Below are 288,358 nucleotides of genomic sequence, written 5' to 3'. Positions count from 1 at the left end.
TTACTGCATCCCTCACTCCCACACATTGACGAATTCACACGGAAATTGCGTCGCTATGAATTACTATGGGTTCTATGACTTCTCCTTCTAAATCAAGTAACGTTTCTATGGAAACGACAGGACTTTTTTTTGGGATACGACAATCTCATTTGCGATCCACTAATCCTTCTTTACTGCATCCCTCACTCCCAAACATTGACGAATTCACACGGAAATTGCGTCGCTATGAAATACTATGTGTTCTAAGACATTTCCTTCTAAATCGAGTAACGTTTCTATGGGAACGACAGGATCTTCTTTTGGGATACGACTATCTGATTTCCGATCCACTAATCCTTCTTTACTGCATCCCTCACTCCCACACATTGACGAATTCACACGGAAATTGCGTCGCTATGAAATACGAGTACTATGTGTTCTAAGACATTTCCTTCTAAATCGAGTAACGTTTCTTTGGAAACGACAGGATTTTCTTTTGGAATACGACAATCACATTTCCGATCCACTAATCCTTCTTTACTGCATCCCTCACTCCCACACATTGACGAATTCACACGGAAATTGCGTCGCTATGAATTACTATGGGTTCTATGACTTCTCCTTCTAAATCAAGTATCGTTTGTATGGAAACGACAGGACTTTTTTTTGGGATACGACAATCACATTTCCGATCCACTAATCCTTCTTTACTGCATCCCTCACTCCCACACATTGACGAATTCACACGGAAATTGCGTCGCTATGAAATACTATGTGTTCTAAGACATTTCCTTCTAAATCGAGTAACGTTTCTATGGAAACGACAGGATTTTCTTTTGGGATACGACAATCACATTTCCGATCCACTAATCCTTCTTTACTCCATCCCTCACTCCCAAACATTGACGAATTCACACGGAAATTGCGTCGCTATGAATTACTATGGGTTCTATGACTTCTCCTTCTAAATCGAGTAACGTTTCTATGGAAACGACAGGATTTTCTTTTGGGATACGACAATCTCATTTCCGATCCACTAATCCTTCTTTACTGCATCCCTCACTCCCACACATTCTCGAATTCACACGGAAATTGCGTCGCTCTGAAATACGAGTACTATGTGTTCTAAGTCATTTCCTTCTAAATCGAGTAACGTTTCTATGGAAACAACAGGATTTTCTTTTGGGATACGACAATCACATTTCCGATCCACTAATCCTTCTTTACTGCATCCCTCACTCCCACACATTGACGAATTCACACGGAAATTGCGTCGCTATGAAATACGAGTACTATGTGTTCTAAGTCATTTCCTTCTAAATCGAGGAACGTTTCTATGGAAACGACAGGATTTTCTTTTGGGATACGACAATCACATTTCCGATCCACTAATCCTTCTTTACTGCATCCCTCACACCCACACATTGACGAATTCACACGGAAATTGCGTCGCCATGAAATACGAGTACTATGTGTTCTAAGACATTTCCTTCTAAATCGAGTAACGTTTCTATGGAAACGACAGGATTTTCTTTTGGGATACGACAATCTCATTTCCGATCCACTAATCCTTCTTTACTGCATCCCTCACTCCCACACATTGACGAATTCACACGGAAATTGCGTCGCTATGAAATACGAGTACTATGTGTTCTAAGACATTTCCTTCTAAATCGAATAACGTTTCTATGGAAACGACAGGATTTTCTTTTGGGATACGACAATCTCATTTCCGATCCACTAATCCTTCTTTACTGCATCCCTCACTCCTACACATTGACGAATTCACACGGAAATTGCGTCGCTATGAAATACGAGTACTATGTGTTCTAAGTCATTTCCTTCTAAATCGAGTAACGTTTCTATGGAAACGACAGGATTTTCTTTTGGGATACGACAATCACATTTCCGATCCACTAATCCTTCTTTACTGCATCCCTCACTCCCACACATTCTCGAATTCACACGGAAATTGCGTCGCTCTGAAATACGAGTACTATGTGTTCTAAGTCATTTCCTTCTAAATCGAGTAACGTTTCTATGGAAACGACAGGATTTTCTTTTGGGATACGACAATCACATTTCCGATCCACTAATCCTTCTTTACTGCATCCCTCACTCCCACACATTGACGAATTCACACGGAAATTGCGTCGCTATGAAATACGAGTACTATGTGTTCTAAGTCATTTCCTTCTAAATCGAGGAACGTTTCTATGGAAACGACAGGATTTTCTTTTGGGATACGACAATCACATTTCCGATCCACTAATCCTTCTTTACTGCATCCCTCACACCCACACATTGACGAATTCACACGGAAATTGCGTCGCCATGAAATACGAGTACTATGTGTTCTAAGACATTTCCTTCTAAATCGAGTAACGTTTCTATGGAAACGACAGGATTTTCTTTTGGGATACGACAATCTCATTTCCGATCCACTAATCCTTCTTTACTGCATCCCTCACTCCCACACATTGACGAATTCACACGGAAATTGCGTAGCTATGACATACGAGTACTATGTGTTCTAAGTCATATCCTTCTAAATCGAGTAACGTTTCTATGGAAACGACAGGATTTTCTTTTGGGATACGACAATCTCATTTCCGATCCACTAATCCTTCTTTACTGCATCCCTCACTCCCACACATTGACGAATTCACACGGAAATTGCGTCGCTATGAAATACGAGTACTATGTGTTCTAAGTCATTTCCTTCTAAATCGAGTAACGTTTCTATGGAAACGACAGGATTTTCTTTTGGGATACGACAATCACATTTCCGATCCACTAATCCTTCTTTACTCCATCCCTCACTCCCAAACATTGACGAATTCACACGGAAATTGCGTCGCTATGAATTACTATGGGTTCTATGACTTCTCCTTCTAAATCGAGTAACGTTTCTATGGAAACGACAGGATTTTCTTTTGGGATACGACAATCTCATTTTCGATCCACAAATCCTTCTTTACTGCATCCCTCACTCCCACACATTGACGAATTCACACGGAAATTGCGTCGCTATGAAATACGAGTACTATGTGTTCTAAGACATTTCCTTCTAAATCGAGTAACGTTTCTATGGAAACGACAGGACTTTCTTTTGGGATACGACAGTCTCATTTCCGATCCACTAATCCTTCTTTACTGCATCCCTCACTCCCACACATTGACGAATTCACACGGAAATTGCGTCGCTATGAAATACGAGTACTATGTGTTCTAAGACGTTTCCTTCTAAATCGAGTAACGTTTCTATGGAAACGACAGGATTTTCTTTTGGGATACGACAATCTCATTTCAGATCCAAAAATCCTTCTTTACTGCATCCCTCACTCCCATACATTGACGAATTCACACGGAAGTTCCGTCGCCATGAAATACGAGTACTATGTGTTCTAAGACATTTCCTTGTAAATCGAGTAACGTTTCTATGGAAACGACAGGATTTTCTTTTGGGATACGACAATCTCACTTCCGATCCACTAATCCTTCTTTACTGCACCCCTCACTCCCAAACATTGACGAATTCACACGGAAGTTCCGTCGCTATGAAATACGAGTACTATGTGTTCTAAGACATTTCCTTCTAAATCGAGTAACGTTTCTATGGAAACGACAGGATTTTCTTTTGGGATACGACAATCACATTTCCGATCCACTAACCCTTCTTTACTGCATCCCTCACTCCCACACATTGACGAATTCACACGGAAATTGCGTTGCCATGAAATACGAGTACTATGTGTTCTAAGACATTTCCTTCTAAATCGAGTAACGTTTCTATGGAAACGACAGGATTTTCTTTTGGGATACGACAATCTCATTTCCGATCCACTAATCCTTCTTTACTGCATCCCTCACTCCCACACATTGACGAATTCACACGGAAATTGCGTCGCTATGAAGTACGAGTACTATGTGTTCTAAGTCATTTCCTTCTAAATCGAATAACGTTTCTATGGAAACGACAATATTTTCTTTTGGGATACGACAATCTCATTTCCGATCCACTAATCCTTCTTTACTGCATCCCTCACTCCTACACATTGACGAATTCACACGGAAATTGCGTCGCTATGAAATACGAGTACTATGTGTTCTAAGTCATTTCCTTCTAAATCGAGTAACGTTTCTATGGAAACGACAGGATTTTCTTTTGGGATACGACAATCACATTTCCGATCCACTAATCCTTCTTTACTCCATCCCTCACTCCCAAACATTGACGAATTCACACGGAAATTGCGTCGCTACGAATTACTATGGGTTCTATGACTTCTCCTTCTAAATCGAGTAACGTTTCTATGGAAACGACAGGATTTTCTTTTGGGATACGACAATCTCATTTCCGATCCACTAATCCTTCTTTACTGCATCCCTCACTCCCACACATTGACGAATTCACACGGAAATTGCGTCGCTATGAAATACGAGTACTATGTGTTCTAAGACATTTCCTTCTAAATCGAGGAACGTTTCTATGGAGACGACAGGATTTTCTTTTGGGATACGACAATCTCATTTCCGATCCACTAATCCTTCTTTACTGCATCCCTCACTCCCACACATTGACGAATTCACACGGAAATTGCGTCGCTATGAAATACGAGTACTATGTGTTCTAAGACATTTCCTTCTAAATCGAGGAACGTTTCTATGGAGACGACAGGATTTTCTTTTGGGATACGACAATCTCATTTCCGATCCACTAATCCTTCTTTACTGCATCCCTCCCTCCCACACATTGACGAATTCACACGGAAATTGCGTCGCTATGAAATACGAGTACTATGTGTTGTAAGTCATTTCCTTCTAAATCGAGTAACGTTTCTATGGAAACGACAGGATTTTCTTTTGGGATACGACAATCACATTTCCGATCCACTAACCCTTCTTTACTGCATCCCTCTCTCCCACACATTGACGAATTCACACGGAAATTGCGTCGCCATGAAATACGAGTACTATGTGTTCTAAGACATTTCCTTCTAAATCGAGTAACGTTTCTATGGAAACGACAGGATTTTCTTTTGTGATACGACAATCACATTTCCGATCCACTAACCCTTCTTTACTGCATCCCTCACTCCCACACATTGACGAATTCACACGGAAATTGCGTCGCTATGAAATACGAGTACTATGTGTTCTAAGACATTTCTTTCTAAATCGAGTAACGTTCCTATGGAAACGACAGCCTTTTCTTTTGGGATACGACAATCACATTTCCGATCCACTAATGCTTCTTTACTGCATCCCTCACTCCCTCACATTGATGAATTCACACGGAAATTGCGTCGCTATGAATTACTATGGGTTCTATGACTTCTCCTTCTAAATCAAGTAACGTTTCTATGGAAACGACAGGACTTTTTTTTGGGATACGACACTCTCATTTCCGATCCTCTAATCCTTCTTTACTGCATCCCTCACTCCCAAACATTGACGAATTCACACGGAAATTGCGTCGCTATGAAATACTATGTGTTCTAAGACATTTCTTTCTAAATCGAGTAACGTTTCTATGGAAACGACAGGATTTTCTTTTGGGATACGACAATCACATTTCCGATCCACTAATCCTTCTTTACTGCATCCCTCACTCTCACACATTGTCGAATTCACACGGAAATTGCGTCGCTATGAAATACGAGTGCTATGTGTTCTAAGACATTTCCTTCTAAATCGAGTAACATTTCTATGGAAACGACAGGATTTTCTTTTGGGATGCGACAATCTCATTTCCGATCCACTAATCCTTCTTTACTGCATCCCTCACTCCCACACATTGACGAATTCACACGGAAATTGCGTCGCTATGAATTACTATGGGTTCTATGACTTCTCCTTCTAAATCAAGTAACGTTTCTATGGAAACGGCAGGACTTTTTTTTGGGATACGACAATCACATTTCCGATCCACTAATCCTTCTTTACTGCATCCCTCACTCCCACACATTGACGAATTCACACCGAAATTGCGTCGCTATGAAATACTATGTGTTCTAAGACATTTCTTTCTAAATCGAGTAACGTTTCTATGGAAACGACAGGATTTTCTTTTGGGATACGACAATCTCATTTCCGATCCACTAATCCTTCTTTACTGCATCCCTCACTCCCACACATTGACGAATTCACACGGAAATTGCGTCGCTATGAAATACGAGTACTATGTGTTCTAAGACATCTCCTTCTAAATCGAGTAAAGTTTCTATGGAAACGACAGGATTTTCTTTTGGGATACGACAATCACATTTCCGATCCACTAATCGTTCTTTACTGCATCCCTCACTCCCACACATTGACGAATTCACACGGAAATTGCGTCGCTATGAATTACTATGGGTTCTATGACTTCTCCTTCTAAATCAAGTAACGTTTCTATGGAAACGACAGGACTTTTTTTTGGGATACGACAATCTCATTTCCGATCCACTAATCCTTCTTTACTGCATCCCTCACTCCCAAACATTGACGAATTCACACGGAAATTGCGTCGCTATGAAATACTATGTGTTCTAAGCCATTTCCTTCTAAATCGAGTAACGTTTCTATGGAAACGACAGGATCTTCTTTTGGGATACGACAATCTCATTTCCGATCCACTAATCCTTCTTTACTGCATCCCTCACTCCCACACATTGACGAATTCACACGGAAATTGGGTCGCTATGAAATACGAGTACTATGTGTTCTAAGACATTTCCTTCTAAATCGAGTAACGTTTCTATGGAAACGACAGGATTTTCTTTTGGATTACGACAATCACATTTCCGATCCACTAATCCTTCTTTACTGCATCCCTCACTCCCACACATTGACGAATTCACACGGAAATTGCGTCGCTATGAAATACTATGTGTTCTAAGACATTTGTTTCTTAATCGAGTAACGTTTCTATGGAAACGACAGGATTTTCTTTTGGGATACGACAATCTCATTTCCGATCCACTAATCCTTCTTTACTGCATCCCTCACTCCCACACATTGACGAATTCACACGGAAATTGCGTCGCTTTGAAATACGAGTACTATGTGTTCTAAGACATTTCCTTCTAAATCGAGTAACGTTTCTATGGAAACGACAGGATTTCCTTTTGGAATACGACAATCACATTTCCGATCCACTAATCCTTCTTTACTGCATCCCTCACTCCCAAACATTGACGAATTCACACGGAAATTGCGTCGCTATGAATTACTATGGGTTCTATGACTTCTCCTTCTAAATCGAGTAACGTTTCTATGGAATCGACAGGGTTTTCTTTTGGGATACGACAATCTCATTTCCGATCCACTAATCCTCCTTTACTGCATCCGTCACTCCCACACATTGACGAATTCACACGGAAATTGCGTCGCTATGAAATACGAGTACTATGTGTTCTAATACATTTCCTTCTAAATCGAGTCACGTTTCTATGGAAACGACATGATTTTCTTTTGGGATACGACAATCTCATTTCCGATCCACTAATCCTCCTTTACTGAATCCCTCACTCCCACACATTGACGAATTCACACGGAAATTCCGTCGCTATGAAATACGAGTACTATGTGTTCTAAGACATTTCATTCTAAATCGAGTAACGTTTCTATTGAAACGACAGGATTTTCTTTTGGGATACTACAATCTCATTTCCGATCCACTAATCCTTCTTTACTGCATCCCTCACTCCCAAACATTGACGAATTCACACGGAAATTGCGTCGCTATGAAATACGAGTACTATGTGTTCTAAGACATTTCCTTTTAAATCGAGTAACGTTTCTATGGAAACGACAGGATTTTCTTTTGGGATACGACAATCACATTTCCGATCCACTAATCCTTCTTTACTGCATCCCTCACTCTCACACATTGACGAATTCACACGGAAATTGCGTCGCTATGAAATACGAGTGCTATGTGTTCTAAGACATTTCCTTCTAAATCGAGTAACGTTTCTATGGAAACGACAGGATTTTCTTTTGGGATGCGACAATCTCATTTCCGATCCACTAATCCTTCCTTACTGCATCCCTCACTCCCACACATTGACGAATTCACACGGAAATTGCGTCGCTATGAATTACTATGGGTTCTATGACTTCTCCTTCTAAATCAAGTAACGTTTCTATGGAAACGACAGGACTTTTTTTTGGGATACGACAATCACATTTCCGATCCACTAATCCTTCTTTACTGCATCCCTCACTCCCACACATTGACGAATTCACACGGAAATTGCGTCGCTATGAAATACTATGTGTTCTAAGACATTTCTTTCTAAATCGAGTAACGTTTCTATGGAAACGACAGGATTTTCTTTTGGGATACGACAATCTCATTTCCGATCCACTAATCCTTCTTTACTGCATCCCTCACTCCCACACATTGACGAATTCACACGGAAATTGCGTCGCTATGAAATACGAGTACTATGTGTTCTAAGACATCTCCTTCTAAATCGAGTAAAGTTTCTATGGAAACGACAGGATTATCTTTTGGGATACGACAATCACATTTCCGATCCACTAATCCTTCTTTACTGCATCCCTCACTCCCACACATTGACGAATTCACACGGAAATTGCGTCGCTATGAATTACTATGGGTTCTATGACTTCTCCTTCTAAATCAAGTAACGTTTCTATGGAAACGACAGGACTTTTTTTTGGGATACGACAATCTCATTTCCGATCCACTAATCCTTCTTTACTGCATCCCTCACTCCCAAACATTGACGAATTCACACGGAAATTGCGTCGCTATGAAATACTATGTGTTCTAAGACATTTCCTTCTAAATCGAGTAACGTTTCTATGGAAACGACAGGATCTTCTTTTGGGATACGACAATCTCATTTCCGATCCACTAATCCTTCTTTACTGCATCCCTCACTCCCACACATTGACGAATTCACACGGAAATTGGGTCGCTATGAAATACGAGTACTATGTGTTCTAAGACATTTCCTTCTAAATCGAGTAACGTTTCTATGGAAACGACAGGATTTCCTTTTGGAATACGACAATCACATTTCCGATCCACTAATCCTTCTTTACTGCATCCCTCACTCCCAAACATTGACGAATTCACACGGAAATTGCGTCGCCATGAATTACTATGGGTTCTATGACTTCTCCTTCTAAATCGAGTAACGTTTCTATGGAATCGACAGGGTTTTCTTTTGGGATACGACAATCTCATTTCCGATCCACTAATCCTCCTTTACTGCATCCGTCACTCCCACACATTGACGAATTCACACGGAAATTGCGTCGCTATGAAATACGAGTACTATGTGTTCTAAGACATTTCCTTCTAAATCGAGTAACGTTTCTATGGAAACGACAGGATTTTCTTTTGGGATACGACAATCTCATTTCCGATCCACTAATCCTCCTTTACTGCATCCCTCACTCCCACACATTGACGAATTCACACGGAAATTCCGTCGCTATGAAATACGAGTACTATGTGTTCTAAGACATTTCCTTCTAAATCGAGTAACGTTTCTATTGAAACGACAGGATTTTCTTTTGGGATACTACAATCTCATTTCCGATCCACTAATCCTTCTTTACTGCATCCCTCACTCCCAAACATTGACGAATTCACACGGAAATTGCGTCGCTATGAAATACGAGTACTATGTGTTCTAAGACATTTCCTTTTAAATCGAGTAACGTTTCTATGGAAACGACAGGATTTTCTTTTGGGATACGACAATCACATTTCCGATCCACTAATCCTTCTTTACTGCATCCCTCACTCTCACACATTGACGAATTCACACGGAACTTGCGTCGCTATGAAATACGAGTGCTATGTGTTCTAAGACATTTCCTTCTAAATCGAGTAACGTTTCTATGGAAACGACAGGATTTTCTTTTGGGATACGACAATGACATTTCCGATCCACTAACCCTTCTTTACTGCATCCCTCACTCCCACACATTGACGAATTCACACGGAAATTGCGTCGCTATGAAATACGAGTACTATGTGTTCTAAGACATTTCTTTCTAAATCGAGTAACGTTCCTATGGAAACGACAGCCTTTTCTTTTGGGATACGACAATCACATTTCCGATCCACTAATCCTTCTTTACTGCATCCCTCACTCCCACACATTGATGAATTCACACGGAAATTGCGTCGCTATGAATTACTATGGGTTCTATGACTTCTCCTTCTAAATCAAGTAACGTTTCTATGGAAACGACAGGACTTTTTTTTGGGATACGACACTCTCATTTCCGATCCTCTAATCCTTCTTTACTGCATCCCTCACTCCCAAACATTGACGAATTCACACGGAAATTGCGTCGCTATGAAATACTATGTGTTCTAAGACATTTCTTTCTAAATCGAGTAACGTTTCTATGGAAACGACAGGATTTTCTTTTGGGATACGACAATCACATTTTAGATCCACTAATCCTTCTTTACTGCATCCCTCACTCTCACACATTGACGAATTCACACGGAAATTGCGTCGCTATGAAATACGAGTGCTATGTGTTCTAAGACATTTCCTTCTAAATCGAGTAACGTTTCTATGGAAACGACAGGATTTTCTTTTGGGATGCGACAATCTCATTTCCGATCCACTAATCCTTCTTTACTGCATCCCTCACTCCCACACATTGACGAATTCACACGGAAATTGCGTCGCTATGAATTACTATGGGTTCTATGACTTCTCCTTCTAAATCAAGTAACGTTTCTATGGAAACGACAGGACTTTTTTTTGGGATACGACAATCACATTTCCGATCCACTAATCCTTCTTTACTGCATCCCTCACTCCCACACATTGACGAATTCACACGGAAATTGCGTCGCTATGAAATACTATGTGTTCTAAGACATTTCTTTCTAAATCGAGTAACGTTTCTATGGAAACGACAGGATTTTCTTTTGGGATACGACAATCTCATTTCCGATCCACTAATCCTTCTTTACTGCATCCCTCACTCCCACACATTGACGAATTCACACGGAAATTGCGTCGCTATGAAATACGAGTACTATGTGTTCTAAGACATCTCCTTCTAAATCGAGTAAAGTTTCTATGGAAACGACAGGATTTTCTTTTGGGATACGACAATCACATTTCCGATCCACTAATCCTTCTTTACTGCATCCCTCACTCCCACACATTGACGAATTCACACGGAAATTGCGTCGCTATGAATTACTATGGGTTCTATGACTTCTCCTTCTAAATCAAGTAACGTTTCTATGGAAACGACAGGACTTTTTTTTGGGATACGACAATCTCATTTCCGATCCACTAATCCTTCTTTACTGCATCCCTCACTCCTAAACATTGACGAATTCACACGGAAATTGCGTCGCTATGAAATACTATGTGTTCTAAGACATTTCCTTCTAAATCGAGTAACGTTTCTATGGAAACGACAGGATCTTCTTTTGGGATACGACAATCTCATTTCCGATCCACTAATCCTTCTTTACTGCATCCCTCACTCCCACACACTGACGAATTCACATGGAAATTGGGTCGCTATGAAATACGAGTACTATGTGTTCTAAGACATTTCCTTCTAAATCGAGTAACGTTTCTATGGAAACGACAGGATTTTCTTTTGGAATACGACAATCACATTTCCGATCCACTAATCCTTCTTTACTGCATCCCTCACTCCCACACATTGACGAATTCACACGGAAATTGCGTCGCTATGAAATACTATGTGTTCTAAGACATTTGTTTCTAAATCGAGTAACGTTTCTATGGAAACGACAGGATTTTCTTTTGGGATACGACAATCTCATTTCCGATCCACTAATCCTTCTTTACTGCATCCCTCACTCCCACACATTGACGAATTCACACGGAAATTGCGTCGCTTTGAAATACGAGTACTATGTGTTCTAAGACATTTCCTTCTAAATCGAGTAACGTTTCTATGGAAACGACAGGATTTTCTTTTGGAATACGACAATCACATTTCCGATCTACTAATCCTTCTTTACTTCATCCCTCACTCCCAAACATTGACGAATTCACACGGAAATTGCGTCGCTATGAATTACTATGGGTTCTATGACTTCTCCTTCTAAATCGAGTAACGTTTCTATGGAATCGACAGGGTTTTCTTTTGGGATACGACAATCTCATTTCCGATCCACTAATCCTCCTTTACTGCATCCGTCACTCCCACACATTGACGAATTCACACGGAAATTGCGTCGCTATGAAATACGAGTACTATGTGTTCTAATACATTTCCTTCTAAATCGAGTCACGTTTCTATGGAAACGACATGATTTTCTTTTGGGATACGACAATCTCATTTCCGATCCACTAATCTTCCTTTACTGAATCCCTCACTCCCACACATTGACGAATTCACACGGAAATTCCGTCGCTATGAAATACGAGTACTATGTGTTCTAAGACATTTCCTTTTAAATCGAGTAACGTTTCTATGGAAACGACAGGATTTTCTTTTGGGATACGACAATCACATTTCCGATCCACTAATCCTTCTTTACTGCATCCCTCACTCTCACACATTGACGAATTCACACGGAAATTGCGTCGCTATGAAATACGAGTGCTATGTGTTCTAAGACATTTCCTTCTAAATCGAGTAACGTTTCTATGGAAACGACAGGATTTTCTTTTGGGATGCGACAATCTCATTTCCGATCCACTAATCCTTCTTTACTGCATCCCTCACTCCCACACATTGACGAATTCACACGGAAATTGCGTCGCTATGAATTACTATGGGTTCTATGACTTCTCCTTCTAAATCAAGTAACGTTTCTATGGAAACGACAGGACTTTTTTTTGGGATACGACAATCACATTTCCGATCCACTAATCCTTCTTTACTGCATCCCTCACTCCCACACATTGACGAATTCACACGGAAATTGCGTCGCTATGAAATACTATGTGTTCTAAGACATTTCTTTCTAAATCGAGTAACGTTTCTATGGAAACGACAGGATTTTCTTTTGGGATACGACAATCTCATTTCCGATCCACTAATCCTTCTTTACTGCATCCCTCACTCCCACACATTGACGAATTCACACGGAAATTGCGTCGCTATGAAATACGAGTACTATGTGTTCTAAGACATCTCCTTCTAAATCGAGTAAAGTTTCTATGGAAACGACAGGATTTTCTTTTGGGATACGACAATCACATTTCCGATCCACTAATCCTTCTTTACTGCATCCCTCACTCCCACACATTGACGAATTCACACGGAAATTGCGTCGCTATGAATTACTATGGGTTCTATGACTTCTCCTTCTAAATCAAGTAACGTTTCTATGGAAACGACAGGACTTTTTTTTGGGATACGACAATCTCATTTCCGATCCACTAATCCTTCTTTACTGCATCCCTCACTCCCAAACATTGACGAATTCACACGGAAATTGCGTCGCTATGAAATACTATGTGTTCTAAGACATTTCCTTCTAAATCGAGTAACGTTTCTATGGAAACGACAGGATCTTCTTTTGGGATACGACAATCTCATTTCCGATCCACTAATCCTTCTTTACTGCATCCCTCACTCCCACACATTGACGAATTCACACGGAAATTGGGTCGCTATGAAATACGAGTACTATGTGTTCTAAGACATTTCCTTCTAAATCGAGTAACGTTTCTATGGAAACGACAGGATTTTCTTTTGGAATACGACAATCACATTTCCGCTCCACTAATCCTTCTTTACTGCATCCCTCACTCCCACACATTGACGAATTCACACGGAAATTGCGTCGCTATGAAATACTATGTGTTCTAAGACATTTGTTTCTAAATCGAGTAACGTTTCTATGGAAACGACAGGATTTTCTTTTGGGATACGACAATCTCATTTCCGATCCACTAATCCTTCTTTACTGCATCCCTCACTCCCACACATTGACGAATTCACACGGAAATTGCGTCGCTTTGAAATACGAGTACTATGTGTTCTAAGACATTTCCTTCTAAATCGAGTAACGATTCTATGGAAACGACAGGATTTTCTTTTGGAATACGACAATCACATTTCCGATCCACTAATCCTTCTTTACTGCATCCCTCACTCCCAAACATTGACGAATTCACACGGAAATTGCGTCGCTATGAATTACTATGGGTTCTATGACTTCTCCTTCTAAATCGAGTAACGTTTCTATGGAATCGAAAGGGTTTTCTTTTGGGATACGACAATCTCATTTCCGATCCACTAATCCTCCTTTACTGCATCCGTCACTCCCACACATTGACGAATTCACATGGAAATTGCGTCGCTATGAAATACGAGTACTATGTGTTCTAAGACATTTCCTTCTAAATCGAGTAACGTTTCTATGGAAACGACAGGATTTTCTTTTGGGATACGACAATCTCATTTCCGATCCACTAATCCTCCTTTACTGCATCCCTCACTCCCACTCATTGACGAATTCACACGGAAATTCCGTCGCTATGAAATACGAGTACTATGTGTTCTAAGACATTTCCTTCTAAATCGAGTAACGTTTCTATGGAAACGACACGATTTTCTTTTGGGATACTACAATCTCATTTCCGATCCACTAATCCTTCTTTACTGCATCCCTCACTCCCAAACATTGACGAATTCACACGGAAATTGCGTCGCTATGAAATACGAGTACTATGTGTTCTAAGACATTTCCTTTTAAATCGAGTAACGTTTCTATGGAAACGACAGGATTTTCTTTTGGGATACGACAATCACATTTCCGATCCACTAATCCTTCTTTACTGCATCCCTCACTCCCACACATTGACGAATTTACACGGAAATTCCGTCGCTATGAAATACGAGTACTATGTGTTCTAAGACATTTCCTTCAAATTCGAGTAACGTTTCTATGGAAACGACAGGATTTTCTTTTGGGGTATGTCAATCACATTTCCGATCCACTACTCCTTCTTTACTCCATCCCTCACTCCTACACATTGACGAATTCACACGGAAATTCCGTCGCTATGAAATACGAGTACTATGTGGTCTAACACATTTCCTTCTAAATTGTGTAACGTTTCTATGGAAACGACAGGATTTTCTTTTGGGATACGTCAATCACATTTCCGATCCACTAATTCTTCTTTACTTCATCCCTCACTCCCACACATTGACGAATTCACACGGAAGTTCCGTCGCTATGAAATACGAGTACTTTGTGTTCTAAGACATTTCCTTCTAAATCGAGTAACGTTTCTATGGAAACGACAGGATTTTCTTTTGGGAGACGTCAATCACATTTCCGATCCACTAATCCTTCTTTACTGCATCCCTCACTCCCACACATTGATGAATTCACACGGAAATTCCGTCGCTATGAAATACGAGTACTATGTGTTCTAAGACATTTCCGTCTAAATCGAGTAACGTCTCTATGGAAACGACAGGATTTTCTTTTGGGATACGACAATCTCATTTCCGATCCACTAATCCTTCTTTACTGCATCCCTCAATCCCACACATTGACGAATTCACACGGAAATTGCGTCGCTATGAAATACGAGTATTATGTGTTCTAAGACATTTCCTTCTAAATCGAGTAACGTTTCTATGGAAACGACAGGATTTTCTTTTGGGATACGACAATCACATTTCCGATCCACTAATCCTTCTTTACTGCATCCCTCACTCCCAAACATTGACGAATTCACACGGAAATTGCGTCGCTATGAATTACTATGGGTTCTATGACTTCTCCTTCTAAATCGAGTAACGTTTCTATGGAATTGACAGGCTTTTCTTTTGGGATACGGCAATCTCATTTCCGATCCACTAATCCTCCTTTACTGCATCCCTAACTCCCACACATTGACGAATTCACACGGAAATTGCGTCGCTCTGAAATACGAGTGCTATGTGTTCTGAGACATTTCCTTCTAAATCGAGTAACGTTTCTATTGAAACGACAGGATTTTCTTTTGGGATACTACAATCTCATTTCCGATCCACTAATCCTTCTTTACTGCATCCCTCACTCCCAAACATTGACGAATTCACACGGAAATTGCGTCGCTATGAAATACGAGTACTATGTGTTCTAAGACATTTCCTTTTAAATCGAGTAACGTTTCTATGGAAACGACAGGATTTTCTTTTGGGATACGACAATCACATTTCCGATCCACTAATCCTTCTTTACTGCATCCCTCACTCTCACACATTGACGAATTCACACGGAAATTGCGTCGCTATGAAATACGAGTGCTATGTGTTCTAAGACATTTCCTTCTAAATCGAGTAACGTTTCTATGGAAACGACAGGATTTTCTTTTGGGATGCGACAATCTCATTTCCGATCCACTAATCCTTCTTTACTGCATCCCTCACTCCCACACATTGACGAATTCACACGGAAATTGCGTCGCTATGAATTACTATGGGTTCTATGACTTCTCCTTCTAAATCAAGTAACGTTTCTATGGAAACGACAGGACTTTTTTTTGGGATACGACAATCACATTTCCGATCCACTAATCCTTCTTTACTGCATCCCTCACTCCCACACATTGACGAATTCACACGGAAATTGCGTCGCTATGAAATACTATGTGTTCTAAGACATTTCTTTCTAAATCGAGTAACGTTTCTATGGAAACGACAGGATTTTCTTTTGGGATACGACAATCTCATTTCCGATCCACTAATCCTTCTTTACTGCATCCCTCACTCCCACACATTGACGAATTCACACGGAAATTGCGTCGCTATGAAATACGAGTACTATGTGTTCTAAGACATCTCCTTCTAAATCGAGTAAAGTTTCTATGGAAACGACAGGATTTTCTTTTGGGATACGACAATCACATTTCCGATCCACTAATCCTTCTTTACTGCATCCCTCACTCCCACACATTGACGAATTCACACGGAAATTGCGTCGCTATGAATTACTATGGGTTCTATGACTTCTCCTTCTAAATCAAGTAACGTTTCTATGGAAACGACAGGACTTTTTTTTGGGATACGACAATCTCATTTCCGATCCACTAATCCTTCTTTACTGCATCCCTCACTCCCAAACATTGACGAATTCACACGGAAATTGCGTCGCTATGAAATACTACGTGTTCTAAGACATTTCCTTCTAAATCGAGTAACGTTTCTATGGAAACGACAGGATCTTCTTTTGGGATACGACAATCTCATTTCCGATCCACTAATCCTTCTTTACTGCATCCCTCACTCCCACACATTGACGAATTCACACGGAAATTGGGTCGCTATGAAATACGAGTACTATGTGTTCTAAGACATTTCCTTCTAAATCGAGTAACGTTTCTATGGAAACGACAGGATTTTCTTTTGGAATACGACAATCACATTTCCGATCCACTAATCCTTCTTTACTGCATCCCTCACTCCCACACATTGACGAATTCACACGGAAATTGCGTCGCTATGAAATACTATGTGTTCTAAGACATTTGTTTCTAAATCGAGTAACGTTTCTATGGAAACGACAGGATTTTCTTTTGGGATACGACAATCTCATTTCCGATCCACTAATCCTTCTTTACTGCATCCCTCACTCCCACACATTGACGAATTCACACGGAAATTGCGTCGCTTTGAAATATGAGTACTATGTGTTCTAAGACATTTCCTTCTAAATCGAGTAACGATTCTATGGAAACGACAGGATTTTCTTTTGGAATACGACAATCACATTTCCGATCCACTAATCCTTCTTTACTGCATCCCTCACTCCCAAACATTGACGAATTCACACGGAAATTGCGTCGCTATGAATTACTATGGGTTCTATGACTTCTCCTTCTAAATCGAGTAACGTTTCTATGGAATCGAAAGGGTTTTCTTTTGGGATACGACAATCTCATTTCCGATCCACTAATCCTCCTTTACTGCATCCGTCACTCCCACACATTGACGAATTCACATGGAAATTGCGTCGCTATGAAATACGAGTACTATGTGTTCTAAGACATTTCCTTCTAAATCGAGTAACGTTTCTATGGAAACGACAGGATTTTCTTTTGGGATACGACAATCTCATTTCCGATCCACTAATCCTCCTTTACTGCATCCCTCACTCCCACACATTGACGAATTCACACGGAAATTCCGTCGCTATGAAATACGAGTACTATGTGTTCTAAGACATTTCCTTCTAAATCGAGTAACGTTTCTATGGAAACGACAGGATTTTCTTTTGGGATACGACAATCACATTTCCGATCCACTAATCCTTCTTTACTGCATCCCTCACTCCCACACATTGACGAATTTACACGGAAATTCCGTCGCTATGAAATTCGAGTACTATGTGTTCTAAGACATTTCCTTCAAATTCGAGTAACGTTTCTATGGAAACGACAGGATTTTCTTTTGGGGTATGTCAATCACATTTCCGATCCACTACTCCTTCTTTACTCCATCCCTCACTCCTACACATTGACGAATTCACACGGAAATTCCGTCGCTATGAAATACGAGTACTATGTGTTCTAAGACATTTCCTTCTAAATTGTGTAACGTTTCTATGGAAACGACAGGATTTTCTTTTGGGATACGTCAATCACATTTCCGATCCACTAATTCTTCTTTACTTCATCCCTCACTCCCACACATTGACGAATTCACACGGAAGTTCCGTCGCTATGAAATACGAGTACTTTGTGTTCTAAGACATTTCCTTCTAAATCGAGTAACGTTTCTATGGAAACGACAGGATTTTCTTTTGGGAGACGTCAATCACATTTCCGATCCACTAATCCTTCTTTACTGCATCCCTCACTCCCACACATTGATGAATTCACACGGAAATTCCGTCGCTATGAAATACGAGTACTATGTGTTCTAAGACATTTCCGTCTAAATCGAGTAACGTCTCTATGGAAACGACAGGATTTTCTTTTGGGATACGACAATCTCATTTCCGATCCACTAATCCTTCTTTACTGCATCCCTCAATCCCACACATTGACGAATTCACACGGAAATTGCGTCGCTATGAAATACGAGTATTATGTGTTCTAAGACATTTCCTTCTAAATCGAGTAACGTTTCTATGGAAAGGACAGGATTTTCTTTTGGGATACGACAATCACATTTCCGATCCACTAATCCTTCTTTACTGCATCCCTCACTCCCAAACATTGACGAATTCACACGGAAATTGCGTCGCTATGAATTACTATGGGTTCTATGACTTCTCCTTCTAAATCGAGTAACGTTTCTATGGAATTGACAGGCTTTTCTTTTGGGATACGGCAATCTCATTTCCGATCCACTAATCCTCCTTTACTGCATCCCTAACTCCCACACATTGACGAATTCACACGGAAATTGCGTCGCTCTGAAATACGAGTGCTATGTGTTCTGAGACATTTCCTTCTAAATCGATTAACGTTTCTATGGAAACGACAGGATTTTCTTTTGGAATACGACAATCACATTTCCGATCCACTAATCCTTCTTTACTGCATCCCTCACTCCCACACATTGACGAATTCACACGGAAATTGCGTCGCTATGAAATACTATGTGTTCTAAGACATTTGTTTCTAAATCGAGTAACGTTTCTATGGAAACGACAGGATTTTCTTTTGGGATACGACAATCTCATTTCCGATCCACTAATCCTTCTTTACTGCATCCCTCACTCTCACACATTGACGAATTCACACGGAAATTGCGTCGCTTTGAAATACGAGTACTATGTGTTCTAAGACATTTCCTTCTAAATCGAGTAACGTTTCTATGGAAACGACAGGATTTTCTTTTGGAATACGACAATCACATTTCCGATCCACTAATCCTTCTTTACTGCATCCCTCACTCCCAAACATTGACGAATTCACACGGAAATTGCGTCGCTATGAATTACTATGGGTTCTATGACTTCTCCTTCTAAATCGAGTAACGTTTCTATGGAATCGACAGGGTTTTCTTTTGGGATACGACAATCTCATTTCCGATCCACTAATCCTCCTTTACAGCATCCGTCACTCCCACACATTGACGAATTCACACGGAAATTGCGTCGCTATGAAATACGAGTACTATGTGTTCTAATACATTTCCTTCTAAATCGAGTCACGTTTCTATGGAAACGACATGATTTTCTTTTGGGATACGACAATCTCATTTCCGATCCACTAATCCTCCTTTACTGAATCCCTCACTCCCACACATTGACGAATTCACACGGAAATTCCGTCGCTATGAAATACGAGTACTATGTGTTCTAAGACATTTCCTTCTAAATCGAGTAACGTTTCTATTGAAACGACAGGATTTTCTTTTGGGATACTACAATCTCATTTCCGATCCACTAATCCTTCTTTACTGCATCCCTCACTCCCAAACATTGACGAATTCACACGGAAATTGGGTCGCTATGAAATACGAGTACTATGTGTTCTAAGACATTTCCTTTTAAATCGAGTAACGTTTCTATGGAAACGACAGGATTTTCTTTTGGGATACGACAATCACATTTCCGATCCACTAATCCTTCTTTACTGCATCCCTCACTCTCACACATTGACGAATTCACACGGAAATTGCGTCGCTATGAAATACGAGTGCTATGTGTTCTAAGACATTTCCTTCTAAATCGAGTAACGTTTCTATGGAAACGACAGGATTTTCTTTTGGGATGCGACAATCTCATTTCCGATCCACTAATCCTTCTTTACTGCATCCCTCACTCCCACACATTGACGAATTCACACGGAAATTGCGTCGCTATGAATTACTATGGGTTCTATGACTTCTCCTTCTAAATCAAGTAACGTTTCTATGGAAACGACAGGACTTTTTTTTGGGATACGACAATCACATTTCCGATCCACTAAGCCTTCTTTACTGCATCCCTCACTCCCACACATTGACGAATTCACACGGAAATTGCGTCGCTATGAAATACTATGTGTTCTAAGACATTTCTTTCTAAATCGAGTAACGTTTCTATGGAAACGACAGGATTTTCTTTTGGGATACGACAATCTCATTTCCGATCCACTAATCCTTCTTTACTGCATCCCTCACTCCCACACATTGACGAATTCACACGGAAATTGCGTCGCTATGAAATACGAGTACTATGTGTTCTAAGACATCTCCTTCTAAATCGAGTAAAGTTTCTATGGAAACGACAGGATTTTCTTTTGGGATACGACAATCTCATTTCCGATCCACTAATCCTTCTTTACTGCATCCCTCACTCCCACACATTGACGAATTCACACGGAAATTGCGTCGCTATGAATTACTATGGGTTCTATGACTTCTCCTTCTAAATCAAGTAACGTTTCTATGGAAACGACAGGACTTTTTTTTGGGATACGACAATCTCATTTCCGATCCACTAATCCTTCTTTACTGCATCCCTCACTCCCAAACATTGACGAATTCACACGGAAATTGCGTCGCTATGAAATACTATGTGTTCTAAGACATTTCCTTCTAAATCGAGTAACGTTTCTATGGAAACGACAGGATCTTCTTTTGGGATACGACAATCTCATTTCCGATCCACTAATCCTTCTTTACTGCATCCCTCACTCCCACACATTGACGAATTCACACGGAAATTGGGTCGCTATGAAATACGAGTACTATGTGTTCTAAGACATTTCCTTCTAAATCGAGTAACGTTTCTATGGAAACGACAGGATTTTCTTTTGGAATACGACAATCACATTTCCGATCCACTAATCCTTCTTTACTGCATCCCTCACTCCCACACATTGACGAATTCACACGGAAATTGCGTCGCTATGAAATACTATGTGTTCTAAGACATTTGTTTCTAAATCGAGTAACGTTTCTATGGAAAGGACAGGATTTTCTTTTGGGATACGACAATCTCATTTCCGATCCACTAATCCTTCTTTACTGCATCCCTCACTCCCACACATTGACGAATTCACACGGAAATTGCGTCGCTTTGAAATACGAGTACTATGTGTTCTAAGACATTTCCTTCTAAATCGAGTAACGATTCTATGGAAACGACAGGATTTTCTTTTGGAATACGACAATCACATTTCCGATCCACTAATCCTTCTTTACTGCATCCCTCACTCCCAAACATTGACGAATTCACACGGAAATTGCGTCGCTATGAATTACTATGGGTTCAATGACTTCTCCTTCTAAATCGAGTAACGTTTCTATGGAATCGACAGGGTTTTCTTTTGGGATACGACAATCTCATTTCCGATCCACTAATCCTCCTTTACTGCATCCGTCACTCCCACACATTGACGAATTCACACGGAAATTGCGTCGCTATGAAATACGAGTACTATGTGTTCTAAGACATTTCCTTCTAAATCGAGTAACGTTTCTATGGAAACGACAGGATTTTCTTTTGGGATACGACAATCTCATTTCCGATATACTAATCCTCCTTTACTGCATCCCTCACTCCCACACATTGACGAATTCACACGGAAATTCCGTCGCTATGAAATACGAGTACTATGTGTTCTAAGACATTTCCTTCTAAATCGAGTAACGTTTCTATGGAAACGACAGGATTTTCTTTTGGGATACTACAATCTCATTTCCGATCCACTAATCCTTCTTTACTGCATCCCTCACTCCCAAACATTGACGAATTCACACGGAAATTGCGTCGCTATGAAATACGAGTACTATGTGTTCTAAGACATTTCCTTTTAAATCGAGTAACGTTTCTATGGAAACGACAGGATTTTCTTTTGGGATACGACAATCACATTTCCGATCCACTAATCCTTCTTTACTGCATCCCTCACTCCCACACATTGACGAATTTACACGGAAATTCCGTCGCTATGAAATACGAGTACTATGTGTTCTAAGACATTTCCTTCAAATTCGAGTAACGTTTCTATGGAAACGACAGGATTTTCTTTTGGGGTATGTCAATCACATTTCCGATCCACTACTCCTTCTTTACTCCATCCCTCACTCCTACACATTGACGAATTCACACGGAAATTCCGTCGCTATGAAATACGAGTACTATGTGTTCTAAGACATTTCCTTCTAAATTGTGTAACGTTTCTATGGAAACGACAGGATTTTCTTTTGGGATACGTCAATCACATTTCCGATCCACTAATCCTTCTTTACTGCATCCCTCACTCCCACACATTGACGAATTCACACGGAAGTTCCGTCGCTATGAAATACGAGTACTTTGTGTTCTAAGACATTTCCTTCTAAATCGAGTAACGTTTCTATGGAAACGACAGGATTTTCTTTTGGGAGACGTCAATCACATTTCCGATCCACTAATCCTTCTTTACTGCATCCCTCACTCCCACACATTGATGAATTCACACGGAAATTCCGTCGCTATGAAATACGAGTACTATGTGTTCTAAGACATTTCCGTCTAAATCGAGTAACGTTTCTATGGAAACGACAGGATTTTCTTTTGGGATACGACAATCTCATTTCCGATCCACTAATCCTTCTTTACTGCATCCCTCAATCCCACACATTGACGAATTCACACGGAAATTGCGTCGCTATGAAATACGAGTATTATGTGTTCTAAGACATTTCCTTCTAAATCGAGTAACGTTTCTACGGAAACGACAGGATTTTCTTTTGGGATACGACAATCACATTTCCGATCCACTAATCCTTCTTTACTGCATCCCTCACTCCCAAACATTGACGAATTCACACGGAAATCGCGTCGCTATGAATTACTATGGGTTCTATGACTTCTCCTTCTAAATCGAGTAACGTTTCTATGGAATTGACAGGCTTTTCTTTTGGGATACGGCAATCTCATTTCCGATCCACTAATCCTCCTTTACTGCATCCCTAACTCCCACACATTGACGAATTCACACGGAAATTGCGTCGCTCTGAAATACGAGTGCTATGTGTTCTGAGACATTTCCTTCTAAATCGAGTAACGTTTCTATGGAAACGACAGGATTTTCTTTTGGGATACGACAATCACACTTCCGATCCACTAATCCTTCTTTACTGCATCCCTCACTCCCAAACATTGACGAATTCACACGGAAATTCCGTCGCTATGAAATACGAGTACTGTGTGTTCTAAGACATTTCCTTCTAAATCGAGTAACGTTTCTATGGAAACGACAGGATTTTCTTTTGGGATACGACAATCTCATTTCCGATCCACTAATCCTTCTTTACTGCATCCCTCACTCCCACACATTGACGAATTCACACGGAAATTCCGTCGCTATGAAATACGAGTACTGCGTGTTCTAAGACATTTCCTTCTTAATCGAGTAACGTTCCTATGGTAACGACAGGATTTTCTTTTGGGATACTACAATCTCATTTCCGATCCACTAATCCTTCTTTACTGCATCCCTCACTCCCAAACATTGACGAATTCACACGGAAATTCCGTCGCTATGAAATACGAGTACTATGTGTTCTAAGACATTTCCTTCTAAATCGAGTAACGTTTCTATGGAGACGACAGGATTTTCTTTTGGGATACGTCAATCACATTTCCGATCCACTAATCCTTCTTTACTGCATCCCTCACTCCCTCACATTGACGAATTCACACGGAAATTCCGTCGCTATGAAATACGAGTACTATGTGTTCTAAGACATTTCCTTCTAAATCGAGTAACGTTTCTATGGAGACGACAGGAATTTCTTTTGGGATACGTCAATCTCATTTCCGATCCACTAATCCTTCTTTACTGCATCCCTCACTCCCACACATTGACGAATTCACACGGAAATTCCGTTGCTATGAAATACGAGTACTATGTGTTCTAAGACATTTCCTTCTAAATCGAGTAACGTTTCTATGGAATCGACAGGATTTTCTTTTGGGATACAACAATCACATTTCCGATCCACTAATCCTTCTTTACTGCATCCCTCAATCCCACACATTGACGAATTCACACGGAAATTGCGTTGCTATGAAATACGAGTATTATGTGTTCTAAGACATTTCCTTCTAAATCGAGTAACGTTTCTATGGAAACGACAGGATTTTCTTTTGGGATACGACAATCACATTTCCGATCCACTAATCCTTCTTTACTGCATCCCTCACTCCCAAACATTGACGAATTCACACGGAAATTGCGTCGCTATGAATTACTATGGGTTCTATGACTTCTCCTTCTAAATCGAGTAACGTTTCTATGGAATTGACAGGCTTTTCTTTTGGGATACGGCAATCTCATTTCCGATCCACTAATCCTCCTTTACTGCATCCCTAACTCCCACACATTGACGAATTCACACGGAAATTGCGTCGCTCTGAAATACGAGTGCTATGTGTTCTGAGACATTTCCTTCTAAATCGAGTAACGTTTCTATGGAAACGACAGGATTTTCTTTTGGGATACGACAATCACACTTCCGATCCACTAATCCTTCTTTACTGCATCCCTCACTCCCAAACATTGACGAATTCACACGGAAATTCCGTCGCTATGAAATACGAGTACTGTGTGTTCTAAGACATTTCCTTCTAAATCGAGTAACGTTTCTATGGAAACGACAGGATTTTCTTTTGGGATACGACAATCTCATTTCCGATCCACTAATCCTTCTTTACTGCATCCCTCACTCCCACACATTGACGAATTCACACGGAAATTCCGTCGCTATGAAATACGAGTACTGCGTGTTCTAAGACATTTCCTTCTTAATCGAGTAACGTTCCTATGGTAACGACAGGATTTTCATTTGGGATACTACAATCTCATTTCCGATCCACTAATCCTTCTTTACTGCATCCCTCACTCCCAAACATTGACGAATTCACACGGAAATTCCGTCGCTATGAAATACGAGTACTATGTGTTCTAAGACATTTCCTTCTAAATCGAGTAACGTTTCTATGGAAACGACAGGATTTTCTCTTGGGATACGTCAATCACATTTCCGATCCACTAATCCTTCTTTACTGCATCCCTCACTCCTACACATTGACGAATTCACACGAAAATTCCGTCGCTATGAAATAGGATTACTATGTGTTCTAAGACATTTCCTTCTAAATCGAGTACCGTTTCTATGGAAACGACAGGACTTTTTTTTGGGATACGACAATCTCATTTCCGATCCACTAATCCTTCTTTACTGCATCCCTCACTCCCACACATTGACGAATTCACACGGAAATTGCGTCGCTATGAAATACGAGTACTATGTGTTCTAAGACATTTCCTTCTAAATCGAGTAACGTTTCTATGGAAACGACAGGATTTTCTTTTGGGATACGTCAATCACTTTTCCGATCCACTAATCCTTCTTTACTGCATCCCTCACTCCGACACATTGACGAATTCACACGGAAATTGCGTCGCTATGAAATACGAGTACTATGTGTTCTAAGACATTTCCTTCTAAATCGAGTAACGTTTCTATGTAAACGACATGATTTTCTTTTGGGATACGTCAATCACATTTCCGATCCACTAATCCTTCTTTACTGCATCCCTCACTCCCACACATTGATGAATTCACACGGAAATTCCGTCGCTTTGAAATACGAGTACTATGTGTTCTAAGACATTTCCTTCTAAATCGAGTAACGTTTCTATGGAAACGACAGGATTTTCTTTTGGGATACGACAATCACATTTCCGATCCACTAATCCTTCTTTACTGCATCCCTCACTCCCACACATTGACGAATTCACACGGAAATTGCGTCGCTATGAAATACGAGTACTATGTGTTCTAAGACATTTCCTTCTAAATCGAGTAACGTTTCTATGGAGACGACAGGATTTTCTTTTGGGATACGTCAATCACATTTCCGATCCACTAATCCTTCTTTACTGCATCCCTCACTCCCACACATTGACGAATTCACACGGAAATTCCGTCGCTATGAAATACGAGTACTATGTGTTCTAAGACATTTCCCTCTAAATCGAGTAACGTTTCTATGGAGACGACAGGAATTTCTTTTGGGATACGTCAATCTCATTTCCGATCCACTAATCCTTCTTTACTGCATCCCTCACTCCCACACATTGACGAATTCACACGGAAATTCCGTCGCTATGAAATACGAGTACTATGTGTTCTAAGACATTTCCTTCTAAATCGAGTAACGTTTCTATGGAAACGACAGGATTTTCTTTTGGGATACAACAATCACATTTCCGATCCACTAATCCTTCTTTACTGCATCCCTCACTCCCACACATTGACGAATTCACACGGAAATTCCGTCGCTATGAAATACGAGTACTATGTGTCCTAAGACATTTCCTTCTAAATCGAGTAACGTTTCTATGGAAACGACAGGATTTTCTTTTGGGATACGTCAATCACATTTCCGATCCACTAATCCTTCTTTAACGCATCCCTCACTCCCACACATTGACGAATTCACACGGAATTTCCGTCGCTATGAAATACGAGTACTATGTGTTCTAAGACATTTCCTTCTAAATCGAGTAACGTTTCTATGTTAACGACAGGATTTTCTTTTGGGATACGTCAATCACATTTCCGATCCACTAATCCTTCTTTACTGCATCCCTCACTCCCACACATTGACGAATTCACACGGAAATTCCGTCGCTATGAAATACGAGTACTATGTGTTCTAAGACATTTCCTTCTAAATCGAGTAACGTTTCTATGGAAACGACAGGATTTTCTTTTGGGATACGTCAATCTCATTTCCGATCCACTAATCCTTCTTTACTGCATCCCTCACTCCCACACATTGACGAATTCACACGGAAATTCCGTCGCTATTAAATACGAGTACTATGTGTTCTAAGACATTTCCTTCTAAATCGAGTAACGTTTCTATGGAAACGACAGGACTTTTTTTTGGGATACGACAATCTCATTTCCGATCCACTAATCCCTCTTTACTTCATCCCTCACTCCCACACATTGACGAATTCACACGGAAATTGCGTCGCTATGAAATACGAGTACTATGTGTTCTAAGACATTTCCTTCTGAATCGAGTAACGTTTCTATGGAAACGACAGGATTTTCTTTTGGGATACGTCAATCACATTTCCGATCCACTAATCCTTCTTTACTGCATCCTTCACTCCCAAACATTGACGACTTCACACGGAAATTCCGTCGCTATGAAATACGAGTACTATGTGTTCTAAGACATTTCCTTCTAAATCGAGTAACGTTTCTATGGAAACGACAGGATTTTCTTTTGGGATACGTCAATCGCATTTCCGATCCACTAATCCTTCTTTACTGCATCCCTCACTCCCACACATTGACGAATTCACACGGAAATTCCGTCGCTATGAAATACGAGTACTATGTGTTGTAAGACATTCCCTTCTAAATCGAGTAACGTTTCTATGGAAACGACAGGACTTTTTTTTGGGATACGACAATCTCATTTCCGATCCACTAATCCTTCTTTACTTCCTCCCTCACTCCCACACATTGACGAATTCACACGGAAATTGCGTCGCTATGAAATACGAGTACTATGTGTTCTAAGACATTTCCTTCTAAATCGAGTAACGTTTCTATGGAAACGACAGGATTTTCTTTTGGGATACGTCAATCACATTTCCGATCCACTAATCCTTCTTTACTGCATCCCTCACTCCCACACATTGATGAATTCACACGGAAATTCCGTCGCTATGAAATACGAGTACTATGTGTTCTAAGACATTTCCTTCTAAATCGAGTAACGTTTCTATGGAATCGACAGGATTTTCTTTTGGGATACGACAATCACATTTCCGATCCACTAATCCTTCTTTACTGCATCCCTCACTCCCACACATTGACGAATTCACACGGAAATTGCGTCGCTATGAAATACGAGTACTATGTGTTCTAAGACATTTCCTTCTAAATCGAGTAACGTTTCTATGGAAACGACAGGATTTTCTTTTGGGATACGTCAATCACATTTCCGATCCACTAATCCTTCTTTACTGCATCCCTCACTCCCACACATTGACGAATTCACACGGAAATTCCGTCGCTATGAAATACGAGTACTATGTGTTCTAAGAGATTTTCTTCTAAATCGAGTAACGTTTCTATGGAAACGACAGGATTTTCTTTTGGGATACGTCAATCACATTTCCGATCCACTAAACCTTCTTTACTGCATCCCTCACTCCCACACATTGACGAATTCACACGGAAATTCCGTCGCTATGAAATACGAGTACTATGTGTTCTAAGACATTTCCTTCTAAATCGAGTAACGTTTCTATGGAAACGACAGGACTTTTTTTTGGGATACGACAATCTCATTTCCGATCCACTAATCCTTCTTTACTGCATCCCTCACTTACACACATTGACGAAGTCACACGGAAATTCCGTCGCTATGAAATACGAGTACTATGTGTTCTAAGACATTTCCTTCTAAATCGAGTAACGTTTCTATGGAAACGACAGGATTTTCTTTTGGGATACGACAATCACATTTCCGATCCACTAATCCTTCTTTACTGCATCCCTCACTCCCACGCATTGACGAATTCACACGGAAATTCCGTCGCTATGAAATACGAGTACTATGTGTTCTAAGACATTTCCTTCTAAATCGAGTAACGTTTCTATGGAAACGACAGGATTTTCTTTTGGGATACGTCAATCACATTTCCGATCCACTAATCCTTCTTTACTGCATCCCTCACTCCCACACATTGACGAATTCACACGGAAATTGCGTCGCTATGAAATACGAGTACTATGTGTTCTAAGACATTTCCTTCTAAATCGAGTAACGTTTCTATGGAAACGACAGGATTTTCTTTTGGGATACGACAATCACATTTCCGATCCACTAATCCTTCTTTACTGCATCCCTCACTCCCACACATTGACGAATTCACACGGAAATTCCGTCGCTATGAAATACGAGTACTATGTGTTCTAAGACATTTCCTTCTAAATCGAGTAACGTTTCTATGGAAACGACAGGATTTTCTTTTGGGATACGTCAATCACATTTCCGATCCACTAATCCTTCTTTACTGCATCCCTCACTCCCACACATTGATGAATTCACACGGAAATTCCGTCGCTATGAAATACGAGTACTATGTGTTCTAAGACATTTCCTTCTAAATCGAGTAACGTTTCTATGGAAACGACAGGATTTTCTTTTGGGATACGACAATCACATTTCCGATCCACTAATCCTTCTTTACTGCATCCCTCACTCCCACACATTGACGAATTCACACGGAAATTGCGTCGCTATGAAATACGAGTACTATGTGTTCTAAGACATTTCCTTCTAAATCGAGTAACGTTTCTATGGAAACGACAGGATTTTCTTTTGGGATACGTCAATCACATTTCCGATCCACTAATCCTTCTTTACTGCATCCCTCACTCCCACACATTGACGAATTCACACGGAAATTCCGTCGCTATGAAATACGAGTACTATGTGTTCTAAGACATTTGCTTCTAAATCGAGTAACGTTTCTATGGAAACGACAGGATTTTCTTTTGTGATACGTCAATCACATTTCCGATCCACTAAACCTTCTTTACTGCATCCCTCACTCCCACACATTGACGAATTCACACGGAAATTCCGTCGCTATGAAATACGAGTACTATGTGTTCTAAGACATTTCCTTCTAAATCGAGTAACGTTTCTATGGAAACGACAGGACTTTTTTTTGGGATACGACAATCTCATTTCCGATCCACTAATCCTTCTTTACTGCATCCCTCACTCCCACACATTGACGAAGTCACACGGAAATTCCGTCGCTATGAAATACGAGTACTATGTGTTCTAAGACATTTCCTTCTAAATCGAGTAACGTTTCTATGGAAACGACAGGATTTTCTTTTGGGATACGACAATCACATTTCCGATCCACTAATCATTCTTTACTGCATCCCTCACGCCCACACATTGACGAATTCACACGGAAATTCCGTCGCTATGAAATACGAGTACTATGTGTTCTAAGACATTTCCTTCTAAATCGAGTAACGTTTCTATGGAAACGACAGGATTTTCTTTTGGGATACGTCAATCACATTTCCGATCCACTAATCCTTCTTTACTGCATCCCTCACTCCCACACATTGACGAATTCACACGGAAATTGCGTCGCTATGAAATACGAGTACTATGTGTTCTAAGACATTTCCTTCTAAATCGAGTAACGTTTCTATGGAAACGACAGGATTTTCTTTTGGGATACGACAATCACATTTCCGATCCACTAATCCTTCTTTACTGCATCCCTCACTCCCACACATTGACGAATTCACACGGAAATTCCGTCGCTATGAAATACGAGTACTATGTGTTCTAAGACATTTTCTTCTAAATCGAGTAACGTTTCTATGGAAACGACAGGATTTTCTTTTGGGATACGTCAATCACATTTCCGATCCACTAAACCCTCTTTACTGCATCCCTCACTCCCACACATTGACGAATTCACACGGAAATTCCGTCGCTATGAAATACGAGTACTATGTGTTCTAAGACATTTCCTTCTAAATCGAGTAACGTTTCTATGGAAACGACAGGACTTTTTTTTGGGATACGACAATCTCATTTCCGATCCACTAATCCTTCCTTACTGCATCCCTCACTCCCACACATTGACGAAGTCACACGGAAATTCCGTCGCTATGAAATACGAGTACTATGTGTTCTAAGACATTTCCTTCTAAATCGAGTAACGTTTCTATGGAAACGACAGGATTTTCTTTTGGGATACGACAATCACATTTCCGATCCACTAATCCTTCTTTACTGCATCCCTCACTCCCACACATTGACGAATTCACACGGAAATTCCGTCGCTATGAAATACGAGTACTATGTGTTCTAAGACATTTCCTTCTAAATCGAGTAACGTTTCTATGGAGACGACAGGATTTTCTTTTGGGATACGTCAATCACATTTCCGATCCACTAATCCTTCTTTACTGCATCCCTCACTCCCACACATTGATGAATTCACACGGAAATTCCGTCGCTATGAAATACGAGTACTATGTGTTGTAAGACATTCCCTTCTAAATCGAGTAACGTTTCTATGGAAACGACAGGACTTATTTTTGGGATACGACAATCTCATTTCCGATCCACTAATCCTTCTTTACTTCATCCCTCACTCCCACACATTGACGAATTCACACGGAAATTGCGTCGCTATGAAATACGAGTACTATGTGTTCTAAGACATTTCCTTCTAAATCGAGTAACGTTTCTATGGAAACGACAGGATTTCCTTTGGGATACGTCAATCACATTTCCGATCCACTAATCCTTCTTTACTGCATCCCTCACTCCCACACATTGATGAATTCACACGGAAATTCCGTCGCTATGAAATACGAGTACTATGTGTTCTAAGACATTTCCTTCTAAATCGAGTAACGTTTCTATGGAAACGACACGATTTTCTTTTGGGATACGACAATCACATTTCCGATCCACTAATCCTTCTTTACTGCATCCCTCACTCCCACACATTGACGAATTCACATGGAAATTGCGTCGCTATGAAATACGAGTACTATGTGTTCTAAGACATTTCCTTCTAAATCGAGTAACGTTTCTATGGAAACGACAGGATTTTCTTTTGGGATACGTCAATCACATTTCCGATCCACTAATCCTACTTTACTGCATCCCTCACTCCCACACATTGACGAATTCACACGGAAATTCCGTCGCTATGAAATACGAGTACTATGTGTTCTAAGACATTTTCTTCTAAATCGAGTAACGTTTCTATGGAAACGACAGGATTTTCTTTTGGGATACGTCAATCACATTTCCGATCCACTAAACCTTCTTTACTGCATCCCTCACTCCCACACATTGACGAATTCACACGGAAATTCCGTCGCTATGAAATACGAGTACTATGTGTTCTAAGACATTTCCTTCTAAATCGAGTAACGTTTCTATGGAAACGACAGGACTTTTTTTTTGGGATACGACAATCTCATTTCCGATCCACTAATCCTTCTTTACTGCATCCCTCACTCCCACACATTGACGAAGTCACACGGAAATTCCGTCGCTATGAAATACGAGTACTATGTGTTCTAAGACATTTCCTTCTAAATCGAGTAACGTTTCTATGGAAACGACAGGATTTTCTTTTGGGATACGACAATCACATTTCCGATCCACTAATCCTTCTTTACTGCATCCCTCACTCCCACACATTGACGAATTCACACGGAAATTCCGTCGCTATGAAATACGAGTACTATGTGTTCTAAGACATTTCCTTCTAAATCGAGTAACGTTTCTATGGAAACGACAGGATTTTCTTTTGGGATACGTCAATCACATTTCCGATCCACTAATCCTTCTTTACTGCATCCCTCACTCCCACACATTGACGAATTCACACGGAAATTCCGTCGCTATGAAATACGAGTACTATGTGTTCTAAGACATTTCCTTCTAAATCGAGTAACGTTTCTATGGAAACGACAGGATTTTCTTTTGGGATACGACAATCACATTTCCGATCCACTAATCCTTCTTTACTGCATCCCTCACTCCCACACATTGATGAATTCACACGGAAATTCCGTCGCTATTAAATACGAGTACTATGTGTTCTAAGACATTTCCTTCTAAATCGAGAAACGTTTCTATGGAAACGACAGGATTTTCTTTTGGGATACGACAATCACATTTCCGATCCACTAATCCTTCTTTACTGCATCCCTCACTCACACACATTGACGAATTCACACGGAAATTCCGTCGCTATGAAATACGAGTACTATGTGTTCTAAGACATTTCCTTCTAGATCGAGTAACGTTTCTATGGATTCGACAGGACTTTTTTTGTTATACGACAATCTCATTTACGATCCACTAATCCTTCTTTTCTGCATCCCTCACTCCCACACATTGACGAATTCACACGGAAATTCCGTCGCTATGAAATACGAGTACTATTTGTTCTAAGACATTTCCTTCTAAATCGAGTAACGTTTCTATGGAAACGACAGGATTTTCTTTTGGGATACGTCAATCACATTTCCGATCCACTAATCCTTCTTTACTGCATCCCTCACTCCCACACATTGACGAATTCACACGGAAATTCCGTCGCTATGAAATACGAGTACTATGTGTTCTAAGACATTTCCTTCTAAATCGAGTAACGTTTCTATGGAAACGACAGGATTTTCTTTTGGGATACGACAATCACATTTCCGATCCACTAATCCTTCTTTACTGCATCCCTCACTCCCACACATTGATGAATTCACACGGAAATTCCGTCGCTATTAAATACGAGTACTATGTGTTCTAAGACATTTCCTTCTAAATCGAGAAACGTTTCTATGGAAACGACAGGATTTTCTTTTGGGATACGACAATCACATTTCCGATCCACTAATCCTTCTTTACTGCATCCCTCACTCACACACATTGACGAATTCACACGGAAATTCCGTCGCTATGAAATACGAGTACTATGTGTTCTAAGACATTTCCTTCTAGATCGAGTAACGTTACTATGGATTCGACAGGACTTTTTTTGTTATACGACAATCTCATTTACGATCCACTAATCCTTCTTTTCTGCATCCCTCACTCCCACACATTGACGAATTCACACGGAAATTCCGTCGCTATGAAATACGAGTACTATTTGTTCTAAGACATTTCCTTCTAAATCGAGTAACGTTTCTATGGAAACGACAGGATTTTCTTTTGGGATACGACAATCACATTTCCGATCCACTAATCCTTCTTTACTGCATCCCTCACTCCCACACATTGACGAATTCACACGGAAATTCCGTCGCTATGAAATACGAGTACTATGTGTTCTAAGACATTTCCTTCTAAATCGAGTAACGTTTCTATGGAAACGACAGGATTTTCTTTTGGGATACGTCAATCACATTTCCGATCCACTAATCCTACTTTTCTGCATCCCTCACTCCCACACATTGACGAATTCACACGGAAATTCCGTCGCTATGAAATACGAGTACTATGTGTTCTAAGACATTTCCTTCTAAATCGAGTAACGTTTCTATGGAAACGACAGGATTTTCTTTTGGGATACGACAATCACATTTCCGATCCACTAATCCTTCTTTACTGCATCCCTCACTCCCACACATTGACGAATTCACACGGAAATTCCGTCGCTATGAAATACGAGTACTATGTGTTCTAAGACATTTCCTTCGAAATCGGGTAACGTTTCTATGGAAACGACAGGATTTTCTTTTGGGATACGTCTATCACATTTCCGATCCACTAATCCTTCTTTACTGCATCCCTCACTCCCACACATTGACGAATTCACACGGAAATTCCGTCGCTATGAAATACGAGTACTATGTGTTCTAAGACATTTCCTTCTAAATCGAGTAACGTTTCTATGGAAACGACAGGATTTTCTTTTGGGATACGTCAATCACATTTCCGATCCACTAAACCTTCTTTACTGCATCCCTCACTCCCACACATTGACGAATTCACACGGAAATTCCGTCGCTATGAAATACGAGTGCTATGTGTTCTAAGACATTTCCTTCTAAATCGAGTAACGTTTCTATGGAAACGACAGGACTTTTTTTTGGGATACGACAATCTCATTTCCGATCCACTAATCCTTCTTTACTGCATCCCTCACTCCCACACATTGACGAATTCACACGGAAATTCCGTCGCTATGAAATACGAGTACTATGTGTTCTAAGACATTTCCTTCTAAATCGAGTAACGTTTCTATGGAAACGACAGGATTTTCTTTTGGGATACGACAATCACATTTCCGATCCACTAATCCTTCTATACTGCATCCCTCACTCCCACACATTGACGAATTCACACGGAAATTCCGTCGCTATGAAATACGAGTACTATGTGTTCTAAGACATTTCCTTCTAAATCGAGTAACGTTTCTATGGAAACGACAGGATTTTCTTTTGGGATACGTCAATCACATTTCCGATCCACTAATCCTCCTTTAATGCATCCCTCACTCCCACACATTGACGAATTCACACGGAAATTCCGTCGCTATGAAATACGAGTACTATGTGTTCTAAGACATTTCCTTCTAAATCGAGTAACGTTTCTATGGAAACGACAGGATTTTCTTTTGAGATACGTCAATCTTATTTCCGATCCACTAATCCTTCTTTACTGCATCCCTCACTCCCACACATTGACAAATTCACACGGAAATTACGTCGCTATGAAATACGAGTACTATGTGTTCTAAGTCATTTCCTTCTAAATCGAGTAACGTTTCTATGGAAGTGACAGGATTTTCTTTTGGGATACGACAATCACATTTCCGATCCACTAATCCTTCTTTACTGCATCCCTCACTCCCACACATTGACGAATTCACACGGAAATTGCGTCGCTATGAAATACGAGTACTATGTGTTCTAAGACATTTCCTTCTAAATCGAGTCACGTTTCTATGGAAACGACAGGATTTTCTTTTGGGATACGACAATATCAATTCCGATCCACTAATCCTTCTTTACTGCATCCCTCACTCCCACACATTGACGAATTCACACGGAAATTCCGTCGCTATGAAATACGAGTACTATGTGTTCTAAGACATTTCCTTCTAAATCGAGTAACGTTTCTATGGAAACGACAGGATTTTCTTTTGGGATACGTCAATCACATTTCCGATCCACTAATCCTTCTTTACTGCACCCCTCACTCCCACACATTGACGAATTCACACGGAAATTCCGTCGCTATGAAATACGAGTACTATGTGTTCTAAGTCATTTCCTTCAAAATCGAGTAACGTTTCTATGGAAACGACAGGATTTTCTTTTGGCATACGACAATCACATTTCCGATCCACTAATCCTTCTTTACTGCATCCCTCACTCCCACACATTGACGAATTCACACGGAAATTCCGTCGCTATGAAATACGAGTACTATGTGTTCTAAGACATTTCCTTCTAAATCGAGTAACGTTTCTATGGAAACGACAGGACTTTTTTTTGGGATACGACAATCTCATTTCCGATCCACTAATCCTTCTTTACTGCATCCCTCACTCCCACACATTGACGAATTCACACGGAAATTGCGTCGCTAAGAAATACGAGTACTATGTGTTCTAAGACATTTCCTTCAAAATCGAGTAACGTTTCTATGGAAACGACAGGATTTTCTTTTGGGATACGTCAATCACACTTCCGATCCACTAATCCTTCTTTACTGCATCCCTCACTCCCACACATTGACGAATTCACACGGAAATTGCGTCGCTATGAAATACGAGTACTATGTGTTCTAAGACATTTCCTTCTAAATCGAGTAACGTTTCTATGGAAACGACAGGATTTTCTTTTGGGATACGTCAATCACATTTCCGATCCACTAATCCTTCTTTACTGCATCCCTCACTCACACACATTGACGAATTCACACGGAAATTCCGTCGCTATGAAATACGAGTACTATGTGTTCTAAGACATTTCCTTCTAAATCGAGTAACGTTTCTACAGAAACGACAGGATTTTCTTTTGGGATACGACAATCACATTTCCGAATCACTAATACTTCTTTACCCGCATCCCTCACTCCCAAACATTGACGAATTCACATGGAAATTGCGTCGCTATGAAATACTATGCGTTCTAAGACATTTCTTTCTAAATCGAGTAACGTTTCTATGGAAACGACAGGATTTTCTTTTGGGATACGACAATCACATTTCCGATCCACTAATCCTTCTTTACTGCATCCCTCACACCCACACATTGACGAATTCACACGGAAATTCCGTCGCTATGAAATACGAGTACTATGTGTTCTAAGACATTTCCTTCTAAATCGAGTAACGTTTCTATGGAAACGACAGGATTTTCTTTTGGGATACGTCAATCACATTTCCGATCCACTAATCCTTCTTTACTGCATCCCTCACTCCCACACATTGACGAATTCACACGGAAATTGCGTCGCTATGAAATACGAGTACTATGTGTTCTAAGAGATTTCCTTCTAAATCGAGTAACGTTTCTATGGAAACGACAGGATTTTCTTTTGGGATACGACAATCACATTTCCGATCCACTAATCCTTCTTTACTGCATCCCTCACTCCCACACATTGACGAATTCACGCGAAAATTGCGTCGCTATGAATTACTAATAGTTCTATGACTTCTCCTTCTAAATCAAGTAACGTTTCTATGTAAACGACAGGACTTTTTTTTGGGATACGACAATCTCATTTCCGATCCACTAATCCTTCTTTACTGCATCCCTCACTCCCAAACATTGACGAATTCACACGGAAATTGCGTCGCTATAAAATACTATGTGTTCTAAGACATTTCCTTCTAAATCGAGTAACGTTTCTATGGAAACGACAGGATTTTCTTTTGGGATACGACAATCTCATTTCAGATCAACTAATCCTTCCTTACTGCATCCCTCACTCCCACACATTGACAAATTCACACGGAAATTTCGTCGCTATGAAATACTATGTGTTCTAAGACATTTCCTTCTAAATCTAGTAACGTTTCTATGGATACGACAGGATTTTCTTTTGGGATTTGACAATCTCATTTCCAATCCACTAATCCTTCTTTACTGCATCCCTCACTCCCACACATTGACGAATTCACACGGAAATTGCGTCGCTATGAAATACGAGTACTATGTGTTCTAAGACATTTCCTTCTAAATCGAGTAACGTTTCTATGGAAACGACAGGATTTTCTTTTGTGATACGACAATCACATTTCCGATCCACTAATCCTTCTTTACTGCATCCCTCACTCCCAAACATTGACGAATTCACACGGAAATTGCGTCGCTATGAAATACGAGTACTATGTGTTCTAAGACATTTCCTTCTAAATCGAGTAACGTTTCTATGGAAACGTCAGGATTTCCTTTTGGGATACGACAATCACATTTCCGATCCACTAATCCTTCTTTACTGCATCCCTCACTCCCAAACATTGACGAATTCACACGGAAATTCCGTCGCTATGAAATACGAGTACTATGTGTTCTAAGACATTTCCTTCTAAATCGACTAACGTTTCTATGGAAACGACATGATTTTCTTTTGGGATATGACAATCACATTTCCGATCCACTAATCCTTCTTTACTGCATCCCTCACTCCCACACATTGACGAATTCACACGGAAATTGCGTGGCTATGAAATACGAGTACTATGTGTTCTAAGACATTTCCTTCTAAATCGAGTAACGTTTCTATGGAAACGACAGGATTTTCTTTTGGGATACGACAATCACAATTCCGATCCACTAATCCTTCTTTACTGCATCCCTCACTCCCAAACATTGACGAATTCACACGGAAATTCCGTCGCTATGAAATACGAGTACTATGTGTTCTAAGACATTTCCTTCTAAATCGAGTAACGTTTCTATGGAAACGACAGGATTTTCTTTTGGGATATGACAATCACATTTCCGATCCACTAATCCTTCTTTACTGCATCCCTCACTCCCACACATTGACGAATTCACACGGAAATTCCGTCGCTATGAAATACGAGTACTATGTGTTCTAAGACATTTCCCTCTAAATCGAGTAACGTTTCTATGGGTACGACAGGATTTTATTTTGGGATACGACAATCACATTTCCGATCCACTAATCCTTCTTTACTGCATCCCTCACTCCCAAACATTGACGAATTCACACGGAAATTCCGTCGCTATGAAATACGAGTACTATGTGTTCTAAGACATTTCCTTCTAAATTGAGTAACGTTTCTATGGAAACGACAGGATTTTCTTTTCGGATACGAGAATCACATTTCCGATCCACTAATCCTTCTTAACTGCATCCCTCAATCCCACACATTGACGAATTCACACGGAAATTGCGCCGCTATGAAATACGAGTACTATGTGTTCTAAGACATTTCCTTCTAAATCGAGTAACGTTTCTATGGAAACGACAGGATTTTCTTTTGGGATACGACAATCACATTTCCGATCCACTAATCATTCTTTACTGCATCCCTCACTCCCAAACATTGACGAATTCACACGGAAATTCCGTCGCTATGAAATACGAGTACTATGTGTTCTAAGACATTTCCTTCTAAATCGAGTAACGTTTCTATTGAAACGACAGGATTTTCTTTTGGGATACGACAATCACATTTCCGATCCACTAATACTTCTTTACCCGCATCCCTCACTCCCAAACACTGACGAATTCACACGGAAATTGCGTCGCTATGAAATACTATGCGTTCTAAGACATTTCTTTCTAAATCGAGTAACGTTTCTATGGAAACGACAGGATTTTCTTTTGGGATACGACAATCACATTTCCGATCCACTAATCCTTCTTTACTGCATCCCTCACACCCACACATTGACGAATTCACACGGAAATTCCGTCGCTATGAAATACGAGTACTATGTGTTCTAAGACATTTCCTTCTAAATCGAGTAACGTTTCTATGGAAACGACAGGATTTTCTTTTGGGATACGTCAATCACATTTCCGATCCACTAATCCTTCTTTACTGCATCCCTCACTCCCACACATTGACGAATTCACACGGAAATTGCGTCGTTATGAAATACGAGTACTATGTGTTCTAAGACATTTCCTTCTAAATCGAGTAACGTTTCTATGGAAACGACAGGATTTTCTTTTGGGATACGACAATCACATTTCCGATCCACTAATCCTTCTTTACTGCATCCCTCACTCCCACACATTGACGAATTCACGCGAAAATTGCGTCGCTATGAATTACTAATAGTTCTATGACTTCTCCTTCTAAATCAAGTAACGTTTCTATGTAAACGACAGGACTTTTTTTTGGGATACGACAATCTCATTTCCGATCCACTAATCCTTCTTTACTGCATCCCTCACTCCCAAACATTGACGAATTCACACGGAAATTGCGTCGCTATGAAATACTATGTGTTCTAAGACATTTCCTTCTAAATCGAGTAACGTTTCTATGGAAACGACAGGATTTTCTTTTGGGATACGACAATCTCATTTCAGATCAACTAATCCTTCCTTACTGCATCCCTCACTCCCACACATTGACGAATTCACACGGAAATTTCGTCGCTATGAAATACTATGTGTTCTAAGACATTTCCTTCTAAATCTAGTAACGTTTCTATGGACACGACAGGATTTTCTTTTGGGATTTGACAATCTCATTTCCAATCCACTAATCCTTCTTTACTGCATCCCTCACTCCCACACATTGACGAATTCACACGGAAATTGCGTCGCTATGAAATACGAATACTATGTGTTCTAAGACATTTCTTTCTAAATCGAGTAACGTTTCTATGGAAACGACAGGATTTTCTTTTGGGATACGACAATCACATTTCCGATCCACTAATCCTTCTTTACTGCATCCCTCACTCCCAAACATTGACGAATTCACACGGAAATTGGGTCGCTATGAAATACGAGTACTATGTGTTCTAAGACATTTCCTTCTAAATCGAGTAACGTTTCTATGGAAACGTCAGGATTTCCTTTTGGGATACGACAATCACATTTCCGATCCACTAATCCTTCTTTACTGCATCCCTCACTCCCAAACATTGACGAATTCACACGGAAATTCCGTCGCTATGAAATACGAGTACTATGTGTTCTAAGACATTTCCTTCTAAATCGACTAACGTTTCTATGGAAACGACATGATTTTCTTTTGGGATATGACAATCACATTTCCGATCCACTAATCCCTCTTTACTGCATCCCTCACTCCCACACATTGACGAATTCACACGGAAATTGCGTGGCTATGAAATACGAGTACTATGTGTTCTAAGACATTTCCTTCTAAATCGAGTAACGTTTCTATGGAAACGACAGGATTTTCTTTTGGGATACGACAATCACATTTCCGATCCACTAATCCTTCTTTACTGCATCCCTCACTCCCAAACATTGACGAATTCACACGGAAATTCCGTCGCTATGAAATACGAGTACTATGTGTTGTAAGACATTTCCTTCAAAATCGAGTAACGTTTCTATGGAAACGACAGGATTTTCTTTTGGGATATGACAATCACATTTCCGATCCACTAATCCTTCTTTACTGCATCCCTCACTCCCACACATTGACGAATTCACACGGAAATTCCGTCGCTATGAAATACGAGTACTATGTGTTCTAAGACATTTCCCTCTAAATCGAGTAACGTTTCTATGGGTACGACAGGATTTTATTTTGGGATACGACAATCACATTTCCGATCCACTAATCCTTCTTTACTGCATCCCTCACTCCCAAACATTGACGAATTCACACGGAAATTCCGTCGCTATGAAATACGAGTACTATGTGTTCTAAGACATTTCCTTCTAAATTGAGTAACGTTTCTATGGAAACGACAGGATTTTCTTTTGGGATACGAGAATCACATTTCCGATCCACTAATCCTTCTTTACTGCATCCCTCACTCCCACACATTGACGAATTCACACGGAAATTGCGCCGCTATGAAATACGAGTACTATGTGTTCTAAGACATTTCCTTCTAAATCGAGTAACGTTTCTATGGAAACGACAGGATTTTCTTTTGGGATACGACAATCACATTTCCGATCCACTAATCCTTCTTTACTGCATCCCTCACTCCCAAACATTGACGAATTCACACGGAAATTCCGTCGCTATGAAATACGAGTACTATGTGTTCTAAGACATTTCCTTCTAAATCGAGTAACGTTTCTATTGAAACGACAGGATTTTCTTTTGGGATACGACAATCACATTTCCGATCCACTAATACTTCTTTACCCGCATCCCTCACTCCCAAACATTGACGAATTCACACGGAAATTGCGTCGCTATGAAATACTATGCGTTCTAAGACATTTCTTTCTAAATCGAGTAACGTTTCTATGGAAACGACAGGATTTTCTTTTGGGATACGACAATCTCATTTCCGATCCACTAATCCTTCTTTACTGCATCCCTCACTCCCACACATTGACGAATTCACACGGAAATTGCGTCGCTATGAAATATGAGTACTATGTGTTCTAAGACATTTCCTTCTAAATCGAGTAACGTTTCTATGGAAACGATAGGACTTTTTTTTGGGATACGACAATCTCATTTCCGATCCACTAATCCTTCTTTACTGCATCCCTCACTCCCACACATTGACGAATTCACACGGAAATTGCGTCGCTATGAAATATGAGTACTATGTGTTCTAAGACATTTCCTTCTAAATCGAGTAACGTTTCTATGGAAACGACAGGACTTTTTTTTGGGATACGACAATCTCATTTCCGATCCACTAATCCTTCTTTAATGCATCCCTCACTCCCACACATTGACGAATTCACACGGAAATTGCATCGTTAAGAAATACGAGTACTATGTGTTCTAAGACATTTCCTTCTAAATCGAGTAACGTTCCTATGGAAACGACAGGATTTTCTTTTGGGATACGACAATCACATCTCCGATCCACTAATCCTTCTTTACTGCATCCCTCACTCCCACACATTGACGAATTCACACGGAAATTGCGTCGCTATGAAATACGAGTACTATGTGTTCTATGACATTTCCTTCTAAATCGAGTAACGTTTCTATGGAAACGACAGGATTTTCTTTTGGGATACGTCAATCACATTTCCGATCCACTAATCCTTCTTTACTGCATCCCTCACTCACACACATTGACGAATTCACACGGAAATTCCGTCGCTATGAAATACGAGTACTATGTGTTCTAAGACATTTCCTTCTAAATCGAGTAACGTTTCTATAGAAACGACAGGATTTTCTTTTGGGATACGACAATCACATTTCCGATCCACTAATACATCTTTACCCGCATCCCTCACTCCCAAACATTGACGAATTCACACGGAAATTGCGTCGCTATGAAATACTATGCGTTCTAAGACATTTCTTTCTAAATCGAGTAACGTTTCTATGGAAACGACAGGATTTTCTTTTGGGATACGACAATCTCATTTCCGATCCACTAATCCTTCTTTACTGCATCCCTCACTCCCACACATTGACGAATTCACACGGAAATTGCGTCGCTATGAAATACGAGTACTATGTGTTCTAAGACATTTCCTTCTAAATCGAGTAACGTTTCTATGGAAACGACAGGATTTTCTTTTGGGATACGACAATCACATTTCCGATCCCCTAATCCTTCTTTACTGCATCCCTCACTCCCACACATTGACGAATTCACACGAAAATTGCGTCGCTATGAATTACTAATAGTTCTATGACTTCTCCTTCTAAATCAAGTAACGTTTCTATGTAAACGACAGGACTTTTTTTTGGGATACGACAATCTCATTTCCGATCCACTAATCCTTCTTTACTGCATCCCTCACTCCCAAACATTGACGAATTCACACGGAAATTGCGTCGCTATGAAATACTATGTGTTCTAAGACATTTCCTTCTAAATCGAGTAACGTTTCTATGGAAACGACAGGATTTTCTTTTGGGTTACGACAATCTCATTTCAGATCAACTAATCCTTCCTTACTGCATCCCTCACTCCCACACATTGACGAATTCACACGGAAATTTCGTCGCTATGAAATACTATGTGTTCTAAGACATTTCCTTCTAAATCTAGTAACGTTTCTATGGATACGACAGGATTTTCTTTTGGGATTTGACAATCTCATTTCCAATCCACTAATCCTTCTTTACTGCATCCCTCACTCCCACACATTGACGAATTCACACGGAAATTGCGTCGCTATGAAATACGAGTACCATGTGTTCTAAGACATTTCCTTCTAAATCGAGTAACGTTTCTATGGAAACGACAGGATTTTCTTTTGGGATACGACAATCACATTTCCGATCCACTAATCCTTCTTTACTGCATCCCTCACTCCCAAACATTGACGAATTCACACGGAAATTGCGTCGCTATGAAATACGAGTACTATGTGTTCTAAGACATTTCCTTATAAATCGAGTAACGTTTCTATGGAAACGACAGGATTTCCTTTTGGGATACGACAATCACATTTCCGATCCACTAATCCTTCTTTACTGCATCCCTCAATCCCAAACATTGACGAATTCACACGGAAATTCCGTCGCTATGAAATACGAGTACTATGTGTTCTAAGACATTTCCTTCTAAATCGAGTAACGTTTCTATGGAAACGACCTGATTTTCTTTTGGGATATGACAATCACATTTCCGATCCACTAATCCTTCTTTACTGCATCCCTCACTCCCACACATTGACGAATTCACACGGAAATTGCGTGGCAATGAAATACGAGTACTATGTGTTCTAAGACATTTCCTTCTAAATCGAGTAACGTTTCTATGGAAACGACAGGATTTTCTTTTGGGATACGACAATCACATTTCCGATCCACTAATCCTTCTTTACTGCATCCCTCACTCCCAAACATTGACGAATTCACACGGAAATTCCGTCGCTATGAAATACGAGTACTATGTGTTCTAAGACATTTCCTTCTAAATCGAGTAACGTTTCTATGGAAACGACAGGATTTTCTTTTGGGATATGACAATCACATTTCCGATCCACTAATCCTTCTTTACTGCATCCCTCACTCCCACACATTGACGAATTCACACGGAAATTCCGTCGCTATGAAATACGAGTACTATGTGTTCTAAGACATTTCCTTCTAAATCGAGTAACGTTTCTATGGAAACGACAGGACTTTTTTTTGGGATACGACAATCTCATTTCCGATCCACTAATCCTTCTTTACTGCAGCCCTCACTTCCACACATTGACTAATTCACACGGAAATTGCGTCGCTAAGAAATACGAGTACTATGTGTTCTAAGACATTTCCTTCTAAATCGAGTAACGTTTCTATGGAAACGACAGGATTTTCTTTTGGGATACGTCAATCACATTTCCGATCCACTAATCCTTCTTTACTGCATCCCTCACTCACACACATTGACGAATTCACACGGAAATTCCGTCGCTATGAAATACGAGTACTATGTGTTCTAAGACATTTCCTTCTAAATCGAGTAACGTTTCCATAGAAACGACAGGATTTTCTTTTGGGATACGATAATCACATTTCCGATCCACTAATACTTCTTTACCCGCATCCCTCACTCCCAAACATTGACGAATTCACACGGAAATTGCGTCGCTATGAAATACTATGCGTTCTAAGACATTTCTTTCTAAATCGAGTAACGTTTCTATGGAAACGACAGGATTTTCTTTTGGGATACGACAATCTCATTTCCGATCCACTAATCCTTCTTTACTGCATCCCTCACTCCCACACATTGACGAATTCACACGGAAATTGCGTCGCTATGAAATACGAGTACTATGTGTTCTAAGACATTTCCTTCTAAATCAAGTAACGTTTCTATGTAAACGACAGGACTTTTTTTTGGGATACGACAATCTCATTTCCGATCCACTAATCCTTCTTTACTGCATCCCTCACTCCCAAACATTGACGAATTCACACGGAAATTGCGTCGCTATGAAATACTATGTGTTCTAAGACATTTCCTTCTAAATCGAGTAACGTTTCTATGGAAACGACACGATTTTCTTTTGGGTTACGACAATCTCATTTCAGATCAACTAATCCTTCCTTACTGCATCCCTCACTCCCACACATTGACGAATTCACACGGAAATTTCGTCGCTATGAAATACTATGTGTTCTAAGACATTTCCTTCTAAATCGAGTAACGTTTCTATGGATACGACAGGATTTTATTTTGGGATACGACAATCACATTTCCGATCCACTAATCCTTCTTTACTGCATCCCTCACTCCCAAACATTGACGAATTCACACGGAAATTGCGTCGCTATGAAATACGAGTACTATGTGTTCTAAGACATTTCCTTCTAAATTGAGTAACGTTTCTATGGAAACGACATGATTTTCTTTTGGGATACGTCAATCACATTTCCGATCCACTAATCCTTCTTTACTGCATCCCTCACTCCCACACATTGACGAATTCACACGGAAATTGCGTCGCTATGAAATACTATGCGTTCTAAGACATTTCTTTCTAAATCGAGTAACGTTTCCATGGAAACGACAGGATTTTCTTTTGGGATACGACAATCTCATTTCCGATCCACTAATCCTTCTTTACTGCATCCCTCAAGCGCACACATTGACGAATACACACGGACATTGCGTCGCTATGAAATACGAGTACTATGTGTTCTAAGACATTTCCTTCTAAATCGAGTAACGTTTCTATGGAAACGACAGGATTTTCTTTTGGGATATGACAATCACATTTCCGATCCACGAATCCTTCTTTACTGCATCCCTCACTCCCACACATTGACGAATTCACACGGAAATTCCGTCGCTATGAAATACGAGTACTATGTGTTCTAAGACATTTCCTTCTAAATCGAGTAACGTTTCTATGGAAACGACAGGATTTTCTTTTGGGATACGACAATCACATTTCCGATCCACTAATCCTTCTTTACTGCATCCCTCACTCCCACACGTTGACGAATTCACACGGAAATTGCGTCGCTATGAAATACGAGTACTATGTGTTCTAAGACATTTCCTTCTAAATTGAGTAACGTTTCTATGGAAACGACATGATTTTCTTTTGGGATACGTCAATCACATTTCCGATCCACTAATCCTTCTTTACTGCATCCCTCACTCCCACACATTGACGAATTCACACGGAAATTCCGTCGCTATGAAATACGAGTACTATGTGTTCTAAGACATTTCCTTCTAAATCGAGTAACGTTTCTATGGAAACGACAGGACTTTTTTTTGGGATACGACAATCTCATTTCCGATCCACTAATCCTTCTTTACTGCATCCCTCACTCCCACACATTGACGAATTCACACGGAAATTGCGTCGCTATGAAATACGAGTACTATGTGTTCTTAGACATTTCCTTCTAAATCGAGTAACGTTTCTATGGAAACGACAGGATTTCCTTTTGGGATACGTCCATCACATTTCCGATCCACTAATCCTTCTTTACTGCATCCCTCACTCCCACACGTTGACGAATTCACACGGAAATTGCGTCGCTATGAAATACGAGTACTATGTGTTCTAAGACATTTCCTTCTAAATTGAGTAACGTTTCTATGGAAACGACAGGATTTTCTTTTGGGATACGTCAATCACATTTCCGATCCACTAATCCTTCTTTACTGCATCCCTCACTCCCACACATTGACGAATTCACACGGAAATTCCGTCGCTATGAAATACGAGTACTATGTGTTCTAAGACATTTCCTTCTAAATCGAGTAACGTTTCTATAGAAACGACAGGATTTTCTTTTGGGATACGACAATCACATTTCCGATCCACTAATACTTCTTTACTGCATCCCTCACTCCCACACATTGACGAATTCACACGGAAATTGCGTCGCTATGAAATACGAGTGCTATGTGTTCTAAGACATTTCCTTCTAAATTGAGTAACGTTTCTATGGAAACGACATGATTTTCTTTTGGGATACGTCAATCACATATCCGATCCACTAATCCTTCTTTACTGCATCCCTCACTCCCACACATTGACGAATTCACACGGAAATTGCGTCGCTATGAAATACTATGCGTTCTAAGACATTTCTTTCTAAATCGAGTAACGTTTCCATGGAAACGACAGGATTTTCTTTTGGGATACGACAATCTCACTTCCGATCCACTAATCCTTCTTTCCTGCATCCCTCACTCGCACACATTGACGAATTCACACGGACATTGCGTCGCTATGAAATACGAGTACTATGTGTTCTAAGACATTTCCTTCTAAATCGAGTAACGTTTCTATGAAAACGACCGGATTATCTTTTGGGATACGACAATAACATTTCCGATCTACTAATCCTTCTTTACTGCATCCCTCACTCCCACACGTTGACGAATTCACACGGAAATTGCGTCGCTATGAATTACTATTAGTTCTATGACTTCTCCTTCTAAATCAAGTAACGTTTCTATGTAAACGACAGGACTTTTTTTTGGGATACGACAATCTCATTTCCGATCCACTAATCCTTCTTTACTGCATCCCTCACTCCCAAACATTGACGAATTCACACGGAAATTGCTTCGCTATGAAATACTATGTGTTCTAAGACATTTCCTTCTAAATCGAGTAACGTTTCTATGGAAACGACAGGATTTTCTTTTGGGATACGACAATCACATTTCCGATCCACTAATCCTTCTTTACTGCATCCCTCACTCCCAAACATTGAAGAATTCACACGGAAATTCCGTCGCTATGAAATACGAGTACTATGTGTTCTAAGACATTTCCTTCTAAATCGAGTAACGTTTCTATGGAAACGACAGGATTTTCTTTTGGGATACGACAAACACATTTCCGATCCACTAATCCTTCTTTACTGCATCCCTCACTCCCAAACACTGACGAATTCACACGGAAATTCCGTCGCTATGATATACGAGTACTATGTGTTCTAAGACATTTCCTTCTCAATCGAGTAACGTTTCTATGGAAACGACAGGATTTTCTTTTGGGATACGACAATCACATTTCCGATCCACTAATCCTTCTTTACTGCATCCCTCACTCCCAAACATTGAAGAATTCACACGGAAATTCCGTCGCTATGAAATACGAGTACTATGTGTTCTAAGACATTTCCTTCTAAATCGAGTAACGTTTCTATGGAAACGACAGGATTTTCTTTTGGGATACGACAAACACATTTCCGATCCACTAATCCTTCTTTACTGCATCCCTCACTCCCAAACATTGACGAATTCACACGGAAATTCCGTCGCTATGATATACGAGTACTATGTGTTCTAAGACATTTCCTTCTAAATCGAGTAACGTTTCTATGGAAACGACAGGATTTTCTTTTGGGATACGACAATCACATTTCCGATCCACTAATCCTTCTTTACTGCATCCCTCACTCCCAAACATTGACGAATTCACACGGAAATTCCGTCGCTATGAAATACGAGTACTATGTGTTCTAAGACATTTCCTTCTAAATCGAGTAACGTTTCTATGGAAACGACAGGATTTTCTTTTGGGATACGACAATCACATTTCCGATCCACTAATCCTTCTTTACTGCATCCCTCACTCCCAAACATTGACGAATTCACACGGAAATTGCGTCGCTATGAAATACGAGTACTATGTGTTCTAAGACATTTCCTTCTAAATCGAGTAACGTTTCTATGGAAACGACAGGATTTTCTTTTGGGATACGACAATCTCATTTTCGATCCACTAATCCTTCTTTACTGCATCCCTCGCTCCCACACATTGACGATTTCCCACGGAAATTGCGTCGCTATGAAATACGAGTACTATGTGTTCTAAGACATTTCCTTCTAAATCGAATAACGTTTCTATGGAAACGACAGGATTTTCTTTGGGATATGACAATCTCATTTCCGATCCACTAATCCTTCTGTACTGCATCCCCACTCCCAAACATTGACGAATTCACACGGAAATTCCGTCGCTATGATATACGAGTACTATGTGTTCTAAGACATTTCCTTCTAAATCGAGTAACGTTTCTATGGAAACGACAGGATTTTCTTTTGGGATACGACAATCACATTTCCGATTTACTAATCCTTCTTTACTGCATCCCTCACTCCCAAACATTGACGAATTCACACGGAAATTGCGTCGCTATGAATTACTATGGGTTCTATGACTTCCCCTTCTAAATCGAGTAACGTTTCTATGGAATCGACAGCCTTTTCTTTTGGGATACGACAATCTCATTTCCGATCCACTAATCCTTCTTTACTGCATCCCTCACTCCCACACATTGACGAATTCACACGGAAATTCCGTCGCTATGAAATACGAGTACTATGTGTTCTAAGACATTTCCTTCTAAATCGAGTAACGTTTCTATGGAAACGACAGGATTTTCTTTTGGGATACGACAATCACATTTCCGATCCACAAATCGTTCTTTACTGCATCCCTCACTCCCAAACATTGACGAATTCACACGGAAATTGCGTCGCTATGAATTACTATGGGTTCTATGACTTCCCCTTCTAAATCGAGTAACGTTTCTATGGAATCGACAGCCTTTTCTTTTGGGATACGACAATCTCATTTCCGATCCACTAATCCTTCTTTACTGCATCCCTCACTCCCACACATTGACGAATTCACACGGAAATTCCGTCGCTATGAAATACGAGTACTATGTGTTCTAAGACATTTCCTTCTAAATCGAGTAACGTTTCTATGGAAACGACAGGATTTTCTTTTGGGATACGACAATCACATTTCCGATCCACAAATCGTTCTTTACTGCATCCCTCACTCCCAAACATTGACGAATTCACACGGAAATTGCGTCGCTATGAAATACCAGTACTATGTGTTCTAAGACATTTCCTTCTAAATCGAGTAACGTTTCTATGGAAACGACAGGATTTTCTTTTGGGATACGACAATCTCATTTCCGATCCATTATTCCTTCTTTACTGCATTCCTCACTCCCACACATTGACGAATTCACACGGAAATTGCGTCGCCATGAATTACTATGGTTTTTATGACTTCTCCTTCTAAATCAAGTAACGTTTCTATGGAAACGACAGGACTTTCTTTTGGGATACGACAATCTCATTTCCGATCCACTAATCCTTCTTTACTGCATCCCTCACTCCCAAACATTGACAAATTCACACGGAAATTCCGTCGCTATGAAATACTATGTGTTCTAAGACATTTCCTTCTAAATCGAGTAACGTTTCTATGGAAACGACAGGATTTTCTTTTGGGATACGACAATCACATTTCCGATCCACTAATCCTTCTTCACTGCATCCCTCACTCCCAAACATTGACGAATTCACACGGAAATTTCGTCGCTATGAATTACTATGGGTTCTATGACTTCCCCTTCTAAATCGAGTAACGTTTCTATGGAATCGACAGCCTTTTCTTTTGGGATACGACAATCTCATTTCCGATCCACTAATCCTTCTTTACTGCATCCCTCACTCCCACACATTGACGAATTCACACGGAAATTCCGTCGCTATGAAATACGAGTACTATGTGTTCTAAGACATTTCCTTCTATATCGAGTAACGTTTCTATGGAAACGACAGGATTTTCTTTTGGGATACGACAATCTCATTTCCGATCCATTATTCCTTCTTTACTGCATTCCTCACTCCCACACATTGACGAATTCACACGGAAATTGCGTCGCCATGAATTACTATGGTTTTTATGACTTCTCCTTCTAAATCAAGTAACGTTTCTATGGAAACGACAGGATTTTCTTTTGGGATACGACAATCTCATTTCCGATCCATTATTCCTTCTTTACTGCATCCCTCACTCCCACACATTGACGAATTCACACGGAAATTCCGTCGCTATGAAATACGAGTACTATGTGTTCTAAGACATTTCCTTCTAAATCGAGTAACGTTTCTATGAAAACGACCGGATTATCTTTTGGGATACGACAATAACATTTCCGATCTACTAATCCTTCTTTACTGCATCCCTCACTCCCACACGTTGACGAATTCACACGGAAATTGCGTCGCTATGAATTACTATTAGTTCTATGACTTCTCCTTCTAAATCAAGTAACGTTTCTATGTAAACGACAGGACTTTTTTTTGGGATACGACAATCTCATTTCCGATCCACTAATCCTTCTTTACTGCATCCCTCACTCCCAAACATTGACGAATTCACACGGAAATTGCTTCGCTATGAAATACTATGTGTTCTAAGACATTTCCTTCTAAATCGAGTAACGTTTCTATGGAAACGACAGGATTTTCTTTTGGGATACGACAATCACATTTCCGATCCACTAATCCTTCTTTACTGCATCCCTCACTCCCAAACATTGAAGAATTCACACGGAAATTCCGTCGCTATGAAATACGAGTACTATGTGTTCTAAGACATTTCCTTCTAAATCGAGTAACGTTTCTATGGAAACGACAGGATTTTCTTTTGGGATACGACAAACACATTTCCGATCCACTAATCCTTCTTTACTGCATCCCTCACTCCCAAACACTGACGAATTCACACGGAAATTCCGTCGCTATGATATACGAGTACTATGTGTTCTAAGACATTTCCTTCTCAATCGAGTAACGTTTCTATGGAAACGACAGGATTTTCTTTTGGGATACGACAATCACATTTCCGATCCACTAATCCTTCTTTACTGCATCCCTCACTCCCAAACATTGAAGAATTCACACGGAAATTCCGTCGCTATGAAATACGAGTACTATGTGTTCTAAGACATTTCCTTCTAAATCGAGTAACGTTTCTATGGAAACGACAGGATTTTCTTTTGGGATACGACAAACACATTTCCGATCCACTAATCCTTCTTTACTGCATCCCTCACTCCCAAACATTGACGAATTCACACGGAAATTCCGTCGCTATGATATACGAGTACTATGTGTTCTAAGACATTTCCTTCTAAATCGAGTAACGTTTCTATGGAAACGACAGGATTTTCTTTTGGGATACGACAATCACATTTCCGATCCACTAATCCTTCTTTACTGCATCCCTCACTCCCAAACATTGACGAATTCACACGGAAATTCCGTCGCTATGAAATACGAGTACTATGTGTTCTAAGACATTTCCTTCTAAATCGAGTAACGTTTCTATGGAAACGACAGGATTTTCTTTTGGGATACGACAATCACATTTCCGATCCACTAATCCTTCTTTACTGCATCCCTCACTCCCAAACATTGACGAATTCACACGGAAATTGCGTCGCTATGAAATACGAGTACTATGTGTTCTAAGACATTTCCTTCTAAATCGAGTAACGTTTCTATGGAAACGACAGGATTTTCTTTTGGGATACGACAATCTCATTTTCGATCCACTAATCCTTCTTTACTGCATCCCTCGCTCCCACACATTGACGATTTCCCACGGAAATTGCGTCGCTATGAAATACGAGTACTATGTGTTCTAAGACATTTCCTTCTAAATCGAATAACGTTTCTATGGAAACGACAGGATTTTCTTTGGGATATGACAATCTCATTTCCGATCCACTAATCCTTCTGTACTGCATCCCCACTCCCAAACATTGACGAATTCACACGGAAATTCCGTCGCTATGATATACGAGTACTATGTGTTCTAAGACATTTCCTTCTAAATCGAGTAACGTTTCTATGGAAACGACAGGATTTTCTTTTGGGATACGACAATCACATTTCCGATTTACTAATCCTTCTTTACTGCATCCCTCACTCCCAAACATTGACGAATTCACACGGAAATTGCGTCGCTATGAATTACTATGGGTTCTATGACTTCCCCTTCTAAATCGAGTAACGTTTCTATGGAATCGACAGCCTTTTCTTTTGGGATACGACAATCTCATTTCCGATCCACTAATCCTTCTTTACTGCATCCCTCACTCCCACACATTGACGAATTCACACGGAAATTCCGTCGCTATGAAATACGAGTACTATGTGTTCTAAGACATTTCCTTCTAAATCGAGTAACGTTTCTATGGAAACGACAGGATTTTCTTTTGGGATACGACAATCACATTTCCGATCCACAAATCGTTCTTTACTGCATCCCTCACTCCCAAACATTGACGAATTCACACGGAAATTGCGTCGCTATGAATTACTATGGGTTCTATGACTTCCCCTTCTAAATCGAGTAACGTTTCTATGGAATCGACAGCCTTTTCTTTTGGGATACGACAATCTCATTTCCGATCCACTAATCCTTCTTTACTGCATCCCTCACTCCCACACATTGACGAATTCACACGGAAATTCCGTCGCTATGAAATACGAGTACTATGTGTTCTAAGACATTTCCTTCTAAATCGAGTAACGTTTCTATGGAAACGACAGGATTTTCTTTTGGGATACGACAATCACATTTCCGATCCACAAATCGTTCTTTACTGCATCCCTCACTCCCAAACATTGACGAATTCACACGGAAATTGCGTCGCTATGAAATACCAGTACTATGTGTTCTAAGACATTTCCTTCTAAATCGAGTAACGTTTCTATGGAAACGACAGGATTTTCTTTTGGGATACGACAATCTCATTTCCGATCCATTATTCCTTCTTTACTGCATTCCTCACTCCCACACATTGACGAATTCACACGGAAATTGCGTCGCCATGAATTACTATGGTTTTTATGACTTCTCCTTCTAAATCAAGTAACGTTTCTATGGAAACGACAGGACTTTCTTTTGGGATACGACAATCTCATTTCCGATCCACTAATCCTTCTTTACTGCATCCCTCACTCCCAAACATTGACAAATTCACACGGAAATTCCGTCGCTATGAAATACTATGTGTTCTAAGACATTTCCTTCTAAATCGAGTAACGTTTCTATGGAAACGACAGGATTTTCTTTTGGGATACGACAATCACATTTCCGATCCACTAATCCTTCTTCACTGCATCCCTCACTCCCAAACATTGACGAATTCACACGGAAATTTCGTCGCTATGAATTACTATGGGTTCTATGACTTCCCCTTCTAAATCGAGTAACGTTTCTATGGAATCGACAGCCTTTTCTTTTGGGATACGACAATCTCATTTCCGATCCACTAATCCTTCTTTACTGCATCCCTCACTCCCACACATTGACGAATTCACACGGAAATTCCGTCGCTATGAAATACGAGTACTATGTGTTCTAAGACATTTCCTTCTATATCGAGTAACGTTTCTATGGAAACGACAGGATTTTCTTTTGGGATACGACAATCTCATTTCCGATCCATTAATCCTTCTTTACTGCATTCCTCACTCCCACACATTGACGAATTCACACGGAAATTGCGTCGCTATGAATTACTATGGTTTTTATGACTTCTCCTTCTAAATCGAGTAACGTTTCTATGGAATCGACAGCCTTTTCTTTTGGGATACGACAATCTCATTTCCGATCCACTAATCCTTCTTTACTGCATCCCTCACTCCCACACATTGACGAATTCACACGGAAATTCCGTCGCTTTGAAATACGAGTACTATGTGTTCTAAGACATTTCCTTCTAAATCGAGTAACGTTTCTATGGAAACGACAGGATTTTCTTTTGGGATACGACAATCACATTTCCGATCCACAAATCGTTCTTTACTGCATCCCTCACTCCCAAACATTGACGAGTTCACACGGAAATTGCGTCGCTATGAAATACGAGTACTATGTGTTCTAAGACATTTCCGTCTATATCGAGTAACGTTTCTATGGAAACGACAGGATTTTCTTTTGGGATACGACAATCTCATTTCCGATCCATTAATCCTTCTTTACTGCATTCCTCACTCCCACACATTGACGAATTCACACGGAAATTGCGTCGCTATGAATTACTATGGTTTTTATGACTTCTTCTTCTAAATCAAGTAACGTTTCTATGGAAACGACAGGACTTTCTTTTGGGATACGACAATCTCGTTTCCGATCCACTAATTCTTCTTTACTGCATCCCTCACTCCCAAACATTGACGAATTCACACGGAAATTCCGTCGCTATGAAATACTATGTGTTCTAAGACATTTCCTTCTAAATCGAGTAACGTTTCTATGGAAACGACAGGATTTTCTTTTGGGATACGGCAATCACATTTCCGATCCACTAATCCTTCTTCACTGCATCCCTCACTCCCAAACATTGACGAATTCACACGAAAATTGCGTCGCTATGAATTACTATGGGTTCTATGACTTCCCCTTCTAAATCGAGTAACGTTTCTATGGAATCGACAGCCTTTTCTTTTGGGATACGACAATCTCATTTCCGATCCACTAATCCTTCTTTACTGCATCCCTCACTCCCACACATTGACGAATTCACACGGAAATTCCGTCGCTATGAAATACGAGTACTATGTGTTCTAAGACATTTCCTTCTAAATCGAGTAACGTTTCTATGGAAACGACAGGATTTTCTTTTGGGATACGACAATCACATTTCCGATCCACAAATCGTTCTTTACTGCATCCCTCACTCCCAAACATTGACGAATTCACACGGAAATTGCGTCGCTATGAAATACGAGTACTATGTGTTCTAAGACATTTCCTTCTAAATCGAGTAACGTTTCTATGGAAACGACAGGATTTTCTTTTGGGATACGACAATCTCATATCCGATCCATTAATCCTTCTTTACTGCATTCCTCACTCCCACACATTGACGAATTCACACGGAACTTGCGTCGCTATGAATTACTATGGTTTTTATGACTTCTCCTTCTAAATCAAGTAACGTTTCTATGGAAACGACAGGACTTTCTTTTGGGATACGGCAATCTCATTTCCGATCCACTAATCCTTCTTTACTGCATCCCTCACTCCTAAACATTGACGAATTCACACGGAAATTGCGTCGCTATGAAATACTATGTGTTCTAAGCCATTTCCTTCCTAATCGAGTAACGTTTCTATGGAAACGACAGGATTTTCTTTTGGGATACGACAATCACATTTCCGATCCACTAATCCTTCTTTACTGCATCCCTCACTCCCAAACATTGACGAATTCACACGGAAATTGCGTCGCTATGAATTACTATGGGTTCTATGACTTCCCCTTCTAAATCGAGTAACGTTTCTATGGAATCGACAGCCTTTTTTTTTGGGATACGACAATCACATTTCCGATCCACAAATCGTTCTTTACTGCATCCCTCACTCCCAAACATTGACGAATTCACACGGTAATTGCGTCGCTATGAAATACGAGTTGGCTCTGAGCACTATGGGACTTAACATCTGTGGTCATCAGTCCCCTAGAACTTAGAACTACTTAAACCTAACTAACCTAAGGACAGCACACAACACCCAGCCATCACGAGGCAGAGAAAATCCCTGACCCCGCCGGGAATCGAACCCGGGAACCCGGGCGTGGGAAGCGAGAACGCTACTGCACGACCACGAGATGCGGGCAAATACGAGTACTATGTGTTCTAAGACATTTCCTTCTAAATCGAGTAACGTTTCTATGGAAACGACAGGATTTTCTTTTGGGATACGACAATCTCATTTTCGATCCACTAATCCTTCTTTACTGCATCCCTCGCTCCCACACATTGACGATTTCCCACGGAAATTGCGTCGCTATGAAATACGAGTACTATGTGTTCTAAGACATTTCCTTCTAAATCGAATAACGTTTCTATGGAAACGACAGGATTTTCTTTGGGATATGACAATCTCATTTCCGATCCACTAATCCTTCTGTACTGCATCCCCACTCCCAAACATTGACGAATTCACACGGAAATTCCGTCGCTATGATATACGAGTACTATGTGTTCTAAGACATTTCCTTCTAAATCGAGTAACGTTTCTATGGAAACGACAGGATTTTCTTTTGGGATACGACAATCACATTTCCGATCCACTAATCCTTCTTTACTGCATCCCTCACTCCCAAACATTGACGAATTCACACGGAAATTGCGTCGCTATGAATTACTATGGGTTCTATGACTTCCCCTTCTAAATCGAGTAACGTTTCTATGGAATCGACAGCCTTTTCTTTTGGGATACGACAATCTCATTTCCGATCCACTAATCCTTCTTTACTGCATCCCTCACTCCCACACATTGACGAATTCACACGGAAATTCCGTCGCTATGAAATACGAGTACTATGTGTTCTAAGACATTTCCTTCTAAATCGAGTAACGTTTCTATGGAAACGACAGGATTTTCTTTTGGGATACGACAATCACATTTCCGATCCACAAATCGTTCTTTACTGCATCCCTCACTCCCAAACATTGACGAATTCACACGGAAATTGCGTCGCTATGAAATACGAGTACTATGTGTTCTAAGACATTTCCTTCTAAATCGAGTAACGTTTCTATGGAAACGACAGGATTTTCTTTTGGGATACGACAATCTCATTTCCGATCCATTATTCCTTCTTTACTGCATTCCTCACTCCCACACATTGACGAATTCACACGGAAATTGCGTCGCCATGAATTACTATGGTTTTTATGACTTCTCCTTCTAAATCAAGTAACGTTTCTATGGAAACGACAGGACTTTCTTTTGGGATACGACAATCTCATTTCCGATCCACTAATCCTTCTTTACTGCATCCCTCACTCCCAAACATTGACAAATTCACACGGAAATTCCGTCGCTATGAAATACTATGTGTTCTAAGACATTTCCTTCTAAATCGAGTAACGTTTCTATGGAAACGACAGGATTTTCTTTTGGGATACGACAATCACATTTCCGATCCACTAATCCTTCTTCACTGCATCCCTCACTCCCAAACATTGACGAATTCACACGGAAATTTCGTCGCTATGAATTACTATGGGTTCTATGACTTCCCCTTCTAAATCGAGTAACGTTTCTATGGAATCGACAGCCTTTTCTTTTGGGATACGACAATCTCATTTCCGATCCACTAATCCTTCTTTACTGCATCCCTCACTCCCACACATTGACGAATTCACACGGAAATTCCGTCGCTATGAAATACGAGTACTATGTGTTCTAAGACATTTCCTTCTATATCGAGTAACGTTTCTATGGAAACGACAGGATTTTCTTTTGGGATACGACAATCTCATTTCCGATCCATTAATCCTTCTTTACTGCATTCCTCACTCCCACACATTGACGAATTCACACGGAAATTGCGTCGCTATGAATTACTATGGTTTTTATGACTTCTCCTTCTAAATCGAGTAACGTTTCTATGGAATCGACAGCCTTTTCTTTTGGGATACGACAATCTCATTTCCGATCCACTAATCCTTCTTTACTGCATCCCTCACTCCCACACATTGACGAATTCACATGGAAATTCCGTCGCTTTGAAATACGAGTACTATGTGTTCTAAGACATTTCCTTCTAAATCGAGTAACGTTTCTATGGAAACGACAGGATTTTCTTTTGGGATACGACAATCACATTTCCGATCCACAAATCGTTCTTTACTGCATCCCTCACTCCCAAACATTGACGAGTTCACACGGAAATTGCGTCGCTATGAAATACGAGTACTATGTGTTCTAAGACATTTCCTTCTATATCGAGTAACGTTTCTATGGAAACGACAGGATTTTCTTTTGGGATACGACAATCTCATTTCCGATCCATTAATCCTTCTTTACTGCATTCCTCACTCCCACACATTGACGAATTCACACGGAAATTGCGTCGCTATGAATTACTATGGTTTTTATGACTTCTCCTTCTAAATCAAGTAACGTTTCTATGGAAACGACAGGACTTTCTTTTGGGATACGACAATCTCATTTCCGATCCACTAATTCTTCTTTACTGCATCCCTCACTCCCAAACATTGACGAATTCACACGGAAATTCCGTCGCTATGAAATACTATGTGTTCTAAGACATTTCCTTCTAAATCGCGTAACGTTTCTATGGAAACGACAAGATTTTCTTTTGGGATACGACAATCACATTTCCGATCCACTAATCCTTCTTCACTGCATCCCTCACTCCCAAACATTGACGAATTCACACGGAAATTGCGTCGCTATGAATTACTATGGGTTCTATGACTTCCCCTTCTAAATCGAGTAACGTTTCTATGGAATCGACAGCATTTTCTTTTGGGATACGACAATCTCATTTCCGATCCACTAATCCTTCTTTACTGCATCCCTCACTCCCACACATTGACGAATTCACACGGAAATTCCGTCGCTATGAAATACGAGTACTATGTGTTCTAAGACATTTCCTTCTAAATCGAGTAACGTTTCTATGGAAACGACAGGATTTTCTTTTGGGATACGACAATCACATTTCCGATCCACAAATCGTTCTTTACTGCATCCCTCACTCCTAAACATTGACGAATTCACACGGAAATTGCGTCGCTATGAAATACGAGTACTATGTGTTCTAAGACAATTCCTTCTAAATCGAGTAACGTTTCTATGGAAACGACAGGATTTTCTTTTGGGATACGGCAATCTCATTTCCGATCCATTAATCCTTCTTTACTGCATTCCTCACTCCCACACATTGACGAATTCACACGGAAATTGCGTCGCTATGAATTACTATGGTTTTTATGACTTCTCCTTCTAAATCAAGTAACGTTTCTATGGAAACGACAGGACTTTCTTTTGGGATACGACAATCTCATTTCCGATCCACTAATCCTTCTTTACTGCATCCCTCACTCCCAAACATTGACGAATTCACACGGAAATTGCGTCGCTATGAAATACTATGTGTTCTAAGCCATTTCCTTCCTAATCGAGTAACGTTTCTATGGAAACGACAGGATTTTCTTTTGGGATACGACAATCACATTTCCGATCCACTAATCCTTCTTTACTGCATCCCTCACTCCCAAACATTGACGAATTCACACGGAAATTGCGTCGCTATGAATTACTATGGGTTCTATGACTTCCCCTTCTAAATCGAGTAACGTTTCTATGGTATCGACAGCCTTTTTTTTTGGGATACGACAATCTCATTTCCGATCCACTAATCCTTCTTTACTGCATCCCTCACTCCCACACATTGACGAATTCACACGGAAATTCCGTCGCTATGAAATACGAGTACTATGTGTTCTAAGACATTTCCTTCTATATCGAGTAACGTTTCTATGGAAACGACAGGATTTTCTTTTGGGATACGACAATCTCATTTCCGATCCATTAATCCTTCTTTACTGCATTCCTCACTCCCACACATTGACGAATTCACACGGAAATTGCGTCGCTATGAATTACTATGGTTTTTATGACTTCTCCTTCTAAATCGAGTAACGTTTCTATGGAATCGACAGCCTTTTCTTTTGGGATACGACAATCTCATTTCCGATCGACTAATCCTTCTTTACTGCATCCCTCACTCCCACACATTGACGAATTCACATGGAAATTCCGTCGCTTTGAAATACGAGTACTATGTGTTCTAAGACATTTCCTTCTAAATCGAGTAACGTTTCTATGGAAACGACAGGATTTTCTTTTGGGATACGACAATCACATTTCCGATCCACAAATCGTTCTTTACTGCATCCCTCACTCCCAAACATTGACGAGTTCACACGGAAATTGCGTCGCTATGAAATACGAGTACTATGTGTTCTAAGACATTTCCTTCTATATCGAGTAACGTTTCTATGGAAACGACAGGATTTTCTTTTGGGATACGACAATCTCATTTCCGATCCATTAATCCTTCTTTACTGCATTCCTCACTCCCACACATTGACGAATTCACACGGAAATTGCGTCGCTATGAATTACTATGGTTTTTATGACTTCTCCTTCTAAATCAAGTAACGTTTCTATGGAAACGACAGGACTTTCTTTTGGGATACGACAATCTCATTTCCGATCCACTAATTCTTCTTTACTGCATCCCTCACTCCCAAACATTGACGAATTCACACGGAAATTCCGTCGCTATGAAATACTATGTGTTCTAAGACATTTCCTTCTAAATCGCGTAACGTTTCTATGGAAACGACAAGATTTTCTTTTGGGATACGACAATCACATTTCCGATCCACTAATCCTTCTTCACTGCATCCCTCACTCCCAAACATTGACGAATTCACACGGAAATTGCGTCGCTATGAATTACTATGGGTTCTATGACTTCCCCTTCTAAATCGAGTAACGTTTCTATGGAATCGACAGCCTTTTCTTTTGGGATACGACAATCTCATTTCCGATCCACTAATCCTTCTTTACTGCATCCCTCACTCCCACACATTGACGAATTCACACGGAAATTCCGTCGCTATGAAATACGAGTACTATGTGTTCTAAGACATTTCCTTCTATATCGAGTAACGTTTCTATGGAAACGACAGGATTTTCTTTTGGGATACGACAATCTCATTTCCGATCCATTAATCCTTCTTTACTGCATTCCTCACTCCCACACATTGACGAATTCACACGGAAATTGCGTCGCTATGAATTACTATGGTTTTTATGACTTCTCCTTCTAAATCGAGTAACGTTTCTATGGAATCGACAGCCTTTTCTTTTGGGATACGACAATCTCATTTCCGATCCACTAATCCTTCTTTACTGCATCCCTCACTCCCACACATTGACGAATTCACATGGAAATTCCGTCGCTTTGAAATACGAGTACTATGTGTTCTAAGACATTTCCTTCTAAATCGAGTAACGTTTCTATGGAAACGACAGGATTTTCTTTTGGGATACGACAATCACATTTCCGATCCACAAATCGTTCTTTACTGCATCCCTCACTCCCAAACATTGACGAGTTCACACGGAAATTGCGTCGCTATGAAATACGAGTACTATGTGTTCTAAGACATTTCCTTCTATATCGAGTAACGTTTCTATGGAAACGACAGGATTTTCTTTTGGGATACGACAATCTCATTTCCGATCCATTAATCCTTCTTTACTGCATTCCTCACTCCCACACATTGACGAATTCACACGGAAATTGCGTCGCTATGAATTACTATGGTTTTTATGACTTCTCCTTCTAAATCAAGTAACGTTTCTATGGAAACGACAGGACTTTCTTTTGGGATACGACAATCTCATTTCCGATCCACTAATTCTTCTTTACTGCATCCCTCACTCCCAAACATTGACGAATTCACACGGAAATTCCGTCGCTATGAAATACTATGTGTTCTAAGACATTTCCTTCTAAATCGCGTAACGTTTCTATGGAAACGACAAGATTTTCTTTTGGGATACGACAATCACATTTCCGATCCACTAATCCTTCTTCACTGCATCCCTCACTCCCAAACATTGACGAATTCACACGGAAATTGCGTCGCTATGAATTACTATGGGTTCTATGACTTCCCCTTCTAAATCGAGTAACGTTTCTATGGAATCGACAGCCTTTTCTTTTGGGATACGACAATCTCATTTCCGATCCACTAATCCTTCTTTACTGCATCCCTCACTCCCACACATTGACGAATTCACACGGAAATTCCGTCGCTATGAAATACGAGTACTATGTGTTCTAAGACATTTCCTTCTAAATCGAGTAACGTTTCTATGGAAACGACAGGATTTTCTTTTGGGATACGACAATCACATTTCCGATCCACAAATCGTTCTTTACTGCATCCCTCACTCCTAAACATTGACGAATTCACACGGAAATTGCGTCGCTATGAAATACGAGTACTATGTGTTCTACGACAATTCCTTCTAAATCGAGTAACGTTTCTATGGAAACGACAGGATTTTCTTTTGGGATACGACAATCTCATTTCCGATCCATTAATCCTTCTTTACTGCATTCCTCACTCCCACACATTGACGAATTCACACGGAAATTGCGTCGCTATGAATTACTATGGTTTTTATGACTTCTCCTTCTAAATCAAGTAACGTTTCTATGGAAACGACAGGACTTTCTTTTGGGATACGACAATCTCATTTCCGATCCACTAATCCTTCTTTACTGCATCCCTCACTCCCAAACATTGACGAATTCACACGGAAATTGCGTCGCTATGAAATACTATGTGTTCTAAGCCATTTCCTTCCTAATCGAGTAACGTTTCTATGGAAACGACAGGATTTTCTTTTGGGATACGACAATCACATTTCCGATCCACTAATCCTTCTTTACTGCATCCCTCACTCCCAAACATTGACGAATTCACACGGAAATTGCGTCGCTATGAATTACTATGGGTTCTATGACTTCCCCTTCTAAATCGAAAAACGTTTCTATGGTATCGACAGCCTTTTTTTTTGGGATACGACAATCTCATTTCCGATCCACTAATCCTTCTTTACTGCATCCCTCACTCCCACACATTGACGAATTCACACGGAAATTCCGTCGCTATGAAATACGAGTACTATGTGTTCTAAGACATTTCCTTCTAAATCGAGTAACGTTTCTATGGAAACGACAGGATTTTCTTTTGGGATACGACAATCACATTTCCGATCCACAAATCGTTCTTTACTGCATCCCTCACTCCCAAACATTGACGAATTCACACGGAAATTGCGTCGCTATGAAATACGAGTTGGCTCTGAGCACTATGGGACTTATTATCTATGGTCATCAGTCCCCTAGAACTTAGAACTACTTAAACCTAACTAACCTAAGGACAGCACACAACACCCAGCCATCACGAGGCAGAGAAAATCCCTGACCCCGCCGGGAATCGAACCCGGGAACCCGGGCGTGGGAAGCGAGAACGCTACCGCACGACCACGAGATGCGGGCAAATACGAGTACTATGTGTTCTAAGACATTTCCTTCTAAATCGAGTAACGTTTCTATGGAAACGACAGGATTTTCTTTTGGGATACGACAATCTCATTTTCGATCCACTAATCCTTCTTTACTGCATCCCTCGCTCCCACACATTGACGATTTCACACGGAAATTGCGTCGCTATGAAATACGAGTACTATGTGTTCTAAGACATTTCCTTCTAAATCGAGTAACGTTTCTATGGAAACGACAGGATTTTCTTTGGGATATGACAATCTCATTTCCGATCCACTAATCCTTCTGTACTGCATCCCCACTCCCAAACATTGACGAATTCACTCGGAAATTCCGTCGCTATGAAATACGAGTACTATGTGTTCTAAGACATTTCCTTCTAAATCGAGTAACGTTTCCATGGAAACGACAGGATTTTCTTTTGGGATACGACAATCACATTTCCGATCCACTAATCCTTCTTTACTGCATCCCTCACTCCCAAACATTGACGAATTCACACGGAAATTGCGTCGCTATGAATTACTATGGGTTCTATGACTTCCCCTTCTAAATCGAGTAACGTTTCTATGGAATCGACAGCCTTTTCTTTTGGGATACGACAATCTCATTTCCGATCCACTAATCCTTCTTTACTGCATCCCTCACTCCCACACATTGACGAATTCACACGGAAATTCCGTCGCTATGAAATACGAGTACTATGTGTTCTAAGACATTTCCTTCTAAATCGAGTAACGTTTCTATGGAAACGACAGGATTTTCTTTTGGGATACGACAATCACATTTCCGATCCACAAATCGTTCTTTACTGCATCCCTCACTCCCAAACATTGACGAATTCACACGGAAATTGCGTCGCTATGAAATACGAGTACTATGTGTTCTAAGACATTTCCTTCTAAATCGTGTAACGTTTCTATGGAAACGACAGGATTTTCTTTTGGGATACGACAATCTCATTTCCGATCCATTAATCCTTCTTTACTGCATTCCTCACTCCCACACATTGACGAATTCACACGGAAATTGCGTCGCTATGAATTACTATGGTTTTTATGACTTCTCCTTCTAAATCAAGTAACGTTTCTATGGAAACGACAGGCCTTTCTTTTGGGATACGACAATCTCATTTCCGATCCACTAATCCTTCTTTACTGCATCCCTCACTCCCACACATTGACGATTTCACACGGAAATTGCGTCGCTATGAAATACGAGTACTATGTGTTCTAAGACATTTCCTTCTAAATCGAGTAACGTTTCTATGGAAACGACAGGATTTTCTTTGGGATACGACAATCTCATTTCCGATCCACTAATCCTTCTGTACTGCATCCCCACTCCCAAACATTGACGAATTCACACGGAAATTCCGTCGCTATGAAATACGAGTACTATGTGTTCTAAGACATTTCCTTCTAAATCGAGTAACGTTTCTATGAAAACGACAGGATTTTCTTTTGGGATACGACAATCACATTTCCGATCCGCTAATCCATCTTTACCCGCATCCCTCACTCCCAAACATTGACGAATTCACACGGAAATTGCGTCGCTATGAAATACTATGTGTTCTAAGACATTTCCTTCCAAATCGAGTAACGTTTCTATGGAAACGACAGGATATTCTTTTGGGATACGACAATCTCATTTCAGATCCACTAATCCTTCTTTACTGCATCCCTCACTCCCACACATTGACGAATTCACACGGAAATTGCGTCGCTATGAAATACTGTGTGTTCTAAGACATTTCCTTCTAAATCGAGTAACGTTTCTATGGAAACGACACGATTTTCTTTTGGGATACGACAATCTCATTTCCGATCCACTAATCCTTCTTTTCTGCATCCCTCACACCCACACATTGACGAATTCACACGGAAATTGCGTCGCTATGAAATTCGAGTACTATGTGTTCTAAGACATTTCCTTCTAAATCGAGTAACGTTTCTATGGTAACGACAGGATTTTCTTTTGGGATACGACAATCACATTTCCGATCCACTAATCCTTCTTTTCTGCATCGCTCACTCTCAAACATTGACGAATTCACACGGAAATTGCGTCGCTATGATATACGAGTACTATGTGTTCTAAGACATTTCCTTCTAAATCGATTAACGTTTCTATGGAAACGACAGGATTTTCTTTTGGGATACGACAATCACATTTCCGATCCACAAATCGTTCTTTACTGCATCCCTCACTCCCAAACATTGACGAATTCACACGGAAATTGCGTCGCTATGAAATACGAGTACTATGTGTTCTAAGACATTTCCTTCTAAATCGAGTAACGTTTCTATGGAAACGACAGGATTTTCTTTTGGGATACGACAATCACATTTCCGATCCACAAATCGTTCTTTACTGCATCCCTCACTCCCAAACATAGACGAATTCACACGGAAATTGCGTCGCTATGACATACGAGTACTATGTGTTCTAAGACATTTCCTTCTAAATCGAGTAACGTTCCTATGGAAACGACAGGATTTTCTTTTGGGATACGACAATCTCATTTCCGATCCATTAATCCTTCTTTACTGCATTCCTCACTCCCACACATTGACGAATTCACACGGAAATTGCGTCGCTATGAATTACTATGGTTTTTATGACTTCTCCTTCTAAATCAAGTAACGTTTCTATGGAAACGACAGGACTTTTTTTTGGGATACGACAATCTCATTTCCGATCCACTAATCCTTCTTTACTGCATCCCTCACTGCCAAACATTGACGAATTCACACTGAAATTCCGTCGCTATGAAATACTATGTGTTCTAAGACATTTCCTTCTAAATCGAGTAACGTTTCTGTGGAAACGACAGGATTTTCTTTTGGGATACGACAATCACTTTTCCGATCCACTAATCCTTCTTTAGTGCATCCCTCACCCCCAAACATTGACGAATTCACACGGAAATTGCGTCGCTATGAATTACTATGGGTTCTATGACTTCCCCTTCTAAATCGAGTAACGTTTCTATGGAATCGACAGCCTTTTCTTTTGGGATACGACAATCTCATTTCCGATCCACTAATCCTTCTTCACTGCATCCCTCACTCCCACACATTGACGAATTCACACGGAAATTCCGTCGCTATGAAATACGAGTACTATGTGTTCTAAGACATTTCCTTCTAAATCGAGTAACGTTTCTATGGAAACGACAGGACTTTCTTTTGGGATACGACAATCACATTTCCGATCCACAAATCGTTCTTTACTGCATCCCTCACTCCCAAACATTGACGAATTCACACGGAAATTGCGTCGCTATGAAATACGAGTACTATGTGTTCTAAGACATTTCCTTCTAAATCGAGTAACGTTTCTATGGAAACGACAGGATTTTCTTTTGGGATACGACAATCTCATTTCCGATCCACTAATCCTTCTTCACTGCATCCCTCACTCCCACACATTGACGAATTCACACGGAAATTGCGTCGCTATGAAATACGGGTACTATGTGTTCTAAGACATTTCCTTCTAAATCGAGTAATGTTTCTATGGAAACGACAGGATTTTCTTTTGGGATACGACAATCTCATTTCCGATCCATTAATCCTTCTTTACTGCATTCCTCACTCCCACACATTGACGAATTCACACGGAAATTGCGTCGCTATGAATTACTATGGTTTTTATGACTTCTCCTTCTAAATCAAGTAACGTTTCTATGGAAACGACAGGACTTTTTTTTGGGATACGACAATCTCATTTCCGATCCACTAATCCTTCTTTACTGCATCCCTCACTCCCAAACATTGACGAATTCACACGGAAATTGCGTCGCTATGAAATACTATGTGGTCTAAGACATTTCCTTCTAAATCGAGTAACGTTTCTATGGAAACGACAGGATTTTCTTTTGGGATACGACAATCACATTTCCGATCCTCTAATCCTTCTTTACTGCATCCCTCACTCCCACACATTGACGAATTCACACGGATATTTCGTCGCTATGAAATACGAGTACTATGTGTTCTAAGACATTTCCTTCTAAATCGAGTAACGTTTCTATGGAAACGACAGGATTTTCGTTTGGGATACGACAATCACATTTCCGATCCACAAATCGTTCTTTACTGCATCCCTCACTCCCAAACATTGACGAATTCACACGGAAATTGCGTCGCTATGAAATACGAGTACTATGTGTTCTAAGACATTTCCTTCTAAATCGAGTAACGTTTCTATGGAAACGACAGGATTTTCTTTTGGGATACGACAATCACATTTCCGATCCACTAATCCTTCCTTACTGCATCCCTCACTCCCACACATTGACGAATTCACACGGAAATTGCGTCGCTATGAAATACGAGTACTATGTGTTCTAAGACATTTCCTTCTAAATCGAGTAACGTTTCTATGGAAACGACAGGACTTTTTTTTGGGATACGACAATCTCATATCCGATCCACTAATCCTTCTTTACTGCATCCCTCACTGCCAAACATTGACGAATTCACACGGAAATTCCGTCGCTATGAAATACTATGTGTTCTAAGACATTTCCTTCTAAATCGAGTAACGTTTCTATGGAAACGACAGGTTTTTCTTTTGGGATACGACAATCACATTTCCGATCCACTAATCCTTCTTTACTGCATCCCTCACTCCCAAACATTGACGAATTCACACGGAAATTGCGTCGCTATGAATTACTATGGGTTCTATGACTTCCCCTTCTAAATCGAGTAACGTTTCTATGGAATCGACAGCCTTTTCTTTTGGGATACGACAATCTCATTTCCGATCCACTAATCCTTCTTTACTGCATCCTTCACTCCCACACATTGACGAATTCACGCGGAAATTCCGTCGCTATGAAATACGAGTACAATGTGTTCTAAGACATTTCCTTCTAAATCGAGTGACGTTTCTATGGAAACGACAGGATTTTCTTTTGGGATACGACAATCACATTTCCGCTCCACAAATCGTTCTTTACTGCATCCCTCACTCCCAAACATTGACGAATTCACACGGAAATTGCGTCGCTATGAAATACGAGTACTATGTGTTCTAAGACATTTCCTTCTAAATCGAGTAATGTTTCTATGGAAACGACAGGATTTTCTTTTGGGATACGACAATCTCATTTCCGATCCATTAATCCTTCTTTACTGCATTCCTCACTCCCACACATTGACGAATTCACACGGAAATTGCGTCGCTATGAATTACTATGGTTTTTATGACTTCTCCTTCTAAATCAAGTAACGTTTCTATGGAAACGACAGGACTTTTTTTTGGGATACGACAATCTCATTTCCGAACCACTAATCCTTCTTTACTGCATCCCTCACTCCCAAACATTGACGAATTCACACGGAAATTGCGTCGCTATGAAATACTATGTGTTCTAAGACATTTCCTTCTAAATCGAGTAACGTTTCTATGGAAACGACAGGATTTTCTTTTGGGATACGACAATCACATTTCCGATCCTCTAATCCTTCTTTACTGCATCCCTCACTCCCACACATTGACGAATTCACACGGAAATTTCGTCGCTATGAAATACGAGTACTATGTGTTCTAAGACATTTCCTTCTAAATCGAGTAACGTTTCTATGGAAACGACAGGATTTTCGTTTGGGATACGACAATCACATTTCCGATCCACAAATCGTTCTTTACTGCATCCCTCACTCCCAAACATTGACGAATTCACACGGAAATTGCGTCGCTATGAAATACGAGTACTATGTGTTCTAAGACATTTCCTTCTAAATCGAGTAACGTTTCTATGGAAACGACAGGATTTTCTTTTGGGATACGACAATCACATTTCCGATCCACTAATCCTTCCTTACTGCATCCCTCACTCCCACACATTGACGAATTCACACGGAAATTGCGTCGCTATGAAATACGAGTACTATGTGTTCTAAGACATTTCCTTCTAAATCGAGTAACGTTTCTATGGAAACGACAGGACTTTATTTTGGGATACGACAATCTCATATCCGATCCACTAATCCTTCTTTACTGCATCCCTCACTGCCAAACATTGACGAATTCACACGGAAATTCCGTCGCTATGAAATACTATGTGTTCTAAGACATTTCCTTCTAAATCGAGTAACGTTTCTATGGAAACGACAGGTTTTTCTTTTGGGATACGACAATCACATTTCCGATCCACTAATCCTTCTTTACTGCATCCCTCACTCCCAAACATTGACGAATTCACACGGAAATTGCGTCGCTATGAATTACTATGGGTTCTATGACTTCCCCTTCTAAATCGAGTAACGTTTCTATGGAATCGACAGCCTTTTCTTTTGGGATACGACAATCTCATTTCCGATCCACTAATCCTTCTTTACTGCATCCCTCACTCCCACACATTGACGAATTCACGCGGAATTTCCGTCGCTATGAAATACGAGTACAATGTGTTCTAAGACATTTCCTTCTAAATCGAGTGACGTTTCTATGGAAACGACAGGATTTTCTTTTGGGATACGACAATCACATTTTCGATCCACAAATCGTTCTTTACTGCATCCCTCACTCCCAAACATTGACGAATTCACACGGAAATTGCGTCGCTATGAAATACGAGTACTATGTGTTCTAAGACATTTCCTTCTAAATCGAGTAACGTTTCTATGGAAACGACAGGATTTTCTTTTGGGATACGACAATCTCATTTCCGATCCACTAATCCTTCTTTACTGCATCCCTCACTCCCACACATTGACGAATTCACATGGAAATTGCGTCGCTATGAAATACGGGTACTATGTGTTCTAAGACATTTCCTTCTAAATCGAGTAATGTTTCTATGGAAACGACAGGATTTTCTTTTGGGATACGACAATCTCATTTCCGATCCATTAATCCTTCTTTACTGCATTCCTCACTCCCACACATTGACGAATTCACACGGAAATTGCGTCGCTATGAATTACTATGGTTTTTATGACTTCTCCTTCTAAATCAAGTAACGTTTCTATGGAAACGACAGGACTTTTTTTTGGGATACGACAATCTCATTTCCGATCCACTAATCCTTCTTTACTGCATCCCTCACTCCCAAACATTGACGAATTCACACGGAAATTGCGTCGCTATGAAATACTATGTGTTCTAAGACATTTCCTTCTAAATCGAGTAACGTTTCTATGGAAACGACAGGATTTTCTTTTGGGATACGACAATCACATTTCCGATCCTCTAATCCTTCTTTACTGCATCCCTCACTCCCACACATTGACGAATTCACACGGATATTTCGTCGCTATGAAATACGAGTACTATGTGTTCTAAGACATTTCCTTCTAAATCGAGTAACGTTTCTATGGAAACGACAGGATTTTCGTTTGGGATACGACAATCACATTTCCGATCCACAAATCGTTCTTTACTGCATCCCTCACTCCCAAACATTGACGAATTCACACGGAAATTGCGTCGCTATGAAATACGAGTACTATGTGTTCTAAGACATTTCCTTCTAAATCGAGTAACGTTTCTATGGAAACGACAGAATTTTCTTTTGGGATACGACAATCACATTTCCGATCCACTAATCCTTCCTTACTGCATCCCTCACTCCCACACATTGACGAATTCACACGGAAATTGCGTCGCTATGAAATACGAGTACTATGTGTTCTAAGACATTTCCTTCTAAATCGAGTAACGTTTCTATGGAAACGACAGGACTTTTTTTTGGGATACGACAATCTCATATCCGATCCACTAATCCTTCTTTACTGCATCCCTCACTGCCAAACATTGACGAATTCACACGGAAATTCCGTCGCTATGAAATACTATGTGTTCTAAGACATTTCCTTCTAAATCGAGTAACGTTTCTATGGAAACGACAGGTTTTTCTTTTGGGATACGACAATCACATTTCCGATCCACTAATCCTTCTTTACTGCATCCCTCACTCCCTAACATTGACGAATTCACACGGAAATTGCGTCGCTATGAATTACTATGGGTTCTATGACTTCCCCTTCTAAATCGAGTAACGTTTCTATGGAATCGACAGCCTTTTGTTTTGGGATACGACAATCTCATTTCCGATCCACTAATCCTTCTTTACTGCATCCCTCACTCCCACACATTGACGAATTCACGCGGAAATTCCGTCGCTATGAAATACGAGTACAATGTGTTCTAAGACATTTCCCTCTAAATCGAGTGACGTTTCTATGGAAACGACAGGATTTTCTTTTGGGATACGACAATCACATTTCCGATCCACAAATCGTTCTTTACTGCATCCCTCACTCCCAAACATTGACGAATTCACACGGAAATTGCGTCGCTATGAAATACGAGTACTATGTGTTCTAAGACATTTCCTTCTAAATCGAGTAACGTTTCTATGGAAACGACAGGATTTTTTTTTGGGATACGACAATCTCATTTCCGATCCACTAATCCTTCTTTACTGCATCCCTCACTCCCACACATTGACGAATTCACACGGAAATTGCGTCGCTATGAAATACGGGTACTATGTGTTCTAAGACATTTCCTTCTAAATCGAGTAATGTTTCTATGGAAACGACAGGATTTTCTTTTGGGATACGACAATCTCATTTCCGATCCATTAATCCTTCTTTACTGCATTCCTCACTCCCACACATTGACGAATTCACACGGAAATTGCGTCGCTATGAATTACTATGGTTTTTATGACTTCTCCTTCTAAATCAAGTAACGTTTCTATGGAAACGACAGGACTTTTTTTTGGGATACGACAATCTCATTTCCGAACCACTAATCCTTCTTTACTGCATCCCTCACTCCCAAACATTGACGAATTCACACGGAAATTGCGTCGCTATGAAATACTATGTGTTCTAAGACATTTCCTTCTAAATCGAGTAACGTTTCTATGGAAACGACAGGATTTTCTTTTGGGATACGACAATCACATTTCCGATCCTCTAATCCTTCTTTACTGCATCCCTCACTCCCACACATTGACGAATTCACACGGAAATTTCGTCGCTATGAAATACGAGTACTATGTGTTCTAAGACATTTCCTTCTAAATCGAGTAACGTTTCTATGGAAACGACAGGATTTTCGTTTGGGATACGACAATCACATTTCCGATCCACAAATCGTTCTTTACTGCATCCCTCACTCCCAAACATTGACGAATTCACACGGAAATTGCGTCGCTATGAAATACGAGTACTATGTGTTCTAAGACATTTCCTTCTAAATCGAGTAACGTTTCTATGGAAACGACAGGATTTTCTTTTGGGATACGACAATCACATTTCCGATCCATTAATCCATCTTTACCCGCATCCCTCACTCCCAAACATTGACGAATTCACACGGAAATTGCGTCGCTATGAAATACTATGTGTTCTAAGACATTTCCTTCTAAATCGAGTAACGTTTCTATGGAAACGACAGGATTTTCTTTTGGGATACGACAATCTCATTTCAGATCCACTAATCCTTCTTTACTGCATCCCTCACTCCCACACATTGACGAATTCACACGAAAATTGCGTCGCTATGAAATACTGTGTGTTCTAAGACATTTCCTTCTAAATCGAGTAACGTTTCTATGGAAACGACACGATTTTCTTTTGGGATACGACAATCTCATTTCCGATCCACTAATCCTTCTTTACTGCATCCCTAACTCCCACACATTGACGAATTCACACGGAAATTGCGTCGCTATGAAATACGAGTACTATGTGTTCTAAGACATTTCCTTCTAAATCGAATAACGTTTCTATGGAAACGACAGGATTTTCTTTTGGGATACGACAATCACATTTCCGATCGACTAATCCTTCTTTACTGCATCCCTCACTCCCACACATTGACGAATTCACACGGAAATTGCGTCGCTATGAAATTCGAGTACTATGTGTTCTAAGACATTTCCTTCTAAATCGAGTAACGTTTCTATGGAAACGACAGGATTTTCTTTTGGGATACGGCAATCACATTTCTGATCCTCTAATCCTTCTTTACTGCATCCCTCACTCCCAAAACATTGACGAATTCACACGGAAATTGCGTCGCTATGAAATACGAGTACTATGTTTTCTAAGACATTTCCTTCTAAATCGAGTAACGTTTCTATGGAAACGACAGGATTTTCTTTTGGGATACAACAATCTCATTTCCGATCCACTAATCCTTCTTTACTGCATCCCTCACTCCCACACATTGACGAATTCACACGGAAATTGCGTCGCTATGAAATACGAGTACTATGTGTTCTAAGACATTTCCTTCTAAATCGAGTAACGTTTCTATGGAAACGACAGGATTTTCTTTTGGGATACGACAATCTCATTTCCGATCCACTAATCCTTCTTTACTGCATCCCTCACTCCCACACATTGACGAATTCACACGGAAATTGCGTCGCTATGAAATACGAGTACTATGTGTCCTAAGACATTTACTTCTAAATCGAGTAACGTTTCTATGGAAACGACAGGATTTTCTTTTGGGATACGACAATCTCATTTCCAATCCACTAATCCTTCTTTACTGCATCCCTCACTCCCAAACATTGACGAATTCACACGGAAATTCCGTCGCTATGAAATACGAGTACTATGTGTTCTAAGACATTTCCTTCTAAATCGAGTAACGTTTCTATGGAAACGACAGGATTTTCTTTTGGGATACGACAATCACATTTCCGATCCACTAATCCTTCTTTACTGCATCCCTCACTCCCACACATTGACGAATTCACACGGAAATTGCGTCGCTGTGAAATACGAGTACTATGTGTTCTAAGACATTTCCTTCTAAATCGAGTTACGTTTCTATGGGAACGACAGGATTTTCTTTTGGGATACGGCAATCACATTTCCGATCCTCTAATCCTTCTTTACTGCATCCCTCACTCCCACACATTGACGAATTCACACGGAAATTGCGTCGCTGTGAAATACGAGTACTATGTGTTCTCAGACATTTCCTTCTAAATCGAGTAACGTTTCTATGGAAACGACATGATTTTCTTTTGGGATACGGCAATCACATTTCTGATCCTCTAATCCTTCTTTACTGCATCCCTCACTCCCAAACATTGACGAATTCACACGGAAATTGCGTCCCTATGAAATACTATGTATTCTGAGACATTTCCTTCTAAATCGAGTAACGTTTCTATGGAAACGTCAGGATTTTCTTTTAGGATACGACAATCTCATTTCAGATCCACTAATCCTTCTTTACTGCATCCCTCACTCCCACACATTGACGAACTCACACGGAAATTGCGTCGCTATGAAATACTGTGTGTTCTAAGACATTTCCTTCTAAATCGAGTAACGTTTCTATGAAAACGACACGATTTTCTTTTGGGATACGACAATCTTATTTCCGATCCACTAATCCTTCTTTACTGCATCCCTCACACCCACACATTGACGAATTCACACGGAAATCGCGTCGCTATGAAATACGAGTACTATGTGTTCTAAGACATTTCCTTCTAAATCGAGTAACGTTTCTATGGAAACGACAGGATTTTCTTTTGGGATACGACAATCACATTTCCGATCCTCTAATCCTTCTTTACTGCATCCCTCACTCCCACACATTGACGAATTCACACGGAAATTTCGTCGCTATGAAATACGAGTACTATGTGTTCTAAGACATTTCCTTCTAAATCGAGTAACGTTTCTATGGAAACGACAGGATTTTCGTTTGGGATACGACAATCACATTTCCGATCCACAAATCGTTCTTTACTGCATCCCTCACTCCCAAACATTGACGAATTCACACGGAAATTGCGTCGCTATGAAATACGAGTACTATGTGTTCTAAGACATTTCCTTCTAAATCGAGTAACGTTTCTATGGAAACGACAGGATTTTCTTTTGGGATACGACAATCACATTTCCGATCCTCTAATCCTTCTTTACTGCATCCCTCACTCCCACACATTGACGAATTCACACGGAAATTTCGTCGCTATGAAATACGAGTACTATGTGTTCTAAGACATTTCCTTCTAAATCGAGTAACGTTTCTATGGAAACGACAGGATTTTCGTTTGGGATACGACAATCACATTTCCGATCCACAAATCGTTCTTTACTGCATCCCTCACTCCCAAACATTGACGAATTCACACGGAAATTGCGTCGCTATGAAATACGAGTACTATGTGTTCTAAGACATTTCCTTCTAAATCGAGTAACGTTTCTATGGAAACGACAGGATTTTCTTTTGGGATACGACAATCACATTTCCGATCCATTAATCCATCTTTACCCGCATCCCTCACTCCCAAACATTGACGAATTCACACGGAAATTGCGTCGCTATGAAATACTATGTGTTCTAAGACATTTCCTTCTAAATCGAGTAACGTTTCTATGGAAACGACAGGATTTTCTTTTGGGATACGACAATCTCATTTCAGATCCACTAATCCTTCTTTACTGCATCCCTCACTCCCACACATTGACGAATTCACACGAAAATTGCGTCGCTATGAAATACTGTGTGTTCTAAGACATTTCCTTCTAAATCGAGTAACGTTTCTATGGAAACGACACGATTTTCTTTTGGGATACGACAATCTCATTTCCGATCCACTAATCCTTCTTTACTGCATCCCTAACTCCCACACATTGACGAATTCACACGGAAATTGCGTCGCTATGAAATACGAGTACTATGTGTTCTAAGACATTTCCTTCTAAATCGAATAACGTTTCTATGGAAACGACAGGATTTTCTTTTGGGATACGACAATCACATTTCCGATCGACTAATCCTTCTTTACTGCATCCCTCACTCCCACACATTGACGAATTCACACGGAAATTGCGTCGCTATGAAATTCGAGTACTATGTGTTCTAAGACATTTCCTTCTAAATCGAGTAACGTTTCTATGGAAACGACAGGATTTTCTTTTGGGATACGGCAATCACATTTCTGATCCTCTAATCCTTCTTTACTGCATCCCTCACTCCCAAACATTGACGAATTCACACGGAAATTGCGTCGCTATGAAATACGAGTACTATGTTTTCTAAGACATTTCCTTCTAAATCGAGTAACGTTTCTATGGAAACGACAGGATTTTCTTTTGGGATACAACAATCTCATTTCCGATCCACTAATCCTTCTTTACTGCATCCCTCACTCCCACACATTGACGAATTCACACGGAAATTGCGTCGCTATGAAATACGAGTACTATGTGTTCTAAGACATTTCCTTCTAAATCGAGTAACGTTTCTATGGAAACGACAGGATTTTCTTTTGGGATACGACAATCTCATTTCCGATCCACTAATCCTTCTTTACTGCATCCCTCACTCCCACACATCGACGAATTCACACGGAAATTGCGTCGCTATGAAATACGAGTACTATGTGTCCTAAGACATTTACTTCTAAATCGAGTAACGTTTCTATGGAAACGACAGGATTTTCTTTTGGGATACGACAATCTCATTTCCAATCCACTAATCCTTCTTTACTGCATCCCTCACTCCCAAACATTGACGAATTCACACGGAAATTCCGTCGCTATGAAATACGAGTACTATGTGTTCTAAGACATTTCCTTCTAAATCGAGTAACGTTTCTATGGAAACGACAGGATTTTCTTTTGGGATACGACAATCACATTTCCGATCCACTAATCCTTCTTTACTGCATCCCTCACTCCCACACATTGACGAATTCACACGGAAATTGCGTCGCTGTGAAATACGAGTACTATGTGTTCTAAGACATTTCCTTCTAAATCGAGTTACGTTTCTATGGGAACGACAGGATTTTCTTTTGGGATACGGCAATCACATTTCCGATCCTCTAATCCTTCTTTACTGCATCCCTCACTCCCACACATTGACGAATTCACACGGAAATTGCGTCGCTGTGAAATACGAGTACTATGTGTTCTCAGACATTTCCTTCTAAATCGAGTAACGTTTCTATGGAAACGACATGATTTTCTTTTGGGATACGGCAATCACATTTCTGATCCTCTAATCCTTCTTTACTGCATCCCTCACTCCCAAACATTGACGAATTCACACGGAAATTGCGTCCCTATGAAATACTATGTATTCTGAGACATTTCCTTCTAAATCGAGTAACGTTTCTATGGAAACGTCAGGATTTTCTTTTAGGATACGACAATCTCATTTCAGATCCACTAATCCTTCTTTACTGCATCCCTCACTCCCACACATTGACGAACTCACACGGAAATTGCGTCGCTATGAAATACTGTGTGTTCTAAGACATTTCCTTCTAAATCGAGTAACGTTTCTATGAAAACGACACGATTTTCTTTTGGGATACGACAATCTTATTTCCGATCCACTAATCCTTCTTTACTGCATCCCTCACACCCACACATTGACGAATTCACACGGAAATCGCGTCGCTATGAAATACGAGTACTATGTGTTCTAAGACATTTCCTTCTAAATCGAGTAACGTTTCTATGGAAACGACAGGATTTTCTTTTGGGATACGACAATCACATTTCCGATCCTCTAATCCTTCTTTACTGCAACCCTCACTCCCACATATTGACGAATTCACACGGAAATTGCGTCGCCATGAAATACGAGTACTATGTGTTCTAAGACATTTCCTTCTAAATCGAGTAACGTTCTATGGAAACGACAGGATTTTCTTTTGGGATACGACAATCACATTTCCGATCCACTAATCCTTCTTTTCTGCATCCCTCACTCTCAAACATTGACGAATTCACACGGAAATTGCGTCGCTATGAAATACGAGTACTATGTGTTCTAAGACATTTCCTTCTAAATCGAGTAACGTTTCTATGGAAACGACAGGATTTTCTTTTGGGATACGATAATCACATTTCCGATCCACTAATCCTTCTTTACTGCATCCCTCACTACCACACATTGACGAATTCACACGGAAATTGCGTCGCTATGAATTACAATGGGTTCTACGACTTATCCTTCTAAATCAAGTAACCTTTGTATGGAGACGACAGGACTTTTTTTTGGGATACGACAATCTCATTTCCGATCCATTAATCCTTCTTTACTGCATCCCTCACTCCCAAACATTGACGAATTCACACGGAAATTGCGTCGCTATGAAATACTATGTGTTCTAAGACATTTCCTTCTACATCGAGTAACGTTTCTATGGAAACGACAGGATTTTCTTTTGGGATACGGCAATCTCATTTCAGATCCACTAATCCTTCTTTACTGCATCCCTCACTCCCACACATTGACGAATTCACACGGAAATTGCGTCGCTATGAAATTATATGTGTTCTAAGACATTTCCATCTAAATCGAGTAACGTTTCTATGGAAACGACAGGATTTTCTTTTGGGATACGACAATCACATTTCCGATCCACTAATCCTTCTTTACTGCATCCCTCACTCAAACACATTGACGAAATCACACGGAAATTGCGTCGCTATGAAATATGAGTACTATGTGTTCTAAGACATTTCCTTCTAAATCCAGTATCGTTCCTATGGAAACGACAGGATCTTCTTTTGGGATACGACAATCTCATTTCCGATTCACTAATCCTTCTTTACTGCATCCCTCACTCTCACACATTGACAAATTCACACGGAAATTGCGTCGCTACGAAATACGAGTACTGTGTGTTCTAAGACATTTCCTTCTAAATCGAGTAACGTTTCTATGGAAACGACAGGATTTTCTTTTGGGATACGACAATCTCATTTCCGATCCACTAATCCTTCTTTACTGCATCCCTCACTCCCAAACATTGACGAATTCACACGGAAATTCCGTCGCTATGAAATACGAGTACTACGTGTTCTTAGACATTTCCTTCTAAATCGAGTAACGTTTCTATGGAAACGACAGGATTTTCGTTTGGGATACGACAATCACATTTCCGATCCACAAATCGTTCTTTACTGCATCCCTCACTCCCAAACATTGACGAATTCACACGGAAATTGCGTCGCTATGAAATACGAGTACTATGTGTTCTAAGACATTTCCTTCTAAATCGAGTAACGTTTCTATGGAAACGACAGGATTTTCTTTTGGGATACGACAATCACATTTCCGATCCATTAATCCATCTTTACCCGCATCCCTCACTCCCAAACATTGACGAATTCACACGGAAATTGCGTCGCTATGAAATACTATGTGTTCTAAGACATTTCCTTCTAAATCGAGTAACGTTTCTATGGAAACGACAGGATTTTCTTTTGGGATACGACAATCTCATTTCAGATCCACTAATCCTTCTTTACTGCATCCCTCACTCCCACACATTGACGAATTCACACGAAAATTGCGTCGCTATGAAATACTGTGTGTTCTAAGACATTTCCTTCTAAATCGAGTAACGTTTCTATGGAAACGACACGATTTTCTTTTGGGATACGACAATCTCATTTCCGATCCACTAATCCTTCTTTACTGCATCCCTAACTCCCACACATTGACGAATTCACACGGAAATTGCGTCGCTATGAAATACGAGTACTATGTGTTCTAAGACATTTCCTTCTAAATCGAATAACGTTTCTATGGAAACGACAGGATTTTCTTTTGGGATACGACAATCACATTTCCGATCGACTAATCCTTCTTTACTGCATCCCTCACTCCCACACATTGACGAATTCACACGGAAATTGCGTCGCTATGAAATTCGAGTACTATGTGTTCTAAGACATTTCCTTCTAAATCGAGTAACGTTTCTATGGAAACGACAGGATTTTCTTTTGGGATACGGCAATCACATTTCTGATCCTCTAATCCTTCTTTACTGCATCCCTCACTCCCAAACATTGACGAATTCACACGGAAATTGCGTCGCTATGAAATACGAGTACTATGTTTTCTAAGACATTTCCTTCTAAATCGAGTAACGTTTCTATGGAAACGACAGGATTTTCTTTTGGGATACAACAATCTCATTTCCGATCCACTAATCCTTCTTTACTGCATCCCTCACTCCCACACATTGACGAATTCACACGGAAATTGCGTCGCTATGAAATACGAGTACTATGTGTTCTAAGACATTTCCTTCTAAATCGAGTAACGTTTCTATGGAAACGACAGGATTTTCTTTTGGGATACGACAATCTCATTTCCGATCCACTAATCCTTCTTTACTGCATCCCTCACTCCCACACATTGACGAATTCACACGGAAATTGCGTCGCTATGAAATACGAGTACTATGTGTCCTAAGACATTTACTTCTAAATCGAGTAACGTTTCTATGGAAACGACAGGATTTTCTTTTGGGATACGACAATCTCATTTCCAATCCACTAATCCTTCTTTACTGCATCCCTCACTCCCAAACATTGACGAATTCACACGGAAATTCCGTCGCTATGAAATACGAGTACTATGTGTTCTAAGACATTTCCTTCTAAATCGAGTAACGTTTCTATGGAAACGACAGGATTTTCTTTTGGGATACGACAATCACATTTCCGATCCACTAATCCTTCTTTACTGCATCCCTCACTCCCACACATTGACGAATTCACACGGAAATTGCGTCGCTGTGAAATACGAGTACTATGTGTTCTAAGACATTTCCTTCTAAATCGAGTTACGTTTCTATGGGAACGACAGGATTTTCTTTTGGGATACGGCAATCACATTTCCGATCCTCTAATCCTTCTTTACTGCATCCCTCACTCCCACACATTGACGAATTCACACGGAAATTGCGTCGCTGTGAAATACGAGTACTATGTGTTCTCAGACATTTCCTTCTAAATCGAGTAACGTTTCTATGGAAACGACATGATTTTCTTTTGGGATACGGCAATCACATTTCTGATCCTCTAATCCTTCTTTACTGCATCCCTCACTCCCAAACATTGACGAATTCACACGGAAATTGCGTCCCTATGAAATACTATGTATTCTGAGACATTTCCTTCTAAATCGAGTAACGTTTCTATGGAAACGTCAGGATTTTCTTTTAGGATACGACAATCTCATTTCAGATCCACTAGTCCTTCTTTACTGCATCCCTCACTCCCACACATTGACGAACTCACACGGAAATTGCGTCGCTATGAAATACTGTGTGTTCTAAGACATTTCCTTCTAAATCGAGTAACGTTTCTATGAAAACGACACGATTTTCTTTTGGGATACGACAATCTTATTTCCGATCCACTAATCCTTCTTTACTGCATCCCTCACACCCACACATTGACGAATTCACACGGAAATCGCGTCGCTATGAAATACGAGTACTATGTGTTCTAAGACATTTCCTTCTAAATCGAGTAACGTTTCTATGGAAACGACAGGATTTTCTTTTGGGATACGACAATCACATTTCCGATCCTCTAATCCTTCTTTACTGCAACCCTCACTCCCACATATTGACGAATTCACACGGAAATTGCGTCGCCATGAAATACGAGTACTATGTGTTCTAAGACATTTCCTTCTAAATCGAGTAACGTTCTATGGAAACGACAGGATTTTCTTTTGGGATACGACAATCACATTTCCGATCCACTAATCCTTCTTTTCTGCATCCCTCACTCTCAAACATTGACGAATTCACACGGAAATTGCGTCGCTATGAAATACGAGTACTATGTGTTCTAAGACATTTCCTTCTAAATCGAGTAACGTTTCTATGGAAACGACAGGATTTTCTTTTGGGATACGATAATCACATTTCCGATCCACTAATCCTTCTTTACTGCATCCCTCACTACCACACATTGACGAATTCACACGGAAATTGCGTCGCTATGAATTACAATGGGTTCTACGACTTATCCTTCTAAATCAAGTAACCTTTGTATGGAGACGACAGGACTTTTTTTTGGGATACGACAATCTCATTTCCGATCCATTAATCCTTCTTTACTGCATCCCTCACTCCCAAACATTGACGAATTCACACGGAAATTGCGTCGCTATGAAATACTATGTGTTCTAAGACATTTCCTTCTACATCGAGTAACGTTTCTATGGAAACGACAGGATTTTCTTTTGGGATACGGCAATCTCATTTCAGATCCACTAATCCTTCTTTACTGCATCCCTCACTCCCACACATTGACGAATTCACACGGAAATTGCGTCGCTATGAAATTATATGTGTTCTAAGACATTTCCATCTAAATCGAGTAACGTTTCTATGGAAACGACAGGATTTTCTTTTGGGATACGACAATCACATTTCCGATCCACTAATCCTTCTTTACTGCATCCCTCACTCCCACACATTGACGAAATCACACGGAAATTGCGTCGCTATGAAATATGAGTACTATGTGTTCTAAGACATTTCCTTCTAAATCCAGTATCGTTCCTATGGAAACGACAGGATCTTCTTTTGGGATACGACAATCTCATTTCCGATTCACTAATCCTTCTTTACTGCATCCCTCACTCTCACACATTGACAAATTCACACGGAAATTGCGTCGCTACGAAATACGAGTACTGTGTGTTCTAAGACATTTCCTTCTAAATCGAGTAACGTTTCTATGGAAACGACAGGATTTTCTTTTGGGATACGACAATCTCATTTCCGATCCACTAATCCTTCTTTACTGCATCCCTCACTCCCAAACATTGACGAATTCACACGGAAATTCCGTCGCTATGAAATACGAGTACTACGTGTTCTTAGACATTTCCTTCCAAATCGAGTAACGTTTCTATGGAAACGACAGGTTTTTCTTTTGGGATACGACAATCTCATTTCCGATCCACTAATCCTTCTTTACTGCATCCCTCAATCCCACACATTGACGAATTCACACGGAAATTGCGTCGCTATGAAATACGAGTACTATGTGTTCTAAGACATTTCTTTCTAAATCGAGTAACGTTTCTATGGACACGACAGGATTTTCTTTTGGGATACGACAATCTCATTTCCGATCCACTAATCCTCCTCTACTGCAACCCTCACTCCCACACATTGACGAATTCACACGGAAATTGCGTCGCTATGAAATACGAGTACTATGTGTTCTAAGACCTTTCCTTCTAAATCGAGTAACGTTTCTATGGAAACGACAGGATTTTCTTTTGGGATACGACAATCTCATTTCAGATCCACTAATCCTTCTTTACTGCATCCCTCACTCCCACACATTGACGAATTCACACGGAAATTGCGTCGCTATGAAATACTGTGTGTTCTAAGACATTTCCTTCTAAATCGATTAACGTTTCTATGGAAACGACACGATTTTCTTTTGGGATACGACAATCTCATTTCCGATCCACTAATCCTTCTTTACTGCATCCCTCACTCCCACACATTGACGAATTCACACGGAAATTGCGTCGCTATGAAATACGAGTACTATATGTTCTAAGACATTTCCTTCTAAATCGAGTAACGTTTCTATGGAAACGACAGGATTTTCTTTTGGGATACGACAATCACATTTCCGATCCACTAATCCTTCTTTACTGCATCCCTCACTACCACACATTGACGAATTCACACGGAAATTGCGTCGCTATGAAATACTATGTGTTCTAAGACATTTCCTTCTAAATCGAGTAACGTTTCTATGGAAACGACAGGATTTTCTTTTGGGATACGACAATCACATTTCCGATCCACTAATCCTTCTTTACTGCATCCCTCACTACCACACATTGACGAATTCACACGGAAATTGTGTCGCTATGAAATACTATGTGTTCTAAGACATTTCCTTCTAAATCGAGTAACGTTTCTATGGAAACGGCAGGATTTTCTTTTGGGATACGACAATCTCATTTCAGATCCACTAATCCTTCTTTACTGCATCCCTCAGTCCCACACATTGACGAATTCACACGGAAATTGCGTCGCTATGAAATACTATGTGTTCTAAGACATTTCTTGCTAAATCGAGTAACGTTTCTATGGAAACGACAGGATTTTCTTTTGGGATACGACAATCTCATCTCCGATCCACTAATCCTTCTCTACTGCATCCCTCACTCCCACACATTGACGAATTCACACGGAAATTGCGTCGCTATGAAATACGAGTACTATGTGTTCTAAGACATTTCCTTCTAAATCGAGTAACGTTTCTATGGAAACGACAGGATTTTCTTTTGGGATACGACAATCACATTTCCGATCCACTAATCCATCTTTACTGCATCCCTCACTCCCAAACATTAACGAATTCACACGGAAATTCCGTCGCTATGAAATACGAGTACTATGTGTTCTTAGACATTTCCTTCTAAATCGAGTAACGTTTCAATGGAAACGACAGGATTTTCTTTTGGGATACGACAATCTCATTTCCGATCCACTAATCCTTCTTTACTGCAACCCTCACTCCCACACATTGACGAATTCACATGGAAATTGCGTCGCTATGAAATACTATGTGTTCTAAGACATTTCCTTCTAAATCGAGTAACGTTTCTATGGAAACGACAGGATTTTCTTTTGGGATACGACAATCTCATTTCCGATCCACTAATCCTTCTTTACTGCATCCCTCACTCCCAAACATTGACGAATTCACACGGAAATTGCGTCGCTATGAAATACGAGTACTATGTGTTCTAAGACATTTCCTTCTAAATCGAGTAACGTTTCTATGGAAACGACAGGATTTTCTTTTGGGATACGACAATCACGGTTCCGATCCACTAATCCTTTTTTACTGCATCCCTCACTCCCACACATTGACGAATTCACACGGAAATTGCGTCGCTATGAATTACAATGGTTCTATGACTTCTCCTTCTAAAACAAGTAACGTTTCTATGGAAACGACAGGACTTTTTTTTGGGATACGACAATCTCATTTCCGATCCATTAATCCTTCTTTACTGCATCCCTCACTCCCAAACATTGACGAATTCACACGGAAATTGCGTCGCTATTAAACACTATGTGTTCTAAGAAGTTTCCTTCTAAATCGAGTAACGTTTCTATGGAAACGACAGGATTTTCTTTTGGGATACGACAATCTCATTTCAGATCCACTAATCCTTCTTTACTGCATCCCTCACTCCCACACATTGACGAATTCACACGGAAATTGCGTCGCTATGAAATACTATGTGTTCTAAGACATTTCCTTCTAAATCGAGTAACGTTTCTATGGAAACGACAGGATTTTCTTTTGGGATACGACAATCTAATTTCCGATCCACTAATCCTTCTTTACTGCATCCCTCACTCCCACACATTGACGAATTCACACGGAAATTCCGTCGCTATGAAATACGAGTACTATGTGTTCTAAGACATTTCCTTCTAAATCGAGTAACGTTTCTATGGAGACGACAGGATTTTCTTTTGGGATACGACAATCACATTTCCGATCCACTAATCCTTCTTTACTGCATCCCTCACTCCCACACATTGACGAATTCACACGGAAATTGCGTCGCTATGAAATACGAGTACTATGTGTTCTTAGACATCTCCTTCTAAATCGAGTAACGTTTCTATAGAAACGACCGGATTTTCTTTTGGGATACGACAATCTCATTTACGATCCCCTGATCCTTCTTTACTGCATCCCTCACTCACACACATTGATGAATTCACACGGAAATTGCGTCGCTACGAAATACGAGTACTATGTGTTCTAAGACATTTCCTTCTAAATCGAGTAACGTTTCTATTGAAACGACAGGATTTTCTTTTGGGATACGACAATCTCATTTCCGATCCACTAATCCTTCTTTACTGCATCCCTCACTCCCACACATTGTCGAATTCACACGGAAATTCCGTTGCTATGAAATACGAGTACAATGTGTTCTAAAACATTTCCTTCTAAATCGAGTAACGTTTCTATGGAAACGACAGGATTTTCATTTGGGATATGACAATCACATTTCCGATCCACTAATCCTTCTTTACTGCATCCCTCACTCCCAAACATAGACGAATTCACACGGAAATTGCGTCGCTATGAAATACTATGTGTTCTAAGATATTTCTTTCTAAATCGAGTAACGTTTCTATGGAAACGACAGGATTTTCTTTTGGGATACGACAATCTCATTTCCGATCCACTAATCCTTCTTTACTGCATCCCTCACTCCCAAACATTGACGAATTCTCACGGAAATTGCGTCGCTATGAAATACGAGTACTATGTGTTCTAAGACATTTCCTTCTAAATCGAGTAACGTTTCTATGGAAACGACAGGATTTTCTTTTGGGATACGACAATCACATTTCCGATCCACTAATCCTTCTTTACTGCATCGCTCACTCCCACACATTGACGAATTCACACGGAAATTGCGTCGCCATGAAATACGAGTACTTTGTGTTCTAAGACATTTCCTTCTAAATCGAGTAACGTTTCTATGGAAACGACAGGATTTTCTTTCGGGATTCGACAATCACATATCCGATCCACTAATCCTTCTTTACTGCATCCCTCATTCCCAAACATTGACGAATTCAGACGGAAATTGCGTCGCTATGAAATACTATGTGTTCTAAGACATATCCTTCTAAATCGAGTAACGTTTCTATGGAAACGACAGGATTTTCTTTTGGGATACGACAATCTCATTTCCGATCCACTAATCCTTCTTTACTGCATCCCTCACTCCCAAACATTGACGAATTCACACGGAAATTGCGTCGCTATGAAATACGAGTACTATGTGTTCTAAGACATTTCCTTCTAAATCGAGTAACGTTTCTATGGAAACGACAGGATTTTCTTTTGGGATACGACAATCTCATATCCGATCCACTAATCCTTCCTTACTGCATCCCTCACTCCCACACATTGAATAATTCACACGGAAATTGCGTCGCTATGAAATACTATGTGTTCTAAGACATTTCTTTCTAATTGAGTAACGTTTCTATGGAAACGACGGGATTTTCTTTTGGGATACGACAATCTCATTTCCGATCCACTAATCCTGCTTTACTGCATCCCTCACTCCCACACATTGACGAATTCACACGGAAATTGCGTCGCTATGAAATACTATGTGTTCTAAGACATTTCCTTCTAAATCGAGTAACGTTTCTATGGAAACGACAGGATTTTCTTTTGGGATACGACAATCTAATTTCCGATCCACTAATCCTTCTTTACTGCATCCCTCACTCCCAAACGTTGACGAATTCATACGGAAATTGCGTCGCTATGAAATACGAGTACTATGTGTTCTAAGACATTTCATTCTAAATCGAGTAACGTTTCTATGGAAACGACAGGATTTTCTTTTGGGATGCGACAATCACATTTCCGATCCACTAATCCTTCTTTACTGCATCCCTCACTCCCACACATTGACGAATTCACACGGAAATTGCGTCGCTATGAAGTACTGTGTGTTCTAAGACATTTCCTTCTAAATCGAGTAACGTTTCTATGGAAACGACAGGATTTTCTTTTGGGATACGACAATCTCATTTCCGATCCACTAATCCTTCTTTACTGCATCCCTCACTCCCAAACATTGACGAATTCCCACGGAAATTGCGTCGCTATGAAATACGAGTACTATGTGTTCAAAGACATTTCCTTCTAAATCGAGTAACGTTACTATGGAAACGACAGGATTTTCTTTTGGGATACGACAATCTCATATCTGATCCACTAATCCTTCCTTACTGCATCCCTCACTCCCACACATTGACGAATTCACACGGAAATTGCGTCGCTATGAAATACTATGTGTTCTAAGACATTTCTTTCTAAATCGAGTAACGTTTCTATGGAAACGACAGGATTTTCTTTTGGGATACGACAATCTCATTTCCGATCCACTAATCCTGCTTTACTGCATCCCTCACTCCCACACATTGACGAATTCACACGGAAATTGCGTCGCAATGAAATACTATGTGTTCTAAGACATTTCCTTCTAAATCGAGTAACGTTTCTATGGAAACAATAGGGTTTTCTTTTGGGATACGACAATCTCATTTCCGATCCACTAAACCTTCCTTACTGCATCCCTCACTCCCACACATTGACGAATTCACACGGAAATTGCGTCGCTGTGAAATACTATGTGTTCTAAGACATTTCCTTCTAAATCGAGTAACGTTTCTATGGAAACGACAGGATTTTCTTTTGGGATACGACAATCTCATTTCCGATCCACTAATCCTTCTTTACTGCATCCCTCACTCCCAAACATTGACGAATTCACACGGAAATTGCGTCGCTATGAAATACTATGTGTTCTAAGACATTTCCTTCTAAATCGAGTAACGCTTCTATGGAAACGACAGGATTTTCTTTTGGGATACGACAATCTCATTTCAGATCCTCTAATCCTTCTTTACTGCATCCCTCACTCCCACACATTGACGAATTCACACGGAAATTGCGTCGCTATGAAATACTGTGTGTTCTAAGACATTTCCTTCTAAATCGAGTAACGTTTCTATGCAAACGACATGATTTTCTTTTGGGATACGACAATCTCATTTCCGATCCACTAATCCTTCTTTACTGCATCCCTCACACCCACACATTGACGAATTCACACGGAAATTGCGTCGCTATGAAATACGAGTACTATGTGTTCTAAGACATTTCCTTCTAAATCGAGTAACGTTTCTATGGAAACGACAGGATTTTCTTTCGGGATTCGACAATCACATATCCGATCCACTAATCCTTCTTTACTGCATCCCTCACTCCCAAACATTGACGAATTCAGACGGAAATTGCGTCGCTATGAAATACTATGTGTTCTAAGACATATCCTTCTAAATCGAGTAACGTTTCTATGGAAACGACAGGATTTTCTTTTGGGATACGACAATCTCATTTCCGATCCACTAATCCTTCTTTACTGCATCCCTCACTCCCAAACATTGACGAATTCACACGGAAATTGCGTCGCTATGAAATACGAGTACTATGTGTTCTAAGACATTTCCTTCTAAATCGAGTAACGTTTCTATGGAAACGACAGGATTTTCTTTTGGGATACGACAATCTCATATCCGATCCACTAATCCTTCCTTACTGCATCCCTCACTCCCACACATTGAATAATTCACACGGAAATTGCGTCGCTATGAAATACTATGTGTTCTAAGACATTTCTTTCTAATTGAGTAACGTTTCTATGGAAACGACAGGATTTTCTTTTGGGATACGACAATCTCATTTCCGATCCACTAATCCTGCTTTACTGCATCCCTCACTCCCACACATTGACGAATTCACACGGAAATTGCGTCGCTATGAAATACTATGTGTTCTAAGACATTTCTTTCTAAATCGAGTAACGTTTCTATGGAAACGACAGGATTTTCTTTTGGGATACGACAATCTAATTTCCGATCCACTAGTCCTTCTTTACTGCATCCCTCACTCCCAAACGTTGACGAATTCACACGGAAATTGCGTCGCTATGAAATACGAGTACTATGTGTTCTAAGACATTTCATTCTAAATCGAGTAACGTTTCTATGGAAACGACAGGATTTTCTTTTGGGATGCGACAATCACATTTCCGATCCACTAATCCTTCTTTACTGCATCCCTCACTCCCACACATTGACGAATTCACACGGAAATTGCGTCGCTATGAAGTACTGTGTGTTCTAAGACATTTCCTTCTAAATCGAGTAACGTTTCTATGGAAACGACAGGATTTTCTTTTGGGATACGACAATCTCATTTCCGATCCACTAATCCTTCTTTACTGCATCCCTCACTCCCAAACATTGACGAATTCCCACGGAAATTGCGTCGCTATGAAATACGAGTACTATGTGTTCAAAGACATTTCCTTCTAAATCGAGTAACGTTACTATGGAAACGACAGGATTTTCTTTTGGGATACGACAATCTCATATCTGATCCACTAATCCTTCCTTACTGCATCCCTCACTCCCACACATTGACGAATTCACACGGAAATTGCGTCGCTATGAAATACTATGTGTTCTAAGACATTTCTTTCTAAATCGAGTAACGTTTCTATGGAAACGACAGGATTTTCTTTTGGGATACGACAATCTCATTTCCGATCCACTAATCGTGCTTTACTGCATCCCTCACTCCCACACATTGACGAATTCACACGGAAATTGCGTCGCAATGAAATACTATGTGTTCTAAGACATTTCCTTCTAAATCGAGTAACGTTTCTATGGAAACAATAGGGTTTTCTTTTGGGATACGACAATCTCATTTCCGATCCACTAAACCTTCCTTACTGCATCCCTCACTCCCACACATTGACGAATTCACACGGAAATTGCGTCGCTATGAAATACTATGTGTTCTAAGACATTTCCTTCTAAATCGAGTAACGTTTCTATGGAAACGACAGGATTTTCTTTTGGGATACGACAATCTCATTTCCGATCCACTAATCCTTCTTTACTGCATCCCTCACTCCCAAACATTGACGAATTCACACGGAAATTGCGTCGCTATGAAATACTATGTGTTCTAAGACATTTCCTTCTAAATCGAGTAACGTTTCTATGGAAACGACAGGATTTTCTTTTGGGATACGACAATCTCATTTCAGATCCTCTAATCCTTCTTTACTGCATCCCTCACTCCCACACATTGACGAATTCACACGGAAATTGCGTCGCTATGAAATACTGTGTGTTCTAAGACATTTCCTTCTAAATCGAGTAACGTTTCTATGGAAACGACACGATTTTCTTTTGGGATACGACAATCTCATTTCCGATCCACTAATCCTTCTTTACTGCATCCCTCACTCCCACACATTGACGAATTCACACGGAAATTGCGTCGCTATGAAATACGAGTACTATGTGTTCTAAGACATTTCCTTCTAAATCGAGTAACGTTTCTATGGAAACGACAGGATTTTCTTTTGGGATACGACAATCACATTTCCGATCCACTAATCCTTCTTTACTGCATCCCTCACTCCCACACATTGACGAATTCACACGGAAATTGCGTCGCTATGAAATACGAGTACTATGTGTTCTAAGACATTTCCTTCTAAATCGAGTAACGTTTCTATGGAAACGACAGGATTTTCTTTTGGGATACGGCAATCACATTTCCGATCCTCTAATCCTTCTTTACTGCATCCCTCACTCCCACACATTGACGAATTCACACGGAAATTGCGTCGCCATGAAATACGAGTACATTGTGTTCTAAGGCCTTTCCTTCTAAATCGAGTAACGTTTCTATGGAAACGACAGGATTTTCTTTTGGGATACGACAATCTCGTTTCCGATCCACTAATCCTTCTTTTCTGCATCCCTCACTCCCAAACATTGACGAATTCACACGGAAATTGCGTCGCTATGAAATACGAGTACTATGTGTTCTAAGACATTTCCTTCTAAATCGAGTAACGTTTCTATGGAAACGACAGGATTTTCTTTTGGGATACGACAATCACATTTCCGATCAACTAATCCTTTTTTACTGCATCCCTCACTCCCACACATTGACGAATTCACACGGAAATTGCGTCGCTATGAAATACGAGTACTATGTGTTCTAAGACATTTCCTTCTAAATCGAGTAACGTTTCTATGGAAACGACAGGATTTTCTTTTGGGATACGACAATCTCATTTCCGATCCACTAATCCTTCTTTACTGCATCCCTCACTCCCAAACATTGACGAATTCACACGGAAATTGCGTCGCTATGAAATACTATGTGTTCTAAGACATTTCCTTCTAAATCGAGTAACGTTTCTATGGAAACGACAGGATTTTCTTTTGGGATACGACAATCTCATTTCAGATCCTCTAATCCTTCTTTACTGCATCCCTCACTCCCACACATTGACGAATTCACACGGAAATTGCGTCGCTATGAAATACTGTGTGTTCTAAGACATTTCCTTCTAAATCGAGTAACGTTTCTATGGAAACGACACGATTTTCTTTTGGGATACGACAATCTCATTTCCGATCCACTAATCCTTCTTTACTGCATCCCTCACTCCCACACATTGACGAATTCACACGGAAATTGCGTCGCTATGAAATACGAGTACTATGTGTTCTAAGACATTTCCTTCTAAATCGAGTAACGTTTCTATGGAAACGACAGGATTTTCTTTTGGGATACGACAATCACATTTCCGATCCACTAATCCTTCTTTACTGCATCCCTCACTCCCACACATTGACGAATTCACACGGAAATTGCGTCGCTATGAAATACGAGTACTATGTGTTCTAAGACATTTCCTTCTAAATCGAGTAACGTTTCTATGGAAACGACAGGATTTTCTTTTGGGATACAGCAATCACATTTCCGATCCTCTAATCCTTCTTTACTGCATCCCTCACTCCCACACATTGACGAATTCACACGGAAATTGCGTCGCCATGAAATACGAGTACATTGTGTTCTAAGGCCTTTCCTTCTAAATCGAGTAACGTTTCTATGGAAACGACAGGATTTTCTTTTGGGATACGACAATCTCGTTTCCGATCCACTAATCCTTCTTTTCTGCATCCCTCACTCCCAAACATTGACGAATTCACGCGGAAATTGCGTCGCTATGAAATACGAGTACTATGTGTTCTAAGACATTTCCTTCTAAATCGAGTAACGTTTCTATGGAAACGACAGGATTTTCTTTTGGGATACGACAATCACATTTCCGATCAACTAATCCTTTTTTACTGCATCCCTCACTCCCACACATTGACGAATTCACACGGAAATTGCGTCGCTATGAATTACAATGGGTTCTATGACTTCTCCTTCTAAAACAAGTAACGTTTCTATGGAAACGACAGGACTTTTTTTCGGGATACGACAATCTCATTTCCGATCCATTAATCCTTCTTTACTGCATCCCTCACTCCCAAACATTGACGAATTCACACTGAAATTGCTTCGCTATTAAACACTATGTGTTCTAAGAAGTTTCCTTCTAAATCGAGTAACGTTTCTATGGAAACGACAGGATTTTCTTTTGGGATACGACAATCTCATTTCAGATCCACTAATCCTTCTTTACTGCATCCCTCACTCCCACACATTGACGAATTCACACGGAAATTGCGTCGCTATGAAATACTATGTGTTCTAAGACATTTCCTTCCAAATCGAGTAACGTTTCTATGGAAACGACAGGATTTTCTTTTGGGTTACGACAATCTCATTTCCGATCCACTAATCCTTCTTTACTGCATCCCTCACTCCCACACATTGACGAATTCACACGGAAATTGCGTCGCTATGAAATACGAGTACTATGTGTTCTAAGACATTTCCTTCTAAATCGAGTAACGTTTCTATGGAGACGACAGGATTTTCTTTTGGGATACGACAATCACATTTCCGATCCACTAATCCTTCTTTACTGCATCCCTCACTCCCACACATTGACGAATTCAAACGGAAATTGCGTCGCCATGAAATACGAGTACTTTGTGTTCTAAGACATTTCCTTCTAAATCGAGTAACGTTTCTATGGAAACGACAGGATTTTCTTTCGGGATTCGACAATCACATATCCGATCCACTAATCCTTCTTTACTGCATCCCTCATTCCCAAACATTGACGAATTCAGACGGAAATTGCGTCGCTATGAAATACTATGTGTTCTAAGACATTTCCTTCTAAATCGAGTAACGTTTCTATGGAAACGACAGGATTTTCTTTTGGGATACGACAATCTCATATCCGATCCACTAATCCTTCCTTACTGCATCCCTCACTCCCACACATTGACGAATTCACACGGAAATTGCGTCGCTATGAAATACTATGTGTTCTAAGACATTTCTTTCTAAATCGAGTAACGTTTCTATGGAAACGACAGGATTTTCTTTTGGGATACGACAATCTCATTTCCGATCCACTAATCCTGCTTTACTGCATCCCTCACTCCCACACATTGACGAATTCACACGGAAGTTGCGTCGCTATGAAATACTATGTGTTCTAAGACATTTCCTTCTAAATCGAGTAACGTTTCTATGGAAACGACAGGATTTTCTTTTGGGATACGACAATCTCATTTCCGATCCACTAATCCTTCCTTACTGCATCCCTCACTCCCACACATTGACGAATTCACACGGAAATTGCGACGCTATGAAATACGAGTACTATGTGTTCTAAGACATTTCCTCCTAAATCGAGTAACGTTTCTATGCAAACGACAGGATTTTCTTTTGGGATACGACAATCTCATTTCCGATCCACTAATCCTTCCTTACTGCATCCCTCACTCCCATACAATGACGAATTCACACGGAAATTGCGTCGCTATGAAATACTATGTGTTCTAAGACATTTCTTTCTAAATCGAGTAACGTTTCTATGGAAACGACAGGATTTTCTTTTGGGATACGACAATCTCATTTCCGATCCTCTAATCCTGCTTTACTGCATCCCTCACTCCCACACATTGACGAATTCACACGGAAATTGCGTCGCTATGAAATACTATGTGTTCTAAGACATTTCCTTCTAAATCGAGTAACGTTTCTATGGAAACGACAGGATTGTCTTTTGGGATACGACAATCTCATTTCCAATCCACTAATCCTTCCTTACTGCATCCCTCACTCCCACACATTGACGAAATCACACGGAAATTGCGTCGCTATAAAATACTATGTGTTCTAAGACATTTCCTTCTAAATCGAGTAACGTTTCTATGGAAACGACAGGATTTTCTTTTGGGATACGACAATCTCATTTCCGATCCACTAATCCTTCTTTACTGCATCCCTCACTCCCAAACATTGACGAATTCACACGGAAATTGCGTCGCTATGAAATACTATGAGTTCTAAGACATTTCCTTCTAAATCGAGTAACGTTTCTATGGAAACGACAGGATTTTCTTTTGGGATACGACAATCTCATTTACGATCCCCTGATCCTTCTTTACTGCATCCCTCACTCACACACATTGACGAATTCACACGGAAATTGCGTCGCTATGAAGTACTGTGTGTTCTAAGACATTTCCTTCTAAATCGAGTAACGTTTCTATGGAAACGACAGGATTTTCTTTTGGGATACGACAATCTCATTTCCGATCCACTAATCCTTCTTTACTGCATCCCTCACTCCCAAACATTGACGAATTCCCACGGAAATTGCGTCGCTATGAAATACGAGTACTATGTGTTCAAAGACATTTCCTTCTAAATCGAGTAACGTTACTATGGAAACGACAGGATTTTCTTTTGGGATACGACAATCTCATATCTGATCCACTAATCCTTCCTTACTGCATCCCTCACTCCCACACATTGACGAATTCACACGGAAATTGCGTCGCTATGAAATACTATGTGTTCTAAGACATTTCTTTCTAAATCGAGTAACGTTTCTATGGAAACGACAGGATTTTCTTTTGGGATACGACAATCTCATTTCCGATCCTCTAATCCTGCTTTACTGCATCCCTCACTCCCACACATTGACGAATTCACACGGAAATTGCGTCGCTATGAAATACTATGTGTTCTAAGACATTTCCTTCTAAATCGAGTAACGTTTCTATGGAAACGACAGGATTGTCTTTTGGGATACGACAATCTCATTTCCGATCCACTAATCCTTCCTTACTGCATCCCTCACTCCCACACATTGACGAAATCACACGGAAATTGCGTCGCTATAAAATACTATGTGTTCTAAGACATTTCCTTCTAAATCGAGTAACGTTTCTATGGAAACGACAGGATTTTCTTTTGGGATACGACAATCTCATTTCCGATCCACTAATCCTTCTTTACTGCATCCCTCACTCCCAAACATTGACGAATTCACACGGAAATTGCGTCGCTATGAAATACTATGAGTTCTAAGACATTTCCTTCTAAATCGAGTAACGTTTCTATGGAAACGACAGGATTTTCTTTTGGGATACGACAATCTCATTTACGATCCCCTGATCCTTCTTTACTGCATCCCTCACTCACACACATTGACGAATTCACACGGAAATTGCGTCGCTATGAAGTACTGTGTGTTCTAAGACATTTCCTTCTAAATCGAGTAACGTTTCTATGGAAACGACAGGATTTTCTTTTGGGATACGACAATCTCATTTCCGATCCACTAATCCTTCTTTACTGCATCCCTCACTCCCAAACATTGACGAATTCCCACGGAAATTGCGTCGCTATGAAATACGAGTACTATGTGTTCAAAGACATTTCCTTCTAAATCGAGTAACGTTACTATGGAAACGACAGGATTTTCTTTTGGGATACGACAATCTCATATCTGATCCACTAATCCTTCCTTACTGCATCCCTCACTCCCACACATTGACGAATTCACACGGAAATTGCGTCGCTATGAAATACTATGTGTTCTAAGACATTTCTTTCTAAATCGAGTAACGTTTCTATGGAAACGACAGGATTTTCTTTTGGGATACGACAATCGCATTTCCGATCCACTAATCCTGCTTTACTGCATCCCTCACTCCCACACATTGACGAATTCACACGGAAATTGCGTCGCAATGAAATACTATGTGTTCTAAGACATTTCCTTCTAAATCGAGTAACGTTTCTATGGAAACAATAGGGTTTTCTTTTGGGATACGACAATCTCATTTCCGATCCACTAAACCTTCCTTACTGCATCCCTCACTCCCACACATTGACGAATTCACACGGAAATTGCGTCGCTATGAAATACTATGTGTTCTAAGACATTTCCTTCTAAATCGAGTAACGTTTCTATGGAAACGACAGGATTTTCTTTTGGGATACGACAATCTCATTTCCGATCCACTAATCCTTCTTTACTGCATCCCTCACTCCCAAACATTGACGAATTCACACGGAAATTGCGTCGCTATGAAATACTATGTGTTCTAAGACATTTCCTTCTAAATCGAGTAACGTTTCTATGGAAACGACAGGATTTTCTTTTGGGATACGACAATCTCATTTCAGATCCTCTAATCCTTCTGTACTGCATCCCTCACTCCCACACATTGACGAATTCACACGGAAATTGCGTCGCTATGAAATACTGTGTGTTCTAAGACATTTCCTTCTAAATCGAGTAACGTTTCTATGGAAACGACACGATTTTCTTTTGGGATACGACAATCTCATTTCCGATCCACTAATCCTTCTTTACTGCATCCCTCACTCCCACACATTGACGAATTCACACGGAAATTGCGTCGCTATGAAATACGAGTACTATGTGTTCTAAGACATTTCCTTCTAAATCGAGTAACGTTTCTATGGAAACGACAGGATTTTCTTTCGGGATTCGACAATCACATATCCGATCCACTAATCCTTCTTTACTGCATCCCTCATTCCCAAACATTGACGAATTCAGACGGAAATTGCGTCGCTATGAAATACTATGTGTTCTAAGACATATCCTTCTAAATCGAGTAACGTTTCTATGGAAACGACAGGATTTTCTTTTGGGATACGCCAATCTCATTTCCGATCCACTAATCCTTCTTTACTGCATCCCTCACTCCCAAACATTGACGAATTCACACGGAAATTGCGTCGCTATGAAATACGAGTACTATGTGTTCTAAGACATTTCCTTCTAAATCGAGTAACGTTTCTATGGAAACGACAGGATTTTCTTTTGGGATACGACAATCTCATATCCGATCCACTAATCCTTCCTTACTGCATCCCTCACTCCCACACATTGAATAATTCACACGGAAATTGCGTCGCTATGAAATACTATGTGTTCTAAGACATTTCTTTCTAATTGAGTAACGTTTCTATGGAAACGACAGGATTTTCTTTTGGGATACGACAATCTCATTTCCGATCCACTAATCCTGCTTTACTGCATCCCTCACTCCCACACATTGACGAATTCACACGGAAATTGCGTCGCTATGAAATACTATGTGTTCTAAGACATTTCCTTCTAAATCGAGTAACGTTTCTATGGAAACGACAGGATTTTCTTTTGGGATACGACAATCTAATTTCCGATCCACTAATCCTTCTTTACTGCATCCCTCACTCCCAAACGTTGACGAATTCACACGGAAATTGCGTCGCTATGAAATACGAGTACTATGTGTTCTAAGACATTTCATTCTAAATCGAGTAACGTTTCTATGGAAACGACAGGATTTTCTTTTGGGATGCGACAATCACATTTCCGATCCACTAATCCTTCTTTACTGCATCCCTCACTCCCACACATTGACGAATTCACACGGAAATTGCGTCGCTATGAAGTACTGTGTGTTCTAAGACATTTCCTTCTAAATCGAGTAACGTTTCTATGGAAACGACAGGATTTTCTTTTGGGATACGACAATCTCATTTCCGATCCACTAATCCTTCTTTACTGCATCCCTCACTCCCAAACATTGACGAATTCACACGGAAATTGCGTCGCTATGAAATACGAGTACTATGTGTTCAAAGACATTTCCTTCTAAATCGAGTAACGTTACTATGGAAACGACAGGATTTTCTTTTGGGATACGACAATCTCATATCTGATCCACTAATCCTTCCTTACTGCATCCCTCACTCCCACACATTGACGAATTCACACGGAAATTGCGTCGCTATGAAATACTATGTGTTCTAAGACATTTCTTTCTAAATCGAGTAACGTTTCTATGGAAACGACAGGATTTTCTTTTGGGATACGACAATCTCATTTCCGATCCACTAATCCTGCTTTACTGCATCCCTCACTCCCACACATTGACGAATTCACACGGAAATTGCGTCGCAATGAAATACTATGTGTTCTAAGACATTTCCTTCTAAATCGAGTAACGTTTCTATGGAAACAATAGGGTTTTCTTTTGGGATACGACAATCTCATTTCCGATCCACTAAACCTTCCTTACTGCATCCCTCACTCCCACACATTGACGAATTCACACGGAAATTGCGTCGCTATGAAATACTATGTGTTCTAAGACATTTCCTTCTAAATCGAGTAACGTTTCTATGGAAACGACAGGATTTTCTTTTGGGATACGACAATCTCATTTCCGATCCACCAATCCTTCTTTACTGCATCCCTCACTCCCAAACATTGACGAATTCACACGGAAATTGCGTCGCTATGAAATACTATGTGTTCTAAGACATTTCCTTCTAAATCGAGTAACGTTTCTATGGAAACGGCAGGATTTTCTTTTGGGATACGACAATCTCATTTCAGATCCTCTAATCCTTCTTTACTGCATCCCTCACTCCCACACATTGACGAATTCACACGGAAATTGCGTCGCTATGAAATACTGTGTGTTCTAAGACATTTCCTTCTAAATCGAGTAACGTTTCTATGGAAACGACACGATTTTCTTTTGGGATACGACAATCTCATTTCCGATCCACTAATCCTTCTTTACTGCATCCCTCACTCCCACACATTGACGAATTCACACGGAAATTGCGTCGCTATGAAATACGAGTACTATGTGTTCTAAGACATTTCCTTCTAAATCGAGTAACGTTTCTATGGAAACGACAGGATTTTCTTTTGGGATACGACAATCACATTTCCGATCCACTAATCCTTCTTTACTGCATCCCTCACTCCCACACATTGACGAATTCACACGGAAATTGCGTCGCTATGAAATACTATGTGTTCTAAGACATTTCCTTCTAAATCGAGTAACGTTTCTATGGAAACGACAGGATTTTCTTTTGGGATACGACAATCTCATTTCAGATCCTCTAATCCTTCTTTACTGCATCCCTCACTCCCACACATTGACGAATTCACACGGAAATTGCGTCGCTATGAAATACGAGTACTATGTGTTCTAAGACATTTCCTTCTAAATCGAGTAACGTTTCTATGGAAACGACAGGATTTTCTTTTGGGATACGGCAATCACATTTCCGATCCTCTAATCCTTCTTTACTGCATCCCTCACTCCCACACATTGACGAATTCACACGGAAATTGCGTCGCCATGAAATACGAGTACATTGTGTTCTAAGGCCTTTCCTTCTAAATCGAGTAACGTTTCTATGGAAACGACAGGATTTTCTTTTGGGATACGACAATCTCGTTTCCGATCCACTAATCCTTCTTTTCTGCATTCCTCACTCCCAAACATTGACGAATTCACACGGAAATTGCGTCGCTATGAAATACGAGTACTATGTGTTCTAAGACATTTCCTTCTAAATCGAGTAACGTTTCTAAGGAAACTACAGGATTTTCTTTTGGGATACGACAATCACATTTCCGATCAACTAATCCTTTTTTACTGCATCCCTCACTCCCACACATTGACGAATTCACACGGAAATTGCGTCGCTATGAATTACAATGGGTTCTATGACTTCTCCTTCTAAAACAAGTAACGTTTCTATGGAAACGACAGGACTTTTTTTCGGGATACGACAATCTCATTTCCGATCCATTAATCCTTCTTTACTGCATCCCTCACTCCCAAACATTGACGAATTCACACTGAAATTGCTTCGCTATTAAACACTATGTGTTCTAAGAAGTTTCCTTCTAAATCGAGTAACGTTTCTATGGAAACGACAGGATTTTCTTTTGGGTTACGACAATCTCATTTCAGATCCACTAATCCTTCTTTACTGCATCCCTCACTCCCACACATTGACGAATTCACACGGAAATTGCGTCGCTATGAAATACTATGTGTTCTAAGACATTTCCTTCCAAATCGAGTAACGTTTCTATGGAACCGACAGGATTTTCTTTTGGGATACGACAATCTCATTTCCGATCCACTAATCCTTCTTTACTGCATCCCTCACTCCCACACATTGACGAATTCACACGGAAATTGCGTCGCTATGAAATACGAGTACTATGTGTTCTAAGACATTTCCTTCTAAATCGAGTAACGTTTCTATGGAGACGACAGGATTTTATTTTGGGATACGACAATCACATTTCCGATCCACTAATCCTTCTTTACTGCATCCCTCACTCCCACACATTGACGAATTCAAACGGAAATTGCGTCGCTATGAAATACGAGTAGTATGTGTTCTTAGACATTTCCTTCTAAATCGAGTAACGTTTCTATAGAAACGACAGGATTTTCTTTTGGGATACGACAATCTCATTTACGATCCCCTGATCCTTCTTTACTGCATCCCTCACTCACACACATTGACGAATTCACACGGAAATTGCGTCGCTACGAAATACGGGTACTATGTGTTCTAAGACATTTCCTTCTAAATCGAGTAACGTTTCTATGGAAACGACAGGATTTTCTTTTGGGATACGACAATCTCATTTCCGATCCACTAATCCTTCTTTACTGCATCCCTCACTCCCACACATTGACGAATTCACACGGAAATTGCGTCGCTACGAAATACGGGTACTATGTGTTCTAAGACATTTCCTTCTAAATCGAGTAACGTTTCTATGGAAACGACAGGATTTTCTTTTGGGATACGACAATCTCATTTCCGATCCACTAATCCTGCTTTACTGCATCCCTCACTCCCACACATTGACGAATTCACACGGAAGTTGCGTCGCTATGAAATACTATGTGTTCTAAGACATTTCCTTCTAAATCGAGTAACGTTTCTATGGAAACGACAGGATTTTCTTTTGGGATACGACAATCTCATTTCCGATCCACTAATCCTTCCTTACTGCATCCCTCACTCCCACACATTGACGAATTCACACGGAAATTGCGACGCTATGAAATACGAGTACTATGTGTTCTAAGACATTTCCTCCTAAATCGAGTAACGTTTCTATGGAAACGACAGGATTTTCTTTTGGGATACGACAATCTCATTTCCGATCCACTAATCCTTCCTTACTGCATCCCTCACTCCCATACAATGACGAATTCACACGGAAATTGCGTCGCTATGAAATACTATGTGTTCTAAGACATTTCTTTCTAAATCGAGTAACGTTTCTATGGAAACGACAGGATTTTCTTTTGGGATACGACAATCTCATTTCCGATCCTCTAATCCTGCTTTACTGCATCCCTCACTCCCACACATTGACGAATTCACACGGAAATTGCGTCGCTATGAAATACTATGTGTTCTAAGACATTTCCTTCTAAATCGAGTAACGTTTCTATGGAAACGACAGGATTGTCTTTTGGGATACGACAATCTCATTTCCGATCCACTAATCCTTCCTTACTGCATCCCTCACTCCCACACATTGACGAAATCACACGGAAATTGCGTCGCTATAAAATACTATGTGTTCTAAGACATTTCCTTCTAAATCGAGTAACGTTTCTATGGAAACGACAGGATTTTCTTTTGGGATACGACAATCTGATTTCCGATCCACTAATCCTTCTTTACTGCATCCCTCACTCCCAAACATTGACGAATTCACACGGAAATTGCGTCGCTATGAAATACGAGTACTATGTGTTCTAAGACATTTCCTTCTAAATCGAGTAACGTTTCTATGGAAACGACAGGATTTTCTTTTGGGATACGACAATCTCATTTCCGATCCACTAATCCTTCCTTACTGCATCCCTCACTCCCACACATTGACGAATTCACACGGAAATTGCGTCGCTATGAAATACTATGAGTTCTAAGACATTTCCTTCTAAATCGAGTAACGTTTCTATGGAAACGACAGGATTTTCTTTTGGGATACGACAATCTCATTTCCGATCCACTAATCCTTCTTTACTGCATCCCTCACTCCCACACATTGACGAATTCACACGGAAATTGCGTCGCCTCGAAATACGAGTACTTTGTGTTCTAAGACATTTTCTTCTAAATCGAGTAACGTTTCTATGGAAACGACAGGATTTTCTTTTGGGATACGACAAACTCATTTCCGATCCATTAATCCTTCTTTACTGCATCCCTCAATCCCACACATTGACGAATTCACACGGAAATTACGTCGCTATGAAATACTATGTGTTCTAAGACATTTCTTTCTAAATCGAGTAACGTTTCTATGGAAACGACAGGATTTTCTTTTGGGATACGACAATCTCATTTCCGATCCACTAATCCTTCTTTACTGCATCCCTCACTCCCACACATTGACGAATTCACACGGAAATTGCGTCGCTATGAAATACGAGTACTATGTGTTCTAAGACATTTCCTTCTAAATCGAGTAACGTTTCTATGGAGACGACAGGATTTTCTTATGGGATACGACAATCACATTTCCGATCCACTAATCCTTCTTTACTGCATCCCTCACTCCCACACATTGACTATTTCACACGGAAATTGCGTCGCTATGAAATACGAGTACTATGTGTTCTAAGACATTTCCTTCTAAATCGAGTAACGTTTCTACAGAAACGACAGGATTTTCTTTTGGGATACGACAATCTCATTTACGATCCCCTGATCCTTCTTTACTGCATCCCTCACTCACACACATTGACGAATTCACACGGAAATTGCGTCGCTACGAAATACGGGTACTATGTGTTCTAAGACATTTCCTTCTAAATCGAGTAACGTTTCTATGGAAACGACAGGATTTTCTTTTGGGATACGACAATCTCATTTCCGATCCATTAATCCTTCTTTACTGCATTCCTCACTCCCACACATTGACGAATTCACACGGAAATTGCGTCGCTATGAATTACTATGGTTTTTATGACTTCTCCTTCTAAATCAAGTAACGTTTCTATGGAAACGACAGGATTTTCTTTTGGGATACGACAATCTAATTTCCGATCCACTAATCCTTCTTTACTGCATCCCTCACTCCCAAACGTTGACGAATTCACACGGAAATTGCGTCGCTATGAAATACGAGTACTATGTGTTCTAAGACATTTCATTCTAAATCGAGTAACGTTTCTATGGAAACGACAGGATTTTCTTTTGGGATGCGACAATCACATTTCCGATCCACTATTCCTTCTTTACTGCATCCCTCACTCCCACACATTGACGAATTCACACGGAAATTGCGTCGCTATGAAGTACTGTGTGTTCTAAGACATTTCCTTCTAAATCGAGTAACGTTTCTATGGAAACGACAGGATTTTCTTTTGGGATACGACAATCTCATTTCCGATCCACTAATCCTTCTTTACTGCATCCCTCACTCCCAAACATTGACGAATTCCCACGGAAATTGCGTCGCTATGAAATACGAGTACTATGTGTTCAAAGACATTTCCTTCTAAATCGAGTAACGTTACTATGGAAACGACAGGATTTTCTTTTGGAATACGACAATCTCATATCTGATCCACTAATCCTTCCTTACTGCATCCCTCACTCCCACACATTGACGAATTCACACGGAAATTGCGTCGCTATGAAATACTATGTGTTCTAAGACATTTCTTTCTAAATCGAGTAACGTTTCTATGGAAACGACAGGATTTTCTTTTGGGATACGACAATCTCATTTCCGATCCACTAATCCTGCTTTACTGCATCCCTCACTCCGACACATTGACGAATTCACACGGAAATTGCGTCGCAATGAAATACTATGTGTTCTAAGACATTTCCTTCTAAATCGAGTAACGTTTCTATGGAAACAATAGGGTTTTCTTTTGGGATACGACAATCTCATTTCCGATCCACTAAACCTTGCTTATTGCATCCCTCACTCCCACACATTGACGAATTCACACGGAAATTGCGTCGCTATGAAATACTATGTGTTCTAAGACTTTTCCTTCTAAATCGAGTAACGTTTCTATGGAAACGACAGGATTTTCTTTTGGGATACGACAATCTCATTTCCGATCCACTAATCCTTCTTTACTGCATCCCTCACTCCCAAACATTGACGAATTCACACGGAAATTGCGTCGCTATGAAATACTATGTGTTCTAAGACATTTCCTTCTAAATCGAGTAACGTTTCTATGGAAACGACAGGATTTTCTTTTGGGATACGACAATCTCATTTCAGATCCTCTAATCCTTCTTTACTGCATCCCTCACTCCCACACATTGACGAATTCACACGGAAATTGCGTCGCTATGAAATACTGTGTGTTCTAAGACATTTCCTTCTAAATCGAGTAACGTTTCTATGGAAACGACACGATTTTCTTTTGGGATACGACAATCTCATTTCCGATCCACTAATCCTTCTTTACTGCATCCCTCACTCCCACACATTGACGAATTCACACGGAAATTGCGTCGCTATGAAATACGAGTACTATGTGTTCTAAGACATTTCCTTCTAAATCGAGTAACGTTTCTATGGAAACGACAGGATTTTCTTTCGGGATTCGACAATCACATATCCGATCCACTAATCCTTCTTTACTGCATCCCTTATTCCCAAACATTGACGAATTCAGACGGAAATTGCGTCGCTATGAAATACTATGTGTTCTAAGACATATCCTTCTAAATCGAGTAACGTTTCTATGGAAACGACAGGATTTTCTTTTGGGATACGACAATCTCATTTCCGATCCACTAATCCTTCTTTACTGCATCCCTCACTCCCAAACATTGACGAATTCACACGGAAATTGCGTCGCTATGAAATACGAGTACTATGTGTTCTAAGACATTTCCTTCTAAATCGAGTAACGTTTCTATGGAAACGACAGGATTTTCTTTTGGGATACGACAATCTCATATCCGATCCACTAATCCTTCCTTACTGCATCCCTCACTCCCACACATTGAATAATTCACACGGAAATTGCGTCGCTATGAAATACTATGTGTTCTAAGACATTTCTTTCTAATTGAGTAACGTTTCTATGGAAACGACAGGATTTTCTTTTGGGATACGACAATCTCATTTCCGATCCACTAATCCTGCTTTACTGCATCCCTCACTCCCACACATTGACGAATTCACACGGAAATTGCGTCGCTATGAAATACTATGTGTTCTAAGACATTTCCTTCTAAATCGAGTAACGTTTCTATGGAAACGACAGGATTTTCTTTTGGGATACGACAATCTAATTTCCGATCCACTAATCCTTCTTTACTGCATCCGTCACTCCCAAACGTTGACGAATTCACACGGAAATTGCGTCGCTATGAAATACGAGTACTATGTGTTCTAAGACATTTCATTCTAAATCGAGTAACGTTTCTATGGAAACGACAGGATTTTCTTTTGGGATGCGACAATCACATTTCCGATCCACTAATCCTTCTTTACTGCATCCCTCACTCCCACACATTGACGAATTCACACGGAAATTGCGTCGCTATGAAGTACTGTGTGTTCTAAGACATTTCCTTCTAAATCGAGTAACGTTTCTATGGAAACGACAGGATTTTCTTTTGGGATACGACAATCTCATTTCCGATCCACTAATCCTTCTTTACTGCATCCCTCACTCCCACACACTGACGAATTCCCACGGAAATTGCGTCGCTATGAAATACGAGTACTATGTGTTCAAAGACATTTCCTTCTAAATCGAGTAACGTTACTATGGAAACGACAGGATTTTCTTTTGGGATACGACAATCTCATATCTGATCCACTAATCCTTCCTTACTGCATCCCTCACTCCCACACATTGACGAATTCACACGGAAATTGCGTCGCCATGAAATACTATGTGTTCTAAGACATTTCTTTCTAATTGAGTAACGTTTCTATGGAAACGACAGGATTTTCTTTTGGGATACGACAATCTCATTTCCGATCCACTAATCCTGCTTTACTGCATCCCTCACTCCCACACATTGACGAATTCACACGGAAATTGCGTCGCTATGAAATACTATGTGTTCTAAGACATTTCCTTCTAAATCGAGTAACGTTTCTATGGAAACGACAGGATTTTCTTTTGGGATACGACAATCTAATTTCCGATCCACTAATCCTTCTTTACTGCATCCGTCACTCCCAAACGTTGACGAATTCACACGGAAATTGCGTCGCTATGAAATACGAGTACTATGTGTTCTAAGACATTTCATTCTAAATCGAGTAACGTTTCTATGGAAACGACAGGATTTTCTTTTGGGATGCGACAATCACATTTCCGATCCACTAATCCTTCTTTACTGCATCCCTCACTCCCACACATTGACGAATTCACACGGAAATTGCGTCGCTATGAAGTACTGTGTGTTCTAAGACATTTCCTTCTAAATCGAGTAACGTTTCTATGGAAACGACAGGATTTTCTTTTGGGATACGACAATCTCATTTCCGATCCACTAATCCTTCTTTACTGCATCCCTCACTCCCACACACTGACGAATTCCCACGGAAATTGCGTCGCTATGAAATACGAGTACTATGTGTTCAAAGACATTTCCTTCTAAATCGAGTAACGTTACTATGGAAACGACAGGATTTTCTTTTGGGATACGACAATCTCATATCTGATCCACTAATCCTTCCTTACTGCATCCCTCACTCCCACACATTGACGAATTCACACGGAAATTGCGTCGCCATGAAATACTATGTGTTCTAAGACATTTCTTTCTAAATCGAGTAACGTTTCTATGGAAACGACAGGATTTTCTTTTGGGATACGACAATCTCATTTCCGATCCACTAATCCTGCTTTACTGCATCCCTCACTCCCACACATTGACGAATTCACACGGAAATTGCGTCGCTATGAAATACTATGTGTTCTAAGACATTTCCTTCTAAATCGAGTAACGTTTCTATGGAAACGACAGGATTTTCTTTTGGGATACGACAATCTCATTTCCGATCCACTAATCCTTCTTTACTGCATCCCTCACTCCCAAACATTGACGAATTCACACGGAAATTGCGTCGCTATGAAATACTATGTGTTCTAAGACATTTCCTTCTAAATCGAGTAACGTTTCTATGGAAACGACAGGATTTTCTTTTGGGATACGACAATCTCATTTCAGATCCTCTAATCCTTCTTTACTGCATCCCTCACTCCCACACATTGACGAATTCACACGGAAATTGCGTCGCTATGAAATACTGTGTGTTCTAAGACATTTCCTTCTAAATCGAGTAACGTTTCTATGGAAACGACACGATTTTCTTTTGGGATACGACAATCTCATTTCCGATCCACTAATCCTTCTTTACTGCATCCCTCACTCCCACACATTGACGAATTCACACGGAAATTGCGTCGCTATGAAATACGAGTACTATGTGTTCTAAGACATTTCCTTCTAAATCGAGTAACGTTTCTATGGAAACGACAGGATTTTCTTTTGGGATACGACAATCACATTTCCGATCCACTAATCCTTCTTTACTGCATCCCTCACTCCCACACATTGACGAATTCACACGGAAATTGCGTCGCTATGAAATACGAGTACTATGTGTTCTAAGACATTTCCTTCTAAATCGAGTAACGTTTCTATGGAAACGACAGGATTTTCTTTTGGGATACGGCAATCACATTTCCGATCCTCTAATCCTTCTTTACTGCATCCCTCACTCCCACACATTGACGAATTCACACGGAAATTGCGTCGCCATGAAATACGAGTACATTGTGTTCTAAGGCCTTTCCTTCTAAATCGAGTAACGTTTCTATGGAAACGACAGGATTTTCTTTTGGGATACGACAATCTCGTTTCCGATCCACTAATTCTTCTTTTCTGCATCCCTCACTCCCAAACATTGACGAATTCACACGGAAATTGCGTCGCTATGAAATACGAGTACTATGTGTTCTAAGACATTTCCTTCTAAATCGAGTAACGTTTCTATGGAAACGACAGGATTTTCTTTTGGGATACGACAATCACATTTCCGATCAACTAATCCTTTTTTACTGCATCCCTCACTCCCACACATTGACGAATTCACACGGAAATTGCGTCGCTATGAATTACAATGGGTTCTATGACTTCTCCTTCTAAAACAAGTAACGTTTCTATGGAAACGACAGGACTTTTTTTCGGGATACGACAATCTCATTTCCTATCCATTAATCCTTCTTTACTGCATCCCTCACTCCCAAACATTGACGAATTCACACTGAAATTGCTTCGCTATTAAACACTATGTGTTCTAAGAAGTTTCCTTCTAAATCGAGTAACGTTTCTATGGAAACGACAGGATTTTCTTTTGGGATACGACAATCTCATTTCAGATCCACTAATCCTTCTTTACTGCATCCCTCACTCCCACACATTGACGAATTCACACGGAAATTGCGTCGCTATGAAATACTATGTGTTCTAAGACATTTCCTTCCAAATCGAGTAACGTTTCTATGGAAACGACAGGATTTTCTTTTGGGATACGACAATCTCATTTCCGATCCACTAATCCTTCTTTACTGCATCCCTCACTCCCACACATTGACGAATTCACACGGAAATTGCGTCGCTATGAAATACGAGTACTATGTGTTCTAAGACATTTCCTTCTAAATCGAGTAACGTTTCTATGGAGACGACAGGATTTTCTTTTGGGATACGACAATCACATTTCCGATCCACTAATCCTTCTTTACTGCATCCCTCACTCCCACACATTGACGAATTCAAACGGAAATTGCGTCGCTATGAAGTACGAGTAGTATGTGTTCTTAGACATTTCCTTCTAAATCGAGTAACGTTTCTATAGAAACGACAGGATTTTCTTTTGGGATACGACAATCTCATTTACGATCCCCTGATCCTTCTTTACTGCATCCCTCACTCACACACATTGACGAATTCACACGGAAATTGCGTCGCTACGAAATACGGGTACTATGTGTTCTAAGACATTTCCTTCTAAATCGAGTAACGTTTCTATGGAAACGACAGGATTTTCTTTTGGGATACGACAATCTCATTTCCGATCCACTAATCCTTCTTTACTGCATCCCTCACTCCCAAACATTGACGAATTCACACGGAAATTCCTTCGCTATGAAATACGAGTACTATGTGTTCTAAAACATTTCCTTCTAAATCGAGTAACGTTTCTATGGAAACGACAGGATTTTCATTTGGGATTTGACAATCACATTTCCGATCCACTAATCCTTCTTTACTGCATCCCTCACTCCCAACCATAGACGAATTCACACGGAAATTGCGTCGCTAAGAAATACTATGTGTTCTAAGACATTTCTTTCTAAATCGAGTAACGCTCTATGGAAACGACAGGATTTTCTTTTGGGATACGACAATCTCATTTCCGATCCACTAATCCTTCTTTACTGCATCCCTCACTCCCAAACATTGACGAATTCTCACGGAAATTGCGTCGCTATGAAATACGAGTACTATGTGTTCTAAGACATTTCCTCCTAAATCGAGTAACGTTTCTATGGAAACGACAGGATTTTCTTTTGGGATACGACAATCACATTTCCGATCCACTAATCCTTCTTTACTGCATCCCTCACTCCCACACACTGACGAATTCACACGGAAATTGCGTCGCCATGAAATACGAGTACTTTGTGTTCTAAGACATTTCCTTCTAAATCGAGTAACGTTTCTATGGAAACGACAGGATTTTCTTTCGGGATTCGACAATCACATATCCGATCCACTAATCCTTCTTTACTGCATCCCTCATTCCCAAACATTGACGAATTCAGACGGAAATTGCGTCGCTATGAAATACTATGTGTTCTAAGACATTTCCTTCTAAATCGAGTAACGTTTCTATGGAAACGACAGGATTTTCTTTTGGGATACGACAATCTCATATCCGATCCACTAATCCTTCCTTACTGCATCCCTCACTCCCACACATTGACGAATTCACACGGAAATTGCGTCGCTATGAAATACTATGTGTTCTAAGACATTTCTTTCTAAATCGAGTAACGTTTCTATGGAAACGACAGGATTTTCTTTTGGGATACGACAATCTCATTTCCGATCCACTAATCCTGCTTTACTGCATCCCTCACTCCCACACATTGACGAATTCACACGGAAGTTGCGTCGCTATGAAATACTATGTGTTCTAAGACATTTCCTTCTAAATCGAGTAACGTTTCTATGGAACGACAGGATTTTCTTTTGGGATACGACAATCTCATTTCCGATCCACTAATCCTTCCTTACTGCATCCCTCACTCCCACACATTGACGAATTCACACGGAAATTGCGACGCTATGAAATACGAGTACTATGTGTTCTAAGACATTTCCTCCTAAATCGAGTAACGTTTCTATGGAAACGACAGGATTTTCTTTTGGGATACGACAATCTCATTTCCGATCCACTAATCCTTCCTTACTGCATCCCTCACTCCCATACAATGACGAATTCACACGGAAATTGCGTCGCTATGAAATACTATGTGTTCTAAGACATTTCTTTCTAAATCGAGTAACGTTTCTATGGAAACGACAGGATTTTCTTTTGGGATACGACAATCTCATTTCCGATCCTCTAATCCTGCTTTACTGCATCCCTCACTCCCACACATTGACGAATTCACACGGAAATTGCGTCGCTATGAAATACTATGTGTTCTAAGACATTTCCTTCTAAATCGAGTAACGTTTCTATGGAAACGACAGGATTGTCTTTTGGGATACGACAATCTCATTTCCGATCCACTAATCCTTCCTTACTGCCTCCCTCACTCCCACACATTGACGAAATCACACGGAAATTGCGTCGCTATAAAATACTATGTGTTCTAAGCTATTTCCTTCTAAATCGAGTAACGTTTCTATGGAAACGACAGGATTTTCTTTTGGGATACGACAATCTCATTTCCGATCCACTAATCCTTCTTTACTGCATCCCTCACTCCCAAACATTGACGAATTCACACGGAAATTGCGTCGCTATGAAATACGAGTACTATGTGTTCTAAGACATTTCCTTCTAAATCGAGTAACGTTTCTATGGAAACGACAGGATTTTCTTTTGGGATACGACAATCTCATTTCCGATCCACTAATCCTTCCTTACTGCATCCCTCACTCATACACATTGACGAATTCACACGGAAATTGCGTCGCTATGAAATACTATGAGTTCTAAAACATTTCCTTCTAAATCGAGTAACGTTTCTATGGAAACGACAGGATTTTCTTTTGGGATACGACAATCTCATTTCCGATCCACTAATCCTTCTCTACTGCATCCCTCACTCCCACACATTGACGAATTCACACGGAAATTGCGTCGCTATGAAATACGAGTACTATGTGTTCTAAGACATTTCCTTCTAAATCGAGTAACGTTTCTATGGAGACGACAGGATTTTCTTATGGGATACGACAATCACATTTCCGATCCACTAATCCTTCTTTACTGCATCCCTCACTCCCACACATTGACTATTTCACACGGAAATTGCGTCGCAATGAAATACGAGTACTATGTGTTCTAAGACATTTCCTTCTAAATCGAGTAACGTTTCTATGGAAACGACAGGATTTTCTTTTGGGATACGACAATCTCATTTCCGATCCACTAATCCTTCCTTACTGCATCCCTCACTCATACACATTGACGAATTCACACGGAAATTGCGTCGCTATGAAATACTATGAGTTCTAAAACATTTCCTTCTAAATCGAGTAACGTTTCTATGGAAACGACAGGATTTTCTTTTGGGATACGACAATCTCATTTCCGATCCACTAATCCTTCTTTACTGCATCCCTCACTCCCACACATTGACGAATTCACACGGAAATTGCGTCGCTATGAAATACGAGTACTATGTGTTCTAAGACATTTTCTTCTAAATCGAGTAACGTTTCTATGGAAACGACAGGATTTTCTTTTGGGATACGACAAACTCATTTCCGATCCATTAATCCTTCTTTACTGCATCCCTCAATCCCACACATTGACGAATTCACACGGAAATTGCGTCGCTATGAAATACTATGTGTTCTAAGACATTTCTTTCTAAATCGAGTAACGTTTCTATGGAAACGACAGGATTTTCTTTTGGGATACGACAATCTCATTTCCGATCCACTAATCCTTCTCTACTGCATCCCTCACTCCCACACATTGACGAATTCACACGGAAATTGCGTCGCTATGAAATACGAGTACTATGTGTTCTAAGACATTTCCTTCTAAATCGAGTAACGTTTCTATGGAGACGACAGGATTTTCTTATGGGATACGACAATCACATTTCCGATCCACTAATCCTTCTTTACTGCATCCCTCACTCCCACACATTGACTATTTCACACGGAAATTGCGTCGCAATGAAATACGAGTACTATGTGTTCTTAGACATTTCCTTCTAAATCGAGTAACGTTTCTACAGAAACGACAGGATTTTCTTTTGGGATACGACAATCACATTTACGATCCCCTGATCCTTCTTTACTGCATCCCTCACTCACACACATTGACGAATTCACACGGAAATTGCGTCGCTACGAAATACGGGTACTATGTGTTCTAAGACATTTCCTTCTAAATCGAGTAACGTTTCTATGGAAACGACAGGATTTTCTTTTGGGATACGACAATCTCATTTCCGATCCATTAATCCTTCTTTACTGCATTCCTCACTCCCACACATTGACGAATTCACACGGAAATTGCGTCGCTATGAATTACTATGGTTTTTATGACTTCTCCTTCTAAATCAAGTAACGTTTCTATGGAAACGACAGGACTTTTTTTTGGGATACGACAATCTCATTTCCGATCCACTAATAATTCTTTACTGCATCCCTCACTCCCAAACATTGACGAATTCACACGGAAATTCCGTCGCTATGAAATACTATGTGTTCTAAGACATTTCCTTCTAAATCGAGTAACGTTTCTATGGAAACGACAGGATTTTCTTTTGGGATACGACAATCACATTTCCGATCCACTAATCCTTCTTTACTGCATCCCTCACTCCCAAACATTAACGAATTCACACGGAAATTGCGTCGCTATGAATTACTATGGGTTCTATGACTTCCCCTTCTAAATCGAGTAACGTTTCTATGGAATCGACAGCCTTTTCTTTTGGGATACGACAATCTCATTTCCGATCCACTAATCCTTCTTTACTGCATCCCTCACTCCCAACCATTGACGAATTCACACGGAAATTGCGTCGCTATGAAATACTATGTGTTCTAAGACATTTCCTTCTAAATCGAGTAACGTTTCTATGGAAACGACAGGATTTTCTTTTGGGATACGACAATCACATTTCCGATCCTCTAATCCTTCTTTACTGCATCCCTCACTCCCACACATTGACGAATTCACACGGAAATTTCGTCGCTATGAAATACGATTACTATGTGTTCTAAGACATTTCCTTCTAAATCGAGTAACGTTTCTATGGAAACGACAGGATTTTCGTTTGGGATACGACAATCACATTTCCGATCCACAAATCGTTCTTTACTGCATCCCTCACTCCCAAACATTGACGAATTCACACGGAAATTGCGTCGCTATGAAATACGAGTACTATGTGTTCTAAGACATTTCCTTCTAAATCGAGTAACGTTTCTATGGAAACGACAGGAATTTCTTTTGGGATACGACAATCTCACTTCCGATCCACTAATCCTTCTTTACTGCATCCCCACTCCCAAACATTGACGAATTCACACGGAAATTCCGTCGCTATGAAATACGAGTACTATGTGTCTAAGACATTTCCTTCTAAATCGAGTAACGTTTCTATGGAAACGACAGGATTTTCTTTTGGGATACGACAATCACATTTCCGATCCACTAATCCATCTTTACCCGCATCCCTCACTCCCAAACATTGACGAATTCACACGGAAATTGCGTCGCTATGAAATACTATGTGTTCTAAGACATTTCCTTCTAAATCGAGTAACGTTTCTATGGAAACGACAGGATTTTCTTTTGGGATACGACAATCTCATTTCAGATCCACTAAGCCTTCTTTACTGCATCCCTCACTCCCACACACTGACGAATTCACACGGAAATTGCGTCGCTATGAAATACAAGTACTATGTGTTCTAAGACATTTCCTTCTAAATCGAATAACGTTTCAATGGAAACGACAGGATTTTCTTTTGGGATACGACAATCACATTTCCGATCCACTAATCCTTCTTTACTGCATCCCTCACTCCCACACATTGACGAATTCACACGGAAATTGCGTCGCTATGAAATTCGAGTACTATGTGTTCTAAGACATTTCCTTCTAAATCGAGTAACGTTTCTATGGAAACGACAGGATTTTCTTTTGGGATACGGCAATCACATTTCCGATCCTCTAATCCTTCTTTACTGCATCCCTCACTCCCAAACATTGACGAATTCACACGGAAATTGCGTCGCTATGAAATACGAGTACTATGTGTTCTAAGACATTTCCTTCTAAATCGAGTAACGTTTCTATGGAAACGACAGGATTTTCTTTTGGGATACAACAATCTCATTTCCGATCCACTAATCCTTCTTTACTGCATCCCTCACTCCCACACATTGACGAATTCACACGGAAATGGCGTCGCTATGAAATACGAGTACTATGTGTTCTAAGACATTTCCTTCTAAATCGAGTAACGTTTCTATGGAAACGACAGGATTTTCTTTCCGGATACGACAATCTTATTTCCGATCCACTAATCCTTCTTTACTGCATCCCTCACTCCCACACATTGACGAATTCACACGGAAATTGCGTCGCCTCGAAATACGAGTACTTTGTGTTCTAAGACATTTTCTTCTAAATCGAGTAACGTTTCTATGGAAACGACAGGATTTTCTTTTGGGATACGACAAACTCATTTCCGATCCACTAATCCTTCTCTACTGCATCCCTCACTCCCACACATTGACGAATTCACACGGAAATTGCGTCGCTATGAAATACGAGTACTATGTGTTCTAAGACATTTCCTTCTAAATCGAGTAACGTTTCTATGGAGACGACAGGATTTTCTTATGGGATACGACAATCACATTTCCGATAAACTAATCCTTCTTTACTGCATCCCTCACTCCCACACATTGACTATTTCACACGGAAATTGCGTCGCTATGAAATACGAGTACTATGTGTTCTTAGACATTTCCTTCTAAATCGAGTAACGTTTCTACAGAAACGACAGGATTTTCTTTTGGGATACGACAATCTCATTTACGATCCCCTGATCCTTCTTTACTGCATCCCTCACTCACACACATTGACGAATTCACACGGAAATTGCGTCGCTATGAAATACGAGTACTATGTGTTCTTAGACATTTCCTTCTAAATCGAGTAACGTTTCTACAGAAACGACGGGATTTTCTTTTGGGATACGACAATCTCATTTACGATCCCCTGATCCTTCTTTACTGCATCCCTCACTCACACACATTGCCGAATTCACACGGAAATTGCGTCGCTATGAAATACGAGTACTATGTGTTCTTAGACATTTCCTTCTAAATCGAGTAACGTTTCTACAGAAACGACAGGATTTTCTTTTGGGATACGACAATCTCATTTACGATCCCCTGATCCTTCTTTACTGCATCCCTCAATCCCACACATTGACGAATTCACACGGAAATTGCGTCGCTATGAAATACTATGTGTTCTAAGACATTTCTTTCTAAATCGAGTAACGTTTCTATGGAAACGACAGGATTTTCTTTTGGGATACGACAATCTCATTTCCGATCCACTAATCCTTCTCTACTGCATCCCTCACTCCCACACATTGACGAATTCACACGGAAATTGCGTCGCTATGAAATACGAGTACTATGTGTTCTAAGACATTTCCTTCTAAATCGAGTAACGTTTCTATGGAGACGACAGGATTTTCTTATGGGATACGACAATCACATTTCCGATCCACTAATCCTTCTTTACTGCATCCCTCACTCCCACACATTGACTATTTCACACGGAAATTGCGTCGCTATGAAATACGAGTACTATGTGTTCTTAGACATTTCCTTCTAAATCGAGTAACGTTTCTACAGAAACGACAGGATTTTCTTTTGGGATACGACAATCTCATTTACGATCCCCTGATCCTTCTTTACTGCATCCCTCACTCACACACATTGACGAATTCACACGGAAATTGCGTCGCTACGAAATACGGGTACTATGTGTTCTAAGACATTTCCTTCTAAATCGAGTAACGTTTCTATGGAAACGACAGGATTTTCTTTTGGGATACGACAATCTCATTTCCGATCCATTAATCCTTCTTTACTGCATTCCTCACTCCCACACATTGACGAATTCACACGGAAATTGCGTCGCTATGAATTACTATGGTTTTTATGACTTCTCCTTCTAAATCAAGTAACGTTTCTATGGAAACGACAGGACTTTTTTTTGGGATACGACAATCTCATTTCCGATCCACTAATCCTTCTTTACTGCATCCCTCACTCCCAAACATTGACGAATTCACACGGAAATTCCGTCGCTATGAAATACTATGTGTTCTAAGACATTTCCTTCTAAATCGAGTAACGTTTCTATGGAAACGACAGGATTTTCTTTTGGGATACGACAATCACATTTCCGATCCACTAATCCTTCTTTACTGCATCCCTCACTCCCAAACATTAACGAATTCACACGGAAATTGCGTCGCTATGAATTACTATGGGTTCTATGACTTCCCCTTCTAAATCGAGTAACGTTTCTATGGAATCGACAGCCTTTTCTTTTGGGATACGACAATCTCATTTCCGATCCACTAATCCTTCTTTACTGCATCCCTCACTCCCAACCATTGACGAATTCACACGGAAATTGCGTCGCTATGAAATACTATGTGTTCTAAGACATTTCCTTCTAAATCGAGTAACGTTTCTATGGAAACGACAGGATTTTCTTTTGGGATACGACAATCACATTTCCGATCCTCTAATCCTTCTTTACTGCATCCCTCACTCCCACACATTGGCGAATTCACACGGAAATTTCGTCGCTATGAAATACGATTACTATGTGTTCTAAGACATTTCCTTCTAAATCGAGTAACGTTTCTATGGAAACGACAGGATTTTCGTTTGGGATACGACAATCACATTTCCGATCCACAAATCGTTCTTTACTGCATCCCTCACTCCCAAACATTGACGAATTCACACGGAAATTGCGTCGCTATGAAATACGAGTACTATGTGTTCTAAGACATTTCCTTCTAAATCGAGTAACGTTTCTATGGAAACGACAGGAATTTCTTTTGGGATACGACAATCTCACTTCCGATCCACTAATCCTTCTTTACTGCATCCCCACTCCCAAACATTGACGAATTCACACGGAAATTCCGTCGCTATGAAATACGAGTACTATGTGTCTAAGACATTTCCTTCTAAATCGAGTAACGTTTCTATGGAAACGACAGGATTTTCTTTTGGGATACGACAATCACATTTCCGATCCACTAATCCATCTTTACCCGCATCCCTCACTCCCAAACATTGACGAATTCACACGGAAATTGCGTCGCTATGAAATACTATGTGTTCTAAGACATTTCCTTCTAAATCGAGTAACGTTTCTATGGAAACGACAGGATTTTCTTTTGGGATACGACAATCTCATTTCAGATCCACTAATCCTTCTTTACTGCATCCCTCACTCCCACACACTGACGAATTCACACGGAAATTGCGTCGCTATGAAATACAAGTACTATGTGTTCTAAGACATTTCCTTCTAAATCGAATAACGTTTCAATGGAAACGACAGGATTTTCTTTTGGGATACGACAATCACATTTCCGATCCACTAATCCTTCTTTACTGCATCCCTCACTCCCACACATTGACGAATTCACACGGAAATTGCGTCGCTATGAAATTCGAGTACTATGTGTTCTAAGACATTTCCTTCTAAATCGAGTAACGTTTCTATGGAAACGACAGGATTTTCTTTTGGGATACGGCAATCACATTTCCGATCCTCTAATCCTTCTTTACTGCATCCCTCACTCCCAAACATTGACGAATTCACACGGAAATTGCGTCGCTATGAAATACGAGTACTATGTGTTCTAAGACATTTCCTTCTAAATCGAGTAACGTTTCTATGGAAACGACAGGATTTTCTTTTGGGATACAACAATCTCATTTCCGATCCACTAATCCTTCTTTACTGCATCCCTCACTCCCACACATTGACGAATTCACACGGAAATGGCGTCGCTATGAAATACGAGTACTATGTGTTCTAAGACATTTCCTTCTAAATCGAGTAACGTTTCTATGGAAACGACAGGATTTTCTTTCGGGATACGACAATCTTATTTCCGATCCACTAATCCTTCTTTACTGCATCCCTCACTCCCACACATTGACGAATTCACACGGAAATTCCGTCGCTATGAAATACGAGTACTATGTGTTCTAAGACATTTCCTGCTAAATCGAGTAACGTTTCTGTGGAAACGACGGGATTTTCTTTTGGGATACGACAATCACATTTCCGATCCACTAATCCATCTTTACCGGCATCCCTCACTCCCAAACATTGACGAATTCACACGGAAATTGCGTCGCTATGAAATACTATGTGTTCTAAGACATTTCCTTCTAAATCGAGTAACGTTTCTATGGAAACGACAGGATTTCCTTTTGGGATACGACAATCTCATTTCAGATCCACTAATCCTTCTTTACTGCATCCCTCACTCCCACACATTGACGAACTCACACGGAAATTGCGTCGCTATGAAATACTGTGTGTTCTAAGACATTTCCTTCTAAATCGAGTAACGTTTCTATGGAAACGACAGGATTTTCTTTTGTGATACGACAATCACATTTCCGATCCACTAATCCTTCTCTTCTGCATCCCTCACTCTCAAACATTGACGAATTCACACGGAAATTGCGTCGCTATGAAATAGGAGTACTATGTGTTCTAAGACATTTCCTTCTAAATCGAGTAACGTTTCTATGGAAACGACAGGATTTTCTTTTGGGATACGATAATCACATTTCCGATCCACTAATCCTTCTTTACTGCATCCCTCACTCCCACACATTGACGAATTCACACGGAAATTGCGTCGCTATGAATTACAATGGGTTCTATGACTTATCCTTCTAAATCAAGTAACGTTTCTATGGAAACGACAGGACTTTTTTTTGGGATACGACAATCACATTTCCGATCCTCTAATCCTTCTTTACTGCATCCCTCACTCCCACACATTGGCGAATTCACACGGAAATTTCGTCGCTATGAAATACGATTACTATGTGTTCTAAGACATTTCCTTCTAAATCGAGTAACGTTTCTATGGAAACGACAGGATTTTCGTTTGGGATACGACAATCACATTTCCGATCCACAAATCGTTCTTTACTGCATCCCTCACTCCCAAACATTGACGAATTCACACGGAAATTGCGTCGCTATGAAATACGAGTACTATGTGTTCTAAGACATTTCCTTCTAAATCGAGTAACGTTTCTATGGAAACGACAGGAATTTCTTTTGGGATACGACAATCTCACTTCCGATCCACTAATCCTTCTTTACTGCATCCCCACTCCCAAACATTGACGAATTCACACGGAAATTCCGTCGCTATGAAATACGAGTACTATGTGTCTAAGACATTTCCTTCTAAATCGAGTAACGTTTCTATGGAAACGACAGGATTTTCTTTTGGGATACGACAATCACATTTCCGATCCACTAATCCATCTTTACCCGCATCCCTCACTCCCAAACATTGACGAATTCACACGGAAATTGCGTCGCTATGAAATACTATGTGTTCTAAGACATTTCCTTCTAAATCGAGTAACGTTTCTATGGAAACGACAGGATTTTCTTTTGGGATACGACAATCTCATTTCAGATCCACTAATCCTTCTTTACTGCATCCCTCACTCCCACACACTGACGAATTCACACGGAAATTGCGTCGCTATGAAATACAAGTACTATGTGTTCTAGGACATTTCCTTCTAAATCGAATAACGTTTCAATGGAAACGACAGGATTTTCTTTTGGGATACGACAATCACATTTCCGATCCACTAATCCTTCTTTACTGCATCCCTCACTCCCACACATTGACGAATTCACACGGAAATTGCGTCGCTATGAAATTCGAGTACTATGTGTTCTAAGACATTTCCTTCTAAATCGAGTAACGTTTCTATGGAAACGACAGGATTTTCTTTTGGGATACGGCAATCACATTTCCGATCCTCTAATCCTTCTTTACTGCATCCCTCACTCCCAAACATTGACGAATTCACACGGAAATTGCGTCGCTGTGAAATACGAGTACTATGTGTTCTAAGACATTTCCTTCTAAATCGAGTAACGTTTCTATGGAAACGACAGGATTTTCTTTTGGGATACAACAATCTCATTTCCGATCCACTAATCCTTCTTTACTGCATCCCTCACTCCCACACATTGACGAATTCACACGGAAATGGCGTCGCTATGAAATACGAGTACTATGTGTTCTAAGACATTTCCTTCTAAATCGAGTAACGTTTCTATGGAAACGACAGGATTTTCTTTCGGGACACGACAATCTTATTTCCGATCCACTAATCCTTCTTTACTGCATCCCTCACTCCCACACATTGACGAATTCACACGGAAATTCCGTCGCTATGAAATACGAGTACTATGTGTTCTAAGACATTTCCTGCTAAATCGAGTAACGTTTCTGTGGAAACGACAGGATTTTCTTTTGGGATACGACAATCACATTTCCGATCCACTAATCCATCTTTACCGGCATCCCTCACTCCCAAACATTGACGAATTCACACGGAAATTGCGTCGCTATGAAATACTATGTGTTCTAAGACATTTCCTTCTAAATCGAGTAACGTTTCTATGGAAACGACAGGATTTCCTTTTGGGATACGACAATCTCATTTCAGATCCACTAATCCTTCTTTACTGCATCCCTCACTCCCACACATTGACGAACTCACACGGAAATTGCGTCGCTATGAAATACTGTGTGTTCTAAGACATTTCCTTCTAAATCGAGTAACGTTTCTATGGAAACGACAGGATTTTCTTTTGTGATACGACAATCACATTTCCGATCCACTAATCCTTCTCTTCTGCATCCCTCACTCTCAAACATTGACGAATTCACACGGAAATTGCGTCGCTATGAAATAGGAGTACTATGTGTTCTAAGACATTTCCTTCTAAATCGAGTAACGTTTCTATGGAAACGACAGGATTTTCTTTTGGGATACGATAATCACATTTCCGATCCACTAATCCTTCTTTACTGCATCCCTCACTCCCACACATTGACGAATTCACACGGAAATTGCGTCGCTATGAATTACAATGGGTTCTATGACTTATCCTTCTAAATCAAGTAACGTTTCTATGGAAACGACAGGACTTTTTTTTGGGATACGACAATCACATTTCCGATCCACTAATCCTTCTTTACTGCATCCCTCACTCCCAAACATTGAAGAATTCACACGGAAATTGCGTCGCTATGAAATACTATGTGTTCTAAGACATTTCCTTCTAAATCGAGTAACGTTTCTATGGAAACGACAGGATTTTCTTTTGGGATACGGCAATCACATTTCAGATCCACTAATCCTTCTTTACTGCATCCCTCACTCCCACACATTGACGAATTCACACGGAAATTGCGTCGCTATGAAATACTATGTGTTCTAAGACATTTCCTTCTAAATCGAGTAACGTTTCTATGGAAACGACAGGATTTTCTTTTGGGATACGACAATCACATTTCCGATCCACTAATCCTTCTTTACTGCATCCCTCACTCCCACAAATTGACGAATTCACACGGAAATTGCGTCGCTATGAAATTCGAGTACTATGTGTTCTAAGACATTTCCTTCTAAATCGAGTAACGTTTCTATGGAAACGACAGGATTTTCTTTTGGGATACGACAATCACATTTCCGATCCACTAATCCTTCTTTACTGCATCCCTCACTCCCACACATTGACGAATTCACACGGAAATTGCGTCGCTATGAAATACGAGTACTATGTGTTCTAAGACATTTCCTTCTAAATCGAGTAACGTTTCTATGTAAATGACAGGATTTTCTTATGGGATACGACAATCACATTTCCGATCCACTAATGCTTCTTTACTGCATCCCTCACTCCCACACATTGACGAAATAACACGGAAATTGCGTCGCTATGAAATACGAGTACTATGTGTTCTAAGACATTTCCTTCTAAATCGAGTAACGTTCCTATGGAAACGGCAGGATCTTCTTTTGGGATACGACAATCTCATTTCCGATCCACCAATCCTTCTTTACTGCATCCCTCACTCTCACACAATGAGAAATTCACACGGAAATTGCGTCGCTACGAAATACGAGTACTCTGCGTTCTAAGACATTTCCTTCTAAATCGAGTAACGTTTCTATGGAAACGACAGGATTTTCTTTTGGGATACGACAATCTCATTTCCGATCCACTAATCCTTCTTTACTGCATCCCTCACTCCCAAACATTGACGAATTCACACGGAAATTCCGTCGCTATGAAATACGAGTACTACGTGTTCTTAGACATTTCCTTCTAAATCGAGTAACGTTTCTATGGAAACGACAGGATTTTCTTTTGGGATACGACAATCTCATTTCCGATCCACTAATCCTTCTCTACTGCATCCCTCACTCCCACACATTGACGAATTCACACGGAAATTGCGTCGCTATGAAATACGAGTACTATGTGTTCTAAGACATTTCCCTCTAAATCGAGTAACGTTTCTATGGAAACGACAGGATTTTCTTTTGGGATACGACAATCTCATTTCAGATCCACTAATCCTTCTTTACTGCATCCCTCACTCCCACACATTGACGAATTCACACGGAAATTGCGTCGCTATGAAATACTGTGTGTTCTAAGACATTTCCTTCTAAATCGAGTAACGTTTCTATGGAAACGACACGATTTTCTTTTGGGATACGACAATCTCATTTCCGATCCACTAATCCTTCTTTACTGCATCCCTCACTCCCACACATTGACGAATTCACACGGAAATTGCGTCGCTATGAAATACGAGTACTATATGTACTAAGACATTTCCTTCTACATCGAGTAACGTTTCTATGGAAACGACAGGATTTTCTTTTGGGATACGACAATCACACTTCCGATCCACTAATCCATCTTTACTGCATCCCTCACTCCCACACATTGACGAATTCACACGGAAATTGCGTCGCTATGAAATACTATGTGTTCTAAGACATTTCCTTCTAAATCGAGTAACGTTTCTATGGAAACGACAGGATTTTCTTTTGGGATACGACAATCTCATTTCAGATCCACTAATCCTTCTTTACTGCATCCCTCACTAACACACAGTGACGAATTCACACGGAAATTGCGTCGCTATGAAATACTGTGTGTTCTAAGACATTTCCTTCTAAATCGAGTAACGTTTCTATGGAAACGACACGATTTTCTTTTGGGACACGACAATCTCATTTCCGATCCACTAATCCTTCTTTACTGCATCCCTCACTCCCACACATTGACGAATTCACACGGAAATTGCGTCGCTATGAAATACGAGTACTACGTGTTCTAAGACATTTCCTTCTAAATCGAGTAACGTTTCTATGGCAACGACAGGATTTTCTTTTGGGATACGACAATCACATTTCCGATCCACTAATCCCTCTTTACTGCATCCCTCACTCCCACACATTGACGAATTCACACGGAAATTGCGTCGCTATGAAATACGAGTACTATGTGTTCTAAGACATTTCCTTCTAAATCGAGTAACGTTTCCATGGAAACGACAGAATTTTCTTTTGGGATACGGCAATCACATTTCCGATCCTCTAATCCTTCTTTACTGCATCCCTCACTCCCACACATTGACGAATTTACACGGAAATTGCGTCGCCATGAAATACGAGTACAATGTGTTCTAAGACGTTTCCTTCTAAATCGAGTAACGTTTCTATGGAAACGACAGGATTTTCTTTTGGGATACGACAATCTCATTTCCGATCCACTAATCCTTCTTTACTGCATCCCTCACTCCCACACATTGACGAATTCACACGGAAATTGCGACGCTATGAAATACGAGTACTATGTGTTCTAAGACATTTCCTCCTAAATCGAGTAACGTTTCTATGGAAACGACAGGATTTTCTTTTGGGATACGACAATCTCATTTCCGATCCACTAATCCTTCTTTACTGCATCCCTCACTCCCATACAATGACGAATTCACACGGAAATTGCGTCGCTATGAAATACTATGTGTTCTAAGACATTTCTTTCTAAATCGAGTAACGTTTCTATGGAAACGACAGGATTTTCTTTTGGGATACGACAATCTCATTTCCGATCCTCTAATCCTGCTTTACTGCATCCCTCACTCCCACACATTGACGAATTCACACGGAAATTGCGTCGCTATGAAATACTATGTGTTCTAAGACATTTCCTTCTAAATCGAGTAACGTTTCTATGGAAACGACAGGATTTTCTTTTGGGATACGACAATCTCATTTCCGATCCACTAATCCTTCCTTACTGCATCCCTCACTCCCACACATTGACGAATTCACACGGAAATTGCGTCGCTATGAAATACGAGTACTATGTGTTCTAAGACATTTCCTTCTAAATCGAGTAACGTTTCTATGGAAACGACAGGATTTTCTTTTGGGATACGACAATCACATTTCCGATCCATTAATCCTTCTTTACTGCATCCCTCACTCCCACACATTGACGAATTCACACGGAAATTGCGTCGCTAAGAAATACTGTGTGTTCTAAGACATTTCCTTCTAAATCGAGTAACGTTTCTATGGAAACGACAGGATTTTCTTTTGGGATACGACAATCTCATTTCCGATCCACTAATCCTTCTTTACTGCATCCCTCACTCCCAAACATTGACGAATTCCCACGGAAATTGCGTCGCTATGAAATACGAGTACTATGTGTTCTAAGACATTTCCTTCTAAATCGAGTAACGTTTCTATGGAAACGACAGGATTTTCTTTTGGGATACGACAAACTCATATCCGACCCACTAATCCTTCCTTAATACATCCCTCACTCCCACACATTGACGAATTCACACGGAAATTGCGTCGCTATGAAATACTATGTGTTCTAAGACATTTCTTTCTTAATCGACTAACGTTTCTATGGAAACGACAGGATTTTCTTTTGGGATACGACAATCTCATTTCCGATCCACTAATCCTGCTTTACTGCATCCCTCACTCCCACACATTGACGAATTCACACGGAAATTGCGTCGCAATGAAATACTATGTGTTCTAAGACATTTCCTCCTAAATCGAGTAACGTTTCTATGGAAACGACAGGATTTTCTTTTGGGATACGACAATCTCATTTCCGATCCACTAATCCTTCCTTACTGCATCCCTCACTCCCACACATTGACAAATTCACACGGAAATTGCGTCGCTATGAAATACTATGTGTTCTAAGACATTACCTTCTAAATCGAGTAACGTTTCTATGGAAACGACAGGATTTTCTTTTGGGATACGACAATCTCATTTCCGATCCACTAATCCTTCTTTACTGCATCCCTCACTCCCAAACATTGACGAATTCACACGGAAATTGCGTCGCTACGAAATACTATGTGTTCTAAGACATTTCCTTCTAAATCGAGTAACGTTTCTATGGAAACGACAGGATTTTCTTTTGGGATACGACAATCTCATTTCAGATCCACTAATCCTTCTTTACTGCATCCCTCACTCCCACACATTGACGAATTCACACGGAAATTGCGTCGCTATGAAATACTGTGTGTTCTAAGACATTTCCTTCTAAATCGAGTAACGTTTCTATGGAAACGACACGATTTTCTTTTGGGATACGACAATCTCATTTCCGATCCACTAATCCTTCTTTACTGCATCCCTCACTCCCACACATTGACGAATTCACACGGAAATTGCGTCGCTATGAAATACGAGTACTATGTGTTCTAAGACATTTCCTTCTAAATCGAGTAACGTTTCTATGGAAACGACAGGATTTTCTTTTGGGATACGACAATCTTATTTCCGATCCACTAATCCTTCTTTACTGCATCCCTCACTCCCACACATTGACGAATTCACACGGAAATTGCGTCGTTGTGAAATACGAGTACTATGTGTTCTAAGACATTTCCTTCTAAATCGAGTAACGTTTCTATGGAAACGACAGGATTTTCTTTTGGGATACGGCAATCACATTTCCGATCCTCTATTCCTTCTTTACTGCATCCCTCACTCCAACACATTGACGAATTCACACGGAATTTGCGTCGCCATGAAATACGAGTACAATGTGTTCTAAGACGTTTCCTTCTAAATCGAGTAACGTTTCTATGGAAACGACAGGATTTTCTTTTGGGATACGACAATCTCATTTCCGATCTACTAATCCTTCTTTACTGCATCCCTCACTCCCACACATTGACGAATTCACACGGAAATTGCGTCGCTATGAAATACGAGTACTATGTGTTCTAAGACATTTCCTTCTATATCGAGTAACGTTTCTATGGAGACGACAGGATTTTCTTTTGGGATACGACAATCACATTTCCGATCCACTAATCCTTCTTTACTGCATCCCTCACTCCCACACATTGACGAATTCACACGGAAATTGCGTCGCTGTGAAATACGAGTACTATGTGTTCTTAGACATTTCCTTCTAAATCGAGTAACGTTTCTGTAGAAACGACAGGATTTTCTTTTGGGATACGACAATCTCATTTACGATCCCCTGATCCTTCTTTACTGCATCCCTCACTCACACACATTGACGAATTCACACGGAAATTGCGTCGCTACGAAATACGGGTACTAATTGTTCTAAGACATTTCCTTCTAAATCGAGTAACGTTTCTATGGAAACGACAGGATTTTCTTTTGGGATACGACAATCTCATTTCCGATCCACTAATCCTTCTTTACTGCATCCCTCACTCCCAAACATTGACGAATTCACACGGAAATTCCGTCGCTATGTAATACGAGTACTATGTGTTCTAAAACATTTCCTTCTAAATCGAGTAACGTTTCTATGGAAACGACAGGATTTTCATTTGGGATATGACAATCACATTTCCGATCCACTAATCCTTCTTTACTGCATCCCTCACTCCCAAACCTAGACGAATTCACACGGAAATTGCGTCGCTATGAAATACTATGTGTTCTAAGACATTTCTTCCTAAATCGAGTAACGTTTCTATGGAAACGACAGGATTTTCTTTTGGGATACGACAATCTCATTTCCGATCCACTAATCCTTCTTTACTGCATCCCTCACTCCCAAACATTGACGAATTCTCACGGAAATTGCGTCGCTATGAAATACGAGTACTATGTGTTCTAAGACATTTCCTTCTAAATCGAGTAACGTTTCTATGGAAACGACAGGATTTTCTTTTGGGATACGACAATCACATTTCCGATCCACTAATCCTTCTTTACTGCATCCCTCACTCCCACACATTGACGAATTCACACGGAAATTGCGTCGCCATGAAATACGAGTACTTTGTGTTCTAAGACATTTCCTTCTAAATCGAGTAACGTTTCTATGGAAACGACAGGATTTTCTTTCGGGATTCGACAATCACATATCCGATCCACTAATCCTTCTTTACTGCATACCTCATTCCCAAACATTGACGAATTCAGACGGAAATTGCGTCGCTATGAAATACTATGTGTTCTAAGACATTTCCTTCTAAATCGAGTAACGTTTCTATGGAAACGACAGGATTTTCTTTTGGGATACGACAATCTCTTTTCCGATCCACTAATCCTTCTTTACTGCATCCCTCACTCCCAAACGTTGACGAATTCTTAAGGAAATTGCGTCGCTATGTAATACGAGTACTATGTGTTCTAAGACATTTCCTTCTAAATCGAGTAACGTTGCTATGGAAACGGCAGGATTTTCTTTTGGGATACGACAATCTCATATCCGATCCACTAATCCTTCCTTACTGCATCCCTCACTCCCACACATTGACGAATTCACACGGAAATTGCGTCGCTATGAAATACTATGTGTTCTAAGACATTTCTTTCTAAATCGAGTAACGTTTCTATGGAAACGACAGGATTTTCTTTTGGGATACGACAATCTCATTTCCGATCCACTAATCCTGCTTTACTGCATCCCTCACTCCCACACATTGACGAATTCACACGGAAATTGCGTCGCTATGAAATACTATGTGTTCTAAGACGTTTCCTTCTAAATCGAGCAACGTTTCTATGGAAACGACAGGATTTTCTTTTGGGATACGACAATCTCATTTCCGATCCACTAATCCTTCTTTACTGCATCCCTCACTCCCACACATTCAGGAATTCACACGGAAATTGCGTCGCTATGAAATACGAGTACTATGTGTTCTAAGACATTTCCTTCTAAATCGAGTAACGTTTCTATGGAAACGACAGGATTTTCTTTTGGGATACGACAATCTCATTTCCGATCCACTAATCCTTCCTTACTGCATCCCTCACTCCCATACAATGACGAATTCACACGGAAATTGCGTCGCTATGAAATACTATGTGTTCTAAGACATTTCTTTCTAAATCGAGTAACGTTTCTATGGAAACGACAGGATTTTCTTTTGGGATACGACAATCTCATTTCCGATCCACTAATCCTGCTTTACTGCATCCCTCACTCCCACACATTGACGAATTCACACGGAAATTGCGTCGCTATGAAATACTATGTGTTCTAAGACATTTCTTTCTAAATCGAGTAACGTTTCTATGGAAACGACAGGATTTTCTTTTGGGATACGACAATCTCATTTCCGATCCACTAATCCTTCCTTACTGCATCCCTCACTCCCACACATTGACGAAATCACACGGAAATGGCGTCGCTATGAAATACTATGTGTTCTAAGACATTTCCTTCTAAATCGAGTAACGTTTCTATGGAAACGACAGGATTTTCTTTTGGGATACGACAATCTCATTTCCGATCCACTAATCCTTCTTTACTGCATCCCTCACTCCCAAACAGTGACGAATTCACACGGAAATTGCGTCGCTATGAAATACGAGTACTATGTGTTCTAAGACATTTCCTTCTAAATCGAGTAACGTTTCTATGGAAACGACAGGATTTTCTTTTGGGATACAACAATCTCATTTCCGATCCACTAATCCTTCCTTACTGCATCCCTCACTCCCACACATTGACGAATTCACACGGAAATTGCGTCGCTATGAAATACTATGTGTTCTAAGACATTTCCTTCTAAATCGAGTAACGTTTCTATGGAAACGACAGGATTTTCTTTTGGGATACGACAATCTCATTTCCGATCCACTATTCCTTCTCTACTGCATCCCTCACTCCCACACATTGACGAATTCACACGGAAATTGCGTCGCCATGAAATACGAGTACTATGTGTTCTAAGACATTTCCTTCTAAATCGAGTAACGTTTCTATGGAAACGACAGGATTTTCTTTTGGGATACGACAATCTCATTTCCGATCCACTAATCCTTCTTTACTGCATCCCTCACTCCCACACATTGACGAATTCACACGGAAATTGCGTCGCTATGAAATACGAGTACTATGTGTTCTAAGACATTACCTTCTAAATCGAGTAACGTTTCTATGGAAACGACAGGATTTTCTTTTGGGATACGACAATCACATTTCCGATCCACTAATCCTTCTTTACTCCATCCCCCACTATCAAACATTGACGAATTCACACGGAAATTGCGTCGCTATGAATTACTATGACTTCTATGACTTCTCCTTCTGAATCGAGTAACGTTTCTATGGAAACGACAGGATTTTCTTTTGGGATACGACAATCTCATTTCCGATCCACTAATCCTTCTTTACTGCATCCCTCACTCCCACACATTGACGAATTCACACGGAAATTGCGTCGCTATGAAATACGAGTACTATGTGTTCTAAGACATTTCCTTCTACATCGAGTAACGTTTCTATGGAAACGACAGGATTTTCTTTTGGGATACGACAATCACATTTCCGATCCACTAATCCTTCTTTTCTGCATCCCTCACTCCCAAACATTGACGAATTCACACGGAAATTGCGTCGCTATGAAATACGAGTACTATGTGTTCTAAGACATTTCCTTCTAAATCGAGTAACGTTTCTATGGAAACGACATGATTTTCTTTTGGGATAAGACAATCACATTTCCGATCCACTAATCCTTTTTTACTGCATCCCTCACTCCCACACATTGACGAATTCACACGGAAATTGCGTCGCTATGAATTACAATGGGTTCTATGACTTCTCCTTCTAAAACAAGTAACGTTTCTATGGAAACGACAGGACTTTTTTTTGGGATACGACAATCTCATTTCCGATCCATTAATCCTTCTTTACTGCATCCCTCACTCCCTAACATTGACGAATTCACACGGAAATTGCGTCGCTATTAAACACTATGTGTTCTAAGAAGTTTCCTTCTAAATCGAGTAACGTTTCTATGGAAACGACAGGATTTTCTTTTGGGATACAACAATCTCATTTCAGATCCACTAATCCTTCTTTACTGCATCCCTCACTCCCACACATTGACGAATTCACACGGAAATTGCGTCGCTATGAAATACTATGTGTTCTAAGACATTTCCTTCTAAATCGAGTAACGTTTCTATGGAAACGACAGGATTTTCTTTTGGGATACGACAATCTCATTTCCGATCTACTAATCCTTCTTTACTGCATCCCTCACTCCCACACATTGACGAATTCACACGGAAATTGCGTCGCTATGAAATACGAGTACTATGTGTTCTAAGACATTTCCTTCTATATCGAGTAACGTTTCTATGGAGACGACAGGATTTTCTTTTGGGATACGACAATCACATTTCCGATCCACTAATCCTTCTTTACTGCATCCCTCACTCCCACACATTGACGAATTCACACGGAAATTGCGTCGCTATGAAATACGAGTACTATGTGTTCTTAGACATTTCCTTCTAAATCGAGTAACGTTTCTGTAGAAACGACAGGATTTTCTTTTGGGATACGACAATCTCATTTACGATCCCCTGATCCTTCTTTACTGCATCCCTCACTCACACACATTGACGAATTCACACGGAAATTGCGTCGCTACGAAATACGGGTACTATGTGTTCTAAGACATTTCCTTCTAAATCGAGTAACGTTTCTATGGAAACGACAGGATTTTCTTTTGGGATACGACAATCTCATTTCCGATCCACTAATCCTTCTTTACTGCATCCCTCACTCCCAAACATTGACGAATTCACACGGAAATTCCGTCGCTATGAAATACGAGTACTATGTGTTCTAAAACATTTCCTTCTAAATCGAGTAACGTTTCTATGGAAACGACAGGATTTTCATTTGGGATATGACAATCACATTTCCGATCCACTAATCCTTCTTTAGTGCATCCCTCACTCCCACACATTGACGAATTCATACGGAAATTGCGTCGCTATGAAATACGAGTACTATGTGTTCTAAGACATTTCTTCCTAAATCGAGTAACGTTTCTATGGAAACGACAGGATTTTCTTTTGGGATACGACAATCTCATTTCCGATCCACTAATCCTTCTTTACTGCATCCCTCACTCCCAAACATTGACGAATTCTCACGGAAATTGCGTCGCTATGAAATACGAGTACTATGTGTTCTAAGACATTTCCTTCTAAATCGAGTAACGTTTCTATGGAAACGACAGGATTTTTTTTTGGGATACGACAATCACATTTCCGATCCACTAATCCTTCTTTACTGCATCCCTCACTCCCACACATTGACGAATTCACACGGAAATTGCGTCGCCATGAGATACGAGTACTTTGTGTTCTAAGACATTTCCTTCTAAATCGAGTAACGTTTCTATGGAAACGACAGGATTTTCTTTCGGGATTCGACAATCACATATCCGATCCACTAATCCTTCTTTACTGCATCCCTCATTCCCAAACATTGACGAATTCAGACGGAAATTGCGTCGCTATGAAATACTATGTGTTCTAAGTCATTTCCTTCTAAATCGAGTAACGTTTCTATGGAAACGACAGGATTTTCTTTTGGGATACGACAATCTCTTTTCCGATCCACTAATCCTTCTTTACTGCATCCCTCACTCCCAAACGTTGACGAATTCACAAGGAAATTGCGTCGCTATGAAATACGAGTACTATGTGTTCTAAGACATTTCCTTCTAAATCGAGTAACGTTTCTATGGAAACAACAGGATTTTCTTTTGGGATACGACAATCTCATATCCGATCCACTAATCCTTCCTTACTGCATCCCTCACTCCCACACATTGACGAATTCACACGGAAATTGCGTCGCTATGAAATACTATGTGTTCTAAGACATTTCTTTCTAAATCGAGTAACGTTTCTATGGAAACGACAGGATTTTCTTTTGGGATACGACAATCTCATTTCCGATCCACTAATCCTGCTTTACTGCATCCCTCACTCCCACACATTGACGAATTCACACGGAAATTGCGTCGCTATGAAATACTATGTGTTCTAAGACGTTTCCTTCTAAATCGAGTAACGTTTCTATGGAAACGACAGGATTTTCTTTTGGGATACGACAATCTCATATCCGATCCACTAATCCTTCCTTACTGCATCCCTCACTCCCACACATTGACGAATTCACACGGAAATTGCGTCGCTATGAAATACTATGTGTTCTAAGACATTTCCTTCTACATCGAGTAACGTTTCTATGGAAACGACAGGATTTTCTTTTGGGATACGACAATCTCATTTCCGATCCACTAATCCTTCTTTACTGCATCCCTCACTCCCACGCATTGACGAATTCACACGGAAATTGCGTCGCTATGAAATACGAGTACTATGTGTTCTAAGACATTTCCTTCTAAATCGAGTAACGTTTCTATGGAAACGACAGGATTTTCTTTTGGGATACGACAATCTTATTTCCGATCCACTAATCCTTCTTTACTGCATCCCTCACTCCCACACATTGACGAATTCACACGGAAATTGCGTCGTTGTGAAATACGAGTACTATGTGTTCTAAGACATTTCCTTCTAAATCGAGTAACGTTTCTATGGAAACGAAAGGATTTTCTTTTGAGATACGGCAATCACATTTCCGATCCTCTATTCCTTCTTTACTGCATCCCTCACTCCCACACATTGACGAATTCACACGGAAATTGCGTCGCCATGAAATACGAGTACAATGTGTTCTAAGACGTTTCCTTCTAAATCGAGTAACGTTTCTATGGAAACGACAGGATTTTCTTTTGGGATACGACAATCACATTTCCGATCCACTAATCCTTCTTTTCTGCATCCCTCACTCCCAAACATTGACGAATTCGCACGGAAATTGCGTCGCTATGAAATACGAGTACTATGTGTTCTAAGACATTTCCTTCTAAATCGAGTAACGTTTCTATGGAAACGACAGGATTTTCTTTTGGGATAAGACAATCACATTTCCGATCCACTAATCCTTTTTTACTGCATCCCTCACTCCCACGCATTGACGAATTCACACGGAAATTGCGTCGCTATGAATTACAATGGGTTCTATGACTTCTCCTTCTAAAACAAGTAACGTTTCTATGGAAACGACAGGACTTTTTTTTGGGATACGACAATCTCATTTCCGATCCATTAATCCTTCTTTACTGCATCCCTCACTCCCTAACATTGACGAATTCACACGGAAATTGCGTCGCTATTAAACACTATGTGTTCTAAGAAGTTTCCTTCTAAATCGAGTAACGTTTCTATGGAAACGACAGGATTTTCTTTTGGGATACAACAATCTCATTTCAGATCCACTAATCCTTCTTTACTGCATCCCTCACTCCCACACATTGACGAATTCACACGGAAATTGCGTCGCTATGAAATACTATGTGTTCTAAGACATTTCCTTCTAAATCGAGTAACGTTTCTATGGAAACGACAGGATTTTCTTTTGGGATACGACAATCTCATTTCCGATCTACTAATCCTTCTTTACTGCATCCCTCACTCCCACACATTGACGAATTCACACGGAAATTGCGTCGCTATGAAATACGAGTACTATGTGTTCTAAGACATTTCCTTCTATATCGAGTAACGTTTCTATGGAGACGACAGGATTTTCTTTTGGGATACGACAATCACATTTCCGATCCACTAATCCTTCTTTACTGCATCCCTCACTCCCACACATTGACGAATTCACACGGAAATTGCGTCGCTATGAAATACGAGTACTATGTGTTCTTAGACATTTCCTTCTAAATCGAGTAACATTTCTGTAGAAACGACAGGATTTTCTTTTGGGATACGACAATCTCATTTACGATCCCCTGATCCTTCTTTACTGCATCCCTCACTCACACACATTGACGAATTCACACGGAAATTGCGTCGCTACGAAATACGGGTACTAATTGTTCTAAGACATTTCCTTCTAAATCGAGTAACGTTTCTATGGAAACGACAGGATTTTCTTTTGGGATACGACAATCTCATTTCCGATCCACTAATCCTTCTTTACTGCATCCCTCACTCCCAAACATTGACGAATTCACACGGAAATTCCGTCGCTATGAAATACGAGTACTATGTGTTCTAAAACATTTCCTTCTAAATCGAGTAACGTTTCTATGGAAACGACAGGATTTTCATTTGGCATATGACAATCACATTTCCGATCCCCTAATCCTTCTTTACTGCATCCCTCACTCCCAAACCTAGACGAATTCACACGGAAATTGCGTCGCTATGAAATACTATGTGTTCTAAGACATTTCTTCCTAAATCGAGTAACGTTTCTATGGAAACGACAGGATTTTCTTTTGGGATACGACAATCTCATTTCCGATCCACTAATCCTTCTTTACTGCATCCCTCACTCCCAAACATTGACGAATTCTCACGGAAATTGCGTCGCTATGAAACACGAGTACTATGAGTTCTAAGACATTTCCTTCTAAATCGAGTAACGTTTCTATGGAAACGACAGGATTTTCTTTTGGGATACGACAATCACATTTCCGATCCACTAATCCTTCTTTACTGCATCCCTCACTCCCACACATTGACGAATTCACACGGAAATTGCGTCGCCATGAAATACGAGTACTTTGTGTTCTAAGACATTTCCTTCTAAATCGAGTAACGTTTCTATGGAAACGACAGGATTTTCTTTCGGGATTCGACAATCACATATCCGATCCACTAATCCTTCTTTACTGCATACCTCATTCCCAAACAATGACGAATTCACACGGAAATTGCGTCGCTATGAAATACGAGTACTATGTGTTCTAAGACATTTCCTTCTAAATCGAGTAACGTTTCTATGGAAACGACAGGATTTTCTTTTGGGATACGACAATCTCATTTCCGATCCACTAATCCTTCTTTACTGCATCCCTCACTCCCACACATTCAGGAATTCACACGGAAATTGCGTCGCTATGAAATACGAGTACTATGTGTTCTAAGACATTTCCTTCTAAATCGAGTAACGTTTCTATGGAAACGACAGGATTTTCTTTTGGGATACGACAATCTCATTTCCGATCCACTAATCCTTCCTTACTGCATCCCTCACTCCCATACAATGACGAATTCACACGGAAATTGCGTCGCTATGAAATACTATGTGTTCTAAGACATTTCTTTCTAAATCGAGTAACGTTTCTATGGAAACGACAGGATTTTCTTTTGGGATACGACAATCTCATTTCCGATCCACTAATCCTGCTTTACTGCATCCCTCACTCCCACACATTGACGAATTCACACGGAAATTGCGTCGCTATGAAATACTATGTGTTCTAAGACATTTATTTCTAAATCGAGTAACGTTTCTATGGAAACGACAGGATTTTCTTTTGGGATACGACAATCTCATTTCCGATCCACTAATCCTTCCTTACTGCATCCCTCACTCCCACACATTGACGAAATCACACGGAAATTGCGTCGCTATGAAATACTATGTGTTCTAAGACATTTCCTTCTAAATCGAGTAACGTTTCTATGGAAACGACAGGATTTTCTTTTGGGATACGACAATCTCATTTCCGATCCACTAATCCTTCTTTACTGCATCCCTCACTCCCAAACATTGACGAATTCACACGGAAATTGCGTCGCTATGAAATACGAGTACTATGTGTTCTAAGACATTTCCTTCTAAATCGAGTAACGTTTCTATGGAAACGACAGGATTTTCTTTTGGGATACGACAATCTCATTTCCGATCCACTAATCCTTCCTTACTGCATCCCTCACTCCCACACATTGACGAATTCACACGGAAATTGCGTCGCTATGAAATACTATGTGTTCTAAGACATTTCCTTCTAAATCGAGTAACGTTTCTATGGAAACGACAGGATTTTCTTTTGGGATACGACAATCTCATTTCCGATCCACTAATCCTTCTCTACTGCATCCCTCACTCCCACACATTGACGAATTCACACGGAAATTGCGTCGCTATGAAATACGAGTACTATGTGTTCTAAGACATTTCCTTCTAAATCGAGTAACGTTTCTATGGAAACGACAGGATTTTCTTTTGGGATACGACAATCTCATTTCCGATCCACTAATCCTTCTTTACTGCATCCCTCACTCCCACACATTGACGAATTCACACGGAAATTGCGTCGCTATGAAATACGAGTACTATGTGTTCTAAGACATTACCTTCTAAATCGAGTAACGTTTCTATGGAAACGACAGGATTTTCTTTTGGGATACGACAATCACATTTCCGATCCACTAATCCTTCTTTACTCCATCCCCCACTATCAAACATTGACGAATTCACACGGAAATTGCGTCGCTATGAATTACTATGACTTCTATGACTTCTCCTTCTGAATCGAGTAACGTTTCTATGGAAACGACAGGATTTTCTTTTGGGATACGACAATCTCATTTCCGATCCACTAATCCTTCTTTACTGCATCCCTCACTCCCACACATTGACGAATTCACACGGAAATTGCGTCGCTATGAAATACGAGTACTATGTGTTCTAAGACATTTCCTTCTACATCGAGTAACGTTTCTATGGAAACGACAGGATTTTCTTTTGGGATACGACAATCACATTTCCGATCCACTAATCCTTCTTTTCTGCATCCCTCACTCCCAAACATTGACGAATTCACACGGAAATTGCGTCGCTATGAAATACGAGTACTATGTGTTCTAAGACATTTCCTTCTAAATCGAGTAACGTTTCTATGGAAACGACACGATTTTCTTTTGGGATAAGACAATCACATTTCCGATCCACTAATCCTTTTTTACTGCATCCCTCACTCCCACACATTGACGAATTCACACGGAAATTGCGTCGCTATGAATTACATTGGGTTCTATGGCTTCTCCTTCTAAAACAAGTAACGTTTCTATGGAAACGACAGGACTTTTTTTTGGGATACGACAATCTCATTTCCGATCCATTAATCCTTCTTTACTGCATCCCTCACTCCCTAACATTGACGAATTCACACGGAAATTGCGTCGCTATTAAACACTATGTGTTCTAAGAAGTTTCCTTCTAAATCGAGTAACGTTTCTATGGAAACGACAGGATTTTCTTTTGGGATACAACAATCTCATTTCAGATCCACTAATCCTTCTTTACTGCATCCCTCACTCCCACACATTGACGAATTCACACGGAAATTGCGTCGCTATGAAATACTATGTGTTCTAAGACATTTCCTTCTAAATCGAGTAACGTTTCTATGGAAACGACAGGATTTTCTTTTGGGATACGACAATCTCATTTCCGATCTACTAATCCTTCTTTACTGCATCCCTCACTCCCAAACATTGACGAATTCACACGGAAATTGCGTCGCTATGAAATACGAGTACTATGTGTTCTAAGACATTTCCTTCTATATCGAGTAACGTTTCTATGGAGACGACAGGATTTTCTTTTGGGATACGACAATCACATTTCCGATCCACTAATCCTTCTTTACTGCATCCCTCACTCCCACACATTGACGAATTCACACGGAAATTGCGTCGCTATGAAATACGAGTACTATGTGTTCTTAGACATTTCCTTCTAAATCGAGTAACGTTTCTGTAGAAACGACAGGATTTTCTTTTGGGATGCGACAATCTCATTTACGATCCCCTGATCCTTCTTTACTGCATCCCTCACTCACACACATTGACGAATTCACACGGAAATTGCGTCGCTACGAAATACGGGTACTATGTGTTCTAAGACATTTCCTTCTAAATCGAGTAACGTTTCTATGGAAACGACAGGATTTTCTTTTGGGATACGACAATCTCATTTCCGATCCACTAATCCTTCTTTACTGCATCCCTCACTCCCAAACATTGACGAATTCACACGGAAATTCCGTCGCTATGAAATACGAGTACTATGTGTTCTAAAACATTTCCTTCTAAATCGAGTAACGTTTCTATGGAAACGACAGGATTTTCATTTGGGATATGACAATCACATTTCCGATCCACTAATCCTTCTTTACTGCATCCCTCACTCCCACACATTGACGAATTCACACGGAAATTGCGTCGCTATGAAATACGAGTACTATGTGTTCTAAGACATTTCTTCCTAAATCGAGTAACGTTTCTATGGAAACGACAGGATTTTCTTTTGGGATACGACAATCTCATTTCCGCTCCACTAATCCTTCTTTACTGCATCCCTCACTCCCAAACATTGACGAATTCTCACGGAAATTGCGTCGCTATGAAATACGAGTACTATGTGTTCCAAGACATTTCCTTCTAAATCGAGTAACGTTTCTATGGAAACGACAGGATTTTCTTTTGGGATACGACAATCACATTTCTGGTCCACTAATCCTTCTTTACTGCATCCCTCACTCCCACACATTGACGAATTCACACGGAAATTGCGTCGCCATGAGATACGAGTACTTTGTGTTCTAAGACATTTCCTTCTAAATCGAGTAACGTTTCTATGGAAACGACAGGATTTTCTTTCGGGATTCGACAATCACACATCCGATCCACTAATCCTTCTTTACTGCATCCCTCATTCCCAAACATTGACGAATTCAGACGGAAATTGCGTCGCTATGAAATACTATGTGTTCTAAGACATTTCCTTCTAAATCGAGTAACGTTTCTATGGAAACGACATGATTTTCTTTTGGGATACGACAATCTCTTTTCCGATCCACTAATCCTTCTTTACTGCATCCCTCACTCCCAAACGTTGACGAATTCTCAAGGAAATTGCGTCGCTATGAAATACGAGTACTATGTGTTCTAAGACATTCCCTTCTAAATCGAGTAACGTTTCTATGGAAACGACAGGATTTTCTTTTGGGATACGACAATCTCATATCCGATCCACTAATCCTTCCTTACTGCATCCCTCACTCCCACACATTGACGAATTCACACGGAAATTGCGTCGCTATGAAATACTATGTGTTCTAAGACATTTCTTTCTAAATCGAGTAACGTTTCTATGGAAACGACAGGATTTTCTTTTGGGATACGACAATCTCATTTCCGATTCACTAATCCTGCTTTACTGCATCCCTCACTCCCACACATTGACGAATTCACACGGAAATTGCGTCGCTATGAAATACTATGTGTTCTAAGACGTTCCCTTCTAAATCGAGTAACGTTTCTATGGAAACGACAGGATTTTCTTTTGGGATACGACAATCTCATTTCCGATCCACTAATCCTTCCTTACTGCATCCCTCACTCCCACACATTGACGAATTCACACGGAAATTGCGTCGCTATGAAATACTATGTGTTCTAAGACATTTCCTTCTACATCGAGTAACGTTTCTATGGAAACGACAGGATTTTCTTTTGGGATACGACAATCTCATTTCCGATCCACTAATCCTTCTTTACTGCATCCCTCACTCCCACGCATTGACGAATTCACGCGGAAATTACGACGCTATGAAATACGAGTACTATGTGTTCTAAGACATTTCCTTCTAAATCGAGTAACGTTTCTATGGAAACGACAGGATTTTCTTTTGGGATACGACAATCACATTTCCGATCCACTAATCCTTCCTTACTGCATCCCTCACTCCCACACATTGACGAATTCACACGGAAATTGCGTCGCTATGAAATACTATGTGTTCTAAGACATTTCCTTCTAAATCGAGTAACGTTTCTATGGAAACGACAGGATTTTCTTTTGGGATACGACAATCTCATTTCCGATCCACTAATCCTTCTTTACTGCATCCCTCACTCCCACACATTCAGGAATTCACACGGAAATTGCGTCGCTATGAAATACGAGTACTATGTGTTCTAAGACATTTCCTTCTAATTCGAGTAACGTTTCTATGGAAACGACAGGATTTTCTTTTGGGATACGACAATCTCATTTCCGATCCACTAATCCTTCCTTACTGCATCCCTCACTCCCATACAATGACGAATTCACACGGAAATTGCGTCGCTATGAAATACTATGTGTGCTAAGACATTTCTTTCTAAATCGAGTAACGTTTCTATGGAAACGACAGGATTTTCTTTTGGGATACGACAATCTCATTTCCGATCCACTAATCCTGCTTTACTGCATCCCTCATTCCCAAACATTGACGAATTCAGACGGAAATTGCGTCGCTATGAAATACTATGTGTTCTAAGACATTTCCTTCTAAATCGAGTAACGTTTCTATGGAAACGACAGGATTTTCTTTTGGGATACGACAGTCTCTTTTCCGATCCACTAATCCTTCTTTACTGCATCCCTCACTCCCAAACGTTGACGAATTCACAAGGAAATTGCGTCGCTATGAAATACGAGTACTATGTGTTCTAAGACATTTCCTTCTAAATCGAGTAACGTTTCTATGGAAACGACAGGATTTTCTTTTGGGATACGACAATCTCATATCCGATCCACTAATCCTTCCTTACTGCATCCCTCACTCCCACACATTGACGAATTCACACGGAAATTGCGTCGCTATGAAATACTACGTGTTCTAAGACATTTCCTTCTAAATCGAGTAACGTTTCTATGGAAACGACAGGATTTTCTTTTGGGATACGACAATCTCATTTCCGATCCACTAATCCTTCCTTACTGCATCCCTCACTCCCTCACATTGACGAAATCACACGGAAATTGCGTCGCTATGAAATACTATGTGTTCTAAGACATTTCCTTCTAAATCGAGTAACGTTTCTATGGAAACGACAGGATTTTCTTTTGGGATACGACAATCTCATTTCCGATCCACTAATCCTTCTTTACTGCATCCCTCACTCCCAAACATTGACGAATTCACACGGAAATTGCGTCGCTATGAAATACGAGTACTATGTGTTCTAAGACATTTCCTTCTAAATCGAGTAACGTTTCTATGGAAACGACAGGATTTTCTTTTGGGATACGACAATCTCATTTCCGATCCACTAATCCTTCCTTACTGCATCCCTCACTCCCACACATTGACGAATTCACACGGAAATTGCGTCGCTATGAAATACTATGTGTTCTAAGACATTTCCTTCTAAATCGAGTAACGTTTCTATGGAAACGACAGGATTTTCTTTTGGGATACGACAATCTCATTTCCGATCCACCTATCCTTCTCTACTGCATCCCTCACTCCCACACATTGACGAATTCACACGGAAATTGCGTCGCTATGAAATACGAGTACTATGTGTTCTAAGACATTTCCTTCTAAATCGAGTAACGTTTCTATGGAAACGACAGGATTTTCTTTTGGGATACGACAATCACATTTCCGATCCACTAATCCTTCTTTACTGCATCCCCCACTATCAAACATTGACGAATTCACACGGAAATTGCGTCGCTATGAATTACTATGACTTCTATGACTTCTCCTTCTGAATCGAGTAACGTTTCTATGGAAACGACAGGATTTTCTTTTGGGATACGACAATCTCATTTCCGATCCACTAATCCTTCTTTACTGCATCCCTCACTCCCACACATTGACGAATTCACACGGAAATTGCGTCGCTATGAAATACGAGTACTATGTGTTCTAAGACATTTCCTTCTAAATCGAGTAACGTTTCTATGGAAACGACAGGATTTTCTTTTGGGATACGACAATCACATTTCCGATCCACTAATCCTTCTTTTCTGCATCCCTCACTCCCAAACATTGACGAATTCACACGGAAATTGCGTCGCTATGAAATACGAGTACTATGTGTTCTAAGACATTTCCTTCTAAATCGAGTAACGTTTCTATGGAAACGACACGATTTTCTTTTGGGATAAGACAATCACATTTCCGATCCACTAATCCTTTTTTACTGCATCCCTCACTCCCACACATTGACGAATTCACACGGAAATTGCGTCGCTATGAATTACAATGGGTTCTATGACTTCTCCTTCTAAAACAAGTAACGTTTCTATGGAAACGACAGGACTTTTTTTTGGGATACGACAATCTCATTTCCGATCCATTAATCCTTCTTTACTGCATCCCTCACTCCCTAACATTGACGAATTCACACGGAAATTGCGTCGCTACTAAACACTATGTGTTCTAAGAAGTTTCCTTCTAAATCGAGTAACGTTTCTATGGAAACGACAGGATTTTCTTTTGGGATACAACAATCTCATTTCAGGTCCACTAATCCTTCTTTACTGCATCCCTCACTCCCACACATTGACGAATTCACACGGAAATTGCGTCGCTATGAAATACTATGTGTTCTAAGACATTTCCTTCTAAATCGAGTAACGTTTCTATGGAAACGACAGGATTTTCTTTTGGGATACGACAATCTCATTTCCGATCCACTAATCCTTCTTTTTTGCATCCCTCACTCCCACACATTGACGAATTCACACGGAAATAGCGTCGCTATGAAATACGAGTACTATGTGTTCTTAGACATTTCCTTCTAAATCGAGTAACTTTTCTGTAGAAACGACAGGATTTTCTTTTGGGATACGACAATCTCATTTACGATCCCCTGATCCTTCTTTACTGCATCCCTCAATCACACACATTTACGAATTCACACGGAAATTGCGTCGCTACGAAATACGGGTACTATGTGTTCTAAGACATTTCCTTCTAAATCGAGTAACGTTTCTATGGAAACGACAGGATTTTCTTTTGGGATACGACAATCTCATTTCCGAACCACTAATCCTTCTTTACTGCATCCCTCACTCCCAAACATTGACGAATTCACACGGAAATTCCGTCGCTATGAAATACGAGTACTATGTGTTCTAAAACATTTCCTTCTAAATCGAGTAACGTTTCTATGGAAACGACAGGATTTTCATTTGGGATATGACAATCACATTTCCGATCCACTAATCCTTCTTTACTGCATCCCTCACTCCCAAACATAGACGAATTCACACGGAAATTGCGTCGCTATGAAATACTATGTGTTCTAAGACATTTCTTGCTAAATCGAGTAACGTTTCTATGGAAACGACAGGATTTTCTTTTTGGGATACGACAATCTCATTTCCGATCCACTAATCCTTCTTTACTGCATCCCTCACTCCCAAACATTGACGAATTCTCACGGAAATTGCGTCGCTATGAAATACGAGTACTATGTGTTCTAAGACATTTCCTTCTAAATAGAGTAACGTTTCTATTTAAACGACAGGATTTTCTTTTGGGATACGACAATCACATTTCCGATCCACTAATCCTTCTTTACTGCATCCCTCACTCCCACACATTGACGAATTCACACGGAAATTGCGTCGCCATGAAATACGAGTACTTTGTGTTCTAAGACATTTCCTTCTAAATCGAGTAACGTTTCTATGGAAACGACAGGATTTTCTTTCGGGATTCGACAATCACATATCCGATCCACTAATCCTTCTTTACTGCATCCCTCATTCCCAAACATTGACGAATTCAGACGGAAATTGCGTCGCTATGAAATACTATGTGTTCTAAGACATTTCCTTCTAAATCGAGTAACGTTTCTATGGAAACGACAGGATTTCCTTTTGGGATACGACAATCTCTTTTCCGATCCACTAATCCTTCTTTACTGCATCCCTCACTCCCAAACGTTGACGAATTCACAAGGAAATTGCGTCGCTATGAAATACGAGTACTATGTGTTCTAAGACATTTCCTTCTAAATCGAGTAACGTTTCTATGGAAACGACAGGATTTTCTTTTGGGATACGACAATCTCATATCCGATCCACTAATCCTTCCTTACTGCATCCCTCACTCCCACACATTGACGAATTCACACGGAAATTGCGTCGCTATGAAATACTATGTGTTCTAAGACATTTCTTTCTAAATCGAGTAACGTTTCTATGGAAACGACAGGATTTTCTTTTGGGATACGACAATCTCATTTCCGATCCACTAATCCTGCTTTACTGCATCCCTCACTCCCACACATTGACGAATTCACACGGAAATTGCGTCGCTATGAAATACTATGTGTTCTAAGACGTTTCCTTCTAAATCGAGTAACGTTTCTATGGAAACGACAGGATTTTCTTTTGGGATACGACAATCTCATTTCCGATCCACTAATCCTTCCATACTGCATCCCTCACTCCCACACATTGACGAATTCACACGGAAATTGCGTCGCTATGAAATACTATGTGTTCTAAGACATTTCCTTCTAAATCGAGTAACGTTTCTATGGAAACGACAGGATTTTCTTTTGGGATACGACAATCTCATTTCCGATCCACTAATCCTTCCTTACTGCATCCCTCACTCCCACACATTGACGAATTCACACGGAAATTGCGTCGCTATGAAATACTATGTGTTCTAAGACATTTCCTTCTAAATCGAGTAACGTTTCTATGGAAACGGCAGGATTTTCTTTTGGGATACGACAATCTCATTTCCGATCCACTAATCCTTCTCTACTGCATCCCTCACTCCCACACATTGACGAATTCACACGGAAATTGCGTCGCTATGAAATACGAGTACTATGTGTTCTAAGACATTTCCTTCTAAATCGAGTAACGTTTCTATGGAAACGACAGGATTTTCTTTTGGGATACGACAATCTCATTTCCGATCCACTAATCCTTCTTTACTGCATCCCTCACTCCCACACATTGACGAATTCACACGGAAATTGCGTCGCTATGAAATACGAGTACTATGTGTTCTAAGACATTACCTTCTAAATCGAGTAACGTTTCTATGGAAACGACAGGATTTTCTTTTGGGATACGACAATCACATTTCCGATCCACTAATCCTTCTTTACTGCATCCCCCACTATCAAACATTGACGAATTCACACGGAAATTGCGTCGCTATGAATTACTATGACTTCTATGACTTCTCCTTCTGAATCGAGTAACGTTTCTATGGAAACGACAGGATTTTCTTTTGGGATACGACAATCTCATTTCCGATCCACTAATCCTTCTTTACTGCATCCCTCACTCCCACACATTGACGAATTCACACCTAAATTGCGTCGCTATGAAATACGAGTACTATGTGTTCTAAGACATTTCCTTCTAAATCGAGTAACGTTTCTATGGAAACGACAGGATTTTCTTTTGGGATACGACAGTCACATTTACGATCCACTAATCCTTCTTTACTGCATCCCTCACTCCCAAACATTGACGAATTCACACGGAAATTGCGTCGCTATGCAATACTATGTGTTCTAAGACATTTCTTTCTAAATCGAGTAACGTTTCTATGGAAACGACAGGATTTTCTTTTGGGATACGACAATCTCATTTCCGATCCACTAATCCTTCTTTACTGCATCCCTCACTCCCACACATTGACGAATTCACACGGAAATTGCGTCGCTATGAAATACGAGTACTATGTGTTCTAAGGCATTTCCTTCTAAATCGAGTAACGTTTCTATGGAAACGACAGGATTTTCTTTTGGGATACGACAATCACATGTCCGATCCACTAATCATTCTTTACTGCATCCTTCACTCCCATACATTGACGAATTCACACGGAAGTTCCGTCGCTATGAGTTACTATGGGTCCTATGACTTCTCCTTCTAAATCAAGTAACGTTTCAATGGAAACGACAGGACTTTTTTTTATGATACGACAATCTCATTTCCGGTCCACTAGTCCTCCTTTACTGCATCCCTCACTCCCAAACATTGACGAATTCACACAGAAATTGCGTCGCTATGAAATACTATGTGTTCTAAGACATTTCCTTCTAAATCGAGTAACGTTTCTATGGAAACGACAGGATTTTCTTTTGGGATACGAAAATCTCATTTCCGATCCACTAATCCCTCTTTACTGCATCCCTCACTCCCACACATTGACGAATTCACACGGAAATTCCGTCGCTATGATATACGAGTACTCTGTGTTCTAAGACATTTCCTTCTAAATCGAGTAACGTTTCTATGGAAACGACAGGATTTTTTTTGGGATACGACAATCTCGTTTCCGATCCACTAATCCTTCTTTACTGCATCCCTCACTCCCACACATTGACGAATTCACACGGAAATTGCGTCGCTATGAAATACGAGTACTATGTGTTCTAAGACATTTCCTTCTAAATCGAGTAACGTTTCTATGGAAACGACAGGATTTTCTTTTGGGATACGACAATCACATTTCCGATCCACTAATCCTTCTTTACTGCATCCCTCACTCCCACACATTGAAGAATTCACACTGAAATTCCGTCGCTATGAACTACTATGGGTTCTATGACTTCTCCTTCTAAATCGAGTAACGTTTCTATGGAAACGACAGGATTTTCTATTGGGATACGACAATCTCATTTCCGATCCACTAATCCTTCTTTACTGCATCCCACACTCCCACTCATTGACGAATTCACACGGAAATTGCGTCGCTATGAAATACTATGTGTTCTAAGACATTTCCTTCTAAATCGAGTAACGTTTCTATGGAAACGACAGGATTTTCTTTTGGGATACGAAAATCTCATTTCCGATCCACTAATCCTTCTTTACTGCATCCCTCACTCCCACACATTGACGAATTCACACGGAAATTCCGTCGCTATGATATACGAGTACTCTGTGTTCTAAGACATTTCCTTCTAAATCGAGTAACGTTTCTATGGAAACGACAGGATTTTTTTTGGGATACGACAATCACATTTCCGATCCACTAATCCTTCTTTACTGCATCCCTCACTCCCACACATTGTCGAATTCACACGGAAATTGCGTCGCTATGAGATACTATGTGTTCTAAGACATTTCGTTGTAAATGGAGTAACGATTCTATGGAAACGACAGGATTTTCTTTTGGGATACGACAATCACATTTCCGATCCACTAATCCTTCTTTACTGCATCCCTCACTCCCACACATTGACGAGTTCACATGGAAAGTGCGTCGCTATGAAATACTATGGGTTCTATGACTTCTCCTTCTAAATCGAGTAACGTTTCTATGAAAACGACAGGATTTTCTTTTGGGATACGACAATCTCATTTCCGATCCACTAATCCTTCTCTACTGCATCTTTCACTCCCACACATTGACGATTTAACTCGGAAATTGCGTCGCTATGAAATACTATGTGTTCTAAGACATTTCCTTCTACATCGAGAAACGTTTCTATGGAAACGACAGGATTTTCTTTTGGGATACGACAATCTCATTTCCGATCCACTAACCCTTCTTTACTGCATCCGTTACTCCCACTCATTGACGAATTCACACGGAAATTGCGTCGCTATGAAATACGAGTACTATGTGTTCTAAGACATTTCCTTCTAAATCGAGTAACGTTTCTATGGAAACGACAGGATTTTCTTTTGGGATACGACAATCACATTTCCGATCCACTAATCCTTCTTTACTGCATCCCCCACTCCCAAACATTGACGAATTCACACGGAAAATGCGTCGCTATGAATTACTATGGGTTCTATGATTTCTCCTTCTAAATCGAGTAACGTTTCTTTGGAAACGACAGGATTTTCTTTTGGGATACGACAATCTCATTTCCGATCCACTAATCCTTCTTTACTGCATCCCTCACTCCCACACATTGACGAATTCACACGGAAATTGCGTCGCTATGAAATACGAGTACTATGTGTTCTAAGACATTTCCTTCTAAATCGAGTAACGTTTCTATGGAAACGACAGGATTTCTTTTGGGATACGACAATCACATTTCCGATCCACTAATCCTTCTTTACTGCATCCCTCACTCCCACACATTGACGAATTCACACGGAAATTGCGTCGCCATGAAATACGAGTACTTTGTGTTCTAAGACATTTTCTTCAAAATCGAGTAACGTTTCTATGGAAACGACAGGATTTTCTTTTGGGATACGACAATCTCATTTCCGATCCACTAATCCTTCTTTACTGCATCCCTCAATCCCACACATTGACGAATTCACACGGAAATTGCGTCGCTATGAAATGCTATGTGTTCTAAGACATTTCTTTCTAAATCGAGTGACGTTTCTATGGAATCGACAGGATTTTCTTTTGGGATACGACAATCTCATTTCCGATCCACTAATCCTTCTCTACTGCATCCCTCACTCCCACACATTGACGAATTCACACGGAAATTGCGTCGCTATGAAATACGAGTACTATGTGTTCTAAGACATTTCCTTCTAAATCGGGTAACGTTTCTATGGAAACGACAGGATTTTCTTTTGGGATACGACAATCACATTTCCGATCCACTAATCCTTCTTTACTGCATCCCTCACTCCCAAACATTGACGAATTCACACGGAAATTCCGTCGCTATGAAATACGAGTACTGTGTTCTTAGACATTTCCTTCTAAATCGAGTAACGTTTGTATGGAAACGACAGGATTTTCTTTTGGGATACGACAATCTCATTTCCGATCCACTAATCCTTCTTTACTGCATCCCTCACTCCCACACATTGACGAATTCACACGGAAATTGCGTCGCTATGAAATACTATGTGTTCTAAGACATTTCCTTCTAAATCGAGTAACGTTTCTATGGAAACGACAGGATTTTCTTTTGGGATACGACAATCTCATTTCTGATCCACTAATCCTTCTTTACTGCATCCCTCACTCCCACACATTGACGAATTCACACGGAAATTGCGTCGCTATGAAATACGAGTACTACGTGTTCTAAGACATTACCTTCTAAATCGAGTAACGTTTCTATGGAAACGACAGGATTTTCTTTTGGGATACGACAATCACATTTCCGATCCACTAATCCTTCTTTACTGCATCCCCCACTCCCAAACATTGACGAATTCACACGGAAAATGCGTCGCTATGAATTACTATGGGTTCTATGATTTCTCCTTCTAAATCGAGTAACGTTTCTTTGGAAACGACAGGATTTTCTTTTGGGATACGACAATCTCATTTCCGATCCACTAATCCTTCTTTACTGCATCCCTCACTCCCACACATTGACGAATTCACACGGAAATTGCGTCGCTATGAAATACGAGTACTATGTGTTCTAAGACATTTCCTTCTAAATCGAGTAACGTTTCTATGGAAACGACAGGATTTCTTTTGGGATACGACAATCACATTTCCGATCCACTAATCCTTCTTTACTGCATCCCTCACTCCCACACATTGACGAATTCACACGGAAATTGCGTCGCCATGAAATACGAGTACTTTGTGTTCTAAGACATTTTCTTCAAAATCGAGTAACGTTTCTATGGAAACGACAGGATTTTCTTTTGGGATACGACAATCTCATTTCCGATCCACTAATCCTTCTTTACTGCATCCCTCAATCCCACACATTGACGAATTCACACGGAAATTGCGTCGCTATGAAATACTATGTGTTCTAAGACATTTCTTTCTAAATCGAGTGACGTTTCTATGGAAACGACAGGATTTTCTTTTGGGATACGACAATCTCATTTCCGATCCACTAATCCTTCTCTACTGCATCCCTCACTCCCACACATTGACGAATTGACACGGAAATTGCGTCGCTATGAAATACGAGTACTATGTGTTCTAAGACATTTCCTTCTAAATCGGGTAACGTTTCTATGGAAACGACAGGATTTTCTTTTGGGATACGACAATCACATTTCCGATCCACTAATCCTTCTTTACTGCATCCCTCACTCCCAAACATTGACGAATTCACACGGAAATTCCGTCGCTATGAAATACGAGTACTGTGTTCTTAGACATTTCCTTCTAAATCGAGTAACGTTTGTATGGAAACGACAGGATTTTCTTTTGGGATACGACAATCTCATTTCCGATCCACTAATCCTTCTTTACTGCATCCCTCACTCCCACACATTGACGAATTCACACGGAAATTGCGTCGCTATGAAATACTATGTGTTCTAAGACATTTCCTTCTAAATCGAGTAACGTTTCTATGGAAACGACAGGATTTTCTTTTGGGATACGACAATCTCATTTCTGATCCACTAATCCTTCTTTACTGCATCCCTCACTCCCACACATTGACGAATTCACACGGAAATTGCGTCGCTATGAAATACGAGTACTACGTGTTCTAAGACATTACCTTCTAAATCGAGTAACGTTTCTATGGAAACGACAGGATTTTCTTTTGGGATACGACAATCACATTTCCGATCCACTAATCCTTCTTTACTGCATCCCCCACTCCCAAACATTGACGAATTCACACGGAAATTGCGTCGCTATGAATTACTATGACTTCTATGACTTCTCCTTCTGAATCGAGTAACGTTTCTATGGAAACGACGGGATTTTCTTTTGGGATACGACAATCTCATTTCCGATCCACTAATCCTTCTTTACTGCATCCCTCACTCCCACACATTGACGAATTCACACGGAAATTGCGTCGCTATGAAATACGAGTACTATGTGTTCTAAGACATTTCCTTCTAAATCGAGTAACGTTTCTATGGAAACGACAGGATTTTCTTTTGGGATACGACAGTCACATTTACGATCCACTAATCCTTCTTTACTGCATCCCTCACTCCCAAACATTGACGAATTCACACGGAAATTGCGTCGCTATGAAATACTATGTGTTCTAAGACATTTCTTTCTAAATCGAGTAACGTTTCTATGGAAACGACAGGATTTTCTTTTGGGATACGACAATCTCATTTCCGATCCACTAATCCTTCTTTACTGCATCCCTCACTCCCACACATTGACGAATTCACACGGAAATTGCGTCGCTATGAAATACGAGTACTATGTGTTCTAAGACATTTCCTTCTAAATCGGGTAACGTTTCTATGGATACGACAGGATTTTCTTTTGGGATACGACAATCACATTTCCGATCCACTAATCCTTCTTTACTGCATCCCCTACTCCCAAACATTGACGAATTCACACGGAAATTGCGTCGCTATGAATTACTATGGGTTCTATGATTTCTCCTTCTAAATCGAGTAACGTTTCTTTGGAAACGACAGGATTTTCTTTTGGGATACGACAATCTCATTTCCGATCCACTAATCCTTCTTTACTGCATCCCTCACTCCCACACATTGACGAATTCACACGGAAATTGCGTCGCTATGAAATACGAGTACTATGTGTTCTAAGACATTTCCTTCTAAATCGAGTAACGTTTCTATGGAAACGACAGGATTTCTTTTGGGATACGACAATCACATTTCCGATCCACTAATCCTTCTTTACTGCATCCCTCACTCCCACACATTGACGAATTCACACGGAAATTGCGTCGCTATGAAATACGAGTACTATGTGTTCTAAGACATTTCCTTCTAAATCGAGTAACGTTTGTATGGAAACGACAGGATTTTCTTTTGGGATACGACAATCTCATTTCCGATCCACTAATCCTTCTTTCCTGCATCCGTCACTCCCACACATTGACGAATTCACACGGAAATTGCGTCGCTATGAAATACTATGTGTTCTAAGACATTTCCTTCTAAATCGAGTAACGTTTCTATGGAAACGACAGGATTTTCTTTTGGGATACGACAATCTCATTTCTGATCCACTAATCCTTGTTTACTGCATCCCTCACTCCCACACATTGACGAATTCACACGGAAATTGCGTCGCTATGAAATACGAGTACTATGTGTTCTAAGACATTACCTTCTAAATCGAGTAACGTTTCTATGGAAACGACAGGATTTTCTTTTGGGATACGACAATCACATTTCCGATCCACTAATCCTTCTTTACTGCATCCCCCACTCCCAAACATTGACGAATTCACACGGAAATTGCGTCGCTATGAATTACTATGACTTCTATGACTTCTCCTTCTGAATCGAGTAACGTTTCTATGGAAACGACAGGATTTTCTTTTGGGATACGACAATCTCATTTCCGATCCACTAATCCTTCTTTACTGCATCCCTCACTCCCACACATTGACGAATTCACACGGAAATTGCGTCGCTATGAAATACGAGTACTATGTGTTCTAAGACATTTCCTTCTAAATCGAGTAACGTTTCTATGGAAACGACAGGATTTTCTTTTGGGATACGACAGTCACATTTACGATCCACTAATCCTTCTTTACTGCATCCCTCACTCCCAAACATTGACGAATTCACACGGAAATTGCGTCGCTATGAAATACTATGTGTTCTAAGACATTTCTTTCTAAATCGAGTAACGTTTCTATGGAAACGACAGGATTTTCTTTTGGGATACGACAATCTCATTTCCGATCCACTAATCCTTCTTTACTGCATCCCTCACTCCCACACACTGACGAATTCACACGGAAATAGCGTCGCTATGAAATACGAGTACTATGTGTTCTAAGGCATTTCCTTCTAAATCGAGTAACGTTTCTATGGAAACGACAGGATTTTCTTTTGGGATACGACAATCACATGTCCGATCCACTAATCCTTCTTTACTGCATCCCTCACTCCCACACATTTACGAATTCACACGGAAATTCCGTCGCTATGAATTACTATGGGTCCTATGACTTCTCCTCCTAAATCAAGTAACGTTTCTATGGAAACGACAGGACTTTTTTTTGGGATACGACAATCTCATTTCCGATCTACTAATCCTCCTTTACTGCATCCCTCACTCCCAAACATTGACGAATTCACACGGAAATTGCGTCGCTATGAAATACTATGTGTTCTAAGACATTTCCTTCTAAATCGAGTAACGTTTCTATGGAAACGACAGGATTTTCTTTTGGGATACGACAATCTCATTTCCGATCCACTAATCCTTCTTTACTGCATCCCTCACTCCCACACATTGACGAATTCACACGGAAATTCCGTCGCTATGATATACGAGTACTATGTGTTCTAAGACATTTCCTTCTAAATCGAGTAACGTTTCTATGGAAACGACAGGATTTTTTTTGGGATACGACAATCTCATTTCCGATCCACTAATCCTTCTTTACTGCATCCCTCACTCCCACACATTGTCGAATTCACACGGAAATTGCGTCGCTATGAGATACTATGTGTTCTAAGACATTTCGTTGTAAATGGAGTAACGATTCTATGGAAACGACAGGATTTTCTTTTGGGATACGACAATCACATTTCCGATCCACTAATCCTTCTTTACTGCATCCCTCACTCCCACACATTGACGAGTTCACATGGAAAGTGCGTCGCTATGAAATACTATGGGTTCTATGACTTCTCCTTCTAAATCGAGTAACGTTTCTATGGAAACGACAGGATTTTCTTTTGGGATACGACAATCTCATTTCCGATCCACTAATCCTTCTCTACTGCATCCCTCACTCCCACACATTGACGACTTAACACGGAAATTGCGTCGCTATGAAATACTATGTGTTCTAAGACATTTCCTTCTACATCGAGAAACGTTTCTATGGAAACGACAGGATTTTCTTTTGGGATACGACAATCTCATTTCCGATCCACTAACCCTTCTTTACTGCATCCCTTACTCCCACTCATTGTCGAATTCACACGGAAATTCCGTCGCTATGATATACGAGTACTATGTGTTCTAAGACATTTCCTTCTAAATCGAGTAACGTTTCTATGGAAACGACAGGATTTTTTTTGGGATACGACAATCTCATTTCCGATCCACTAATCCTTCTTTACTGCATCCCTCACTCCCACACATTGTCGAATTCACACGGAAATTGCGTCGCTATGAGATACTATGTGTTCTAAGACATTTCGTTGTAAATGGAGTAACGATTCTATGGAAACGACAGGATTTTCTTTTGGGATACGACAATCACATTTCCGATCCACTAATCCTTCTTTACTGCATCCCTCACTCCCACACATTGACGAGTTCACATGGAAAGTGCGTCGCTATGAAATACTATGGGTTCTATGACTTCTCCTTCTAAATCGAGTAACGTTTCTATGGAAACGACAGGATTTTCTTTTGGGATACGACAATCTCATTTCCGATCCACTAATCCTTCTCTACTGCATCCCTCACTCCCACACATTGACGACTTAACACGGAAATTGCGTCGCTATGAAATACTATGTGTTCTAAGACATTTCCTTCTACATCGAGAAACGTTTCTATGGAAACGACAGGATTTTCTTTTGGGATACGACAATCTCATTTCCGATCCACTAACCCTTCTTTACTGCATCCCTTACTCCCACTCATTGTCGAATTCACACGGAAATTGCGTCGCTATGAAATACGAGTACTATGTGTTCTAAGACATTTCCTTCTAAATAGAGTAACGTTTCTATGGAAACGACAGGATTTTTTTTTTTGGGATACGACAATCACATTTCCGATCCACTAATCCTTCTTTACTGCATCCCCCACTCCCAAACATTGACGAATTCACACGGAAATTGCGTCGCTATGAATTACTATGGGTTCTATGATTTCTCCTTCTAAATCGAGTAACGTTTCTTTGGAAACGACAGGATTTTCTTTTGGGATACGACAATCTCATTTTGGATCCACTAATCCTTCTTTACTGCATCCCTCACTCCCACAGATTGACGAATTCACACGGAAATTGCGTCGCTATGACATACGAGTACTATGTGTTCTAAGACATTTCCTTCTAAATCGAGTAACGTTTCTATGGAAACGACAGGATTTCTTTTGGGATACGACAATCACATTTCCGATCCACTAATCCTTCTTTACTGCATCCCTCACTCCCACACATTGACGAATTCACACGGAAATTGCGTCGCCATGAAATACGAGTACTTTGTGTTCTAAGACATTTTCTTCTAAATCGAGTAACGTTTCTATGGAAACGACAATATTTTCTTTTGGGATACGACAATCTCATTTCCGATCCACTAATCCTTCTTTACTGCATCCCTCAATCCCACACATTGACGAATTCACACGGAAATTGCGTCGCTATGAAATACTATGTGTTCTAAGACATTTCTTTCTAAATCGAGTAACGTTTCTATGGAAACGACAGGATTTTCTTTTGGGATACGACAATCTCATTTCCGATCCACTAATCCTTCTCTACTGCATCCCTCACTCCCACACATTGACGAATTCACACGGAAATTGCGTCGCTATGAAATACGAGTACTATGTGTTCTAAGACATTTCCTTCTAAATCGAGTAACGTTTCTATGGAAACGACAGGATTTTCTTTTGGGATACGACAATCACATTTCCAATCCACTAATCCTTCTTTACTGCATCCCTCACTCCCAAACATTGACGAATTCACACGGAAATTCCGTCGCTATGAAATACGAGTACTGTGTTCTTAGACATTTCCTTCTAAATCGAGTAACGTTTGTATGGAAACGACAGGATTTTCTTTTGGGATACGGCAATCTCATTTCCGATCCACTAATCCTTCTTTACTGCATCCCTCACTCCCACACATTGACGAATTCACACGGAAATTGCGTCGCTATGAAATACTATGTGTTCTAAGACATTTCCTTCTAAATCGAGTAACGTTTCTATGGAAACGACAGGATTTTCTTTTGGGATACGACAATCTCATTTCCGATCCACTAATCCTTCTTTACTGCATCCCTCACTCCCACACATTGACGAATTCACACGGAAATTGCGTCGCTATGAAATACGAGTACTATGTGTTCTAAGACATTACCTTCTAAATCGAGTAACGTTTCTATGGAAACGACAGGATTTTCTTTTGGGATACGACAATCACATTTCCGATTCACTAATCCTTCTTTACTGCATCCCCCACTCCCAAACATTGACGAATTCACACGGAAATTGCGTCGCTATGAATTACTATGAGTTCTATGACTTCTCCTTCTGAATCGAGTAACGTTTCTATGGAAACGACAGCCTTTTCTTTTGGGATACGACAATCTCATTTCCGATCCACTAATCCTTCTTTACTGCATCCCTCACTCCCACACATTGACGAATTCACACGGAAATTGCGTCGCTATGAAATACGAGTACTATGTGTTCTAAGACATTTCCTTCTAAATCGAGTAACGTTTCCTTGGAAACGACAGGATTTTGTTTTGGGATACGACAGTCACATTTACGATCCACTAATCCTTCTTTACTGCATCCCTCAGTCCCAAACATTGACGAATTCACACGGAAATTGCGTCGCTATGAAATACTATGTGTTCTAAGACATTTCTTTCTAAATCGAGTAACGTTTCTATGGAAACGAGAGGATTTTCTTTTGGGATACGACAATCTCATTTCCGATCCACTAATCCTTCTTTACTGCATCCCTCACTCCCACACATTGACGAATTCACACGGAAATTGCGTCGCTATGAATTACTATGGGTTCTAAGACATTTCCTTCTAAGTCGGGTAACGTTTCTATGGAAACGACAGGATTTTCTTTTGGGATACGACAATCTCATTTCCGATCCACTAATCCTTCTTTACTGCATCCCTCACTCCCACACATTGACGAATTCACACGGAAATTGCGTCGCTACGAAATACGAGTACTATGTGTTCTAAGACATTACCTTCTAAATCGAGTAACGTTTCTATGGAAACGACAGGATTTTCTTTTGGGATACGACAATCTCATTTCCGATCCACTAATCCTTCTTTACTGGATCCCTCACTCCCACACATTGACGAATTCACACGGAAATTGCGTCGCTATGAAATACGAGTACTATGTGTTCTAAGACATTTCCTTCTAAATCGAGTAACGTTTCTATAGAAACGACAGGACTTTCTTTTGGGATACGACAATCTCATTTCCGATCCACTAATCCTTCTTTACTGGATCCCTCACTCCCACACATTGACGACTTCACACGGAAATTGCGTCGCTACGAAATACGAGTACTATGTGTTCTAAGACATTTCCTTCTAAATCGAGTAACGTTTCTATGGAAACGACAGGATTTTCTTTTGGGATACGTTAATCTGATTTCCGATCCACTAATCCTTCTTTACTGCATCCCACTCTCCCACTCATTGACGAATTCACACGGAAATTGCGTCGCTATGAAATACTATGTGTTCTAAGACATTTCCTTCTAAATCGAGTAACGTTTCTATGGAAACGACAGGATTTTCTTTTGGGATACGACAATCTCATTTCCGATCCACTAATCCTTCTTTACTGCATCCCTCACTCCCACACACTTCCGATCCACTAATCCTTCTTTACTGCATGCCTCACTCCCACACTTTGTCGAATACACACAGAAATTGCGTCGCTATGAGATACTATGTGTTCTAAGACATTTCGTTGTAAATGGAGTAACGATTCTATGGAAACGATAGGATTTTCTTTTGGGATACGACAATCACATTTCCGATCTACTAATCCTTCTTTACTGCATCCCTCACTCCCACACATTGACGAGTTCACATGGAAATTGCGTCGCTATGAAATACTATGGGTTCCATGACATCTCCTTCTAAATCGAGTAACGTTTCTATGGAAACGACAGGATTTTCTTTTGGGATACGACAATCTCATTTCCGATCCACTAATCCTTCTCTACTGCATCCCTCACTCCCACACATTGACGATTTAACACGGAAATTGCGTCGCTATGAAATACTATGTGGTCTAAGACATTTCCTTCTACATCGAGAAACGTTTCTATGGAAACGACAGGATTTTCTTTTGGGATACGACAATCTCATTTCCGATCCACTAACCCTTCTTTACTGCATCCCTTACTCCCACTCATTGACGAATTCACACGGAAATTGCGTCGCTATGAAATACGAGTACTATGTTTTCTAAGGCATTTCCTTCTAAATCGAGTAACGTTTCTATGGAAACGACAGGATTTTCTTTTGGGATACGACAATCACATTTTCGATCCACTATTCCTTCTTTACTGCATCCCTCACTCCCACACATTGACGAATTCACACGGAAATTGCGTCGCTATGAATTACTATGGGTTCTAAAACATTTCCTTCTAAGTCGGGTAACGTTTCTATGGAAACGACAGGATTTTCTTTTGGGATACGACAATCTCATTTCCGATCCACTAATCCTTCTTTACTGCATCCCTCACTCCCACACATTGACGAATTCACACGGAAATTGCGTCGCTACGAAATACGAGTACTATGTGTTCGAAGACATTTCCTTCTAAATCGAGTAACGTTTCTATGGAAACGACAGGATTTTCTTTTGGGATACGACAATCTCATTTCCGATCCACTAATCCTTCTTTACTGCATCCCTCACTCCCACACATTGACGAATTCACACGGAAATTGCGTCGCTATGAAATACGAGTACTATGTGTTCTAAGACATTTCCTTCTAAATCGAGTAACGTTTCTACAGAAACGACAGGACTTTCTTTTGGGATACGACAATCTCATTTCCGATCCACTAATCCTTCTTTACTGGATCCCTCACTCCCACACATTGACGACTTCACACGGAAATTGCGTCGCTACGAAATACGAGTACTATGTGTTCTAAGACATTTCCTTCTAAATCGAGTAACATTTCCATGGAAACGACAGGATTTTCTTTTGGGATACGACAATCTCATTTCCGATCCACTAATCCTTCTTTACTGCATCCCTCACTCCCACACATTGACGAATTCACACGGAAATTGCGTCGCTATGAAATACGAGTACTATGTGTTCTAAGACATTTCCTTCTAAATCGAGTAACGTTTCCATGGAAACGACAGGATTTTCTTTTGGGATACGACAATCACATTTCCGAACCACTAATCCTTCTTTACTGCATCCCTCACTCCCACACATTGAAGAATTCACACGGAAATTCCGTCGCTATGAACTACTATGGGTTCTATGACTTCTCCTTCTAAATCGAGTAACGTTTCTATGGAAACGACAGGATTTTCTTTTGGGATACGTTAATCTGATTTCCGATCCACTAATCCTTCTTTTCTGCATCCCACACTCCCACTCATTGACGAATTCACACGGAAATTGCTTTGCTATGAAATACTATGTGTTCTAAGACATTTCCTTCTAAATCGAGTAACGTTTCTATGGAAACGACAGGATTTTCTTTTGGGATACGACAATCACATTTCCGATCCACTAATCCTTCTTTACTGCATCCCTCACTCCCACACATTGTCGAATTCACACGGAATTGCGTCGCTATGAAATACTATGTGTTCTAAGACATTTCCTTGTAAATGGAGTAACGATTCTATGGAAACGACAGGATTTTCTTTTGGGATACGACAATCACATTTCCGATCCACTAATCCTTCTTTACTGCATCCCTCACTCCCACACATTGACGAGTTCACACGGAAATTGCGTCGCTATGAAATACTATGGGTTCTATGACTTCTCATTCTAAATCGAGTAACGTTTCTATGGAAACGACAGGATTTTCTTTTGGGATACGACAATCTCATTTCCGATCCACTAATCCTTCTTTACTGCATCCCTCACTCCCACACATTGACGAATTCACACGGAAATTGCGTCGCTATGAAATACTATGGGTTCTCTGACTTCTCCTTCTAAATCGAGTAACGTTTCTATGGAAACGACAGGATTTTCTTTTGGGATACGACAATCACATTTCCGATCCACTAATCCTTCTTTACTGCATCTCTCACTCCCACACATTGACGGATTCACACGGAAATTGGGTCGCTATGAAGTACTATGGGTTCTATGACTTCTCCTTCTAAATCGAGTAACGTTTCTATGGAAACGACAGGATTTTCTTTTGGGATACGACATTCTCATTTCCGATCCACTAATCCTTCTTTACTGCATCCCTCACTCCCACTCATTGACGAATTCACACGGAAATTGCGTCGCTATGAAATACTATGTGTTCTAAGACATTGCCATCTAAATTGATTAACGTTTCTATAGAAACGACAGGATTTTCTTTTGGGATACGACAATCTCCTTTCCGATGCACTAATCCTTCTTTACTGCATCCCTCCTTCTAAATCGAGTAACGTCTCTATGGAAACGACAGGATTTTCTTTTGGGATACGACAATCTCATTTCCGATCCACTAATCCTTCCTTACTGCATCCCTCACTCCCACACATTGACAAATTCACACGGAAATTGCGTCGCTATGAAATACGATTACTATGTGTTCTAAGACATTTCCTTCTAAATCGAGTAACGTTTCTATGGAAACGACAGGATTTTCTTTTGCGATACGACAATCACATTTCCGATCCACTAATATTTCTTTACTGCATCCCTCACTCCCACACATTTACGAATTCACACGGAAATTGCGTCGCCATGAAATACGAGTACTTTGTGTTCTAAGACATTTCCTTCTAAATCGAGTAACGTTTCTATGGAAACGACAGGATTTTCTTTTGGGATACGACAATCACATTTCCGATCCACTAATCCTTCTTTACTGCATCCCTCACTCACAAACATTGACGAATTCACAGGGAAATTGCGTCGCTATGAAATACGAGTACTATGTGTTCTAAGAGATTTCCTTCTAAATCGAGTAACGTTTCTATGGAAACGACAGGATTTTCTTTTGGGATACAACAATCTCATTTCCGATCCACTAATCCTTCTTTACTGCGTCCCTCACTCACACACATTGACGAATTCTCACGGAAATTGCGTCGCTACGAAATACGAGTACTATGTGTTCTAAGACATTTACTTCTAAATCGAGTAACGTTTCTATGGAAACGACAGGATTTTCTTTTGGGATACGACAATCTCATTTCCGATCCACTAATCCTTCTTTACTGCATCCCTCACTCCTAAACATTGACGAATTCACACGGAAATTCCGTCGCTATGAAATACGAGTACTATGTGTTCTAAGACATTTCCTTCTAAATCGAGTAACGTTTCTTTGGAAATGACAGGATTTTCTTTTGGGATACGACAATCACATTTCCGATCCACTAATCCTTCTTTACTGCATCCCTCACTCCCACTCATTGACGAATTTACACGGAAATTGCGTCGCTATGAAATACTAATTGTTCTAAGACATTTCCTTCTAAATCGAGTAACTTTTCTATGGAAACGACAGGATTTTCTTTTGGGATACGACAATCACATTTCCGATCCACTAATCCTTCTTTACTGCATCCCTCACTCCCACACATTGACGAATTCACACGGAAATTGCGTCGCTATGAAATACTATTGGTTCTATGACTTCTCCTTCTAAATCGAGTAACGTTTCTATGGAAACGACAGGATTTTCTCTTGGGATACGACATTCTCATTTCCGATCCACTAATCCTTCTTTACTGCATCCCTCACTCCCACTCATTGACGAATTCACACGGAAATTGCGTCGCTATGAAATACTATGTGTTCTAAGACATTGCCATCTAAATTGATTAACGTTTCTATAGAAACGACAGGATTTTCTTTTGGGATACGACAATCTCCTTTCCGATGCACTAATCCTTCTTTACTGCATCCCTCCTTCTAAATCGAGTAACGTCTCTATGGAAACGACAGGATTTTCTTTTGGGATACGACAATCTCATTTCCGATCCACTAATCCTTCCTTACTGCATCCCTCACTCCCACACATTGACGAATTCACACGGAAATTGCGTCGCTATGAAATTCGATTACTATGTGTTCTAAGACATTTCCTTCTAAATCGAGTAACGTTTCTATGGAAACGACAGGATTTTCTTTTGCGATACGACAATCACATTTCCGATCCACTAATATTTCTTTACTGCATCCCTCACTCCCACACATTTACGAATTCACACGGAAATTGCGTCGCCATGAAATACGAGTACTTTGTGTTCTAAGACATTTCCTTCTAAATCGAGTAACGTTTCTATGGAAACGACAGGATTTTCTTTTGGGATACGACAATCTCATTTCCGATCCACTAATCCTTCTTTACTGCATCCCTCACTCCTAAACATTGACGAATTCACACGGAAATTCCGTCGCTATGAAATACGAGTACTATGTGTTCTAAGACATTTCCTTCTAAATCGAGTAACGTTTCTTTGGAAACGACAGGATTTTCTTTTGGGATACGACAATCACATTTCCGATCCACTAATCCTTCTGTACTGCATCCCCACTCCCAAACATTGACGAATTCACACGGAAATTCCGTCGCTATGAAATACGAGTACTATGTGTTCTAAGACATTTCCTTCTAAATCGAGTAACGTTTCTTTGGAAACGACAGGATTTTCTTTTGGGATACGACAATCACATTTCCGATCCACTAATCCTTCTGTACTGCATCCCCACTCCCAAACATTGACGAATTCACACGGAAATTCCGTCGCTATGAAATACGAGTACTATGTGTTCTAAGACATTTCCTTCTAAATCGAGTAACGTTTCTATGGAAACGACAGGATTTTTTTTGGGATACGACAATCACATATCCGATCCACTAATCCTTCTTTACTGCATCCCTCACTCCCAAACATTGTCGGATTCACACGGAAATTGGGTCGCTATGAAATACTATGGGTTCTATGACTTCTCCTTCTAAATCGAGTAACGTTTCCATGGAAACGCAAGGATTTTCTTTTGGGATACGACAGTCTCATTTCCGATCCACTAATCCTTCTTTACTGCATCCCTCACTCCCACTCGTTGACGAATTCACACGGAAATTGCGTCGCTATGAAATACTATGTGTTCTAAGACATTTCCATTTAAATTGAGTAACGTTTCTATAGAAACGACAGGATTTTCTTTTGGGATACGACAATCTCATTTAATATTCACTAATCCTTCTTTACTGCATCCCTCACTCCCACACATTGACGAATTCACACGGAAATGGCGTCGCTATGAAATACGAGTACTATGTGTTCTAAGACATTTCCTTCTAAATCGAGTAACGTTTCTATGGAAACGACAGGATTTACTTTTGGGATACGACAATCACATTTCCGATCCACTAATCCTTTTTTACTGCATCCCCCACTCCCAAACATTGACGAATTCACACGGAAATTGCGTCGCTATGAATTACTATGGGTTTTGATGACTTCTCCTTCTAAATCGAGTAACGTTTCTATGGAGACGACAGGATTTTCAATTTGGGACACGACAATATCATTTCCGATCCACTAATCCTTCTTTACTGCATCCCTCACTCCCAAACATTGACGAATTCACACGGAAACTGCGTCGCTATGACATACTGTGTGTTCTAAGACATTTCTTTCTAAATCGAGTAACGTTTCTATGGAAACGACAGGATTTTCTTTTGGGATACGACAATCTCATTTCCGATCCACTAATCCTTCTTTACTGCATCCCTCACTCCCACACATTGACGAATTCACACGGAAATTGCGTCGCTATGAAATACGAGTACTATGTGTTCTAAGACATTTCTTTCTAAATCGAGTAACGTTTCTATGGAAACGACAGGATTTTCTTTTGGGATACGACAATCACATTTCCGATCCACTAATCCTTCTTTACTGCATCCCTCACTCCCACACATTGACGGATACACACGGAAATTGGGTCGCTATGAAATACTATGGGTTCTATGACTTCTCCTTCTAAATCGAGTAACGTTTCTATGGAAACGACAGGATTTTCTTTTGGGATACGACAGTCTCATTTCCGATCCACTAATCCTTCTTTACTGCATTCCTCACTCCCACACACTGAAGAATTCACACGGAAATTGAGTCGCTATGAAATACTATGTGTTCTAAGACATTTCCTTCTAAATCGAGTAACGTTTCTATGGAAACGACAGGATTTTCTTTTGGGATACGACAATCACATTTCCGATCCACTAACCCTTCTTTACTGCATCCCTCACTCCCACACATTGACGAATTCACACGGAAATTGCATCGCCATGAAATTCGAGTACTTTGTGTTCTATGACATTTCCTTCTAAATCGAGTAACGTTTCTATGGAAACGACAGGATTTTCTTTTGGGATACGACAATCACATTTCCGATCCACTAATATTTCTTTACTGCATCCCTCACCCCCAAACATTGACGAATTCACATGGAAATTGCGTCGCTATGAAATACGAGTACTATGTGTTCTAAGACATTTCCATCTAAATCGAGCAACGTTTCTATGGAAACGACAGGATTTTCTTTTGGGATACGACAATCTCATTTCCGATCCACTAATCCTTCTTTACTGCATCCCTCACTCACACACATTGACGAATTCACACGGAAATTGCGTCGCTACGAAATACGAGTACTATGTGTTCTAAGACATTTCCTTCTAAATCGAGTAACGTTTCTATGGAAACGACAGGATTTTCTTTTGGGATACGACAATCTCATTTCCGATCCACTAATCCATCTTTACTGCATCCCTCACTCCCAAACATTGACGAATTCACACGGAAATTCCGTCGCTATGAAATACGAGTACTATGTGTTCTAAGACATTTCCTTCTAAATCGAGTAACGTTTCTATGGAAACGACAGGATTTTCTTTTGGGATACGACAATCATATTTCCGATCCACTAATCCTTCTTTACTGCATCCCTCACTCCAAAACATTGACGAATTCACACGGAAATTTCGTCGCTATAAAATACTATGTGTTCTAAGACATTTCTTTCTAAATCGAGTAACGTTTCTATGGAAACGACAGGATTTTCTTTTGGGATACGACAATCTCATTTCCGATCCACTAATCCTGCTTTACTGCATCCCTCACTCCCACACATTGAAGAATTCACAGGGAAATTGTGTCGCTATGAAATACTATGTGTTCTAAGACATTTCCTTCTAAATCGAGTAACGTTTCTATGGAAACGACAGGATTTTGTTTTGGGATACGACAATCTCATTTCCGATCCACTAATCCTTCCTTACTGCATCCCTCACTCCCACACATTGACGAATTCACACGGAAATTGCGTCGCTATGAAATACGAGTACTATGTGTTCTAAGACATTTCCTTCTAAATCGAGTAACGTTTCTATGGAAACGACAGGATTTACTTTTGGGATACGACAATCACATTTACGATCCACTAATCCTTCTTTACTGCATCCCCCACTCCCAAACATTGACGAATTCACACGGAAATTGCGTCGCCATGAAATACGAGTACTTTGTGTTCTAAGATATTTCCTTCTAAATCGAGTAACGTTTCTATGTAAACGACAGGATTTTCTTTTGGGATACGAAAATCACATTTCCGATCCACTAATCCTTCTTTACTGCATCCCTCACTCCCACACATTGACGAATGCACACGGAAATTGCGTCGCTATGAAATACGAGTACTATGTGTTCTAAGACATTTCCTTCTAAATCGAGTAACATTTCTATGGAAACGACAGGATTTTCTTTTGGGATACGACAATCACATTTCCGATCCACTAATCCTTCTTTACTGCATCCCTCACTCCCACACATTGACGAATTCACACGGAAACTGCGTCGCTATGACATACTGTGTGTTCTAAGACATTTCTTTCTAAATCGAGTAACGTTTCTATGGAAACGACAGGATTTTCTTTTGGGATACGACAATCTCATTTCCGATCCACTAATCCTTCTTTACTGCATCCCTCACTCCCACACATTGACGAATTCACACGGAAATTGCGTCGCTATGAAATACGAGTACTATGTGTTCTAAGACATTTCTTTCTAAATCGAGTAACGTTTCTATGGAAACGACAGGATTTTCTTTTGGGATACGACAATCTCATTTCCGATCCACTAATCCTTCTTTACTGCATCCCTCACTCCCACACATTGACGAATTCACACGGAAATTGCGTCGCTATGAAATACGAGTACTATGTGTTCTAAGACATTTCTTTCTAAATCGAGTAACGTTTCTATGGAAACGACAGGATTTTCTTTTGGGATACGACAATCACATTTCCGATCCACTAATCCTTCTTTACTGCATCCCTCACTCCCACACATTGACGGATACACACGGAAATTGGGTCGCTATGAAATACTATGGGTTCTATGACTTCTCCTTCTAAATCGAGTAACGTTTCTATGGAAACGACAGGATTTTCTTTTGGGATACGACAGTCTCATTTCCGATCCACTAATCCTTCTTTACTGCATTCCTCACTCCCACACACTGAAGAATTCACACGGAAATTGAGTCGCTATGAAATACTATGTGTTCTAAGACATTTCCTTCTAAATCGAGTAACGTTTCTATGGAAACGACAGGATTTTCTTTTGGGATACGACAATCACATTTCCGATCCACTAACCCTTCTTTACTGCATCCCTCACTCCCACACATTGACGAATTCACACGGAAATTGCATCGCCATGAAATTCGAGTACTTTGTGTTCTATGACATTTCCTTCTAAATCGAGTAACGTTTCTATGGAAACGACAGGATTTTCTTTTGGGATACGACAATCACATTTCCGATCCACTAATCCTTCTTTACTGCATCCCTCACCCCCAAACATTGACGAATTCACATGGAAATTGCGTCGCTATGAAATACGAGTACTATGTGTTCTAAGACATTTCCATCTAAATCGAGCAACGTTTCTATGGAAACGACAGGATTTTCTTTTGGGATACGACAATCTCATTTCCGATCCACTAATCCTTCTTTACTGCATCCCTCACTCACACACATTGACGAATTCACACGGAAATTGCGTCGCTACGAAATACGAGTACTATGTGTTCTAAGACTTTTCCTTCTAAATCGAGTAACGTTTCTATGGAAACGACAGGATTTTCTTTTGGGATACGACAATCTCATTTCCGATCCACTAATCCATCTTTACTTCATCCCTCACTCCCAAACATTGACGAATTCACACGGAAATTCCGTCGCTATGAAATACGAGTACTATGTGTTCTAAGACATTTCCTTCTAAATCGAGTAACGTTTCTATGGAAACGACAGGATTTTCTTTTGGGATACGACAATCATATTTCCGATCCACTAATCCTTCTTTACTGCATCCCTCACTCCAAAACATTGACGAATTCACACGGAAATTTCGTCGCTATAAAATACTATGTGTTCTAAGACATTTCTTTCTAAATCGAGTAACGTTTCTATGGAAACGACAGGATTTTCTTTTGGGATACGACAATCTCATTTCCGATCCACTAATCCTTCTTTACTGCATCCCTCACTCCCACACATTGACGAATTCACAGGGAAATTGTGTCGCTATGAAATACTATGTGTTCTAAGACATTTCCTTCTAAATCGAGTAACGTTTCTATGGAAACGACAGGATTTTGTTTTGGGATACGACAATCTCATTTCCGATCCACTAATCCTTCCTTACTGCATCCCTCACTCCCACACATTGACGAATTCACACGGAAATTGCGTCGCTATGAAATACGAGTACTATGTGTTCTAAGACATTTCCTTCTAAATCGAGTAACGTTTCTATGGAAACGACAGGATTTACTTTTGGGATACGACAATCACATTTACGATCCACTAATCCTTCTTTACTGCATCCCCCACTCCCAAACATTGACGAATTCACACGGAAATTGCGTCGCCATGAAATACGAGTACTTTGTGTTCTAAGATATTTCCTTCTAAATCGAGTAACGTTTCTATGTAAACGACAGGATTTTCTTTTGGGATACGAAAATCACATTTCCGATCCACTAATCCTTCTTTACTGCATCCCTCACTCCCACACATTGACGAATGCACACGGAAATTTCGTCGCTATGAAATACGAGTACTATGTGTTCTAAGACATTTCCTTCTAAATCGAGTAACATTTCTATGGAAACGACAGGATTTTCTTTTGGGATACGACAATCACATTTCCGATCCACTAATCCTTCTTTACTGCATCCCTCACTCCCACACATTGACGAATTCACACGGAAATTGCGTCGCTATGACATACGAGTACTATGTGTTCTAAGACATTTCCTTCTAAATCGAGTAACGTTTCTATGGAAACGACAGGATTTTCTTTTGGGATACGACAAACACATTTCCGATCCACTAATCCTTCTTTACTGCATCCCTCACTCCCACACATTGACGAATTCACGCGGAAATTGCGTCGCTATGAAATACGAGTACTATGTGTTCTAAGACATTTCCTTCTAAATCGAGTAACGTTTCTATGGAAACGACAGGATTTTCTTTTGGGATACGACAATCTCATTTCCGATCCACTAATCCTTCCTTACTGCATCCCTCACTCCCACACATTGACGAATTCACGCGGAAAATGCGTCGCTATGAAATACGAGTACTATGTGTTCTAAGACATTTCCTTCTAAATCGAATAACGTTTCTATGGAAACGACAGGATTTTCTTTTGGGATACGACAATCACATTTCCGATCCACTAATCCTTCTTTGCTGCATCCCTCACTCCCACACATTGACGAATTCACACCTAAATTGCGTCGCTATGAAACACGAGTACTATGTGTTCTAAGACATTTCCTTCTAAATCGAGTAACGTTTCTATGGAAACGACAAGATTTTCTTTTGGGATAGGACAATCTCATTTCCGATCCACTAATCCTTCTTTACGGCATCCCTCACTTCCACACATTGACGAATCCACAAAGAAATTGCGTCGCTACGACATACGAGTACTATGTGTTCTAAGACATTTCCTTCTAAATCGAGTAACGTTTCTGTGGAAACGACAGGATTTTCTTTTGGGATACGACAATCTCATTTCCGATCCACTAATCCTTCTCTACTGCATCCCTCACTCCCAAACATTGACGAATTCACACGGAAATTCCGTCGCTATGAAATACGAGTACTATGTGTTCTAAGACATTTCCTTCTAAATCGAGTAACGTTTCTATGGAAACGACAGGATTTTCTTTTGGGATACGACAATCACATTTCCGATCCACTAATCCTTCTTTACTGCATCCCTCACTCCCAAACATTGACGAATTCACACGGAAATTGCGTCGCTATGAAATGCTATGTGTTCTAAGACATTTCTTTCTAAATCGAGTAACGTTTCTATGGAAACGACAGGATTTTCTTTTGGGATACGACAATCTCATTTCCGATCCACTAATCCTTCTTTACTGCATACCTCACTCCCACACGTTGACGAATTCACGCGGAAATTGCGTCGCTATGAAATACGAGTACTATGTGTTCTAAGACATTTCCTTCTAAATCGAGTAACGTTTCTATGGAAACGACAGGATTTTCTTTTGGGATACGACAATCACATTTCCGATCCACTAATCCTTCTCTACTGCATCCCTCACTCACAAACATTGACGAATTCACACGGAAATTGCGTCGCTATGAATTACTATGGGTTTTATGACTTCTCCTTCTAAATCAAGTAACGTTTCTATGGAAACGGCAGGACTTTTTTTTGGGTTACGGCAATCTCATTTGCGATCCACTAATCCTTCTTTACTGCATCCCTCACTCCCAAACATTGACGAATTCACACGGAAATTGCGTCGCTATGAAATACTATGTGTTCTAAGACACTTCCTTCTAAATCGAGTAACGTTTCTATGGAAACGACTGGATTTTCTTTTGGGATACGACAATCACATTTCCGATCCACTAATCCTTCTTTACTGCATCCCTCACTCCCAAACATTGACGAATTCACACGGAAATTGCGTCGCTATAAAATACTATGTGTTCTAAGACATTTCTTTCTAAATCGAGTAACGTTTCTATGGAAACGACAGGATTTTCTTTTGGGATACGACAATCTCATTTCCGATCCACTATTCCTTCTTTACTGCATCCCTCACTCCCACACATTGACGAATTCACACAGAAATTGCGTCGCTATGAAATACTATGTGTTCTAAGACATTTCCTTCTAAATCGAGTAACGTTTCTATGGAAACGACAGGATTTTCTTTTGGGATACGACAATCACATTTCCGATCCACTAATCCTTCTTTACTGAATCCCCCACTCCCAAACATTGACGAATTCACACGGAGATTGCGTCGCTATGAATTACTATGGGTTTTATGACTTCTCCTTCTAAATCGAGTAACGTTTCTATGGAAACGACAGGATTTTCTTTTGGGATACGACAATATCATTTCCGATCCACTAATCCTTCTTTACTGCATCCCTCACTCCCAAACATTGACGAATTCACACGGAAATTCCGTCGCTATGAAATACGAGTACTATGTGTTCTAAGACATTTCCTTCTAAATCGAGTAACGTTTCTATGGCACGACAGGATTTACTTTTGGGAAACGACAATCACATTTCCGATCCACTAATCCTTCTTTACTGCATCCCTCACTCCCAAACATTGACGAATTCACACGGAAATTGCGTCGCTATGAAATACTGTGTGTTCTAAGACATTTCTTTCTAAATCGAGTAACGTTTCTATGGAAACGACAGGATTTTCTTTTGGGATACGACAATCTGATTTCCGATCCACTAATCCTTCCTTACTGCATCCCTCACTCCCACACATTGACGAATTAACACGGAAATTGCGTCGCTATGAAATACGAGTACTAAGTGTTCTAAGACATTTCTTTCTAAATCGAGTAACGTTTCTATGGAAACGACAGGATTTTCTTTTGGGATACGACAATCACATTTCCGATCCACTAATCCTTCTTTACTGCATCCCTCACTCCCACACATTGACGGATTCACACGGAAATTGGGTCGCTATGAAATACTATGGGTTCTATGACTTCTCCTTCTAAATCGAGTAACGTTTTCATGGAAACGACAGGATTTTCTTTTGGGATACGACAGTATCATTTCCGATCCACTAATCCCTCTTTACTGCATCCCTCACTCCCACACACTGAAGAATTCACACGGAAATTGAGTCGCTATGAAATACTATGTGTTCTAAGACATTTCCTTCTAAATCGAGTAACGTTTCTATGGAAACGACCGGATTTTCTTTTGGGATACGACAATCTCATTTCCGATCCACTGATCCTTCGTTACGGCATCCCTCACTCCCACTCCATGACTAATTTACACGGAAATTGCGTCGCTATGAAATACTATGTGTTCTAAGACATTTCCTTCTAAATCGAGTAACTTTTCTATGGAAACGACAGGATTTTCTTTTGGGATACGACAATCACATTTCCGATCAACTAATTCTTCTTTACTGCATCCCTCACTCCCACACATTGACGAATTTACACGGAAATTGCGTCGCTATGAAATACTATGGGTTCTATGACTTCTCCTTCTAAATCGAGTAACGATTCTGTGGAAACGACAGGATTTTCTCTTGGGATACGACATTCTCATTTCCGATCCACTAATCCTTCGTTACATCATCCCTCACTCCCACTCATTGACGAATTCACACGGAAATTGCGTCGCTGTGAAATACTATGTGTTCCAAGACATTTCCATTTAAATTGAGTAACGTTTCTATAGAAACGACAGGATTTTCTTTTGGGATACGACAATCTCCTTTCCGATCCACTAATTCTTCTTTACTGCATCCCTCCTTCTAAATCGAGTAACGTTTCTCTGGAAACGACAGGGATTTTCTTTTGGGATACGACAATCTCATTTACGATCCACTAATCCTTCTTACTGCATCCCTCACTCCACACATTGACGAATTCACACGAAAATTGCGTCGCTATGAAATACGAGTACTATGTGTTCTAAGGCATTTCCTTCTAAATCGAGTAACGTTTCTATGGAAACGACAGGATTTTCTTTTGGAATACGACAATCACATTTCCGATCCACTAATCCTTCTTTACTGCATTCCTCACTCCCACACATTGACGAATTCACACGGAAATTGCGTCGCTATGAAATACGAGTACTATGTGTTCTAAGACATTTCCTTCTAAATCGAGTAACGTTTCAATGGAAACGACAGGATTTTATTTTGGGATACGTCAATCACATTTCCGATCCACTAATCCTTCTTTACTGCATCCCTCACTCCCACACATTGACGAATTCACGCGGAAATTGCGTCGCTATGAAATACGAGTACTATGTGTTCTAAGACATTTCCTTCTAAATCGAGTAACGTTTCTATGGAAACGACAGGATTTTCTTTTGGGATACGACAATCTCATTTCCGATCCACTAATCCTTCCTTACTGCATCCCTCACTCCCACACATTGACGAATTCACGCGGAAATTGCGTCGCTATGAAATACGAGTACTATGTGTTCTAGGACATTTCCTTCTAAATCGAATAACGTTTCTATGGAAACGACAGAATTTTCTTTTGGCATACGACAATCACATTTCCGATCCACTAATCCTTCTTTACTGCATCCCTCACTCCCACACATTGACGAATTCACACGGAAATTGCGTCGCTATGAAACACGAGTACTATGTGTTCTAAGACATTTCCTTCTAAAATGAGTAACGTTTCTATGGAAACGACAAGATTTTCTTTTGGGATACGACAATCTCATTTCCGATCCACTAATCCTTCTTTACTGCATCCCTCACTCCCACACATTGACGAATCCACAAAGAAATTGCGTCGCTACGACATACGAGTACTATGTGTTCTAAGACATTTCCTTCTAAATCGAGTAACGTTTCTGTGGAAACGACAGGATTTTCTTTTGGGATACGACAATCTCATTTCCGATCCACTAATCCTTCTTTCCTGCATTCCTCACTCCTAAACATTGACGAATTCACACGGAAATTCCGTCGCTATGAAATACGAGTACTATGTGTTCTAAGACATTTCCTTCTAAATCGAGTAACGTTTCTATGGAAACGACAGGATTTTCTTTTGGGATACGACAATCACATTTCCGATCCACTAATCCTTCTTTACTGCATCCCTCACTCCCAAACATTGACGAATTCACACGGAAATTGCGTCGCTATGAAATGCTATGTGTTCTAAGACATTTTTTTCTAAATCGAGTAACGTTTCTATGGAAACGACAGGATTTTCTTTTGGGATACGACAATCTCATTTCCGATCCACTAATCCTTCTTTACTGCATACCTCACTCCCACACATTGACGAATTCACACGGAAATTGCGTCGCTATGAAATACGAGTACTATGTGTTCTAAGACATTTCCGTCTAAATCGAGTAACGTTTCTATGGAAACGACAGGATTTTCTTTTGGGATACGACAATCACATTTCCGATCCACTAATCCTTCTTTACTGCATCCCTCACTCCCACACACTGACGAATTCACACGGAAATTGCGTCGCTATGAATTACTATGGGTTCTATGACTTCTCCTTCTAAATCAAATAACGTTTCTATGGAAACGGCAGGACTTTTTTTTGGGTTACGACAATCTCATTTCCGATCCACTAATCCTTCTTTACTGCATCCCTCACTCCCAAACATTGACGAATTCACACGGAAATTGCGTCGCTATGAAATACTATGAGTTCTAACACATTTCCTTCTAAATCGAGTAACGTTTCTATGGAAACGACAGGATTTTCTTTTGGGATACGACAGTCTCATTTACGACCCACTAATCTTTCTTTACTGCATCCCTCACTCCCAAACATTGACGAATTCACACGGAAATTCCGTCGCTATGAAATACGAGTACTATGTGTTCTAAGACATTTCCTTGTAAATCGAGTAACGTTTCTATGGAAACGACAGGATTTTCTTTTGGGATACGACAATCACATTTCCGATCCACTAATCCTTCTTTACTGCATCCCTCACTCCCAAACATTGACGAATTCACACGGAAATTGCGTCGCTATAAAATACTATGTGTTCTAAGACATTTCTTTCTAAATCGAGTAACGTTTCTATGGAAACGACAGGATTTTCTTTTGGGATACGACAATCTCATTTCCGATCCACTATTCCTTCTTTACTGCATCCCTCACTCCCACACATTGACGAATTCACACAGAAATTGCGTCGATATGAAATACTATGTGTTCTAAGACATTTCCTTCTAAATCGAGTAACGTTTCTATGGAAACGACAGGATTTTCTTTTGGGATACGACAATCACATTTCCGATCCACTAATCCTTCTTTACTGTATCCCTCACTCCCACACATTGACGAATTCACACGGAAATTGCGTCGCTATGAAATACGAGTGCTATGTGTTCTAAGACATTTCCTTCTAAATCGAGTAACGTTTCTATGGAAACGACAGGATTTTCTTTTGGGATACGACAATCACATTTCCGATCCACTAATCCTTCTTTACTGCATCCCTCACTCCCACACATTGACGAATTCACCCGGAAATTGCGTCGCCATGAAATACGAGTACTTTGTGTTCTAAGACATTTCCTTCTAAATCGAGTAACGTTTCTATGGAAACGACAGGAATTTATTTTGGGATACGACAATCTCATTTCCGATCCACTAATCCTTCTTTACTTTATCCCTCACTCCCAAACATAGACGAATTCACACGGAAATTGTGTCGCATTGAAATACGAGTAGTATGTGTTCTAAGACATTTCCTTCTAAATCGAGTAACGTTTCTATGGAAACGACAGGATTTTCTTTTGGGATACGACAGTCTCATTTCCGATCCACTAATCCTTCTTTACTGCATTCCTCACTCCCACACACTGAAGAATTCACACGGAAATTGAGTCGCTATGAAATACTATGTGTTCTAAGACATTTCCTTCTAAATCGAGTAACGTTTCTATGGAAACGACAGGATTTTCTTTTGGGATACGACAATCACATTTCCGATCCACTAACCCTTCTTTACTGCATCCCTCACTCCCACACATTGACGAATTCACACGGAAATGGCATCGCCATGAAATTCGAGTACTTTGTGTTCTATGACATTTCCTTCTAAATCGAGTAACGTTTCTATGGAAACGACAGGATTTTCTTTTGGGATACGACAATCACATTTCCGATCCACTAATCCTTCTTTACTGCATCCCTCACCCCAAAACATTGACGAATTCACATGGAAATTGCGTCGCTATGAAATACGAGTACTATGTGTTCTAAGACATTTCCATCTAAATCGAGCAACGTTTCTATGGAAACGACAGGATTTTCTTTTGGGATACGACAATCTCATTTCCGATCCACTAATCCTTCTTTACTGCATCCCTCACTCACACACATTGACGAATTCACACGGAAATTGCGTCGCTACGAAATACGAGTACTATGTGTTCTAAGACATTTCCTTCTAAATCGAGTAACGTTTCTATGGAAACGACAGGATTTTCTTTTCGGATACGACAACCTCATTTCCGATCCACTAATCCATCTTTACTGCATCCCTCACTCCCAAACATTGACGAATTCACACGGAAATTCCGTCGCTATGAAATACGAGTACTATGTGTTCTAAGACATTTCCTTCTAAATCGAGTAACGTTTCTATGGAAACGACAGGATTTTCTTTTGGGATACGACAATCATATTTCCGATCCACTAATCCTTCTTTACTGCATCCCTCACTCCAAAACATTGACGAATTCACACGGAAATTTCGTCGCTATAAAATACTATGTGTTCTAAGACATTTCTTTCTAAATCGAGTAACGTTTCTATGGAAACGACAGGATTTTCTTTTGGGATACGACAATCTCATTTCCGATCCACTAATCCTTCTTTACTGCATCCCTCACTCCCACACATTGACGAATTCACAGGGAAATTGTGTCGCTATGAAATACTATGTGTTCTAAGACATTTCCTTCTAAATCGAGTAACGTTTCTATGGAAACGACAGGATTTTGTTTTGGGATACGACAATCTCATTTCCGATCCACTAATCCTTCCTTACTGCATCCCTCACTCCCACACATTGACGAATTCACACGGAAATTGCGTCGCTATGAAATACGAGTACTATGTGTTCTAAGACATTTCCTTCTAAATCGAGTAACGTTTCTATGGAAACGACAGGATTTACTTTTGGGATTCGACAATCACATTTACGATCCACTAATCCTTCTTTACTGCATCCCCCACTCCCAAACATTGACGAATTCACACGGAAATTGCGTCGCCATGAAATACGAGTACTATGTGTTCTAAGACATTTCCTTCTAAATCGAGTAACGTTTCTATGGAAACGACAGGATTTTCTTTTGGGATACGACAATCTCATTTCCGATCCACTAATCCTTCCTTACTGCATCCCTCACTCCCACACATTGACGAATTCACGCGGAAATTGCGTCGCTATGAAATACGAGTACTATGTGTTCTAAGACATTTCCTTCTAAATCGAATAACGTTTCTATGGAAACGACAGGATTTTCTTTTGGGATACGACAATCACATTTCCGATCCACTAATCCTTCTTTGCTGCATCCCTCACTCCCACACATTGACGAATTGACACCTAAATTGCGTCGCTATGAAACACGAGTACTATGTGTTCTAAGACATTTCCTTCTAAATCGAGTAACGTTTCTATGGAAACGACAAGATTTTCTTTTGGGATACGACAATCTCATTTCCGATCCACTAATCCTTCTTTACGGCATCCCTCACTTCCACACATTGACGAATCCACAAAGAAATTGCGTCGCTACGACATACGAGTACTATGTGTTCTAAGACATTTCCTTCTAAATCGAGTAACGTTTCTGTGGAAACGACAGGATTTTCTTTTGGGATACGACAATCTCATTTCCGATCCACTAATCCTTCTCTACTGCATCCCTCACTCCCAAACATTGACGAATTCACACGGAAATTCCGTCGCTATGAAATACGAGTACTATGTGTTCTAAGACATTTCCTTCTAAATCGAGTAACGTTTCTATGGAAACGACAGGATTTTCTTTTGGGATACGACAATCACATTTCCGATCCACTAATCCTTCTTTACTGCATCCCTCACTCCCAAACATTGACGAATTCACACGGAAATTGCGTCGCTATGAAATGCTATGTGTTCTAAGACATTTCTTTCTAAATCGAGTAACGTTTCTATGGAAACGACAGGATTTTCTTTTGGGATACGACAATCTCATTTCCGATCCACTAATCCTTCTTTACTGCATACCTCACTCCCACACGTTGACGAATTCACGCGGAAATTGCGTCGCTATGAAATACGAGTACTATGTGTTCTAAGACATTTCCTTCTAAATCGAGTAACGTTTCTATGGAAACGACAGGATTTTCTTTTGGGATACGACAATCACATTTCCGATCCACTAATCCTTCTCTACTGCATCCCTCACTCACAAACATTGACGAATTCACACGGAAATTCCGTCGCTATGAAATACGAGTACTATGTGTTCTAAGACATTTCCTTCTAAATCGAGTAACGTTTCTATGGAAACGACAGGATTTTCTTTTGAGATACGACAATCACATTTCCGATCCACTAATCCTTCTTTACTGCATCCCTCACTCCCAAACATTGACGAATTCACACGGAAATTGCGTCGCTATGAAATGCTATGTGTTCTAAGACATTTCTTTCTAAATCGAGTAACGTTTCTATGGAAACGACAGGATTTTCTTTTGGGATACGACAATCTCATTTCCGATCCACTAATATTTCTTTACTGCATACCTCACTCCCACACGTTGACGAATTCACACGGAAATTGCGTCGCTATGAAATACGAGTACTATGTGTTCTAAGACAATTCCTTCTAAATCGAGTAACGTTTCTATGGAAACGACAGGATTTTCTTTTGGGATACGACAATCACATTTCCGATCCACTAATCCTTCTTTACTGCATCCCTCACTCCCACACACTGACGAATTCACACGGAAATTGCGTCGCTATGAATTACTATGGGTTTTATGACTTCTCCTTCTAAATCAAGTAACGTTTCTATGGAAACGGCAGGACTTTTTTTTGGGTTACGGCAATCTCATTTGCGATCCACTAATCCTTCTTTACTGCATCCCTCACTCCCAAACATTGACGAATTCACACGGAAATTGCGTCGCTATGAAATACTATGTGTTCTAAGACACTTCCTGCTAAATCGAGTAACGTTTCTATGGAAACGACTGGATTTTCTTTTGGGATACGACAATCACATTTCCGATCCACTAATCCTTCTTTACTGCATCCCTCACTCCCAAACATTGACGAATTCACACGGAAATTGCGTCGCTATAAAATACTATGTGTTCTAAGACATTTCTTTCTAAATCGAGTAACGTTTCTATGGAAACGACAGGATTTTCTTTTGGGATACGACAATCTCATTTCCGATCCACTATTCCTTCTTTACTGCATCCCTCACTCCCACACATTGACGAATTCACACAGAAATTGCGTCGCTATGAAATACTATGTGTTCTAAGACATTTCCTTCTAAATCGAGTAACGTTTCTATGGAAACGACAGGATTTTCTTTTGGGATACGACAATCACATTTCCGATCCACTAATCCTTCTTTACTGAATCCCCCACTCCCAAACATTGACGAATTCACACGGAGATTGCGTCGCTATGAATTACTATGGGTTTTATGACTTCTCCTTCTAAATCGAGTAACGTTTCTATGGAAACGACAGGATTTTCTTTTGGGATACGACAATATCATTTCCGATCCACTAATCCTTCTTTACTGCATCCCTCACTCCCAAACATTGACGAATTCACACGGAAATTCCGTCGCTATGAAATACGAGTACTATGTGTTCTAAGACATTTCCTTCTAAATCGAGTAACGTTTCTATGGCACGACAGGATTTTCTTTTGGGAAACGACAATCACATTTCCGATCCACTAATCCTTCTTTACTGCATCCCTCACTCCCAAACATTGACGAATTCACACGGAAATTGCGTCGCTATGAAATACTGTGTGTTCTAAGACATTTCTTTCTAAATCGAGTAACGTTTCTATGGAAACGACAGGATTTTCTTTTGGGATACGACAATCTGATTTCCGATCCACTAATCCTTCCTTACTGCATCCCTCACTCCCACACATTGACGAATTAACACGGAAATTGCGTCGCTATGAAATACGAGTACTAAGTGTTCTAAGACATTTCTTTCTAAATCGAGTAACGTTTCTATGGAAACGACAGGATTTTCTTTTGGGATACGACAATCACATTTCCGATCCACTAATCCTTCTTTACTGCATCCCTCACTCCCACACATTGACGGATTCACACGGAAATTGGGTCGCTATGAAATACTATGGGTTCTATGACTTCTCCTTCTAAATCGAGTAACGTTTTCATGGAAACGACAGGATTTTCTTTTGGGATACGACAGTCTCATTTCCGATCCACTAATCCTTCTTTACTGCATCCCTCACTCCCACACACTGAAGAATTCACACGGAAATTGAGTCGCTATGAAATACTATGTGTTCTAAGACATTTCCTTCTAAATCGAGTAACGTTTCTATGGAAACGACCGGATTTTCTTTTGGGATACGACAATCTCATTTCCGATCCACTAATCCTTCGTTACGGCATCCCTCACTCCCACTCCATGACTAATTTACACGGAAATTGCGTCGCTATGAAATACTATGTGTTCTAAGACATTTCCTTCTAAATCGAGTAACTTTTCTATGGCAACGACAGGATTTTCTTTTGGGATACGACAATCACATTTCCGATCAACTAATTCTTCTTTACTGCATCCCTCACTCCCACACATTGACGAATTTACACGGAAATTGCGTCGCTATGAAATACTATGGGTTCTATGACTTCTCCTTCTAAATCGAGTAACGATTCTGTGGAAACGACAGGATTTTCTCTTGGGATACGACATTCTCATTTCCGATCCACTAATCCTTCGTTACATCATCCCTCACTCCCACTCATTGACGAATTCACACGGAAATTGCGTCGCTGTGAAATACTATGTGTTCCAAGACATTTCCATTTAAATTGAGTAACGTTTCTACAGAAACGACAGGATTTTCTTTTGGGATACGACAATCTCCTTTCCGATCCACTAATTCTTCTTTACTGCATCCCTCCTTCTAAATCGAGTAACGTTTCTCTGGAAACGACAGGGATTTTCTTTTGGGATACGACAATCTCATTTACGATCCACTAATCCTTCTTACTGCATCCCTCACTCCACACATTGACGAATTCACACGAAAATTGCGTCGCTATGAAATACGAGTACTATGTGTTCTAAGGCATTTCCTTCTAAATCGAGTAACGTTTCTATGGAAACGACAGGATTTTCTTTTGGAATACGACAATCACATTTCCGATCCACTAATCCTTCTTTACTGCATCCCTCACTCCCACACATTGACGAATTCACACGGAAATTGCGTCGCTATGAAATACGAGTACTATGTGTTCTAAGACATTTCCTTCTAAATCGAGTAACGTTTCAATGGAAACGACAGGATTTTATTTTGGGATACGTCAATCACATTTCCGATCCACTAATCCTTCTTTACTGCATCCCTCACTCCCACACATTGACGAATTCACGCGGAAATTGCGTCGCTATGAAATACGAGTACTATGTGTTCTAAGACATTTCCTTCTAAATCGAGTAACGTTTCTATGGAAACGACAGGATTTTCTTTTGGGATACGACAATCTCATTTCCGATCCACTAATCCTTCCTTACTGCATCCCTCACTCCCACACATTGACGAATTCACGCGGAAATTGCGTCGCTATGAAATACGAGTGCTATGTGTTCTAAGACATTTCCTTCTAAATCGAATAACGTTTCTATGGAAACGACAGGATTTTCTTTTGGCATACGACAATCACATTTCCGATCCACTAATCCTTCTTTACTGCATCCCTCACTCCCACACATTGACGAATTCACACGGAAATTGCGTCGCTATGAAACACGAGTACTATGTGTTCTAAGACATTTCCTTCTAAAATGAGTAACGTTTCTATGGAAACGACAAGATTTTCTTTTGGGATACGACAATCTCATTTCCGATCCACTAATCCTTCTTTACTGCATCCCTCACTCCCACACATTGACGAATCCACAAAGAAATTGCGTCGCTACGACATACGAGTACTATGTGTTCTAAGACATTTCCTTCTAAATCGAGTAACGTTTCTGTGGAAACGACAGGATTTTCTTTTGGGATACGACAATCTCATTTCCGATCCACTAATCCTTCTTTACTGCATCCCTCACTCCTAAACATTGACGAATTCACACGGAAATTCCGTCGCTATGAAATACGAGTACTATGTGTTCTAAGACATTTCCTTCTAAATCGAGTAACGTTTCTATGGAAACGACAGGATTTTCTTTTGGGATACGACAATCACATTTCCGATCCACTAATCCTTCTTTACTGCATCCCTCACTCCCAAACATTGACGAATTCACACGGAAATTGCGTCGCTATGAAATGCTATGTGTTCTAAGACATTTTTTTCTAAATCGAGTAACGTTTCTATGGAAACGACAGGATTTTCTTTTGGGATACGACAATCTCATTTCCGATCCACTAATCCTTCTTTACTGCATACCTCACTCCCACACATTGACGAATTCACACGGAAATTGCGTCGCTATGAAATACGAGTACTATGTGTTCTAAGACATTTCCGTCTAAATCGAGTAACGTTTCTATGGAAACGACAGAACTTTCTTTTGGGATACGACAATCACATTTCCGATCCACTAATCCTTCTTTACTGCATCCCTCACTCCCACACACTGACGAATTCACACGGAAATTGCGTCGCTATGAATTACTATGGGTTCTATGACTTCTCCTTCTAAATCAAATAACGTTTCTATGGAAACGGCAGGACTTTTTTTTGGGTTACGACAATCTCATTTCCGATCCACTAATCCTTCTTTACTGCATCCCTCACTCCCAAACATTGACGAATTCACACGGAAATTGCGTCGCTATGAAATACTATGTGTTCTAACACATTTCCTTCTAAATCGAGTAACGTTTCTATGGAAACGACAGGATTTTCTTTTGGGATACGACAGTCTCATTTACGACCCACTAATCTTTCTTTACTGCATCCCTCACTCCCAAACATTGACGAATTCACACGGAAATTCCGTCGCTATGAAATACGAGTACTATGTGTTCTAAGACATTTCCTTGTAAATCGAGTAACGTTTCTATGGAAACGACAGGATTTTCTTTTGGGATACGACAATCACATTTCCGATTTACTAATCCTTCTTTACTGCATCCCTCACTCCCAAACATTGACGAATTCACACGGAAATTGCGTCGCTATAAAATACTATGTGTTCTAAGACATTTCTTTCTAAATCGAGTAACGTTTCTATGGAAACGACAGGATTTTCTTTTGGGATACGACAATCTCATTTCCGATCCACTATTCCTTCTTTACTGCATCCCTCACTCCCACACATTGACGAATTCACACAGAAATTGCGTCGCTATGAAATACTATGTGTTCTAAGACATTTCCTTCTAAATCGAGTAACGTTTCTATGGAAACGACAGGATTTTCTTTTGGGATACGACAATCACATTTCCGATCCACTAATCCTTCTTTACTGCATCCCTCACTCCCACACATTGACGAATTCACACGGAAATTGCGTCGCTATGAAATACGAGTGCTATGTGTTCTAAGACATTTCCTTCTAAATCGAGTAACGTTTCTATGGAAACGACAGGATTTTCTTTTGGGATACGACAATCACCTTTCCGATCCACTAATCCTTCTTTACTGCATCCCTCACTCCCACACATTGACGAATTCACCCGGAAATTGCGTCGCCATGAAATACGAGTACTTTGTGTTCTAAGACATTTCCTTCTAAATCGAGTAACGTTTCTATGGAAACGACAGGAATTTCTTTTGGGATACGACAATCTCATTTCCGATCCACTAATCCTTCTTTACTTTATCCCTCACTCCCAAACATAGACGAATTCACACGGAAATTGTGTCGCATTGAAATACGAGTAGTATGTGTTCTAAGACATTTCCTTCTAAATCGAGTAACGTTTCTATGGAAACGACAGGATTTTCTTTTGGAATACGACAATCTCATTTCCGATCCACTAATCCTTCTTTACTGCATCCCTCACTCCCACACATTGACGAATTCACACGGAAATTGCGTCGCTACGAAATACGAGTACTATGTGTTCTAAGACATTTCCTTCTAAATCGAGTAACGTTTCTATGGAAACGACAGGATTTTCTTTTGCGATACGACAATCTCATTTCCGATCCACTAATCCTTCTTTACTGCATCCTTCACTCCCAAACATTGACGAATTCACACGGAAATTCCGTCGCTATGAAATACGAGTACTATGTGTTCTAAGACATTTCCTTCTAAATCGAGTAACGTTTCTATGGCACGACAGGATTTTCTTTTGGGAAACGACAATCACATTTCCGATCCACTAATCCTTCTTTACTGCATCCCTCACTCCCAAACATTGACGAATTCACACGGAAATTGCGTCGCTATGAATTACTATGGGTTTTATGACTTCTCCTACTAAATCGAGTAACGTTTCTATGGAAACGACAGGATTTTCTTTTGGGATACGACAATCACATTTCCGATCCACTAATCCTTCTTTACTGCATCCCTCACTCCCACACATTGACGAATTCACCCGGAAATTGCGTCGCCATGAAATACGAGTACTTTGTGTTCTAAGACATTTCCTTCTAAATCGAGTAACTTTTCTATGGAAACGACAGGATTTTCTTTTGGGATACGACAATCACATTTCCGATCAACTAATTCTTCTTTACTGCATCCCTCACTCCCACACATTGACGAATTTACACGGAAATTGCGTCGCTATGAAATACTATGGGTTCTATGAATTCTCCTTCTAAATCGAGTAACGATTCTGTGGAAACGACAGGATTTTCTCTTGGGATACGACATTCTCATTTCCGATCCACTAATCCTTCGTTACATCATCCCTCACTCCCACTCATTGACGAATTCACACGGAAATTGCGTCGCTGTGAAATACTATGTGTTCCAAGACATTTCCATTTAAATTGAGTAACGTTTCTATAGAAACGACAGGATTTTCTTTTGGGATACGACAATCTCCTTTCCGATCCACTAATCCTTCTTTACTGCATCCCTCCTTCTAAATCGAGTAACGTTTCTCTGGAAACGACAGGGATTTTCTTTTGGGATACGACAATTTCATTTACGATCCACTAATCCTTCTTACTGCATCCCTCACCCCACACATTGACGAATTCACACGAAAATTGCGTCGCTATGAAATGCGAGTACTATGTGTTCTAAGGCATTTCCTTCTAAATCGAGTAACGTTTCTATGGAAACGACAGGATTTTCTTTTGGAATACGACAATCACATTTCCGATCCACTAATCCTTCTTTACTGCATCCCTCACTCCCACACATTGACGAATTCACACGGAAATTGCGTCGCTATGAAATACGAGTACTATGTGTCCTAAGACATTTTATTCTAAATCGAGTAACGTTTCAATGGAAACGACAGGATTTTATTTTGGGATACGTCAATCACATTTCCGATCCACTAATCCTTCTTTACTGCATCCCTCACTCCCACACATTGACGAATTCACGCGGAAATTGCGTCGCTATGAAATACGAGTACTATGTGTTCTAAGACATTTCCTTCTAAATCGAGTAACGTTTCTATGGAAACGACAGGATTTTCTTTTGGGATACGACAATCTCATTTCCGATCCACTAATCCTTCCTTACTGCATCCCTCACTCCCACACATTGACGAATTCACGCGGAAATTGCGTCGCTATGAAATACGAGTACTATGTGTTCTAAGACATTTCCTTCTAAATCGAATAACGTTTCTATGGAAACGACAGGATTTTCTTTTGGCATACGACAATCACATTTCCGATCCACTAATCCTTCTTTACTGCATCCCTCACTCCCACACATTGACGAATTCACACGGTAATTGCGTCGCTATGAAACACGAGTACTATGTGTTCTAAGACATTTCCTTCTAAAATGAGTAACGTTTCTATGGAAACGACAAGATTTTCTTTTGGGATACGACAATCTCATTTCCGATCCACTAATCCTTCTTTACTGCATCCCTCACTCCCACACATTGACGAATCCACAAAGAAATTGCGTCGCTACGACATACGAGTACTATGTGTTCTAAGACATTTCCTTCTAAATCGAGTAACGTTTCTGTGGAAACGACAGGATTTTCTTTTGGGATACGACAATCTCATTTCCGATCCACTAATCCTTCTTTACTGCATCCCTCACTCCTAAACATTGACGAATTCACACGGAAATTCCGTCGCTATGAAATACGAGTACTATGTGTTCTAAGACATTTCCTTCTAAATCGAGTAACGTTTCTATGGAAACGACAGGATTTTCTTTTGGGATACGACAATCACATTTCCGATCCACTAATCCTTCTTTACTGCATCCCTCACTCCCAAACATTGACGAATTCACACGGAAATTTCGTCGCTATGAAATGCTATGTGTTCTAAGACATTTTTTTCTAAATCGAGTAACGTTTCTATGGAAACGACAGGATTTTCTTTTGGGATACGACAATCTCATTTCCGATCCACTAATCCTTCTTTACTGCATACCTCACTCCCACACATTGACGAATTCACACGGAAATTGCGTCGCTATGAAATACGAGTACTATGTGTTCTAAGACATTTCCTTCTAAATCGAGTAACGTTTCTATGGAAACGACAGGATTTTCTTTTGGGATACGACAATCACATTTCCGATCCACTAATCCTTCTTTACTGCATCCCTCACTCCCACACGCTGACGAATTCACACGGAAATTGCGTCGCTATGAATTACTATGGGTTCTATGACTTCTCCTTCTAAATCAAATAACGTTTCTATGGAAACGGCAGGACTTTTTTTTGGGTTACGACAATCTCATTTCCGATCCACTAATCCTTCTTTACTGCATCCCTCACTCCCAAACATTGACGAATTCACACGGAAATTGCGTCGCTATGAAATACTATGTGTTCTAACACATTTCCTTCTAAATCGAGTAACGTTTCTATGGAAACGACAGGATTTTCTTTTGGGATAAGACAGTCTCATTTACGACCCACTAATCCTTCTTTACTGCATCCCTCACTCCCAAACATTGACGAATTCACACGGAAATTCCGTCGCTATGAAATACGAGTACTATGTGTTCTAAGACATTTCCTTGTAAATCGAGTAACGTTTCTATGGAAACGACAGGATTTTCTTTTGGGATACGACAATCACATTTCCGATCCACTAATCCTTCTTTACTGCATCCCTCACTCCCAAACATTGACGAATTCACACGGAAATTGCGTCGCTATAAAATACTATGTGTTCTAAGAGATTTCTTTCTAAATCGAGTAACGTTTCTATGGAAACGACAGGATTTTCTTTTGGGATACGACAATCTCATTTCCGATCCACTATTCCTTCTTTACTGCATCCCTCACTCCCACACATTGACGAATTCACACAGAAATTGCGTCGCTATGAAATACTATGTGTTCTAAGACATTTCCTTCTAAATCGAGTAACGTTTCTATGGAAACGACAGGATTTTCTTTTGGGATACGACAATCACATTTCCGATCCACTAATCCTTCTTTACTGCATCCCTCACTCCCACACATTGACGAATTCACACGGAAATTGCGTCGCTATGAAATACGAGTGCTATGTGTTCTAAGACATTTCCTTCTAAATCGAGTAACGTTTCTATGGAAACGACAGGATTTTCTTTTGGGATACGACAATCACATTTCCGATCCACTAATCCTTCTTTACTGCATCCCTCACTCCCACACATTGACGAATTCACCCGGAAATTGCGTCGCCATGAAATACGAGTACTTTGTGTTCTAAGACATTTCCTTCTAAATCGAGTAACGTTTCTATGGAAACGACAGGAATTTCTTTTGGGATACGACAATCTCATTTCCGATCCACTAATCCTTCTTTACTTTATCCCTCACTCCCAAACATAGACGAATTCACACGGAAATTGTGTCGCATTGAAATACGAGTAGTATGTGGTCTAAGACATTTCCTTCTAAATCGAGTAACGTTTCTATGGAAACGACAGGATTTTCTTTTGGGATACGACAATCTCATTTCCGATCCACTAATCCTTCTTTACTGCATCCCTCACTCCCACACATTGACGAATTCACACGGAAATTGCGTCGCTACGAAATACGAGTACTATGTGTTCTAAGACATTTCCTTCTAAATCGAGTAACGTTTCTATGGAAACGACAGGATTTTCTTTTGCGATACGACAATCCCATTTCCGATCCACTAATCCTTCTTTACTGCATCCTTCACTCCCAAACATTGACGAATTCACACGGAAATTCCGTCGCTATGAAATACGAGTACTATGTGTTCTAAGACATTTCCTTCTAAATCGAGTAACGTTTCTATGGCACGACAGGATTTTCTTTTGGGAAACGACAATCACATTTCCGATCCACTAATCCTTCTTTACTGCATCCCTCACTCCCAAACATTGACGAATTCACACGGAAATTGCGTCACTATGAAATACTTTGTGATCTAAGACATTTCCTTCTAAATCGAGTAACGTTTCTATGGAAACGACAGGATTTTCTTTTGGGATACGACAATCTCATTTACGATTCAGTAATCCTTCTTTACTGCATCCCTCACTCCCACACATTGACGAATTCACACGGAAATTGCGTCGCTATGAAATACGAGTACTATGTGTTCTAAGACATTTCCTTCTAAATCGAGTAACGTTTCTATGGAAACGAAAGGATTTACTTTTGGGATACGACAATCACATTTCCGATCCACTAATCCTTCATTACTGAATCCCCCACTCCCAAACATTGACGAATTCACACGGAAATTGCGTCGCTATGAATTACTATGGGTTTTATGACTTCTCCTTCGAAATCGAGAAACGTTTCTATGGAAACGACAGGATTTTCTTTTCGGATACGACAATCTCATTTCCGATCCACTAATCCATCTTTACTGCATCCCTCACTCCCAAACATTGACGAATTCACACGGAAATTCCGTCGCTATGAAATACGAGTACTATGTGTTCTAAGACATTTCCTTCTAAATCGAGTAACATTTCTATGGAAACGACAGGATTTTCTTTTGGGATACGACAATCACATTTACGATATACTAATCCTTCTTTACTGCATCCCCCACTCCCAAACATTGACGAATTCACACGGAAATTGCGTCGCTATAAAATACTATGTGTTCTAAGACATTTCTTTCTAAATCGAGTTACGTTTCTATGGAAACGACAGGATTTTCTTTTGGGATACGACAATCACATTTCCGATCCACTAATCCTTCTTTACTGCATCCCTCACTCCCAAACATTGACGAATTCACACGGAAATTGCGTCGCTATAAAATACTATGTGTTCTAAGACATTTCTTTCTAAATCGAGTAACGTTTCTATGGAAACGACAGGATTTTCTTTTGGGATACGACAATCTCATTTCCGATCCACTATTCCTTCTTTACTGCATCCCTCACTCCCACACATTGACGAATTCACACAGAAATTGCGTCGCTATGAAATACTATGTGTTCTAAGACATTTCCTTCTAAATCGAGTAACGTTTCTATGGAAACGACAGGAATTTCTTTTGGGATACGACAATCTCATTTCCGATCAACTAATCCTTCTTTACTTTATCCCTCACTCCCAAACATAGACGAATTCACACGGAAATTGTGTCGCTATGAAATACGAGTAGTATGTGTTCTAAGACATTTCCTTCTAAATCGAGTAACGTTTCTATGGAAACGACAGGATTTTCTTTTGGGATACGACAATCTCATTTCCGATCCACTAATCCTTCTTTACTGCATCCCTCACTCCCACACATTGACGAATTCACACGGAAATTGCGTCGCTACGAAATACGAGTACTATGTGTTCTAAGACATTTCCTTCTAAATCGAGTAACGTTTCTATGGAAACGACAGGATTTTCTTTTGCGATACGACAATCTCATTTCCGATCCACTAATCCTTCTTTACTGCATCCTTCACTCCCAAACATTGACGAATTCACACGGAAATTCCGTCGCTATGAAATACGAGTACTATGTGTTCTAAGACATTTCCTTCTAAATCGAGTAACGTTTCTATGGCACGACAGGATTTTCTTTTGGGAAACGACAATCACATTTCCGATCCACTAATCCTTCTTTACTGCATCCCTCACTCCCAAACATTGACGAATTCAAACGGAAATTGCGTCACTATGAAATACTTTGTGATCTAAGACATTTCCTTCTAAATCGAGTAACGTTTCTATGGAAACGACAGGATTTACTTTTGGGATACGACAATCTCATTTACGATTCAGTAATCCTTCTTTACTGCATCCCTCACTCCCACACATTGACGAATTCACACGGAAATTGCGTCGCTATGAAATACGAGTACTATGTGTTCTAAGACATTTCCTTCTAAATCGAGTAACGTTTCTATGGAAACGACAGGATTTACTTTTGGGATACGACAATCACATTTCCGATCCACTAATCCTTCATTACTGAATCCCCCACTCCCAAACATTGACGAATTCACACGGAAATTGCGTCGCTATGAATTACTATGGGTTTTATGACTTCTCCTTCGAAATCGAGAAACGTTTCTATGGAAACGACAGGATTTTCTTTTCGGATACGACAATCTCATTTCCGATCCACTAATCCATCTTTACTGCATCCCTCACTCCCAAACATTGACGAATTCACACGGAAATTCCGTCGCTATGAAATACGAGTACTATGTGTTCTAAGACATTTCCTTCTAAATCGAGTAACATTTCTATGGAAACGACAGGATTTTCTTTTGGGATACTACAATCACATTTACGATATACTAATCCTTCTTTACTGCATCCCCCACTCCCAAACATTGACGAATTCACACGGAAATTGCGTCGCTATAAAATACTATGTGTTCTAAGACATTTCTTTCTAAATCGAGTTACGTTTCTATGGAAACGACAGGATTAGCTTTTGGGATACGACAATCTCATTTCCGATCCACTAATCCTTCTTTACTGCATCCCTCACTCCCACACATTGACGAATTCACACAGAAATTGTGTCGCTATGAAATACTATGTGTTCTAAGACATTTCCTTCTAAATCGAGTAACGTTTCTATGGAAACGACAGGATTTTGTTTTGGGATACGACAATCTCATTTCCGATCCACTAATCCTTCCTTCCTGCATCCCTCACTCCCACACATTGACGAATTCACACGGAAATTGCGTCGCTATGAAATACGAGTACTATGTGTTCTAAGACATTTCCTTCTAAATCGAGTAACGTTTCTATGGAAACGACAGGATTTACTTTTGGGATACGACAATCACATTTACGATATACTAATCCTTCTTTACTGCATCCCCCACTCCCAAACATTGACGAATTCACACGGAAATTGCGTCGCCATGAAATACGAGTACTTTGTGTTCTAAGATATTTCCTTCTAAATCGAGTAACGTTTCTATGGAAACGACAGGATTTTCTTTTGGGATACGAAAATCACATTTCCGATCCACTAATCCTTCTTTAGTGCATCCCTCACTCCCACACATTGACGAATGCACACGGAAATTGCGTCGCTATGAAATACGAGTACTATGTGTTCTAAGACATTTCCTTCTAAATCGAGTAACATTTCTATGGAAACGACAGGATTTTCTTTTGGGATACGACAATCACATTTCCGATCCACTAATCCTTCTTTACTGCATCCCTCACTCCCACACATTGACGAATTCACACGGAAATTGCGTCGCTATGAAATACGAGTACTATGTGTTCTAAGACATTTCCTTCTAAATCGAGTAACGTTTCTATGGAAACGACAGGATTTTCTTTTGGGATACGACAATCACATTTCCGATCCACTAATCCTTCTTTACTGCATCCCTCACTCCCACATATTGACGAATTCACGCGGAAATTGCGACGATATGAAATACGAGTACTATGTGTTCTAAGACATTTCCTTCCAAATCGAGTAACGTTTCTATGGAAACGACAGGATTTTCTTTTGGGATACGACAATCTCATTTCCGATCCACTAATCCTTCCTTACTGCATCCCTCACTCCCACACATTGACGAATTCACGCGGAAATTGCGTCGCTATGAAATACGAGTACTATGTGTTCTAAGACATTTCCTTCTAAATCGAATAACGTTTCTATGGAAACGACAGGATTTTCTTTTGGGATACGACAATCACATTTCCGATCCACTAATCCTTCTTTGCTGCATCCCTCACTCCCACACATTGACGAATTCACACGGAAATTGCGTCGCTATGAAACACGTGTACTATGTGTTCTAAGACATTTCCTTCTAAATCGAGTAACGTTTCTATGGAAACGACAAGATTTTCTTTTGGGATACGACAATCTCATTTCCGATCCACTAATCCTTCTTTACTGCATCCCTCACTCCCACACATTGACGAATCCACAAAGAAATTGCGTCGCTACGACATACGAGTACTATGTGTTCTAAGACATTTCCTTCTAAATCGAGTAACGTTTCTGTGGAAACGACAGGATTTTCTTTTGGGATACGACAATCTCATTTCCGATCCACTAATCCTTCTCTACTGCATCCCTCACTCCCAAACATTGACGAATTCACACGGAAATTCCGTCGCTATGAAATACGAGTACTATGTGTTCTAAGACATTTCCTTCTAAGTCGAGTAACGTTTCTATGGAAACGACAGGATTTTCTTTTGGGATACGACAATCACATTTCCGATCCACTAATCCTTCTTTACTGCATCCCTCACTCCCAAACATTGACGAATTCACACGGAAATTGCGTCGCTATGAAATGCTATGTGTTCTAAGACATTTCTTTCTAAATCGAGTAACGTTTATATGGAAACGACAGGATTTTCTTTTGGGATACGACAATCTCATTTCCGATCCATTAATCCTTCTTTACTGCATACCTCACTCCCACACGTTGACGAATTCACGCGGAAATTGCGTCGCTATGAAATACGAGTACTATGTGTTCTAAGACATTTCCTTCTAAATCGAGTAACGTTTCTATGGAAACGACAGGATTTTCTTTTGGGATACGACAATCACATTTCCGATCCACTAATCCTTCTTTACTGCATCCCTCACTCCCACACACTGACGAATTCACACGGAAATTGCGTCGCTATGAATTACTATGGGTTCTATGACTTCTCCTTCTAAATCAAATAACGTTTCTATGGAAACGGCAGGACTTTTTTTTGGGTTACGACAATCTCATTTCCGATCCACTAATCCTTCTTTACTGCATCCCTCACTCCCAAACATTGACGAATTCACACGGAAATTGCGTCGCTATGAAATACTATGTGTTCTAACACATTTCCTTCTAAATCGAGTAACGTTTCTATGGAAACGACAGGATTTTCTTTTGGGATACGACAGTCTCATTTACGACCCACTAATCCTTCTTTACTGCATCCCTCACTCCCAAACATTGACGAATTCACACGGAAATTCCGTCGCTATGAAATACGAGTACTATGTGTTCTAAGACATTTCCTTGTAAATCGAGTAACGTTTCTATGGAAACGACAGGATTTTCTTTTGGGATACGACAATCACATTTCCGATCCACTAATCCTTCTTTACTGCATCCCTCACTCCCAAACATTGACGAATTCACACGGAAATTGCGTCGCTATAAAATACTATGTGTTCTAAGAGATTTCTTTCTAAATCGAGTAACGTTTCTATGGAAACGACAGGATTTTCTTTTGGGATACGACAATCTCATTTCCGATCCACTATTCCTTCTTTACTGCATCCCTCACTCCCACACATTGACGAATTCACACAGAAATTGCGTCGCTATGAAATACTATGTGTTCTAAGACATTTCCTTGTAAATCGAGTAACGTTTCTATGGAAACGACAGGATTTTCTTTTGGGATACGACAATCACATTTCCGATCCACTAATCCTTCTTTACTGCATCCCTCACTCCCAAACATTGACGAATTCACACGGAAATTGCGTCGCTATAAAATACTATGTGTTCTAAGAGATTTCTTTCTAAATCGAGTAACGTTTCTATGGCACGACAGGATTTTCTTTTGGGAAACGACAATCACATTTCCGATCCACTAATCCTTCTTTACTGCATCCCTCACTCCCAAACATTGACGAATTCACACGGAAATTGCGTCACTATGAAATACTTTGTGATCTAAGACATTTCCTTCTAAATCGAGTAACGTTTCTATGGAAACGACAGGATTTTCTTTTGGGATACGACAATCTCATTTACGATTCAGTAATCCTTCTTTACTGCATCCCTCACTCCCACACATTGACGAATTCACACGGAAATTGCGTCGCTATGAAATACGAGTACTATGTGTTCTAAGACATTTCCTTCTAAATCGAGTAACGTTTCTATGGAAACGAAAGGATTTACTTTTGGGATACGACAATCACATTTCCGATCCACTAATCCTTCATTACTGAATCCCCCACTCCCAAACATTGACGAATTCACACGGAAATTGCGTCGCTATGAATTACTATGGGTTTTATGACTTCTCCTTCGAAATCGAGAAACGTTTCTATGGAAACGACAGGATTTTCTTTTCGGATACGACAATCTCATTTCCGATCCACTAATCCATCTTTACTGCATCCCTCACTCCCAAACATTGACGAATTCACACGGAAATTCCGTCGCTATGAAATACGAGTACTATGTGTTCTAAGACATTTCCTTCTAAATCGAGTAACATTTCTATGGAAACGACAGGATTTTCTTTTGGGATACGACAATCACATTTACGATATACTAATCCTTCTTTACTGCATCCCCCACTCCCAAACATTGACGAATTCACACGGAAATTGCGTCGCTATAAAATACTATGTGTTCTAAGACATTTCTTTCTAAATCGAGTTACGTTTCTATGGAAACGACAGGATTTTCTTTTGGGATACGACAATCACATTTCCGATCCACTAATCCTTCTTTACTGCATCCCTCACTCCCAAACATTGACGAATTCACACGGAAATTGCGTCGCTATAAAATACTATGTGTTCTAAGACATTTCTTTCTAAATCGAGTAACGTTTCTATGGAAACGACAGGATTTTCTTTTGGGATACGACAATCTCATTTCCGATCCACTATTCCTTCTTTACTGCATCCCTCACTCCCACACATTGACGAATTCACACAGAAATTGCGTCGCTATGAAATACTATGTGTTCTAAGACATTTCCTTCTAAATCGAGTAACGTTTCTATGGAAACGACAGGAATTTCTTTTGGGATACGACAATCTCATTTCCGATCAACTAATCCTTCTTTACTTTATCCCTCACTCCCAAACGTAGACGAATTCACACGGAAATTGTGTCGCTATGAAATACGAGTAGTATGTGTTCTAAGACATTTCCTTCTAAATCGAGTAACGTTTCTATGGAAACGACAGGATTTTCTTTTGGGATACGACAATCTCATTTCCGATCCACTAATCCTTCTTTACTGCATCCCTCACTCCCACACATTGACGAATTCACACGGAAATTGCGTCGCTACGAAATACGAGTACTATGTGTTCTAAGACATTTCCTTCTAAATCGAGTAACGTTTCTATGGAAACGACAGGATTTTCTTTTGCGATACGACAATCTCATTTCCGATCCACTAATCCTTCTTTACTGCATCCTTCACTCCCAAACATTGACGAATTCACACGGAAATTCCGTCGCTATGAAATACGAGTACTATGTGTTCTAAGACATTTCCTTCTAAATCGAGTAACGTTTCTATGGCACGACAGGATTTTCTTTTGGGAAACGACAATCACATTTCCGATCCACTAATCCTTCTTTACTGCATCCCTCACTCCCAAACATTGACGAATTCAAACGGAAATTGCGTCACTATGAAATACTTTGTGATCTAAGACATTTCCTTCTAAATCGAGTAACGTTTCTATGGAAACGACAGGATTTACTTTTGGGATACGACAATCTCATTTACGATTCAGTAATCCTTCTTTACTGCATCCCTCACTCCCACACATTGACGAATTCACACGGAAATTGCGTCGCTATGAAATACGAGTACTATGTGTTCTAAGACATTTCCTTCTAAATCGAGTAACGTTTCTATGGAAACGACAGGATTTACTTTTGGGATACGACAATCACATTTCCGATCCACTAATCCTTCATTACTGAATCCCCCACTCCCAAACATTGACGAATTCACACGGAAATTGCGTCGCTATGAATTACTATGGGTTTTATGACTTCTCCTTCGAAATCGAGAAACGTTTCTATGGAAACGACAGGATTTTCTTTTCGGATACGACAATCTCATTTCCGATCCACTAATCCATCTTTACTGCATCCCTCACTCCCAAACATTGACGAATTCACACGGAAATTCCGTCGCTATGAAATACGAGTACTATGTGTTCTAAGACATTTCCTTCTAAATCGAGTAACATTTCTATGGAAACGACAGGATTTTCTTTTGGGATACTACAATCACATTTACGATATACTAATCCTTCTTTACTGCATCCCCCACTCCCAAACATTGACGAATTCACACGGAAATTGCGTCGCTATAAAATACTATGTGTTCTAAGACATTTCTTTCTAAATCGAGTTACGTTTCTATGGAAACGACAGGATTAGCTTTTGGGATACGACAATCTCATTTCCGATCCACTAATCCTTCTTTACTGCATCCCTCACTCCCACACATTGACGAATTCACACAGAAATTGTGTCGCTATGAAATACTATGTGTTCTAAGACATTTCCTTCTAAATCGAGTAACGTTTCTATGGAAACGACAGGATTTTGTTTTGGGATACGACAATCTCATTTCCGATCCACTAATCCTTCCTTCCTGCATCCCTCACTCCCACACATTGACGAATTCACACGGAAATTGCGTCGCTATGAAATACGAGTACTATGTGTTCTAAGACATTTCCTTCTAAATCGAGTAACGTTTCTATGGAAACGACAGGATTTACTTTTGGGATACGACAATCACATTTACGATATACTAATCCTTCTTTACTGCATCCCCCACTCCCAAACATTGACGAATTCACACGGAAATTGCGTCGCCATGAAATACGAGTACTTTGTGTTCTAAGATATTTCCTTCTAAATCGAGTAACGTTTCTATGGAAACGACAGGATTTTCTTTTGGGATACGAAAATCACATTTCCGATCCACTAATCCTTCTTTAGTGCATCCCTCACTCCCACACATTGACGAATGCACACGGAAATTGCGTCGCTATGAAATACGAGTACTATGTGTTCTAAGACATTTCCTTCTAAATCGAGTAACATTTCTATGGAAACGACAGGATTTTCTTTTGGGATACGACAATCACATTTCCGATCCACTAATCCTTCTTTACTGCATCCCTCACTCCCACACATTGACGAATTCACACGGAAATTGCGTCGCTATGAAATACGAGTACTATGTGTTCTAAGACATTTCCTTCTAAATCGAGTAACGTTTCTATGGAAACGACAGGATTTTCTTTTGGGATACGACAATCACATTTCCGATCCACTAATCCTTCTTTACTGCATCCCTCACTCCCACATATTGACGAATTCACGCGGAAATTGCGACGATATGAAATACGAGTACTATGTGTTCTAAGACATTTCCTTCCAAATCGAGTAACGTTTCTATGGAAACGACAGGATTTTCTTTTGGGATACGACAATCTCATTTCCGATCCACTAATCCTTCCTTACTGCATCCCTCACTCCCACACATTGACGAATTCACGCGGAAATTGCGTCGCTATGAAATACGAGTACTATGTGTTCTAAGACATTTCCTTCTAAATCGAATAACGTTTCTATGGAAACGACAGGATTTTCTTTTGGGATACGACAATCACATTTCCGATCCACTAATCCTTCTTTGCTGCATCCCTCACTCCCACACATTGACGAATTCACACGGAAATTGCGTCGCTATGAAACACGTGTACTATGTGTTCTAAGACATTTCCTTCTAAATCGAGTAACGTTTCTATGGAAACGACAAGATTTTCTTTTGGGATACGACAATCTCATTTCCGATCCACTAATCCTTCTTTACTGCATCCCTCACTCCCACACATTGACGAATCCACAAAGAAATTGCGTCGCTACGACATACGAGTACTATGTGTTCTAAGACATTTCCTTCTAAATCGAGTAACGTTTCTGTGGAAACGACAGGATTTTCTTTTGGGATACGACAATCTCATTTCCGATCCACTAATCCTTCTCTACTGCATCCCTCACTCCCAAACATTGACGAATTCACACGGAAATTCCGTCGCTATGAAATACGAGTACTATGTGTTCTAAGACATTTCCTTCTAAGTCGAGTAACGTTTCTATGGAAACGACAGGATTTTCTTTTGGGATACGACAATCACATTTCCGATCCACTAATCCTTCTTTACTGCATCCCTCACTCCCAAACATTGACGAATTCACACGGAAATTGCGTCGCTATGAAATGCTATGTGTTCTAAGACATTTCTTTCTAAATCGAGTAACGTTTATATGGAAACGACAGGATTTTCTTTTGGGATACGACAATCTCATTTCCGATCCATTAATCCTTCTTTACTGCATACCTCACTCCCACACGTTGACGAATTCACGCGGAAATTGCGTCGCTATGAAATACGAGTACTATGTGTTCTAAGACATTTCCTTCTAAATCGAGTAACGTTTCTATGGAAACGACAGGATTTTCTTTTGGGATACGACAATCACATTTCCGATCCACTAATCCTTCTCTACTGCATCCCTCACTCACAAACATTGACGAATTCACACGGAAATTCCGTCGCTATGAAATACGAGTACTATGTGTTCTAAGACATTTCCTTCTAAATCGAGTAACGTTTCTATGGAAACGACAGGATTTTCTTTTGGGATACGACAATCACATTTCCGATCCACTAATCCTTCTTTACTGCATCCCTCACTCCCAAACATTGACGAATTCACACGGAAATTGCGTCGCTATGAAATGCTATGTGTTCTAAGACATTTCTTTCTAAATCGAATAACGTTTCTCTGGAAACGACAGGATTTTCTTTTGGGATACGACAATCTCATTTCCGATCCACTAATCCTTCTTTACTGCATACCTCACTCCCACACGTTGACGAATTCACACGGAAATTGCGTCGCTATGAAATACGAGTACTATGTGTTCTAAGACAATTCCTTCTAAATCGAGTAACGTTTCTATGGAAACGACAGGATTTTCTTTTGGGATACGACAATCACATTTCCGATCCACTAATCCTTCTTTACTGCATCCCTCACTCCCACACACTGACGAATTCACACGGAAATTGCGTCGCTATGAATTACTATGGGTTCTATGACTTCTCCTTCTAAATCAAGTAACGTTTCTATGGAAACGGCAGAACTTTTTTTTGGGTTACGGCAATCTCATTTGCGATCCACTAATCCTTCTTTACTGCATCCCTCACTCCCAAACATTGACGAATTCACACGGAAATTGCGTCGCTATGAAATACTATGTGTTCTAAGACACTTCCTTCTAAATCGAGTAACGTTTCTATGGAAACGACAGGATTTTCTTTTGGGACACGACAATCTCATTTACGATCCACTAATCCTTCTTTACTGCATCCCTCACTCCCACACATTGACGAATTCACACGGAAATTGCGTCGCTATGAAATACTATGTGTTCCAAGACATTTCCTTCTAAATCGAGTAACGTTTCTATGGAAACGACAGGATTTTCTTTTGGGATACGACATTCACATTTCCGATCCACTAATCCTTCTTTACTGCATCCCCCACTCCCAAACATTGACGAATTCACACGGAAATTGCGTCGCTATGAAATACTATGTCTTCTAAGACATTTCCTTCTAAATCGAGTAACGTTTCTATGGAAACGACAGGATTTTCTTTTGGGATACGACAATCTCATTTCCGATCCACTAATCCTTCTTTACTGCATCCCTCACTCCCAAACATTGACGAATTCACACGGAAATTCAGTCGCTATGAAATACGAGTACTATTTGTTCTAAGACATTTCCTTCTAAATCGAGTAACGTTTCTATGGAAACGACTGGATTTTCATTTGGGATACGACAATCACATTTCCGATCCACTAATCCTTCTTTACTGCGTCCCTCACTCCCAAACATTGACGAATTCACACGGAAATTGCGTCGCTATAAAATACAATGTGTTCTAAGACATTTCTTTCTAAATCGAGTAACGTTTCTATGGAAACGACAGGATTTTCTTTTGGGATACGACAATCTCATTTCCGATCCACTATTCCTTCTTTACTGCATCCCTCACTCCCACACATTGACGAATTCACACAGAAATTGCGTCGCTATGAAATACTATGTGTTCTAAGACATTTCCTTCTAAATCGAGTAACGTTTCTATGGAAACGACAGGATTTTCTTTTGGGATACGACAATCACATTTCCGATCCACTAATCCTTCTTTACTGCATCCCTCACTCCCACACATTGACGAATTCACACGGAAATTGCGTCGCTATGAAATACGAGTACTATGTGTTCTAAGACATTTCCTTCTAAATCGAGTAACGTTTCTATGGAAACGACAGGATTTTCTTTTGGGATACGACAATCACATTTCCGATCCACTAATCCTTCTTTACTGCATCTCTCACTCCCACACATTGACGAATTCACCCGGAAATTGCGTCGCCATGAAATACGAGTACTTTGTGTTCTAAGACATTTCCTTCTAAATCGAGTAACGTTTCTATGGAAACGACAGGAATTTCTTTTGGGATACGACAATCTCATTTCCGATCCACTAATCCTTCTTTACTGCATCCCTCACTCCCAAACATAGACGAATTCACACGGAAATTGCGTCGCTATGAAATACTAGTAGTATGTGTTCTAAGACATTTCCTTCTAAATCGAGTAACGTTTCTATGGAAACGACAGGATTTTCTTTTAGGATACGACAATCACATTTCCGATCCACTAATCCTTCTTTACTGAATCCCCCACTCCCAAACATTGACGAATTCACACGGAAATTGCGTCGCTATGAATTACTATGGGTTTTATGACTTCTCCTTCTAAATCGAGTAACGTTTCTATGGAAACGACAGGATTTTCTTTTGGGATACGACAATATCATTTCCGATCCCCTAATCCTTCTTTACTGCATCCTTCACTCCCAAACATTGACGAATTCACACGGAAATTCCGTCGCTATGAAATACGAGTACTATGTGTTCCAAGACATTTCCTTCTAAATCGAGTTACGTTTCTATGGCACGACAGGATTTTCTTTTGGGATACGACAATCACATTTCCGATCCACTAATACTTCTTTACTGCATCCCTCACTCCCAAACATTGACGAATTCACACGGAAATTGCGTCACTATGAAGTACTATGTGTTCTAAGACATTTCCTTCTAAATCGAGTAACGTTTCTATGGAAACGACAGGATTTTCTTTTGGGATACGACAATCTCATTTACGATTCACTAATCCTTCTTTACTGCATCCCTCACTCCCACACATTGACGAATTCACACGGAAATTGCATCGCTATGAAATACGAGTAGTATGTGTTCTAAGACATTTCCTTCTAAATCGAGTAACGTTTCTATGGAAACGACAGGATTTTGTTTTGGGATACGACAATCACATTTCCGATCCACTAATCCTTCTTTACTGAATCCCCCACTCCCAAACATTGACGAATTCACACGGAAATTGCGTCGCTATGAATTACTATGGGTTTTATGACTTCTCCTTCTAAATCGAGTAACGTTTCTATGGAAACGACAGGATTTTCTTTTGGGATACGACAATCTCATTTCCGATCCACTAATCCTTCTTTACTGCATCCCTCACTCCCAAACATTGACGAATTCACACGGAAATTCCGTCGCTATGAAATACGAGTACTATGTGTTCTAAGACATTTCCTTCTAAATCGAGTAACGTTTCTATGGAAACGACTGGATTTTCTTTTGGGATACGACAATCACATTTCCGATCCACTAATCCTTCTTTACTGCATCCCTCACTCCCAAACATTGACACATTCACACGGAAATTGCGTCGCTATAAAATACTATGTGTTCTAAGACATTTCTTTCTAAATCGAGTAACGTTTCTATGGAAACGACAGGATTTTCTTTTGGGATACGACAATCTCGTTTCCGATCCACTATTCCTTCTTTACTGCATCCCTCACTCCCACACATTGACGAATTCACACAGAAATTGCGTCGCTATGAAATACTATGTGTTCTAAGACATTTCCTTCTAAATCGAGTAACGTTTCTATGGAAACGACAGGATTTTCTTTTGGGATACGACAATCACATTTCCGATCCACTAATCCTTCTTTACTGCATCCCTCACTCCCACACATTGACGAATTCACACGGAAATTGCGTCGCTATGAAATACGAGTACTATGTGTTCTAAGACATTTCCTTCTAAATCGAGTAACGTTTCTATGGAAACGACAGGATTTTCTTTTGGGATACGACAATCACATTTCCGATCCACTAATCCTTCTTTACTGCATCTCTCACTCCCACACATTGACGAATTCACCCGGAAATTGCGTCGCCATGAAATACGAGTACTTTGTGTTCTAAGACATTTCCTTCTAAATCAAATAACGTTTCTATGGAAACGACAGGAATTTCTTTTGGGATACGACAATCTCATTTCCGATCCACGAATCCTTCTTTACTGCATCCCTCACTCCCAAACATAGACGAATTCACACGGAAATTGCGTCGCTATGAAATACTAGTAGTATGTGTTCTAAGACATTTCCTTCTAAATCGAGTAACGTTTCTATGGAAACGACAGGATTTTCTTTTGGGATACGACAATCTCATTTCCGATCCACTAATCCCTCTTTACTGCATCCCTCACTCCCACACATTGACGAATTCACACGGAAATTGCGTCGCTACGAAATACGAGTACTATGTGTTCTAAGACATTTCCTTCTAAATCGAGTAACGTTTCTATGGAAACAACAGGATTTTCTTTTGGGATACGACAATCTCATTTCCGATCCACTAATCCTTCTTTACTGCATCCTTCACTCCCAAACATTGACGAATTCACACGGAAATTCCGTCGCTATGAAATACGAGTACTATGTGTTCCAAGACATTTCCTTCTAAATCGAGTAACGTTTCTATGGCACGACAGGATTTTCTTTTGGGATACGACAATCACATTTCCGATCCACTAATCCTTCTTTACTGCATCCCTCACTCCCAAACATTGACGAATTCACACGGAAATTGCGTCACTATGAAATACTATGTGTTCTAAGACATTTCCTTCTAAATCGAGTAACGTTTCTATGGAAACGACAGGATTTTCTTTTGGGATACGACAATCTCATTTACGATTCACTAATCCTTCTTTACTGCATCCCTCACTCCCACACATTGACGAATTCACACGGAAATTGCATCGCTATGAAATACGAGTAGTATGTGTTCTAAGACATTTCCTTCTAAATCGAGTAACGTTTCTATGGAAACGACAGGATTTTCTTTTGGGATACGACAATCACATTTCCGATCCACTAATCCTTCTTTACTGCATCTCTCACTCCCACACATTGACGAATTCACCCGGAAATTGCGTCGCCATGAAATACGAGTACTTTGTGTTCTAAGACATTTCCTTCTAAATCAAATAACGTTTCTATGGAAACGACAGGAATTTCTTTTGGGATACGACAATCTCATTTCCGATCCACGAATCCTTCTTTACTGCATCCCTCACTCCCAAACATAGACGAATTCACACGGAAATTGCGTCGCTATGAAATACTAGTAGTATGTGTTCTAAGACATTTCCTTCTAAATCGAGTAACGTTTCTATGGAAACGACAGGATTTTCTTTTGGGATACGACAATCTCATTTCCGATCCACTAATCCTTCTTTACTGCATCCCTCACTCCCACACATTGACGAATTCACACGGAAATTGCGTCGCTACGAAATACGAGTACTATGTGTTCTGAGACATTTCCTTCTAAATCGAGTAACGTTTCTATGGAAACAACAGGATTTTCTTTTGGGATACGACAATCTCATTTCCGATCCACTAATCCTTCTTTACTGCATCCTTCACTCCCAAACATTGACGAATTCACACGGAAATTCCGTCGCTATGAAATACGAGTACTATGTGTTCCAAGACATTTCCTTCTAAATCGAGTAACGTTTCTATGGCACGACAGGATTTTCTTTTGGGATACGACAATCACATTTCCGATCCACTAATCCTTCTTTACTGCATCCCTCACTCCCAAACATTGACGAATTCACACGGAAATTGCGTCACTATGAAATACTATGTGTTCTAAGACATTTCCTTCTAAATCGAGTAACGTTTCTATGGAAACGACAGGATTTTCTTTTGGGATACGACAATCTCATTTACGATTCACTAATCCTTCTTTACTGCATCCCTCACTCCCACACATTGACGAATTCACACGGAAATTGCATCGCTATGAAATACGAGTAGTATGTGTTCTAAGACATTTCCTTCTAAATCGAGTAACGTTTCTATGGAAACGACAGGATTTTCTTTTGGGATACGACAATCACATTTCCGATCCACTAATCCTTCTTTACTGCATCTCTCACTCCCACACATTGACGAATTCACCCGGAAATTGCGTCGCCATGAAATACGAGTACTTTGTGTTCTAAGACATTTCCTTCTAAATCGAGTAACGTTTCTATGGAAACGACAGGAATTTCTTTTGGGATACGACAATCTCATTTCCGATCCACTAATCCTTCTTTACTGCATCCCTCACTCCCAAACATAGACGAATTCACACGGAAATTGCGTCGCTATGAAATACTAGTAGTATGTGTTCTAAGACATTTCCTTCTAAATCGAGTAACGTTTCTATGGAAACGACAGGATTTTCTTTTGGGATACGACAATCTCATTTCCGATCCACTAATCCTTCTTTACTGCATCCCTCACTCCCAAACATAGACGAATTCACACGGAAATTGCGTCGCTATGAAATACTAGTAGTATGTGTTCTAAGACATTTCCTTCTAAATCGAGTAACGTTTCTATGGAAACGACAGGATTTTCTTTTGGGATACGACAATCTCATTTCCGATCCACTAATCCTTCTTTACTGCATCCCTCACTCCCACACATTGACGAATTCACACGGAAATTGCGTCGCTACGAAATACGAGTACTATGTGTTCTAAGACATTTCCTTCTAAATCGAGTAACGTTTCTATGGAAACGACAGGATTTTCTTTTGGGATACGACAATCTCATTTCCGATCCACTAATCCTTCTTTACTGCATCCTTCACACCCCAAACATTGACGAATTCACACGGAAATTCCGTCGCTATGAAATACGAGTACTATGTGTTCCAAGACATTTCCTTCTAAATCGAGTAACGTTTCTATGGCACGACAGGATTTTCTTTTGGGATACGACAATCACATTTCCGATCCACTAATCCTTCTTTACTGCATCCCTCACTCCCAAACATTGACGAATTCACACGGAAATTGCGTCACTATGAAATACTATGTGTTCTAAGACATTTCCTTCTAAATCGAGTAACGTTTCTATGGAAACGACAGGATTTTCTTTTGGGATACGACAATCTCATTTACGATTCACTAATCCTTCTTTACTGCATCCCTCACTCCCACACATTGACGAATTCACACGGAAATTGCATCGCTATGAAATACGAGTAGTATGTGTTCTAAGACATTTCCTTCTAAATCGAGTAACGTTTCTATGGAAACGACAGGATTTTCTTTTGGGATACGACAATCACATTTCCGATCCACTAATCCTTCTTTACTGAATCCCCCACTCCCAAACATTGACGAATTCACACGGAAATTGCGTCGCTATGAATTACTATGGGTTTTATGACTTCTCCTTCTAAATCGAGTAACGTTTCTATGGAAACGACAGGATTTTCTTTTGGGATACGACAATATCATTTCCGATCCCCTAATCCTTCTTTACTGCATCCTTCACTCCCAAACATTGACGAATTCACACGGAAATTCCGTCGCTATGAAATACGAGTACTATGTGTTCCAAGACATTTCCTTCTAAATCGAGTAACGTTTCTATGGCACGACAGGATTTTCTTTTGGGATACGACAATCACATTTCCGATCCACTAATCCTTCTTTACTGCATCCCTCACTCCCAAACATTGACGAATTCACACGGAAATTGCGTCACTATGAAATACTATGTGTTCTAAGACATTTCCTTCTAAATCGAGTAACGTTTCTATGGAAACGACAGGATTTTCTTTTGGGATACGACAATCTCATTTACGATTCACTAATCCTTCTTTACTGCATCCCTCACTCCCACACATTGACGAATTCACACGGAAATTGCATCGCTATGAAATACGAGTAGTATGTGCTCTAAGACATTTCCTTCTAAATCGAGTAACGTTTCTATGGAAACGACAGGATTTTCTTTTGGGATACGACAATCACATTTCCGATCCACTAATCCTTCTTTACTGAATCCCCCACTCCCAAACATTGACGAATTCACACGGAAATTGCGTCGCTATGAATTACTATGGGTTTTACGACTTCTCCTTCTAAATCGAGTAACGTTTCTATGGAAACGACAGGATTTTCTTTAGGGATACGACAATCTCATTTCCGATCCACTAATCCTTCTTTACTGCATCCCTCACTCCCAAACATTGACGAATTCACACGGAAATTCCGTCGCTATGAAATACGAGTACTATGTGTTCTAAGACATTTCCTTCTAAATCGAGTAACGTTTCTATGGAAACGACTGGATTTTCTTTTGGGATACGACAATCACATTTCCGATCCACTAATCCTTCTTTACTGCATCCCTCACTCCCAAACATTGACGAATTCACACGGAAATTGCGTCGCTATAAAATACTATGTGTTCTAAGACATTTCTTTCTAAATCGAGTAACGTTTCTATGGAAACGACAGGATTTTCTTTTGGGATACGACAATCTCGTTTCCGATCCACTATTCCTTCTTTACTGCATCCCTCACTCCCACACATTGACGAATTCACACAGAAATTGCGTCGCTATGAAATACTATGTGTTCTAAGACATTTCCTTCTAAATCGAGTAACGTTTCTATGGAAACGACAGGATTTTCTTTTGGGATACGACAATCACATTTCCGATCCACTAATCCTTCTTTACTGCATCCCTCACTCCCACACATTGACGAATTCACACGGAAATTGCGCCGCTATGAAATACGAGTACTATGTGTTCTAAGACATTTCCTTCTAAATCGAGTAACGTTTCTATGGAAACGACAGGATTTTCTTTTGGGATACGACAATCACATTTCCGATCCACTAATCCTTCTTTACTGCATCTCTCACTCCCACACATTGACGAATTCACCCGGAAATTGCGTCGCCATGAAATACGAGTACTTTGTGTTCTAAGACATTTCCTTCTAAATCGAGTAACGTTTCTATGGAAACGACAGGAATTTCTTTTGGGATACGACAATCTCATTTCCGATCCACTAATCCTTCTTTACTGCATCCCTCACTCCCAAACATAGACGAATTCACACGGAAATTGCGTCGCTATGAAATACTAGTAGTATGTGTTCTAAGACATTTCCTTCTAAATCGAGTAACGTTTCTATGGAAACGACAGGATTTTCTTTTGGGATACGACAATCTCATTTCCGATCCACTAATCCTTCTTTACTGCATCCCTCACTCCCACACATTGACGAATTCACACGGAAATTGCGTCGCTACGAAATACGAGTACTATGTGTTCAAAGACATTTCCTTCTAAATCGAGTAACGTTTCTATGGAAACAACAGGATTTTCTTTTGGGATACGACAATCTCATTTCCGATCCACTAATCCTTCTTTACTGCATCCTTCACTCCCAAACATTGACGAATTCACACGGAAATTCCGTCGCTATGAAATACGAGTACTATGTGTTCCAAGACATTTCCTTCTAAATCGAGTAACGTTTCTATGGCACGACAGGATTTTCTTTTGGGATACGACAATCACATTTCCGATCCACTAATCCTTCTTTACTGCATCCCTCACTCCCAAACATTGACGAATTCACACGGAAATTGCGTCACTATGAAATACTATGTGTTCTAAGACATTTCCTTCTAAATCGAGTAACGTTTCTATGGAAACGACAGGATTTTCTTTTGGGATACGACAATCTCATTTACGATTCACTAATCCTTCTTTACTGCATCCCTCACTCCCACACATTGACGAATTCACACAGAAATTGCGTCGCTATGAAATACTATGTGTTCTAAGACATTTCCTTCTAAATCGAGTAACGTTTCTATGGAAACGACAGGATTTTCTTTTGGGATACGACAATCACATTTCCGATCCACTAATCCTTCTTTACTGCATCCCTCACTCCCACACATTGACGAATTCACACGGAAATTGCGTCGCTATGAAATACGAGTACTATGTGTTCTAAGACATTTCCTTCTAAATCGAGTAACGTTTCTATGGAAACGACAGGATTTTCTTTTGGGATACGACAATCACATTTCCGATCCACTAATCCTTCTTTACTGCATCTCTCACTCCCACACATTGACGAATTCACCCGGAAATTGCGTCGCCATGAATTACGAGTACTTTGTGTTCTAAGACATTTCCTTCTAAATCGAGTAACGTTTCTATGGAAACGACAGGAATTTCTTTTGGGATACGACAATCTCATTTCCGATCCACTAATCCTTCTTTACTGCATCCCTCACTCCCAAACATAGACGAATTCACACGGAAATTGCGTCACTATGAAATACTATGTGTTCTAAGACATTTCCTTCTAAATCGAGTAACGTTTCTATGGAAACGACAGGATTTTCTTTTGGGATACGACAATCTCATTTACGATTCACTAATCCTTCTTTACTGCATCCCTCACTCCCACACATTGACGAATTCACACGGAAATTGCATCGCTATGAAATACGAGTAGTATGTGTTCTAAGACATTTCCTTCTAAATCGAGTAACGTTTCTATGGAAACGACAGGATTTTCTTTTGGGATACGACAATCACATTTCCGATCCACTAATCCTTCTTTACTGCATCTCTCACTCCCACACATTGACGAATTCACCCGGAAATTGCGTCGCCATGAAATACGAGTACTTTGTGTTCTAAGACATTTCCTTCTAAATCAAATAACGTTTCTATGGAAACGACAGGAATTTCTTTTGGGATACGACAATCTCATTTCCGATCCACGAATCCTTCTTTACTGCATCCCTCACTCCCAAACATAGACGAATTCACACGGAAATTGCGTCGCTATGAAATACTAGTAGTATGTGTTCTAAGACATTTCCTTCTAAATCGAGTAACGTTTCTATGGAAACGACAGGATTTTCTTTTGGGATACGACAATCTCATTTCCGATCCACTAATCCCTCTTTACTGCATCCCTCACTCCCACACATTGACGAATTCACACGGAAATTGCGTCGCTACGAAATACGAGTACTATGTGTTCTAAGACATTTCCTTCTAAATCGAGTAACGTTTCTATGGAAACAACAGGATTTTCTTTTGGGATACGACAATCTCATTTCCGATCCACTAATCCTTCTTTACTGCATCCTTCACTCCCAAACATTGACGAATTCACACGGAAATTCCGTCGCTATGAAATACGAGTACTATGTGTTCCAAGACATTTCCTTCTAAATCGAGTAACGTTTCTATGGCACGACAGGATTTTCTTTTGGGATACGACAATCACATTTCCGATCCACTAATCCTTCTTTACTGCATCCCTCACTCCCAAACATTGACGAATTCACACGGAAATTGCGTCACTATGAAATACTATGTGTTCTAAGACATTTCCTTCTAAATCGAGTAACGTTTCTATGGAAACGACAGGATTTTCTTTTGGGATACGACAATCTCATTTACGATTCACTAATCCTTCTTTACTGCATCCCTCACTCCCACACATTGACGAATTCACACGGAAATTGCATCGCTATGAAATACGAGTAGTATGTGTTCTAAGACATTTCCTTCTAAATCGAGTAACGTTTCTATGGAAACGACAGGATTTTCTTTTGGGATACGACAATCACATTTCCGATCCACTAATCCTTCTTTACTGCATCTCTCACTCCCACACATTGACGAATGCACCCGGAAATTGCGTCGCCATGAAATACGAGTACTTTGTGTTCTAAGACATTTCCTTCTAAATCGAGTAACGTTTCTATGGAAACGACAGGAATTTCTTTTGGGATACGACAATCTCATTTCCGATCCACTAATCCTTCTTTACTGCATCCCTCACTCCCAAACATAGACGAATTCACACGGAAATTGCGTCGCTATGAAATACTAGTAGTATGTGTTCTAAGACATTTCCTTCTAAATCGAGTAACGTTTCTATGGAAACGACAGGATTTTCTTTTGGGATACGACAATCTCATTTCCGATCCACTAATCCTTCTTTACTGCATCCCTCGCTCCCACACATTGACGAATTCACACGGAAATTGCGTCGCTACGAAATACGAGTACTATGTGTTCTAAGACATTTCCTTCTAAATCGAGTAACGTTTCTATGGAAACAACAGGATTTTCTTTTGGGATACGACAATCTCATTTCCGATCCACTAATCCTTCTTTACTGCATCCTTCACTCCCAAACATTGACGAATTCACACGGAAATTCCGTCGCTATGAAATACGAGTACTATGTGTTGCAAGACATTTCCTTCTAAATCGAGTAACGTTTCTATGGCACGACAGGATTTTCTTTTCGGATACGGCAATCACATTTCCGATCCACTAATCCTTCTTTACTGCATCCCTCACTCCCAAACATTGACGAATTCACACGGAAATTGCGTCGCTATGAATTACTATGGGTTTTATGACTTCTCCTTCTAAATCGAGTAACGTTTCTATGGCACGACAGGATTTTCTTTTGACAAACGACAATCACATTTCCGATCCACTAATCCTTCTTTACTGCATCCCTCACTCCCAACCATTGACGAATTCACACGGAAATTGCGTCGCTATGAAATACTGTGTGTTCTAAGACATTTCTTTCTAAATCGAGTAACGTTTCTATGGAAACGACAGGATTTTCTTTTGGGATACGACAATCTGATTTCCGATCCACTAATCCTTCTTTACTGCATCCCTCACTCCCACACATTGACGAATTAACACGGAAATTGCGTCGCTATGAAATACGAGTACTAAGTGTTCTAAGACATTTCTTTCTAAATCGAGTAACGTTTCTATGGAAACGACAGGATTTTCTTTTGGGATACGACAATCACATTTCCGATCCACTAATCCTTCTTTACTGCATCCCTCACTCCCACACATTGACGGATTCACACGGAAATTGGGTCGCTATGAAATACTATGGGTTCTATGCCTTCTCCTTCTAAATCGAGTAACGTTTTCATGGAAACGACAGGATTTTCTTTTGGGATACGACAGTCTCATTTCCGATCCACTAATCCTTCTTTACTGCATCCCTCACTCCCACACACTGAAGAATTCACACGGAAATTGAGTCGCTATGAAATACTATGTGTTCTAAGACATTTCCTTCTAAATCGAGTAACGTTTCTATGGAAACGACAGGATTTTCTTTTGGGATACGACAATCTCATTTTCGATCCACTAATCCTTCTTTACTGCATCCCTCACTCCCACTCCATGACTAATTTACACGGAAATTGCGTCGCTATGAAATACTATGTGTTCTAAGACATTTCCTTCTAAATCGAGTAACTTTTCTATGGAAACGACAGGATTTTCTTTTGGGATACGACAATCACATTTCCGATCAACCAATTCTTCTTTACTGCATCCCTCACTCCCACACATTGACGAATTTACACGGAAATTGCGTCGCTATGAAATACTATGTGTTCTATGACTTCTCCTTCTAAATCGAGTAACGATTCTGTGGAAACGACAGGATTTTCTCTTGGGATACGACATTCTCATTTCCGATCCACTAATCCTTCTTTACTGCATCCCTCACTCCCACTCATTGACGAATTCACACGGAAATTGCGTCGCTGTGAAATACTATGTGTTCTAAGACATTTCCATTTAAATTGAGTAACGTTTCTGTAGAAACGACAGGATTTTCTTTTGGGATACGACAATCTCCTTTCCGATCCACTAATCCTTCTTTACTGCATCCCTCCTTCTAAATCGAGTAACGTTTATCTGGAAACGACAGGGATTTTCTTTTGGGATACGACAATCTCATTTACGATCCACTAATCCTTCTTACTGCATCCCTCACCCCACACATTGACGAATTCACACGGATATTGCGTCGCTATGAAATACGAGTACTATGTGTTCTAAGACATTTCCTTCTAAATCGAGTAACGTTTCTATGGAAACGACAGGATTTTCTTTTGGGATACGACAATCACATTTCCGATCCACTAATCCTTCTTTGCTGCATCCCTCACTCCCACTCCATGACTAATTTACACGGAAATTGCGTCGCTATGAAATACTATGTGTTCTAAGACATTTCCTTCTAAATCGAGTAACTTTTCTATGGAAACGACAGGATTTTCTTTTGGGATACGACAATCACATTTCCGATCAACCAATTCTTCTTTACTGCATCCCTCACTCCCACACATTGACGAATTTACACGGAAATTGCGTCGCTATGAAATACTATGGGTTCTATGACTTCTCCTTCTAAATCGAGTAACGATTCTGTGGAAACGACAGGATTTTCTCTTGGGATACGACATTCTCATTTCCGATCCACTAATCCTTCTTTACTGCATCCCTCACTCCCACTCATTGACGAATTCACACGGAAATTGCGTCGCTGTGAAATACTACTTGTTCTAAGACATTTCCATTTAAATTGAGTAACGTTTCTATAGAAACGACAGGATTTTCTTTTGGGATACGACAATCTCCTTTCCGATTAACTAATCCTTCTTTACTGCATCCCTCCTTCTAAATCGAGTAACGTTTCTCTGGAAACGACAGGGATTTTCTTTTGGGATACGACAATCTCATTTACGATCCACTAATCCTTCTTACTGCATCCCTCACCCCACACATTGACGAATTCACACGGAAATTGCGTCGCTATGAAATACGAGTACTATGTGTTCTAAGACATTTCCTTCTAAATCGAGTAACGTTTCTATGGAAACGACAGGATTTTCTTTTGGGATACGACAATCACATTTAAGATCCACTAATCATTCTTTACTGCATCCCTCACTCCCACACATTGACGAATTCACACGGAAATTGCGTCGCTATGAAATACGAGTACTATGTGTTCTAAGACATTTCCTTCTAAATCGAGTAACGTTTCAATGGAAACGACAGGATTTTCTTTTGGGATACGTCAATCACATTTCCGATCCACTAATCCTTCTTTACTGCATCCCTCACTCCCACACATTGACGAATTCACGCGGAAATTGCGTCGCTATGAAATACGAGTACTATGTGTTCTAAGACATTTCCTTCTAAATCAAGTAACGTTTCTATGGAAACGACAGGATTTTCTTTTGGGATACGACAATCTCATTTCCGATCCACTAATCCTTCCTTACTGCATCCCTCACTCCCACACATTGACGAATTCACGCGGAAATTGCGTCGCTATGAAATACGAGTACTATGTGTTCTAAGACATTTCCTTCTAAATCGAATAACGTTTCTATGGAAACGACAGGATTTTCTTTTGGCATACGACAATCACATTTCCGATCCACTAATCCTTCTTTACTGCATCCCTCACTCCCACACATTGACGAATTCACACGGAAATTGCGTCGCTATGAAACACGAGTACTATGTGTTCTAAGACATTTCCTTCTAAAATGAGTAACGTTTCTATGGAAACGACAAGATTTTCTTTTGGGATACGACAATCTCATTTCCGATCCACTAATCCTTCTTTACTGCATCCCTCACTCCCACACATTGACGAATCCACAAAGAAATTGCGTCGCTACGACATACGAGTACTATGTATTCTAAGACATTTCCTTCTAAATCGAGTAACGTTTCTGTGGAAACGACAGGATTTTCTTTTGGGATACGACAATCTCATTTCCGATCCACTAATCCTTCTTTACTGCATCCCTCACCCCTAAACATTGACGAATTCACACGGAAATTCCATCGCTATGAAATACGAGTACTATGTGTTCTAAGACATTTCCTTCTAAATCGAGTAACGTTTCTATGGAAACGACAGGATTTTCTTTTGGGATACGACAATCACATTTCCGATCCACTAATCCTTCTTTACTGCATCCCTCACTCCCAAACATTGACGAATTCACACGGAAATTGCGTCGCTATGAAATGCTATGTGTTCTAAGACATTTTTTTCTAAATCAAGTAACGTTTCTATGGAAACGACAGGATTTTCTTTTGGGATACGACAATCTCATTTCCGATCCACTAATCCTTCTTTACTGCATACCTCACACCCAAACATTGACGAATTCACACGGAAATTGCGTCGCTATGAAATACGAGTACTATGTGTTCTAAGACATTTCCTTCTAAATCGAGTAACGTTTCTATGGAAACGACAGGATTTTCTTTTGGGATACGACAATCACAATTCCGATCCACTAATCCTTCTTTACTGCATCCCTCACTCCCACACACTGACGAATTCACACGGAAATTGCGTCGCTATGAATTACTATGGGTTCTATGACTTCTCCTTCTAAATCAAATAACGTTTCTATGGAAACGGCAGGACTTTTTTTTGGGTTACGACAATCTCATTTCCGATCCACTAATCCTTCTTTACTGCATCCCTCACTCCCAAACATTGACGAATTCACACGGAAATTGCGTCGCTATGAAATACTATGTGTTCTAAGACACTTCCTTCTAAATCGAGTAACGTTTCTATGGAAACGACAGGATTTTCTTTTGAGATACGACAATCTCATTTACGATCCACTAATCCTTCTTTACTGCATCCCTCACTCCCACACATTGACGAATTCACACGGAAATTGCGTCGCTATCATATACTATGTGTTCCAAGACATTTTCTTCTAAATCGAGTAACGTTTCTATGGAAACGACAGGATTTTCTTTTAAGATACGACAATCACATTTCCGATCCACTAATCCTTCTTTACTGCATCCCCCACTCCCAAACATTGACGAATTCACACGGAAATTGCGTCGCTATGAAATACTATGTGTTCTAAGACATTTCCTTCTAAATCGAGTAACGTTTCTATGGAAACGACAGGATTTTCTCTTGGGATACGACAATCTCATTTCCGATCCACTAATCCTTCTTTACTGCATCCCTCACTCCCAAACATTGACGAATTCACACGGAAATTCCGTCGCTATGAAATACGAGTACTATGTGTTCTAAGACATTTCCTTGTAAATCGAGTAACGTTTCTATGGAAACGACAGGATTTTCTTTTGGGATACGACAATCACATTTCCGATCCACTAATCCTTCTTTACTGCATCCCTCACTCCCAAACATTGACGAATTCACACGGAAATTGCGTCGCTATAAAATACTATGTGTTCTAAGACATTTCTTTCTAAATCGAGTAACGTTTCTATGGAAACGACAGGATTTTCTTTTGGGATACGACAATCTCATTTCCGATCCACTATTCCTTCTTTACTGCATCCCTCACTCCCACACATTGACGAATTCACACAGAAATTGCGTCGCTATGAAATACTATGTGTTCTAAGACATTTCCTTCTAAATCGAGTAACGTTTCTATGGAAACGACAGGATTTTCTTTTGGGATACGACAATCACATTTCCGATCCACTAATCCTTCTTTACTGCATCCCTCACTCCCACACATTGATGTATTCACACGGAAATTGCGTCGCTATGAAATACGAGTGCTATGTGTTCTAAGACATTTCCTTCTAAATCGAGTACCGTTTCTATGGAAACGACAGGATTTTCTTTTGGGATACGACAATCACATTTCCGATCCACTAATCCTTCTTTACTGCATCCCTCACTCCCACACATTGACGAATTCACCCGGAAATTGCGTCGCCATGAAATACGAGTACTTTGTGTTCTAAGACATTTCCTTCTAAATCGAGTAACGTTTCTATGGAAACGACAGGAATTTCTTTTGGGATACGACAATCTTATTTCGGATCCACTAATCCTTCTTTACTGCATCCCTCACTCCCAAACATAGACGAATTCACACGGAAATTGTGTCGCTATGAAATACGAGTAGTATGTGTTCTAAGACATTTCCTTCTAAATCGAGTAACGTTTCTATGGAAACGACAGGATTTTCTTTTGGGATACGACAATCTCATTTCCGATCCACTAATCCTTCTTTACTGCATCCCTCACTCCCACACATTGACGAATTCACACGGAAATTGCGTCGCTACGAAATACGAGTACTATGTGTTCTAAGACATTTCCTTCTAAATCGAGTAACGTTTCTATGGAAACGACAGGATTTTGTTTTGGGATACGACAATCTCATTTCCGATCCACTAATCCTTCTTTACTGCATCCTTCACTCCCAAACATTGACGAATTCACACGGAAATTCCGTCGCTATGAAATACGAGTACTATGTGTTCTAAGACATTTCCCTCTAAATCGAGTAACGTTTCTATGGCACGACAGGATTTTCTTTTGGGAAACGACAATCACATTTCCGATCCACTAATCCTTCTTTACTGCATCCCTCACTCCCAAACATTGACGAATTCACACGGAAATTGCGTCACTATGAAATACTTTGTGATCTAAGACATTTCCTTCTAAATCGAGTAACGTTTCTATGGAAACGACAGGATTTTCTTTTGGGATACGACAATCTCATTTACGATTCACTAATCCTTCTTTACTGCATCCCTCACTCCCACACATTGACGAATTCACACGGAAATTGCGTCGCTATGAAATACGAGTACTATGTGTTCTAAGACATTTCCTTCTAAATCGAGTAACGTTTCTATGGAAACGACAGGATTTTCTTTTGGGATACGACAATCACATTTCCGATCCACTAATCCTTCATTACTGAATCCCCCACTCCCAAACATTGACGAATTCACACGGAAATTGCGTCGCTATGAATTACTATGGGTTTTATGACTTCTCCTTCTAAATCGAGAAACGTTTCTATGGAAACGACAGGATTTTCTTTTCGGATACGACAATATCATTTCCGATCCACTAATCCTTCTTTACTGCATCCCTCACTCCCAAACATTGACGAATTCACACGGAAATTCCGTCGCTATGAAATACGAGTACTATGTGTTCTAAGACATTTCCTTCTAAATCGAGTAACGTTTCTATGGCACGACAGGCATTTCTTTTGGGATACGACAATCACATTTCCGATCCACTAATCCTTCTTTACTGCATCCCTCACTCCCAAACATAGACGAATTCACACGGAAATTGTGTCTCTATGAAATACGAGTAGTATGTGTTCTAAGCCATTTCCTTCTAAATCGAGTAACGTTTCTATGGAAACGACAGGATTTTCTTTTGGGATACGACAATCTCATTTCCGATCCACTAATCCTTCTTTACTGCATCCCTCACTCCCACACATTGACGAATTCACACGGAAATTGCGTCGCTACGAAATACGAGTACTATGTATTCTAAGACATTTCCTTCTAAATCGAGTAACGTTTCTATGGAAACGACAGGATTTTCTTTTGGGATACGACAATCTCATTTCCGATCCACTAATCCTTCTTTACTGCATCCTTCACTCCCAAACATTGACGAATTCACACGGAAATTCCGTCGCTATGAAATACGAGTACTATGTGTTCTAAGACATTTCCCTCTAAATCGAGTAACGTTTCTATGGCACGACAGGATTTTCTTTTGGGAAACGACAATCACATTTCCGATCCACTAATCCTTCTTTACTGCATCCCTCACTCCCAAACATTGACGAATTCACACGGAAATTGCGTCACTATGAAATACTTTGTGATCTAAGACATTTCCTTCTAAATCGAGTAACGTTTCTATGGCACGACAGGATTTCCTTTTGGGATACGACAATCACATTTCCGATCCACTAATCCTTCTTTACTGCATCCCTCACTCCCAAACATAGACGAATTCACACGGAAATTGTGTCGCTATGAAATACGAGTAGTATGTGTTCTAAGACATTTCCTTCTAAATCGAGTAACGTTTCTATGGAAACGACAGGATTTTCTTTTGGGATACGACAATCTCATTTCCGATCCACTAATCCTTCTTTACTGCATCCCTCACTCCCACACATTGACGAATTCACACGGAAATTGCGTCGCTACGAAATACGAGTACTATGTGTTCTAAGACATTTCCTTCTAAATCGAGTAACGTTTCTATGGAAACGACAGGATTTTCTTTTGGGATACGACAATCTCATTTCCGATCCACTAATCCTTCTTTACTGCATCCTTCACTCCCAAACATTGACGAATTCACACGGAAATTCCGTCGCTATGAAATACGAGTACTATGTGTTCTAAGACATTTCCCTCTAAATCGAGTAACGTTTCTATGGCACGACAGGATTTTCTTTTGGGAAACGACAATCACATTTCCGATCCACTAATCCTTCTTTACTGCATCCCTCACTCCCAAACATTGACGAATTCACACGGAAATTGCGTCACTATGAAATACTTTGTGATCTAAGACATTTCCTTCTAAATCGAGTAACGTTTCTATGGAAACGACAGGATTTTCTTTTGGGATACGACAATCTCATTTACGATTCACTAATCCTTCTTTACTACATCCCTCACTCCCACACATTGACGAATTCACACGGAAATTGCGTCGCTATGAAATACGAGTACTATGTGTTCTAAGACATTTCCTTCTAAATCGAGTAACGTTTCTATGGAAACGACAGGATTTACTTTTGGGATACGACAATCACATTTCCGATCCACTAATCCTTCATTACTGAATCCCCCACTCCCAAACATTGACGAATTCACACGGAAATTGCGTCGCTACGAATTACTATGGGTTTTATGACTTCTCCTTCTAAATCGAGAAACGTTTCTATGGAAACGACAGGATTTTCTTTTCGGATACGACAATATCATTTCCGATCCACTAATCCTTCTTTACTGCATCCCTCACTCCCAAACATTGACGAATTCACACGGAAATTCCGTCGCTATGAAATACGAGTACTATGTGTTCTAAGACATTTCCTTCTAAATCGAGTAACGTTTCTATGGCACGACAGGATTTTCTTTTGGGATACGACAATCACATTTCCGATCCACTAATCCTTCTTTACTGCATCCCTCACTCCCACACATTGACGGATTCACACGGAAATTGGGTCGCTATGAAATACTATGGGTTCTATGACTTCTCCTTCTAAATCGAGTAACGTTTTCATGGAAACGACAGGATTTTCTTTTGGGATACGACAGTCTCATTTCCGATCCACTAATCCTTCTTTACTGCATCCCTCACTCCCACACACTGAAGAATTCACACGGAAATTGAGTCGCTATGAAATACTATGTGTTCTAAGACATTTCCGTCTAAATCGAGTAACGTTTCTATGGAAACGACAGGATTTTCTTTTGGGATACGACAATCTCATTTCCGATCCACTAATCCTTCTTTACTGCATCCCTCACTCCCACTCATTGACGAATTTACACGGAAATATCGTCGCTATGAAATACTATGTGTTCTAAGACATTTCCTTCTAAATCGAGTAACTTTTCTATGGAAACGACAGGATTTTCTTTTGGGAAACGACAATCACATTTCCGATCAACTAATTCTTCTTTACTGCATTCCTCACTCCCACACATTGACGAATTTACACGGAAATTGCGTCGCTATGAAATACTATGGGTTCTATGACTTCTCCTTCTTAATCGAGTAACGATTCTGTGGAAACGACAGCATTTTCTCTTGGGATACGACATTCTCATTTCCGATCCACTAATCCTTCTTTACTGCATCCCTCACTCCCACTCATTGACGAATTCACACGGAAATTGCGTCGCTATGAAATACTATGTGTTCTAAGACATTTCCATTTAAATTGAGTAACGTTTCTATAGAAACGACAGGATTTTGTTTTGGGATACGACAAATACATTTCCGATCCACTAATCCTTCTTTACTGCATCCCTCCTTCTAAATCGAGTAACGTTTCTTTGGAAACGACAGGGATTTTCTTTTGGGATACGACAATCTCATTTACGATCCACTAATCCTTCTTACTGCATCCCTCACCCCACACATTGACGAATTCACACGGAAATTGCGTCGCTATGAAATACGAGTACTATGTGTTCTAAGACATTTCCTTCTAAATCGAGTAACGTTTGTATGGAAACGACAGGATTTTCTTTTGGGATACGACAATCACATTTCTGATCCACTAATCCTTCTTTACTGCATCCCTCACTCACACACATTGACGAATTCACACAGAAATTGCGTCGCTACGAAATACGAGTACTATGTGTTCTAAGACATTTCCTTCTAAATCGAGTAACGTTTCTATGGAAACGACAGGATTTTCTTTTGGGATACGACAATCTCATTTCCGATCCACTAATCCTTCTTTACTCCATCCCTCACTCCCAAACATTGACGAATTCACACAGAAATTCCGTCGCTATGAAATACGAGTACTATGTGTTCTAAGACATTTCCTTCTAAATCGAGTAACGTTTGTATGGCACGACAGGATTTTCTTTTGGGATACGACAATCACATTTCCGATCCACTAATCCTTCTTTACTGCATCCCTCACTCCCACACATTGACGGATTCACACGGAAATTGGGTCGCTATGAAATACTATGGGTTCTATGACTTCTCCTTCTAAATCGAGTAACGTTTTCATGGAAACGACAGGATTTTCTTTTGGGATACGACAGTCTCATTTCCGATCCACTAATCCTTCTTTACTGCATCCCTCACTCCCACACACTGAAGAATTCACACGGAAATTGAGTCGCTATGAAATACTATGTGTTCTAAGACATTTCCGTCTAAATCGAGTAACGTTTCTATGGAAACGACAGGATTTTCTTTTGGGATACGACAATCTCATTTCCGATCCACTAATCCTTCTTTACTGCATCCCTCACTCCCACTCATTGACGAATTTACACGGAAATGGCGTCGCTATGAAATACTATGTGTTCTAAGACATTTCCTTCTAAATCGAGTAACTTTTCTATGGAAACGACAGGATTTTCTTTTGGGAAACGACAATCACATTTCCGATCAACTAATTCTTCTTTACTGCATTCCTCACTCCCACACATTGACGAATTTACACGGAAATTGCGTCGCTATGAAATACTATGGGTTCTATGACTTCTCCTTCTTAATCGAGTAACGATTCTGTGGAAACGACAGCATTTTCTCTTGGGATACGACATTCTCATTTCCGATCCACTAATCCTTCTTTACTGCATCCCTCACTCCCACTCATTGACGAATTCACACGGAAATTGCGTCGCTATGAAATACTATGTGTTCTAAGACATTTCCATTTAAATTGAGTAACGTTTCTATAGAAACGACAGGATTTTGTTTTGGGATACGACAAATACATTTCCGATCCACTAATCCTTCTTTACTGCATCCCTCCTTCTAAATCGAGTAACGTTTCTTTGGAAACGACAGGGATTTTCTTTTGGGATACGACAATCTCATTTACGATCCACTAATCCTTCTTACTGCATCCCTCACCCCACACATTGACGAATTCACACGGAAATTGCGTCGCTATGAAATACGAGTACTATGTGTTCTAAGACATTTCCTTCTAAATCGAGTAACGTTTGTATGGAAACGACAGGATTTTCTTTTGGGATACGACAATCACATTTCTGATCCACTAATCCTTCTTTACTGCATCCCTCACTCACACACATTGACGAATTCACACAGAAATTGCGTCGCTACGAAATACGAGTACTATGTGTTCTAAGACATTTCCTTCTAAATCGAGTAACGTTTCTATGGAAACGACAGGATTTTCTTTTGGGATACGACAATCTCATTTCCGATCCACTAATCCTTCTTTACTCCATCCCTCACTCCCAAACATTGACGAATTCACACAGAAATTCCGTCGCTATGAAATACGAGTACTATGTGTTCTAAGACATTTCCTTCTAAATCGAGTAACGTTTCTATGGAAACGACAGGATTTTCTTTTGGGATACGACAATCACATTTCCGATCCACTAATCCTTCTTTACTGCTTCCCTCACTCCCAAACATTGACGAATTCACACGGAAATTGCGTCGCTATAAAATACTATGTGTTCTAAGACATTTCCATCTAAATCGAGTAACGTTTCTATGGAAACGACAGGATTTTCTTTTGGGATACGACAATCTCATTTCCGATCCACTAATCCTTCTTTACTGCATCCCTCACTCCCACACATTGACGAATTCACACGGAAATTGTGTCGCTATGAAATACTATGTGTTCTAAGACATTTCCTTCTAAATCGAGTAACGTTTCTATGGAAACGACAGGATTTTCTTTTGGGATACGTCAATCTCATTTCCGATCCACTAATCCTTCCTTACTGCATCCCTCACTCCCACACATTGACGAATTCACGCGGAAATTGCGTCGCTATGAAATACGAGTACTATGTGTTCTAAGACATTTCCTTCTAAATCGAGTAACATTTCTATGGAAACGACAGGATTTTCTGTTGGCATACGACAATCACATTTCCGATCCACTAATCCTTCTTTACTGCATCCCTCACTCCCACACATTGACGAATTCACACGGAAATTCCGTCGCTATGAAATACGAGTACTATGTGTTCTAAGACATTTCCCTCTAAATCGAGTAACGTTTCTATGGCACGACAGGATTTTCTTTTGGGAAACGACAATCACATTTCCGATCCACTAATCCTTCTTTACTGCATCCCTCACTCCCAAACATTGACGAATTCACACGGAAATTGCGTCACTATGAAATACTTTGTGATCTAAGACATTTCCTTCTAAATCGAGTAACGTTTCTATGGAAACGACAGGATTTTCTTTTGGGATACGACAATCTCATTTACGATTCACTAATCCTTCTTTACTACATCCCTCTCTCCCACACATTGACGAAGTCACACGGAAATTGCGTCGCTATGAAATACGAGTACTATGTGTTCTAAGACATTTCCTTCTAAATCGAATAACGTTTCTATGGAAACGACAGGATTTACTTTTGGGATACGACAATCACATTACCGATCCACTAATCCTTCATTACTGAATCCCCCACTCCCAAACATTGACGAATTCACACGGAAATTGCGTCGCTATGAATTACTATGGGTTTTATGACTTCTCCTTCTAAATCGAGAAACGTTTCTATGGAAACGACAGGATTTTCTTTTCGGATACGACAATATCATTTCCGATCCACTAATCCTTCTTTACTGCATCCCTCACTCCCAAACATTGACGAATTCACACGGAAATTCCGTCGCTATAAAATACGAGTACTATGTGTTCTAAGACATTTCCTTCTAAATCGAGTAACGTTTCTATGGCACGACAGGATTTTCTTTTGGGATACGACAATCACATTTCCGATCCACTAATCCTTCTTTACTGCATCCCTCACTCCCACACATTGACGGATTCACACGGAAATTGGGTCGCTATGAAATACTATGGGTTCTATGACTTCTCCTTCTAAATCGAGTAACGTTTTCATGGAAACGACAGGATTTTCTTTTGGGATACGACAGTCTCATTTCCGATCCACTAATCCTTCTTTACTGCATCCCTCACTCCCACACACTGAAGAATTCACACGGAAATTGAGTCGCTATGAAATACTATGTGTTCTAAGACATTTCCGTCTAAATCGAGTAACGTTTCTATGGAAACGACAGGATTTTCTTTTGGGATACGACAATCTCATTTCCGATCCACTAATCCTTCTTTACTGCATCCCTCACTCCCACTCATTGACGAATTTACACGGAAATGGCGTCGGTATGAAATACTATGTGTTCTAAGACATTTCCTTCTAAATCGAGTAACTTTTCTATGGAAACGACAGGATTTTCTTTTGGGAAACGACAATCACATTTCCGATCAACTAATTCTTCTTTACTGCATTCCTCACTCCCACACATTGACGAATTTACACGGAAATTGCGTCGCTATGAAATACTATGGGTTCTATGACTTCTCCTTCTAAATCGAGTAACGATTCTGTGGAAACGACAGCATTTTCTCTTGGGATACGACATTCTCATTTCCGATCCACTAATCCTTCTTTACTGCATCCCTCACTCCCACTCATTGACGAATTCACACGGAAATTGCGTCGCTATGAAATACTATGTGTTCTAAGACATTTCCATTTAAATTGAGTAACGTTTCTATAGAAACGACAGGATTTTGTTTTGGGATACGACAATCACATTTCCGATCCACTAATCCTTCTTTACTGCATCCCTCCTTCTATTTCGAGTAACGTTTCTTTGGAAACGACAGGGGCTTTCTTTTGGGATACGACAATCTCGTTTACGATCCACTAATAATTCTTACTGCATCCCTCACCCCACACATTGACGAATTCACACGGAAATTGCGTCGCTATGAAATACGAGTACTATGTGTTCTAAGACATTTCCTTCTAAATCGAGTAACGTTTGTATGGAAACGACAGGATTTTCTTTTGGGATACGACAATCACATTTCTGATCCACTAATCCTTCTTTACTGCATCCCTCACTCACACACATTGACGAATTCACACAGAAATTGCGTCGCTACGAAATACGAGTACTATGTGTTCTAAGACATTTCCTTCTAAATCGAGTAACGTTTCTATGGAAACGACAGGATTTTCTTTTGGGATACGACAATCTCATTTCCGATCCACTAATCCTTCTTTACTGCATCCCTCACTCCCAAACATTGACGAATTCACACAGAAATTCCGTCGCTATGAAATACGAGTACTATGTGTTCTAAGACATTTCCTTCTAAATCGAGTAACGTTTCTATGGAAACGACAGGATTTTCTTTTGGGATACGACAATCACATTTCCGATCCACTAATCCTTCTTTACTGCATCCCTCACTCCCAAACATTGACGAATTCACACGGAAATTGCGTCGCTATAAAATACTATGTGTTCTAAGACATTTCCTTCTAAATCGAGTAACGTTTCTATGGAAACGACAGGATTTTCTTTTGGGATACGACAATCTCATTTCCGATCCACTAATCCTTCTTTACTGCATCCCTCACTCCCACACATTGACGAATTCACACGGAAATTGTGTCGCTATGAAATACTATGTGTTCTAAGACATTTCCTTCTAAATCGAGTAACGTTTCTATGGAAACGACAGGATTTTCTTTTGGGATACGTCAATCTCATTTCCGATCCACTAATCCTTCCTTACTGCATCCCTCACTCCCACACATTGACGAATTCACGCGGAAAATGCGTCGCTATGAAATACGAGTACTATGTGTTCTAAGACATTTCCTTCTAAATCGAGTAACGTTTCTATGGAAACGACAGGATTTTCTGTTGGCATACGACAATCACATTTCCGATCCACTAATCCTTCTTTACTGCATCCCTCACTCCCACACATTGACGAATACACACGGAAATTGCGTCGCTATGAAATACGAGTACTATGTGTTCTAAGACATTTCCTTCTAAATCGAGTAACGTTTCTATGGAAACGACAGGATTTTCTTTTGGGATACGACAATCACATTTCCGATCCACTAATCCTTCTTTACTGCATCCCTCACTCCCACACATTGACGAATTCCACGGAAATTGCGTCGCCATGAAATACGAGTACTTTGTGTTCTAAGACATTTCCTTCTAAATCGAGTAACGTTTCTATGGAAACGACAGGATTTTCTTTTGGGATACGACAATCACATTTCCGATCCACTAATCCTTCTTTATTGCATCCCTCACTCCCAAACATCGACGAATTCACACGGAAATTGCGTTGCTATGAAATACGAGTACTATGTGTTCTAAGACATATCCTTCTAAATCGAGTAACGTTTCTATGGAAACGACAGGATTTTCTTTTGGGATACGACAATCTCATTTCCGATCCACTAATCCTTCTTTACTGCATCCCTCACTCCCACACATTAACGAATCCACACGGAAATTGCGTCGCTACGACATACGAGTACTATGTGTTCTAAGACATTTCCTTCTAAATCGAGTAATGTTTCTGTGGAAACGACAGGATTTTCTTTTGGGATACGACAATCTCACTTCCGATCCACTAATCCTTCCTTACTGCATCCGTCACTCCCAAACATTGACGAATTCACACGGAAATTCCGTCGCTATGAAATACGAGTACTATGTGTTCTAAGACATTTCCTTCTAAATCGAGTAACGTTTCTATGGAAACGACAGGATTTTCTTTTGGGATACGACAATCACATTTCCGATCCACTAATCCTTCTTTACTGCATCCCTCACTCCAAAACATTGACGAATTCACACGGAAATTCCGTCGCTATGAAATACGAGTACTATGTGTTCTAAGACATTTCCTTCTAAATCGAGTAACGTTTCTATGGCACGACAGGATTTTCTTTTGGGATACGACAATCACATTTCCGATCCACTAATCCTTCTTTACTGCATCCCTCACTCCCACACATTGACGGATTCACACGGAAATTGGGTCGCTATGAAATACTATGGGTTCTATGACTTCTCCTTCTAAATCGAGTAACGTTTTCATGGAAACGACAGGATTTTCTTTTGGGATACGACAGTCTCATTTCCGATCCACTAATCCTTCTTTACTGCATCCCTCACTCCCACACACTGAAGAATTCACACGGAAATTGAGTCGCTATGAAATACTGTGTGTTCTAAGACATTTCCTTCTAAATCGAGTAACGTTTCTATGGAAACGACAGGATTTTCTTTTGGGATACGACAGTCTCATTTCCGATCCACTAATCCTTCTTTACTGCATCCCTCACACCCACTCATTGACGAATTTACACGGAAATTGCGTCGCTATGAAATACTATGTGTTCTAAGACATTTCCTTCTAAAGCGAGTAACTTTTCTATGGAAACGACAGGATTTTCTTTTGGGAAACGACAATCATATTTCCGATCAACTAATTCTTCTTTACTGCATTCCTCACTCCCACACATTGACGAATTTACACGGAAATTGCGTCGCTATGAAATACTATGGGTTCTATGACTTCTCCTTCTAAATCGAGTAACGATTCTGTGGAAACGACAGGATTTTCTCTTGGGATACGACGTTCTCATTTCCGATCCACTAATCCTTCTTTACTGCATCCCTCACTCCCACTCATTGACGAATTCACACGGAAATTGCGTCGCTATGAATTACTATGTGTTCTAAGACATTTCCATTTAAATTGAGTAACGTTTCTATAGAAACGACAGGATTTTGTTTTGGGATACGACTATCACATTTCCGATCCACTAATCCTTCTTTACTGCATCCCCCCTTCTAAATCGAGTAACGTTTCTATGGAAACGACAGGATTTTCTTTTGGGATACGTCAATCTCATTTCCGATCCACTAATCCTTCCTTACTGCATCCCTCACTCCCACACATTGACGAATTCACGCGGAAATTGCGTCGCTATGAAATACGAGTACTATGTGTTCTAAGACATTTCCTTCTAAATCGAGTAACATTTCTATGGAAACGACAGGATTTTCTGTTGGCATACGACAATCACATTTCCGATCCACTAATCCTTCTTTACTGCATCCCTCACTCCCACACATTGACGAATTCACACGGAAATTGCGTCGCTATGAAATACGAGTACTATGTGTTCTAAGACATTTCCTTCTAAATCGAGTAACGTTTCTATGGAAACGACAGGATTTTCTTTTGGGATACGACAATCTCATTTCCGATCCACTAATCCTTCTTTACTGCATCCTTCACTCCCAAACATTGACGAATTCACACGGAAATTCCGTCGCTATGAAATACGAGTACTATGTGTTCTAAGACATTTCCCCCTAAATCGAGTAACGTTTCTATGGCACGACAGGATTTTCTTTTGTGAAACGACAATCACATTTCCGATCCACTAATCCTTCTTTACTGCATCCCTCACTCCCAAACATTGACGAATTCACACGGAAATTGCGTCACTATGAAATACTTTGTGATCTAAGACATTTCCTTCTAAATCGAGTAACGTTTCTATGGAAACGACAGGATTTTCTTTTGGGATACGACAATCTCATTTACGATTCACTAATCCTTCTTTACTACATCCCTCTCTCCCACACATTGACGAAGTCACACGGAAATTGCGTCGCTATGAAATACGAGTACTATGTGTTCTAAGACATTTCCTTCTAAATCGAATAACGTTTCTATGGAAACGACAGGATTTACTTTTGGGATACGACAATCACATTTCCGATCCACTAATCCTTCATTACTGAATCCCCCACTCCCAAACATTGACGAATTCACACGGAAATTGCGTCGCTATGAATTACTATGGGTTTTATGACTTCTCCTTCTAAATCGAGAAACGTTTCTATGGAAACGACAGGATTTTCTTTTCGGATACGACAATATCATTTCCGATCCACTAATCCTTCTTTACTGCATCCCTCACTCCCAAACATTGACGAATTCACACGGAAATTCCGTCGCTATAAAATACGAGTACTATGTGTTCTAAGACATTTCCTTCTAAATCGAGTAACGTTTCTATGGCACGACAGGATTTTCTTTTGGGATACGACAATCACATTTCCGATCCACTAATCCTTCTTTACTGCATCCCTCACTCCCACACATTGACGGATTCACACGGAAATTGGGTCGCTATGAAATACTATGGGTTCTATGACTTCTCCTTCTAAATCGAGTAACGTTTTCATGGAAACGACAGGATTTTCTTTTGGGATACGACAGTCTCATTTCCGATCCACTAATCCTTCTTTACTGCATCCCTCACTCCCACACACTGAAGAATTCACACGGAAATTGAGTCGCTATGAAATACTATGTGTTCTAAGACATTTCCGTCTAAATCGAGTAACGTTTCTATGGAAACGACAGGATTTTCTTTTGGGATACGACAATCTCATTTCCGATCCACTAATCCTTCTTTACTGCATCCCTCACTCCCACTCATTGACGAATTTACACGGAAATGGCGTCGCTATGAAATACTATGTGTTCTAAGACATTTCCTTCTAAATCGAGTAACTTTTCTATGGAAACGACAGGATTTTCTTTTGGGAAACGACAATCACATTTCCGATCAACTAATTCTTCTTTACTGCATTCCTCACTCCCACACATTGACGAATTTACACGGAAATTGCGTCGCTATGAAATACTATGGGTTCTATGACTTCTCCTTCTAAATCGAGTAACGATTCTGTGGAAACGACAGCATTTTCTCTTGGGATACGACATTCTCATTTCCGATCCACTAATCCTTCTTTACTGCATCCCTCACTCCCACTCATTGACGAATTCACACGGAAATTGCGTCGCTATGAAATACTATGTGTTCTAAGACATTTCCATTTAAATTGAGTAACGTTTCTATAGAAACGACAGGATTTTGTTTTGGGATACGACAATCACATTTCCGATCCACTAATCCTTCTTTACTGCATCCCTCCTTCTAAATCGAGTAACGTTTCTTTGGAAACGACAGGGGCTTTCTTTTGGGATACGACAATCTCGTTTACGATCCACTAATAATTCTTACTGCATCCCTCACCCCACACATTGACGAATTCACACGGAAATTGCGTCGCTATGAAATACGAGTACTATGTGTTCTAAGACATTTCCTTCTAAATCGAGTAACGTTTGTATGGAAACGACAGGATTCTCTTTTGGGATACGACAATCACATTTCTGATCCACTAATCCTTCTTTACTGCATCCCTCACTCACACACATTGACGAATTCACACAGAAATTGCGTCGCTACGAAATACGAGTACTATGTGTTCTAAGACATTTCCTTCTAAATCGAGTAACGTTTCTATGGAAACGACAGGATTTTCTTTTGGGATACGACAATCTCATTTCCGATCCACTAATCCTTCTTTACTGCATCCCTCACTCCCAAACATTGACGAATTCACACAGAAATTCCGTCGCTATGAAATACGAGTACTATGTGTTCTAAGACATTTCCTTCTAAATCGAGTAACGTTTCTATGGAAACGACAGGATTTTCTTTTGGGATACGACAATCACATTTCCGATCCACTAATCCTTCTTTACTGCATCCCTCACTCCCAAACATTGACGAATTCACACGGAAATTGCGTCGCTATAAAATACTATGTGTTCTAAGACATTTCCTTCTAAATCGAGTAACGTTTCTATGGAAACGACAGGATTTTCTTTTGGGATACGACAATCTCATTTCCGATCCACTAATCCTTCTTTACTGCATCCCTCACTCCCACACATTGACGAATTCACACGGAAATTGTGTCGCTATGAAATACTATGTGTTCTAAGACATTTCCTTCTAAATCGAGTAACGTTTCTATGGAAACGACAGGATTTTCTTTTGGGATACGTCAATCTCATTTCCGATCCACTAATCCTTCCTTACTGCATCCCTCACTCCCACACATTGACGAATTCACGCGGAAAATGCGTCGCTATGAAATACGAGTACTATGTGTTCTAAGACATTTCCTTCTAAATCGAGTAACGTTTCTATGGAAACGACAGGATTTTCTGTTGGCATACGACAATCACATTTCCGATCCACTAATCCTTCTTTACTGCATCCCTCACTCCCACACATTGACGAATACACACGGAAATTGCGTCGCTATGAAATACGAGTACTATGTGTTCTAAGACATTTCCTTCTAAATCGAGTAACGTTTCTATGGAAACGACAGGATTTTCTTTTGGGATACGACAATCACATTTCCGATCCACTAATCCTTCTTTACTGCATCCCTCACTCCCACACATTGACGAATTCCACGGAAATTGCGTCGCCATGAAATACGAGTACTTTGTGTTCTAAGACATTTCCTTCTAAATCGAGTAACGTTTCTATGGAAACGACAGGATTTTCTTTTGGGATACGACAATCACATTTCCGATCCACTAATCCTTCTTTATTGCATCCCTCACTCCCAAACATCGACGAATTCACACGGAAATTGCGTTGCTATGAAATACGAGTACTATGTGTTCTAAGACATATCCTTCTAAATCGAGTAACGTTTCTATGGAAACGACAGGATTTTCTTTTGGGATACGACAATCTCATTTCCGATCCACTAATCCTTCTTTACTGCATCCCTCACTCCCACACATTAACGAATCCACACGGAAATTGCGTCGCTACGACATACGAGTACTATGTGTTCTAAGACATTTCCTTCTAAATCGAGTAATGTTTCTGTGGAAACGACAGGATTTTCTTTTGGGATACGACAATCTCACTTCTGATCCACTAATCCTTCTTTACTGCATCCGTCACTCCCAAACATTGACGAATTCACACGGAAATTCCGTCGCTATGAAATACGAGTACTATGTGTTCTAAGACATTTCCTTCTAAATCGAGTAACGTTTCTATGGAAACGACAGGATTTTCTTTTGGGATACGACAATCACATTTCTGATCCACTAATCCTTCTTTACTGCATCCCTCACTCCCAAACATTGACGAATTCACACGGAAATTCCGTCGCTATGAAATACGAGTACTATGTGTTCTAAGACATTTCCTTCTAAATCGAGTAACGTTTCTATGGCACGACAGGATTTTCTTTTGGGATACGACAATCACATTTCCGATCCACTAATCCTTCTTTACTGCATCCCTCACTCCCACACATTGACGGATTCACACGGAAATTGGGTCGCTGTGAAATACTATGGGTTCTATGACTTCTCCTTCTAAATCGAGTAACGTTTTCATGGAAACGACAGGATTTTCTTTTGGGATACGACAGTCTCATTTCCGATCCACTAATCCTTCTTTACTGCATCCCTCACTCCCACACACTGAAGAATTCACACGGAAATTGAGTCGCTATGAAATACTGTGTGTTCTAAGACATTTCCTTCTAAATCGAGTAACGTTTCTATGGAAACGACAGGATTTTCTTTTGGGATACGACAGTCTCATTTCCGATCCACTAATCCTTCTTTACTGCATCCCTCACACCCACTCATTGACGAATTTACACGGAAATTGCGTCGCTATGAAATACTATGTGTTCTAAGACATTTCCTTCTAAAGCGAGTAACTTTTCTATGGAAACGACAGGATTTTCTTTTGGGAAACGACAATCATATTTCCGATCAACTAATTCTTCTTTACTGCATTCCTCACTCCCACACATTGACGAATTTACACGGAAATTGCGTCGCTATGAAATACTATGGGTTCTATGACTTCTCCTTCTAAATCGAGTAACGATTCTGTGGAAACGACAGGATTTTCTCTTGGGATACGACGTTCTCATTTCCGATCCACTAATCCTTCTTTACTGCATCCCTCACTCCCACTCATTGACGAATTCACACGGAAATTGCGTCGCTATGAATTACTATGTGTTCTAAGACATTTCCATTTAAATTGAGTAACGTTTCTATAGAAACGACAGGATTTTGTTTTGGGATACGACTATCACATTTCCGATCCACTAATCCTTCTTTACTGCATCCCCCCTTCTAAATCGAGTAACGTTTCTCTGGAAACGACAGGGATTTTCTTTTGGGATACGACAATCTCATTTACGATCCACTAATCCTTCTTACTGCATCCCTCACCCCACACATTGACGAATTCACACGGAAATTGCGTCGCTATGAAATACGAGTACTATGTGTTCTAAGACATTTCCTTCTAAATCGAGTAACGTTTGTATGGAAACGACAGGATTTTCTTTTGGGATACGACAATCACATTTCTGATCCACTAATCCTTCTCTACTGCATCCCTCACTCACACACATTGACGAATTCACACAGAAATTGCGTCGCTACGAAATACGAGTACTATGTGTTCTAAGACATTTCCTTCTAAATCGAGTAACGTTTCTATGGAAACGACAGGATTTTCTTTTGGGATACGACAATCTCATTTCCGATCCACTAATCCTTCTTTACTGCATCCCTCACTCCCAAACATTGACGAATTCACACAGAAATTCCGTCGCTATGAAATACGAGTACTATGTGTTCTAAGACATTTCCTTCTAAATCGAGTAACGTTTCTATGGAAACGACAGGATTTTCTTTTGGGATACGACAATCACATTTCGGATCCACTAATCCTTCTTTACTGCATCCCTCACTCCCAAACATTGACAAATTCACACGGAAATTGCGTCGCTATAAAATACTATGTGTTCTAAGACATTTCCTTCTAAATCGAGTAACGTTTCTATGGAAACGACAGGATTTTCTTTTGGGATACGACAATCTCATTTCCGATCCACTAATCCTTCTTTACTGCATCCCTCACTCCCACACATTGACGAATTCACACGGAAATTGTGTCGCTGTGAAATACTATGTGTTCTAAGACATTTCCTTCTAAATCGAGTAACGTTTCTATGGAAACGACAGGATTTTCTTTTGGGATACGTCAATCTCATTTCCGATCCACTAATCCTTCCTTACTGCATCCCTCACTCCCACACATTGACGAATTCCACGGAAATTGCGTCGCCATGAAATACGAATACTTTGTGTTCTAAGACATTTCCTTCTAAATCGAGTAACGTTTCTATGGAAACGACAGGATTTTCTTTTGGGATACGACAATCACATTTCCGATCCACTAATCCTTCTTTATTGCATCCCTCACTCCCAAACATCGACGAATTCACACGGAAATTGCGTTGCTATGAAATACGAGTACTATGTGTTCTAAGACATTTCCTTCTAAATCGAGTAACGTTTCTATGGAAACGACAGGATTTTCTTTTGGGATACGACAATCTCATTTCCGATCCACTAATCCTTCTTTACTGCATCCCTCACTCCCACACATTAACGAATCCACACGGAAATTGCGTCGCTACGACATACGAGTACTATGTGTTCTAAGACATTTCCTTCTAAATCGAGTAACGTTTCTGTGGAAACGACAGGATTTTCTTTTGGGATACGACAATCTCACTTCCGATCCACTAATCCTTCTTTACTGCATCCGTCACTCCCAAACATTGACGAATTCACACGGAAATTCCGTCGCTATGAAATACGAGTACTATGTGTTCTAAGACATTTGCTTCTAAATCGAGTAACGTTTCTATGGAAACGACAGGATTTTCTTTTGGGATACGACAATCACATTTCCGATCCACTAATCCTTCTTTACTGCATCCCTCACTCCCAAACATTGACGAATTCACACGGAAATTCCGTCGCTATGAAATACGAGTACTATGTGTTCTAAGACATTTCCTTCTAAATCGAGTAACGTTTCTATGGCACGACAGGATTTTCTTTTGGGATACGACAATCACATTTCCGATCCACTAATCCTTCTTTACTGCATCCCTCACTCCCACACATTGACGGATTCACACGGAAATTGGGTCGCTATGAAATACTATGGGTTCTATGACTTCTCCTTCTAAATCGAGTAACGTTTTCAAGGAAACGACAGGATTTTCTTTTGGGATACGACAGTCTCATTTCCGATCCACTAATCCTTCTTTACTGCATCCCTCACTCCCACACACTGAAGAATTCACACGGAAATTGAGTCGCTATGAAATACTGTGTGTTCTAAGACATTTCCTTCTAAATCGAGTAACGTTTCTATGGAAACGACAGGATTTTCTTTTGGGATACGACAGTCTCATTTCCGATCCACTAATCCTTCTTTACTGCATCCCTCACACCCACTCATTGACGAATTTACACGGAAATTGCGTCGCTATGAAATACTATGTGTTCTAAGACATTTCCTTCTAAAGCGAGTAACTTTTCTATGGAAACGACAGGATTTTCTTTTGGGAAACGACAATCATATTTCCGATCAACTAATTCTTCTTTACTGCATTCCTCACTCCCACACATTGACGAATTTACACGGAAATTGCGTCGGTATGAAATACTATGGGTTCTATGACTTCTCCTTCTAAATCGAGTAACGATTCTGTGGAAACGACAGGATTTTCTCTTGGGATACGACGTTCTCATTTCCGATCCACTAATCCTTCTTTACTGCATCCCTCACTCCCACTCATTGACGAATTCACACGGAAATTGCGTCGCTATGAAATACTATGTGTTCTAAGACATTTCCATTTAAATTGAGTAACGTTTCTATAGAAACTACAGGATTTTGTTTTGGGATACGACTATCACATTTCCGATCCACTAATCCTTCTTTACTGCATCCCCCCTTCTAAATCGAGTAACGTTTCTCTGGAAACGACAGGGATTTTCTTTTGGGATACGACAATCTCATTTACGATCCACTAATCCTTCTTACTGCATCCCTCACCCCACACATTGACGAATTCACACGGAAATTGCGTCGCTATGAAATACGAGTACTATGTGTTCTAAGACATTTCCTTCTAAATCGAGTAACGTTTGTATGGAAACGACAGGATTTTCTTTTGGGATACGACAATCACATTTCCGATCCACTAATCCTTCTTTACTGCATCCCTCACTCCCAAACTTTGACGAATTCACACGGAAATTGCGTCGCTATATAATACTATGTGTTCTAAGACATTTCCTTCTAAATCGAGTAACGTTTCTATGGAAACGACAGGATTTTCTTTTGGGATACGACAATCTCATTTCCGATCCACTAATCCTTCTTTACTGCATCCCTCACTCCCACACATTGACGAATTCACACGGAAATTGTGTCGCTATGAAATACTATGTGTTCTAAGACATTTCCTTCTAAATCGAGTAACGTTTCTATGGAAACGACAGGATTTTCTTTTGGGATACGTCAATCTCATTTCCGATCCACTAATCCTTCCTTACTGCATCCCTCACTCCCACACATTGACGAATTCACGCGGAAAATGCGTCGCTATGAAATACGAGTACTATGTGTTCTAAGACATTTCCTTCTAAATCGAGTAACGTTTCTATGGAAACGACAGGATTTTCTGTTGGCATACGACAATCACATTTCCGATCCACTAATCCTTCTTTACTGCATCCCTCACTCCCACACATTGACGAATTCACACGGAAATTGCGTCGCTATGAAATACGAGTACTATGTGTTCTAAGACATTTCCTTCTAAATCGAGTAACGTTTCTATGGAAACGACAGGATTTTCTTTTGGGATACGACAATCACATTTCCGATCCACTAATCCTTCTTTACTGCATCCCTCACTCCCACACATTGACGAATTCCACGGAAATTGCGTCGCCATGAAATACGAGTACTTTGTGTTCTAAGACATTTCCTTCTAAATCGAGTAACGTTTCTATGGAAACGACAGGATTTTTTTTTGGGATACGACAATCACATTTCCGATCCACTAATCCTTCTTTATTGCATCCCTCACTCCCAAACATCGACGAATTCACACGGAAATTGCGTTGCTATGAAATACGAGTACTATGTGTTCTAAGACATTTCCTTCTAAATCGAGTAACGTTTCTATGGAAACGACAGGATTTTCTTTTGGGATACGACAATCTCATTTCCGATCCACTAATCCTTCTTTACTGCATCCCTCACTCCCACACATTAACGAATCCACACGGAAATTGCGTCGCTACGACATACGAGTACTATGTGTTCTAAGACATTTCCTTCTAAATCGAGTAACGTTTCTGTGGAAACGACAGGATTTTCTTTTGGGATACGACAATCTCACTTCCGATCCACTAATCCTTCTTTACTGCATCCGTCACTCACAAACATTGACGAATTCACACGGAAATTCCGTCGCTATGAAATACGAGTACTATGTGTTCTAAGACATTTCCTTCTAAATCGAGTAACGTTTCTATGGAAACGACAGGATTTTCTTTTGGGATACGACAATCACATTTCCGATCCACTAATCCTTCTTTACTGCATCCCTCACTCCCAAACATTGACGAATTCACACGGAAATTCCGTCGCTATGAAATACGAGTACTATGTGTTCTAAGACATTTCCTTCTAAATCGAGTAACGTTTCTATGGCACGACAGGATTTTCTTTTGGGATACGACAATCACATTTCCGATCCACTAATCCTTCTTTACTGCATCCCTCACTCCCACACATTGACGGATTCACACGGAAATTGGGTCGCTATGAAATACTATGGGTTCTATGACTTCTCCTTCTAAATCGAGTAACGTTTTCATGGAAACGACAGGATTTTCTTTTGGGATACGACAGTCTCATTTCCGATCCACTAATCCTTCTTTACTGCATCCCTCACTCCCACACACTGAAGAATTCACACGGAAATTGAGTCGCTATGAAATACTGTGTGTTCTAAGACATTTCCTTCTAAATCGAGTAACGTTTCTATGGAAACGACAGGATTTTCTTTTGGGATACGACAGTCTCATTTCCGATCCACTAATCCTTCTTTACTGCATCCCTCACACCCACTCATTGACGAATTTACACGGAAATTGCGTCGCTATGAAATACTATGTGTTCTAAGACATTTCCTTCTAAAGCGAGTAACTTTTCTATGGAAACGACAGGATTTTCTTTTGGGAAACGACAATCATATTTCCGATCAACTAATTCTTCTTTACTGCATTCCTCACTCCCACACATTGACGAATTTACACGGAAATTGCGTCGCTATGAAATACTATGGGTTCTATGACTTCTCCTTCTAAATCGAGTGACGATTCTGTGGAAACGACAGGATTTTCTCTTGGGATACGACGTTCTCATTTCCGATCCACTAATCCTTCTTTACTGCATCCCTCACTCCCACTCATTGACGAATTCACACGGAAATTGCGTCGCTATGAAATACTATGTGTTCTAATACATTTCCATTTAAATTGTGTAACGTTTCTATAGAAACGACAGGATTTTGTTTTGGGATACGACTATCACATTTCCGATCCACTAATCCTTCTTTACTGCATCCCCCCTTCTAAATCGAGTAACGTTTCTCTGGAAACGACAGGGATTTTCTTTTGGGATACGACAATCTCATTTACGATCCACTAATCCTTCTTACTGCATCCCTCACCCCACACATTGACGAATTCACACGGAAATTGCGTCGCTATGAAATACGAGTACTATGTGTTCTAAGACATTTCCTTCTAAATCGAGTAACGTTTGTATGGAAACGACAGGATTTTCTTTTGGGATACGACAATCACATTTCCGATCCACTAATCCTTCTTTACTGCATCCCTCACTCACACACATTGACGAATTCACACGGAAATTGCGTCGCTACGAAATACGAGTACTATGTGTTCTAAGACATTTCCTTCTAAATCGAGTAACGTTTCTATGGAAACGACAGGATTTTCTTTTGGGATACGACAATCTCATTTCCGATCCACTAATCCTTCTTTACTGCATCCCTCACTCCCAAACATTGACGAATTCACACAGAAATTCCGTCGCTATGAAATACGAGTACTATGTGTTCTAAGACATTTCCTTCTAAATCGAGTAACGTTTCTATGGAAACGACAGGATTTTCTTTTGGGATACGACAATCTCATTTCCGATCCACTAATCCTTCTTTACTGCATCCCTCACTCCCAAACATTGACGAATTCACACGGAAATTGCGTCGCTATAAAATACTATATGTTCTAAGACATTTCCTTCTAAATCGAGTAACGTTTCTATGGAAACGACAGGATTTTCTTTTGGGATACGACAATCTCATTTCCGATCCATTAATCCTTCTTTACTGCATCCCTCACTCCCACACATTGACGAATTCACACGGAAATTGTGTCGCTATGAAATACTATGTGTTCTAAGACATTTTCTTCTAAATCGAGTAACGTTTCTATGGAAACGACAGGATTTTCTTTTGGGATACGTCAATCTCATTTCCGATCCACTAATCCTTCCTTACTGCATCCCTCACTCCCACACATTGACGAATTCACGCGGAAATTGCGTCGCTATGAAATACGAGTACTATGTGTTCTAAGACATTTCCTTCTAAATCGAGTAACGTTTCTATGGAAACGACAGGATTTTCTGTTGGCATACGACAATCACATTTCCGATCCACTAATCCTTCTTTACTGCATCCCTCACTCCCACACATTGACGAATTCACACGGAAATTGCGTCGCTATGAAATACGAGTACTATGTGTTCTAAGACATTTCCTTCTAAATCGAGTAACGTTTCTATGGAAACGACAGGATTTTCTTTTGGGATACGACAATCACATTTCCGATCCACTAATCCTTCTTTACTGCATCCCTCACTCCCACACATTGACGAATTCCACGGAAATTGCGTCGCCATGAAATACGAGTACGTTGTGTTCAAAGACATTTCCTTCTAAATCGAGTAACGTTTCTATGGAAACGTCAGGATTTTCTTTTGGGATACGACAATTTCACTTCCGATCCACTAATCCTTCTTTACTGCATCCCTCACTCCCAAACATTGACGAATTCACACGGTAACTCCGTCGCTATGAAATACGAGTACTATGTGTTCTAAGACATTTCCTTCTAAATCGAGTAACGTTTCTATGGAAACGACAGGATTTTCTTTTGGGATACGACAATCACATTTCCGATCCACTAATCCTTCTTTACTGCATACCTCACTCCCATACATTGACGAATTCACACGGAAATTGCGTCGCTATGAAATACGAGTACTATGTGTTCTAAGACATTTCCTTCTAAATCGAGTAACGTTCCTATGGAAACGACAGGATTTTCTTTTGGGATACGACAATCACATTTCCGATCCACTAATCCTTCTTTACTGTATCCCTCACACCCACACACTGACGAATTCACACGGAAATTGCGTCGCTATGAATTACTATGGGTTCTATGACTTCTCCTTCTAAATCAAGTAACGTTTCTATGGAAACGGAAGGACTTTTTTTTGGGTTACGACAACCACATTTCCGATCCACTAATTCTTCTTTACTGCATCCCTCACTCCCAAACATTGACGAATTCACACGGAAATTGCGTCGCTATGAAATACTATGTGTTCTAAGACATTTCCTTCTAAATCGAGTAACGTTTCTATGGAAACGACAGGATTTTCTTTTGGGATACGACAATCTCATTTACGATCCACTAATCCTTCTTTACTGCATCCCTCACTCCCACACTTTGACGAATTCACACGGAAATTGCGTCGCTATGAAATACTATGTGTTCTAAGACATTTCCTTCTAAATCGAGTAACGTTTCTATGGAAACGACAGGATTTTCTTTTTGGATACGACAATCACATTTCCGATCCACTAATCCTTCTTTACTGCATCCCCCACTCCCAAACATTGACGAATTCACACGGAAATTGCGTCGCTATGAATTACTATGGGTTCTATGACTTCTCCTTCTAAATCGAGTAACGTTTCTATAGAAACGACAGGATTTTCTTTTGGGATACGACAATCTCATTTCCGATCCACTAATCCTTCTTTACTGCATCCCTCACTCCCACACATTGACGAATTCACACGGAAATTGCGTCGCTATGAAATACGAGTACTATGTGTTCTAAGGCATTTCCTTCTAAATCGAGTAACGTTTCTATGGAAACGACAGGATTTTCTTTTGGGATACGACAATCACATTTCCGATTGACTAATCCTGCTTTACTGCATCCCTCACCAACAAACATTGACGAATTCACACGGAAATTGCGTCGCTATGAAATACGAGTACTATGTGTTCCAAGACATTTCCTTCTAAATCGAGCAACGTTTCTATGGAAACGACAGGATTTTCTTTTGGGATACGACAATCTCATTTCCGATCCACTAATCCCTCTTTACTGCATCCCTCACTCACACACATTGACGAATTCACACGGAAATTGCGTCGCTACGAAATACGAGTAGTATGTGTTCTATGACATTTCCTTCTAAATCGAGTAACGTTTCTATGGAAACGACAGGATTTTCTTTTGGGATACGACAATCTCATTTCCGATCCACTAATCCTTCTTTACTGCATCCCTCACTCCCAAACAATGACGAATTCACACGGAAATTCCGACGCTATGAATTACGAGTACTATGTGTTCTAAGACATTTCCTTCTAAATCGAGTAACGTTTCTATGGAAACGACAGGATTTTCTTTTGGGATACGACAATCACATTTCCGATCCACTAATCCTTCTTTACTGCATCCCTCACTCCCAAACATTGACGAATTCACACGGAAATTGCGTCGCTATAAAATACTATGTGTTCTAAGACATTTCTTTCTAAATCGAGTAACGTTTCTATGGAAACGACAGGATTTTCTTTTGGGATACGACAATCTCATTTACGATCCACTAATCCTTCTTTACTTCATCCCTCACTCCCACAGATTCACGAATTCACACGGAAATTGCGTCGCTTTGAAATACGAGTACTATGTGTTCTAAAACATTTCCTTCTAAATCGAGTAACGTTTCTTTGGAAACGACAGGATTTTCTTTTGGGATACGACAATCTCATTTCCGATCCACTAATCCTTCTTTACTGCATCCCTCACTCCCACACATTGACGAATGCACACGGAAATTGCGTCGCTATGAAATACGAGTACTATGTGTTCTAAGACATTTCCTTCTAAATCGAGTAACGTTTCTATGGAAACGACAGGATTTTCTTTTGGGATACGACAATCACATTTCCGATCCACTAATCCTTCTTTACTGCATCCCTCACTCCCACACACTGACGAATTCACACGGAAATTGCGACTATGAATTACTATGGGTTCTATGACTTCTCCTTCTAAATCAAGTAACGTTTCTATGGAAACGGCAGGACCTTTTTTTTGGGTTACGACAATCTCATTTCCGATCCACTAATCCTTCTTTACTGCATCCCTCTCTCCCAAACATTGACGAATTCACACGGAAATTGCGTCGCTATGAAATACTATGTGTTCTAAGACATTTCCTTCTAAATCGAGTAACGTTTCTATGGAAACGACAGGATTTTATTTTGGGATACGACAATCTCATTTACGATCCACTAATCCTTCTTTACTGCATCCCTCACTCCCACACATTGACGAATTCACACGGAAATTGCGTCGCTATGCAATACTATGTGTTCTAAGACATTTCCTTCTAAATCGAGTAACGTTTCTATGGAAACGACAGGATTTTCTTTTGGGATACGACAATCACATTTCCGATCCACTAATCCTTCTTTACTGCATCCCTCACTCCCAAACATTGATGAATTCACACGGAAATTTCGTCGCTATGAAATACGAGTACTATGTGTTCTAAGACTTTTCCTTCTAAATCGAGTAACGTTTCTATGGAAACGACAGGATTTTCTTTTGGGATACGACAATCTCATTTCCGATCCACTAATCCTTCTTTACTGCATCCCTCACTCCCACAGATTGACGAATTCACACGGAAATTGCGTCGCTATGAAATACGAGTACTATGTGTTCTAAAACATTTCCTTCTAAATCGAGTAACATTTCTATGGAAACGACAGGATTTTCTTTTGGGATACGACAATCTCATTTCCGATCCACTAATCCTTCTTTACTGCATCCCTCACTTCCACAGATTGACGAATTCACACGGAAATTGCGTCGCTATGAAATACGAGTACTATGTGTTCTAAAACATTTCCTTCTAAATCGAGTAACGTTTCTATGGAAACGACAGGATTTTCTTTTGGGATACGACAATCTAATTTACGATCCACTAATCCTTCTTTACTGCATCCCTCACTCCCACACATTGACGAATTCACACGGAAATTGCGTCGCTATGCAATACTATGTGTTCTAAGACATTTCCTTCTAAATCGAGTAACGTTTCTATGGAAACGACAGGATTTTCTTTTGGGATACGACAATCACATTTCCGATCCACTAATCCTTCTTTACTGCATCCCTCACTCCCAAACATTGACGAATTCACACGGAAATTTCGTCGCTATGAAATACGAGTACTATGTGTTCTAAGACTTTTCCTTCTAAATCGAGTAACGTTTCTATGGAAACGACAGGATTTTCTTTTGGGATACGACAATCTCATTTCCGATCCACTAATCCTTCTTTACTGCATCCCTCACTCCCACAGATTGATGAATTCACACGGAAATTGCGTCGCTATGAAATACGAGTACTATGTGTTCTAAAACATTTCCTTCTAAATCGAGTAACGTTTCTATGGAAACGACAGGATTTTCTTTTGGGATACCACAATCTCATTTCCGATCCACTAATCCTTCTTTACTGCATCCCTCACTCCCACACACTGACGAATTCACACGGAAATTGCGACTATGAATTACTATGGGTTCTATGACTTCTCCTTCTAAATCAAGTAACGTTTCTATGGAAACGGCAGGACTTTTTTTTTGGGTTACGACAATCTCATTTCCGATCCACTAATCCTTCTTTACTGCATCCCTCACTCCCACAGATTGACGAATTCACACGGAAATTGCGTCGCTTTGAAATACGAGTACTATGTGTTCTAAAACATTTCCTTCTAAATCAAGTAACGTTTCTTTGGAAACGACAGGATTTTCTTTTGGGATACGACAATCTCATTTCCGATCCACTAATCCTTCTTTACTGCATCCCTCACTCCCACACATTGACGAATGCACACGGAAATTGCGTCGCTATGAAATACGAATACTATGTGTTCTAAGACATTTCCTTCTAAATCGAGTAACGTTTCTATGGAAACGACAGGATTTTCTTTTGGGATACGACAATCTCATTTCCGATCCACTAATCCTTCTTTACTGCATCCCTCACTCCCACAGATTGACGAATTCACACGGAAATTGCTTCGCTTTGAAATACGAGTACTATGTGTTCTAAAACATTTCCTTCTAAATCGAGTAACGTTTCTTTGGAAACGACACGATTTTCTTTTGGGATACGACAATCTCATTTCCGATCCACTAATCCTTCTTTACTGCATCCCTCACTCCCACACATTGACGAATGCACACGGAAATTGCGTCGCTATGAAATACGAGTACTATGTGTTCTAAGACATTTCCTTCTAAATCGAGTAACGTTTCTATGGAAACGACAGGATTTTCTTTTGGGATACGACAATCACATTTCCGATCCACTAATCCTTCTTTACTGCATCCCTCACTCCCACACATTGACGAATTCACACGGAAATTGCGACTATGGAATACTATGGGTTCTATGACTTCTCCTTCTAAATCAAGTAACGTTTCTATGGAAACGGCAGGACTTTTTTTTTGGGTTACGACAATCTCATTTCCGATCCACTAATCCTTCTTTACTGCATCCCTCACTCCCAAACGTTGACGAATTCACACGGAAATTGCGTCGCTATGAAATACTATGTGTTCTAAGACATTTCCTTCTAAATCGAGTAACGTTTCTATGGAAACGACAGGATTTTCTTTTGGGATACGACAATCTCATTTACGATCCACTAATCCTTCTTTACTGCATCCCTCACTCCCACACATTGACGAATTCACACGGAAATTGCGTCGCTATGCAATACTATGTGTTCTAAGACATTTCCTTCTAAATCGAGTAACGTTTCTATGGAAACGACAGGATTTTCTTTTGGGATACGACAATCACATTTCCGATCCACTAATCCTTCTCTACTGCATCCCCCACTCCTAAACATTGACGAATATACACGGAAATTGCGTCGCTATGAAATACGAGTACTATGTGTTCTAAGACATTTCCTTCTAAATCGAGTAACGTTTCTATGGAAACGACAGGATTTTCTTTTGGGATACGACAATCTCATTTCCGATCCACTAATCCTTCTTTACTGCATCCCTCACTCCCACACATTGACGAATCCACACGGAAATTGCGTCGCTACGACATACGAGTACTATGTGTTCTAAGACATTTCCTTCTAAATCGAGTAACGTTTCTGTGGAAACGACAGGATTTTATTTTGGGATACGACAATCTCATTTCCGATCCACTACTCCTTCTTTACTGCATCCCTCACTCCCAAACATTGACGAATTCACACGGAAATTCCGTCGCTATGAAATACGAGTACTATGTGTTCTAAGACATTTCCTTCTAAATCGAGTAACGATTCTATGGAAACGACAGGATTTTCTTTTGGGATACGACAATCACATTTCCGATCCACTAATCCTTCTTTACTGCATCCCTCACTCCCAAACATTGACGAATTCACACGGAAATTGTGACGCTATGAAATGCTATGTGTTCTAAGACATTTCTTTCTGAATCGAGTAACGTTTCTATGGAAACGACAGGATTTTCTTTTGGGATACGACAATCTCATTTCCGATCCACTAATCGTTCCTTACTGCATACCTCACTCCCACACATTGACGAATTCACACGGAAATTGCGTCGCTATGAAATACGAGTACTATGTGTTCTAAGACATTTCCTTCTAAATCGAGTAACGTTTCTATGGAAACGACAGGATTTTCTTTTGGGATACGACAATCACATTTCCGATCCACTAATCCTTCTTTACTGCATCCCTCACTCCCACACACTGACGAATTCACACGGAAATTGCGTCGCTATGTATTACTATGGGTTCTATGACTTCTCCTTCTAAATCAAGTAACGTTTCTATGGAAACGGCAGGACTTTTTTTTGGGTTACGACAATCTCATTTCCGATCCACTAATCCTTCTTTACTGCATCCCTCACTCCCAAACATTAACGAATTCACACGGAAATTGCGCCGCTATGAAATACTATGTGTTCTAAGACATTTCCTTCTAAATCGAGTAACGTTTCTATGGAAACGACAGGATTTTCTTTTGGGATACGACAATCTCATTTACGATCCACTAATCCTTCTTTACTGCATCCCTCACTCCCACACATCGACGAATTCACACGGAAATTGCGTCGCTATGAAATACTATGTGTTCTAAGACATTTCCTTCTAAATCGAGTAACGTTTCTATGGAAACGACAGGATTTTCTTTTGGGATACGACAATCACATTTCCGATCCACTAATCCTTCTCTACTGCATCCCCCACTCCTAAACATTGACGAATATACACGGAAATTGCGTCGCTATGAAATACGAGTACTATGTGTTCTAAGACATTTCCTTTAAATCGAGTAACGTTTCTATGGAAACGACAGGATTTTCTTTTGGGATACGACAATCTCATTTCCGATCCACTAATCCTTCTTTACTGCATCCCTTACTCCCACAGATTGACGAATTCACACGGAAACTGCGTCGCTTTGAAATACGAGTACTATGTGTTCTAAAACATTTCCTTCTAAATCGAGTGACGTTTCTTTGGAAACTACAGGATTTTCTTTTGGGATACGACAATCTCATTTCCGATCCACTAATCCTTCTTTACTGCATCCCTCACTCCCACACATTGACGAATGCACACGGAAATTGCGTCGCTATGAAATACGAGTACTATGTGTTCTAAGACATTTCCTTCTAAATCGAGTAACGTTTCTATGGAAACGACAGGATTTTCTTTTGGGATACGACAATCACATTTCCGATCCACTAATCCTTCTTTACTGCATCCCTCACTCCCACACACTGACGAATTCACACGGAAATTGCGACTATGAATTACTATGGGTTCTATGACTTCTCCTTCTAAATCAAGTAACGTTTCTATGAAAACGGCAGGACTTTTTTTTTGGGTTACGACAATCTCATTTCCGATCCACTAATCCTTCTTTACTGCATCCCTCACTCCCAAACATTGACGAATTCACGCGGAAATTGCGTCGCTATGAAATACTATGTGTTCTAAGACATTTCCTTCTAAATCGAGTAACGTTTCTATGGAAACGACAGGATTTTCTTTTGGGATACGACAATCACATTTCCGATCCACTAATCCTTCTCTACTGCATCCCCCACTCCTAAACATTGACGAATATACACGGAAATTGCGTCGCTGTGAAATACGAGTACTATGTGTTCTAAGACATTTCCTTCTAAATCGAGTAACGTTTCTATGGAAACGACAGGATTTTCTTTTGGGATACGACAATCTCATTTCCGATCCACTAATCCTTCTTTACTGCATCCCTCACTCCCACAGATTGACGAATTCACACGGAAATTGCGTCGCTTTGAAATACGAGTACTATGTGTTCTAAAACATTTCCTTCTAAATCGAGTAACGTTTCTTTGGAAACGACAGGATTTTCTTTTGGGATACGACAATCTCATTTCCGATCCACTAATCCTTCTTTACTGCATCCCTCACTCCCACACACTGACGAATTCACACGGAAATTGCGACTATGAATTACTATGGGTTCTATGACTTCTCCTTCTAAATCAAGTAACGTTTCTATGAAAACGGCAGGACTTTTTTTTTGGGTTACGACAATCTCATTTCCGATCCACTAATCCTTCTTTACTGCATCCCTCACTCCCAAACATTGACGAATTCACACGGAAATTGCGTCGCTATGAAATACTATGTGTTCTAAGACATTTCCTTCTAAATCGAGTAACGTTTCTATGGAAACGACAGGATTTTCTTTTGGGATACGACAATCACATTTCCGATCCACTAATCCTTCTCTACTGCAAACCCCCACTCCTAAACATTGACGAATATACACGGAAATTGCGTCGCTATGAAATACGAGTACTATGTGTTCTAAGACATTTCCTTCTAAATCGAGTAACGTTTCTATGGAAACGACAGGATTTTCTTTTGGGATACGACAATCTCATTTCCGATCCACTAATCCTTCTTTACTGCATCCCTCACTCCCACAGATTGACGAATTCACACGGAAATTGCGTTGCTTTGAAATACGAGTACTATGTGTTCTAAAACATTTCCTTCTAAATCGAGTAACGTTTCTTTGGAAACGACAGGATTTTCTTTTGGGATACGACAATCTCATTTCCGATCCACTAATCCTTCTTTACTGCATCCCTCACTCCCACACATTGACGAATGCACACGGAAATTGCGTCGCTATGAAATACGAGTACTATGTGTTCTAAGACATTTCCTTCTAAATCGAGTAACGTTTCTATGGAAACGACAGGATTTTCTTTTGGGATACGACAATCTCATTTCCGATCCACTACTCCTTCTTTACTGCATCCCTCACTCCCAAACATTGACGAATTCACACGGAAATTCCTTCGCTATGAAATACGAGTACTATGTGTTCTAAGACATTTCCTTCTAAATCGAGTAACGATTCTATAGAAACGACAGGATTTTCTTTTGGGATACGACAATCTCATTTACGATCCACTAATCCTTCTTTACTGCATCCCTCACTCCCAAACATTGACGAATTCACACGGAAATTGTGACGCTATGAAATGCTATGTGTTCTAAGACATTTCTTTCTAAATCGAGTAACGTTTCTATGGAAACGACCGGATTTTCTTTTGGGATACGACAATCTCATTTCCGATCCACTAACCGTTCTTTACTGCATACCTCACTCCCACACATTGACGAATTCACACGGAAATTGCGTCGCTATGAAATACGAGTACTATGTGTTCTAAGACATTTCCTTCTAAATCGAGTAACGTTTCTATGGAAACGACAGGATTTTCTTTTGGGATACGACAATCACATTTCCGATCCACTAATCTTTCTTTACTGCATCCCTCACTCCCACACACTGACGAATTCACACGGAAATTGCGTCGCTATGAATTACTATGGGTTCTATGACTTCTCCTTCTAAATCAAGTAACGTTTCTATGGAAACGGCAGGACTTTTTTTTGGGTTACGACAATCTCATTTCCGATCCACTAATCCTTCTTTACTGCATCCCTCACTCCCAAACATTGACGAATTCACACGGAAATTGCGTCGCTATGAAATACTATGTGTTCTAAGACATTTCCTTCTAAATCGAGTAACGTTTCTATGGAAACGACAGGATTTTCTTTTGGGATACGACAATCTCATTTTCGATCCACTAATCCTTCTTTACTGCATCCCTCACTCCCACACATCGACGAATTCACACGGAAATTGCGTCGCTATGAAATACTATGTGTTCTAAGACATTTCCTTCTAAATCGAGTAACGTTTCTATGGAACCGACAGGATTTTCTTTTGGGATACGACAATCACATTTCCGATCCACTAATCCTTCTCTACTGCATCCCCCACTCCTAAACATTGACGAATATACACGGAAATTGCGTCGCTATGAAATACGAGTACTATGTGTTCTAAGACATTTCCTTCTAAATCGAGTAACGTTTCTATGGAAACGACAGGATTTTCTTTTGGGATACGACAATCTCATTTCCGATCCACTACTCCTTCTTTACTGCATCCCTCACTCCCAAACATTGACGAATTCACACGGAAATTCCGTCGCTATGAAATACGAGTACTATGTGTTCTAAGACATTTCCTTCTAAATCGAGTAACGATTCTATGGAAACGACAGGATTTTCTTTTGGGATACGACAATCACATATCCGATCCACTAATCCTTCTTTACTGCATCCCTCACTCCCAAACATTGACGAATTCACACGGAAATTGTGACGCTATGAAATGCTATGTGTTCTAAGACATTTCTTTCTAAATCGAGTAACGTTTCTATGGAAACGACCGGATTTTCTTTTGGGATACGACAATCTCATTTCCGATCCACTAATCGTTCTTTACTGCATACCTCACTCCCACACATTGACGAATTCACACGGAAATTGCGTCGCTATGAAATACGAGTACTATGTGATCTAAGACATTTCCTTCTAAATCGAGTAACGTTTCTATGGAAACGACAGGATTTTCTTTTGGGATACGACAATCACATTTCCGATCCACTAATCCTTCTTTACTGCATCCCTCACTCCCACACACTGACGAATTCACACGGAAATTGCGTCGCTATGTATTACTATGGGTTCTATGACTTCTTCTTCTAAATCAAGTAACGTTTCTATGGAAACGGCAGGACTTTTTTTTGGGTTACGACAATCTCGTTTCCGATCCACTAATCCTTCTTTACTGCATCCCTCACTCCCAAACATTGACGAATTCACACGGAAATTGCGTCGCTATGAAATACTATGTGTTCTAAGACATTTCCTTCTAAATCGAGTAACGTTTCTATGGAAACGACAGGATTTTCTTTTGGGATACGACAATCTCATTTACGATCCACTAATCCTTCTCTACTGCATCCCTCACTCCCACACATCGACGAATTCACACGGAAATTGCGTCGCTATGAAATACTATGTGTTCTAAGACATTTCCTTCTAAATCGAGTAACGTTTCTATGGAAACGACAGGATTTTCTTTTGGGATACGACAATCACATTTCCGATCCACTAATCCTTCTCTACTGCATCCCCCACTCCTAAACATTGACGAATATACACGGAAATTGCGTCGCTATGAAATACGAGTACTATGTGTTCTAAGACATTTCCTTCTAAATCGAGTAACGTTTCTATGGAAATGACAGGATTTTCTTTTGGGTTACGACAATCTCATTTACGATCCACTAATCCTTCTTTACTGCATCCCTCACTCCCACACATCGACGAATTCACACGGAAATTGCGTCGCTATGAAATACTATGTGTTCTAAGACATTTCCTTCTAAATCGAGTAACGTTTCTATGGAAACGACAGGATTTTCTTTTGGGATACGACAATCACATTTCCGATCCACTAATCCTTCTCTACTGCATCCCCCACTCCTAAACATTGACGAATATACACGGAAATTGCGTCGCTATGAAATACGAGTACTATGTGTTCTAAGACATTTCCTTTAAATCGAGTAACGTTTCTATGGAAACGACAGGATTTTCTTTTGGGATACGACAATCTCATTTCCGATCCACTAATCCTTCTTTACTGCATCCCTCACTCCCACAGATTGACGAATTCACACGGAAATTGCGTCGCTTTGAAATACGAGTACTATGTGTTCTAAAACATTTCCTTCTAAATCGAGTGACGTTTCTTTGGAAACGACAGGATTTTCTTTTGGGATACGACAATCTCATTTCCGATCCACTAATCCTTCTTTACTGCATCCCTCACTCCCACACATTGACGAATGCACACGGAAATTGCGTCGCTATGAAATACGAGTACTATGTGTTCTAAGACATTTCCTTCTAAATCGAGTAACGTTTCTATGGAAACGACAGGATTTTCTTTTGGGATACGACAATCACATTTCCGATCCACTAATCCTTCTTTACTGCATCCCTCACTCCCACACACTGACGAATTCACAAGGAAATTGCGACTATGAATTACGATGGGTTCTATGACTTCTCCTTCTAAATCAAGTAACGTTTCTATGAAAACGGCAGGACTTTTTTTTTGGGTTACGACAATCTCATTTCCGATCCACTAATCCTTCTTTACTGCATCCCTCACTCCCAAACATTGACGAATTCACACGGAAATTGCGTCGCTATGAAATACTATGTGTTCTAAGACATTTCCTTCTAAATCGAGTAACGTTTCTATGGAAACGACAGGATTTTCTTTTGGGATGCGACAATCACATTTCCGATCCACTAATCCTTCTTTACTGCATCCCTCACTCCCACACACTGACGAATTCACACGGAAATTGCGTCGCTATGAATTACTATGGGTTCTATGACTTCTCCTTCTAAATCAAGTAACGTTTCTATGGAAACGGCAGGACTTTTTTTTGGGTTACGACAATCTCATTTCCGATCCACTAATCCTTCTTTACTGGATCCCTCACTCCCAAACATTGACGAATTCACACGGAAATTGCGTCGCTATGAAATACTATGTGTTTTAAGACATTTCCTTCTAAATCGAGTAACGTTTCTATGGAAACGACAGGATTTTCTTTTGGGATACGACAATCTCATTTACGATCCACTAATCCTTCTTTACTGCATCCCTCACTCCCACACATCGACGAATTCACACGGAAATTGCGTCGCTATGAATTACTATGTGTTCTAAGACATTTCCTTCTAAATCGAGTAACGTTTCTATGGAAACGACAGGATTTTCTTTTGGGATACGACAATCACATTTCCGATCCACTAATCCTTCTCTACTGCATCCCCCACTCCTAAACATTGACGAATATACACGGAAATTGCGTCGCTATGAAATACGAGTACTATGTGTTCTAAGACATTTCCTTCTAAATCGAGTAACGTTTCTATGGAAACGACAGGATTTTCTTTTGGGATACGACAATCTCATTTCCGATCCACTAATCCTTCTTTACTGCATCCCTCACTCCCACAGATTGACGAATTCACACGGAAATTGCGTCGCTTTGAAATACGAGTACTATGTGTTCTAAAACATTTCCTTCTAAATCGAGTAACGTTTCGCTGGAAACGACAGGATTTCCTTTTGGGATACGACAATCTCATTTCCTATCCACTAATCCTTCTTTTCTGCATCCCTCACTCCCACACATTGACGAATGCACACGGAAATTGCGTCGCTATGAAATACGAGTACTATGTGTTCTAAGACATTTCCTTCTAAATCGAGTAACGTTTCTATGGAAACGACAGGATTTTCTTTTGGGATACGACAATCACATTTCCGATCCACTAATCCTTCTTTACTGCATGCCTCACTCCCACACACTGACGAATTCACACGGAAATTGCGACTATGAATTACTATGGGTTCTATGACTTCTCCTTCTAAATCAAGTAACGTTTCTATGGAAACGGCAGGACTTTTTTTTTGGGTTACGACAATCTCATTTCCGATCCACTAATCCTTCTTTACTGCATCCCTCACTCCCAAACATTGACGAATTCACACGGAAATTGCGTCGCTATGAAATACTATGTGTTCTAAGACATTTCCTTCTAAATCGAGTAACGTTTCTATGGAAACGACAGGATTTTCTTTTGGGATACGACAATCTCATTTACGATTGACTAATCCTTCTTTACTGCATCCCTCACTCCCACACATTGACGAATTCACACGGAAATTGCGTCGCTACGCAATACTATGTGTTCTAAGACATTTCCTTCTAAATCGAGTAACGTTTCTATGGAAACGACAGGATTTTCTTTTGGGATACGACAATCACATTTCCGATCCACTAATCCTTCTTTACTGCATCCCTCACTCCCAAACATTGACGAATTCACACGGAAATTTCGTCGCTATGAAATACGAGTACTATGTGTTCTAAGACTTTTCCTTCTAAATCGAGTAACGTTTCTATGGAAACGACAGGATTTTCTTTTGGGATACGACAATCTCATTTCCGATCCACTAATCCTTCTTTACTGCATCCCTCACTCCCACAGATTGACGAATTCACACGGAAAATGCGTCGCTATGAAATACGAGTACTATGTGTTCTAAAACATTTCCTTCTAAATCGAGTAGCGTTTCTATGGAAACGACAGGATTTTCTTTTGGGATACGACAATCTCATTTCCGATCCACTAATCCTTCTTTACTGCATCCCTCACTCCCGCAGATTGACGAATTCACACGGAAATTGCGTCGCTATGAAATACGAGAACTATGTGTTCTAAAACATTTCCTTCTAAATCGAGTAACGTTTCTATGGAAACGACAGGATTTTCTTTTGGGATACGACAATCTCATTTACGATCCACTAATCCTTCTTTACTGCATCCCTCACTCCCACACATTGACGAATTCACACGGAAATTGCGTCGCTATGCAATACTATGTGTTCTAAGACATTTCCTTCTAAATCGAGTAACGTTTCTATGGAAACGACAGGATTTTCTTCTGGGATACGACAATCACATTTCCGATACACTAATTCTTCTTTACTGCATCCCTCACTCCCAAACATTGACGAATTCACACGGAAATTTCGTCGCTATGAAATACGAGTACTATGTGTTCTAAGACTTTTCCTTCTAAATCGAGTAACGTTTCTATGGAAACGACAGGATTTTCTTTTGGGATACGACAATCTCATTTCCGATCCACTAATCCTTCTTTACTGCATCCCTCACTCCCACAGATTGACGAATTCACACGTAAATTGCGTCGCTATGAAATACGAGTACTACGTGTTCTAAAACATTTCCTTCTAAATCGAGTAACGTTTCTATGGAAACGGCAGGACTTCTTTTTTGGGTTACGACAATCTCATTTCCGATCCACTAATCCTTCTTTACTGCATCCCTCACTCCCACAGATTGACGAATTCACACGGAAATTGCGTCGCTTTGAAATACGAGTACTATGTGTTCTAAAACATTTCCTTCTAAATCGAGTAACGTTTCTTTGGAAACGACAGGATTTTCTTTTGGGATACGACAATCTCATTTCCGATCCACTAATCCTTCTTTACTGCATCCCTCACTCCCACACATTGACGAATGCACACGGAAATTGCGTCGCTATGAAATACGAGTACTATGTGTTCTAAGACATTTCCTTCTAAATCGAGTAACGTTTCTATGGAAACGACAGGATTTTCTTTTGGGATACGACAATCACATTTCCGATCCACTAATCCTTCTTTACTGCATCCCTCACTCCCACACACTGACGAATTCACACGGAAATTGCGACTATGAATTACTATGGGTTCTATGACTTCTCCTTCTAAATCATGTAACGTTTCTATGGAAACGGCAGGACTTTTTTTTTGGGTTACGACAATCTCATTTCCGATCCACTAATCCTTCTTTACTGCATCCCTCACTCCCAAACATTGACGAATTCACACGGAAATTGCGTCGCTATGAAATACTATGTGTTCTAAGACATTTCCTTCTAAATCGAATAACGTTTCTATGGAAACGACAGGATTTTCTTTTGGGATACGACAATCTCATTTACGATCCACTAATCCTTCTTTACTGCATCCCTCACTCCCACACATTGACGAATTCACACGGAAATTGCGTCGCTATGCATTACTATGTGTTCTAAGACATTTCCTTCTAAATCGAGTAACGTTTCTATGGAAACGACAGGATTTTCTTTTGGGATACGACAATCACATTTCCGATCCACTAATCCTTCTTTACTGCATCCCTCACTCCCACAGATTGACGAATTCACACGGAAATAGCGTCGCTATGAAATACGAGTACTACGTGTTCTAAAACATTTCCTTCTAAATCGAGTAACGTTTCTATGGAAACGACAGGATTTGCTTTTGGGATACGACAATCTCATTTCCGATCTACTAATCCTTCTTTACTGCATCCCTCACTCCCACACATTGACGAATGCACACGGAAATTGCGTCGCTATGAAATACTATGTGTTCTAAGACATTTCCTTCTAAATCGAGTAACGTTTCTATGGAAACGACAGGATTTGCTTTTGGGATATGACAATCTCATTTCCGATCCACTAATCCTTCTTTACTGCATCCCTCACTCCCAAACATTGACGAATTCACACGGAAATTTCGTCGCTATGAAATACGAGTACTATGTGTTCCAAGACTTTTCGTTCTAAATCGAGTAACGTTTCTATGGAAACGACAGGATTTTCTTTTGGGATACGACAATCTCATTTCCGATCCACTAATCCTTCTTTACTGCATCCCTCACTCCCACAGATTGACGAATTCACACGGAAATTGCGTCGCTATGAAATACGAGTACTATGAGTTCAAAAACATTTCCTTCTAAATCGAGTAACGTTTCTATGGAAACGACAGGATTTTCTTTTGGGATACGACAATATCATTTCCGATCCACTAATCCTTCTTTACTGCATCCCTCACTCCCACACATTGACGAATGCACACGGAAATTGCGTCGCTATGAAATACTATGTGTTCTAAGACATTTCCTTCTAAATCGAGTAACGTTTCTATGGAAACGACAGGATTTTCTTTTGGGATACGACAATCTCATTTACGATCCACTAATCCTTCTTTACTGCATCCCTCACTCCCACACATTGACGAATTCACACGGAAATTGCGTCGCTATGCAATACTATGTGTTCTAAGACATTTCCTTCTAAATCGAGTAACGTTTCTATGGAAACGACAGGATTTTCATTTGGGATACGACAATCACATTTCCGATCCACTAATCCTTCTTTACTGCATCCCTCACTCCCAAACATTGACTTATTCACACGGAAATTGCGTCGCTATGAAATACGAGTACTATGTGTTCTAAGACATTTCCTTCCAAATCGAGTAACGTTTCTATGGAAACGACGGGATTTTCTTTTGGGATACGACAATCTCATTTCCGATCCACTAATCCTTCTTTACTGGATCCCTCTCTCCCACACATTGACTTATTCACACGGAAATTGCGTCGCTATGAAATAGGAGTACTATGTGTTCTAAGACTTTTCCTTCTAAATCGAGTAACGTTTCTATGGAAACGACAGGATTTTCTTTTTGGGATACGACAATCTCATTTCCGATCCACTAATCCTTCTTTACTGCATCCCTCACTCCCACAGATTGACGAATTCACACGGAAATTGCGTCGCTATGAAATACGAGTACTATGTGTTCTAAAACATTTCCTTCTAAATCGAGTAACGTTTCTATGGATACGACAGGATTTTCTTTTGGGATACGACAATCACATTTCCGATCCACTAATCCTTCTTTACTGCATCTATCACTCCCACACATTGACCAATACACACGGAAATTGCGTCGCTATGAAATACTGTGTTCTAAGACGTTTCCTTCTAAATCGAGTAACGTTTCTATGGAAACGACAGGATTTTCTTTTGGGATACGACAATCACATTTCCGATCCACTAATCCTTTTACTGCATCCCTCACTCCCACACATTGAAGAATTCACACGGAAATTCCGTCGCTATGAACTACTATGGGTTCTATGACTTCTCCTTCTAAATCGAGTAACGTTTCTATGGAAACGACAGGATTTTCTTTTGGGATACGACAATCTCATTTCCGATCTACCAATCCTTCTTTACTGCATCCCACACTCCCACTCATTGACGAATTCACACGGAAATTGCGTCGCTATGTAATACTATGTGTTCTAAGACATTTCCTTCTAAATCGAGTAACGTTTCTATGGAAACGACAGGATTTTCTTTTGGGATACGACAATCTCATTTCCGATCCACTAATCCTTCTTTACTGCATCCCTCACTCCCACACATTGACGAGTTCACACAAAGGGGTTCTACGACTTCTCCTTTTAAATCGAGTAACGTTTCTATGGAAACGAGAGGATTTTCTTTTAGGATACGATAATCTCATTTCCGATCCACTAATCCTTCTTTACTGCATCCCTCACTCCCACACATTGACGATTTAACACGGAAATTGCGTCGCTATGAAATACTGTGTGTTCTAAGACATTTCCTTCTACATCGAGAAACGTTTCTATGGAAACGACAGGATTTTCTTTTGGGATACGACAATCTCATTTCCGATCCACTAACCCTTCTTTACTGCATCCCTTACTCCCACTCATTGACGAATTCACACGGAAATTGCGTCGCTATAAATTACTATGGGTTCTATGACTTCTCCTTCTAAATCGAGTAACGTTTCTATGGAAACGACAGGATTTTCTTTTGGGATACGACAATCTCATTTCCGATCCACTAATCCTTCTTTACTGCATGCCTCACTCCCACACATTGACGAATTCACACGGAAATTGCTTCGCTATGAAATACGAGTACCATGTCTTCTAAGGCATTTCCTTCTAAATCGAGTAACGTTTCTATGGAAACGACAGGATTTTCCCATGGGATACGACAATCACATTTCCGATCCACTAATCCTTCTTTACTGCATCCCCCACTCCCAAACATTGACGAATTCACACGGAAATTGCGTCGCTATGAATTACTATGGGTTCTATGACTTCTCCTTCTAAATCGAGTAACGTTTCTATGGAAACGACAGGATTTTCTTTTGGGATACGACAATCTCATTTCCGATCCACTAATCCTTCTTTACTGCATGCCTCACTCCCACACATTGACGAATTCACACGGAAATTGCGTCGCTATGAAATACGAGTACTATGTGTTCTATGACATTTCCTTCTAAATCGAGTAACGTTTCTATGGAAACGACAGGATTTTCCTATGGGATACAACAATCACATTTCCGATCCACTAATCCTTCTTTACTGCATCCCCCACTACAAAACATTGACGAATTCACACGGAAATTGCGTTCAATGAAATACGAGTACTATGTGTTCTAAGACATTTCCTTGTAAATCGAGTAACGTTTCTATGGAAACGACAGGATTTTCTTTTGGGATATGACAATCTCAATTCCGATCCACTAATCCTTCTTTACTGGATCCCTCACTCCCACACATTGACTTATTCACACGGAAATTGCGTCGCTATGAAATACGAGTACCATGTGTTCTAAGACATTTCCTTCTAAACCGAGTAACGTTTGTATGGAAACGACAGGATTTTATTTTGGGATACGACAATCTCATTTCCGATCCACTAATCCTTCTTTACTGCATCCCTCACTCCCACACATTGACTTATTCACACGGAAATTGCGTCGCTATGAAATACGAGTACTATGTGTTCTAAGACATTTCCTTCCAAATCGAGTAACGTTTCTATGGAAACGACGGGATTTTCTTTTGGGATACGACAATCTCATTTCCGATCCACTAATCCTTCTTTACTGGATCCCTCACTCCCACACATTGACTTATTCACACGGAAATTGCGTCGCTATGAAATACGAGTACTATGTGTTCTAAGACATTTCCTTCTACATCGAGTAACGTTTCTATGGAAACGACAGGATTTTCTTTTTGGGATACGACAATCTCATTTCCGATCCACTAATCCTTCTTTACTGCATCCCTCACTCCCACACATTGACGAATTCACACGGAAATTGCGTCGATATGAAATACGAGTACTATGTGTTCTAAGACATTTCCTTCCAAATCGAGTAACGTTTCTATGGAAACGACAGGATTTTCTTTTGGGATACGACAATCACATTTCCGATCCACTAATCCTTCTTTACTGCATCCCTCACTCCCACACACTGACGAATTCACACGGAAATTGCGACTATGAATTACTATGGGTTCTATGACTTCTCCTTCTAAATCATGTAACGTTTCTATGGAAACGGCAGGACTTTTTTTTTGGGTTACGACAATCTCATTTCCGATCCACTAATCCTTCTTTACTGCATCCCTCACTCCCAAACATTGACGAATTCACACGGAAATTGCGTCGCTATGAAGTACTATGTGTTCTAAGACATTTCCTTCTAAATCGAATAACGTTTCTATGGAAACGACAGGATTTTCTTTTGGGATACGACAATCTCATTTACGATCCACTAATCCTTCTTTACTGCATCCCTCACTCCCACACATTGAAGAATTCACACGGAAATTGCGTCGCTATGCATTACTATGTGTTCTAAGACATTTCCTTCTAAATCGAGTAACGTTTCTATGGAAACGACAGGATTTTCTTTTGGGATACGACAATCACATTTCCGATCCACTAATCCTTCTTTACTGCATCCCTCACTCCCACAGATTGACGAATTCACACGGAAATAGCGTCGCTATGAAATACGAGTACTACGTGTTCTAAAACATTTCCTTCTAAATCGAGTAACGTTTCTATGGAAACGACAGGATTTGCTTTTGGGATACGACAATCTCATTTCCGATCTACTAATCCTTCTTTACTGCATCCCTCACTCCCACACATTGACGAATGCACACGGAAATTGCGTCGCTATGAAATACTATGTGTTCTAAGACATTTCCTTCTAAATCGAGTAACGTTTCTATGGAAACGACAGGATTTGCTTTTGGGATACGACAATCTCATTTCCGATCCACTAATCCTTCTTTACTGCATCCCTCACTCCCAAACATTGACGAATTCACACGGAAATTTCGTCGCTATGAAATACGAGTACTATGTGTTCCAAGACTTTTCGTTCTAAATCGAGTAACGTTTCTATGGAAACGACAGGATTTTCTTTTGGGATACGACAATCTCATTTCCGATCCACTAATCCTTCTTTACTGCATCCCTCACTCCCACAGATTGACGAATTCACACGGAAATTGCGTCGCTATGAAATACGAGTACTATGAGTTCAAAAACATTTCCTTCTAAATCGAGTAACGTTTCTATGGAAACGACAGGATTTTCTTTTGGGATACGACAATATCATTTCCGATCCACTAATCCTTCTTTACTGCATCCCTCACTCCCACACATTGACGAATGCACACGGAAATTGCGTCGCTATGAAATACTATGTGTTCTAAGACATTTCCTTCTAAATCGAGTAACGTTTCTATGGAAACGACAGGATTTTCTTTTGGGATACGACAATCTCATTTACGATCCACTAATCCTTCTTTACTGCATCCCTCACTCCCACACATTGACGAATTCACACGGAAATTGCGTCGCTATGCAATACTATGTGTTCTAAGACATTTCCTTCTAAATCGAGTAACGTTTCTATGGAAACGACAGGATTTTCATTTGGGATACGACAATCACATTTCCGATCCACTAATCCTTCTTTACTGCGTCCCTCACTCCCAAACATTGACTTATTCACACGGAAATTGCGTCGCTATGAAATACGAGTACTATGTGTTCTAAGACATTTCCTTCCAAATCGAGTAACGTTTCTATGGAAACGACGGGATTTTCTTTTGGGATACGACAATCTCATTTCCGATCCACTAATCCTTCTTTACTGGATCCCTCACTCCCACACATTGACTTATTCACACGGAAATTGCGTCGCTATGAAATACGAGTACTATGTGTTCTAAGACTTTTCCTTCTAAATCGAGTAACGTTTCTATGGAAACGACAGGATTTTCTTTTTGGGATACGACAATCTCATTTCCGATCCACTAATCCTTCTTTACTGCATCCCTCACTCCCACAGATTGACGAATTCACACGGAAATTGCGTCGCTATGAAATACGAGTACTATGTGTTCTAAAACATTTCCTTCTAAATCGAGTAACGTTTCTATGGATACGACAGGATTTTCTTTTGGGATACGACAATCACATTTCCGATCCACTAATCCTTCTTTACTGCATCTATCACTCCCACACATTGACCAATACACACGGAAATTGCGTCGCTATGAAATACTGTGTTCTAAGACGTTTCCTTCTAAATCGAGTAACGTTTCTATGGAAACGACAGGATTTTCTTTTGGGATACGACAATCACATTTCCGATCCACTAATCCTTTTACTGCATCCCTCACTCCCACACATTGAAGAATTCACACGGAAATTCCGTCGCTATGAACTACTATGGGTTCTATGACTTCTCCTTCTAAATCGAGTAACGTTTCTATGGAAACGACAGGATTTTCTTTTGGGATACGACAATCTCATTTCCGATCTACCAATCCTTCTTTACTGCATCCCACACTCCCACTCATTGACGAATTCACACGGAAATTGCGTCGCTATGTAATACTATGTGTTCTAAGACATTTCCTTCTAAATCGAGTAACGTTTCTATGGAAACGACAGGATTTTCTTTTGGGATACGACAATCTCATTTCCGATCCACTAATCCTTCTTTACTGCATCCCTCACTCCCACACATTGACGAGTTCACACAAAGGGGTTGTATGACTTCTCCTTTTAAATCGAGTAACGTTTCTATGGAAACGAGAGGATTTTCTTTTAGGATACGATAATCTCATTTCCGATCCACTAATCCTTCTTTACTGCATCCCTCACTCCCACACATTGGCGATTTAACACGGAAATTGCGTCGCTATGAAATACTGTGTGTTCTAAGACATTTCCTTCTTCATCGAGAAACGTTTCTATGGAAACGACAGGATTTTCTTTTGGGATACGACAATCTCATTTCCGATCCACTAACCCTTCTTTACTGCATCCCTTACTCCCACTCATTGACGAATTCACACGGAAATTGCGTCGCTATAAATTACTATGGGTTCTATGACTTCTCCTTCTAAATCGAGTAACGTTTCTATGGAAACGACAGGATTTTCTTTTGGGATACGACAATCTCATTTCCGATCCACTAATCCTTCTTTACTGCATGCCTCACTCCCACACATTGACGAATTCACACGGAAATTGCTTCGCTATGAAATACGAGTACCATGTCTTCTAAGGCATTTCCTTCTAAATCGAGTAACGTTTCTATGGAAACGACAGGATTTTCCCATGGGATACGACAATCACATTTCCGATCCACTAATCCTTCTTTACTGCATCCCCCACTCCCAAACATTGACGAATTCACACGGAAATTGCGTCGCTATGAATTACTATGGGTTCTATGACTTCTCCTTCTAAATCGAGTAACGTTTCTATGGAAACGACAGGATTTTCTTTTGGGATACGACAATCTCATTTCCGATCCACTAATCCTTCTTTACTGCATGCCTCACTCCCACACATTGACGAATTCACACGGAAATTGCGTCGCTATGAAATACGAGTACTATGTGTTCTATGACATTTCCTTCTAAATCGAGTAACGTTTCTATGGAAACGACAGGATTTTCCTATGGGATACAACAATCACATTTCCGATCCACTAATCCTTCTTTACTGCATCCCCCACTACAAAACATTGACGAATTCACACGGAAATTGCGTTCAATGAAATACGAGTACTATGTGTTCTAAGACATTTCCTTGTAAATCGAGTAACGTTTCTATGGAAACGACAGGATTTTCTTTTGGGATATGACAATCTCAATTCCGATCCACTAATCCTTCTTTACTGGATCCCTCACTCCCACACATTGACTTATTCACACGGAAATTGCGTCGCTATGAAATACGAGTACCATGTGTTCTAAGACATTTCCTTCTAAACCGAGTAACGTTTGTATGGAAACGACAGGATTTTATTTTGGGATACGACAATCTCATTTCCGATCCACTAATCCTTCTTTACTGCATCCCTCACTCCCACACATTGACTTATTCACACGGAAATTGCGTCGCTATGAAATACGAGTACTATGTGTTCTAAGACATTTCCTTCCAAATCGAGTAACGTTTCTATGGAAACGACGGGATTTTCTTTTGGGATACGACAATCTCATTTCCGATCCACTAATCCTTCTTTACTGGATCCCTCACTCCCACACATTGACTTATTCACACGGAAATTGCGTCGCTATGAAATACGAGTACTATGTGTTCTAAGACATTTCCTTCTACATCGAGTAACGTTTCCATGGAAACGACAGGATTTTCTTTTTGGGATACGACAATCTCATTTCCGATCCACTAATCCTTCTTTACTGCATCCCTCACTCCCACACATTGACGAATTCACACGGAAATTGCGTCGATATGAAATACGAGTACTATGTGTTCTAAGACATTTCCTTCTAAATCGAGTAACGTTTCTATGGAAACGACAGGATTTTCTTTTGGGATACGACAATCTCATTTCCGATCCACTAATCCTTCTTTACTGGATCCCTCACTCCCACACATTGACTTATTCACACGGAAATTGCGTCGCTATGAAATACGAGTACTATGTGTTCTAAGACATTTCCTTCTAAATCGAGTAACGTTTCTATGGAAACGACAGGATTTTCTTTTGGGATACGACAATCTCATTTCCGATCCACTAATCCTTCTTTACTGCATCCCTCACTCCCACACATTGACGAATTCACACGGAAATTGCGTCGCAATGAAATACGAGTACTACGTGTTCTAAGACATTTCCTTCTAAATCGAGTAACGTTTCTATGGAAACGACAGGATTTTCTTTTGGGATACGACAATATCATTTCCGATCCACTAATCCTTCTTTACTGGATCCCTCACTCCCACACATTGACTTATTCACACGGAAATTGCGTCGCTATGAAATACGAGTACTATGTGTTCTAAGACATTTCCTTCTAAATCGAGTAACGTTTCTATGGAAACGACAGGATTTTCTTTTGGGATACGACAATCTCATTTCCGATCCACTAATCCATCTTTACTGGATCCCTCACTCCCACACATTGACTTATTCACACGGAAATTGCGTCGCTATGAAATACGAGTACTATGTGTTCTAAGACATTTCCTTCTAAATCGAGTAACGTTTCTATGGAAACGACAGGATTTTATTTTGGGATACGACAATCTCATTTCCGATCCACTAATCCTTCTTTACTGGATCCCTCACTCCCACACATTGACTTATTCACATGGAAATTGCGTCGCTATGAAATACTATGTGTTCTAAGACATTTCCTTCTAAATCGGGTAACGTTTCTATGGAAACGACAGGATTTTCTTTTGGGATACGACAATCTCATTTCCGATCCACTAATCCTTCTTTACTGCATGAATCACTCCCACACATTGACGAATTCACACGGAAATTCCGTCGCTATGAAATACGAGTACTATGTGTTCTAAGACATTTCCTTCTAAATCGAGTAACGTTTCTATGGAAACGACAGGATTTTCTTTTGGGATACGACAATCTCATTTCCGATCCACTAATCCTTCTTTACTGGATCCCTCACTCCCACACATTGATTTATTCGCACGGAAATTGCGTCGCTATGAAATACGAGTACTATGTGTTCTAAGACATTTCCTTCTAAATCGAGTAACGTTTCTATGGAAACGACAGGATTTTCTTTTGGGATACGACAATCTCATTTCCGATCCACTAATCCTTCTTTACTGCATCCCTCACTCCCACACATTGACGAATTCACACGGAAATTGCGTCGCAATGAAATACGAGTACTATGTGTTCTAAGACATTTCCTTCTAAATCGAGTAACGTTTCTATGGAAACGACAGGATTTTCTTTTGGGATACGACAATCTCATTTCCGATCCACTAATCCTTCTTTACTGCATCCCTCACTCCCACACATTGACTTATTCACATGGAAATTGCGTCGCTATGAAATACGAGTACTATGTGTTCTAGGACATTTCCTTCTAAACCGAGTAACGTTTGTATGGAAACGACAGGATTTTCTTTTGGGATACGACAATCTCATTTCCGATCCACTAATCCTTCTTTACTGCATCCCTCACTCCCACACATTGACTTATTCACACGGAAATTGCGTCGCTATGAAATACGAGTACTATGTGTTCTAAGACATTTCCTTCCAAATCGAGTAACGTTTCTATGGAAACGACAGGATTTTCTTTTGGGATACGACAATCTCATTTCCGATCCACTAATCCTTCTTTACTGGATCCCTCACACCCACACATTGACTTATTCACACGGAAATTGCGTCGCTATGAAATACGAGTACTATGTGTTCTAAGACATTTCCTTCTAAATCGAGTAACGTTTCTATGGAAACGACAGGATTTTCTTTTTGGGATACGACAATCTCATTTCCGATCCACTAATCCTTCTTTACTGCATCCCTCACTCCCACACATTGACGAATTCACACGGAAATTGCGTCGATATGAAATACGAGTACTATGTGTTCTAAGACATTTCCTTCTAAATCGAGTAACGTTTCTACGGAAACGACAGGATTTTCTTTTGGGATACGACAATCTCATTTCCGATCCACTAATCCTTCTTTACTGGATCCCTCACTCCCACACATTAACTTATTCACACGGAAATTGCGTCGCTATGAAATACGAGTACTATGTGTTCTAAGACATTTCCTTCTAAATCGAGTAACGTTTCTATGGAAACGACAGGATTTTCTTTTGGGATACGACAATCTCATTTCCGATCCACTAATCCTTCTTTACTGCATCCCTCACTCCCACACATTGACTTATTCACATGGAAATTGCGTCGCTATGAAATACGAGTACTATGTGTTCTAAGACATTTCCTTCTAAATCGAGTAACGTTTCTATGGAAACGACAGGATTTTCTTTTGGGATACGACAATCTCATTTCCGATCCACTAATCCTTCTTTACTGGATCCCTCACTCCCACACATTGATTTATTCACACGGAAATTGCGTCGCTATGAAATACGAGTACTATGTGTTCTAAGACATTTCCTTCTAAATCGAGTAACGTTTCTATGGACACGACAGGATTTTCTTTTGGGATACGACAATCTCATTTCCGATCCACTAATCCTTCTTTACTGCATCCCTCACTCCCACACATTGACGAATTCACACGGAAATTGCGTCGCAATGAAATACGAGTACTACGTGTTCTAAGACATTTCCTTCTAAATCGAGTAACGTTTCTATGGAAACGACAGGTTTTTCTTTCGGGATACGACAATCTCATTTCCGATCCACTAATCCTTCTTTACTGGATCCCTCACTCCCACACATTGACTTATTCACACGGAAATTGCGTCGCTATGAAATACGAGTACTATGTGTTCTAAGACATTTCCTTCTAAATCGAGTAACGTTTCTATGGAAACGACAGGATTTTGTTTTGGGATACGACAATCTCATTTCCGATCCACTAATCCTTCTTTACTGGATCCCTCACTCCCACACATTGACTTATTCACACGGAAATTGCGTCGCTATGAAATACGAGTACTATGTGTTCTAAGACATTTCCTTCTAAATCGAGTAACGTTTCTATGGAAACGACAGGATTTTCTTTTGGGATACGACAATCTCATTTCCGATCCACTAATCCTTCTTTACTGGATCCCTCACTCCCACACATTGACTTATTCACACGGAAATTGCGTCGCTATGAAATACTATGTGTTCTAAGACATTTCCTTCTAAATCGAGTAACGTTTCTATGGAAACGACAGGATTTTCTTTTGGGATACGACAATCTCATTTCCGATCCACTAATCCTTCTTTACTGCATGCCTCACTCCCACACATTGACGAATTCACACGGAAATTCCGTCGCTATGAAATACGAGTACTATGTGTTCTAAGACATTTCCTTCTAAATCGAGTAACGTTTCTATGGAAACGACAGGATTTTCTTTTGGGATACGAGAATCTCATTTCCGATCCACTAATCCTTCTTTACTGGATCCCTCACTCCCACACATTGATTTATTCGCACGGAAATTGCGTCGCTATGAAATACGAGTACTATGTGTTCTAAGACATTTCCTTCTAAATCGAGTAACGTTTCTATGGAAACGACAGGATTTTCTTTTGGGATACGACAATCTCATTTCCGATCCACTAATCCTTCTTTACTGCATCCCTCACTCCCACACATTGACGAATTCACACGGAAATTGCGTCGTAATGAAATACGAGTACTATGTGTTCTAAGACATTTCCTTCTAAATCGAGTAACGTTTCTATGGAAACGACAGGATTTTCATTGGGATACGACAATCTCATTTCCGATCCACTAATCCTTCTTTACTGGATCCCTCACTCCCACACATTGACTTACTCGCACGGAAATTGCGTCGCTATGAAATACGAGTACTATGTGTTCTAAGACATTTCCTTCTAAATCGAGTAACGTTTCTATGGAAACGACAGGATTTTCTTTTGGGATACGACAATCTCATTTCCAATCCACTAATCCTTCTTTACTGCATCCCTCACTCCCACACATTGGAAAATTCACACGGAAATTCCGTCGCTATGAACTACTATGGGTTCTATGACTTCTCCTTCTAAATCGAGTAACGTTTCTATGGAAACGACAGGATTTTCTTTTGGGATACGACAATCTCATTTCCGATCCACTATTCCTTCTTTACTGGATCCCTCACTCCCACACATTGACTTATTCTCACGGAAATTGCGTCGCTATGAAATACTATGTGTTCTAAGACATTTCCTTCTAAATCGAGTAACGTTTCTGTGGAAACGACAGGATTTTCTTTTGGGATACGACAATCTCATTTCCGATCCACTAATCCTTCTTTACTGCATCCCTCACTCCCACACATTGACGAATTCACACGGAAATTGCGTCGCAATGAAATACGAGTACTATGTGTTCTAAGACATTTCCTTCTAAATCGAGTAACGTTTCTATGGAAACGACAGGATTTTCATTGGGATACGACAATCTCATTTCCGATCCACTAATCCTTCTTTACTGGATCCCTCACTCCCACACATTGACTTACTCGCACGGACATTGCGTCGCTATGAAATACGAGTACTATGTGTTCTAAGACATTTCCTTCTAAATCGAGTAACGTTTCTATGGAAACGACAGGATTTTCTTTTGGGATACGACAATCTCATTTCCGATCCACTAATCCTTCTTTACTGGATCCATCACTCCCACACATTGACTTATTCGCACGGAAATTGGGTCGCTATGAAATACGAGTAATATGTGTTCTAAGACATTTCCTTCTAAATCGAGTAACGTTTCTATGGAAACGACAGGATTTTCTTTTGGGATACGACAATCTCATTTCCAATCCACTAATCCTTCTTTACTGCATCCCTCACTCCCACACATTGAAAAATTCACACGGAAATTCCGTCGCTATGAACTACTATGGGTTCTATGACTTCCCCTTCTAAATCGAGTAACGTTTCTATGGAAACGACAGGATTTTCTTTTGGGATACGACAATCTCATTTCCGACCCACTAATCCTTCTTTACTGCATCCCACACTCCCACTCATTGACGAATTCACACGGAAATTGCGTCGCTATGAAATACTATGTGTTCTAAGACATTTCCTTGTAAATTGAGTAACGATTCTATGGAAACGACAAGATTTCCTTTTGGGATACGACAATCACTTTTCCGATCCACTAATCCTTCTTTACTGCATCCCTCACTCCCACACATTGACGAGTTCACACGGAAATTGCGTCGCTATGAGATACTATGGGTTCTATGACTTCTCCTTCTAAATCGAGTAACGTTTCTATGGAAACGACAGGATTTTCTTTTGGGATACGACAATCTCATTTCCGATCCACTAATCCTTCTTTACTGCATCCCTCACTCCCACACATTGACGAATTCACACGGAAATTGCGTCGCTATGAATTACTATGGGTTCTATGACTTCTCCTTCTAAATCAAGTAACGTTTCTATGGAAACGACAGGATTTTCTTTTGGGACACGACAATCTCATTTCCGATCCACTAATCCTTCTTTACTGCATCCCTCACTCCCACACATTGACGAATTCACACGGAAATTCCGTTGCTATGAAATACGAGTACTATGTGTTCTAAGACATTTCCTTCTAAATCGAGTAACGTTTCTATGGAAACGACAGGATTTTCTTTTGGGATACGACAATCTCATTTCCGATCCACTAATCCTTCTTTACTGGATCCCTCACTCCCACACATTGACGAATTCACACGGAAATAGCGTCGCTATGAAATAGGAGTACCATGTGTTCTAAGACATTTCCTTCTAAATCGAGTAACGTTTCTATGGAAACGACAGGATTTTCTTTTGGGATACGACAATCTCATTTCCGATCCCCTAATCCTTCTTTACTGCATCTATCACTCCCACACATTGACCAATTCACTCGGAAATTGCGTCGCTATGCAATACTATGTGTTCTAAGACATTTCCTTCTAAATCGAGTAACGTTTCTATGGAAACGACAGGATTTTCTTTTGGGATACGACAATCACATTTCCGATCCACTAATCCTTCTTTACTGCATCCCTCACTCCCAAACATTGACGAATTCACACGAAAATTCCGTCGCTATGAAATACGAGTACTTTGTGTTCTAAGACTTTTCCTTCTAAATCGAGTAACGTTTCTATGGAAACGACAGGATTTTCTTTTGGGATACGACAATCTCATTTCCGATCCACTAATCCTTCTTTACTGCATCCCTCACTCCCACAGATTGACGAATTCACACGGAAATAGCGTCGCTATGAAATACGAGTACTATGTGTCCTAAAACATTTCCTTCTAAATCGAGTAACGTTTCTATGGAAACGACAGGATTTTCTTTTGGGATACGACAATCTCACTTCCGATCCACTAATCCTTCTTTACTGCATCCCTCACTCCCACACATTGACGAATTCACACGGAAATTCCGTCGCTATGAAATGCGAGTCCTATGTGTTCTAAGACATTTCCTTCTAAATCGAGTAACGTTTCTATGGAAACGACAGGATTTTCTTTTGGGATACGACAATCACATTTCCGATCCACTAATCCTTCTTTACTGCATCTATCACTCCCACACATTGACCAATACACACGGAAATTGCGTCGCTATGAAATACTATGTGTTCTAAGACGTTTCCTTCTAAATCGAGTAACGTTACTATGGAAACGACAGGATTTTCTTTTGGGAAACGACAAACACATTTCCGATCCACTAATCCTTTTACTGCATCCCTCACTCCCACACATTGAAGAATTCACACGGAAATTCCGTCGCTATGAACTACTATGGGTTCTATGACTTCTCCTTCTAAATCGAGTAACGTTTCTATGGAAACGACAGGATTTTCTTTTGGGATACGACAATCACATTTCCGATCCACTAATCCTTCTTTACTGCATCCCTCACTCCCACACATTGTCGAATTCACACGGAAATTGCGTCGCTATGAAATACTATGTGTTCTAAGACATTTCCTTGTAAATGGAGTAACGATTCTATGGAAACGACAGGATTTCCTTTTGGGATACGACAATCACATTTCCGATCCACTAATCCTTCTTTACTGCATCCCTCACTCCCACACATTGACGAGTTCACACGGAAATTGCGTCGCTATGAGATACTATGGGTTCTATGACTTCTCCTTCTAAATCGAGTAACGTTTCTATGGAAACGACAGGATTTTCTTTTGGGATACGACAATCTCATTTCCGATCCACTAATCCTTCTTTACTGCATCCCTCACTCCCACACATTGACGAATTCACACGGAAATTGCGTCGCTATGAATTACTATGGGTTCTATGACTTCTCCTTCTAAATCAAGTAACGTTTCTATGGAAACGACAGGATTTTCTTTTGGGATACGACAATCTCATTTCCGATCTACTAATCCTTCTTTACTGCATCCCTCACTCCCACACATTGACGAATTCACACGGAAACTCCGTCGCTATGAAATACGAGTACTATGTGTTCTAAGACATTTCCTTCTAAATCGAGTAACGTTTCTATGGAAACGACAGGATTTTCTTTTGGGATACGACAATCTCATTTCCGATCCACTAATCCTTCTTTACTGGATCCCTCACTCCCACACATTGACGAATTCACACGGAAATAGCGTCGCTATGAAATACGAGTACCATGTGTTCTAAGACATTTCCGTCTAAATCGAGTAACGTTTCAATGGAAACGACAGGATTTTCTTTTGGGATACGACAATCTCATTTCCGATCCACTAATCCTTCTTTACTGCATCTATCACTCCCACACATTGACCAATTCACACGGAAATTGCGTCGCTATGAAATACTATGTGTTCTAAGACATTTCCTTCTAAATCGAGTAACGTTTCTATGGAAATGACAGGATTTTCTTTCGGGATACGACAATCACATTTCTGATCCACTAATCCTTCTTTACTTCATCCCTCACTCCCACACATTGAAGAATTCACATGGAAATTCCGTTGCTATGAACTACTATGGGTTCTATGACTTCTCCTTCTAAATCGAGTAACGTTTCTATGGAAACGACAGGATTTTCTTTTGGGATACGACAATATCATTTCCGATCCACTAATCCTTCGTTACTGCATCCCTCACTCCCACACATTGTCGAATTCACACGGAAATTGCGTCGCTATGAAATACTATGGGTTCTATGACTTCTCCTTCTAAATCAAGCAACGTTTCTATGGAAACGGCAGGACTTTTTTTTGGGTTACGACAATCGCATTTCCGATCCACTAATCCTTCTTTACTGCATCCCTCACTCCCAAACATTGACGAATTCACACGGAAATTGCGTCGCTATGAAATACTATGTGTTCAAAGACATTTCCTTCTAAATCGAGTAACGTTTCTATGGAAACGACAGGATTTCCTTTTGGGATACGACAATCACATTTCCGATCCACTAATCCATCCTTACTGCATCCCTCACTCCCACACATTGACGAATTCACACGGAAATTGCGTCGCTATGAATTACTATGGGTTCTATGACTTCTCCTTCTAAATCAAGCAACGTTTCTATGGAAACGGCAGGACTTTTTTTTGGGTTACGACAATCGCATTTCCGATCCACTAATCCTTCTTTACTGCATCCCTCACTCCCACACATTGACGAATTCACACGGAAATTGCGTCGCTATGCAATACTATGTGTTCTAAGACATTTCCTTCTAAATCGAGTAACGTTTCTATGGAAACGACAGGATTTTCTTTTGGGATACGACAATCACATTTCCGATCCACTAATCCTTCTTTACTGCATCCCTCACTCCCAAACATTGACGAATTCACACGGAAATTCCGTCGCTATGAAATACGAGTACTATGTGTTCTAAGACATTTCCTTCTAAATCGAGTAACGTTTCTATGGAAACGACAGGATTTTCTTTTGGGATACGACAATCTCATTTCCGCTCCACTAATCCTTCTTTACTGCATCCCTCACTCCCACAGATTGACGAATTCACACGGAAATAGCGTCGCTATGAAATACGAGTACTATGTGTTCTAAAACATTTCCTTCTAAATCGAGTAACGTTTCTATGGAAACGACAGGATTTTCTTTTGGGATACGACAATCTCATTTCCGATCCACTAATCCTTCTTTGCTGGATCCCTCACTCCCACACATTGACTTACTCGCACGGAAATTGCGTCGCTGTGAAATACGAGTACTATGTGTTCTAAGACATTTCCTTCTAAATCGAGTAACGTTTCTATGGAAACGACAGGATTTTCTTTTGGGATACGACAATCTCATTTCCGATCCACTAATCCTTCTTTACTGGATCCCTCACTCCCACACATTGACTTATTCGCACGGAAATTGCGTCGCTATGAAATACGAGTACTATGTGTTCTAAGACATTTCCTTCTAAATCGAGTAACGTTTCTATGGAAACGACAGGATTTTCTTTTGGGATACGACAATCTCATTTCCAATCCACTAATCCTTCTTTACTGCATCCCTCACTCCCACACATTGAAAAATTCACACGGAAATTCCGTCGCTATGAACTACTATGGGTTCTATGACTTCTCCTTCTAAATCGAGTAACGTTTCTATGGAAACGACAGGATTTTATTTTGGGATACGACAATCTCATTTCCGACCCACTAATCCTTCTTTACTGCATCCCACACTCCCACTCATTGACGAATTCACACGGAAATTGCGTCGCTATGAAATACTATGTGTTCTAAGACATTTCCTTCTGAATCGAGTAACGTTTCTATGGAAACGACAGGATTTTCTTTTGGGATACGACAATCACATTTCCGATCCACTAATCCTTCTTTACTGCATCCCTCACTCCCACACATTGTCGAATTCACACGGAAATTGCGTCGCTATGAAATACTATGTGTTCTAAGACATTTCCTTGTAAATGGAGTAACGATTCTATGGAAACGACAGGATTTCCTTTTGGGATACGACAATCACATTTCCGATCCACTAATCCTTCTTTACTGCATCCCTCACTCCCACACATTGACGAGTTCACACGGAAATTGCGTCGCTATGAGATACTATGGGTTCTATGACTTCTCCTTCTAAATCGAGTAACGTTTCTATGGAAACGACAGGATTTTCTTTTGGGATACGACAATCTCATTTCCGATCCACTAATCCTTCTTTACTGCATCCCTCACTCCCACACATTGACGAATTCACACGGAAATTCCGTCGCTATGAAATACGAGTACTATGTGTTCTAAGACATTTCCTTCTAAATCGAGTAACGTTTCTATGGAAACGACAGGATTTTCTTTCGGGATACGACAATCTCATTTCCGATCCACTAATCCTTCTTTACTGGATCCCTCACTCCCACACATTGACGAATTCACACGGAAATAGCGTCGCTATGAAATACGAGTACCATGTGTTCTAAGACATTTCCTTCTAAATCGAGTAACGTTTCTATGGAAACGACAGGATTTTCTTTTGGGATACGACAATCTCATTTCCGATCCACTAATCCTTCTTTACTGCATCTATCACTCCCACACATTGACCAATTCACACGGAAATTGCGTCGCTATGAAATACTATGTGTTCTAAGACATTTCCTTCTAAATCGAGTAACGTTTCTATGGAAATGACAGGATTTTCTTTTGGGATACGACAATCACATTTCCGATCCACTAATCCTTCTTTACTGCATCCCTCACTCCCACACATTGAAGAATTCACACGGAAATTCCGTCGCTATGAACTACTATGGGTTCTATGACTTCTCCTTCTAAATCGAGTAACGTTTCTATGGAAACGACAGGATTTTCTTTTGGGATACGACAATCTCATTTCCGATCCACTAATCCTTCTTTACTGCATCCCTCACTCCCACAGATTGACGAATTCACACGGAAATAGCGTCGCTATGAAATACGAGTACTATGTGTTCTAAAACATTTCCTTCTAAATCGAGTAACGTTTCTATGGAAACGACAGGATTTGCTTTTGGGATACGACAATCTCATTTCCGATCCACTAATCCTTCTTTACTGCATCCCTCACTCCCACACATTGACGAATTCACACGGAAATTCCGTCGCTATGAAATGCGAGTCCTATGTGTTCTAAGACATTTCCTTCTAAATCGAGTAACGTTTCTATGGAAACGACAGGATTTTCTTTTGGGATACGACAATCACATTTCCGATCCACTAATTATTCTTTACTGCATCTATCACTCCCACACATTGACCAATACACACGGAAATTGCGTCGCTATGAAATACTATGTGTTCTAAGACGTTTCCTTCTAAATCGAGTAACGTTTCTATGGAAACGACAAGATTTTCTTTTGGGACACGACAAACACATTTCCGATCCACTAATCCTTTTACTGCATCCCTCACTCCCACACATTGAAGAATTCACACGGAAATTCCGTCGCTATGAACTACTATGGGTTCTATGACTTTTCCTTCTAAATCGAGTAACGTTTCTATGGAAACGACAGGATTTTCTTTTGGGATACGACAATCTCATTTCCGATCCACTAATCCTTCTTTACTGCATCCCTCACTCCCACTCATTGACGAATTCACACGGAAATTCCGTCGCTATGAAATACGAGTACTATGTGTTCTAAGACTTTTCCTTCTAAATCGAGTGACGTTTCTATGGAAACGACAGGATTTTCTTTTGGGATACGACAATCTCATTTCCGATCCACTAATCCTTCTTTACTGCATCCCTCACTCCCACACATTGACGAATTCACACGGAAATTGCGTCGCTATGCAATACTATGTGTTCTAAGACATTTCCTTCTAAATCGAGTAACGTTTCTATGGAAACGACAGGATTTTCTTTTGGGATACGACAATCACATTTCCGATCCACTAATCCTTCTTTACTGCATCCCTCACTCCCACACATTGAAGAATTCACACGGAAATTCCGTCGCTATGAACTACTATGGGTTCTATGACTTCTCCTTCTAAATCGAGTAACGTTTCTATGGAAACGACAGGATTTTCTTTTGGGATACGACAATCTCATTTCCGATCCACTAATCCTTCTTTACTGCATCCCTCACTCCCAAACATTGACGAATTCACACGGAAATTGCGTCGCTATGAAATACTATGTGTTCTAAGACATTTCCTTCTAAATCGAGTAACGTTTCTATGGAAACGACAGGATTTTCTTTTGGGATACGACAATCTCATTTACGATCCACTAATCCTTCTTTACTGCATCCCTCACTCCCACACATTGACGAATTCACACGGAAATTGCGTCGCTATGCAATACTATGTGTTCTAAGACATTTCCTTCTAAATCGAGTAACGTTTCTATTGAAACGACAGGATTTTGTTTTAGGATACGACAGTCACATTTCCGATCCACTAATCCTTCTCTACTGCATCCCTCACTCCCAAACATTGACGAATTCACACGGAAATTCCGTCGCCATGAAATACGAGTACTATGTGTTCTAAGACTTTTCCTTCTAAATCGAGTAACGTTTCTATGGAAACGACAGGATTTTCTTTTGGGATACGACAATCTCATTTCCGATCCATTAATCCTTCTTTACTGCATCTCTCACTCCCACAGATTGACGAATTCACACGGAAATAGCGTCGATATGAAATACGAGTATTATGTGTTCTAAAATATTTCCTTCTAAATCGAGTAACGTTTCTAAGGAAACGACAGGATTTTGTTTTGGGATATGACAGTCACATTTCTGATCCACTAATCCTTCTTTACTGCATCCCTCACTCCCAAACATTGACGAATTCACACGGAAATTCCGTCGCTATGAAATACGAGTACTATGTGTTCTAAGACTTTTCCTTCTAAATCGAGTAACGTTTCTATGGAAACGACAGGATTTTCTTTTGGGATACGACAATCTCATTTCCGATCCACTAATCCTTCTTTACTGCATCTCTCACTCCCACAGATTGACGAATTCACACGGAAATAGCGTCGCTATGAAATACGGGTACTATGTGTTCTAAAACATTTCCTTCTAAATCGAGTAACGTTTCTATGGAAACGACAGGATTTTCTTTTGGGATACGACAATCTCATTTCCGATCCACTAATCCTTCTTTACTGCATCCCTCACTCCCACACATTGACGAATTCACACGGAAATTGCGTCGCTATGAAATACTATGTGTTCTAAGACGTTTCCTTCTAAATCGAGTAACGTTTCTATGGAAACGACAGGATTTTCTTTTGGGATACGACAAACACATTTCCGATCCACTAATCCTTTTACTGCATCCCTCACTCCCACACATTGAAGAATTCACACGGAAATTCCGTCGCTATGAACTACTATGGGTTCTATGACTTTTCCTTCTAAATCGAGTAACGTTTCTATGGAAACGACAGGATTTTCTTTTGGGATACGACAATCTCATTTCCGATCCACTAATCCTTCTTTACTGCATCCCTCACTCCCACAGATTGACGAATTCACACGGAAATTGCGTCGCTACGAAATACGAGTACTATGTGTTCTAAAACATTTCCTTCTAAATCGAGTAACGTTTCTATGGAAACGACAGGATTTTCTTTTGGGATACGACAATCACATTTCCGATCCACTAATCCTTTTACTGCATCCCTCACTCCCACACATTGAAGAATTCACACGGAAATTCCGTCGCTATGAACTACTATGGGTTCTATGACTTCTCCTTCTAAATCGAGTAACGTTTCTATGGAAACGACAGGATTTTCTTTTGGGATACGACAATCTCATTTCCGATCCACTAATCCTTCTTTACTGCATCCCTCACTCCCAAACATTGACGAATTCACACGGAAATTGCGTCGCTATGAAATACTATGTGTTCTAAGACATTTCCTTCTAAATCGAGTAACGTTTCTATGGAAACGACAGGATTTTCTTTTGGGATACGACAATCTCATTTACGATCCACTAATCCTTCTTTACTGCATCCCTCACTCCCACACATTGACGAATTCACACGGAAATTGCGTCGCTATGCAATACTATGTGTTCTAAGACATTTCCTTCTAAATCGAGTAACGTTTCTATTGAAACGACAGGATCTTGTTTTAGGATACGACAGTCACATTTCCGATCCACTAATCCTTCTTTACTGCATCCCTCACTCCCAAACATTGACGAATTCACACGGAAATTCCGTCGCCATGAAATACGAGTACTATGTGCTCTAAGACTTTTCCTTCTAAATCGAGTAACGTTTCTATGGAAACGACAGGATTTTCTTTTGGGATACGACAATCTCATTTCCGATCCACTAATCCTTCTTTACTGCATCTCTCACTCCCACAGATTGACGAATTCACACGGAAATAGCGTCGCTATGAAATACGGGTACTATGTGTTCTAAAACATTTCCTTCTAAATCGAGTAACGTTTCTATGGAAACGACAGGATTTTCTTTTGGGATACGACAATCTCATTTCCGATCCACTAATCCTTCTTTACTGCATCCCTCACTCCCACAGATTGACGAATTCACACGGAAATTGCGTCGCTATGAAATACGAGTACTATGTGTTCTAAAACATTTCCTTCTAAATCGAGTAACGTTTCTATGGAAACGACAGGATTTTCTTTTGGGATACGACAATCACATTTCCGATCCACTAATCCTTTTACTGCATCTATCACTCCCACACATTGACCAATACACACGGAAATTGCGTCGCTATGAAATACTATGTGTTCTAAGACATTTCCTTCTGAATCGAGTAACGTTTCTATGGAAACGACAGGATTTTCTTTTGGGATACGACAATCACATTTCCGATCCACTAATCCTTCTTTACTGCATCCCTCACTCCCACACATTGTCGAATTCACACGGAAATTGCGTCGCTATGAAATACTATGTGTTCTAAGACATTTCCTTGTAAATGGAGTAACGATTCTATGGAAACGACAGGATTTCCTTTTGGGATACGACAATCACATTTCCGATCCACTAATCCTTCTTTACTGCATCCCTCACTCCCACACATTGACGAGTTCACACGGAAATTGCGTCGCTATGAGATACTATGGGTTCTATGACTTCTCCTTCTAAATCGAGTAACGTTTCTATGGAAACGACAGGATTTTCTTTTGGGATACGACAATCTCATTTCCGATCCACTAATCCTTCTTTACTGCATCCCTCACTCCCACACATTGACGAATTCACACGGAAATTCCGTCGCTATGAAATACGAGTACTATGTGTTCTAAGACATTTCCTTCTAAATCGAGTAACGTTTCTATGGAAACGACAGGATTTTCTTTCGGGATACGACAATCTCATTTCCGATCCACTAATCCTTCTTTACTGGATCCCTCACTCCCACACATTGACGAATTCACACGGAAATAGCGTCGCTATGAAATACGAGTACCATGTGTTCTAAGACATTTCCTTCTAAATCGAGTAACGTTTCTATGGAAACGACAGGATTTTCTTTTGGGATACGACAATCTCATTTCCGATCCACTAATCCTTCTTTACTGCATCTATCACTCCCACACATTGACCAATTCACACGGAAATTGCGTCGCTATGAAATACTATGTGTTCTAAGACATTTCCTTCTAAATCGAGTAACGTTTCTATGGAAATGACAGGATTTTCTTTTGGGATACGACAATATCATTTCCGATCCACTAATCCTTCTTTACTGCATCCCTCACTCCCACACATTGAAGAATTCACACGGAAATTCCGTCGCTATGAACTACTATGGGTTCTATGACTTCTCCTTCTAAATCGAGTAACGTTTCTATGGAAACGACAGGAGTTTCTTTTGGGATACGACAATCTCATTTCCGATCCACTAATCCTTCTTTACTGCATCCCTCACTCCCACAGATTGACGAATTCACACGGAAATAGCGTCGCTATGAAATACGAGTACTATGTGTTCTAAAACATTTCCTTCTAAATCGAGTAACGTTTCTATGGAAACGAGAGGATTTGCTTTTGGGATACGACAATCTAATTTCCGATCCACTAATCCTTCTTTACTGCATCCCTCACTCCCACACATTGACGAATTCACACGGAAATTCCGTCGCTATGAAATGCGAGTCCTATGTGTTCTAAGACATTTCCTTCTAAATCGAGTAACGTTTCTATGGAAACGACAGGATTTTCTTTTGGGATACGACAATCACATTTCCGATCCACTAATCCTTCTTTACTGCATCTATCACTCCCACACATTGACCAATACACACGGAAATTGCGTCGCTATGAAATACTATGTGTTCTAAGACGTTTCCTTCTAAATCGAGTAACGTTTCTATGGAAACGACAAGATTTTCTTTTGGGACACGACAAACACATTTCCGATCCACTAATCCTTTTACTGCATCCCTCACTCCCACACATTGAAGAATTCACACGGAAATTCCGTCGCTATGAACTACTATGGGTTCTATGACTTTTCCTTCTAAATCGAGTAACGTTTCTATGGAAACGACAGGATTTTCTTTTGGGATACGACAATCTCATTTCCGATCCACTAATCCTTCTTTACTGCATCCCTCACTCCCACTCATTGACGAATTCACACGGAAATTCCGTCGCTATGAAATACGAGTACTATGTGTTCTAAGACTTTTCCTTCTAAATCGAGTAACGTTTCTATGGAAACGACAGGATTTTCTTTTGGGATACGACAATCTCATTTCCGATCCACTAATCCTTCTTTACTGCATCCCTCACTCCCACACATTGACGAATTCACACGGAAATTGCGTCGCTATGCAATACTATGTGTTCTAAGACATTTCCTTCTAAATCGAGTAACGTTTCTATGGAAACGACAGGATTTTCTTTTGGGATACGACAATCACATTTCCGATCCACTAATCCTTCTTTACTGCATCCCTCACTCCCACACATTGAAGAATTCACACGGAAATTCCGTCGCTATGAACTACTATGGGTTCTATGACTTCTCCTTCTAAATCGAGTAACGTTTCTATGGAAACGACAGGATTTTCTTTTGGGATACGACAATCTCATTTCCGATCCACTAATCCTTCTTTACTGCATCCCTCACTCCCAAACATTGACGAATTCACACGGAAATTGCGTCGCTATGAAATACTATGTGTTCTAAGACATTTCCTTCTAAATCGAGTAACGTTTCTATGGAAACGACAGGATTTTCTTTTGGGATACGACAATCTCATTTACGATCCACTAATCCTTCTTTACTGCATCCCTCACTCCCACACATTGACGAATTCACACGGAAATTGCGTCGCTATGCAATACTATGTGTTCTAAGACATTTCCTTCTAAATCGAGTAACGTTTCTATTGAAACGACAGGATTTTGTTTTAGGATACGACAGTCACATTTCCGATCCACTAATCCTTCTCTACTGCATCCCTCACTCCCAAACATTGACGAATTCACACGGAAATTCCGTCGCCATGAAATACGAGTACTATGTGTTCTAAGACTTTTCCTTCTAAATCGAGTAACGTTTCTATGGAAACGACAGGATTTTCTTTTGGGATACGACAATCTCATTTCCGATCCATTAATCCTTCTTTACTGCATCTCTCACTCCCACAGATTGACGAATTCACACGGAAATAGCGTCGATATGAAATACGAGTATTATGTGTTCTAAAATATTTCCTTCTAAATCGAGTAACGTTTCTAAGGAAACGACAGGATTTTGTTTTGGGATATGACAGTCACATTTCTGATCCACTAATCCTTCTTTACTGCATCCCTCACTCCCAAACATTGACGAATTCACACGGAAATTCCGTCGCTATGAAATACGAGTACTATGTGTTCTAAGACTTTTCCTTCTAAATCGAGTAACGTTTCTATGGAAACGACAGGATTTTCTTTTGGGATACGACAATCTCATTTCCGATCCACTAATCCTTCTTTACTGCATCTCTCACTCCCACAGATTGACGAATTCACACGGAAATAGCGTCGCTATGAAATACGGGTACTATGTGTTCTAAAACATTTCCTTCTAAATCGAGTAACGTTTCTATGGAAACGACAGGATTTTCTTTTGGGATACGACAATCTCATTTCCGATCCACTAATCCTTCTTTACTGCATCCCTCACTCCCACACATTGACGAATTCACACGGAAATTGCGTCGCTATGAAATACTATGTGTTCTAAGACGTTTCCTTCTAAATCGAGTAACGTTTCTATGGAAACGACAGGATTTTCTTTTGGGATACGACAAACACATTTCCGATCCACTAATCCTTTTACTGCATCCCTCACTCCCACACATTGAAGAATTCACACGGAAATTCCGTCGCTATGAACTACTATGGGTTCTATGACTTTTCCTTCTAAATCGAGTAACGTTTCTATGGAAACGACAGGATTTTCTTTTGGGATACGACAATCTCATTTCCGATCCACTAATCCTTCTTTACTGCATCCCTCACTCCCACAGATTGACGAATTCACACGGAAATTGCGTCGCTACGAAATACGAGTACTATGTGTTCTAAAACATTTCCTTCTAAATCGAGTAACGTTTCTATGGAAACGACAGGATTTTCTTTTGGGATACGACAATCACATTTCCGATCCACTAATCCTTTTACTGCATCCCTCACTCCCACAGATTGACGAATTCACACGGAAATTCCGTCGCCATGAAATACGAGTACTATGTGCTCTAAGACTTTTCCTTCTAAATCGAGTAACGTTTCTATGGAAACGACAGGATTTTCTTTTGGGATACGACAATCTCATTTCCGATCCACTAATCCTTCTTTACTGCATCCCTCACTCCCAAACATTGACGAATTCACACGGAAATTGCGTCGCTATGAAATACTATGTGTTCTAAGACATTTCCTTCTAAATCGAGTAACGTTTCTATGGAAACGACAGGATTTTCTTTTGGGATACGACAATCTCATTTACGATCCACTAATCCTTCTTTACTGCATCCCTCACTCCCACACATTGACGAATTCACACGGAAATTGCGTCGCTATGCAATACTATGTGTTCTAAGACATTTCCTTCTAAATCGAGTAACGTTTCTATTGAAACGACAGGATTTTGTTTTAGGATACGACAGTCACATTTCCGATCCACTAATCCTTCTCTACTGCATCCCTCACTCCCAAACATTGACGAATTCACACGGAAATTCCGTCGCCATGAAATACGAGTACTATGTGTTCTAAGACTTTTCCTTCTAAATCGAGAAACGTTTCTATGGAAACGACAGGATTTTCTTTTGGGATACGACAATCTCATTTCCGATCCATTAATCCTTCTTTACTGCATCTCTCACTCCCACAGATTGACGAATTCACACGGAAATAGCGTCGATATGAAATACGAGTATTATGTGTTCTAAAATATTTCCTTCTAAATCGAGTAACGTTTCTAAGGAAACGACAGGATTTTGTTTTGGGATATGACAGTCACATTTCTGATCCACTAATCCTTCTTTACTGCATCCCTCACTCCCAAACATTGACGAATTCACACGGAAATTCCGTCGCTATGAAATACGAGTACTATGTGTTCTAAGACTTTTCCTTCTAAATCGAGTAACGTTTCTATGGAAACGACAGGATTTTCTTTTGGGATACGACAATCTCATTTCCGATCCACTAATCCTTCTTTACTGCATCTCTCACTCCCACAGATTGACGAATTCACACGGAAATAGCGTCGCTATGAAATACGGGTACTATGTGTTCTAAAACATTTCCTTCTAAATCGAGTAACGTTTCTATGGAAACGACAGGATTTTCTTTTGGGATACGACAATCTCATTTCCGATCCACTAATCCTTCTTTACTGCATCCCTCACTCCCACACATTGACGAATTCACACGGAAATTGCGTCGCTATGAAATACTATGTGTTCTAAGACGTTTCCTTCTAAATCGAGTAACGTTTCTATGGAAACGACAGGATTTTCTTTTGGGATACGACAAACACATTTCCGATCCACTAATCCTTTTACTGCATCCCTCACTCCCACACATTGAAGAATTCACACGGAAATTCCGTCGCTATGAACTACTATGGGTTCTATGACTTTTCCTTCTAAATCGAGTAACGTTTCTATGGAAACGACAGGATTTTCTTTTGGGATACGACAATCTCATTTCCGATCCACTAATCCTTCTTTACTGCATCCCTCACTCCCACAGATTGACGAATTCACACGGAAATTGCGTCGCTACGAAATACGAGTACTATGTGTTCTAAAACATTTCCTTCTAAATCGAGTAACGTTTCTATGGAAACGACAGGATTTTCTTTTGGGATACGACAATCACATTTCCGATCCACTAATCCTTTTACTGCATCCCTCACTCCCACACATTGAAGAATTCACACGGAAATTCCGTCGCTATGAACTACTATGGGTTCTATGACTTCTCCTTCTAAATCGAGTAACGTTTCTATGGAAACGACAGGATTTTCTTTTGGGATACGACAATCTCATTTCCGATCCACTAATCCTTCTTTACTGCATCCCTCACTCCCAAACATTGACGAATTCACACGGAAATTGCGTCGCTATGAAATACTATGTGTTCTAAGACATTTCCTTCTAAATCGAGTAACGTTTCTATGGAAACGACAGGATTTTCTTTTGGGATACGACAATCTCATTTACGATCCACTAATCCTTCTTTACTGCATCCCTCACTCCCACACATTGACGAATTCACACGGAAATTGCGTCGCTATGCAATACTATGTGTTCTAAGACATTTCCTTCTAAATCGAGTAACGTTTCTATTGAAACGACAGGATCTTGTTTTAGGATACGACAGTCACATTTCCGATCCACTAATCCTTCTTTACTGCATCCCTCACTCCCAAACATTGACGAATTCACACGGAAATTCCGTCGCCATGAAATACGAGTACTACGTGCTCTAAGACTTTTCCTTCTAAATCGAGTAACGTTTCTATGGAAACGACAGGATTTTCTTTTGGGATACGACAATCTCATTTCCGATCCACTAATCCTTCTTTACTGCATCTCTCACTCCCACAGATTGACGAATTCACACGGAAATAGCGTCGCTATGAAATACGGGTACTATGTGTTCTAAAACATTTCCTTCTAAATCGAGTAACGTTTCTATGGAAACGACAGGATTTTCTTTTGGGATACGACAATCTCATTTCCGATCCACTAATCCTTCTTTACTGCATCCCTCACTCCCACAGATTGACGAATTCACACGGAAATTGCGTCGCTATGAAATACGAGTACTATGTGTTCTAAAACATTTCCTTCTAAATCGAGTAACGTTTCTATGGAAACGACAGGATTTTCTTTTGGGATACGACAATCACATTTCCGATCCACTAATCCCTTTACTGCATCTATCACTCCCACACATTGACCAATACACACGGAAATTGCGTCGCTATGAAATACTATGTGTTCTAAGACGTTTCCTTCTAAATCGAGTAACGTTTCTATGGAAACGACAGGATTTTCTTTTGGGATACGACAATCTCATTTCCGATCCACTAATCCTTCTTTACTGCATCCCTCACTCCCACACATTGACGAATTAACACGGAAATTGCGTCGCTATGAAATGCGAGTCCTATGTGTTCTAAGACATTTCCTTCTAAATCGAGTAACGTTTCTATGGAAACGACAGGATTTTCATTTGGGATACGACAATCACATTTCCGATCCACTAATCCTTCTTTACTGCATCTATCACTCCCACACATTGACCAATACACACGGAAATTGCGTCGCTATGAAATACTATGTGTCTAAGACGTTTCCTTCTAAATCGAGTAACGTTTCTATGGAAACGACAGGATTTTCTTTTGGGATACGACAAACACATTTCCGATCCACTAATCCTTTTACTGCATCCCTCACTCCCACACATTGAAGAATTCACACGGAAATTCCGTCGCTATGAACTACTATGGGTTCTATGACTTTTCCTTCTAAATCGAGTAACGTTTCTATGGAAACGACAGGAT

Source organism: Schistocerca americana, chromosome 7 (genome assembly GCF_021461395.2).
Source record: "Schistocerca americana isolate TAMUIC-IGC-003095 chromosome 7, iqSchAmer2.1, whole genome shotgun sequence".
Lineage (NCBI taxonomy): Eukaryota > Metazoa > Arthropoda > Insecta > Orthoptera > Acrididae > Schistocerca > Schistocerca americana.
Note: the sequence above shows the minus strand (reverse complement) of the source record.